The 288,358-nt window shown below is 43.3% G+C and overlaps 3 protein-coding genes and 2 long non-coding RNA genes across 16 annotated transcripts; 2 read left to right on the forward strand and 3 right to left on the reverse strand.

Annotated features, from left to right (window-relative positions):
- Positions 1-7,876: 7,876 nt before the first annotated feature.
- Positions 7,877-10,948, reverse strand: LOC105009660. Its single transcript, XR_827832.3, has 4 exons — positions 10,860-10,948; positions 10,095-10,179; positions 8,571-8,867; positions 7,877-8,128 (listed from the first exon to the last, which is right to left on the reverse strand). It is a non-coding gene; the product is annotated as an uncharacterized LOC105009660 (long non-coding RNA).
- Positions 10,949-14,298: 3,350 nt separating this feature from the next.
- glrx3 (glutaredoxin 3) lies at positions 14,299-31,386 on the reverse strand. The gene is made up of 11 exons (XM_010869080.4): positions 31,281-31,386; positions 30,158-30,266; positions 25,061-25,135; positions 24,265-24,475; positions 22,807-22,979; positions 18,238-18,299; positions 17,142-17,199; positions 16,101-16,153; positions 15,843-15,882; positions 15,268-15,360; positions 14,299-14,609 (listed from the first exon to the last, which is right to left on the reverse strand). The coding sequence occupies exons 1-11, from the start codon at positions 31,343-31,345 to the stop codon at positions 14,559-14,561; spliced, it is 990 nt and encodes a 329-aa protein (XP_010867382.1). The 5' UTR covers positions 31,346-31,386; the 3' UTR covers positions 14,299-14,558.
- Positions 31,387-31,772: 386 nt separating this feature from the next.
- Positions 31,773-34,825, forward strand: si:ch211-221j21.3. Its single transcript, XM_034292890.1, has 4 exons — positions 31,773-32,180; positions 32,651-32,806; positions 33,243-33,305; positions 33,883-34,825. The coding sequence occupies exons 1-4, from the start codon at positions 32,106-32,108 to the stop codon at positions 33,910-33,912; spliced, it is 324 nt and encodes a 107-aa protein (XP_034148781.1). The 5' UTR covers positions 31,773-32,105; the 3' UTR covers positions 33,913-34,825.
- A 12,057-nt stretch (positions 34,826-46,882) lies between these two features.
- ebf3a (EBF transcription factor 3a) lies at positions 46,883-149,687 on the forward strand. Of its 12 annotated transcripts, none has more exons than XM_013134113.4 (16): positions 46,883-47,619; positions 47,901-48,057; positions 48,414-48,477; positions 48,915-48,970; positions 51,198-51,271; positions 52,892-52,960; positions 108,825-108,906; positions 112,978-113,122; positions 119,888-120,021; positions 120,750-120,876; positions 135,744-135,832; positions 141,275-141,340; positions 142,078-142,243; positions 143,189-143,386; positions 144,288-144,377; positions 146,710-149,687. In XM_013134113.4, the coding sequence occupies exons 1-16, from the start codon at positions 47,486-47,488 to the stop codon at positions 146,739-146,741; spliced, it is 1,683 nt and encodes a 560-aa protein (XP_012989567.1). In that variant the 5' UTR covers positions 46,883-47,485; the 3' UTR covers positions 146,742-149,687. The 12 variants fall into 12 exon arrangements, with proteins under 12 accessions (XP_012989567.1, XP_012989564.1, XP_012989568.1 ...); XM_013134110.4 differs by having other exon boundaries at positions 143,189-143,374; positions 144,180-144,377; XM_013134114.4 differs by having other exon boundaries at positions 143,189-143,374.
- Positions 149,688-156,847: 7,160 nt separating this feature from the next.
- On the reverse strand, positions 156,848-161,475 carry LOC109615857. The gene is made up of 3 exons (XR_002196857.2): positions 160,918-161,475; positions 160,492-160,698; positions 156,848-159,080 (listed from the first exon to the last, which is right to left on the reverse strand). It is a non-coding gene; the product is annotated as an uncharacterized LOC109615857 (long non-coding RNA).
- Positions 161,476-288,358: the final 126,883 nt, after the last annotated feature.

Below are 288,358 nucleotides of genomic sequence, written 5' to 3' on the forward strand. Positions count from 1 at the left end.
TGTTCTTGCTGTATTATATAATGCCTTTGTATATTTGTTGAAAGAAAGAATTTATTAATTTCTAGACCCTTACATTGTTCCTATTAGTAATGTTATGTCACCTACTTATACATCAGAAAAATCATTGAAGTACACACCTGACTAGAAAAAAAATACAATAGAAACAAAATTTATTAGAGGCCATATGGAATAAGGTGCCATTTGGAGCACTGGAAGGATGTGTCAAAACATATGAGTCAGCCAGACCAATATTCCTGAGCATGTCTACACTCAAGCAGATCAAGTGATACAACCGTGTTCCCGTGATAGCGCCACCATTAGGTCAAAATGAACGGGTCTCGCTAACTCAAATGAATAGATACAAAACTGAGGGTATAATTCAACAGGGTTAGACACACACGTTTTCCATTGCAGGCCCTAAAGAGCTTCATGCAAAACAAACAAACGTAGTCCATTCTGTTTGTAACATAGTCAGCTTTTAGCAGCCACACTCAAAGTGTCAGCCAGAGTTCCATCTTGTGAAAAACTCTCCAGCTGCCAGCCTCTGGCTTATCTCTTCACCATATTTGTCCAAACTAGAAACTCCAACCGGATGTTTCTAATGTTTACATCCGTTGAACAATCTGGATCCTTGTCTGTGGCTTGAGTGCCCCCTGCTGTCTAAACCACAACTATGGAACAGGCCTGACTTCTAGTGGTTGCCTGGTCTCTGGCTCCACCTGGTGTTTTGAGTTTTCATTGCTGTATTCCAATTAGAATCTTCCTTTGCATACGTTCTGACCGCGGTAACTGATTAATGTCAAAACGAACCCAGACAGATGCAGACCCTACCCTATGAGCCCTTGGAAGGATTTAGGGTGTCATTTAGGACATAATAGTGCTGTCTGGAGACAGAGAAGATTAATCAAAAAGGATGCAGAGATCCCTGAATCAATAAGGCCTGATGAATCAACAAGGATGGATGGATCCCTAGAGAGTAGATTAAAAAAGAAACTGAGCCCCCCTCTCTCTCCCTGACACTCTTTATCCCTCTAATCTCTTTCTAGTCCCATTTTTCCTCTCTCTGTTTCACTCTCTATCTGTATCTCTCCATATGTAGCTATCTGTGGCTGAGTTAGCCTTAATCAGCAATAGATTTACATTCTCAGGTTTAGAAGTGTTTTCAGGGACAGCCAGTGTGTGGCACGCATGCTCTTGCCAGTGCATCGGAGCCATACTAATGCCCACCGAAAGGCAATCAATCCAGAGCTATCCAGCTGGAGAGAAAAAAAATGTCCCCTGACCTGAAATCGAAAGTATTTTAATGGTTTTTAGGCGCGGAATTCACTACGGACCTCGTGAGTCTTGGAAACTGAAATTGTAGTGAAAGTTTAAAGCAGTTGTTGCAGTCCAGAGATAAATCCCATCATTACGGCTAAAAGAAAAATAGTTTTTCATGACAGAAAATCCCTTCCATTAATTCCACACAATATGGTGGCGGGGGCAGCGAACTCATTCCATGGAGGGCCTAGGCATTCTCTCAATTACATAATCCTAGGGTCCTTTCGTGTCCTCTCTCCTCGCCAATTTCCCGATATCAATTGGAGGAGGAGGTCGCGGCGAGGCGCCACATGGCTCTCTCGTCCAAAGGGTTTTGAGGAGGTGAGGATACAGGATAGGAGGACTATGCAACCGAGAGCAAGACCTAGGCCATTTTACACTTTTGCCTCTACTCTCCAAAAGTATGGCTTTGCAATAACTCAATGAGGTTTTTGAGGTTAAGGTATGTATTTGAGGGCATTTGTGTTCATATTGGTTTAGCCCGTAAATTTAAAATAATGACAGAACTTTTTTTGCATAGTTACCCTGCTTAAGGACATCGAAATATCTGGTACAAATTATCATAATGTGGAAACGATTTGGTCGCATATTCTTTCCCTGCAATCTGGGAACCATTCATTCCATTAAATGCTGGGTATCTTTTCCAGTGATTTGCATTGCAGTGATCATTTCTGTTTGGATCTTTTGAGATATTTTTCTCATCTAATCAAATTTTTGAAAGATTTAAGGCATGTTAATCTGAAGATAGATATGGAGATTGAGTTACTTGCAGGGTAAACAAGCTGGTTCTCTTTAAGTTACATCTTCAATGAAGACACATTCCAAAAATAAGAAGTTACGCTGCTTATCTCCCTCTATCTTCCTTATGTTTGGCATTCTTTAGTCATTCACTTTTGAGGTCCTTCTTGGCTGATCAAGCCATTTGTAATTGCTGAGCTCACCAGGACTTTCCTTCTGTTCAATGATGTTCCTAACCTTCGTTTTTGTCTGTTTTCTTCCAATATTTTGCCCTTGATAATGGGTTTCTGGATTTCCAAGGGAGTGTACACTATTTTGTATTTATTTATAATGAATGCTAGAAAACTAGAGTTGAACAAAGCTAACTAAATAAGCACTATAACTCTAAATATTTTTTTAAGTAAGTTCTTTCAAATACTGCTGGTGTCTGCTTGTTTAGGGGTTTTTCTTCCATTCAATTAAGCAATAAAGACCTGAACAGATATTGTTCACTTCTAATTAATTAACTCATTCATCAATTAAGTGCAAGGGAAGGACGATAACCCCTTGACCCTTGGTTCTCCTGTAAATGGGTACCACAAGGCAACCGAGGGGATTCATGAAGTGCATGTAGTCATAGAATGAGAGCTTATTTCAGTTTGACTGATTCCATGCCATTTATGTTTAAGGAATATGATCTTGCTTGGTTGATTTCAGAAGAGTAAAATTTGCATTATGCCATAAAATCAATAGCCTTATGGCCTATAGCAGGAGATAGGCAAAAAGAAACAAAGAGTCTGAGAGAGAGATAACTCTATAACAGTACTGTATCACAACGCTAACCAATCTCTCTCTCTCTCTCTCTCTTTCTCCCTCTCCTTGCCCCTTTCTCTCTTGATCACTGCCCCCCCCACTTCACTGAATAATAGAACAAATGGATGAACAGAAACTCCTGGCTCTGCAAATACTACAGTTTCCCCTGCAGACGAGCAGTTACTTACCATAGCATACACTGGGGACATGAAAGAGAGTCAAGTGAAAGACGCATCGCCACTGTTGCACAAAGAGCCTCTTGACATAATAAAGGCCATCATTTTATACAGTATGGATCCCTTTGAAGATCAAAACGGAGGCTTGGATAATTTGACTTTTTCCAATTACAAGTAACAAAGCTCTCCATTCTGGCTGAAAAATGCGATCGTACTGGACAGTTCATTAGTGTGTACTTTGAAGTTTATTCAAAACCGTCACTTCCCTGTAGCTCGATGCCATTGGAGCTCGGTTGCCATTAGAGCTCGGTTGCCATTAGAGCTCGGTTGCCATTAGAGCTCGGTTGCCATTGGAGCTCACCACCCATAGGAGGGACCATAAGGGGCCGGTGCAGAGAGGATCGGGCGGCAGTCGAAGGCGGGGGCCTAGACAACCCGATCCCCAGACACGGAAACTAGCTCTAGGGACGTGGAATGTCACCTCGCTGGCGGGGAAGGAGCCTGAGATGGTGCGTGAGGTTGAGAGGTTCCGACTAGAGGTAGTCGGGATCACCTCTACGCACGGCTTGGGCTCTGGAACCACACTCCTTGAGAAAGGATGGACTCTTCACCACTCTGGAGTTGCCCATGGTGAGAGGCGGCGGGCTGGTGTGGGTTTGCTTATAGCTCCCCAGCTCTGCCGCCATGTGTTGGAGTTTACCCCGGTGAACGAGAGGGTCGTTTCCCTGCGCCTACGGGTCGGGGATAGGTCTCTCACTGTTGTTTGTGCCTACGGGCCGAACGGCAGTGCAGAGTACCCGACCTTCTTGGAGTCTCTGGGAGGGGTGCTGGAAAGTGCTCCGACTGGGGACTCTATCGTTCTACTGGGGGACTTCAACGCCCACGTGGGCAACGACAGTGACACCTGGAGGGGCGTGATTGGGAGGAACGGCCCCCCTGATCTGAACCCGAGCGGTGTTCAGTTATTGGACTTCTGTGCTAGTCACAGTTTGTCCATAACGAACACCATGTTCAAGCATAAGGGTGTCCATCAGTGCACGTGGCACCAGGACACCCTAGGCCGCAGGTCGATGATCGACTTTGTTGTCGTTTCATCTGACCTGCGGCCACGCCATGTCTTGGACACTCGGGTGAAGAGAGGGGCGGAGCTGTCAACTGATCACCACCTGGTTGTGAGTTGGATCCGATGGCGGGGGAGGAAGCTGGACAGACTCGGCAGGCCCAAGCGTACTGTAAGGGTCTGCTGGGAACGTCTGGCCGAGTCTCCTGTCAGAGAGATCTTTAACTCCCACCTCCGGCAGAGCTTTGACTGGATCCCGAGGGAGGCTGGAGATATTGAGTCCGAGTGGACCATGTTCTCCACCGCCATTGTCGAAGCGGCCACTCGGAGCTGTGGCCGTAAGGTCTCCGGTGCCTGCCGAGGCGGCAATCCCCGAACCCGGTGGTGGACACCGGAAGTAAGGGATGCTGTCAAGCTGAAGAAGGAGTCCTATCAGGCCTGGTTGGCTTGTGGGACTCCAGAGGCAGCTGACGGGTACCGACAGGCCAAGCGGACTGCAGCCCGGGTGGTTGTGGAGGCAAAAACTCGGGCCTGGGAGGAGTTCGGTGAGGCCATGGAGAAGGACTATCGGCTGGCCTCGAAGAGATTCTGGCAAACCATCCGGCGCCTCAAGAGAGGGAAACAGTGCCCTACCAACGCTGTTTACAGTAGAGGTGGGCAGCTGTTGACCTCAACTGGGGATGTCGTCGGGCGGTGGAAGGAGTACTTCGAGGATCTCCTCAATCCCGCCGTCACGTCTTCCATTGAGGAAGCAGAGGATGAGGGCTCAGAGGTGGACTCGTCCATCACCCGGGCTGAAGTCACCGAGGTGGTTAAGAAACTCCTCGGTGGCAAGGCACCGGGGTGGATGAGATCCGCCCTGAGTACCTCAAGTCTCTGGATGTTGTGGGGCTGTCTTGGCTGACACGCCTGTGCAACATCGCGTGGCAGTCGGGGACAGTGCCTCTGGGATGGCAGACCGGGGTGGTGGTCCCTCTTTATAAGAAGGGGGACCGGAGGGTGTGTTCCAACTATAGGGGGATCACACTTCTCAGCCTCCCCGGGAAAGTCTATGCCAGGGTTCTGGAGAGGAGAATACAGCCGATAGTAGAACCTCGGATTCAGGAGGAACAGTGTGGTTTTCGTCCAGGCCGTGGAACACTGGACCAGCTCTATACCCTCTACAGGGTGATGGAGGGTTCATGGGAGTTTGCCCAACCAGTCCACATGTGTTTTGTGGATTTGGAGAAGGCATTCGACTGTGTCCCTCGCGGCATCCTGTGGAGAGTGCTTCGGGAATATGGGGTCCTGGGTCCTTTGCTAAGGGCTGTCAGGTCCCTGTACGACCGAAGCAGGAGCTTGGTCTGCATTGCCGGCAGTAAGTCAGACTTGTTCCCTGTGCATGTTGGACTCCGGCAGGGCTGCCCTTTGTCACCGGTTCTGTTCGTAATTTTTATGGACAGAATTTCTAGGCGCAGCCAGGGGCCGGAGGGTGTCAGGTATGGGGACCACACGATTTCGTCTCTGCTCTTTGCGGATGATGTTGTCGTGTTGGCCCCTTCAAGCCAGGACCTTCAGCATGCACTTGGACGGTTTGCAGCCGAGTGTGAAGCGGTGGGGATGAAAATCAGTACCTCCAAATCCGAGGCCATGGTCCTCAGTCGGAAAAGGGTGGCTTGCCCACTTCAGGTTGGTGGAGAGTGCCTGCCTCAAGTGGAGGAGTTTAAGTATCTAGGGGTCCTGTTCACGAGTGAGGGAAGGATGGAACGGGAGATTGACAGACGGATCGGTGCAGCTTCTGCAGTAATGCGGTCGATGTATCGGTCTGTCGTGGTGAAGAAAGAGCTGAGCCGCAAGGCGAAGCTCTCGATTTACCGGTCAATCTACGTTCCTACTCTCACCTATGGTCATGAGCTTTGGGTCATGACCGAAAGGACAAGATCCCGGATACAGGCGGCCGAAATGAGCTTTCTCCGCAGGGTGGCTGGGCGATCCCTTAGAGATAGGGTGAGAAGCTCGGTCACCCGGGAGGAGCTCAGAGTAGAGCCGCTGCTCCTCCACATCGAGAGGGGTCAGCTGAGGTGGCTTGGGCATCTGTTTCGGATGCCTCCGGAACGCCTTCCTGGGAAGGTGTTCCGGTCCCGTCCCACCGGGAAGAGACCCCGGGGAAGACCTAGGACACGCTGGAGGGACTATGTCTCCCGGCTGGCCTGGGAACGCCTCAGTGTCCCCCCGGAAGAGCTGGAGGAAGTGTCTGGGGAGAGGGAAGTCTGGGCATCCCTGCTTAGACTGCTGCCCCCGCGACCGGCCCCGGATAAGCGGAAGAAGATGGTATGGTATGGTATGTATCAAGAGAGGCCTGTGGAAGCCCTGATGTTACTCTCTGGTTCTAAATAATTTGATGAAACATTTTCTGACAGCTCTTTGCCTGAATTTGGTGTACTGATCTGTCCTGGTCTGGGTTTTTACTCTTTGTAGATAATCCAAATTCCTTGGAAATGGCTTTGTAACCCCTACCAGACTCATGGGTAACAATAACCTTTCTTTGTAGGTCATTGGATAGGTCTTTTGGTTTTGGCAATGAAGTGCTATCATACACCCATATGGTTAAGACCAAACCATATGAAGTTTCTAATCTTCGTATAAGGTTGGTCCCTCCCAAGTAACTTTATAATGATTTTCTCATCATTTCCATCTGTTTTAGGTGTTTTAGCCATTTTATATAATGATAAAGGTAGGGGTATACTAACTTTTTTTGCATAAGGAAAAAATGCATTTCTGTTTATTTTGGCTTAACAATTACACTTAATGGATAGTGAAAAGGCAACAACATGAACTGACAAACATGAGATCCACAAGGCCAAACACCGAGATTAGTTATTGGACAAATACAAAACAATTTTGCCTAGTGAATAGGCATTCATTCAAACACTAGTGTTTAGGTCCAGTTTAAGCACATGCATTGTTTGTCCCTGAATTAGCTATGGAAAAAAACAAGGGGAGTTTTTGGCAAAATACAACATCCTTTTTTCCACGTGAATAGGCTACAAAGACAACGTGTGATTGCAGATCTCTCCTGGGGGTTCTAGTGGGGCTAACAAGTTGATACCAACACCAGTGCATAGGTCCAGTCTCCTTGTTTAAGCACATGCATTGTTTGTCTATAGGTGACATGAATAAGGTATCGAAAAACCGAGGGGGTTTCGCCTAGTGAATTCGATGCATTCATATGTGTAATATTAACATGACATCAATATTTCAATTTTATAAATATCACGGTTACCATCAATACCGGTATATCGCGACACCCATAATATCTAAACTTGTAAACTTGTAAAACCATTTCTGAAAAAGTTCCAACACACTTTGTGCCCAGAATGATAAATCTCAATAAACTTTTTTCACAACTTCTGGAATTTCTTCAGATGGTGGCAAGGGGTAGGCTATTTCACATTGATGATGAGGTTCTATATAAGTCATGTATAGATTAAACAGGGCTGTCAGTAATCAAGCCTGAGTGTGTCTGTTCTGATTTAAACCAATGATCAATTGAATTTGGTTAATGGGTTGATTGAATAATTAAGGAGATCATTTTTTCAGGTATTTTCTTTCAAACATTTTATTATCATTTGAACACCAAATAGTAAACAGTTTTATGTTTACTCTGGTTAATTAAACCATTCAGCGTGACAAATATGCAATAACCAAGGAAATCAGGAAATCAGCAAATACTTTTTCTAAATGAAATAATTACAATTTCTTATGTATGATTTATTAAATCAGGTTACCTTTATCAATAAATGGTGTTGGAATTTCACTCAAATACCTATGTGTCCAAATATGTAGAAATAAAGACAAGTTTCCAGAGGGTTTACTACTTATTCCACATGCCTGTATATACAGAGAGATTATACACAGAGAGTTTACGTAGTAATGTAGCATTAGCAGGAAAGATGCAAAGTCAAGGAGCAGTAGTGACTCAAAAGCAGTAGACTTGATTATATACTTTCATAGTTCTCTGTATTCTCCTTGACATCCTCAGCTGTTGTCATCTGTACACAACCTGAAAAAAACAAATAAAAAACAGACATATTACCCTGAGGACTGAACAACAGAAACATTTATGACAGACAGAACACCAGACAAATGTCTACCCTGGAGACAGATACAACACTCTGGAGAAGGACAGAACAACAGACACTACTAGCCTGGAGGACAGAATAACAGACACACTACTAGTCTGGAGATAGACAGAACAACAATAACACTACTAGCTTGGAGAGAGAAAGACTCTACACTATGAAAATGTATTGCAGTTGAGTTGTTAAACTGGATTATCTATATCAGTGAATGTGATGTCCAAATATAAGAATAGCTACTTCCCTCTGGGTGTACTTAAATTTTTCTGGGTGTACTTAATTATTATTTTTTTATATATATGGATGTATGTTTAGACATAGATCTGATTTGTTTATTACAAAGTTAGGAGGAAACAACTAACTTACTGGAAGAGGTAAACACAGCAACTAACCAACCCGATTGCACAGGGCTTAGCACAGCCTTTAGCACAGGCCTTAGCACATTCGCTCTTGAGATCCATTTCTCCCTGATGGGTTTTCTTCTTCTCTGGCATTGTTTGCTGATGCATTTTTTGTGTTTTCGGTTGCTGAATCACTACCTCTGGTATGTGATTCACTGGAATCTTTTTTGCTTTTGGTTGGTGTTTCGCTGGAATCTCTTTTGCTTTTGTTTGGTGATTAGTAAGGGCCACTGATATTTCAATGTCCTTGGGGTCATCATCACTGGAGTCATCATCACAGTTGCAGTCGTTGGGAAGGTAAATAAAGACATTAGAAAACCATTAGTAACATACATCACTTCAGAAATTAAGCAGATTCTGCCATAGGCTTGCTTTGCTTTTGGGGCTTTTTCACAATGGTATCACACCCATTTTAAATTTTCCTTGATAACTTTGTTTGGCACAGTTAAAATGACACGTCGGTTGATCATTTTGTGAGCTTCCCGCCTTTGAAGGTTATTGTTTTTTCGATAAATTTTGACTGAACGGTGCAGCATCACGCACCCTTTGTCTCCCACCTGTAGACAGACCAGATCAAGGTAGCTGCTGGACGGCTTAAGATGTCGCACAGCTTCTATAAATGTCTGTAAGTGTCACTTGCATTAAACTGTGTCATGCAGACCAATTTCCTTATATGCAAAAGCATAGGCAACACTATCTGTAACAACAACTCCAAACAATAGCCAGAGAACCCTTGTACAGACATCTACATTAATCTTACTCATATAAAAGTCCAGCTAAATGTATGATGTAAATACTAGGGGCCAAAATGTCTACATTATCATAATGCGCAATCGGAATCCTATGTGATTAGATTAGGGGCTATTTTTTTTTTGTCAATTTGATATCCTGGGCTATTCATAAAAGATCTGGAGCTACAGCCCCGGACACCCAGGCCTAACAACGCCACTGCTCAAGAAGCTGACAAAGAAAGCTTTTCAAGTACATTAATTGGCTATTGAAACCCCAAGCCAGGGCCAACGGAAAGATACTGACATGAATAAAAATAACACAAGATCTGACAGTAAAGTGCCAGTTCGTACAGGAAAGCCAAGTTGTCATTTGTCAGTGACATCAGCTGATGTTGGGGATCGCTCATATAAAATATAATATTTCACACGTCTATTTAATAGTCAGGTTATTCACTCAGTTCTTATGTGTGCTGGTTTCACTAGCATGCACGTGCAAATTAGAGGTCTTCATCAGATCCAAAATGTACTGTATATCCAAGCCTAACTTAATCTATTAAATTCCTATCCGACACACACACATGAGGTCCATATCTCTTTGAAGGGCTCTATCTTCCTTCAGCTAATTTCAATTCACTGTACTCAATCAGTGGCACCATGAGAGTCTGACTAAATAGAGCGAGTCCCAACACTTAATGAACAAAATAGTATTACTAGTTTGATAAGGCAGCTCCAGTAGGCCACATCTTTTTCAAACTCACTCATAGATGTCTGTGTTGGAGGCACTGGAGTTGTCACACAAGTCCATGTGATTGTCGGTGTCGTCTTAACCAATCGGAAAGAGATCTACAGACATTAGAAAAACATTGCCAATTATATTCGCCACGTAAGCACTTGGACCCCTCACCTATTTGGCGGACAGAAAGTGAACGCTGCCATAGTCTTACATTGCATTTGGTACATTTCCATAATGGTGTTAGATAGGCCTATACATTGTTTTGGCGCAACAGTTAAAATAGCTTATTTGAACTCTTTCCTACCCTTGAGTCTCTGGAATTACTGTCATTTAGATTCATTAAGATTCATAAGATTGAAGGCACATGGAATAATGTTTCTCAACGAACCGTTATTTAACTCGTCTCAGCCTTTAATTAGCATTATTAGCAATGTCCGAATTCGTGAATTGATAAAAAAAAAAAGCTGCATTGCAAGCAGAAACCTACTCCAAAACACTTCAGACTAGTGGTGTTGTTATCGTTTCTCTCAAAATGATGTTTTCATTGTCGCTATATAAATCAAATGTTCTACTGAACTGTCCTTCCGATGTTTTCCAGTCAGTTTTGTTCACAATGGTATCAGTCAATGCATGGGTTAAAAGCATATGCCACATTTTTGGATGATTAAGAAATACCTTTCCATAGAATGTCTGTATAATGTAATTATATAACAAACAGCTCTCCAGTGCCCATTTCAAGACTGTTTTTATGATGCAGATAATCAGTATATTACAGTGCTGATGGTCTTACCTATAGTGAGATATCCCAGTTGGGGTCTCTCTTCTGTTGTCACTGTCAGTGTCTGTCAGTGTCCCTCTGTCTGTCTGTCTCAGTATCAGAACATCTTTGTTATTTATCTCTGTGGAGAAAGACTCTCCTCCCTTTTTACGGTTATGTTCTGGAGAAGGAAACATATTTCATTTACTGGATTTAATATCAAAACACCTGTACCAGTTCGTTCACATTTCTTTTCCTCAATCACGATTCGTGACAGGTATGTCAGCGATACCCATGGAATCTGAAGATTAAGTTGCCATACCATTCTTGGGAATGTAGCTAGAGTAACGGGGTTAATCTCCGAGTTGTGCAATAAGTGCCATCAGATCATTACTGTCAAGAGAGTCAGGTTCAATCAGTTTAATTAATAAATTAAATCAAAAATTCTAGGCGTTGTTCTAGGTATTCCAGCCCTAGGATGCCTGCGTAATGTACCGTAATTCCCCGTTTATAATCCACACCGTGCATGAACCACAGAGAATTAGGACTCATGCATACATCGTACGTTAACGCACTGCTCAATAAAATTAAGGGAACACTTCAATCACAAATCGGGTCCTGATGAACGGAATATATTAAAGATCAGAATCTTTACTGTACAATGTGTAATTAGTTGAGAACAAAATGAGGTAACAACAGTCAAAGAAAATCACTAACCGACTGAGGGCTGGATTCAAACTCACAGTAAACTATTGAAATCACAGGCTGTTCCAACTTGTGTGAATTTCATCAGGGCAACTCATAATGTGACTCAGTAGTGTGTATGGCCCCCACATGCCTGTATGCACTCCCAACAACATCTGAGCATGCCCCTGATGAGATGGCGGATGGTGTCCTGGGGGATCTCCCCCCAGACCTGGATCAGGGCATCAGTGATCTCCTGGACAGTCTGTGGTGCTACTTGGCAGAGACGGATGCACTGATACATAACATCCCAGAGGTTCTCAATTGGATTGAGGTCAGGGGAACGTGAGGGCCAGTCAATTGCATCAATGCCTTCATCAACCAGGAACTGCCTACACTCTGGCCACATCAGGCTAGGCATTGTCCTGCAGCAGGAGGGAACCCAGGGCCCACTGCACCAGCATAAGGTCGGATGATGGGTCTGAGGATTTCATCCCTGTACCTATCAACAGTCAGGGTACCGACACTCCAAGGGTGTGCCTCCCCAGACCACCACCAAATGCTGGATGCAGGCAGCATAATGTTCATAACGTTTTACTTCTGTCACATGTGCTCAGTGTGAACCTGCTCTCATCTGTGAAGAGAACAGGGCGCTAGTGGCGGACCTGCCAATTCTGGTATTCTCTAGTAAATGCCAATCGAGCTTCATGGTGCTGGGCTGTGAGCACAGGTCCCACTAGAGGACATTGGGCCCTCTTGACACCCTCATGGAGTCTGTTTCTGACAGTTTGGTGAGAAACATGCACACCAGTAACCCACTGGAGAATTAAAGATGTTTCTGAAAACCCTATAAGGCCAATTGTATCATATTTGCTACATTTTTCCGAGACTTCTACATTACCAAGCAATCATCTGTGAAATAGTTTGCCAGTGGAAACTGTTTTTAAAATGTCAAATTTGCATCGCCCACGTGTATCAACCGCTGTGGTCGAAAATATTTTTTCGAAATCAGTGTATAAGCCGCGGGTTATAAACGGGATATTTTAATACAAACAAGAGTGGTGCATGCCTTTTAATGTCTGAATTGGCACCCTAGTGTTGAGACGTCCTGTATTAATGTAATTATGTAATTAATTGATGACAGTGTTGATCGTCTTACCTTGAGTGAGGTGTCGCAGTTGGGGCCGCTCTTCTGTTGTCACTTTTCGTCTGTGTGTCTGTGCCCGTTTCTCTTGGTCTCGTTCTGTCTTTGACCATCACTGTTATTTATCTATCTGGAGGAGGAAGCTCCTATCTTTAAATTATAATTTGTCTCTCATGATCTGAGTGAAAAATCACACCTGTCATTTACTGGACCTCTTTGCGGATAACTGTTCAAGAATGAGAATGTAGTAAGAACGTGTTAACATGAACTCTATGTAAGACTGGGATCCGGTCTAGTAAATGTGTTTAACATAATGTCCATGTATTATTGGCAGGTTTTCCAATCAAAAACCTATTTTCATATATCCGATTTTGGTACATAGTGGTACAAACATTTTTGGTACAAAATGCATATAAAAACAGAGTGCAATTATGTGCAGTTTAGCACCCAAACTCTTTTACTACAGAGCCATGCTGTTGTAATACTTCCAAATGTGGTTTGGCATTGTCTTGCTAAAATAAGCAAGGCCTTCCCTGAAGGAGACGACATCTGGATGGCACCATATGTTGCTCCAAAACCTGTTTATATTGTTCAGCATTGATGGTGCCTTCACAGATGTGCAAGACACCCATGCCATAATGCACCCCCATACCATCATGGATGCTGGATTTTGAACTGCGCACTGATAACAAGCCGGATGGTCCCTCTCTTCTTTAGTCTGGAGGATGCGACGTCCAGTATTCCCAAAGATAATCTTACATTTTGATTTGTCAGACCACAGGACAGTTTTCCACTTCACCTCAGTCCATCTTAAATGAGCTTGGAGGCAGTTAAAAGGCGGAGGCAGTTTTGGATCTTGTTTATATATGGTTTCTTCTTTGCATGGTAGTTTTAACTTGCATTTGTGGATGCTGGGATCTACTGTGTTCACAGACAATGGTTTTCAGAAGGGTTCCTGACCCCATGCAGTGAAATCCACTACAGAATCATGTCAGTTTTTTAATGTAGTGCTGCCTGAGGGTCATCCAATATTGGTTTTTGGCCTTCTTCCTTGTGTACCGAGATTCTCTGAATCTTTCAATATTATGTACCGTACATGATGAAATCCCCAAACTCTTAGCAATTGTATGCTGTGATGCATTATTCTTGAATTGTGGCACTATTTGCCAACGCAGTTTTTCACTGAGTGGTGAACACCTCCCCATCCTCACTTCTGACAAACCCATCCTCTCTGGAATGATTTTTTATTACCCAGTCATGTTACTGACCTGTTGCCAATTGACCTAATTAGTTGTGTGATATTTCCACCAGGTTCAGGTTTTCAGCATTACACATTTCCAGTCCAAGGTAACATGTCTAAATGACAATTACACCCGCACTCTCACCCCTTCTGTTCAACCTGCAATGCGGGGAATGGCTTCATCTTGGACAAGTGGATGAAATGCATCTCCACATGGAACAGCTCTGCACACAAATTCGCAGGTGCGTTGGATAACCTTAACCAACATTATCATCATCATCATCATCACCCCTGGGGGTGTTTTCTGCCCACTACACCATAACTGACTTTAAGGGAACCCTTTTATAGATTTTACTTCCAGGCTATCATTGCTACGTGAAAAAAAAAAAAGGGAAACAGTCCAGTCAAATAATGGATGACTTTATTCTATGAGCAGCGGATGGCAACTTCACCGATAGGTTTTTATTCAGATACATTTTGATAGTGTGTATGCTGACTTCAGAAAAAGAAAATGGGTGGATAATAAGGTATATTATTCCTTGTTACTTTCAAAGGCAGGGTAAAAGAAGCAAAGAGGTTCAAGGAAGTGCTAAGAGGGCAGAGGGGCCACGGCGGTCCAGTAGCTCATAGCTTGTTCCCATTCCAGTAACAGCTCTGGTGGCGTCTAGCTTTCCCCTCTCAAGACAGAAGAGAGGTCTCCGCTCTCCTTCAGCTCCTGTAAAAAAAACACAATACACAGGTTTCACATTAAACCGTGTTTGTTTGAATACCGGCTCAGGTTGACATCTAAGAAAAAACCTGCAATTTGGGCAATTTCAGCTCACAGGTTGGACAAAAATACTCCTTTGTCAGATAAAAAAAAAACACAGTTATCAGAATTCAGTCCCTGGAAGAATAAAGGTGGTTTATTGGACCTGAGCTTCATGTAGCTACATAAAATCCCTTGCCTCCACAGGTCAATGTGCTGCTTTACGTCTTAAACACCCAGACCAGAAGTCTTTGTAATGCAAACCAAGGCTCTTGGTAAAAGTATGCATAAAATAAGATTATTCTAATGGCATACTATCTCAGTGTTTCACAACCTTTCTAGCTGGGTTTAATGTTGTCTGCACAGAAGCCTTTGTATTTAGATTAGAACGTTTTATTCTCGCAGGTTTTTGTTATTAAGGAGGAACCCTCTTATCAGGCTGTGCGTGGACGCAGGGCACATCAGAATAACATGGGTCTTCGGTGACATCTAGTGGGCGCAGAGTAGTTCTGTCGCTGGGCCAGTTGGAAAAGTGACAGGACCGTGTGTTTTGAATCAGCCAGGTCTCACCAGCTCACATTTGCAGCCCAAATCAACCATGTACACAGTTAAGTACAATTCTCACCTTGACAATGTCCAATCCCCCAATAAGCTCCCCTTTCACGTAAAGCTGTGGGTACGTAGGCCAGTTGGAGTACGTCTTCAGACCCTGTCTGACCTATGAACCAACATGAAGCAGCAGCACAGTAAAACATGCAAATAATTGCATTGCCGTCTGATTTAAAACTCAGTATCTTAAAAACAGCAAATGGAAAAAGATACATTTTCCTTTACATGAACATCCAAATACATTCACTGTGAAAACCAACACTGAGTGTTCAAAGTGGCTGTAGGCCGTGTGGAAGCGAAAAGAAAATGCATCCAATAGCAATGAACTATGGGTATCATCTAAATCATGGTCTCAAGCAGACACGTTCATGCCGATATTCCCAGTGAATCACCCGTACGCTGTACAGTATGACAGCTACCGACACATCCCGGAACAACTAGACTCATAGCTTAAATGTTAGGGGATCGGGGACCGCTGTTACACTGAAGAGGAATCCTGAAACAAACACGACTGCAATTCTTCAAAACAGCAAGCATTTAAATTAATCTACCACAAGTGTGTGTCAAAGCGAGACAAAGATAGCATCTTACCTCCTCATCTTCAAGTATATCAAAGGTACTGTATTCCACTCTGCAAGCAAGAACCACAGCCATGTGAGTAACCAACGCATCGCATTAAAACAGTCCCCTCAAGAGTTCCTCCACTGTGCATGCATTCAGATACACTCAGGAATATCCCACTTGTGTAAACATGCAATAATAAAGTTTGTTATCTGAATCTATGAATAATTACTATCGTAACACCGAGATGGAGTTGTCTAATCTGCATGATACGGTGGAACATCTTACCCGGCACAGTTCATTATCTCAAGTATCTGACGACTGAAACCGCATTTGGCCTGCTACAGACACAGGGAGAAAACGCACGTTAGATATAGAACACACGTTCAGACCCTCTGATGAGATTCTTGAGGAAAACACTCCGGGATTAAAACGACTTCAGATCCAACGACAGTTCAGACCAAGCCCGCACAAAACAATCACAGGAAGCAGTGTTTTTGGGCGGGAGAGGAAAAAATATCATCTAGACTTTAAAAACAGCAAATTTGATTGTTGTTTTCGGGGTGCGAGAGGACTTTTAAAAGAACACGAAGATGAAGTAACACTTTTATGAGAAGCTCGAGGAGTCAGTTCTTCACTTCAGAATGAATACCGCAAAACTCAAAGCTTTTATTGAGCAAGTTCCAACTCCTATTCCTTTCCAAACACCCACTTAAAAACTGTCTTAAGAAATGGCGGTAAAGTGAATAAGGATCCATATTACCAGAAAGGAGCCATAGTGAAGGGGATGGAGAAAGAGAGGGGGACTCACAGGGGACTTGCTTTAAACTACTCTGAAGATATTCTTTCATCTGTAAGCAGTAGAAATCAATAGGTTTGTGAAGAAGCCGGAGGTCTGACTTCACCATTAGAGGGTGTGTGTGTGTGTGCGTGCATGCGTGCGTGCGCGTGTATGCATGTGCGTGTGTTTCTACGAGGGATCGCTGCTCTTTGAGAGGTGCAGAACACCATTGATTTTAGATTAGCTGAAATTCTGTTGAAATGTATGCAAGAGCCCTTTTCCTCATCCCCTGAATTTAGTTTATACAGACCAAAGTGTTGCCTTTGGAAGTGATGTATAGAAGTTGTGTTCGGGGGGGGGTCTTATGTTATATCAGCCAAACGCAGGTCGTCGTCATGTCTGTTTATTCTCAGTATTGATCTCAGATTTGCTGCAATTATGACGAAATTATATGCAATTTCTTTTTCCCCTTTCCTACTTAGTTTATTTAGCATGTAAGCAAAAATAACATGTTTATTGGCTTGTTAGGGTGACCTGGACACACCCACCTCTTTATTGCCCTTCATGAACAGCATGACTGGATTGCTGTTGATGATCGACTTCAACCTGGAAGGTCAATTAGAGTTCATAAGTCACTCATAAGTGTGTTAAGTAGAGTTTCATGTGTGGGTGTTATGTAGAGTTTTACGTGCATGTGAGTGTTATGTAGAGTTTTACCTGTGTGTGTGTGTTATGTAGAGTTTTACCTGTGTGTGTGTGTGTGTTATGTAGAGTTTTACCTGTGTGTGTGTGTGTGTTATGTAGAGTTTTACCTGTGTGTGTGTGTGTGTTATGTAGAGTTTTACCTGTGTATGTGTGTGTGTTATGTAGAGTTTTACCTGTGTATGTGTGTGTGTTATGTAGAGTTTTACCTGTGTATGTGTGTGTGTTATGTAGAGTTTTACCTGTGTGTGTGTTACGTAGAGTTTTACCTGTGTGTGTGTTATGTAGAGTTTTACCTGTGTGTGTGTGTGTGTATGTATGTGTTATGTAGAGTTTTACCTGTGTGTGTGTGTTATGTAGAGTTTTACCTGTGTGTGTGTTATGTAGAGTTTTACCTGTGTGTGTGTTATGTAGAGTTTTACCTGTGTGTGTGTGTTATGTAGAGTGTTTCTTGTGTGTGTGTGTGTGTGTGTATGTATGTTTTATGTAGAGTTTTACCTGTGTGTGTGTGTTATGTAGAGTTTTACCTGTGTGTGTGTGTTATGTAGAGTTTTACCTGTGTGTGTGTGTGTTATGTAGAGTTTTACCTGTGTGTGTGTTGGGTTTTACCTGTGTGTGTTATGTAGACTTTTACCTGTGTGTGTGTGTATGTGTGCGCGTGTGTAATGTAGAGTTTTACCTGTGTGTGAGTGTTATGTAGAGTTTTACTGTTGTGTGTGTGTGTTATGTAGAGTTCTACCTGTGTGTGTGTGTGTGTGTGTTATGTAGAGTTTTACCTGTGTGTGTGTGTGTGTGTTATGTAGAGTTTTACCTGTGTGTGTGTGTGTGTGTGTGTGTTATGTAGAGTTTTACCTGTGTGTGTGTGTTATGTAGAGTTTTACCTGTGTGTGTGTTATGTTGAGTTTTACCTGTGTGTGTGTGTGTGTGTGTGTTGGGTTTTACCTGTGCTCCAGGGTGACTGACTTGGGGAAGGTGTTTTCCAGCTCTCCAGATTCTGCAAGCTCCTGCAACACACAGCACAAAATTGCCTTTTAACTGGACATACTGAGGCTCATTTATGACACAATCTGATGTCCACAACTGAAATGCTTTCAGTCAGGCCCGCTCACAGCGCTATACAGAACACTACACTATAGTCCAGAAAGTCCTGATGAAAACACAAACCAATAATGTAAATGTGCTAAAAATCTCACTCTCAGGTTGCCCCCTTGAGAGAGAGACAGAAAGAAGGGGGGCAGGGGGGGGGGGCTGCATCTCCAAGCACTGCAATGTGAAGACAAATCTATTGTGTAGATGATTTATTCACAGTGAGGGGAAAAAGGTAGTGACCAGATCATGCTAATACTATTTAGGAGCCGATGTTGCTGTGACTGGTCAATGCAACACTTCCTGTATACGGACATGGCCTGTCATTCATTGGCTCATAGAAACTCTGCGTAAAGCAAGCGTGTTTAGTACAGGGAAAAGGGTTTACAGGTAATTCTGATTTCACTGCAGAGTTTGTTTTTCTGAGGGCAAGATATGATGTGTTAGGATGATGAACTTGAACTTGGTTAACCTACTCAGAAGAAGGATATTCTTTTTGGTGTATTGTTGGCTATGCTGTGCTAGTTAGAAGCAATTAAGTTGTTTCTATTTGCTTAAGTGACTTCTGCTGATAACTAATTAATTAGAACGTAATTATTACCACTGATGCATTTGCCAGTCAAGAGTAAGTTATGCAGAAAATGAGCAAGAAAAAGGCAAGTGTGCCTACTGTTAAATCTGCTATTTGTAGCTAATAATATTTTATATGCAGTCATGTGAAAAAGCACACACTCCCCAAAGTTTTTTTTCTAAGAAAAATTTCAACCACATACAGTGGGGAGAACAAGTATTTGATACACTGCCTATTTTGCATCTTTTCCCACTTGTAGAAGTCTGTCATTTTTATCATAGAATTTTAATCCATGACGGCGTAGTGTGTTACTAATGGTTTTCTTTGAGACTGTGGTCCCAGCTCTCTTCAGGTCATTGACCAGGTCCTGCCGTGTAGTTCTGGGCTGATCCCTCACCTTCCTCATGATCATTGACGCTCCACAAGGTGAGATCTTGCATGGAGCCCCAGACCGAGGGAGATTGACCATCATCTTGAACTTCTTCCATTTTTTTATTATTGCACCAACAGTTGTTCCCTTCTCACCAAGCTGCTTGCCTATTGCCCTGTTGCCCATCCCAGCGTTGTGCAGGTCTAAAATGTTATCCCTGATGTCCTTACACAGCTCTCTAGTCTTGGCCATTGTGGAGAGGTTGGAGTCCGTTTGATTGAGTGTGTGGACAGGTGTCTTTTATACAGGTAACGAGTTCAAACAGGTACAGTTAATAAAGGGTATTGAGTGGAGAACAGGAGGGCTTCTTAAAGAAAAACTAACAGGTCTGTGAGAGCCAGAATTCTTACTGGTTGGCAGGTGATCAAATATCTATGTCATGCAATAAAAAGCTAATTCATTATTTAAAAATCATACAATGTGATTTTCTGGATTTTAGATTCTCTCACAGTTGAAGTGTACCTATGATAAAAATGACAGACCTCAACATGCTTAGGAAGTAGGAAAACCTGAAAAATCGCTTGTGTATCAAATACTTGTTCTCCCCACTGTACATTGATAATGTTAAACCAATTTAAGAAATCACACAAAGAAATAAACTTTGAAACTATTTGTTCAATTAAGGTCAACAGAAATTACATTCCGTAGTGAGGACAAAATAAGCCCACCCGTAGCTTCAATAGCTCCTGGGGCACCCTTTGGCTGAAATCACTTCTTGTTGCTGTCTAAAACTCTCTTACACCGACTAGGAGGACTTTTGCCCACTCTTCTTTACAGTAATCTTCAACTGTGTCAGGTTTGTGGACCTTCTTGCATGACCCACTTCATGGTCCGCCACAGCATTTTGATAGGATTGAGATCTGGGCTTTAATTGCAAATATTTTTGACTGCCGTTCCATAACCCTCCATTATAGATTTTTTTGCCATTCTGTTTTAACTTTGCTTGTGTGTTTTGGATCATTGTTCTGTTGCAAGACTCATCCAAGATTTCTCATAGTTGATGGCATGTTGGCCAGGACCCTGAGGTAGTAAAGCAGCCCCAAACCATAATGCCACCTCCTTCATGCTTTTCAGTTGGTAAGACATTCTTCTGTTAGAAGGAAGTGTTTCTTTTTCACTAAACATGGCGTTGTGGCCAAACAACTTCACCTTTGACTCATCTGTCCAGAGCACATTGTCCCTGCAGTTTTGGTCTTGACCCTGGTGCTGTTTGGTGAACTTCAGCTGTGCTTCTTCCTTCCTTATTTTCTTTCCTCCCATGAAGGCCATGTTTTTGCAGTCTTTCCGACAAGTGACTTGACATCGATTATGGCAAGAGAGGCCTGAAGATCTCTTGATGTTACTCTGGGGCTATTAGACACTTCTATGAATATCTTTAAGTTATCTCCCAGCCACACCAATATTAAGACCAAACCAGATCTCACTTTTATGGAAGGCTATATCCTGCCAATTCACTCTCTAATGATTTCCTAATCCTTGCACCTGCTTTTAAGGGGCTGTACTTACCTTTCACAAAGGCTAAATATGAAAAGACATCTGTCCGCACATATCACTCGATTAAAACCCAGAACCCTCTCCTGGCCTGCCCATTAGTAAATGCCAATTATTAGGTAAAATAAGGCACATTGTCTCTCTTGTAGTCTAAAAAGGCCTCAGTGAGAAACACTTTCCTTTTAATCTCTCACACACACAGACTCAACCACTCTACAGGTGCGCGCTGTCTAGTACAGTGGGAGGAGCAGGAGAACCTCTCAACTCCATATCAGCTGGGGATAAGAGGGAGCAAAGGAGCTGATAGCTAATCTAGCACACACGCAGACAGACAGACAGACAGACAGACAGACCAGTGCACACAGACAGCCCGCAGACTGACAGCAGATCAGGAGCTCAGCTACACAAACGCACACAGGCAGACTAGGGGAGGAGGGAAACTGCCATCTAAAGTAATCCCACCGTCCTAACACAGCAGGGGTTCTCTCATGTTTTAAATCTTAATTACCTCAGTGGGAATGTACAGCTCTGGAGGAGGGATGGATAGAGGGCTGAACACAGCACCTGGGAAAAGCCACGTGGTGTGTTGGCGAGATCCTCAGCCACGCCCTAATAAACCTGCATGTGTGTAAGTTGCACTTGTATTTTAACTTTAGACTGGATGGGCAAGCTCCCAAGGCCACGGCGATTTCATTAATGGCTGATCATAATTGACTTGGCTTATTCATCCCTTGACCTGCCCCGTAACTATTCCCTAGGTCTTCGCTGTGATTAGAGTGTTCCCTCAGTCAGTTTACCTGGTTAAACGACAGTAAATAAGCATCTCGGGGTTTGACCCAAAAAACGCTGTGTAAGACTGTACACCATGGGTATGATAAAACATTCATAATAATAACATTCATCAATCCAAATTATTTCATAAATCCCCTCTTACATTGGTTATTCAGACTCCCAGCCTGAAAAGCAAAAACAGCCAACAACATTCTGAAGCACAGTGCCTAGAACGGACCACCTAGTAGGGTCGGAACCAAGGAAGAAATCCAGAGCTGACTGAAAGACACTCATAGAAGTCTTTAAGTGCCCCAGGCTAACAACAAGGCATCTACAGGCAACTCTGGCCGCAATCAGTTTCGAAAAGTCAACTGTCAGAAAGAGACTGCACACATTTGCCCTACATGGAAGGTCAGGAAGGAACAAGCCTCAGCTCTCAAAAAAGCAATATGAAGACACGACTCAAGTTCGCAATGCTAGACACCATGTTTGGTGAAAATGAAACACTGCCTTTGAACAGAAGAACATCAAACTAACTATAAAGCATGGAGGCAGTGGAATCATAGTTTGAGGATTGCCATCACTGAGTCAACCACGAATTCCGTTCAGAGAACGCGAGGCCATCCGTCAAAAAGCTGAACCGAACATGATTCTAACAACCGGACAATGATCCAAAACACACAAGCAAAGTAAGAAATGGAGGACTATGAAATGGCTGAGTCAATGCCCAGATCTCAGTGGTATCGAAAAGCTGTGGGGCGAAGTGAAGTGTGCTATGCATGCAAGAACGCCCAACAACATGAGACAGTTGAAGCAGTACTGTAAAGAAGAGTGTGCAAACATTCCTCCCATTCGATGTATGAGACTGAAATGAAACCCAGTTATAATAAATGGCCACATGAAGGTCTCAGCTAAAAGGGGCAACACCAGCAATGGAAGCTCGCGGTGTACTTACTTTTAGTGCTCTATGAAATTGCATTTCTGTTGAAGCATAATCTTTCAGTGTCATTTGTTAAATTAAGTTACCTTTACAAGCCAACTGTGCAGAAGTGAAGATTACATAATCACAAATGACCACTTTCAAATGGGTTTCCATTACTGTGTGATGGTATGCGCCCTAGGTCTTCCAAACCAAATGTAAATTGTGTTTAACAGTACATACCTTGACAATGTCCAGTCCTCCTACCAGTTCCCCATTGACATAGACCTGTGGGTACGTAGGCCAGTTGGAAAAGGTCTTTAGCCCCTGTCTCACATCCTCATCCGACAGGATGTCAAAGCTGCTGTACTGGACATCCTTCTCCTTGAACAACGCCACGATCTGACGGCTGAACCCTGACGCAGAAAGACATAGATTGCATATTATAATTCTGTAAGGTTACAAAGACATACTGTAATAACATGGCACCGTTTTAATAATACTGTACGGTTATAATTCTGTACTATTGCTGATGGGAGAAATGTAGAAACAACTTAATTTGACAGGAACTTAATACTGTCCAGCGGTAACTGTAACGCTGTTAACATACATACAAAGGGCCATGTCCTTGATACATGGGTACGGGTGGCTCAGGGGAGAATCGAAAGTTGGACACGAGAATGAGGAGAGCAAGTGAAAGACGAAATTAGATGAAGTTAGAGGCAGAGAAAAAGGGGGAAAGGAGGAGAGAAAGAGGGAGCTCATGAATGAGAGGGAGGAGAGAAACAGGGAGAGGGTGAGGTGATATGTTGCCTCCATGTAAACCCTCCAGTGAAACTCTTGTTCTGCTACTTTATTTATCCATAGGGGAATTCATTAGAAAAACAGCTAGCGGCTGCTAACTAATGGTTATTCAGCTGCCTGCCACTATATTAGCGTGTTTCTATTACACCAGGCTAACAACAGGCCCAGCTGCTTTCTCTGGCTACAGGCTATCTATCCTCGGCCTAGACGATTGATTGGTGAGGGGTGAGCTGGGATTGAGGGGCGTGGGGGGGGGGGGTTGCTCCCCCCCTCTCCTGCTCCTAAAGGGTCAGGGGGATCGAGCTCCACAAACAGAGGATACAGCTCCAGGACAGTGGAACATAGGAGGTTGATTTCTTATTTCAAGAAAAGTTAAGTATGCGCACGCACGCGCACGCACACATACACAGAAAGCGTATTGCATAGCAAGCTACATGTGTTGTCCATGGTGTAAGTGCACGTTGACTGCGACTGACTGTCTCTTCCACACACACACACACACACACACACACACACACACACACACACACACACACACAAGGGTCCCATAACATTAAACAGTCAGGGTGTCCTTAGGGTAAACTTCAAGCGACCAGAGCCCATGGATCCCTATTCACCACTTCAGCATTTAGAACCTTGTACCTTTCTAGTAGTTACGACCTACGACCCTCCAGGTATCAGAACATAGTACCTCGTATCCTGCCGACAGAACCTAGCGCCCTCCCAGGCAGTGGGCTGGTCTAGACTTCAGAGCAGAGGTGTTGTTGGGTCTGACAGACAGTTTAGTTTCCAGCTGTGGTGAAAGTGAACCCACAGCCAACCCATCATTATCCTGACCCCCACCTGTCCACCGCCAAACACACACACACACACACACACACACACACACACTCTTACCACAGCGGGGTTCCTGTGGGGATCCCTTCATGAAAAGCATGCAGGGCGCAGCGTTGATCAGCCTCTTCAGACGCTCGTTAAGGTCCTCTTTGGGGTGCTCTCCCACCGCCACCGGGCCTCCCGGCGTCCCCGAGGTGACCGCAAGCCTCTGGACCTTATTGGTCAGCTCAGGGGCGTGGGCTCCGTCCAGCCTGTCAATCTTCTGGCCACTCTGAAGGCCGAAGGAGCATTGGAAGTGGAGAAAAACACATCAATATTTCAGGATTCTGGTTTTGTTTGTTTGTATTGTTCCGGGGGGGGGGGGGGCACTGAGATGGGGAGGGCGAGAAAGGAAGAGAGTGGAGGGAGACAGAGGAAAAGGACTGGGTACTGAGGCCTCTCTCTCTCTCTCTTTGTTGGTTCAAGCCCCGACGGCGTCCACTCGCTGCCCTGTGGCAGGGGCGGGCGACCGAGCTCCCCGGAGAGCTGAAGGGGACTCGGGCCGCTGGTTCAAACGCCCGGGAGGACCAGGAGTTGAATTAATTCCGTCAATGAGCAGAGTGGGCCCAGTCCTGAGGACTAAAACAGGCATACGTCCCCCTGGCGTTCATCGTTATGCAGCATGCGACTCTCCGCAGTGTCCAAAAGATGAACGACAGGAATAATGACACGGCCCATTTTTTTTATTACCATCAAACACTTGCCGTTGTTCTTAGTTTTGTTTTGGCAATTCAACGGCAGACAGCACACAGTGCAAAAGGGCCTCGGTGGCAGCGGCAACCGCCAGGGCTCAGAGCTACAATGACCGACGACTCACCTTGAAGAACAGGAAGGTAGGAACTGAGGCGATTTCATATTTCTCTGATACCTCTGGCACTGTTTCTGCCTCCAGCTGTTTGAGAGAGAAGAGGGAGAGATATTGAGTGAGTGGGGGATCGCGCACACACGCACACACGCACACTTGCACACACACACGCACACATGCACACACACAAACTTGCACACACTTGCACACACACACTCACTTGCACACACACACTCACTTGCACACACACACTCACTTGCACACACACATACACTTGCACACACACATACACTTGCACACACACATACACTTGCACACACACACACACACACACACACACGTGCACGTATGCACACACACGCACGCACGCACGCACGCACACACACGCGCACACTTGATTCCCCTTTGTTCCCTTTCCAAGCCATTAAACAATGTCTACATCCATACACGAAAGAACCCCAGTGAAGCTCACAGCATTTCCCCCCCCCCACACAATATTTATTTAGCCAAGAGGCATCAACCTTCAGGGTGGGGGGGCAGAAGAAAAAAACACACACATTCACCACTTTGATATTTCTAACAAGCAAGATAGATGAGAGCACAAAGAGGTTCCATCTCCTGCCCCGCTCCGGGATCTCTGATCTGGGCTGGTGGATGGCAGCAGTGGTTCCTGACAGAGCAGCGGGGGCAATCCACCCGGACCAAATTAGGGGGACTACTGTGATCACGCTGCACTTTGAACTTTAGTTTAAATCGCTGAGAATAGCTCAAGTTCATCTCGGGCCTCAGAACAATTCTTCATGTGATGTAACACGGTGACACTTCCTGGAAGGGGCTTCTGCCGTGATGCGAGCGACCAGGGATCGATACGGTCCATCTAAGTTTTCAGATATTGTTTTTGCCGATATACTGCCATGCTGCCATGGTCTGCCGCGGAAAAGTCTGGGAAGTCAAATTGCAGGGAATTCACAGTCATGACTTGGGACTCCACGCTATCACAAGGAATAAGAAACACACTGTGAATATACCGTATTAAGAGGTCCCCGGCAACTCAGCAGGGAGGGCCCCGGCAACTCAGCAGGGAGGGCCCCGGCAACTCAGCAGGGGCCTTGTTCAGTGTTGACTAAGCAGGACCGTGGGGATAAAGGTCAGGGGTGCTTCCTAGGCGTACTCCACCAGAAAACCAGAGCACTTTGTGCCAGAATGGTTCATTTTCAGGTTTTTGATTTCCCTGTGAATTCCCAGAAATGCGCCCCTGGGCCAAGAAAAAGGAAATCAGGCTTGACGCACCACTGACCCAGAGAATGTTCAATCATATTTAGCTAGCAGATATTGAAATCCATAAATCACTGACCCGGGTTATGTTGCAGGCAGAGATTACAGACAGGCGATTACAGACAGCACTTATTTCCAGCCTGGAGCAGGCTTTGCGGTTTGTTGTACTGACATGATCTATGAGGCATAGCGTTGCAACTGACAACCATTTATTTGAATGTTACCTACATCCCTGCCTGCAGTAAAAAAAAAAAAAGAAAAAAATTAAAAAGCTGTGAGGACTTTGACATATAGTCACTAAATATGTACAGTAAATTGCTTTCATTTTCATGCGACATGTTCAACAGAGGAGATATCGACTGATCTCACATCGCAGGTGAATATAGACGACCAAGTCTGACACAGACACCGTGCAGCTATATTGCGAACATGGAGCAGCTGTAGTGTGGTCTCACTACAGTGTGTTATCAAAGCACACTTTAAACGGAATGAAGGCTGAAACGGGTTGTACTTCTACAAAGAATGAAAGAAAGCAAAGGAAGGGTGGAAGAAAAAGAAAGGAAAGTGATAAAGTGAAAGAGAGAGAGAGAGAGAGAGAGAGAGAGGGAGGAGGGGTAAGAGTCAAAAATGAAAGCGAGATAGAGAAAGAGGAAAGGAAGAAAGAACAAACAAAAATGTGAAAAAGGACAAAAAGAGAGCGATGCACAAGATCCTGTTCAGGAGCTCTGACCACCGCAGTCAGCTAGGAGTCAAGGGTAGCAGGCTGAGGTTAAGGACGGGGCCCAAATGGCTCCCCCTTCTGACCAAAACGCAGTGCAGACTGCCCAATGGGTAACAGGGTGCAATTTGGTGCACTCAACAGGGGGTGTGGTCAGTGAAGGGGAGGACAAGGAAACAGCCATTACAATGACAAATCATCGCCGCGGCGACAACAACAGCAGGCCTCGTCGAGAGAACACACCACATCGATCAAATGCCGGACCTGAGCTCACTGCAAAATGACTAAAGTAATAAACGGCTAAATAAATAAATAGGACGCCGTGACTGCTCACAGGCAGGCCTCCGTTCCAAATGTCAGGCAACGGCCAACCTCACACTGGCTTGTCCCAGAGAGAGGGGCCGGGCAAGATGGCCTTAGGCTTTCCACGCCGCTCAGAACAATGGATGACAACCTTGGCTGAATGTGCTGCCTCCACAGAAGCCCAGGGGCCCAAACAGCACCTGTATGCTGTTCACACTGCGGGCCTTAAAGGGGTAGTCTGGGATTTTTGGCTTCCCGAGAGCGAGAGGAACTTGTAGGTGCCATCGTGTTCTCCGAGTCCCACGTGAAGGAGGTTATACATCACCTGTTAGCTTTTTCCTTCAAAATGGATACAAATTCATTTTAACAATATCCAAGCAGTCTGTCTCTGGGTTTGTGTTATGGTAAAGACTGAGGGATAAAGGCTGTAAAAAAAAAATTTATACTCTCAAATATAAAAATCTACGAAAACAAGGTGTTGAATATACAAAAGTGTATATTGTATATACAACCCTGTTTGCAAAAAAGTGCGTAAAATTCACAAAATAAAATTCCTTGATGTGCAAATCATTCATCCCTATATTTAATTGAAAATAGTACAAAGACAACATATCCAATGTTGAAACTGAGAAAATGCATTGTTTTGGGAAAAATACATGCCCATTTTGAATTTGATGACAGCAACACATTTTTTTAAAAGTGGGGATGAGGGCATGTTTACCACTGTGTTGCATCACCTTTTCTTTTAACAATAAATTTTTGAATTGAGGAGACCAATTGTTGTAGTTTTTAAAAAGTGCTTGATATAGGATTTCAGCTGCTCAACTGTTCGGGGTCACCTTTGTCGTATTTTTCATTTCATAATGCATCAAATGTTTTTAATGGGTGACAGGTCTGGACTGCAGGCAGGCCAGGTTAGCATCCAAACTTTTACTACAGAGCCATGCTGTTGTAATACATGCAGAATGTGGTTGGCATTGTCTTGCTGAAATAAGCAAGGCCTTCCCTGAAGATGTCGTCTGGATGGCAGCATATGTTGCTCCAAAACCTGTTTATATTGTTCAGCATTAGTGGTGCCTTCACAGATGCACAAGTCACCCATGCAATGTGCACTAATGCACCCCCATACCATCACGGATGCTGGCTTTTGAACTGTGTGCTGATAACAGTCTTACACAGAGTGGTGAACCCCTCCACATCTTTACTTCTGAAAAACTCATCTTTAGGGTGCCCTTTTTGTAGGCAAAAATTTTCCTGACCTGTTTCCAATAAACCTAATTAGTTGTTCCACCAACATTTTTATTAGCATTACACAACTTTTCTAGTCTTTTTGAAACGTGTTGTCGGCATTTTCAGTTGAACATACGGTTTAAATGATTTGCAAAGCATTGCATTCTGTTATTCTTCACATTTTACACAGTGCCCCAACTTTTTTGGAAATGGGTTTGTATTAGAAAGTATAGATTTAACCATGTTTTCAGGCTCAATAGTGTTTTCTCACAATTACATTGTTAACAAATTGGGAGTTAAAGTAATTTAGGTTCTAATGTAGAACAACTTTTTCAAAAACCTCATGAGGCATCAACAAGTTACGTTATTTATAAATCAATGGGTCTACATAACCATTTCATAAATGTATATATGTATGTAGAAACAAAAGTTTCCCCAAATTTTTTGTCCAGGAGAACCTGGTGGCACCATACCAAAAATGCCTGAAGATGTCTCAAAGACAAATAAAGTTAAGCTTTTATGCACAAAACGAAATAAACAGCAAGTTACCAAAGTGATCAAATATCATTTACCTAAGTTTTTTGTCTAGATTTTGTGTCCAGCAGCCAATTTTAACACGTATTCTTTTCCAACCAACAACTAACTAGCTGTCTTAAAACATAAAGGAAAATAAATCCCATTTATTCAAACAAATTTTAAATGAAATTTCAAGACACCTATGAATGTGGTTTAAAACATCAAATTCCACTTGTTACTGTTTTTTTTTTATATATATTTGAATAGCTTCTAAATGCTAGTGTGAACAAGGACTTAGTGGCTTTGAGGGAAACTGAATGTTTTCAGTAATTTGTTTTAGGGTTGCAGAATGTTCCAAATATAGCTTATTTTCCCCTGAAAAACAGATGTGGAGCCCTGACTCTGGGCTTTCCAACACACCTGCAATGTTAGATAACCTCAAGAGCATCTTCTGCAGTGTCCCCAGAAAAAAAAAAACACCCGGGAAAGTCGTCTTCAACATAGCTTTCACCTCTAACCGAAAACAGACATTCATTCTAAACAGCGTTTCTTTTATGTCTCATATGTTAAATTTAACATAACATGGACAACACTGCACAGAAATTACCATAAACTTCTGTTACAGTACAACAGCAGGGAATAGTCAAGAGCAATTTAATGTTCTCTTCTTCAAATTTCCAACATTGGATAAACAGGAGCCAGACAAGCTGTTAAACAGTTTTTGCAACTTTGGCTAAACTGCTGCGCATAACTGGGAATAGCCAAGGACCTTGCGATGCACCATTTGATAATACGTCGCGAGCTATACAATATAGATTTTCCCAACATAGATTCACGAATTGCTAACCAGGTTGATGTTACGTTTCAATGTGATTTGACATTCCAAACATATTGCATACTGGATCTCTGCTGCAGAGAGACAGAGAGCATGGGATATTGGTATGTTTTTTTTATGAGTCAAGGAAATAAGTTAGCTGGAAAACAGAAAGGCAGACTTTGCGAAAAGGGACGAGGGAGAGCACATCACAGGGTGTAACCTCATCACCCAGAAAAAGCTGTATCGGCACCTTGACAAACATGGTGTGTTGGTGTTCCTTGGCCAACTCTTCCATGACGTCGTTCATCTGGCTGCACTGAGGGGCCCATGTTGCCTGGAAATGGACCACTGTCAGGCACCTGGTGGAAAAGGAAAGTTCAAAGAGCACAACTTAGAAAACTCTGAGATTCAAGATTGATAACAATAGCAGTAGTTTTAGAAAAGGAGTGGGCTATGGTTGTGAGACAAACATACATCTCACGCACGCACGCACACGCAAACACACATTATTGACAACGATATGACACATTTATTGTGATTTGTTTGCTGTTACTCTGATCAAGCATGAGATCAATGGAATGCGAGTGGTCATGCCTGATTCCTTTTTTGTAGAGCGTCCGTATGGGAGCTAGGCCTATACTATCAGATATAGGAGATAATACAAGCCCAGTGTCATCTTGACCATAGAATTTTCCTGGTTACCCAAATTACTTAATTCGGATGAACGTAACACCATGTCACTGGCTATAGATAAATTAATAAAGGCATAGATGAATATAAGGAAAGGAAAATGCTAGGTTTTCGTGGGGTAGTTTGCTGAAGTTCACTACGATTGTGTTTATTTTTTACTCAAAAATAAGAAATGTTTTTGCTGCAGCATTTCAGTTCCAGACATGCCTATTAGGAAGCTTGTCCGTTGTTCAATTACGTAGTTGCGCAAAGAGTAAATGGATATTTCAACTCCTCTTGTACATCGTTGCTGAACCTAGCTTAGTTTCAGTTTAAATAATCCCAACAGTCAACCCAAGCACACAGCTACTTCATTGACCGGCACATCAACAGCATGCAGTGGCCGAATACACCCAAATCGTGTACGATGAAATTATGTTGTATTACCAGATGTCAAATGCCCCTCTCTGTCCCATGACTGGCTATAACGCAAAATGTCTCGCTAGAAAACAAATAAAACTTTGATTTGGACCAAGCTGTGTGGCTTTTGTCAGGCTGAAGCTCAATCATGCTAACTAGCTATTTGCTGCCGATATAAAATAACTAGCTAGGGTAAGAAGTAAAATTTCACACTCAGCCGATTTCAGTGAAAACTATTAAAAACGTGGTTAACTAACGGTCACAATGTTTAATGTTTAACCTACTTCCCAGCCTTTGATAGCAAGTCCTCAAACTGCTGCGAGGATGATGCCTCTACAAAATTCGCCATGTTTTCAGAAATCAGACAAGTGTAATCGCTTACCGAACGAGTGCGTTCAATACGGATGAACAAGACATAACTATTTGCACCGAGTCTACCAATATAAATGCGTATTTATTTATTGTTATCACAGATACAAAATGGCAAAATAGCTTAATAGTGTATATGGAATCTAGCAATTATTTGATGGCAGAAGTTGTGGTGAGCATATATAGCAAAGTTGGCCAGTTGTCCTCATAGTACACCGCAAAACAATCTCACAGTATCATTAACATTAAATACAATAGATGTATAAGACAATAATGTCATGTATAATGGTTAAGATACACTTAAGCGGTATTTCATATTTAATTTCAAGAAAGTAGCCTTTGTACATATTCTACGCGCGAGCATGTGAACTAGATGATTGATTCTGATTGGCTGTCTACCCCGCACATCTTTAGTCCGGGATAACACTATTCAAAAGTCAGAAACCGACAAATCGCAGGAGGACGTGCGGTTTTCTAGCTAGGTTATGTCCTTGTGGTAGTCAACTGATTCATAGCTGAGCTATCTTGCTTGGTTAACTTGTTAGGTGTGTAGATATTCTAACATTTGTTACAGCTGAATTCGTCGTCCGCTGTTTTTGAAAAGATAGTCAGTTATTAGCATTAGCCAGCTAGCTGAACATCTTGTCAGATAGTCACCAACCTGACATTTGATCTGTAGTATAATGAACTCAGTTGACAGAGAATAAACTGGCTACTAGGTAAAATAATAATCAATAACCATGGAATGTATGACTCCCCTCCAGAAGAAGAGAAGTCACGAAGGGGACCTTCCAACTTGGAATAATTGCCAAGCGGTATGAATTACAGGACATGTACATGGCTAGCTGTTACACTTCACATAAGCTTCTTTATGCTACTAGCTACATAGCTTATTAGCCGAACAACATTACAGGCGGCATTCATCATGTGGCTAACTGACCATTGAAGTAGCTGTCCAATTCGCTCGTTGCTATTTTAGGCAGATGATACAGAGACGTGTGGACAGCCAGCGTGCTAAAACTTTCCATTGATGTTATGTGTGCATGTTTTTGAATAGCTAGGATAACTCTTTGTTTATGGTTGTAGCTACGTTAAACTAACGTTGAGCTTGTGTTTACAAAACACACGCGTGCCTATGTATAGGTGTATCACAGTTTCGTGTCATGAATACACTGTGTGAATCGTGCTAGCTAAGTAATTGTTTGTCTGTAACATGTTGCAAATTAGTTAGATAAAGCTTTCTCCAAAATTCTTCACAACCATGCTAAATCTTCTGGATCCTCAGAAAAGACTGTGCAACGGAGTGGCAAGCTGTATCCAGGTTGAATATGGCGCGGGGACAGACTGCGCCATGGATACATGGGATACCAGTATGCAACAGCAGGGCTTCCCAAATAGAAACAACGGTGTCGCTGTCAACCACCCAGCCTCTAACATGATGGTGTGTATAATGTTAATGTTGACCTAACGGGTGCCCTGGCGGCTAATACGAGTGTAACTTTGCCGTCTGTTTCACCAGTCTTCCAGTTTCCTATGGTTTGGGATTCCAAGCATGTTCGATTATTATGTTATAATACATTACGGATCCTTTAATGTATATTTGCATGTTTATTTAATGGCTCATGTTTTCTCCCTGATTGATGCTTGAGTAAGCGATCAAAGTTTAAAGACAAGGCACTCTGAAAATGACTGACTCCTTATCTAATCTCTAAGGTGCGGCCTGGATACCGATCTTTTATTTTATTATTATTATTAAGTCCACTCTGGAGGCCATGGAGACTTTGCTTTTTATTTGTGCTTCTGCCTCTCAACATCAGGAATGTGGCATGATGCCACGGGGTTGACAATGTCTGACATGACGTTTCTGACCTGTGCAGGTTAGCGCGGTCCTCGGCGGTGATCCATTGCAGCGCTGCCCACGGTGTATGGCAGGGGAGCCCGTAAGTGAAATCTCCTGAAATCATCTAATTTTCCTAATTTTTCATTTCAGCCGCGTGACAGATCCCTGTTGTCATCCAAGCATACCTCACCAAAATAAATGATTTTCATTTAGTAGTGGCAAAATCAATAGAGGACGGCTATTGAATTTATAAACAAACATCGCTAATGTGGACTATTCGGTCTCGCGCTTTGGGGAAATTCTCATTCCCACAAAATAAAATATTTAACATAATAAAAGAGGCACATTTTGAATGGTTGGCCCTCGGGCCAAAGAATCTACCATATTGGCCACGGAGTGCTTTTTCTCCTTCACATTCCCCTCAGGAAGAGTCAGCATACTTGACTTTCAAATGTGAAAAGGGTTAAGCTAATGAAATTGACATGGGTTGTATGTCCAAAATAGCTTACTCTTCCCAGTCTAGTGCATTACTTCTGACTGGGGTCCATAGGGCCTGGGCTAAATTAGTACACTGCGCAGGGTGCCATTTGGAGCGCTGGTGTCATGTAAATGCAAAAGGTTGATCCATAAAGGTTATCTGTGTCACGTCACATGTGAGCTGTCCTTTCTCTTCTCAGGGACACATGAATCACATCATGGGGTATTGATGGTTTATTATCACCATGATCAGTGGCCGTTTGAAGAACTGAAGGCTCCTTGAGGATGAAGAAAAGCATTGATCAGTCGTGGTGTATACGGCTGTGAATTGGGCCGTTCTGTTCTAGGGTGCCTTCCTTGGGTTTTAGTGCTTTTTTGTAAACCGCAAGTACTGTATGGCTTCACATATGGCTCACTTGTTAACACTGCCTAACTCTGGTTTTTGTAAAGGGCTACTAACTAAACTGACATATGATAATGTCATACAGTCGTAACGACATAGCTGCATATAAACAAGCAAACCTCTACTGGGTAGGCTATTTATAACTATAAGGAAACAGCCATCCTGGCAATTTGACTACTGTAACTATAACTCATGAGGAAAATAATTTAAAAGGGCTGAATTACAAAAATAACTATCTCCATGTCAATACTGCTTTTAAAGTAGAAAACTAATTAATTCAATTACAAGTTGGTCAGTATCTACTTTTTGTCATCATTATAAACCTTTTTTGAAATCTCTAATGTACGTAAATATATATATTTTTAAGAGATATATTTTATATTTTTGTAAAGTTAATTGACTGATGTACTTTTTTCAAAGATCCTATCAGTAATTCTAATAATTCCATTTTGGATTTCATTGACCTTTTCAGACAGTCTGTATTGTTTTCAATTGTTTAATCTGCACTTGACATGTAGAATGCTGTTTAACTGAAATTTTCCTTCTTCCCACTATATTTCCTGTGGTCGTCTCTTATAATTATTTTAATGTCTGTTTTTTCCCTGCTAAGCAGTGATTTTTGTATGCAAGGAGAAGACCGTAGTTTCATCCTGTCATAACTGAGTTATGTCATGTGAGTCATAAATCAATGCAATAGTTTATATTTAGTGCAAGGAACATTTATAAAAAGTACAAATTGATTCGCAATGTGTGGCCTGTTTTATTTTGTTTGTGACTACATCATTAACGCTGTTTTGAAAAGCTGTTACTGTTTCAGTGTTAAGTTCAATTACAAAAATATTATCTCATCTGTACACAAGGTGGTGCCCTAAGCTCTAAGCACAGTATCCTTATTCGGCTTGGTATTTGTCCTAGTAAATAATATGTGCAGTGTTTACATACATAAGTACATTTTCTCACTTATTTAATTAGGATATTTTTTTTTTTTTATTGCAATGTTTGCCATGTCTATCAGTTTTATAATTGGTATTTTTGGTTGAAGTTTCTCCATCTTCAGGAATGTTGGGTGGAAGGCAGCACATTGCTGACATTTACCGATGATCACAATCAGTAATTCTCACTCCCCTTTTTTTCCCTTTTCAACTGTTTTAACCCGGCCTTATAGACAAATGCCATGCTGATGGTCTTGTTGGGTGATTGTACCCGTCTGTTTTGGTCTGTTTCCAGTCCTCCTCATTCAGTACTTGATATGACAGACAGTTATAACTCTGTGATGAATCATATATTCACAGACGTCAGAGTATCAACAGCCAAGCTCAAAAGATGCAATAGGAGAGGGCTAACGTTTGAAGAAATTCAACCACAGTGGATTTAAGTGTATTACCCTCACAATCTCCCCTGTCCTCCCCTCTGTACAGCCTGGAGTAGGCTACTAGCAGGAGAAAATGAGAGGTCTCACATAAAGCTTGACCTCAGGGAAATGACTCCGAGGGCCTAGATTTTCAATAATGTTAGACAATAAAGCTTAAGCTTGTAACCTGCAGCAATATGCTACAAGTGTAAAGAGCTTAGCTGCTAATAAAATGAAAAAGTAAATCCCCTCAAACTCATATTCGGAGATCAAGTGTGCCCCAAAAGAGCCCTCATAAAGACCTAATGAGTAGGGCGATAGTGCGGACAGGGTCACAAATGGCCCACTACGGCAATGCACTACTTTTGACCAGTGTCCTGTGTCGGGGTGTAGGGAGCAGTTTTGGATGCAGCCGTGCGCTTCGTGCTGACCAACCCTGACAAGTATCATTTTATGGATGTGGAATTATTTTGATTTCCTCAGGGAGGTTTTGGACAAGTGCACATCTGTTTATTTTCATGTTGCCTCTCTGCCCCCTCTATATTTTTCTCCTCATCTACTGTCACCAGGCCTTCGTCTACTCGGGCCCTCATCTGACATTTTCATAAGTGGCCAAGTTGCCATTGTTCTCCTGTGGGAATGGAACGGCTGTAATGGTTTTTCTGCTGAAGAAACACTAGGTCAGAGGTCACTGTGGTGTGGAAACGTCCACTTGACTGTTTTTAACAGTTTTTCTCCTGGTTCTGTTGTGGAAGTCTCGATGGAGTAACTTTGTAGTAGATGTAAAATTGGCTGTTTATTCATAGCAAATAGTAATTTTTTTAACCGTCAGTTCTATGTATTTTCGTATTTTAACCCATCTTTCGGTCAGCAAATTGTTAAAAAGAACAAGATACATGCTGAGAAAGGTGGTGAAGGTTTAGCTTCCTACGCTTCGTAAACTCCTAAACCTTTTGCCTCCATGAATGTGTCCTTGACTGGGTCCCATATACTCTTACAGCATTTCTACCTACTTTGTTTATGCGGCTTTGATCCACAATATTGCAGTTAAAGTTACACCCATGTAGTGCAAGGCAAACTGCTCCTCATTGTTCCCTATGGGAACTCTATACCCGTGGAGCCGTCTCTTGTCCGCCTCAAAAAGTAGTCCACTTCAGTAACGGAGTTCTACAAAGATGAGGAACAAAAGGTCATGCACAAAGACACATTTTTATACAGCCTTTAATGGTGGTATGGTGCTCTTGTGGATTGCTACAAAACACGTATCTTTGTTCTGAAGGAAAGTAAGTGATATGAAAAGAGAGGCAAAAATGAATGATAGCAGGGCATAAATCATATATTCTGTATTGAAAACCTGTGCAAAATATTACAGTTTATTGGTTTAACAGAAATATCCCCATACAAATTGTACATTTTGTTCTAATTTACTGTTGCAATCACCTCATGAAACTTACTCGTAATGGTCCTTTTCTACCTAATCACTGTACAGTACAATTTAATATAGGAACCCACTCTCCCAGACATAGCTAAATGCATAATCAAGGAGAAATTGGTTCATCGCTAATTCCAATGGTCCCGTCGACACTCGGTGGATAAACAACGTCAGAAGGCATTCAAGGCGTTTTACTGGATTTTATGAATCCAAGGGTGACCGTTGATTTTTCCACCTCTGGTTCGCTGTTGTTTTGGCTTATTCACCACCACCTGCAACCTCCCACCCGGAGAATAAAGACCTCAGCAAGACCTTTTGTTTTGTTTGGGCTCCCCCCCCCTCAACAGAACCATACAAAGACGGTTATATTTTAAGGTTATTTACTTAACTGAAATCACCTCGGTGTCTCTCGCTGTGCTCTTTGACAGTAGCTCCCAGCACTCCTGCTGCTCAAAGTGAATCCCCCAAGACTAACCTGCAACATACATGGTGCCATGAAAGTACCTAAGTGTTGGGCCTGTGTCGACCTGTCAGTCACCGCCAGTCACATCCTGCTAATGGCAGAGCTGCTGGAAGTGTTACCAAACACATGAAAGCACGGGACTCCTCTCAGACAGAAAGCTTAATGTCAAGCGGAGTGTCAGAGAAAAGGAACGCAGGTACTGTACTTTGAGCTGAACAAAGCTTCGGGGTGGGGGCGGGGGAGGGCAAAGACTGAGACTTTCGATGCCTAACGTGTCTGATTCAAAGCCCCCCTCCCCCACACACAAGGAATAATAAGTATATTATGAATTAATAATGGTTCTGTGTGTTTAACCCCTGCGTGTGTTGCTTGTTTGCATCTGAGCATAACCTCCGGTTGTAAATGTGTTTGGAGATGTTTGCGGAGGATCGGCGTTGCGGTGCACCTTGGTGTTGTTTAAAGGTTAAATCAGATCCGTGTCAACTAGGGTAGAGGCGGCGTGCGCGGCGTGGTCCCCGGGGAGGGGGAACGGTAAGAGGGAATTAAGATGCTAGTTGCTCTCCGAGGGAGAGATGTTTTATCCCACATAATATCCCACCTCCTGTCACTTCACAGATGTCTACCTGGCGTCATACGCAACCTGAATCTGCTCTGCCGTTATTTACTCACCTTCATTCATCTACTTTGCGTTCCAGAGATGATGGTCATGACAATGTTGATCATCTGTGCTTGCTAAGGAGGACGCCGACGTGTTCATTAGTGCACGTACTGTACAAACGCCATCTTTACCACTGTACTGGGGAGAACCCAGCAAGCAGGAGATGTCCAGGTGAACATGATGCAACTTCCAGTCATGCACCAGAGATTTTTGTTTGCAGGTAATATTGAGACACATTCTGTTTTTGTTTTTTTCCAGGAGGGAGAGAGACAAATCAGCAAAGAATTGGTGCAATTGGCTGTGTTGTGTTGTACATGTCTCATTCCTTTATGCAATTAGAGAACAAACTGTTCAACTGAACTCGACGACGTGTTTAAGTCTGTGGGAGTGTTCCTAATGAACAGTTGCACTGAACAACAGGCATGTTAGTTGTGTCCCGAATGACACCCTGTTCCCTATATAGTGCACTACTTTTGACCAGGGCCCATGGAGTGGCATTTGGGAGGTACCCGGGGTCTATCTGATCAAAGCTTAGGTTTTTTAATCTGCCCAATTAATCTATTTATTGCCATCATCCTGATGAAGAAACAGCCTATATGGTAGGGCCTCTCTCACCACTATGCTTTTCTCCTCCCTGTAATATGGCTGAAGTAGGATATAGCACCACAAGTTTTTTTTTTGTTCACAGTAATTATGTCTCTCTCTCTCTCTCTCTCTCTCTCTCTGTGTGTGTGTGTGTGTGTGTGTGTGTGTGTGTTTGAGATATCTAAACAAGCAGAGATAATTAATGGAAAACTTGACAAACTATTATTTTGTGTCCAGAATATGTCTTCATTTCTGTTCTGAGTTCCTTCTGTTTTATTGATCACTTTCCCTCTCTGCCTTCTTATTTGCTCACACACATACACACACACACACACACAGACACACACATATGACAATGGCGAAGGGAAGTTGCTGTAAATGAGGAGTGAGGCTGTTGAACTCAGATGTTGAATCTAGAAGTGTTGCCTCTCCTTTATCACTTTGCCACCTCAAAGGGTCCCCAGCCACCCACCATCATTCAGAGCAAGATATTGCACGTTATTATTTTTAGCTTGAGCTTTGCATGTTTCACCGCACGGTCGGCTTCACTCTCAGTGTTCACAGAAGAGGCTTCACACTTTGAAATGAGATCCCGTATTGTTCGCTGCTGTGTTCCGTGGGCACTCACGCACGCTGGATCTACAGCACAGAGCGGGTGTGTGTCCCCCACCTGGGCAGTTCACCTTTGTGGGTGGACAGTGTGGTGTGCCTTTTTAGACTTTTTTTCCCCAGCACTGTTTTGTCAAATATAATGCAGCCAAATGCTATAACGACATATTTCTTTAAGTATAGTTACACATTACAATATATTGCATGTACCGATTTGAAAAGTCTATATTATATTCAAATTAATTAGTTAGTGTTCTTAAAGCTGCTGTGAATATTAAAAAAGCTTTTTAGGCTATTTAAGTGCCACGGTTAATTCCATCATTGGTCAGCTCTCAGGTATGGGCTTCCTTTTTCCTGTGAAGAATCATATTCAAATCCTTAGTTTGATTTGTGTTGTGTCCAATAACACACTGGAGACACTTCCAAAAGCTGCATCTGAAACTTGTATCCTAAACAAATTGGAGAAAACTGTGTTTTTACATTAGCTTTTTGGTCTTATTTTTAGGTTAAAGTAAGGCATACATTTTAAGCAGTGAAGTTTTGCTTAAGATTTTGTTTCTAATTTGATTTGAAGAAGAGAAATTCTAGAGATTGGTTTATGACATTTTACCTGTGATTACTAGACAACATAAATTGCTTTAGTGTTCCTCAAAGAATATTGTTAAATAATCTGGAGCTGGTCAATCTGGTCTAGAGGAGAATACCAATGAATGGTCAACCTGCAGGCATATTTTGAATACCTCACCATTTTGTTTGGTTGTCCACATTTAATGGAAAACCTGGAAAATGTCAACATGGAAAACCTTATTTTAAACATATTTTTTATTTTATTAAACTAAAGGTAATATTTACCAAAAAAGTACACACTCAAGACTTGGCAGTTACTTTAACACTCTAAGTCCTCAATGGTATAACCTAGTCCTGGAGGTCAGCGTTCTCGAAGTCCAAGATGCTCCAGGCTTTCTTTATGGGCCAGAGTGACACTGAACATATTCCCTAAAGAAAGTTTGGGCGGCGTTGAAGTTGGTTGTCACATAATTAACAATCAACGAACATAAAGAGAATTAAATCAATGGCCATTGATTTGTTGCTATACCACAAAGAAATGACCCGCTGAAACGAATTACTTTCCCCAGCGCACTGCTTTCTCCCCTCCACGTCGTGAGGCGAATACGGATCTAACGTAAGATTTTACATGGTATATTATTTTTCATTGCAGCTGCCAATGCTGGCCCGAAACAAGTGGGTTCAGTCGTTGCTTTATGTGGCTAGATAGTACCTGTTTAATTTAGACTACAGTGGATGATAATCACGCCACTGGTGCTGTCAACATTTTGAAACAGGCTATTGACCACGCGTAGACCGTGGTCTGCACACCTAAATTGTTTACGACTAGGCCTGACTGCAGACTCGGTTGAACAATGTTGCCATTTAGGCCTGTAGGTGGGGCACAGTCACCGTGGTATGGCGTTTCTGAGGCGGGTAAGCTACATGCAAAACTGATGGTCCCCACGGCCTGTTCTGGGGTTCTCCTTTTCCTAAATGATACGATTTTGACCCAAACAATTATTGACAGTTTAAGGAATCAAGAGCTGAAACAATTAGTCAAATTGTAATGTGAGTGTAGATGGACTAATGTGATGCAGAAAACACTCAAAGTCTCCTTAATATGCTGTGTTGTTGAGCCTATTTTATAGCAGGTGATCATGTCTGGCTATCCTAATTGCGATTATTACACGTCACTCAAAGAAGATAATTTGAGAAGGTGACAGGTGCACATCTGCAAATCTTTAATTATTGAAATAAACTTTTATTCAGTATGAGCCAGACAGAATCTATTTCTTATTCTAAAATGAGACGCGGTAGATCCAACCGCTCTCGGTTCACTCTCGATTTCCACTATATATTTTACATGTTAATTGTCTAGAATAGGTCTGGGTTTCTTTATTCCGTTTTTTTCTCCTTCTTTATATGAGTATCGCCCGGGGCTGTGCTGCCGGCAAGCCGCACAGCATCTCTCTCTTCATTTTAGCACCAGATGAAAATGCTAATTATACAGCAACCCGGTTTGGCCGCTTGACATAACTCAACCATTGCACTGTTAATCTGAAAGGAAATCAATAAAAACTAATAATAATAATTGATATCTGTTATATTTTATTACCACCTAAATAGACCTACCACTGCCATTAGTAGACTAATGTTGGTCTGTCATAGTGTCCTTTATAAAAACTAATAACAGCCTATCAATGGATCCCGTATTATAATCGTCATCAACATCATTATGCTTTTTGACACTAACCACTGTCACATTGTGATGATTAGCGGGACAAACGTTGACGTAAACGTTGGGGCACTGTGAACAATAAGATTTTTTTTTTCAACTGTTCATCTTTAACCTAATAAACTGTGCAGTTGAACCTGAGTGGTAGGCCTTATTAATCACCACGCATCCGGATAAGGAGTGATGGTTGGTACAGACAGTTGTTGGGGTTTCTGTCTTCAGTATGGACCTTTCTCAACAATCGCTCTCCGTGCAGCTATATTGCCGAGTTTTGAAATTTCTCAATTCTCCACATTCATTTAAACAATTTCATTACATAAAAATTTGTTTCAAATAGAATTTTAAATAAAAACCGGTTAAACTTTTAATTGACGGCTGATGTGTATTAGGACATCTGGACTGTATGAAAGCTGACAACAACCGATGTCCCAGTGGTAGAAAATATTTCAGAGTTAATTATCCCGATGCATGTTTAATTAAAGCCAATTACAATATCTGGAGTTACCTAATCGAACCCTGCTTCCATAATGAACGTGCCCCCCTCGCCATTAGAACCTTTGAAACAGATATATTTATTTGATTCACAGCTGGACATTTCTAATGTCAGAATGCTTATTAATTAGCAGATAGCGTATCAAGGGCTATCGCTTTCTCTGCATTCGAATTGCGATGCCTAAGCTGTTAATTGATGCCTTGGTTCTTTTTAAAGAAACAAGCGTATTATGTCGAAAGTTTCAGGAAGATCATATTATAAATACACTTGAATGGGGTTTAGAAACATGTCTACATATTTTATTTTGTAACCAGGTCTGCTTAAATACATTTATAATGTTCAAATTGAACACAGCCGGGATTAATAATGTTGTGACCTATTAGATAATATATTTATATTTATTATAAGAAAATATTCTCCATCCGGCGAGAACAACCCAAGCCTGAAGAAGACATGGAGAAGCACATAGGCTATACAACAACATGATCTGCCTTTTTTGTTTCCTATAGTATTAGATTTTTTTTCAACGGTCAATACTCCATTAAAGGTTTGTGCTATGCGCTTAGTTTTGAATGGAAATCTGTATATGATGGTGGTCTTTAAAATGACCAAAAGGAGGCGCTGTTTATTAAATTTAGAGCCATATGTTTTCGTGAGCACTGCCTTGCACTGAAGTTAAAGATGCTGAACACCCTTTGAAAATTAAATGTTTTTTATATTTTTACTGTATTTTACTGCAAAATGGGTAATCATTGCTACGTTTTTAAACTTTTGCATTTGGATATAACATGCGAATGTTTACCTTATCGCAACAGACAATGCTTAACGTTTTGCAATGTGACAATGTTTTATGTAATATTCATTATAAACGGTCAGTCTGTTTGAGACAAAATGCTGATAAAAAGATCTGGTGTTTATAAATTACCCTTTGTATTAGTTTGTAGTTGTTAGCAGGAAGATGTATGCACCTTGGAAAATAAGAAGCATATGTTTTGTCATGGAAAATGCTATGAGAAATCATGATTTTTTTCCCCCGTCGCAGCTTGTTTTAAAATAATACGCCATGTGACATCCAATTTGTTAGTGACTTGGCGAAGCGTTGTTATTTTTACTTTATGTGAGATCTAACAATGAACTATGTCATTTATTATGCGCCGACTAGGGCGTGCAATCATAATATATGCAACCAAAAACTATCATATAGTTGGCTCTTTTTGATCCACAGTCATTTAACTCAGACATTTGGGACTAGTTGACGAGGATTCAGTAAGTCTACTACCAACTACACGCACACACACACACGAATAAACAGACGAACACACGGGTGAGAGGCGGGCGGCTGTAAAAGTCAAATAAGAAAAATGCAAAATTTCGATCTGCGGTGAAAGACAACTTTTATCAACTACAAAACACATGCGACACATTTTATACATGCCTAATTACACTTTCATAACAGCCACACTGCGCTTACAAATTCATCTCAGCTTTTACTCAGGACCCAATATTGCCCCATGAGTAGCCCAACCTGCCACCCATCATTAGATGACCTGGACATAATTACGCTGTAGAGAAGTGCACTTCAGCGGGATACGACTTTAAAACCACCCTTAATTATTAGGGCACATTTTGATACTGCGGTATAGGCATATTCAACATTTAACATTGCCGGCTGGTAGTTACTTAATGTACCATATGCCAATGGTCTACCAAACTCTCTGCCGTCTTATGTCAAAACTTATCTGAGGCTTTCTATTCAGGAAAGCTCTATAAAGTGCGTTGAAATTGAATTGAAATGATGCCCCTTTTGAAACAATTATAATAGTGTATTGATGGAGATAGTAATAACTTCACACAATACACCCCCCCCCCCCCCCCCCCCACCCCAGCTAATGTCCACACGCTTTGTGAGGTCTGCTCGTTTTTTCTGCGGCTACAGCACCAGGCTATATTGACTACGGTCACCTACTCTGCTTTAGCGATCGGAGATAAAAATGGGAACCTTTTGTATATTTATGTTTCGGCGGTGCTCTGGTATGGTGTAGTAGGGACTGAAGGAGAGGACAGCTGGGCTATGGCCATCTCACTGACTTTGCCTTGACATCTGGGGAACCCACTGGTGTGTGGCACGCGAATCGGTTGATGTCGCTATTTAAATGCAAATTTGTGGGGGATCATTGAAGCCTCACCCCGTAAATTCACACAAAAGGAACACTTCACACACAATAAGGAGGGTCGTTTTCTTCGGGAGGTCTTGGCAACACCAAGCAAATCTTATTCAAACCCACACACCTTCTGCATGACTGACTTTGCTTTTGTCCAGCGTTCACCATTAGCACACTTCTTCAAATGAGATCTAACAGGAGCGACATAACTACAATACACACATGGCCTGTATGATTAGAGCAGTACAAAGCAATATATTGGCACAATGTTAAATGAACAATTTAGACACGTTTTTTTTCTGTGATTTAAGTTTAGCTCGTGACAGACATAATTATTACTACTATTATTATAATTAAAACAATAGTTGTTGTTTTTATTGTTATAATTATTTGCCTATTTACCTTTTTCATTTATTTAGATTGTTATCATCAGTGATAATATATTGCTTATCATGTAGTTGCTTTGTCATTAGTTTTTATTGGTAAATAATCTCCGTCTCCGTGGCATAATCAACATCATGACTTGTTGAGATTACGCTGCGGTTGCTGGTGTCTAAAGCTCACCACGGAATAAGCACATCCGAGAAGCACTCATATGTCAAATTGAGACATGATCATAAATTAGAAAATGCACTTATATGTCTATCAACGTCCCGTTTTCTTCATCCTAAGCACCTTGATTAATTTACTTCTGTCTGACGGAAGCATTAGAGAACGGGTCCAAGTAAAACTTGCTGGAAATGAAAGAGTGCATTTAGCACGCGTTGGATCCGAGACCAGATGATCCTAGAAAATGAGCTGAAATAGATTCAGGCTCAGTGCCTGTTGTGACGAGCAGCTGATTCCCCTATTCCAGTCCAGATGGCTCCCCAACACAGATTTGCATTCATTTTCGCCTAATATCTTCCGAAATAGAGGAGCAGCTGCATTTGTTGTCAAATAAGGTTTAAAAGTCCTTTTAGAACGGGATCGTTACCTACGTGATGGGGTTGTCCAACTTTCCTACCCCCATTTTCTCTCCAGTCAACAGCCGGCTATCATCTTTAAAAGGATTTGTCCTAAAACCCCTAATTTGGTAATCAGATTGACATCGCTTTGGTGAGCAATCTGCATTAAAAATACAGTAGGCTATCATTAGGCTACTTGGTGCAATATGCAATTTCCAAAACACTAAGAACATTGCAAATAAATATTGGCATACAACCTAATTTATGAGCAATTTAAATAACATATTTATCAGCCTAAAAAGTTCACCCTGTTTCAGTTTTATAACAGTTAACTTGCAACGCTGCAAACATGGGTTTGGTGAAATTGTTCTAGCATATGCCACATCAATTTATCAAGCAAATATTAATTTACAAGCAATTTACATATCCACCCATTAAACGAACACTCATTACAACATTAACGCATTGACACAATACATTGTAAATTGTCTAAAAACACTATAACGATATTATCCTAAATAGTAATAAAATGCAGTTTTATTATACTTACGTATTTAATTAGGACGAGCAGGGCAGGCAATGTAATGGATTTAGAGACGATAAGAGCAACAGCAGCTTTGATAATTCACTTATCTTTGGCAATAGTCATTAACCCTCAACACCAGCAAAATAGATGGCTCTCTAAAACACATCTCTCTTCCTTTCCACGTCCCCCAACCCACACCCCTTTAATGCACCGGGCTGTAGAGTCCCCTGATAACCCAAAACGGACTTCGATTTTCGCAGATTAATTAAAATATTAACATGCAAAGAAAGCCTGCCAGTTGGTAATACGAAATCTTCTCACTGAATTAGGTGAAATGCATATTGTTGTTTTTAAGAGGATTTTATTTATTACACACAAAAAAAAGTATTTTAGGAAAGAAAGATTGGCCAGTGCCTCCCCCGATGCCATTCACTGGATAGGATGATAAAGCCACATTCAACAAAACCAACTATCACTGAACATTAATAGCAGCGAGATAACCTGCTGTACTGCATTATACTAACACATTGTAATTATGGTGTTTGTAAATGCATGAAAGTTACATAAAGTGTGGCACGCTAAATCGATAGGACTCCTCACCATTCAGATTGTGGTATATACCCAAGTTATATAGCTCATCCTCTCCATACATCCAGAGGATCGTGCAAACTGTCATTCTGCTACACTCTTGAGTTATTTTGTTTCGCACGAGAGCCCCTGCATATTTCCTCATCTGAAGACCACTGCTTCAAAACAGCATTGAAAAACTCTGACTGCATATGTACTTTATAAACCCTACATAAAATCTACCATCGGTACCTTACATTTGAAATGCCGCAAATAAACCGGAACAGTAACATACATCCAGTGTTTCTAGTTTTGAGCAAATGGATGGGAGTAAAATGTTATGCGCTCTCTCAGAGGCTTAGACGATATTTGCAAATACATTCATCAGAAAATGACACAGAACAGCCTACCTGTGTAAAGTATTGTGTGACAATTCAGCTTCCCTACAATATGTTTGGCAACGGACCATCGCAGACTATTGGCTTCATGTTTAGTGAATAATAACTTCACAGGATGTGCATTTGAGAGGGAAAAGGCTCTACACTGGATGGAGAAAAAAGTGGAGCTTGTTTTGCTGGAGCTCAGGTTGCAGGCTGATACAGCATGTAGGACTCACCAGAATGAAGCACCGTCAGGGACTGGAGGTGTCACCGTTCCATACATGGTCATAGCCCCTCCCACCAACGCGTCATATTCTGACAGCAAGCATCCCGTGGGTTTAGAGTTTTGGCTCCCGGGAAAGGTTCCACTCCTCGGGGATAGAGGGTTGAGTTTTGTATGCTTCTATCCATTCTGCAAGACGCTAAAGGCCCCTCATCAACCTCTCCTGTGTCCGGGAACACCTCCATGGTAATCATTTTTTTCGTTTATTTGTCTTGTGGAGCCGGAGCGCCTTGCCAGAAGTGGTCGATTCAGCAGTGTCCTGAAGCTTTTTTGATGCTATAGGATGACTCCAGCTTGAGCCATCGCCAAAACAAAAAGTTTTCTACAAACGCATTTTGAATAAAAACTTGAATAAAACAGACGCAACTACAACCATATCCTGCTATTTGAACGACTTCTTCAACGACTAGGATCACGTTCCAACCAGCTACTGAGATACAGTATCCCAACTCTGTAAATTGTTCATGTCGTGCCAACGCAGGACGGGCTAGGAGACAGGACTTGTGAACTCAACTGGGGCTTTTCTTTCTTTCTACAAATTAACTACAACAAACTCTTTTACTCTTAATTGTCAACCGTCAAGAAGGAAAGATTGCTCTCCAACAACCACCTTCCTATTATTCTAATTTGGCTGGAGCGGGTTTGTACGAAACTGTTTTAATGTTTGGAATTCAGGATAATATACCTAGAGGAGGGACGACTATGAAAGAGGAACCGCTGGGCAGCGGGATGAACACGGTCCGGTCGTGGATGCACACAGCTGGGGTAGTGGATGCGAACACAGCCGCCCAAAGGTACGTTTGCCAAATCATCCGATTTTTAATGCATTTCTCAGATCGACCCTAAATCCCCACATTGCCATGTATCAATTACAATCTCCCTATGCACCTCTTCTCTTCAGCCCTTTTCCCAACGTTCATTACACCATATTACTGTTAAAGTGACAAATCAAGAAATCTCTTGTCTCTTAAAACGTGCCTTTCGCCCATCTACCAAGGTTTTCCTCTGATGCTACCTCCTTTCTCTAGTGTATATCTCAATCTAACCGAGGTGCTACTATCTCTTCTCCCCGCAGCGGTGTGGGTTTGGCTCGGGCACACTACGAGAAGCAACCGCCGTCCAACCTCAGAAAATCCAATTTTTTCCACTTCGTTCTTGCTCTGTATGACAGGCAAGGACAGCCCGTTGAGATCGAAAGGACAGCATATGTGGACTTTGTGGAGAAGGATAAAGTAAGCGCCGTTTTCTTTGGAATATCGTCCCATTTTGCCCACATATTTTTATTTTCAACTAGACACTTCATAATTTCACCATAAAGGCAGAAAAGTCATATGACGTGGAGGAGACACGTGCACTTTGTTTATTGGGAATTCTAAAGGACTTTGAATGTCACATAAGTATTTCATGAATTTATTTTTTACGACTGATAGACATATAGATAGATTGCCACAAACAACACACTTTTCCTCCTCTTTCCCCCAGAACATTATACATTGTAACCTTATAATTACCACGTCAAGACAAAAAAGAATAAAACAGCCTAACGATATATGTGAAACTGATTCAATGCATTGCTCATTATTTTCAGGAACCAAACAGTGAAAAAACTAATAATGGGATACATTACAAACTACAGTTATTGTACAGTAACGGTAAGTGATGTTCAACTTTAGAATACTGATATTGAAAAGTGGGTTACATTGATTATTATGAAGTGCATCAATGAGGGGTTCATGCACAAACATTGATTCTATCAGAGTTTTTTCTTTAGTCGTTAATCTGATATTGTGTTACATTTCCTAAGTGGTAGTATCGGTGTCGCCCAGCCCTAAATGACCTATGGTTAATCCACGCTCAGTTGGCGTTACATGGGAATAAGATATGAATCCACTTTTTTATCCTGTTGTCAACCAGATGGTGATGTTAATTCGTACAGTGATAAAAAATTTAAAATTGTATGTAAGTGTTTGCTATCAACAGATCTGGTACTCTCTATTTGAATGAGTAATGGTAGTTTGTAATAAACAAAATCAAAGTTTAAATGAAAAAAACAATACTTAAAATAAATAAATAAAAACTTTATTCACAGGCGTCAGAACAGAACAGGATCTTTTCGTACGATTAATCGATTCCATGACGAAACAGGTAAGATTTATTTCATTATCTGCTATATCAAATCGTGTGCTTATGGTGCTGGTAATATAACATGCAGTGTTGTCTAAACGTGATTGTTTTGCTGAATTTGGCGTATTACTAAAGATAGGCATGCATGCGTCAGTTAAGAGCGTGGCATTTTATGTTATTTAATTTGTTATTTTTTAGATTTCCCTCTAAATTCATCTCGCTTTTGGTTTGGAGTGGTTTAATTATTGTAAGCATATTAGATGAACAGTTGTACATTTTGATGTGCGATTAATGTGTTTAATATTATAACACTCAGTGGCCTCACTTTATTTCGGGTTGTAGGCTCATACACGTCCATATTTTCCTAATGTTTCATTATTTGCAGACTCTTCTATATCGTTTAATGTGTGATATTTTAGTTTCCTAATTCAAACAATAATTTTTATTGACATGAGAAACAATGGATCTTTAATATGTATTTTTCTGGTGTATGTGAAAATTGCGTATGCTCTTAAGGTTACTGAAATGTCATGTACAGGCCCATTATGCTTTATTTACGTTGTAGTCAACGCACCGCCAATTTGTTTATGCTGGGCCTAATTGACGGGTGACTTAGCTATCAACAAAAATATCTGCTATTTTGTATTTGTGTAGTGACAATTTAGCAATATAGAAATGTTAAAATACTAATGATTTGATGTGGCTAACATACTTTTGCAAAAAAATAAAATATGTGTTCAATAACAATAACCACTTTTAAGTATGACGGGGGGCCACTTGAGTCGACAGTGTTGCGCGTTTCCTCTACAGCCCAAATACTCCCCAAATGTTTTCACTCTCCGCTGATTTAGGGGCATTTCAAGTGGACTACACACCAAGTTCGCGGAATATGAAGTGTCTTTGTATATTGTTAGATATAAATATTACATTTTCTTTATTTACATTTTGTCCTCTCAACGTATAAAATGTAAACAAATTAAATTGACTGTACTCCTCGTTTGCTGTTAGCGCGGTATCAGCCTGGATATGATCAAAGAGTAAATGACGCTGAACAGTCAGTTTATGGATTTCTGTTTCTTCAACCGAGACCCGAGAAATAAATCAGATCATGATAACTCCAATACTCCCCAAATCACACAGATACAGATGTAGGCTATGTGGTGCCCTCTCTCGCCTCCAATGGAGAAAAGGCTAGCCGTGTTTGGAGCTATTAGCTAAAACAACAGCTTTAAATCACTTTTTTAGGTGATATATTTGATGTTGTGAAATGTAATTTAATTTACACGCTTATTTCCCCTCTTGGAATTGCAGCGATGTTGTTCAATGTAAATGCAAGTATGATATAGTGTGTCATGCATTTTAGCCTACCTAATTACTCATTACAAATATTTTATATTTGATTAAAAGCACCGCTTCTTGGTTTTACATTCATTCAAGATGTAACGCCGCTGCGCGGGATAGGATTGCTGTTATTGCACAGACGCTGGGAGCTCAGAGTGGAGTGTTCTGTGCTCGAGCTGTAGCCGTGCATCACAGACCAGAGCTGCGCGAGGGGAAGGGAGAGAGAGACAGGCAGAGCAAAAAGAACTGAGGGCGAGCGCACCTTCAGCTCCACGCCATCTGTTAAAGCCAATGCTCAAAAATTACTCAACCGTACCCCCGACACCGCTTTTTATCCCGAGAAAAATCATTGTTAGCGGCTCAAAATAAACAACAGATTGCCCATTAGCACTTTCCCCCCAAATATCAGTAGATTAGAACAGTGCTGATGTATACGGTTATGGGTAATATTTACATCGCCCATCTGCAGCTGAGATGTGTGTTTGGGATTATCTTGGGAAATTGAATAATAAAAAAAACATATTTAAAAATGTTGTTGTCGGCTAGACATTCAATTAGGCTATTTATTTATATAACTATATATATATATATATTATTTTTTTTTTGCCTTGAAAAATGTATTAGGCTACGTGAAAAAAATTAAATAAACAGACAATAAGACATACTTTACAAATCTTAACACATATAATAATTAATGTAGGCTGTGTTAATATTAGTGTGTGTAGCCTACATTATAATAAATTAAATAATTAATGAATCCATTTATTAATTTAATGTTAGCAATATTACTGTTTCGGTGTAATTTATCCTGGACCTACATATATGTACTGAACGGCACATTTGCGGTGTATTTTCCAATTTAATGATTTAATTTGTATTTCGATGTATTTTTCGGTTTGATTCCAAGGCTATTATCTATGAAGGTCAAGACAAAAACCCAGAGATGTGTCGAGTGCTCCTCACACACGAGATCATGTGCAGGTAAGAGATTGTTGTACTGATTAGCCTAGATTTCAACGATTGTTGTTTGACATGCTTATTCATTTATTTGTTTGTTTCTTTAATATTTATTTCTTTGCTTTATTTTATTTAAATGCCGTGTTTGTGTTTTTGAGAAAACCCATAGTTACCTAAATGTATTGACCCATCAACCTCAATCTCTTGTTGCAATGAAAACATGTCGATCCCTATCGACTGCCTCAAACACTATTTTATATAGGCTAGGCTGCGTATTCTCAGAGATAAAACGATGCCAAATGGAATGTATTTTTTTTTTTCAAGCACAACTGATGCCCATAAGGAATTTCAGTCCAATCTCGAGTTAGGGTTGGCTATATCTTGTAGTTCAACTGACACAAAGGCAAACACAAAAAAGAAAACGATTCTGATGACGGCCGTTTCCAGTGGAAGCCAACAGACTATCATCTTTAAAAGAAAACTTAAACAGAACTTATGATAACCCCGTTACTTCGTTGATTAGCTGTCGTACTGTAGGGTGACCCAGAGATTGCCTACTCACATCAGAGGTCAAGCTTAAAGAGGTCACAATAGCCTACAAGCCGACATATTGCTCCAAGAGGCACAGCTAGTCCTCATTATGATGCTATAATATACAAAAGGTACGTTTTTTCTTTAGATGTTGGCTTGCATATCAATTAATCTTTCGGAGTTGTGTGTGAATGGCCTACACACTCATTTTAGTATGGACGTTTCCATGGGAACGCAGATGTGTTTTGGAGCTCTGTAGCCTTAGTAAAGGACTTTCTTTAATCACTTTTGCTTTTAAGCGCTTTACCTGCCATATGGCGTTAATTTAGCTAATTTGGACATGTAGCCATTATAGAACTATGCTTTTTTAAAGTGTGAGAATGAATCATAATGTTTTTGGTATAATTTCAACATGAATTCAAACTCAAACTGTGTTCCAGTTGGTCAGGGCCTATCCATCTATCTAGCTAGGCCCACCACCTCAAAGCCAGCTCCTGTAAGTGAAAGACCAAGGCAGAGGCCGGCTTTTGAGCGTCATAATGAGTAAATGCACTATTACAGACGGACTGGTTGAAGGTGGCATCTTGCATCCTCTCCAGAAATAACAGCTTGACAATTAGAGGCAAACAAAAGCTGAAGCTGTGGAAAGAATTATTCCCTAGCCTCCTGGCATCTTCTCTTCCCAGTTCACCGCTAATGCAAACACCTCAACATGTTGTCTGTCGACTTACAACACACATGCAGCAGCAGTGCTAGGCAAGGCTAGGCTTGTGTCCCAACTGGCACCCCGTTCCCTTGTGTGATGCACTGGTTTTGGCCGGAGCCCTTTGAGAAAAGGGTGCCATTTGGGACCCGAGCCTAGATGTTTACACGTTTACCCGGCTGGGTTCCATACCAATCAGCAGGCCTGCAGGCACCGCTCACCCAGCGTCCGCGTCACCGAGACACTGTCATGCCCAGATAAAGATAGAATTAAATAACATGGGAGGGGGGGACAACGTCGCAACGCAACACTGAAATGACGTTTGGGATAACACCCTTAGGAATCCAACTCTGTGTTAACCCGCACGTGATCGCAAATCTGACTTGATCACCTCGTTTTCTCCACTGCAGTCGGTGTTGTGACAAGAAGAGTTGTGGCAACAGGAACGAGACCCCCTCAGACCCCGTTATCATCGACAGGTAAGAAAAAAAAAAACAATCCACGGTTTTTAGATTTAAAAAAAATCTGCGGCGTAGCTCTACTGCCATAATAGTTTCTCCAGTGTAAAATGGAGATGTGTGGATGAAGCCCGTCGTGGTTGCGGTCTTAACAGTGTGGGAGCGTGTGTATGTTCCTCGTGTTTTTGTACGGATGAGGTGTCATGGCCGCCGCATTGCTGTCCTCTTTGGTACCAAGTTTGTCTCCCTCGGTGTCTCTGCTGTGTTTGTTGATCTCTTGCTGGGTGCACAGGTGGGTTGACTTGGAAACCCGGAGGTCTCTGTAGGGATTAGGTAATTGCCCGCGAGTTGTCAAGGGAAACCGTTTGTTCAGCCTTTCCTCTGGCTGTGGCGGCGTGCTTCCAAGGGAGCCAGTCGTTTTTGCCTTGCGAGGGCCGGGCTTTACATTCAGACATGTATCATTGAGTGCAGTGGCTCTCTCCTAATTTGGGAACAAGTGTTTTATTCTGTACTCTGTCACTCATTTCACTGTACCTCCCTATGAATGTGCTTGGGTGCCTCCTCAAATGGGCTCGTTGTCCGGGAGCGCTTGATATCTTGTTAGATGTGTTGTTTCCTAGTTACTGGTACTTCTACTGGCGGAGCATAGTCGTGGTTCACTGGATGCGAACAAGAAGTTCGGTATCATTTGTGAGAGGAGGAAATTGATGTTCATTAGTATCAATGCCAGGAAGGGCCACATCAAGGCATGCTGTCTTTACCACTTGGATGACTACTGGCCTTGGTAAAAGTAGTGCACTGAATAGGGAATAGGGCGTCGTTTTTGGCACGCTGGGGGACACTGCAGTGAGTTAGGATACTAGAGGGATGGGTCCTTTATATCACAGAGCATAACTGTGGTGTTACTTTTGTACACACACTGTCTGTGTATGTGTGTGTGTTTGTGTGCATGTGTGTGAGTGTCCCAGGATCTTCTGGCCACACAAACCAGTGAGCGGTTGCGAACGACAAGGGTCCCGGATTAAACCTTTTGTTTTGTTTTTGATGCCTGTTGAACTTTGACCGACCACTGCTCTGAGCGCGAAAGCCCGGGGAGGGAATGTGGACATGTTGGACCGGGGTGAAATATGTGCCACCAGTGGAAAGCAATGCTAATGTTTGACTTGTTGGAATAGCTATTTGCTTAGTGGAATGTTTGGTAGCTGACAGAGGGAACGTCTTTCTTATTAGTAGTTGTGCCAACCAGTTGCTGCCTTCAGTCAGTCAGTCCGTCAGTCAGTCTGTCAACAGGAGTGTGGCTGTGTGTCAACTGGTGGAAAATAGAACTCTCATATTACTCATATTACTCACATTCTGGACTGGAACGACTCTGGCTGAATTTATGAATGTATGTATTCACAATCACATAACACGCGTTTTGGGCGGGGGTCTGTATATTTTGCATTTCACGCCGCTGCCCGTTATTGCTATGCCCGCGCTGATCTGTTGTTGTGTCAGAGAACCGAACAGCATTTTATTAATGGGATATTGTCTCCCGTACTCAGGCAGAGGTAGAAAGATCATTTTCAGAACCACAGATGCTGTGTCTCAATTTGATTGCCCGTTTGTTGCGAGAATCTTTGTTCAAATGCAAACACATAGCGTGTTTAAGGACAAGTGTATACATTTGCCCTACCGAAAAGTTTAACCACATCCATAAGAACAGTATTATTTTAACACTGTGAAAAACGGATCGAATTAGGACATTGCGCCTGTACTCCAGGAGTAAAGCTCTACATGTTTATGTGTGACATCAGCTTCTACATGCTGTGAAATTAACTGCTTTATTTGACAGCGAAATAAAAGCTTTTGCTGTGTGTGTGTGTGTATTTGTGTGTGCTTGTGTAATGTCATTTGTGTAATACTAATATGTTAACAAGCAGAATTTACTAGTTCTTAGTTTAGCTCTGTTATCACACTGCAATGTTGCCGATTTTATTATGATTTTATTGTTATTGCTCAACTATCGTAAATTTCTGCTTCTGGCAGTGCCGACTGAGAGTGACAAGGGGGAAGAGATTGCACTGACAGTCCAAATAGCTCTTTAATTGCTGCACAACAGATAAGACGTGCGCTGTAATAACTCAATCAAAAGTGGCGCAGAGTCTCACGCGTGTCTAGATGGCTCTTCTGCAACTTCAACAGTAAGCATGCTGGTTGTGGTGTGACGTGGGGCAAACCCACGCAGCTGCGCAGGCCAATTCCTTCCCTGCCCACCTACCTGGTGAGTTTCATGGGAAGGCCGAGAAACATGAGGCCTTGTCACTTGTGGAGCTAATGATACTGTATATTTTGCTTCAAAGAATAATTTGGTGAGTACCATAAAACAGGGTGTCACTGATATAGCCAGCGAAGGTTGCTCTTCCCATACATTTTGCTTTGTATTTTCACAAGAATACAGTCAGAGGTATCCTGTGTCCATGCGCTTTGTGCTTCAATCTCAGCCGACAATGAAGGAAATAGAAGTAAAACAGGAAACAGAGTAGAGAGAAAGAGGGAGTGGATGAATTGAATCCCGGGAAAGAAAAAAAGAAGAAAAAACAACAACAAAAAAAAAGAAAAAAAAGAGGATATTGTGGTGGAAGTTCTAACAGTGGATGGATAAAAAAGCTTCACATTCTCATTGTGATGTGAGTGAATGGGGCCGGGGTGTCGTTTTCACAGAGGAGAGGCGGCTCCGTTCTGTGGAATCACTAAAGCAGATGGGTCTCATTAGGCTCAGCTATTGTCTGCACATCACTGCTATGAACAGATGATTTTATCCTATTGCACCCTGCACATCCCTCCCAGGCGGAGAATCACTGCTACACTCGTCTACACTGATTGTAGTGCTAATGTATGTGGGTGCATGAGTAGAGATCACATGCGATGCGAGAGGGAGGAGTAGAGGGAGAGCGGTGTGCCGTCCATTGTTCTATCATGTGTCTACATGTGTGTGGCTTCTTGCTCTCGCCACATGCAGCCGAAACGGAGAGTGTGCGAAAAATGCTAGATTTCTTTTATTTTTGTAATTTTTTTTTAATTAGCTATCAGGTTGTATTTTTATTGATGCGTCTTATGTTCCTGTGTTGAACGGTTTCTTGGAAATGTGGGTTTTGCATATACATGCACAGTGTCCAACTGTTGGATACTGAAAGGGCTGATTGTTGAGGCAGACAAGGGAGGTCCGATTACGTTACAATCAAAACATCTAACTGCCGAGTTATAGTGAGAATAGGGATGGAGGGAGGGATGGCGGGAAAGAGAGCGAGAGAGAGAGAGAGAGAGAGAGAGAGAAAGAGAGAGGGATATAGAGTGTTTGCACTAAAGAAAGTGCCGGATAGAGAAGCAGAGAGAGAGAGAAAGAGGGTTGGAGGGATGGTTTTGCACTGTCGGGGTATGCTAAGCGGTCTGGTCTCGTGATCCATTATCGATAACGCTCTCAGCAACATTTTCCCAGATGGCACATTGCGCGGCAGGGCAGTCGTACTGCTAGTTGGCATGAGAGAGGACAGTAACTGGCACACTGGCCGATCTGGCATTTTTTATGGAGTTTAGGAGACTTATCATTCCAAATGTGTCCCATTTTCCTGTAGTCAAGCCAGACATCTGTTTATCCCATTTTCTCTTGGACTTTGTTACAGCTTTAGGTTTTGTTAAAAAAAAAAAAAAAAAAGGAGAAAAGTTGTTCAGAATTAACAGCTGTTGCAGAATTTTGTTGTTTGACCTGAGTCGATTTTACAACATTTGAAAATAACCCTGAGTCTACTCCTGCATTGTAAATCATCCATGTTCATTTATATTGTTAGATTCATTAAAACAACCTGTACATTTTGTTGTGTCACCACTTGGCTGCAGTGGGTTCATCTGCACCACAACTCCAGCTTATGTTTTTGGATCTGGTAATGGCCTTGTGTCTGAAGGCTGATTGGGGGTTTCCTAGCCATCAGAGCTTCCTTTCACTTCCTGTTACAAAGGTCAAGAAGGCCAACCTCTCCAGCAGCCACCCACTGAATAATTCATGACATTGACTTTTTTGGTATCCATACACATAAGGGTTGCATCCCAAATGGCACCCTATTCCATATATAGGGCACTAGGTACATGGACCCTAATCAAATATATTGAAGTGCAAAGGGAATATGGTGCTGTTTGGAATGCGTCCACAACCTGAACTGTGCAATTTCATTCATTCATAAGGCTCATTTAGAAAGAAACACCTTGCCAGTAGCAAACAGTCAATGTTGGGTGCTTATATTACAGCACTGTGTTCAGTGTTTACCCAATGACCAGTGTTTTCTGTTCCCTTCCAATATGCAAGCATACAGACAACTTCAAGAGCTGTTTTGTGTTTTTGTCCCTTCATGGCTTTTTTACTAAAGCATGATTAAACTAGACTCACTCTGAGCTGCTGTACAAATGCCAGCTTTTATAAGGTCAGCTCTTTTGTGGTGAAACGCTATGTAAATTAGGATCTGCCGCGAAAAAGGGACATTAAATTAAATTCAATTCATTGTCTTCCTTAATGTCATTTACATTTTGGCTAACGCCGGGTCCTGGACGGACTGTCAGGAAGGATTTCTGAAATCATTTTAATTACATATCAGCTTAGAAACAGAGGGGGAAATGAGGGTAAGGTGGGGGGGAGGGGAGGGGGGGGGCAGTGGTCCTACAGGATGGTTCTAACCTGGGAATGCTTCGTGATGAGGAAGGTGAATTGACTAAAGGCATAGTTCAACAAAATTGCAGTTACACATTTTCAGCGCATGAAAATAAATATTTAGAAATGGTGGCCACATTACCATAAAAAAAGCATGGATTGCTATCCCATCTGTGATTTTGTAAATTGGGTGGACGTCTTAATTTAATGTAATATTTTCCTGGTATGTGCATGGTCAGTAATTCCACTTCTCACCTACTCCTACATTTCTTCTGATGACTTTCAGTAGAATCTTATATATTATAGGTACATTTCTGTAGAATATTAAATATTATAGGTTCATTTCAGTAGAATATTATATATCATAGGTTCATTTCAGTAGAATATTATCTATTACAGGTTCATATCAGTACAATATTTTATATTATAGGTTCATTCACAAAACATAATACAGTATGACGCGTGCTTATAACAAGATCTACTCTCATTATAAATGTATTGCCCCAAGTGAAACTTTACCTTTGCCTCCAGGTGACTTTCGGCAGTATATTGTTAATGTTAATATGCGTAGTACATCCAGTTTTAAAATGACTGTCTTCCCAGGCATCTACTTTACCTGCGGCCTAAACAACCCAGACAGAGTTGATATCAAACACACAGTCTAGCTGTGATTAATGAGGGTGCCTGTAGGAAATACAGCAGGATGGTGTCCACCTACTGGAGCTGCCGTGTTCATCCGGACGCTCTACACAGGTGTGAACATCTGAGAGTTATTTATGAGCCAGTCAGCCACCGCTGAGAGAGGGGGTGGGGGGGTGGTGGTGGGAGGGAGACAAAATGAGAGTGAGAAAGAAAAAGAGAGGAAGAGAAAAATAGATGTACTAGTCTCCATTCAAGTTAGCATTTCTGGCCCAAACATGCTGTTTTCTGGTAGAAGATAAGTACATCTAGTCTGGGCCAAGTGGTGGGTTGAGACGAAAAGCCACATATTTTGGTGGTGTTTTATTCTTTTTAGTTGTTCTGCGGTTGTAGGTGATTAAAACTAGCCTGTTAGTGTTTGTCTAATGTGTAATTGCCTCTACCACCAGCCACTTGTTTGTGGGGCATGTTTCCATGGTCAGGCCTTTTGAACTGCCAGTCTCTGCCTGGGTTTTCTTGTTTGTTTGCCCGGCTTCCCATTATAGCTGTCTGGTTTTGCCTTTGGCATGTTAACCTACGCTGTGAGATCCTTCTACACGGGAGTGAGAGGGTTTACGGTTTGTATGTTTTAAAGAATAGCAGGAGAGGGCTGGTTGAGGTGAGGGAGGGGGAATAGAGGGAGTAGGTGAGGGAGAAGGGAGACAGCAGTGGCTGTCAAAAACTGCGCTGAGTGAAGGCTCTTGATACAAAAAAAAAAAACACCCCAGGCTTTTGCTTACCACCTTATCAAGACAGAGGGTTAGATAGCAGACCTCCACTATTGATAGTCATTTTTTTTGGATGGTTTGATGATTTGCCTGAAAGAATCTAACTTACCAAAACCCTGTTTCAGTTAATGTATTTTATGAGAGTGAATGTGACCCAGAGTGACTAATGGTTATTATCTGTAAATGGGATATTTTGTGTTTGCACATACTGAATTTGAAGTTTGGAAACACAACAAATTCACATTTTCCCATGGACTCTCTCTCTCTCTCTCTCTCTCTCTGTCTCACACACACACAAACACACACCAATATCCAATTTCACCCATACATTTTACTTATTATTTTACTAATATTTCTCACCTTAATTGTCTAAAAAGTGTTAATCACAATTATCATTTGACTGTGCTGGCATGCGATTGGTGATGCCCAGGTCGGAGTGCTAAACTAAATACTAAGAAAATACCCAGGAAAGTGTGTTGGCTGTCCCCTATCCAGCGGCTGTGTTCCAGGGTGACGTCGGTGAACGTCGGTGAACGTAGCGCGTGGTGATGTAGCCTGCGTACACTGGGCTCCCCCTGATGACTGGTGCGCTGCTTGGGAAATGAGTTTAGCATGTGTTGAGAGGAAGGGACACACATTAGCGTTGTTGTAGGACATGTTGCAATGGCCAGACCCATACACACACACACACACACACAGGCCTGCGGAACAGGACGGCTCCAGCCAGTCGCTGCTCAAGACGAAACGCACTCACACATCTGGTGAAAAAGAACAGCTCATTTGCAAAAAAATAACTCTGTGTGTGTGCGCACGCATGTGTGTGTGTGTGTGTGTGTGAGTGTGTGTGTGTGTGTGTGTGTGTGTGTGTGTGTGTGTGTGTGTGTGTGTGTGTGTGTGTGTGTGTGTGAGTGTGTGTGTGTGTGTGTGTGAGTGTGTGTGTGTGTGTGTGTGTGTGTGTGTGTGAGTGTGTGTGTGTGTGTGTGTGTGTGTGTGTGTGTGTGTGAGTGTGTGTGTGTGTGTGTGTGTGTGTGTGTGTGTGTGTGTGTGTGTGTGTGAGTGTGCCCTCGTCTCACTGATGCCGTGATCCAGATAGGAACGGTGTTTCGCTGGAATTTAGGAATTTCTTGGCTGAGGCGTCACAGTACAATTACTAACATATAAATATTATTGACTGCGATAAATAAAAAAAAAGGGGGTGTTAAAAATCAGGGCAAACAACTTGCTCAAGCATTTAACTGTTCCGATGCGCAGTAAGAGGAAAGTATGGATTTTCACTGCACACCGAGCCATTTCCATCACCCTACAGCAGCGTCTTTCACCGTGAAAAAACCCACTCATACTTTATTACACATTTGGAAAATCAGACTGAAGGAGGAAGACGTGACGGGTGGCCAGTCCAGCTGTTAGTGAGGGCGTGTCCCAAAGGGCACTCCGTCCCCTATATCGCCACCGGACCCTAGTCAAAAGTAGTGTGCTGAGCGGGGAGCCGGGTGCCATTATGAGTGCATTGTATTGAGAGGCAAATGAGCCGGCTCAGTTTAGGTCCTCAGCCAGTGAGCATAAGACGGGACTGTTAAGCGGGGGGACATATGTGTGCTAAAAAGGGGCTTTATGCGCTTGTCCGCACAAAGGGGGACACTCCTGTTTTGTTGAGCGGTGTGAATGACTCTGCCAGTGCTCTGTCTGTTCACAGTCAACACTGAGCTGGAACCAGGGCCGCACAGAAGGTGGCGAGGGTCCAGACACACACACACACACACACACACATAAGTACGCAGTTCTTTAATACCGAGCCAGGCTGTTGGAGAGAAGGTTGTTACCCAATAGGTAGCAACGGGACGTGTTGAATAACGACCAGACAAATTGAATCCATTTTCTTTAAATTTCAGTGCAGATTTTTTTTTGGAAGACACTTTTAGTTTTCGTGACAATCTCCTCACTCCACTCAGATCTTTGGATTACAGCGGCAGGAGTTGCCAGTTGGATTGGTCCAAAAAAGCTGTAACACTCTTTCATATCCTATTATATTCTTTGAGGCTAAGCCTTAGTTTTACTTTGATAGGAAGTCATAATTGGCAATTTGGTTTATCACTGATTCCTGCTTTCACTCTCATTTTAAGGAGGGATCTGTTTTTTAGGCTTTACATCCTCTAAAGCGCTCCCCCAAATCTTCCCCTCGTTTGATGCTTTATAAACCCCGTAATAAAGAAAGAAAACATTTGGCAGGCTTCAGCCATGATGGCCTGCTATACAGCTTTCCACTTCATGCTTTAAGGCTGGGATTCTGTATACACAATCCAAAGGCACCCTATTCCCAGCATAATGCACTGCAATGCTTAACCAAAACTGGATTTGTGCTTCTTAAAAGTAGTGTGCTACATATGTTACCAGGGAGACATGTGGGGTTCAGCCTGTATTTGTGGTTTTCCAGTCAGTCAGATTCAGGGCCGGTGTGTTGTTGGTTTTGTGATTTTCTGATGAAATTCACAGCATTCTTCTCCTATTAGAGGACCTTGGTAATCAGATCAACGTGCCGCTCAGTGTTCTGCACCGCCCCCCCCACCCCCATCGCTATTCCCCAGGAACTCTGATGTCCTCCCCAGTCCCCCCTCACCCCGCTTCTCCCCTCTCCAATGAGCCCCTGTTACCCCCGGTACCCCACCTGACCCTCCCCAGCACATCTCCATCCTTTCCCGTTTTTCTGAATGTGGCAATTTGTTGTGTGACACAGGAGAGATTAGGTTAGGAAACAGTGTGTGGATTGCATTGGACATGGTGCTGGTCCCGCCAATTTCAGGTCACAGAGCCAAGATCCAGACACTGGGCAGCTAGCACACATCAGTTACATCGGCCCGCCCTTGTCCAAAGTAGCTCCCTTTTCCGCTTTCTAGGGTACTACTTCGACCGGAGCCGCTTGACACTAGCGCTCAAGGAAATGGGGTTTGAGTTGGGACCCAGTCTGAGAAATAGAGGAGGGGAGAGAAGAGCGGCGAGGCAGTGGTCCTTGGCCACAGGACCCCCTAGGGACGACTCGGTGGAGGGAGGATCCACAGAGAAACCTTCAGAAACACCAGCAAATAAGTATCATTTATTAAAGCTGACATCTTATCTCTAAATATAGCCTGGTCCAGGTCCGAGATGGCGCCCTATTCTCTACAGAGTACACGGCTATTATCCAGAATCCAATGGGCCCCTGGTCAAGTAGCAGTGTGCTGTCTAGGGAATAGTGTGTTATTTGGGACACGGAGCCAGCCTCTGTCAAAAGACCATCATTAGGCCCATCCCTCTTCGTTCTCCTCTATCATATCTACTGGGTCTTTGTGTCAAAACTACTTCTGAGTTTTGGGTTTGGGTTTATCTCTTCTCGCCTTCGTCGAGAGCGACGCCTCAGAAACTGAAAGTGTTCAAGATAGGACTGCTTGGTATTCCATTGGACTGCTGTCTACAGCAGAATGATGCAATGTGGAAAAGCCCTTACTCTGTGTGGATCTTAAGAACACCACACTGCGCCGGATCTGTAACACAGGAGACATATAATAATAAGAAGAATTTGTTTTTGGTGGTCGTAACGTATCACACGTGATACAACATTTACTGAGACTTACAAACGGAGCCCCCCCCCCCCCACACTTTGGCTGTAGTTACATAAAATCAGGACTGAACTAACATTAAAGACTGAGCAAGTGTGTAAGAGAGAGAGAGAGAGAGAGAGCGAGAGAGCGAGAGCGAGAGAGATTCAGATTAAGAGAAAGAAAGAGTGAGAGAGAAACAATGATTTTCACTTCACACAAAGAAAAGCTCAATAACAAGTGGTGCTGTTGTGGGTTCAGCAAAGCCACCAAGTGAAATGCACGTTCTCTCCAGCTCAGGGCTATTTGTCATTATAAGTGAACCAGTGCTCATGTTTCTCAAGACCTCATTATCGTAACATCCCCTCCATTACCAAGTCCAGAACCCCAGTCCTTTTCTCAGCACTGCGGCCCAACACACATTAGTTACCATTTATTAGGCTTAAAGCACTAACTAATTTACATTGTTTTAAATGTGGGCTGTGATGTTGGTTTAATGTGTAGGCTGCAGGTCAGGCGACGTGGAGAAGGCATCGTTAGAGACACTAAATAAATAAAGTGTCGAAATGTGTTTACAGTATTGTTAAAAAAAAGAAACGAAAAAACATTGTGTTCTTAATGCATTGTTACATTTAGGTCCAACCCCCCCCCCACCCCCCCCAGGCGTTGTAATAAATAAATGCATTCAAAATGTTAACTCTTTGTTTTGGAGTTGTGGTAAATTAGATCGCATAACGTGGGTATCATGAATATACCACCACAAAGCCCTGGATCCAGTTAGTCTGTGTTGTACTTATGAACTGGACACAGCCGTGGTATGTTGCAGTTCACATTACAACGTTACAGCAGAACCTCCCAAACAACTATGTGCACTAAATTACAAACTGCGTTGTTGATCTCCCTCCAGACAGCCTCATTCAAGCGGCATTAACAAATACACACGGCAACAGCTCCGTTTTGTTGATATAGTTGCTGCTTAAGCGAGGGCACTTCATCGGGAACAGTGAGCTGTTCGGGACTCAGCCACGGCTGCTCTGAAGCCGGGGGTTGTCAGTAATTATCTCCCAGTGAAGAACGTTACAATGATGTCTCTAGGATGATGCATTGATTGCAGATTGGGAGCGTGGTTTAACTGTCATGTCAGGAGATAAGGGGGAGCTGAGGGATTACTAATTCTTCCTCACCCTGCCACATCCTCAGCCAGCCAGCCAGTTTATTAGTGGGAATGCCAAATGTTTGGTAAACTCATTAGGTTTCTATTTAATGCTACTTCATCATCTTCATAGCTGGTCGGTGACAAGAGAGGGGAGTGGGGCTTAGTCCAGGGGGTTAAACTACCATGGTGATTTTCAGAGGGCTGAGACCATCTGATCTATCAGCCACAGTGTGTCGTGGACGAGCTTGTGTGTCTCTAAGTGCTTTGGACAAATACAATTATGTTTGATTCGAAGGCCTAAGCCTCAGACAATCATATTTGATATATTGCTATGTAAGGATGTATTTTCTATTTTTTTCTTCACATGATGGTTATCTGTAGGATGAGGAGGAAAGGGGGGCTGGTTTCAAGGACCCCTGACCCCCTCTGTTATCACACTGAGTCCGACCAGTGGCTGGGTCCTTTCAAGGGCTCTTCAGAAAACTGAATGGAAGCCTGTCCTGTTTGAAGAGAAGTGAAACCATTAAATCAGAGACAAGTTATGGTTCTGCTGTACGGTGAGTGACTGTAGGTTTTGGATTTTACACCTCAAAGAGAGAGAGAGGGAGAGAGGAGAGAAGTTAAAATGCTAGATATAACGATTTCTTTTTCTTCTTGAACATTATAATACCTTTGCTCATTGTGTGAAGTGGAACTTACTAGATCTGTTAGCCGATGCGATTGGGATAACAAATTTACTGATAATGTAATTCCCATGATCCCCCGTCAGACAGTGGCAGGTAATATGTGGATCGCTAAGGTGAACTATTGATTTACCACGCCTCTTGATCTTAATCATCAGAAATGAGGCACTGAAATAAAAAGTACATATCTTACTGGATTCTGAAGTCCATGTCTCAGGCTGTTGGATCTATATTTGGGTCTGCGAGCTGTAGAGTTTTCCTTGACTTCATGCGGGAGGATTTGGCCACAGCTTTCCTTTAACCCCCAGATATTCCAGATCCCCATCTTTGTTCTGAGAGAAAAAAAAAACACGCCCAAAAATCCCTTGAATAAACCGGAGTGAAGTGAGCCTTAAGAGAGGTAATACATTATGACAGGAATTTCCTCTCCTTGGTTCTGTGGTGGTGCAGCAGTACAGGGGAAGGTCCTGTGTTAGTTCACTCGTCTTGATTTACTTTGTGATTAAACCTGCTGGTGGTGCCGGCCAATTGAAATCCGATCTCATCCGCGGGCCGGCCGATATTGATCCCTATTTAACATCAAGGCCTGGAATGGATCGGCATTGATTAACAATAAAAACACTGCCTGGCCCGTCCAGCCGTGAGCTCGATATGCTGAATGAAAAACCATTGTGCCACTGGCCCCCGTTGAACATAAAAAAACAAAATGAGGCGACCGTGGATGTAAAGCCAACACATGATAAAAACGGCCAGGCTCCACTTGACTTAAGCAGATGTATCTGGGAACGTGTTCGTTTAATTTCGGATAAAAAAAAAAAAAAAAGAAGGATGTCTTGCTCATGAAAGCGGAATCTGGAACACTCGGAATGTGAGTGGTTAGCATGGGGGTGTATAAGCCAGGTTCCTGTCTTCTCACTTACCAAACGCTGGAAGAATGTTGTGGATTCCTGCAGAATCCAAAGTAATTTCCGGCTTAAACACACCTGCACACACACACACAAACACACACCCACACTCACATCCCCGTACCTTATTAAATTACCACACACGCTGACGAGACTGTGTGGATCTGTTGACAGCTCGGGATTCGATGAGAGGCTGTCCACTTGGAATGATGTCCCAGTGTCAATGCATCCCACTCGCTCTCCACTGCTGGCAACTAACGAATGCCATTCTCTTAGCCCATTGTACATCTGCGCCGGAGCATCTGAAAGATATTATCCAATCTTTAACGTTGTTAAGTTTACAGTTGGATAATGATGGAGGGAAAACCACAGGTCCCTGTAGGGCACTGTGTTTAAGGCATACTTAAAGACAGGGAATGCTTCTGACAAGACCTACAACAGACTGGTTAACCAGTCACACACAGACACATACACGCACACACACACCCACACACCCACACAAAGACGCGAGCAATTCCATCAGTTTTCAATTTGATTACTTAACTGTTGATTAGGACTCTGCAGATGGAGTGAGGGTAAGATAAAGGAGAGGAAAACAGAGAAAGAAGAGAGGAGAGGTTGTCCCCTCAAGTACTGGAGGATTATTTAGCTAAGGTGAAGTCACTGGTTTCCCCTGTCAGAGTCAAGTAATGAAGAGACTAGCCGATCACAGTCCCCTCCAGCCATATGTGTGTCTCTCCATTCAGATTGTAGCATTTAATTGTTTTCCTAGCATGAGGCTGAGCACAGCGAAGTCTGAGGGATCTTTCCAATTCTCCAGTGATACTATTTAGTCCACATTTGTTGCTTGTGTTTTTACACCACAGCTGAAGTTATTTCAGTTCTACTGGACCATGTGTGTTCTTTTTTTTTTTTTTTTATGTCTCCATTTGCAAATGAATGTTTTGTAAGTGCTCGTGGTCTGGCGGTGTTCCTTTGCCTTTAGAAAGACATGCGTTGGTATTAATTAGGTTCAAATGATTCAGCAACATGCAGAGGCCTTGGCGTTTGGTTTCTTATCTAGTCTGAGGGTTGGGCCTCTTTGGTCACCTCCTTTTTCTTCCTGACCTATCCTCTCTCTCGCCTACTCAAACAACACGGCCTGCCCCCCCACGCCCCCCAACTCTGCCCTGCCCCGCCTGCCCCCCCCCGTTAGCAGCCCTGTTACCTGACACAATGCAGATGACTTCAAAGTGACCCTGACACTTTTTTACTGGCTGCCAGCCCAACCCACCCAACCCAGACTCCGCAACGCCCCTCGAACCCCTTCAGCCATCATCCATCCCTCAAGAGGTCACTTTACAACTCACGGCCGCACCTTTAATGGCACGACCGCTCTGTCTTTAATTGCTCGGAAAACAAGCCAGATACACGGCGTTGGAGCCAGATCTCCCCGAGTTCTGACTGCTGTTATTAATTTCATTGAGACAATGAACACATTGACTTTGCACTTTCGCACTTCTCGTTGTTTGGCTCTCCAGGGATCGTTAATGATGTCGGCCTAAATCAACTGTGACCCCCCGCGGTTTTTGTAGTGCTACTATTAACCTAACTATGTTTAACAGTCTTTCTACTACTTCCATTAAGTAGTTCTATTACTACTACCCCAGCGAACAGACAGACCTGCTATGGTGATAAAAGGCCTAGCCACACACAACCACTTCCCTTAGCCCACGGATATTTCTTCTTAATAAACATCTTGAATAATTAATGCTTATTTTTTAGCCCCCCGTTTCATTTTAACACACGGACACCTTGAAACTGTTTTGTCACAGACTTGTTTACCCTGAAAGAGATTTCGAGAGGTTGCGTCATATCCCTGCTGTAGTTGCAGTAGCTGTACTGTAATTAAAAAAGCTAAAGTATTGCTGCTAGGAAACGCCCCCGCCTAGCGCTCGCTAACAGTCTCCCAGTCTCTCTAACTAAACATGTTTTCAAACGGGAAAGTGTAGAATGTGTAATTGTAACCCCCAAAGGAAGTGATTACCTTGTAATCTCAAAGCATAAAAAGGTCATCTGTCATCTCCATTAGCTGCTAGCTTGATAGCATTAGCTCAGGCAGGGGCAACACAGTTCTGCTTTTACCGCATAAGCATCAGCGCAGGAGGGTATTAGCGTGTTAGCATTAGTGCGGGCAGGGCCAACACACTATGGTATTAGTGCAGTTAGCGTTAGCACAGGGGGCAACGTAACACAGTCAGCAGCTACCTCCTCATTGAAATCTTCCCCCTGGCTCCCCGACCCGTGCGCTTTTTTTATACACACGCTGCAAATTAGTATTAGCCACCTCATGCCTTGCTTGGCTCTGTGAAATGACTGTAACAAAGGCTCATTTTGAAGAGGTCAGGCTCCCTGCTCGATGATTTGTTGTTCATGAATCTACTTTGTGCCAATTTGTGTGTGCAATCAGAAACGACTTGGGGGCGAGGCAGATAATAATCACCTCACCCGCCCGCGATCTAGGGGAGGGAGGGAGTGTGTGTGTGTGTGTGGGGGGGTGTGGGGGGCGGGGGGCACCCCTATCTGACCACGGAGAGTCAGACAGATTCCCATTGTTGGAGATTTTAATCACCTGCCTCTACCACTGGCCCAACACCCCAGAGCACAGCTGGCCAACCTTCCACCCCCTGGCTCTCTCCCTCTCTCTCCCTCTCTCTCCCTCTCTCTCCCTCTCTCTCCCTCTCTCTCCCTCTCTCTCCCTCTCTCTATATTTATGATAATTTTTCCTGTGTCTTTTTTTTTTTTTTATTGAAATCAGTGTTGACTGAATCGAGTAATCCTGATTAGCAATCTCACTGTATCCAGTCAAGAGTGAAACGCATCAGAGCGCTGTTGGCTCACCAGGACGGAGTGAAATTGAAAAGGGAGAGAAGGACTGAATGCTCCAAAGACTCTTCATCCACTCCGACCCTGATGGCGCTCCGGATATCACCGCCTCGCAGACACACACTGACACACACACACACAGACACACACACACACACCAGCCAAACCAATTCCTCAAGCTCGCTTCCATTTAACGAAAGACCTGGTCGTTGAGTATTAAACAATGTACACAAGGAACAAGAGATGATGACGGAGGGAGAAAGGGTGTGTTCGTGTGATGGTGTGCACAGTAAATGGAATTAATCACTCAGTGTTGTCTGTTTTGATAGCGGGTTGTTTAAAAGAGAAACGGCATTATCTGTACACTGGCGCATGAGCCCAACATGACGGCTGTCCACATTGGCCGACCCAGTCTCGCCACGCCGCGAGGACAAGAAGGGAAGAAAACCCAGACAGCGAAACGCTTTGTTTTGGATTGAAGGGGGGAGCCAAGACACGACACTGCTGAGGTGACGGGAGGTAAAGACGAGGGGTTAGAGGCTCATCCACCCCCGTTGGTGACCCCTCCACAGGTTGAGAGGTAGTGAATTGGGGGGGGGGGGGGGGGGGGGGGCAGGGAGAGTGAAGTATGAGGGCAGGCCAATCTATCATTAGTAGGCGCATCAGACAGGGTGGCGGCCCGTGCGGTGCTAAAGAGGGAGGGGGGTGGAGAGAGGGAGAGATGGAGGGGAAGGCTCTACCTCCTTGACAGGGGCCAGGGTGGCGGGGGGCGGGGGGCGGGGGGGGGGTGTTAGCAGAGGCGACAGAGAGCTGTCAGTCAGACCGGCGAGGATTCACTCAGCCTAATGAACAGGGAACAGGGACAAAAGAAACCCAGCCAACAGCACAAGTCCAAGTGTATCTGCCTGTATCCACCACTCAGTCCATTCGGCAAACACTTCCCACAGAGTTCCTGGGATCCCTAAACCCGTGTCTTGATGGCTTTCAGTGGGAACTGTGTTGCAATTATTATCTGTGTAGCTTACTCACACTGACAGAGAATCTGCCTTTATAACCTTGGCACCCCTCATTTTTGTTTTCACTCAACACATGTCAAGTAGACAATGTTTTTTACTTTGTTTGTTTTTGTCACTGAACATGATCATGCTGAAGAAGAGAGAATGACATTGTCTTTGTGTTTTCGTAAGAACGTTTTAAAGTGCTGAAGCTCCCTGTTCAAGTGTGATACAAACAGTTTCCACCATCCAGGCAAATTAAAATCTGTCATCTGGAGCCAATGTCTGTCCTCACGTTCAGTGAGCTCCTCCGTTCCAGGCGTCATTCAAGTCTAATCCCCTTTATTCTTACCAGCAACACCACATCTTGAGTGGCACCTGCAACGCTCTTAAATGTTAATGACAAATGTTTTGATATCTTTAGGTTGTTTTCTTCACACGCTTGTTAAGGACGAAGCAACCGTGTGTCTTAAGGCTCAATCTTTAACAAGTATCCCTTCTAATCAGCACTCGTTTTCTCTGTCAGGCATGCTGGAGAAGAAAGACATCCGGCTACCAAAAAGGCCACGTTGTTCTCCTCTGTTCACATTTACACAGAAACATATCGGTTGAAGGATCGGGCTGTGAGTTTGTGATTCAACAATTGTGCTTATTGCCTAGTTTGGCCATCATTACTTTTCAAGGAACAAAAGGAAATAACACAAAGCTGCTCTTTATTTATAGAGGAAAGTGAACTTCATCAGGTCTACTTGGAAGCGTGCTTTTCCCTTAATGTAATGAAGATGCAGCATACATACATCATCTACCTATTATCCTCCTGGGGTTCGACCTGGCTTGTATGCTAAATGGTGCCTTATTGCTTCCTTAGTGGGCTAACTATGCCCAAGCCACATTGGGCAGTAGTGTGCTTTGTAGGGAATAGGATACCAATTTGGGTCTCAACCCACCCATGCTTCTTCCGCTCTGAGCATCCAAGTGGGAAGTTTAGAAGTCCACAATTTATTCAAATATTGATATTTCTGCTTGTCAGGAGGAGAGTGGCCTCTCTCCAATGAGTGTTGTTAGGAATAAAATGTGGGAAAAGGAAACGTGTCAGATAATTCATGAACGCGGTTCACTACTGTGAAATCAGATGGGAGAAGGGAAAAAGGTGTTATTTTCCCCCGATGCAGAGTAGAAGCCAATAGAATAGAAAAATTGCGCTCACTTTTCCATCATGTCAGGCAAATGTTCAATTTGGATCCTCTATGGGAGTGTTTTATTTTTTTTTTATATAAAAAGCTTGATGTCTCGCCTCAAGTGAAAGACCTCAGACTCATGAAAACGGTTTTCAGTGGGAAGTTTGGGATTGTCTACATAGTGCTTCTGACGAAGGACCTTAGCGTGCTATTTGGAATTTATCCTTGGAGGTTTGAAAATGATGTGTGTGTGTGTGTGTGTGTGTAGAAACGAGGGGTGTTTGTTGTTCTTTCCCCTCTGAGACCCTCCATTTCCCATCCCTCCATCGGCCAATCAGATTGCAGCTGTTTTACGAGCGCCGGGTAATCAGCAATGGTTCTGCATGTGGCTTGCATTAGGAGACGTCCTAAAAAGCTATGACTGACAGCTCTAATGACGTGAGTGACGCGCTCCGCGATCGCACACATTCCAGTCTGGTGAGCTCCGGATGATGGACTCTGACTCACTTTTAGTTTCTTTCCCAATTGGCCCCCTGCCCCCTTCATAGTGCACTATTTTCCAACAGGGCCCCATTGGGAATGGGGTTCAATTTGGGGCACGTCCTAACACCCTCCAGTGTAATGTCTGAGTGCTTTTGAGATGTGCTCTATGCTTTTCCTACAAGCAGGAAGGAAACCCACGAACCACACATCAAATAAATCAACACATAGTCCAGTACATATCTTTTTCCAGAGAACTGGAGGGCGTCGAAATACAGAATGTGGAGCGCATTGAGACACGCCGTTTTAATAATTATTTAATCAACATAAAAATGAGTAAGAAAAGGGAAGCGCTTTGCTTGGCGTTCCGGTTGTGTTGTCTTCTGTCCACAACCCCTGATTGATGTAGTGGTGCGGCATATGTGGAATATATCTCTGTCTCTGTATCTCGTTTATACGTGAGAAGCGCTTCCTCCTGCCGCTATCGTCTTTGACAGGAATATTCGCGGGATGATGAATTGAACAGTCAAACAATGCTCGGGCACTAAAACCGAATTGATATAAAGACATAGTCTCTTGTCTCCATATGATCTCATAGTTCACAAGGCTGTTGAAAGACGTGTTTGGCACAGCTTGGAGCCCATCTGGGAAGGCCTGATAGTATGTTCTGGAAGTATTTTACAGCTATGCATCAGCGTGGTTAAATAACTATCTAGCGGTAGCATGGATTTATAAACATCAGACTGGCCCTTTATGTTCTATTAACCACTGAATTACGGTTAGAAACCTCAGACTGGATGTTCAGATTCTACCAACCAATGAAGCTCCCAATCTGCTGCCCGCCGAAGGCTTTGTGGGTGTTGTTAACTCGGTCTGTTGACTATCAAAAATACAGTAGATATTGATTGCAAACATAAACGCCCTGGGAACTACTTCATTAACAGTGGAATTTATTTTTATTTAACAAAGCAACATTCACCATCCTTAATACAGCTTACTTCTGCCCCAATGTTAGTCTGTGAATTCCACCTGCGTGGTTTTTTACCCTTCATAACCTCGACAACAATGTTGAGACTAAGAGCAACGCTGGCCTCTCTTCCAAATCCCTGTTTCCAACACATCCTCCTTCTCTCCCCCTCTCCTGTTCCTCTCCTCTTCTCCTCCTCCTCTCTCCTGTGTTGTTCCGGGGTGGACACTAGGATCGTGTGGCTGACATCTTTGGCTCGTTAGAGCTGGCCTGGCTGCCTGTGAGGAGAGCTGACGCTTTCCACGCCTGTAAACTGCCTACAGCCCATCTCTCTCTCTCTCTCTCTCTCTCTCTCTCTCTCTCTCACTCTCTTTCTATTTATTTCTCTCTCTTTCTATTTATTTCTCTCTCTATTTCCTCTCTTTCTCTTCTTGCTCAGTGCTTACCATCTTCTTACGGCCTACTCCTTACCGCCTGTTTTGTGTCATGGCTGATCTGTCATCTGAGCTATAGCGATTGGCGCTCGTCTTGTTGGGCTAGCTGCTTCTCAGTCTGACAGATGGAGAGAGAGAGAGAGAGAGAGAGAAGGTAAACGTTTGCTGCTTGAACCCCCCATTAACTCTGTGAAGCGTATTGATTTCTTGTAAAAATAATGATATTGACAGCCTTTCCGCGCGTAATTGTTTCCAAAGCGTAGAGGTCATTGGAGAAAATGAGGAGGTTTGGTTTGGATGCATCAGAAACTTTGGATTTTGTGTGTGTGTCTGTGTGTGTGTTTGTGGAGTGCAGGGTAGGAGAATAAGGTTGGTTTGTGTGATAGACATCAGAGAGCAGTAGGCAGAAAGAGGAAGCCTTGCAGTTTTTAACAATGACCAATTCAACGGTTTACAGTGACAGTTTGTCAGTTAGCAGGCTGTTCCAACCGACCCAGCAGACTCTCTCTCTCTCCCCCTCCCTCTCTCTCTCTCTCTCTCTCTCTCACTCCTCTCTCCAACTCTCTCTCTGTCTCTCTCTTTCCCCTCTTCCTTTCTCTCCTCCCTCCCCTCTCTCTCTCTCTACATATAGCTGTGGGAATGGAGTCTGAATTTAAAACAACCACAAGTACATCTCGGCTCAGCTCGGATGATGAACACTGAGTAATGTGACACACAATAAATGGCGTACAGCTCAATTCCACCTTATCTCACCTGGTTGTTTCCATGCTTTGTGGACCTTGACACATTCTGTGGATGTGGCTACATACACATTCTGGCAGTTCTGCTGAGCTGAGAGAGAGCGAGAGCACGTTAATTGAAAGAGCTGCTCTCAGCGATACTGAGAGAGTTTGACATGGCGGCAGCCAAATACAGCATTTCCCAAACACATCATCTACCTCACCTCTTCATTCCCCTCGGTCAGCTCCTCGCAAAGGGTGAATAAAACAAGAAAATTAAATTATGTTTTGTTTTACAGCGGCGCGATTTGCCACGAAAGCGCTCGCATCAGTGAGTGTGTGTTCAAAAGCAGCAACCAGCCTCCAGACTCCCTCCAGGTTCCCAGTCTTTAGTCAGTTGTCACATAGACTAGGCGTGTAACTCACCCAGAGCTGTTGAACAAACAGGCATTAGGAAGTCAATAGTGTTTCTGTGAACTAATTGTGCCTGAGAAATGAACTGCCTGTCCGTTAGCCACTGCTCACAGCCAGTGGCGGCAGGACTTTGAAGAGCGTCTCGGACGAATTACAGGAGGCCAGCATCCACCCATGTGTGACATGTTCTTCTTCTCCCTCGCTCCGCTGTCCATTCTTTTCTCCTTTGTCGTCCTTCTCTCTCCTCTTCTAATGCTCCCAACCTCCCCTCGTCCAAAAAGGTTGCTCACAGGGACCATCCCCTACCTGTGCCCCCCCCCACCCCCCCACCCCCTTCCCGGGCCCTGTTCAAAAGTGGCGCCGCAGAACGGGGTCCTTTGGGACGCAGCCAGCAAGGCCGACATGAAGATACAGTCTGTGTTCCACTCAGAGCCACCTCTTACCATTCGGATCGGAGCGGGACCCAGTGCTTACCGCAGGTCTATATAACATGTACGGGCATGGGTCAGGGGTCAGGGGTCAGAGGTCAGGTCTGGTGGGGGGGCCCGGGGGTGAGGCACACTTACTCAATTGGGATCCAAAGGGCAGGGTGGCTGTAAAAACCGCACTGCCCACTGTTCACAACAGCTTTTTTATGAGCCTGTCTGTCAGGTCCATGCCCTGGAGGGGTCTGGATAGCACATTCAACTCTGCCGTGGCTCAGGCGGAGAAGAAGAAGAAGCTGAAGAAATACAGAAGATGAATACATTATTATTGTAATTCTTATTGACCAAGAGGAGACTCATAACACCTTAAGACACTAGGCCAGATCAATGCAGTGATTAGCCTGCTAACAGCGAGTGCAGAATCAAACCAGTCACCATCAATCAACTGAAAATGTATTATAGGATCTAACAAAAAATGACACACATTTGACATGTAAAATGCCATACTGTACGTCTGCAGTATATGTGTCAATCAAAATGAAGCATGTCTGCCGTGTTTAAATCAGCTGCCGGCGACAGGAGTGACTTTGTAGAAGCTCAGAGGTAAGCGCTGTGGTGTTCTGTGCACACGTCCGGCTCGGCAGCAGTGCCCACTCTGTTGTCCAGTTGGTTAAAGCTCATCTATCGACCAATCGAGTGGACCGACCAGAGCTCATCAATTGCACCGCCGTCCTGTCAGAGACGCTAGTCTTTTTTAATCGTAACGCTTTAACGTGGCCTCTCAAACGTCACACTTGCGCTCTGTTTTTGAGGGACAAACTCAATTAGGTAATTGGTTATGAAGTAATGAACTAAATAGGTGACAGTGTACCTGTTAAGATCTTCCCTCCGGTGTGCACAGAGCAGGTGTACGGTCGCCGTGTTAGCGCCTTTTATTCTTAGCGAACATTCGTTCAGAAACCCGCAGTTCCCAGAGTCTCCTAGTGAATGACTACGGATCACATGACCACACTCTCATTGTGCTTTGAATTGGGCCTTGTTGCATTTTATGTCTTTTTTAGAGGTAGATTTGTGTTAAATGGTTTCCAATATAGCCGTGTAGCGTTTGACCAAGGCCAGTGTGGACCACAGGGAGATGGTGCTTGGGTTTGTAAAAATGCCTAATGGCCATTTAGGGCCAGACTAGCGGTGAAGTGTTAAATATTTACATGTAAAATGCCAATAGTAATTGCCGTGCTTTATGTGCGGCCTGTCTTGGGACTGAACTTATTTGTTTCCGCGCGTCTTCAATAACTAACAGCACGACCATCAAAGACACACAGGCACGCACGCACGCACGCACGCACACACTCCCGCCGAAAACACAACGTGTGGTGTGATAGTGGGTTCATTAATATGGACGCCACTTTCGCTGACATAACAGTATAAACAGGAAAGGCTTCTTTGTGTGTGGTTGTGTTCTCTGAGCGATCACAGTGGCCCAGCAGCAGCTAATGCGGCTTTAACTCCATGTGGCCTGTCTATTACGGAGGACAGGATGGCCCGGGATCATAATAAAGAAATATTTATGCTCCTCTTAGACACGCTAACAAGGCAACACATCAAGCTGACTCTCAGTCTGGCCTCCTCTCAGCCGCCATAAAGTCCCCAGGACTCAGCAGCGCGTCTGTTGTCCCCCCCCCCCCTCCGTTCCCCCCACTCCGCCCACACCCTTCAAGACTCTCCTCCCTTATCTCTTTGTCCGTCCATCCATCCTCTTTTTTCCATCCCTTTTTTCCTTTCTTTCTTTCTTTCTTTCTTTCTTGTGTTTGCAGAATGAGATTGGTCGTAAATACAGTCCGTCTCATATATATTTGATGGCGGGTGTTTGACCCGGCCCGAGAGGGAAGTGCACTTTACATGTGGCAACGTACGATTACCTGGCACTCTCATCGCAAAGAAAGTCAAAAAAATCGATAACAATTTATAATTCACCATCCCTTTGCTGGCCCGGCTACCTATCTGTTTCTATGGCTCTCTATCCTCTTTCATGAATGTTTTATCGGGATTGACTTGAACCATTTTAACATGTTTCTCCTGTTATTTATTCAGTCTTAATAATTAAATAAAGCTGGTAATTGGTTCTGTACCTATCCAGATGATGAAGTGAATCTCTGCCAGAGCTCTGGTTGCATTACGAAATGAAACATTATCATTTATTAATATTAGTTTATGTTCTTATTAATTCAGGATGAATAGACCAAATGGTACATGACAAAAATATATAACAATATATAGTATTTACAAGAAATCTGATCAGATTGGGTTTACTCAAAGTGTGTTTTTTGACCACATTAAATCATGCCTTGTTCAAAAGACTGAGACAATGGAACGAGATGATTACGACTGTGACAACCAAATCAAAATGACCTCACCACTGAGCTACAGTGTGGGATTCGTGGCTGAGTTCATTGACAGGAAGGAGATGGCTGTTTTTGAATGAATCCTCAGGCATCCTGGCATGTTCAGGACATCCATGGGTCAAACGGGTGAGGAGAACGTAAGCGTTTCAACCCTCCCTCCCTCCCCCATCTCCTCCCTCTCTCCCTGCATCACCCCACATACTCTAACACCTGGCAGTCGGGAAAAGACAGGGTAGTCTGAAGACAGGTTTGAGGAGGAATGTGAAGGTTAATCGATCAAAGTGAGGAGTATGGGTAAATGTGAACTCTGACAAGTTCCATCTCACGGCTTGTCTGTCCAGAACCGTGGTTACAGAGTTGTCTCTGTCTACTGGGCTCCTGACTACCGGGATGCACTGGCCATATGGGTTCTATTCTCTTGTGCTAAATAGGCATCTTCCTCTAGTATCCTTAGGCCTGTAATAGTCCAGTAGTCCATCTTATCCCTCAGTCTGCTGAGCAGAGTCCAGTATTCCAGGCTATTTGTTGATTTGCTGATCAGAGTCCAGTATTCCAGGTTATTTGTCAGTTTTCTAAGCAGTAGCCTACCAGAAGAAACAGCAGCAACCCCAACTGAGACAGAGGAAAATGACTCCTCTCTCTCTCTTCTTTAACAAGAACATTCATGTGTTGTAGGAAATCTGTCATGATATGGAATGTCCTGATTGCCTTGCACCCTTTCTCAGTCTTTTCGCTCCGTATTTCTCTCCCTCTAGCTTCTTGTTTCTTTTATCCACACACATCCACTCAGCGACTCTCACAGGGGCTCGTACTTTAGTGTTGTGAAAGACAAATGCATTGTCCTGGCCACATTATTTAGCTATTTGATTTGTGCCAGGGATTTGCATTCATTCCAGAATCAAACTGTGAATGATGATCAAAATGAGGGAGGGATAAATATGCTATGAAGTGAGGGAGGATAGCAAAGGAATGTGTAGCTGAGACAGAGAGAGAGAGAGAGAGAGAGAGAGAGAGAGAGAGAATGCGGCTATAGGGAGAGAAAGAGGGCGATGGAGGGAGAAAGGGACTGCTAATCAGGATGTGTTCTCCCCTGCCTTCAATGCATCCAATTAGAGCCAAAGCAGCTGAACATGTCGGTCATCATCTTGAGAGTCAATCTGAAGGAGAAACTAGGTTTTTATATGGCTACATTATGTATCCAACAGGGTTACAAGCACAATATATAGCTCTGGACATTAGTGAACCGACAAAACATATGCCAGACATATTCAATTTGAAGTTTGCAGGTGTCAGCTGGGCTGTCCTGATCTGCATGCTTGCTGGGTGTTCTGAACCTTGGGTGATGTAGACTGTGCACATTCTATAATGATCGTTCTGTTGGAATGTTCTAATGTAGAAATTCCAGGTGATTGACATTACACTGATTCAGCAGTCTTTCTGTATTCTCTCTCTCTCTCTCTCTCTCTCTCTCTCTTTCGTTTGTCTGTCTCCCACTCTCTTTCTCTGTTTCTCTCTCCTTGTCAGTTAAATTCTCTAGGTGCTTTATTGGCATGAATGGGTATAGCTTTCTTTTTTCTGAGTGTGGGGACAGGGACAAGACAGGGGCGGGGGGTAGGAGGGTGTAACTGGGAGGGGGCTGATGATGTGCTGATCCTGACACTCCTGGAACTGCTCCTTCACCTGCTATAGCTGTTTGGTGTAGCTCCTGCCTCCTTCACAAACTAGTTGTAGTTTGGTGTAGCTCCTGTTTCTGCTTGCTTGCTGGCATCCTTTATTTTTGCCACAAATTGTTGTATTATTATCTCGCAATTTCCTGATGGTCTCATTTCGCCCCTTGACACGTCCCTGGTTCTCTCTCTTAGGTTCAGCATTGCATGTTTGGTTGTTCTTTTTCCCTGAGTAGGTTTTTCTGGATCGGTTGCTGGATGGTACACAGTTCACAGCGCCTGGCCTCTGTGAACTCTTTAAACTCAACGTATTAGAGCTCTAACAGGGACTCCCATCTTGTCATACCTTTGGGTGGGTTGGTGTGGGTGTAGTAGCTTATTGTGATCACCAGGTCTCAAGATTTCCACCATTGAAAACAATTAAGCGACCTCTACTGTATGAATGACCTCTCTGGTTACATTTGTATTTACCATGTCTTGCATTCCTCCATGCATTCATAGATGCGTTTGGATTATAAGGCAATCCTTCACTCTTTTGCCATTTACACAAAGTGCTGTCCAGAGGAACACATTTTAGGAGCTCATCAGCTGTGACCTTTCACTTTGCAAGCCCCATAGAATCTCTCTCTCTCTCTCTCTCTCACTCTCCCTCTCTCTCCTTCTGTCTCTTCCTGGGCTGGGGGCAGATATGTCATGCTTTGTTTTGTCTCTGCTGGTCAGTGACCCCTCTGCTCACACAGGTTGGCTGCACATGCTCTCACACTCCCAGGCTCTGAGAGGATGAGATCAACGCTTAAACCAACAAACAACTTTGTCTGTAAAAACAGCAGCCTCCTCTCGCGTGGGGAAGACAGGAAAGGATAGGGTGAGAGCAGGAAACATTGAAGTCCTCTGTTAGCCAGCCAGCCTTCAGAGGCTCTCATTCTGATCCCTCCTAATCATTTAGCTGCCAAAATCCATATACCTTTTTAGGGTTTAGTTTCAGTTTAGGCTGTCGTATGCATCAGCTCTTAATTTGGTTAAAGTTATGTCAGTGCTTGTTGCTTTTTTGCTGTTGGATCTATGAAATTCACTCTGATGGGTGTCCAAATCTCCTGGTGAGACCAGGTTCATCCTGAAATGCGTTGACAATGCAATGATGGTGATATCCCAATATCTAATATCTGTTTCTGCCACACTCCAATGCCTCTTCTATTCTTTTATGCTTTTTTTCTGTTCCTCTTTCCACACATCCTACATGTGTTCAACATAATTGAAAGTTAACACTTTTCTTGGGCTTTATAACAACAACCAGCTTTACTGGAGTCTTTAAACAAATTGCTTCCAGCGAAAAAAAAAAAAAAAAAGAAATCAAGAATTCTTGGCAAATGCAGAGCATATTTTGCATTTATTATGGAAAATACTTTTTACAGGTAGGCGAGAGAATTTGAGAATTCCTGTTATAGCCAGGAAGAAGAAAAACAGGGCATATTAAACAGAGCCCACCCGGATTGCCAAAGCGCCCCCTATTCACTATTTAGTGCGCCGCTTTTGACCGGGCTCGGATCAGAAGGGGCGCGCCGCTCAGGGAATAGCGTGCTGTTTGGGATGCATGTTCACTCTTTCCCATCTGGTCCTACTGGCTGTGGAGACTGAGCCGAGCTGTCAATCACTTGTCCCCCTCTGCGAGGAGAGGTCCTGGCACTGAAAGCCCTCCCTGTGTCATTAACGCGCCGTGCCGGGAGACACCGGGGAGACACTGGGGAGGGTGGGCGCGGCGTGTGGAGCACAGTGTGATGCTGCTGGATCTTTAATATTTGGTCGGTGTGACAAGATCATTTTAGTGATTTGCAGGATTTATCTGCTGTTAAGAGCACAGCCCAGGGCCTAGTCTAATTGGTAGGAGTGCAAGTCCCCCCTCCCCATCCTCCTGTCAGTCTGTGTAGTATTTACTGAGTCCTGCCAGAACCTATTTACACTGTAATGAGGATGAATCACTGTGATGCTTTCAACACAAAGAGTCTCTCAGCATGCCATCCAGACTGTACAATTAAAATCACATCTGAAATGGCGTGTTTGAACCCCCCAGCCTCTATCATAACGAACAGACCTGAGTGGGGAAAAAAGGAGGAAATTACAGTAGAATACAGCTTGGCAAGTGGGCTATCACGATCAGCCGACACTTTCAAAAAGTTTACTTTGAAAATGGATGCTACTCACGACGCCATCTTACATCTTCTCCGGGCATCCTGTTGGGCAGTTATTCAGAGATGCTTCTATATATCAGAGGGGTTTGATACACGTTCTCAGAGGAAATACGTCCACTAGTTTTTGCTGAGAGGAGGATCTAGTCTGGTTGATTCAGTGTTGGGGGATAGTAAACAGGTTGATTCAATGTTTGGGTGGAAGGAAACCGGTTGATTCAGTGTTGAGGAGATAGGAAACAGGTTGATTCAGTGTTGAGGAGATAGGAAACAGGTTGATTCAGTGTTGAGGAGATAGGAAACAGGTTGATTCAGTGTTGAGGAGATAGGAAACAGGTTGATTCAGTGTTGAGGAGATAGGAAACAGGTTGATTCAGTGTTGAGGAGGTAGGAAACAGGTTGATTCAGTGTTGAGGAGATAGGAAACAGGTTGACTCAGTGTAAAGGCATACTGTAGATTGTATATTTTTCTTTTAACCTCAAATTAAATCTAGTCAATTGGAGCTCTCTCTTGCTCTCTCTCTGTCTATCACTCTTACGCGCTCTTCTCTCTTTCTGTCAACCTCTGTCCTTGCTCTCTCTCTCTCTCTACCTGTCTCTACCGCTGTCTTCCCTCTCTCTTCTCTCTCTCTTCCTCAATCTCCCTCTGTTTAACTATTTTAGGCATCATTTTCACCTCACCGTGTTTGTCCCTGACACTTCAGAGAATGACTGCTCACTTAAAATCACGGAGGGAAGGAGCGATATCATTCGGGAGGAGAGGAGAGGGTCCACTTAGGCCTTCTCATCCCTTCATTTTGAACCTTTCCATTCTCTTTATAACGATACTCTCAAGCTGATTATTGTCATTAATTTAGCCCAGGACAGAACATGCATGTAGAAGCAACTTACTCACGCTCAAATGTGTTTTGTCAGCTAGCTTCAGATGTAGCCTTTTTCAAATCACTGATTCGGTCCACTTCCTCTCCCTGACCGATTCTATTCAGCTTCACTTAATGCTTCTCACGAGGTTGTCGTCCAATTAGAGGATTCCTTCATTGCGAATGTGTTGTGGTAAGAACCGGCCTATCTGCATTGAATCTCACGAGGGGTTTGTAGCTTGCAGCTTCTTCCTGTGCGGTTAAGGAAACAGTCATTGAAGTAAAGACAGTCTTGGTTGATGCATCAATATAAAAAACTAGTATTACAAAATGTTTTGATGGCAGCGAGCAATGAGAATTTCTCGCAAAGAAATCACCTTTCAAGCTTAGTCTTCCAGAAGTTTATTCAGTTTTGTTGATTGTTTGTTTTGGTTTGGGCACCAAGTATTTTTTTCTCCATTTTCTCACATTAAAATGAGCAGCATAAACAGAGCGTAGGTAGGAGGAGGAAACGACATGGAGTTTTAAATGATGCTACACTTCCTGTTAGTTAACGTAATGGTCGGCTCCTGTCTGCTGGGAGCAGCAATCCTGGAAAGTGATAAAGTGTTTGAATGCAGGCCCCACATCCTGACTGTGAGCATGTCCTTCAGGGCTGGCCCAGGGCTGGCCCATGTGTACGGACTAGACAGACTAGGAGTCATTGATAAGCAGGCTGTGTGTGTCTGTGTCTTTGTGTGCATGTGTGTGTGTCTGTCTGTCTGTGTGTGTCTTTGCGCGTGTGTGTTGATGACTCGACAGGGTATCATGGCTAGCCTCTCCAAACCGTGAGATGTGTTCATTGGCGGCTAACGGCTAGCAGTTAGCCCTGACTTCTGATTCTTAGCACCAAGCCACGGCGGAGGCTACTTCCCAAACGGCAGCCTGTCCCCTAAAAAGGGCACTACGTTTGATGGGAGCTGCGTGGGTCCAGGATGTACGTAGTGCGCTATGAAGGGTCCCGGCCTTGGCATTTGGGACCCGGACGGGTTATTGATGCTGACTGACTGGGAGTCGCCGTATGAATGATGAAATGGAGGAGGCCGGCTGCTATCAGGGCCTCACAATGTAGCTCTTAATAAAAGATGAAATGAGGGAGAGGGAGGGAGGAGAGGGAGGAGAGGGAGGAGAGAGAGGAGAGGGAAGAGAGGGAAGGGAGGGAGGGAGGAGAGGGAAGAGAGGGAAGGGAGGGAGGGAGGAGAGGGAAGAGAGGGAAGGGAGGGAGGGAGGAGTGAGAGGAGTGGGAGGTGAGGGAGGGAGGAGTGGGAGGTGAGGGAAGGGAGGGAAGAGAGGGAGAAGAGGGAAGAGAGGGAGGAGTGGGAAGGGAAGGGAAGGGAGGGAGGAGTGGGAGGTGAGGGAGGAGAGGGAGGAGAGGGAAGAGAGGGAGGAGAGGGAAGGGAAGGGAGAGAGGTGAAGGAGGGTTAGGGAGGAGAGGGAAGGCTGGAGTTCTGACACGCGGCTGATAAGCAGCAGCTCCTGTTCTGTTCAAGGCTGAGGCTTCACCCGCGTCCCAAATGGCACCCCGGTCCCTGCCAAGAGCCCTTGCAGGCCACCGAAATGCCAGGCGACACACGGAGCAGAGGGCTCCGGTTGGGACGTTGGCGGCGGGAGGCAGGAGCCGTGACAGTGACAGATGCTGAATGAGAGACAATGATGCACATATTGCGCTCAACGCCGGCGCCACCATACGGCTGCGCGGGTGTCACGCCGTTTCGGGGAAAACTGCGCGCTGCAACCGCAGTCCCTCCAATGGCGAAGTGTCTCCAGCGTTTCACTCCGATTCCCCGTCTTGTTTCTGACGGTTTGACTGTGTGAGGTTATCGCGGAGGGTTTAGTGGGGGTCCCAGAGTTTGGAGTTTATGCGCCGTCATGCGTTTTAGTGCTTTTATTCACAGTGTCTATAATGAGGAGGGGTTGTGCTTGTTTTTTTATGTGCATGTTTTTTTTCTTTTTTTAACGTGCCACATTAATTTTGTCAGACGGAGGATTGGCGAATCGCGAGGCCTTTGTTTTCCTACGACTGGGAGGTTCTCCCGACTCCCTTCGGATAAGAGACATTGTAGGGGTGATTGAGGGAGGAGAGGGAGAGAGGGAAAGGGGGAGACAGCGAGGGCTGGACGGGGGGGAGAGGGGCATGGCGTCAGCCAAAGAGAGCTGTCACTTTGAGAGATGAGGTAAGTGAGAGGAAGGGACCAGCTTGGCAGATGTGGAACAGGAAGAGGGAGCATATTGATCAATTAAATATGCAAATTCCCCCAGCGAGTAAAGGCAGAGATAAATAAAGTGAAATAAGCATTAAACCCTGCATTAATGACTCCTTACTGAACAACTGCAGACACACACACACACACACACACAGTCTAAGAAAAAGTTTAAACAAGCATTAGATGAATTCAGGTATCATCTTGACAATAGAGCCACTGATTTCCAATTGTTATCGAGTTTCTCTCCGTAATCTGTTTTCTTCCCTCTCTATATAATTTCCTCTGTCTGCCTTAATGAAAAGGAACAGTGATTGTGTCAACAGAGCCTTCTTTATTACGGCCAGGCTGAGCAGTCAGTCAGCCAGTCAGTTTGTCAGTCAGCCGGCTAGTCAGTCATTTTGTCTGTGATTCAGTCAGTCTGACAGCCAGTCATGTAGTCAGCCAGCCAGTCAGTTAGTCTGTCAGTCAGCCAGCCAGTCAGTTAGTCTGTCAGTCAGCCAGCCAGTCAGTCAGTCAGCCAGACATTCAATTACTCTGTCAATCGGTCAGCCGGTCATTCCAGTTAGCCAGCCAGCCGGTCAGTCATTCCTGGCTTCGCAGCTCAGTGGTAGACCATGTAAACCAGTGTGGTAGGACACTGACCCCCCCCACCCTCACACACACATACACACACAAACACACACAAACACACACACACACACACACAGACACACACACACACACACACACAGACACACACACACACGCTTTGTAAAACACAAACACTTTGTAAAACTGTGGTTTTGAGGTTTGGAAAGGAGCATAGTGAGGCAGTCAGCAGGGCGTTAACTCTGCAGACGTCCTAAATGGCACCCTCTGCTATATGGGCCACTGTTAAAAGTAGTGCCCTACTTAGAGAATAGGGTGTCAACTGGGATGTGGACCAAGACTCTCCTGCCGCCTGTGAAAGGCATCTAATTATGCGTCAGCTGCTCTTCCTAATGGACTTCTCCTCTTGTTCTTCTTGGCTGTGTGTTGTTGTCAGGACTTTGAAACGCTGTAGTTTAATTACCGACACCTAGCTGGCTGCGCGGCTACCAAAACTCCTCTCCTGCATGCGGAGAGTGCCGGGAAACAAACACTCTTAGGGCTCTGAACGCAACCGGGTGCTTGTCGTGAAGAAGGTGAACCAGAGACCGGCACGCTAGGCCTCAGAGAGATGACCTTCACGGCTAGATATGTAAAGTCTGCTATTCATATGAAAATCGCAATTGTCCGTCTTTCTTTCTCTCTATTTCTCCTTCTGTCTCCATCTCTCTCTCTTTTCTATGTATGCCCAGGTTAAGTATTGCTGTGCCAGTTCCTAGCTCCCATTTAATTTTATGTATTCTACCTCTCGTTGTCAAAGGGCACAAAGTGCTGCAGCTTTTCTCCATTATAATCTTTTTTGAAATAAGGAGAAAACAACCGATCAATGATATCTGAGGAGAAAACAACCGGTCAATGATATCTGTTCCTTGCACACATGCATATTGTTGTGTGTCCACCAATGGCCCGCACAAAGCACAATGAGAAGACTGCAGAGAGAGGCCATTTTTATTCTCTACGTAAAAGGGAAAATATTCATTCAGTCCCTGACATTTGCACTGTTTTTTTCCCCATGTCCACGATAGCATCAAGTCTCATCCTTGATAATAAGTAAGAGAATGTCAGCTGTCACTCACTGCTTTTAAAGAAACGACTAAAGCTTTATGACCAAAAAAACCAGAGCGTAGACAAAGAGCTAGTCATATCGTCATAGTGACATGCAAGTGTTTATACGCAAAGGAATAACGGAAGGAGGGATGAGGAGAGGAGACGGGGTACGTGGGACTCATCCCTCTCCTTCTTCTCCTCTTCATTTCTTCCTTTCTTCTTGTTGTGCCCCGTGGAAGTCCCAGTGGGTTAGGGCAGGAAAACAGGAAGTCATCTCCATGACGCTTTCCCCTCAAGGAACCTCACGGTCCTGGGAACTCTGGGAAATATCTCAGCCTCTCTCTCTCTCTCTCTCTCTCTTTTCTCTTTGACTTTCCTTTCAGGCCAAGTGCGTGGTAGGCTACAAACATGCCCCCGAGGGGGAGAAGTCATCTTAAATAAGAAAAACATCGTTATTTTCCGTCATAATTTGTGTTCTCATACTCATTTATCATTGAAGTTGCATAGTTGCTTTTTTATTTTTCTTAACTCAATTATATTTTGTTTGGATTTCTGTATTTTATATTTGGAATAGAGGCGCAGTTAGAACCAGAACTGTCCTCCTCTGGGTCTTGTGGGGACTTTCAGCCTCTCCCCAGGCCGGTACCAATGTCAGGCTGTGGGTCGGTCCGGACCAGCCGTATCTGGCCGGCTCCTCGATGCTTGACTAGCCAGATTGATGGGGGAGGCCATATGTGGTGGTCTTAAAACTTGGCTCCGCTGTCCCTCCTCTCCAACACGAAGGACAAGCAATAAAGAGCCATGTAGGGGAGGGGAGGTGCAGAGGCAGAAGGATGGGTAGGTACCGGGTGTGTGAACAGCTAAGGAGTGAGAGAGTGTGTGTGTGTGCCATCTACACCCTCAATTCCGCGACGTGAGGCCAACAAGCCCTAACCTGTTCCTTTGTCAGGCTACCGGTTATCAAAGCAAAAACAAAGGCAACGACGACACAATAAACGGCGTCGCTTTTTATTCTCCTCGGAGCGGTGAGTTAAGCCTTGCCCGTGTCCCGCTGACCAACCGAGGGGGGGGGGGGGCGCGGCGGGCCTGTCACCGCGAGCGTTACCGGGGGTCTGTGGAGTCTCGGGGCGTATGGAGGGATGCCCGCGGTTTGTGCTGTTCAGTCAAGTGTCATGCACCGCAGGTTCCACGGCGCTGATCTGAGCCAGCTGACACGCTCTCGCTCTATTGTTGCCCGGCTTCATCCAGTCCCTCTTTTAATGTGCATTGAAGTAGAATAAGTGAATGTTCCCGGGACCAGCTGAGCCTGGACGTGTTTGGGGATGGTGGCGGCTACGAGTCTCTCGCTCTCTCTCTCTCTCTCTCACTCTCTTTACTTTTCTCTCTGTGTCCCTCTATCCTTCTCTCTGCACTCTGTCACTTTCTGTCTCTCTCCCCTTTGCACTGTTTCTTCTTCTCTGTCTTTTTGTCTCAATCTCTCTCTCTCTCTCTCTCTCTCTCACTTTTCCTGTCCCCTGACCAGTTTGCTGCATTCTAAATGCTATTTCCATTTATAGTGCAATACACTGGTCCCGGATCAGAGGAAGTGTACTTGACAGGCAATAGGGCGCTATTTGGGAGCTGTGCTCAGCCAGACTGCTGTGGGCTTTTTGGCAGCTAGTGAACTACACACATGTTCCCTCATTTGCATGGAAATTCGGGCACATCACAAGCGCTCTCTCCCCTCTCACTTCTCTCCCCTCATCGCTCCTTCTTTCTATATGCCTCACTCTTGTTCCCTCTCTCCTTTTTTCACTCTGTTTTCCGTCTTTCTTAATCATCTGTGTTGCTTCTTGATCATGTTCTGTGTTGTGTTTTTTTCTTCGTTGGACAAGTTTGAAATTGCATGCGTCAGGACTTTGCTAATTAAAGTCATACTTTAAAAAATGCCATAATAACTGTTAATTAGCTTGATGCTATTTTCAGCATAATTTGCTAATTAGTTGAAAACCTGTACAGCATTTCTGCCTAATTACGGTGTGGCTCCACACGCTGGCATCTGTGACTCGACTCCAAATGATGCCATTACAGTAGACCCACGCTACACATTCAATCAAAACACTTAATTACCTATCCTGATATTGACAAACTCTGAAGTCAGCTGAATTTTAACCAACAAGATTTGTTATGTCTTGTTGTCTTTTATTTTTTTTACTTTTTTTTCAATGGTCACCATGGTAATAAATTATGTAAATATAAACAGCAAAATCCAAGTTTTTTTTTTTTTTTTTTTGAAACATAAAAGGTCAACAAGTTTTTTTGGGGGGAACGGGTGTTTGTTAAAACAAAACAGCACAGCAGAATGTCAACCTGAAAATGTGTGTGTGTGTGTGTGTGTGCTGTGCGTGTACAGTGAGTGTTAAATGTTTGTGAACAGTGTGTGCCGTCTGTCTGTGTCTTGAGGCCATGTGTTAGCAAAGCACCACCACGCGTACAGGTCCTGTGTAAAGTGGTGACAGAGCCCACTGACAGCTCTTTCTCTCTGGGCATCTCCTAGCACTGTCCTGGGGCCAACGGATATGTGTGGACCAAGCTAAATAGCCCAACAGTCACGCTCTAGGAGCCCGACAAAAGTTTAGGCCCATTTCCTGCCTCCCAAGGTCTCAGCCGAAGTGTCAACGCAACCATCCGAGGAGAGATGGACAATAATTGGAGCTAATGTCCATTACCAGGGAGGAAGTAAGAAACATGAGAGCTTTTATCAGCCTGATCCATGTGTCCCGGTCTAAAAGTACAGATAAATACATCAACTATCAGAGAGAGAGAGCCAGAGTGATGAGACAACATTTACTACAACACTTCCCGTCATTGGCTAGGAAACGGAGTGATTAACATCTTAAACGTTACACATGAAAAAGAATCGAATTCTGCCACAACAGCTGTAGCTGTAAGATGTAGACAATCTGTCTATGGGATCAGCAGGAAACAGTCAAACAGTCCGTGCGATCAGCAGGACATTAGAGTATATGGGATCAGTGGGAAACAGGAGAACAGTCAATGGGATCAGCAGGACATTAGAGTCTATGGGATCAGCAGGGCATTAGAGTCTATGGGATCAGTGGGAGACAGGAGAACAGTCTATGGGATCAGTGGGAGACAGGAGAACAGTCTATGGGATCAGTGGGAGACAGGAGAACAGTCTGTTGGATCAGTGGGAGACAGGAGAACAGTCTGTGGGATCAGTGGGAGACAGGAGAACAGGCTGTGGGATCAGTGGGAGACAGGAGAACAGTCTATGGGATCAGTGGGAGACAGGAGAACAGTCTATGGGATCAGTGGGAGACAGGAGAACAGTCTGTGGGATCAGTGGGAGACAGGAGAACAGTCTGTGGGATCAGTGGGAGACAGGAGAACAGTAAGGGCTGAGAAATGTTGAGCCAAGCAACAGAGATGGGAGTTTGAGGGATTGATACAGGGACAAAAATAGGAAGGATCTGTAAAGAAAAGAGAGAGATAGAGGAGAAAGATAGAGTCAGAGGAGAAAAGGAGAGAGAAATTAAAAGAGGAAAATGGAGAGGGAGAGAGAGGGAGAGAAGGAGAGGTTGTAACCAGTTTGAGGATGATATGGCCAATTTAGCGCCCATCCAGTGTCTTCATGTGATCAGAATAAACCTTATTACCAATGAAGCTGAGGGACTAAAACAAGGTCTGCTTCACCAGGCTGCCAGAGGACATGGCACAGTGAGGAGATGGAAAATGATCAATCAATGATCTTGAGGTGGAGATGGGGTTGGGTTTCTGAGGGAGTCTGACTGGAAGCCGCAAAAAACCTTAGTAGTAGCATCGTGTCTGCCTTCCAAATGGCACCATATTCCCTGTTTACTGCTGTTTAATTGGGAATAGGTCAAAGTACGGCACTATTTTGGAGGCATGCTGTAATTGGTCAGGACTTTAACCTTCACTGGTGGCATCTCTCCTCCAGGGTGACCTGCGACCTGACAGTGTGACCTGTGACCTGATAGTATGACCTGCAACCTGACAGTGTGACCTGCGACCTGACAGTGTGACATATGACCTACCAATGTGACCTATGAACTGACATGGATGGCTGAAACATAAGCCAATAAGCAATACCACTGACACGCGTTGCTGCAGCAACTAAATCTTTGTTATTAATTAATGCTTTCAGGTTTCACACAGACACTGATACTGAGAGAGACAGTAAGAAGAGAGACACACAGACCCAGATACAAAGGCCGCAAGAAGAGAGATACACAGACACAGATCCTATGAGAGACAATAAGAGAGACACACAGAGACACGAAAGATAGTGACAGAGAGGGAGAGGCTCTTCTTTCATTCATTCTGAAAGATTTATTAGTACATTAATTAAATAATGAAGAGTTAGTCACTACGAAATCAAGATGAATTATATGGATGACAGCTTTTATGAATTAAACATCTAAAGTTCCTTACCAAAGTGACAGAGTGATTGTGAATAAGTGAGTGTGAGGACAAGTGAGGGTGAATTAGAGAGAAGACAGCATAATTAAGTTCCTCCTTGAATCATCTAACGCTGGGGGGGGGGGTAAGGCTCTGTTCCTGCTTCCAAAATTATCTTAAAATCTTGTAAACAAACACATAATATTTCCCTAAAGAGCATAACAACTACTCTCACCTTTGAACTTTCACCATCAGGTTGGTATTTTCTGGTTGTGTGTGGGTGTTAGTGTTTTATGGTGCTCTGCAATGTTTCCTGGTCGACTGGTAGGGAGGGAGTCAGGGAGTGAGAGAGTGAGGTAGTCAGACAGAGAGAGAGAGTCAGAGAGAGAGAGAGAGAGTGAGAGAGAGAGAGAGAGAGAGGTCCAGGGCAGGAAATTCTCAGTTTCATGTCTAAGCTCTGATAAACAGATTAGCTCTCTCTCTTACGGCCCTCTATCTTTCTCTCTCTTTCTTTCCCACTCTGTTTGTCCCCTCCCTCCCCATTGCTGTACGTCAGGAAGTTTGGCAGCTACTTGTCTTTGTTTACCATGCCAAGGGAAATTGTCAGAGCTGGTAAAAATGTCCCTCAAATGTTTTCATCTTCCTAATCTAACAGTTTACTGAACTTGATAAGTGTCCTATCAACATGTTAATCAAATTACTTATGAACAAAAATTGACAGTTTTCATTAATTATACAAGATTATTCTAATTGCAATTCAAATTTATTCATTTAGAACAGAAGGTATTCAGTAATATTTTACAGAATTTGCATATTAAATGGAGAGACTAGTGCATTATGCATGGTAATGTATGCACACTTTCTTATTTTTAACTTCAGAGCCATATGTGCCGGTGTTGTTCAAGCAGGTGAAAAGTCGCTGTGTGTTTAATTTGCTTGACAAACATTAGGCCGGGGCTTGCCAAGAGGAGTAGAGTGAATGCCAATCTTGATTTACCCCCTTATTGATTACCCCAAACTCCCAACATCTGCATACCTTGTATAAATTCTCACTTATGGGGCCAGAGAAGTGATGAATGAAAACCCACATCCGCGTCCCGGGAATCTGTGCCTTTCAGTGGAGAATCACAATCAATTATTGTCACAGCGCCATTGAGATCTAAGGAGTGTGTGTGTGTGTGTGTGTGTGGTTGGGGAGTGGGGGCTGGGTTAGGAAAGGAGGGGGAGTGGTGGGGAGGCGGGGCAATGTGATATTCTATTGATTCAGCATCCCTGATAACCCAGTGTGTCTCAGTGGCCAGGGGCATCATGGGACAGAAGCACATGGGTGATATTCTAGGGTGAGAGGTCAGCCGGGGAACACGGCACACCTCTAGTTCACTGGCGCCAGTGTGATTACACGAAGGACAACACCACAATGACAACAGCAACAACAACTGTAGCATTTAGTCATTTGAGTTATCACATTTTTGTAAATATTTGATTATATCTTTTCATGTGACAACACTGAAGAAACGACACTTTGCTACAGTGTAAAGTAGTGGGTGTACAGCTTGTATAACAGTGTAAACCGTGTCCCCTCAAAAGAACACAACACACAGCCATTAATGTCTAAACCGCTGGCAACAAAAGTGAGTACACCCCTCAGTGAAAATGTCCAAATTGGGCCCAAAGTGTCAATATTTTGTGTGGCCACCATCATTTTCTAGCACTGCCTTAAACCTCTTGGGCATGGAGTTCACTAGAGCTTCACAGGTTGCCACTGGAGTCCTCTTCCACTCCTCCATGATGACATCACAGAGCTGGTGGATGTTAGAGACCTTGCGCTCCCCCACCTTGTTTGAGGATGCCCCACAGATGCTCAATAGGGTTTAGGTCTAGAGACATGCTTGGCCAGTCCATCTCCTTTACCCTCAGCTTCTTTAGCAAGGCAGTGTTTGTCCTGGATCTGTGTTTGGGTCGTTATCATGTTGGAATACTGCCCTGCGCCCTAATCTCCGAAGGGAGGGGATCATGATCTGCTTCAGTATGTCACAGTACATGTTGGCATTCATGGTTTCCTCAATGAGCTGTAGCTCCCCAGCACTCATGCAGCCCCAGACCATGACACTCCCACCACCATGCTTGACTGTAGGCAAGACACACTTGTCTTTGTACTCCTCACCTGGTTGCCGCCACACACACTTGAAACAATCTGAACCAAATAAGTTTATCTTGGTCTCATCAGACCACAGGACATGGTTCCAGTAATCCATTCCCTTAATCTGCTTGTCTTCAGCAAACTGTTTGTGGGCTTTCTTGTGCATCATCTTTAGAAGAGGCTTCCTTCTGGGACGACAGCCATGCAGACCAATTTGCATATGGTCTGAGCACTGACCGGCTGACCCCCCCACCCCTTCAACCTCTGCAGCAATGCTGGCAGCACTCGTATGTCTATTTCCCAAAGACAACCTCTGGATACGACACTGAGCACGTGCACTCACATTCTTTGGTCGACCATGGTGAGGCCTGTTCCGAGTGGAACCTATCCTTTTAAACCGCTGTATGGTCTTGGCCACCGTGCTGCTGCTCAGTTTCAGGGGCTTGGTAATCTTTTTATAGCTTAGGCCATCTTTATGTAGAGCAACACTTTTTTTTCAGGTCCTCAGAGAGTTCTTTGCCATGAGGTGCCATGTTGAACTTCCAGTGACCAATAAGAGGGAGTGTGAGAGCGATAAAACCAAATGTAACACACCTGCTCTCCATTCACACCTGAGACCTTATAACACTAACGAGTCACATGACCCCAGGGAGGGAAAATGGCTAATTGGGCCCAATTTGGACATTTTCATTTAGGGGTGTGCTCACTTTTGTTGCCAGTGGTTTAGACATTAATGGCTGTGTGTTGAGTTATTTTGGGGGGACAGCAAATGTACACTGTTATACAAGCTGTACATTCACTACTTTACATTGTAACATCCTCAGTGTTGTAAAATGAAAAGATATAATAATAAATTTGCAAAAATGTGAGGGGTGTACTCACTTCTGTGAGATACTATATATATACACACACACACACACCACACACACAGTACCAGTCAACAGTATGAAGACACTCATACCCATTCACTTGAATGTACACTGTACACACACACACACACACATTATAAAATAATCATATGTGTAATACATATATAATATGAAAAGCAAGAATAATACTATGAATACTGTCATCATTTATAATATCAGTAATAAAGACATTTATTCAGATACTTATTATTTCTATGAGTACCTTTCCCTAAACCTTTACATGGTGTCCAGGCCTAGCCTTATTCATCTGTGTGTTAGTACAGACAGGGTCCAGGTCTGTCTTTATTAAAGACACTACTCTGTATCTTTAAAAGGTCTGTAATGAAAGGTAAGGGGCTCTGTTTCTCTCCCTCCACACTAAACCAATGCTGCCCTGCACCAGCTGAACAGCTGTATTTAGATCATGTCAGAAATGTGGATTCCCTCACGGGTGCACATCCAGTGCATAGGAACGCCTCCCCCACACCCCTCACACACACACACACGCACGCACGCACGCACGCACGCACGCACGCACTCCTATGTTCATTTTACTTCATGCCCATCAACCTCTACTGCGATGACTTCAGCTCGCGGCGTCGGGAAAGTAAAACTGTCCGCCGAGTCTAAATCCAGCGTTGCTCTCTCCATCGGACCCTGACAAATCAACCGCTGCCATCATCCTCCTGGACTGCGTTCACTTGTGTTTGTCAGTGTGTGTCTCCCGCACCGTTGTGGAATAAGCACTGGGCTGGCACTTGGCCGTCATGTGGGTCATCCCTAGATATACAGCCAGTGATAAATCTGGGCTGCTAACTGCTGTACCTGATGGTGAGCCTGTACAGTGCCTCGCTCACACGCCTGGCTCAGATATATACTGCCTGGCATTGAGCTGTGGAGAGAGAGAGAGAGAGAGAGAGAGAGAGAGACAGACCTGTGAGTATTAATGCCTGTTTTGTTTTCAGTGCTGAGGGCTGCACGTCAAAGTAGACAGATTTAGGTGTTTGTTGTCTTTTGCATTTCTATCTCGGGGCTGACATTGCGAACGGATGAATATATATTCGACTATATGCCACTTAGGTTGGGTTCTGATGCGCTTGTATGGTTCTTTTCGGGGGCCTCACGCAACACAGAGTAAGCTATTTAAAATGCCATAATTGCAATGCGAAATTCAATAAGCAATCATCTCTGGTACACGTTCTTCTCCATTCAATTCTTCCACCACACGACCATTCATGTAGTGAATCACCAGATGTCTTTACAATAACACGGCACAATAATAATTTCCCGACTAAAACGCATCGGATAAAAACCCTTGTGTTGTATCTTAATTTGATCTTCCTGTTGTTGCAGGAGGTTTATTGCACAGGAGACCCTGTAGATGTTGTTAAAGAATATATATATATATATATATATATATATATATATATATATATATATATTCTGCACATTTTATGCATGTACGTTGCCCTAGCGGCGCTTTTAATTCATCAGCCAGAACCAATTTTTTTTTAAATCACATTCAAAATCCCCATAATTCTTATGTCTTGTTCCTGACAGATTATAATTGTAATTGTATGTTATAAACTGGGTCAAGTCAAGTTCCTGCATCTGTAGAATAACAAAACAGTGGTTGGTGAGGGATGAATAAAAAAACTGGAGAAAAAAAAAAAACTGAAAAAACCTTTTGCGCGGAAATGCATGAAAGAGGCGAAATCATATCGTGTTTACTTGTGAGAAAATGAGTTGTACCACGAGTGAAAAATTTCTGTCTGTACTTGCTCAGATTTAAGACCTTCAAATTTACACCTTATTTCAATTTTCTCTGCTGAGCGTGGAAGTGCAAATAGCTTATTGGGGATGAGATTAATATAGAGAGCTGAGGTGTGGACATAAATCCAAACTGCTGCGCGCGTGTCCCAATTGATTCCCTATTGCCTGCGAAATGCACTCCCGGGGCCACATGGCCCTTGGTCAAAACGAGTGCGCACTGTGGGGAATAGGGTGTTGTTTGGGAGGCATCGTGGGGGACTTCATGTACCATCATGTAGGGCAGTCGTATAATGATTATCAAACTGAATCAGGACTCCTTTAGCACCTGGCGCAGCTTAACACGTCGGGTGTGTGAGGGAGAACATTAAAGTCAAACCCATAATACATCCATACACTGTGACTGCATTTTATAGTTCATGAAGCATATTAGCATGTCAGTATATCCTAGTATCCTCCGTGAAATCAATTCAGAGGGGCGGGGGGGATTTCAATTTAGACGCACATTTTTCATTAAAATAAATACGACACGTGCCCTAATTTCCCTGAAGTAAATATTGGAAATGATAAAACGGCGAAGCCGGTGTGACCAGGGAAGGGAGGGACGGTGGAGGGATGACAGGGGAGGCAAGGAGCTAATGTTCCCTCTACATTTGTATGGTAAATGGTGAACCTCGTGGCCTATCAGGTAACAAATTGAATGTTTAATCTTCCCACCATGCAGATTGGGGATAGTGGCAAAGTAAGCCGCCTGTCTTCTTCCACAAATTGAGAGTCCTCCAGTGACTACTGAGTCTCTAGGAGTATCCAGTGTTTTGTCTGGAGGGGCCAATGGAGAATGTCACCGGAGAGCTGTCAGACAGTTGAATATCACGAAGATCTGCAATTTAGCGAAACCATAGGGGCAAACACTCATAACTGGCAGAATCTTTCTCCGCTTCCACTAAACACCTTACAGCAAATATTTAGATAAATATAGTTTTCTACGTTATTATTCTTTCAAGGAGAGTTGGGCAGAGAATTCTTCACTCCCAAAGGTGTCACCAGTGCCTGGTCATTGTCTGTGGCGGTTTCAACCGTGATTATATTTTAACAACAGACAACAACTATTTGGTTGGTGCGTCGCCTGTTATGTAACTGTTTTTTTTTTTTTTTTTTTTGGGGGGGGGGGTTCTACAATGTTATCTGTATAGGCAAGACAATTCAGCAGAGGCCAACAGGACTCTCCAATATCATTTACAAGCACAAGGTCATTCACACAGTCATTACCTGAAAGGCCTTAGAAGGTAGTAGGATGACACACAGTGTTTGGATGTCAGTTATTTACCAGACACTCCTACCCAGAGGGACTTACAGTCTTGATTGATTGCTCATATTTTCATGTATTATCCAACTGGTCCCAACAGGATTCAAACCCACAACCCTAGCGTGGAAGTGCCATGCTCTGCTAACGGAGCCGCACAGCAGCCTTTGTGTTTGTGTCAAGGAGGTGACATTTCAAGTGACCATAGTTCAAGCTTCGCTGGCGACGCACAATACCCTCCTCTTCATCTCCAATCAGAGCTGAGAGCCTCAACATCAGTGTGTGACCAATGAGGGCATGTTCACTACCCCAAAGGTATTCATTTGAAGTCGTAGCCCTCTCGGCACCGCAGAAGATGACACCACAGAAATTTTGATTAAGGATTTTATACATGAAGACATTTTCATTATCTTAGGTCCTTGGCAATTTTCCCCAGATCGGTTGGACCATGTGGTTTCCTATTCCCTCTGAAGTACACTAGGGCTCAATGAGTTCTGGCCAAAATAAGTGTACTAAAATTGTGTGCCGAACCCACTGTTGTGTGGATAAATGCTGCTATATTAAATGTGAAGATGAAGATCCTTGTTACAGGACCCAGTAATGGCCACTTTAATCCTGGGAGAGAATAGATTCTTCATTTCTTCCCTAATACCTGGTGGGTATCTCTGTCTGGCTTCTCACTCTTCTTCCCAAAAACCTGGTGGGTATCTATGTCTGGCTTCTCTCTCTTCTTCCCTAAAACCTGGTGGGTAACTTGGTCTGGCATCCATTTCTTTCTCTTTAATGGCGATCTTGCATCTTATTGTGTGTGTTTATGACATACGAAATAACCATAAGGCCACTGTGGTAGTAACCAGAAAACCGTTACAAAAGAAACACAGCAATAGAATATACCTGGTTTTCCAGAAATCCTCGTTGGAGGATTCTGGATTTTCTCCATATTCCCACCTGATTCCCTGGGAATCTTCCAAAAGGATTACTGGGAAGTTGTGGGAATCTATGGAAAGTTCTGATGTGTTATCAGCCAAATCTTTATTTAATCCCAGGCCCTCTGGTGGAGATGTGGGGAAATGCCGAGAGCTCAGTTCGTTTTAATCAGATCCTTGTTATTGCCCTGGAAACTCTGAAAGAAACTGTTCAGCTGGGTACAATGTTTCAATTAACCTCAGGCTTTGTGGAACTGCTAGTTGTTTTTTTATACTGAGCTTCTGTTTGTGTGTGTGTGGTGTGTGGTGTGTGTGTGTGCGCGCGTGTGTTTGTGTGTGTTTAACCAGCCGATCTCCTTACGGATGTTGCTGACACATTTGTGTATCGTAGACAGGATCATCACAGAGCAACCACTGTCTTGCCTGCTCATGCCTCTTTTCCTCCACGACCAAATTGAGTTGACAACTTGGCGTTCCCTCTGTACGCGCAGGACGAGCCTGTGTGTATGTGGGGAAGCTCGCATGTCAAGTCTGTGGCTCTACATCTGTATTATTGGTAGTTTGCCCTCTTTGAAAGCCATGTCCCGGCTAGACAAGCCAAACTACTGGTGTCAGCTGTCCTCAATACAACTATCACTTGTGCGGCAGCTTTAGAAAGCACCAGCTTCGTTTTGCATTCATTTCACTCTCTCGTCTCTCCCAGTCTACTCCAGGCTATGCATAAGGGGTCTATGAGAGCGCTCTGTAAGCTGTAAGCTCTTGGCTTCCAGTTCTTCTCACATTTGATTTCTCCCTCTCTCTTCTCCCTCCTTTTCTCACTTCCAGGTTTTCAATCCCTCCGTCAATACAATTTTAGTCCTGATGTCAGCGCAAATATAAAAGCCAGAAAGGAAAAAAATAAAAGAAAACATCTCTCTCTTTCTTTTAACGGAATGATCAGTGTTGTTAGTAGCCCTCCTTTTTCTCCTCTTCTCCTCCTCTTCTCCTCCTTTTCTGTCACAAACAATAGCGTTAGGAGGTCTGAATGCAGATAAAAAAAGCTTATTTTCTGACACTTTTTCCCACCATAGTGGAGATCCTCTCTCAGCGCTCCAGACAGAGACTCGTTTGTGTTGCGGTGATGTCATAGATCTGACCTAGCTTCTCTCCCACAAAAGGTCTCAAGGTATCACTAGCTGGCCAAGCACAATACCTATTCAATCAGGTCGCCCAGCCTCTTCAGCCTAGCTCCCCCGTAGAACAATGTTATTTCTTGTTTCAGCGTTATAAAGCTGCAGTTTTGGTGGCAGAAAGGCAGACAAGTCGACAGACTGGACTGTCATGAGGTCTGGACTGCCCGTCACTGTCGGCCGGAGACACTAGCGGCTTCAATCCGGTTTCACGAGTCCTATTTTTTGTCCCGTCTCCAAACTAGACAACGCGGAAGCGCACCGGTTGAACAGAATAAATGAAATAAGAACTGAGGGCTGAAAATGTTGAAACGAAACGTCACTAGAACGTCAGTAAAGACAGTTACTGCACTAGCCGTAACAAACTCCTGTTGTTTCGGCGTGAGCGCTGTCGGTTTGCCACACGGCGGCGGCGGCGGCGTCTGAAGGCAACGCCACCGGTGTGTCGTCACCTGCAACGGCGACGCCGCGCGGGTTAGCTTGCCCGTTTTATTGAATACCTGCTTGGTGAACCCAGCCTGCCAAACGCGCCGCCGGCCCCTCGCCTCCCCGGCACAAGTGCGTGTCCGTAGGTTGCGTGTAAACACACGTGCTTGCATGTGTTTGCTTATTAGAATTCTCTGGATTTCAGTCAACAGTATGAAACAAGTTCAAGGCCCATGGTCTTGCCACGTTTAAGCACACTGTCTGTCTATGTATATTTGTGTGTGTGTGTGTGTGTGTCTCCATCTGTGTGTGTGTGTGTCTTTGTGTCTCTTGTGTGTGTTTGTGTGTGTGTATGATTCATTCCAGAGCAGTTTTAGTCCTTATAAAATATTCATGCTGGTTGTGCAGGCCCCCTGTAATTGCCATCTCTCACCCTGAATAATTTATACACAGCGCAGACTGACAAAGCTTTACCATACGGCCCCAGATGAATCAGAAACAAGGAGAGAGAGCTGCCAGTAGCATTATGGTTTCGCAGAATATGGCTGTCATGTCGTCGACGGCGCCGACCGAAAGACGCCTTCACTGCCTCGCCCTGCCTCGCCCTGCCTCGCCCTGCTTCGCCCTGCCTCCATATCTACATCCTCTTAATTTCTCTCTCTCTCTCATTCTTGTTCTCTTTCTTTCTGTCTCACTCCTCCTCTCTTCTCCTCTCCTCCTCTCTCCTCCTCCTCTCTCCTCCTCCTCTCTGCGTGTGCTTAAGCTCACTAATGTGGCTTCTTCACCCCCGCTCTCTCTTTAGATCCATGCCTGATAATGGCACCATGTTTGTGACTATTTAAGAGCATATATAATACATTAAAATAAAACAATGAAAATAGCCCAAAAAACGCCACGTCGTTTTACATCAGCCATTCTTTGCCTCTGCCTTTCTCTCTCCCTCTTGCTTTCTCTGTCTCCCGCACGCACGACAGACACCGCGGCCACTCAAAAACGAAGTGACAGTCACTTTCCATCGACTTGGGCGAGCTAAGTGAGAAACATAATATGCTGAGTGTTAGACACAGCTCCCTGTGTTAAAGTGACATTTGTTTTTAATGAACAGCCAGTGAGCCAGGGAGCCAGTAATAGTGATGTTAGTTCAGACAAGCCTGCTGCCGTTGAAGCTGCTGTGTAAATGATGTTTGTCCCAGTGTTGAAGGTGATGTCATTTAGTGTTTGATCTCGTCCCTCTCTCTCTCTCTCTCTCTCTCTCTCTTTCCATTCCTCGCTCTTGTATTTTGTTGACATGCAGTAAGGATGAAATAATGATGTTAAGTGAAAGCACACCCGTGCCCTCCTCATTAGACAGCTTTACCTGTGTTGTTAAAACTAATAATTGCCACTCGCAGCTTGGCTCGCATTAATCATTTATAATGTTTTAATATGTTTTTAATCAGGATCCCAAACACAGACCAGAGAGGCCTGTTCAGGCAAGGTTTACATTAGCTATGTGTTTTTGTGTGCTGCTTCTTGCAAGATCTGGCCTGATTGGAAATGAATGTGTTTTCCCTTCTTCTTGCCATCCCCCTGTCTTTAATTAATAATTAAAATCTGCAAAGATGACAGTTCCTAATTAAAGCAGTCTTAAAAGAATCTGGGAAAGAACAGATTAATTTTTGATGTGGAAAGTAGAGAAAAACAAAATATGTCAGTAGTAGTAGTAAGTAGTATTCCTGACCTAGTATTTATCTATCCAGTTTATTTATTTAGTATTCCTGACCTAGTATTTATCTATCAAGTGTATTTATTTAGTATTCCTGACCTACTATTTATCTATCCAGTTTATTTATTTAGTATTCCTGACCTAGTATTTATCTATCAAGTGTATTTATTTAGTACTCCTTACCTAGTATTTATCAATCAAGTTTATTTATTTAGGATTCCTGACCTAGTATTTATCTATTCATCAAATATAACTCAGTAATATTTCTGACCTAGTATTGATCCATCAAGTGCATTGAGTGCATTTCCTGATCTAGTAGTATCTATACAGTGTATTCATTTATGTAGTACTATGCTAATATTTATCTATTCAGTGCATTTATTCCAGTAGGATTCCTGACCTACTATATATCTATCCAGTGTAGGCATTATGGTAGTATTTCTTACCCAATATGTATCTATCTATTGTATTTATTTAGGTGGTATTCCTGAGTTAGTATTTGTCTATGCAACATATTTATTATTTTAGAATTCCTGACCTATTAGTTATATATAAAATGTATTTATTATAGTAGTATTCCCAATATAATATTTATTAATCCAGTGTATTTATGTAAGTAGTTATCCTGACTAAGTATTTATCTGTCCAGTATATTTATTATTGTAGTATTCCTGAACTATTTTTTATCTATCTAGTGTATTCATTATAGTGGGTATATATATATATATATATATATATATATATATATATATATGATATTCCTCACCTATATGATATTCCTCACCTAATATTTTTCGATCCAGTGTATTTATTTTTGTAGTTTTCCTGACATAGTACTAATCTGATTTATTAATTATAGTAGGATTCCTGACCCAGTATTTCTCTGTTCAATGTGTTTTGTTATCGTAATAATCCTGACCTAGTATTTATCTATCCAGTGTATTTATTATAACAATATTCCTGACCTAATATTTATCGATCCATTGTAGTTATTATGGTACTCTTGCTGACACAGTATTTATCTATACAGTGTATAAAAACATCACCAGTGGTATACCTAACAGAGTATTTATCTGTCCAGTGTATTTATTATTGTAGTATACCTAACAGAGTATTTATCTGTCCAGTGTATTTATTATTGTAGTATCCCTAACGTAGTATTTATCTGTTCAGTGTATTTATTATTGTAGTATCCCTAACATAGTATTTATCTATCCAGTGTATTTATTATTGTAGTATCACTAACGTAGTATTTATCTATCCAGTTTATTTTTGACAGTAGAATTCCTGACCTACTATTTAACTATCCAGTATTTTTTATTATTGTAGTATTCCTGACATAGTTCTAATCTGGTTTATTAATTATAGTAAGATTCCTGACCTAGTATTTATCTATCCAGTGTATTAAAAACATCACCAGTGGATACAAGATATATGTCAATTCAGTCATGCTAGACAGACAGAGAGACATACAGAGAGACAGAGAGACATAGAGAGAGACAGAGAGACATAGAGAGAGACAGAGAGCTCCATCAGAGCTCTATCAACAGAGTGGTCCTCTCCTCTTGAACCAGGAAATGTGAACTATTCGGCCCCACATCAAAGCTTGGGCTTCAGGGACTACAGTTCCAGGAGGCTGTGGAGGGGGAGATGGGTGTGTGCTGCATGGGCTTTAAAACAATCCGTTTCCATAAGCACAAACACTTAATCTCTCCACAACCTGGAGAAAACAGAACACTTCCCAGGAGCACTGGAACAGGCAAGGGAGGACTGCTAGTACACGCCCTCAACCTCTCTCTCTCTCTCTCCACCATCTCTCTTTCTCTCTGTCTTTCTTTTTCTCTCTCTGCCCCCACTTTCTTTCTCTCTCCCCTCTCTCCCTCTCTCACCCTGTCCCCCATCTTGCCCATCCCATCCCAACCCCCCCCCCACCCAACTCTCCCAAAATGCAACCACATCCATGAAACACACAGTTTAATGTATGTTATATTGCAGAGAGAGGGAGAGAGGGGAGAGAGAGAGAAGAGGCAATGTGCCCTTTGAAGGGGAACAGTTCTTGCTTGTGTCCAGTGGTATCAAAGGTCCCTGTTTTCTTCTGTAATACGAGTTGTGGTTCATGTGAGAGATCACAGAGCCTAGCACACTTTAGATATCCTGCTCTACTGGAAAAAGGAAAAGGAAGTTCTGAGATACAGAGTCTTTGGTGGAAAGGGATGAGTGACTGTCGACCAAGAGGAGGGGTTAATCAGAAACTAATAATGCTCAGCATAGGATGGTGTTTGTCTGGAACTCCATTTATATAAATGTTTTCTTTAGCCATGCAAGGCAACTAAAAAAATGCAAAAAACTGCACTTCCAATGATGGCCTTGAAAGAGGCAAAAAAGCGTTCTTAAAGATGTGGTAGGATCTGTGCTAAGGTTTCCCTTGGCGATCGTTGCACAAATATTCTCAATGCATGTGTGGGTTACGACCACCATGAGGCGAGAGGCAGTCAAATAGCTACGGTGCCTTATAGACGGACAGGTGACGCCTGACATGATGGAACATCGACTGGGCGACAAAGGCCACTGATTGTTGAACTCCGGAGTCGAGCCCGGAATATTCCTCAATGGCTGTGTAGCGTGTTCACATGTTCTACTGTACGTGAGGGTCAGCCGGGACTCCGTGGAAGACAGGAGTGGTCTTGCATCGAAATGGAATACTGTCTGTGTGTGTCTGTGTGTGTGTATGTGTGTGTGTGTGTGTGTGTGTGTGTGTCTGGAGGGTATGAGAAAAAGAGAAGAAAAAAAGCAGAGGAAAGGCAAACGTGTGGCTGCTTACAATGGACCATCTGGTTCCTGCTCTAGAGTAGCAGTGCCCTCCTGGTCCATCCTCCCCCCCACACCTCCCCACGCCTCCCCACGCCTCCCCACGCCTCCCCTCACCTCCCCTCACCTCCCCTCACCCCCCCACCAATGATGTCATGTGTCCATCTGAAGGGATCCATAACATAAAAACCTACACCAATTTAATAAGGGCCGGTGTTAAAGGAATTTGTCATGGCATATTTGAAAAATAAATCAGCCTAATGGAGGTCTGTTTTCCCCTCTGTTTTATGCCCATCTTTACTGGCCCGTGGCTGCGTCCTGAATGACAGCATGCTCCCTGTGCTATATAGTTCCCCACTACTGAAAACGAGTAGGGAACATGATGGCAAACGGGACGCAGCCCTTCAGTGAGTAAAACCTTGGGAACGACGGCTGATGAGTTTGAAGAGAGGGAGAGAGAGAGAGAGATAGACAGAGAGAGAGAGTGTGAGAAAGAGAGAGATAGACAGAGAGAGAGAGAGAGAGAGAGGAGCTGACATTAAGACCCCAGCATTTTGGAAATCCAATATATATTGACCTGTGTGCTATCAGCGCCCTGCGCTCTGGTGTCAGCAGAATGTACTCCTGTATGGGAAGCCCTCATTACAGGCTTTCTGAGGAGGTGGGGGGAGGGAGGGGAGCGGGGAGGGAGGGGAGCGGGGGCATTGTCTCACTGGCAGGGTGGGTGGTGGCGGGGGGCGGAGAGGAGACCCGGCCCGATCAGCTCGGATGGCGGCTGGGTAATCAATACTCGGAGCGACTGATGGCCTGCCTGGAAAGCCCCACAGCTGGGACCACAGCTTTCTGTGCCTCGCCACCAATTAGCAGCGTCTGCGTTGAAGGGGAACTTCCAGTGACTAACCGCGGGCCAATAACAGCGCTGATTTTATACCGTTTTTTCCCCCCTCTTCCTTGTTTGGCCTTTGACGGGTTTGGCAGACACACATAGTTATTCGTGGTCTGTATCAATTTATCCGACTATCAGAATGGGTGAGAAAACTAATGTGAGCAGTTTTTCTTAATACAAATGCTATGTGTTCCTCCATGTGTGATAGGCAGGTGGCCAGTGAAGAGACAGAAATATCCTGTTAGACCTTAAAACAGTGTTGGTGATGGCCAACATTTTCTTAGTCGGTATTGGCAAACTGTCAGCTAAACATCCTCTCACAAAACAAAAAACCCCACTCCCAATCGAATGGAGCTAACATGCATGGGATGGCGTGTGAAAGAGGAAGCGTATTATCTCTGGTTCACTTCCTGCTCTCCTGTAGCTCTCTGGCTCTCCTCTCCTGTCAGAATTATAGATAGATTCTGTATTGCGGGCCTACACTAAGACAGGATAAACCAGGAGAGGAAAGCAGGGCAGAGCAGAGGACAGGAGAGTAGGTGAAGATTAGGAGGAGTAACTCTACCTCCAATTACAAACAGCAGAACTTCCTCTTCCCCTCTTTTGTTTTTATGTCTTTTCTCTTTTACAAATGTAGGGTGAGGCGAGAGGATGAGGGAGAGAAGAATAAATAAAGCAGAAGTGTGGGGGTTAAGGGTTTTCCTTTGAGTCTCAGGGTGGAAAAATGATCTAGGGATCCAATGAGTGTAGATAAGAAGAGAACATTATAGCACTGATGAATTACTGCCACGACTTCAAGTCCCCCTTTTTTCTCCTCAATTACTGCAGCCTGTGAAGCTGAGACTGAGTTGGTTAGAATGCCGTGCCCCTTGCATTTCTAAGGAGACAATCTACTTTTTTCTCCGGTTTGACCAGAGGGGGAGAAATCATTATGATGTGATTAGTGACGTTGGTTAGGTGTGAAAGAGCAATGGCGAACGCAGAGCAAGGGACAAGTCCAATTAATTACCTGCTCTGGTCGGGCGCTCGCTCGGGCAAGATCGTTTTATCAGTCATTTGTCGACGGGGGGAAAGTTGCTAGTCGGAGATGAAAGCGGCGTTAGCGCCTGCAGTACAGTCACACGCACGCATGCACGCACGCACACGCACACACACACACACACACACAATCCCACATGACACCGGAGAGTCCACGCCACCGCCAAAATTAAACACGTCTGCTCAGCGTTTTTTTTTTGTTCTTCTCCCTTCGACAAACCAAATTCGCTTTTGGCGTAATTGATAACTGCCCCGTCCAATTATTTTACACATTACAATACTCAGAGGCCCCGTTCCCCGGGTTTCACCATGCCTCTAATTAGCTATGCTAATATCCTCTTTATTGGCGCCTAATATCACCCAACACCTTTCCCCCCATACCGCTGGTCACCAAAGCCTGGTGGTCTGACACGCCGGCTGATTATTGAGAAGGATAGCTTTAATCAAACGTAATTGCAGTTAATTTTTCTCCCCCGCTGCCTAGATCTAATGCTGTGAACTCCTTGATACGCCGTTAAATTCCCCTTTAACTGGCTCTCTGTTTGTTTCTGATCGCCTCCAACCGCACCACAGAGTTAGAAAGATGTTTGGATAAAAATAAATATAAAAACAGAACTGTTTGGTTCGTAATTGCCTCTGCAGCTCACAAAGGGCCCGATTTTAACAATATACCTGTGTGGAATTTAAACTACGTGGCGCTTAACGTCCGGGATATTGCTGTGGAGCGGATGTGAGCAGGACTGACAATTGAGATTATTTTCATCAGATTAGCATCAGGCGTTTGGTTAATCAACTTTATATCAGTAAATAGAAATGAGCTAAACATGTACGTGCTGCGCTGAGATGACTTTTAATGAGAAGAACCTCTCTCCCTGGTGCTGTCTCCCTCTGTTTCTCTCAGTGTGTCTCTGTCTCTCTCTCTCTTTGTAGTGTCTCTGCGCTGATGTGTTTCATCTGGGCTTTGTTAGCTAGTTCCTCACACTCACCTATGAAACACTAGCCCGAACAGCCAGACGATTGCCGCTGTTTGACTCAGCACTTGCAATAACAAACAAACCAGCAGGCACTTTCTCTTCTGTCCTCTGCTGTTTTAATACTCTCTCTGAGCCCGGAGTTATTGCCTTCGCTGGCTTACTCTGGCAGAGAGGCCGTTTGTTCCTGTAGTAGCTGGTGCATCAGCCTCTGTCCTTGTCCCCATTGGCGATCCGTGGGCCCTGTTAAAAAAAAGCTGTGCTCTGTAAAGGGTATAGGGCTCAATTTGGAACACTGGCACTTCCTGACAGAGAGGAGAAGGGAGGTGGAGGAGGAGAGGGGTGGAGGAGGAAGGACGAGGAGGCGGCGTAGAGGAGAGGAGGAGAGGAGTAAATACAGGCCATATTTCAAGCTTGATTTCCTCTGCTACCTTGGTGACAGATTATGACTCTGTGGGGAAATAAAGAGGGTCAGGGAATTAGTGTTAATACTGGTCATTCTCTGTAATGGCCTGTCCAATGGAAGCCACCCCGCTGCCCCGAAAACACACTGTACGCAATTAACCCTAATTCTCTGATGACAGAGAGCCGTGCTGCTCTGTGTTATCACTGATCCAATGACAGAGAGCCATGCTGCTCTGTGTTATCACTGATCCAATGACAGAGAGCCGTGCTGCTCTGTGTTATCACTGATCCAATGACATAGAGCCATGCTGCTCTGTGTTATCACTGATCCAATGACATAGAGCCGTGCTGCTCTGTGTTATCACTGATCCAATGACAGAGAGCTGTGCTGCTCTGTGTTATCACTGATCCAATGACAGAGAGCTGTGCTGCTCTGTGTTATCACTGATCCAATGACATAGAGCCATGCTGCTCTGTGTTATCACTGATCCAATGACAGAGAGCTGTGCTGCTCTGTGTTATCACTGATCCAATGACAGAGAGCCGTGCTGCTCTGTGTTATCACTGATCCAATGACAGAGAGCCGTGCTGCTCTGTGTTATCACTGATCCAATGACAGAGAGCCGTGCTGCTCTGTGTTATCACTGATCCAATGACAGAGATCCGTGCTGCTCTGTGTTATCACTGATCCAATGACAGAGAGCCGTGCTGCTCTGTTATCACTGATCCAATGACAGAGATCCGTGCTGCTCTGTGTTATCACTGATCCAATGACAGAGAGCCATGCTGCATCCAATAACCAATAAAACCTGAACCCAAGTTTATTGACGTTGAACCAAGACAACCGTTCTCTGACATACAATAGAGACTTTATCCTCCTCTTCCTCTCCTCCCTCCTCTTCCTCTCCTCCCTCCACTTCTCTCTCGTTCCTCCTCTTCGATGTTTCTCTCGGCGGTGTCAGTGGGGATGCTCAGGGGAGAATGTGTATAAATGACCGCTGAAACCAGGGAGGTGCTCAGGGTTAGAGATGCCATTTCACATTGTGATTCATTCTTCTGGCCCGCGTCCCCTTTGGAGAACCTGAAGCGGGTGACCGGGGGAACGACGGGGAAAGGAGAGTCTTTCTTCATGCATAGAGGCCTTCATATTTGCTGAGTGAAATACATGTGTTAACTCAACAGAAATACAATCAGCGATGCATGACACCGAAACGAGAAAAGAGAAATCGAACATTATGCACCTAACCTTCTGTGGGATTGGGACCGCGCAGAGTAAATATTTGTGTACGGGCACATACATATTCGTAAAAAAAAAAAAAAAAACGTGGAGAAAATAAATGCTCCAACAGCACGGCCTGATATACAGATTCTACGGAGCAACGGTGAGGCAGGTTTTCTACCAGTGTATATATAGAGCTAGGAAGACTAGCGCTGTTAAATATTGAACTTGAAAGACACAGTAAGCCTCCACCTTTCAACTATGTCTCTACGCTAAGCCTCAGTATCTGCCTGCTCCTCCCTGGAAATAGCCAGGGTCCATTTTAAACAGTCACATAACGAGGCTCTGCCGGAGCAGGAGCGAGCGAGGAGGCGACAGGGGAGGATCCCCGTGTGTACACCTGACACCAGCCCCTTTGGGGTCATACAGGGGGATCAGCTCGACATACGTTTGCCAGGCGGAATGGAGGGGGCACCTTCCTAGCTCCTTCCTCCGCCGTCCTCCCCTCTTCCTCGTGGATCTATCAGACATGACATTTGTTCATGAGATTAGACAGGTTGTAATTTGGTCCATAATTGCCCCATGAGAATGTCCCTGAATGGGGGGAACTTAATTGCCTGACAGCGCCATAACTTACCCCTCACCTCCATATACCTCCTCTCCTCCTCTCTACATACCCCTCACCTCTTTAAACCTCCTCTCCTCCTCTCTACATACCCCTCACCTCTTTAAACCTCCTCTCCTCCTCTCTACATACCCCTCACCTCTTTAAACCTCCTCTCCTCCTCTCTACATACCCCTCACCTCCATATACCTCCTCTCCTCCTCTCTACATACCCCTCACCTCTTTAAACCTCCTCTCCTCCTCTCTACTTACCCCTCACCTCCATATACCTCCTCTCCTCCTCTCTACATACCCCTCACCTCTTTAAACCTCCTCTCCTCCTCTCTACATACCCCTCACCTCCATATACCTCCTCTCCTCCTCTCTACTTACCCCTCACCTCTTTAAACCTCCTCTCCTCCTCTCTACTTACCCCTCACCTCTTTAAACCTCCTCTCCTCCTCTCGACATACCCCTCACCTCTTTAAACCTCCTCTCCTCCTCTCGACATACCCCTCACCTCTTTAAACCTCCTCTCCTCCTCTCTACATACCCCTCACCTCTTTAAACCTCCTCTCCTCCTCTCTACTTACCCCTCACCTCTTTAAACCTCCTCTCCTCCTCTCTACTTACCCCTCACCTCCATATACCTCCTCTCCTCCTCTCTACATACCCACTCCTCCTTACCCCCGCTCTCTTCCTCTGTTTTCTTCTAGCTGCCTCCCTAAATCCCCCCCTCCCTCCGTTCCTCCCCCTGCCCCTCCCTTCTGTGGCCCCAGGTGCACGCTAATCTACCTGACTGTTGATCATGTTAGGGTTTTAAATGGTGGATGGTTGTGTCGAGGCACAAGGTGTGTGACTGCTTCCTGGTTGATGACTTGGCAAGGTGGCAGATGGACGCTAAACGTGGTTGTCATCCTGAAGCACGGCGTTACGGTCACGGCGGAGAGACAGAAGGCACATGCTGTGCTTCCAGTAGGGAGGGGCTGATACGGAAGGACCACAGATAACGTCATTTGATTGGCTGTATTTTGTGAGGCGGCTCTCATATAGATGTGGTTAGGGTTAGGGCTAGGTGCTAGATTTGGGATGTTAGGGGTTAGGGCTAGGGTTAGGGGTTAGAGGTTAGAGCTAGAGTTGCAGCCCCACCAGGTTAATAATACAGGAGCTATGTGAGCTGTCATTAAGATCCCTTTCTGTTGGATGAATTCCCATGGACTGCTCCTGAACTGAGAAAAAGATTGGTTGTCTAATATGAGGTCTCTTTTTTGCTCTTTTTCAGATTTTTCTTGAAATTCTTCCTCAAGTGCAATCAGAACTGCTTGAAGAATGCAGGAAACCCACGAGACATGCGCAGATTCCAGGTAACTCACAAGAAAACACATTCAGACAATCCTCCGTCTTCCCCTCTCACTCAGTCCATCTCCCCCTCACTCTGTCCGTCTCCCCCCCTCACTCTGTCCATCTCCCCCCTCTCTCTGTCCATCTCCCCCCTCTCTCTGTCCATCTCCCTCTCTCACTCTGTCCTTCTCCCCCCTCTCTCTCTGTCCATCTCCCTCTCTCTCTTTCTGTCTCCATCTCTCTTTCTCTCTCTACCTCCTCTCTCTCCATTTATATCTGTCTCCTTCTCCCTCTTTGTCTCAAACACCCCCCTCCCCAGTACACCCACCCCTCGATACAGCAATTCAACCCAGAACTCTGCATTTCCCTGAAGGTATGATGGCCAGGTGAAGGGTCCTGTCTTGGGCCCCATGTCACCTGATGGTGGCTAGCAGCTGAACCTTATTGCTTTGCAGATATATTTAAACAGGTCAGGCAGGACCAAACAGGACAGGATGGACAGAACTCAAGCCCCCCCTGGGAGAGCCACCGTGTAGCTGTTTTCCTCTTTATTCAGGAGCTCAGGGGATAGTTTGGTAGGTTAGAGGCCGGTGTGGAAATGCAAGGTTTCAAACTCACCGTGCCATTTATACTGAATACAGTCTGAACATCTCAGAAGAATTAGTCCCATTCTCTTTCTCTCTCTCGCCCTCTATCTACCTCTCTCTCAGATATAGTGTTCACGTTATGACAAGAAACATGCCACACATAAAATGCTGTGTGCTGTATTTGTGGCGAGTGTCAGTCCACCAACATGGGGAATGTATAGCCCTCTGTCGAACAGTGCTTGAACACATCACTTGACAACAGCTCCAACACTCGTTCAGGACACCCGGCCTGTTGTAGTTATATATATAGAGATGTATCTGAGAGCAAGCGGAGCTCCTTGAAAATAACACAGAGCTCGACCGTTCATTTTTCATAGTTTGTCCGGTGCCAGTGGCACTGTTGATATTGATCCATGCGCTCAGAGCCGAAGGTCAAGGCCTGAGTGAGTGGTCGTGTCCTCTTTGTCTCCGTGGCGACTAAAAGAAGCATCCGTCAATGCTGCTCTACCGCTCTACACTAGAACCGCCAGACACGAGGAGGGAGGGATGGAGGGATGGAGGGATAGACGAATGGAGAGGACCTCTTCTCTCCTCTGTCCGTTCAGGCTCAGGGGTCTCACTCTAACTAATCTCCACGCCTCCCTCAAGGTTTAAGTGGACTTAACAGCATGTCAGGACCTTCAGCAGGCTGGGGCTACCTCAGCACCTTGAGGAGGTGCGTGAGTTTGCGTGCACATGCGTGTGTGCGTGCGTGTGTGTGTGATCTAGAGATAAAGACAGATAGAGGGTGAGGGAGAAAAAGAAATGTTTAACCATTTAAACCATGGAAGGTGCATCTCTCTTTTGCTGCCTCTCTGTCTGTCTGTCTCTCTCTGTCTGTCTCTCTCTCTGTCTGTCTTTCTCTGTGTGTCTGTCTGTCTGTAGCTGTCTCTGTCTCTCTCTCTGTCTGTCTGTCTGTCTGTCTCTCTTTCTGTCTGTCTGTCTCTGTCTGTCTCTGTCTGTCTCTGTCTGTCTCTCTGTCTCTCTCTGTCTGTCTTTCTCTGTCTTTCTACCTGTCCGTCTGACTGCCTGTCTGTCTGACTTCCTGTCTGTCTCTCTGTCTGTCTGTCTCTGTCTTTCTCTGTCTGTTTGTCTACCTGTCTGTCTGTCTGTCTCTCTGTCTAACTCAGCAGCAGACAAAAATTCATCTAGATTCTGATAAATCTATATCCAATCGAAAATCACAGAAATCAAACCCTGGAAAATAAAATGCTGAAAAAAAAAAAGAAACGACAAACTGTCTTCCCTCTTGTAGGGGTTGACGTTAAAGAGAGCCCTCTTGGCTTGGGTCCCTAACTCCTCGCTGGTTTAAATGCCATTTCCAGAATACATTTCACAGATGCTCCAACCACAGTGTTCCTTTGGCAAGGTCGAGCTTTCTGCATGCCTCCTTTCCCCTCTCCACTGCCACCCTGGTGTCCTAAATGACACCCTATTCCCTGTGAAGGGCACTAAGGGCCCTGATCAAAACAAGTGCATAGTGGGCTATTTGGGAAGGGAGCCGCCACAGCCCAGCTGGAAGCCAAGGCAAGGCCTATCCATCATCTCCCCCTCGGCCTGGCTCTGAACCTGGACACAAGAATGAAGCCCTTTCACTGTTAAAAAAAACAGTCAGACAGAGAGTGGGAGAGAGAGAGTGGGAGAGAGAGAGTGGGAGAGAGGGGGGGAGACAGAGAGTGGGAGAGGGAGGGAGAGGGTGAGAAAGAGAGAGAGGTGAATTCCAGTGACATACCATGGTCCTGAGCATGAGGGAGAGAGGGTTTGAGGAGGAGGGAGAAGGAGGGAGAGTGAAAAGGGGAGAGAGAGAGAGAGAGAGAGAGAGAGAGGAAGAGGTAAGGGGAGAGGAGCTTTCATTTTCTCCTCTCCTCCTTTTCTGTGAGTGAAAACACTTCATCCATTCATTCATTCAGCCAAGGCCCTCTTTAGTCCCCTTCAGGTCTCCATTCAGATGCTAAAACCTTCATTATCAGACATTACATGCAACTGTATAATTAGGATTGTTTACTGGGGGAGCAGAATGAAGGACGTCTGGTTTTGTCCATTCGCTGGGTTTTTAAGGCCACCCTCTCAGAAACAGAGCCCATCCCCCTGTACACTGGGACTCACGGCAGGCTTCCCAAAGGGCCCCCTCTCCCCAGTACAGGGGCCCTGCAAGCCCTGGTCCCAAGTAGAGGGCTAGCCAGGGAGCAGGGCAGGCTAGCGGAGGCTGCCAGACTAACGAGATGAAACAGCTGATCAATGTGTCAATAGATCAATGTGGATGGTGCCGATTAGAGTGGAGAGGGCTGGAGGTGGAATGGCGACGGAGAGGGAATGTTAATGGCTGATAGACAACCAAGCCGAGCCTCTCTCCTTAAGTGGCAGATGAATTGTAGCTAAAGCTTAGCAGCCGCTGCCACCCGGCATCCTGCTCCGAGGGGGGAGGAAACGGAGGGAGAGGGGGGAAAAGAAATGCTGTTCTCGTTTATTCAAAATGGAGATTGGAGGATGAGTGTCAGGTACTGCTTACACCCACTCGAAATGACAAAAGCATCCTTTATCAGCGCGTTCACACTTGTAAGTGCAATGTCTTATTTTGACAAAACAGCCCTCCTCGTCGTAGTAAAGGTTAATGAAGTGCTTGAGGCAGAAATTGATGTGCTTTTTTCACTCGTCGTTTCAAGGGGAGAGGTCTGTACTTACACATGAATAAAGGAGAGACGGAACATTAAGGACAAAACAAAAGCTAGCTATAATGTTTTGAACACATGTTTGTTCACGAGGACTCATGATGTAATATTTCGATTTTAGTCATTTGGATGTTTGCCTCTTACTGTTTTGATATTTGACAGGTTACTGTAATGTGAAAAAAATAAATATAATTATCCGGTTATATTAAATACTTTTTTCTCTGATATTTAGCTATAAGGAAAGTCACTTTTAGAAGAAAAGAGAAATAGTAATACCAATTTTTCAAAAACATCACTCATAGACTGCCTCAAATAATTTCATGGACCTGACACCAAGTGAACATACTTAGGAAAGTGGTTTTATTCACTCTAACATGGTTAGATAGCGGGATGTGCATGAGGCCGGCCAAGAAAGAAAGAGATAAAAAGGGAGAAGGGAGGGAGACAGCAAAGGGGGGAGAGAGGAAGAGGGAAAAGAGAGGCAGAGAGAAGCAAGATAAATCAAGCTGTTTTTCCCTTGTTTCTTTGGAACAAAAATGATAGGGAGTGTAGGATTAAGGAGATGTGTTTTGTTTTCTTGGTACAGTGTGGCATAGAACTTAGCATTTAAAACAAAACCCACTTCAGCTTATTCTGTTCTGGCCAGTGGAGGAAAGTCAAGCAAAATAATTCAAACAATTAACTGCACAGGGTTTTAAAACCAAGCTCCCATTCGTAGAGTCCAGGACGTCCTGTGACCAGGACCAATACTCCGATGGACTGTTTTAATGACTGGCTCCCCCTTTCACTCCTGTGGCAGGTTGTCGTATCTACAACGGTCAACGTGGACGGCCATGTTCTGGCGGTCTCGGACAACATGTTTGTCCACAACAACTCCAAGCACGGCAGAAGGGCTCGACGTCTAGACCCTTCTGAAGGTACGACCACTCCTTATCTGGACCATGGTAGGCACATTCTACATGACTTTTATTTTGAAAGGCTTTATAGGCTCTATAGTCTCATGCTTTAGTTCCTTAAGTTCCAGACACTTTTTCCTCATTTAGCTTTTGAACTTTTATTTTGAGAAACGCTCTAGTTCAGCTCTTTAGCTCTTTGCTTTCTTCTGCCTTTCCTCTAGCCTGCCATCTGCACCTTTGTAAGCTTTATAAGAGACATTCTTTAGTTTCTTCTGAGCATGCAAACAAGTCAAATAAAAGAACCTATGTTTTCAAAAACCTTTATTTTGAAACACCCTAGTTCCTTTTCCCCCAATATTTTCTTTACACTTAGCTTTTTAACTTTCTAAAAACTCTCCAGGTAGTTTATTTCTTCCAGATCTTTATTCCTCTTGTAGTCTTTCATCTTCTGTACCTCTGCTCTGGTAGATGCTATGATGAAAAACCTTCCTAGCATTGTGCCTGCTGAGCACATCTCTTCCTTTATAGTATCACAGCATCTTTGTTCTGAAATTTTTCCACCTCATTGTAGATTGTATCCTGCCTTTTACTTAGCTTAAGTCATTTAAAAAAATGCATATTATTGGTAGTATTATTCTGATTCAAACTGCTCACTGTGACGAATATGTGGTGAACTCTGTTTAGGTTCTCTTGACATGGCACTTGCTCACATGGCTTCTAAAAAAGATTTGTCTGCAAATCATTTGTGGCTCAGTCAAGTTGCTGTTAATGTTTCTGGAGCGTTCTGGAGCTAGGAGCTAGGACCTTATTAATTAAAGCACTAGTGTAATGCAGAGCTGACCCCAGATCAGGTCATTGCTCTGCAGGAAACGGGAAAAGAAAGAAGAAAATGGAGATGGGAATTCTGGGAAATATAAATGCACAAAGCACCGAGTGCCTCCACCTTGCAACCTTCTGACCTTCCCTGTTGGATTCAGTTCAGTCCAAACACTTTGCAAGAGTGTATTAACTAGTTCTCCCTGGCAAGTACAAGGGGCTTGTATGTATAATGCTGTGTTTCCAAAAACTTTAAAGACATAACATTTGTTTTTCTGTGTCTTAATTAGGTGTTAATTAGCACTTTACTAATGTAGAAAAAAGTGTTTTAATAATGCCACAGGAAACAAAAAGAAAGGCACCAAATCAATTAAACGCACTGAATCAATCCCTAAACCTCTGCAGGGTAAGGAAAGGCAAATATATATATTTTTTGGGAGGGTTCTTTACTAATGACAAAACGGGCAGAAAGAGAGAAACATATTAATTGGCGGTTAGCCCTGAGCAGGGAAGTCGTTACAGCTCATGACGCATTGTTTGTCTCTTGCTGCGCTCTGTATCCATGGGATGGAAGGTGTGTTTTGCCTAGCAACCGGCTTTAATTAGGAGAGCAATTAAAGAGGTTGAGCCCTCTACCCCCCCCCTCCCTCCCCCCCCTCCCCACCACCATCCTCCCCTGTCTGAGGGTCTCCCGCGGGACAGGGTAACTGGCGCCTGCACAGCCTGCTCACCCAACCCCTTGACAAACACACCCCCCCCCCCCCCATCTAAACCCAGCCCACCCACCCTCGTTCACAACCACCACTGGGGCAATTTGTCTTCAAAGCCCAATTTACCGCAGACCCCCTTCTAAATCCATATTTGTTGAGGTGGTGGTATGATGGTCAATCTCCTAATCTGCAGGGTATCTCCTCCATCTTCCCTTTATTAAGTGAAGAAGAAAAACATCTATAAAGTGTGTGTGGACTGTGTTGAAGGATGCGTTTGTGTGTGTTCTGTGTTTGGGGTCAGAGGTCAGCCTTAGCTGGATAGATCGGTAAGATTTACTGAAGAGTATTCTCAGACATTGAAGGAAGAAGTGTTACGCTAGGTTTCAGTTTATAAGTATTTTTATTGTGCCTTCATTAAATGGAAGCACTTCTAAAACTCCCACTCATTTTCATAGGGCTGAGTCAAATCTCAGCATCCATCAGTTAATTTTCAGAAAGAGAGAGAACGAGAGAGAGAGAGAGAGGGAGAGGGAGGAAGAGAGAGAGGGAGAGAAAAGGAGCAAGCAAGTGAGAGATTGTCTCTGCCTTATTTCATTTAGCACGAGTATTGTTGTTAGATTGCGGTGGTGGAAGCAGGACATACAGTCATGAAGTTGAATCCTCTCCATGTCCAGCCTGACATTCAGAGTCCAGCTAGGCGCTTTAGACTGTCTGGGGATCAGTAATAATAATTACTGGCTGTTTAATACTCCAGCTACCACTACTAATACTAGTAATGCTGATAATAGTAATTCTACCACAATTGATATTAATTGTAATCATTATTTTTTGTTATAATGCAGTTAGTACTACTTCTGCTAATAATTATAATGCTACTACCATTAATAAAAAAAAATCTAATAATAATAATAATAATAATAAATACTTTATTGAAGTTATACAGCACTTGTCAAAGGATTTCCAAGCGCTTAGTGGTGATTTGATGAGTATATACTCAGTTTATTATCAATTCTCTCACTGCTGTTAGAAGTAATATATTCCAGTTGCTGGTGAAACAGTTCCCTTCACACAGTGCACAACACACTCTGGCCCACACACACACACACACACTCTGGCCCACACACACACACACACACTCTGGCCCACACACACACACACACTCTGGCCCACACACACACACACACACACTCTGGCCCACACACACACACACACACTGGCCCACACACACACACACACTCTGGCCCACACACACACAACACACTCTGGCCCACACACACACACACACTCTGGCCCACACACTCACTCGTTTCCCAGTTCATAAATGACCCTGCACTCGTCAGCAATGTGCATAGAGAGCGTCTCAGCGACCCCAAGCTGTTTGCGTGTGTGTGTGAGTGTGTGAGTGTGCGTGGTGTGTAAGAGCATGTTGTGTGTGTGTGTGTGTGCGCTTGAACATGCGTGTATGTGCGTGCGTGTGTTTGTGTGTTGTGCTCAGCTCTCCTCAAGGCCCGCAGCTTGGATCTGATTTGCATGCCAAGTGACTGGAACGCTGTTAGGTTGATGCAATAAAGACAAGCGGATCCAGGCTGCAGGGTTTTAGCCTGTTAAGAGGAGCAGATGGGCCTGGGAGAGGTAAAAGGTATAATCCCATCAGCAGCAGTATCAACCTGCCATCTGGACAGCAGCAACACAATTACAAGGCATTTTAGCAGGCAGAACAAAGGAAGTCCTCAGTGTGTACAGCAGGCATGACGAGACCTGTTTGAGTGTCTCAATACTGAAGGGATGAGGCGGAAGGTGACTAAGGATTCTGGGTCCCGAACGGTGCCCTGTTCCCTTCCTGTACGCCCGCCGCTCCTGATTGGATGTAGTGTTCATGGTAGGGAGCAGGGGTGCCGTTTGGGACGTACGCTAGCACGGTGCCGTGTTGCCTTGGAGAGAGGGGTGCTGATTAGGGCTTCGCACTGCAAAGCAGACGCTGAACGCTGGGAGACCAGCGAACGAACGAACGGCGCTGTGAAGTACACAAATCCGCAGGGGGGATTGTGGGTAGGCAGGCCGGGAGGCTGGGGAGGCAGTGCCAGATCTCTATTCCTACTCTCTCCCGGATCCTTGTCGACTGTCCACTTGAAGCACGATAACAGTTGGCCCCGGCAAAGCCAGCATTCCGTCGGCGCGTGATGAGCGATATTGAGATAAGACCAGTGCAGCCATCAAATTGCTTCCGGCAGCGCCGCTGTGGTGAGGAACATTATGAGAGAGCTCGCAAAGAGAGGAGAAGTAGTTAGTTGGATGGTAGTTAGTTGTTAAACGCAGTAATGAACCATAAAACATAGATACAGATAACACAGTGAGTGTTTGATACATTGTACACAAAATAAGTATTTACCAGGTTATCGCATCATAATAAACAAAATAAAACAATCATGTTGTCCCTGGTCACATTCTGGGGAACTTCGCCTCTGAACAACCCCGGCTCTCCAAACCCCCCCCCCCCCCCCCCCCCCCCCCCCCCCCACCTCTCCCACCCCTCCCAGTCCCTCCCTCTCCCACCCCCTCCCTCTCCCGCCCCCTCCCTTTCCCGCCCCCCTCCATCTCCCACCCCTCCCTCTCCCGCCCCCCTCCATCTCCCACCCCTCCCTCTCCTGCCCCTCCGTTTCCCGTCCCTCCCTCTCCCGCCCCGCTCCTCCCTATAACGCCCCTCCCTCTCCCGCCTGTCCCTCTCCCGCCCCTCCCTCTCTGGCCCCTCCCTCTCCCACCCCTCCCTCCCGGCTGCATATGTCTGCTCTCCGATTTCTATCATCTGCTTGAACGCATTGTGCCCTTATATCGTTAGATGGCTAACACTGTCTGTGTAATTCAGTTCGCCATGCTCCCCATTCAACACTTGTCCCCCCTTCTGTATGTGCATTGAAAATGTATGCAAATCACGGCTGGAGAGGGGGGTGCATGCATGGCTCAGACACCCCCCCCCCCCGTCTTCCTCGTCTCCACGCTAGACTTCGGCGGGGGAGGCATTGCGAATTCCGAGGCGGTGTGTGTGGCTGTCTGAGACCCCAGCTGCCAGCAGGCTTCTCCCGTGCCTCCGCCCCACCTGCCCCTCTCCTGCCAGCCCCTCCAAAACCCCAGTCGAGTCCCCCCTCCCCCTACCAACCTACGCAGAGTGAATGTGTTTACTGTAATTTTTGGTGAATTATTTGCTATAATTGGCAGTGCTGATGAAGGTCAGTCCCTTTGAGGACGCCGGCCCGTCTTTAGAGAGCTTATCCTTTTTCAAACGCTCCCGCCTGCAATTAAGAAAAGCAAATGTCACTTGCGAGCCTCAGAAATGAGAATTTGTACGAACTTATTAGCATGGTGTCAACAGCCCTAGTTAAGGGCAGGCTGCGTCTCTCCCCCTGTGTGGTGCGAGAAAGAGATGTGTGCTCACGGGCCCTCTGCTGCACCGGGAGATGCACGCGGACTCAGCAAACACGACCTCGGCTGGTCCAACATTAAAGCAAACAAGGACCGGAGCCTTGTCTGGAGTGCTCGACACAACAAATACCTAATGGTGATTAACTCACTAGACTCCAGCTGCAGTCCTCACTCCTCAGGCACATCCCTCCTCAGGCACATCCCTTCTCAGGCACCTCTCTACTGTGCCCCCACTGCGGGCCTCATCTCTCAGGCACCGCACAAGTCGGATACATTTTGAACTAGTCAAGTTACCCTCGCGCGTTTGGCTATCCAGACTTAAAATGAGTCGAAACTTATATTGACAAACCATTTATTATGTTCACATCAATTTGTATAAAGTAAGTCGCCAGTGGTAACTCTGGAACTGTTTTTCAAGCAGTAGACACCCAGCCAGGCTGAGGAAAAGGGCGATTTTAATGATCCTAGGACGACGGCAGTGAATGATCTCATGGCTTCCATTATATGGTCTATTGTGAGACATTTTTTAAATAAAGTATATGTTTAATTATTATAACATACATTGCAATTCCAATTGCAGAATACAAATTGAGTACAGTATGAAGGTATGAATAATGAAGCCTGAGGAACAACAGCACAATTACACTAAAAGGTTCTCCAGATTGCAAAACATCCTCGTGTGAATTATTTACAAGGCTTTGTGGCTTTACAGTTAAAAGCACTGTTTCATGGCCTGCCCGTCAATCCATCTATCCTCTGTTAACAACAGGGAGTGTGACGGACAGAATAAAAGTGTAGAACTGAGTGAGAGAGCGAGAAAGTGAGGAAAGAGATATCTGATAGTTGCAGTTTCCTCCAGCATCCTCCCAGTCAGAAACTAGATCAGCATAATTACCCAGTGTGCATTGTTTGGTATCTAGACTCTTTGTACCAATGTTGGCATTTAGAAGCTTAATCAAAGTTGGCCTGAAGAGATTTGTCGACAAACCTCTTTTTTTGTAGTTAAATAGGAAAAGGTGGACTCAAACGATGGTCTGGGCTTTAGCTTCTGACTGTTTGTCAGGTTAAAGGCTACTCGGGTCAGGTCTTCTGTTTTGATCCTGTGATGTTTCTACAGCCGTGGATTTCAACCACCATCAGAAGATAGAGGATCAAAGAGAACCCTAGAAAGGGTTAGTGAGGTCAGACTTACAACTCAGAGCAGATTAGAATATTTCAACAGAATTTGCTTGCAACAAGTACTTTTAGGAGGCTGATTATTTTATTTTTATTTTAATTGACTATTTGAATAGGACTTGATAAATCTTTATTCGCCAAAAAAATTGATTGAAGATGTTTTTAAGAAACCTTTGATCCTGCTGTGTTGAAGTCATTTTTAACCAAAGGCTACATTCATGGATAAAAAGACTTGAACCAATTAACGGCTCTACAAGAAATCGAAACGGCGGGCGTTCCCTCCTCCACCTTACTGTACGACCTTTTGATTGACTCAGCTTCAGATCTGCGGTGCGAGGCAGACAAATCGCCATGCCACATGCGTACCCCGGCTTAATCATCGGCAATAGCCATATTTGCCCTGACATGCTATTTGCTACATCAAGCCATTTTTTCTCTGGCGTTCCTCGCTTCAACAAACCAATAGTCAGTTGGCATTTGCCTTATGTAACACTTAATGTTTTTTTTTTTTTTTTGTACCACGAGTAGAGCTTACTGATGTACGATCTGGCTCTTCAGTGCCTGGTGGCCAAATCATTCATGCTTTTTTGTTTTGGTTTTATTGTTGAATGCTATTACTAGGAGGTGTGTAATGGATGGGCGTTAGCGGTGGAGCTCGGTCCTAAATTCCCTCTGTTTTCCTGTCTGTTATAAGCAGCTACCCCGTGTATAAAAGCCATCAGCCCCAGCGAAGGATGGACCACGGGAGGAGCGACGGTCATCATCATAGGCGACAACTTTTTCGACGGCCTCCAAGTTGTGTTCGGGACGATGCTGGTATGGAGTGAGGTGAGGAGCCTTTGAGGCAGTCTTTATTCCAGGTTTTTTAATTGTTCAAGTGTCTGTTAATGGAAATGGGCACTAACACACTGCTTAAACCTCTGCGCCCACAAATAAGTTGATGAAGTAGGCCGAGGCCCGTCCGTTATAGGTGAGGTCCATCTGTAACAAACCCAACCAGGTTCTGCGGTACAGCAGAGTAACGTCTGGAGTAGATACAGAGGCTGATCTTGTAAACAACGGAGCGTAAAATCTCAATCCCAACGAGGGAACCCCCAGGGACAGGGGAAAATAAATCACAGTCCTGCAACATGATTTTGTGGCCTGAAATATTACAGGAGTGAAAAAAAGAAATTGTGACTGTGGGGGTTGGGTGGGGGGGGGGGGGGGGGGTCATATGGGAAGCATATGGAGGCCATTTTAGCGAGAACGCTCTGGATCCACCTCTGCAAAAAACAAAAAAACAAAGCAGAGGAACAGTTACTGACTTTCTCTACAGGGAAGAAAAGTGTTCATTCAGTGCATGGCAGCAGTCAGTGTGTGTGCGCGTGCGCGTGCAATGCAATGCGCGTGCGCGTGTTTAGCCCTTTTGGAATGACAGGCTAATTTAGACTCATTGCTGTAATTGACTGGAGCTGGCAAGCGTCACTCCACCAGCCAGGGCAGGCATTCAGGCAGCCGTCACTTTGCACTGTTCGCTCACAGTTTCTATTTGTTTCGTCCATTGATTCCTCCAGCTGATTACACCCCACGCCATCAGAGTGCAGACCCCGCCCCGGCACATCCCGGGGGTTGTCGAAGTAACCCTCTCCTACAAGTCCAAGCAGTTCTGCAAAGGGGCTCCCGGGCGATTCGTCTACACTGGTGAGCACACTTGTCTTTCTGCTACCGCCCAAACCCCACAACCTCCCGGCGCCCCTAAACTCCTCAACTCCACACCACATCCTACAACCCTAGTCTCTTTCTCTCTCTCTCTCTCTCTCTCTCTCTCTCCCACCTCTTCATGCTCTGCTAAGTGCTATTACTCCTTCTTGTCTGGAGAGCGGGGGCCCACCCAGCTGCAACAATGGCACCCAGACCGGCTCAGCTCTCTGGGCTGTAAAACGTCTGGGAGCTGCTTGGTCAGAGTTTCAGGGGGGCCTCTCTCTCTCTCTCTCACTGCTGAAACACGATCCCTGGCCCTTACAGAAGGCAGCTACATTATCCCTCTCCCATCTAGGGAGGCAGCTGCCAAGTCCTGTTAATCTCAAACCATTACAACACATCACATGACCAATCCCATTTCTCACTGTTGTCCAGTTTTTATTCCAAGCTGAGACATAGAGACATGTTCTTATGCGTTAGGTGTCTCTGTGTGTGTCTGTGTGTGTAAATGAGCGTACCTCTCTTGGCGGGATCTTTCAGAAGATGTTTAGCACTTTGAAGAAGCACTAGCATTGTCTGTGGGTTTGTGTTTAAGTGTGATGTGATTGTGTTTGTGGTAGGGGTCAGGGTCTGGTACTGTCTGGATGCCAGCAATGCTGGAGGCTAATCTAAGGTGTTGAGAAGAAGGCCTGAGCGTGTGCGTTGGTTGTTTGTGTCGCGGTAGTTTAATATCAGCACTATGGGGGACAAGGTCACAGTCTGTCTGACCTGGAAGCTTCTGTCTGATCCCAAATTGGCCAGGACAATGAGACAGCTACAGATGGCATACCTCAATTTGATCATCCTGCTGGTACAGCAACAACAGCGAAAAGTGAATTCAGTGTCTTAAAATGCTACTGAAGTATACTACTCCTGCTCTGATAAAGTCAGCCTGGATTCGGCCTAAGCAAAAAAAAAGCATCTATAAATTACAATCTACATACTTACTCACATTTCCCGTTGCTGCAGGATTAGTTTACTACCCATGCTAACTGGCTGAAATGATGATCCTACATCTGGATAGCCCCTCCAGCTCCTCCACCACTAGTAGTCCCAGGAGCCGAGCTTTCCTAAAGTATCCATTCAATGTTGCCTAAATCCATTTGAAATGGGATGGATAGAGTCATGAGGGTCCTTGTTCAACTTCATTCAACCTTTGTAAAACTAGGTCATTGACATTAGGGATCAGATATGGGCTTTGGCAATATTCAAAATCCGTTCCTAATACTGTATCAGGGTTTTGACTGAGCTTTCCTGTCAGATTGTAACCAATAGGCTGAAAAGGGAGGATCCCTGATCGTCCAGTGTGTTTTGACCGTATTTGAACTGAGTCTTGTTAGGGACATCCCAGCTGGTTCCCATCATCTGTCTCACCAAACTGCAAGTCTGCCACATTACTCTGACTTATCCCAAAAGGTACCCTGTGTGGTACACTATATTTCACCAGGGTCTGTAGGAGTCTAGTCATGACTGGCGCACCTAAATGGAAATGGGGTACCTTTTGGGAGGCCTCCTAACATTTAACCTCCGCAGTTGGGAAGGGTCAGAGGTCAACTAGTGTGCAGGATAATGAAACAAGAGTGCAGTGTGCTGTGTTCGGCTACGAAGAGGCATGTATTGGCCGGGACATTAATGGCTCATATTTGGAAAAACTGATTCTTCAATGAATGCATTATTGTTATGGCACTAACACGTATTGATGGTTAAAATATGATAATGTAGTATTTACTTTAATTGCTATTTTTCAGACTAGTGCTTGGCTGTGTGTTTTACATGTACATTTTGGACAGGTGAAAAGGTTTATCCCTGAAAGCGTTGGAATTATTCGATGTTTGTGTTAATTTGTTCTTATTTGCTTAAGCACTATTGATTAGGACAGAACAAAATGTTTTTCACTAATAATTAGATCTGAAATGAAACTCTTTCAGTTGTATCTCTAAAGAGGTCTCTGTAGTTTCTGCATGCGTGGAATGTTATTTTGGATAAGTAAATGTCACTAATGTAATGGCTGCCTATTTAAAAAAAAAAAAAAAAAAAAGAGTCTGAGGAAACGGGTGTAAACAATTCTCCCCGCCTTTTTCCAGATTTGGAACAGCTCATTTAGAATTTAGAACGCTCACATTGACCCCACCCTCCCTGACGCACCCACTCACTGGGAATTAAAGGAATTATCACAAATTATGGGGAATCGACGTTTGTTCCCCGGTGAGAGCACACTGTAGAGGTTAAGTATGTCAGCTTTATGTGGAGCACTTGCTTTCCCTGTTTGTGAACAGATGTTAGCACTGCAAGAAAGATTTGACTTCTAATTTCTGCTGGGGTTTAACCCTATCTCTGCACTAAAGCTAGGACACTCAAAAAGCCATTACTCAACTGTGACTCAATGAGGCTTTGGATTTATACCGTAAAGGTCACATTACGTTACAGGTTCAACGAAACTGATCACCTCTGAATACAGTTAAGGGCAAACAGAAGAAACACTTACACCCTTTGACAGAAACACACATGGCTGCAGTTTGCTTCTAATTGCCCCATTCTTGGCTAGCTTTTCCTATCAAACAAAATGCAAACAAATGTCCAACCAGCGTAGGAACTGGAATCAAATGTGCCTTGGCGTCTGAGCGCTGAGGTGTTTTAAAAGCTCTTTGGTGTTCACCGAGATGTAGCTGAGCGTCAACAGCATCAGCAAGTCCAGCGGTTTAAACAGTCAATAATTATTTTCCACAGCCAAACACAAACGAACCGTCTCAGAGGTCATCACTCTTAAAACAAATTACTTTTTCGTACTGGAAGCTGAAAATGCGCCTCTAATTACCTCCCACGTAGCAAGCATCCTGTCAGCCTCACAGTGTTGCACTGCAGGGTCAAGCAGCGCTGGACTTTTAACGTGAGTCAAATGATACGTCAGTGGAGGAGGCGAATAAACAAGGAAAACAGGGAAGATGTGGAACGCTGACTCTGGATGAGATTACAGAAATAACGTCGGAAGTGGTTCGTCGGGCCGACCAGTCTGAGGACTTCCGTTAGCCAAGTCACTGTATCATTCTGTAAGAGCTTTGCCATTTGTGATGCCGGCCTTTGTGCGGTGTAAGTCATCTGCTACCATGGCTGTGAGATACCCGGACAATTCCGATACATTCCCAGGTGTTCTGGAAACCGTGGATGGAACGTTCTGGATTTCCTGCTCATTCTGCGATGATTACAGTAACCCTCCGACCGGGATTTGCGGACAATGTTTCAGAAAATGCTCAACCCTTTTTAAATGAGACCCAGTCCTTTTTGTAACACACTGACAGCCTCGAGCTATGCGCACTTACAGCCGTGTGTAGTGGCGTCATTGTACACAGAATATACACTGTATGCGAACTGTTTAATGTATAAATTTGTTACGATGTCACACTGTGCATACTGTATATGTTACCGTCTGCCGGCAGGGTCCTCAACAATAGAACAAGGTGCAGCTCTTTATCAGTCCAGCAGCTGCCTTCTCTACTTACCTTTGAATCCTTTGAAGGTCCTCATCTGGCTGAGTTCTTGTTGTTGTTGTTGTTGTTGTTGTTGGGGTTTAACCTTGTTTGTTCCCTTCTCCGCCACATCTTTTGTTACTCACAAGGCCAGTTGTGGCGGTGAGCGTCTGATAACTTTATTGGTTATTCATTGATCAGGCCTGGAGGCTGGAACAGGCTGTCAGAAGGATCCCAAAGAAATCAAAGAGCTTCCTTCTATGTTTGTCTTCCTGCCAATACCACTCATTCTCAGTCTTCCAGCGCTGATCAGGCGCTTTTAATGGACTCATCCAGATGTTACGTTTAAACCCTTACTATTGGATGTGAACTCGCTCCACGCCCCCTTTTTGGTGGTACTGGCTTGTTAGTTACTCGCTCTGGTGGTTTCAGCTAAAAGACTAAAAACGCTGTCTGACACAAAAGAAATGTGCTGGCAGACATTTGTCTTTTCTATTTCCTCACATTTGTAGACAGACAGTGATATGCACAGATAGAAAGAAAGAAAGAGAGGGGGATGAGAGATGAAGGAAAAGAAGAGACAGACAGATGAAGGGTAAGGGGCTTCAGGTTAGAGGTTGGGGGACTAGGGTTAGAGGTTGGGGGACTAGGGTTAGAGGTTAGGGGACTAGGGTTAGAGGTTAGGGGACTAGGGTTAGAGGTTAGGGGACTAGGGTTAGAGGTTGGGGGACAAGGGTTTAATTGTGACATAGACTTTAACATTGCCCCTTAAACTAGGACAGGTTTATGCAGGTCTGCACTGCCTCTTATTGCAAATTATCAAAGGTATTGGCAGGTAGACAGAGAGGCGTGGAGGCAGAGTGGTATGGAAGTATAAAGGCAGGAGGCAGGGAGGCATGGAGACAGAGAGGCAAGGAGGCAGGGAGTTATAGAGACAGGAAGGCATAGAGGCATTGGGGCAGAATGCCATGGAGGCATAGAGACAGAGAGGCATGGAGGCAGAGAAGCAGGAAGGCATTTAGGCATGGAGGCAGGGAGGCATTGAGGCAGAGTGCCATGGAGGCATAGAGACAGAGAGGCATGGAGGCAGGGAGGCATTGAGGCATGGTCATTGAAGGCTCACTTGGCCTTTCTGTCTGGATGGGGGCCTGGTGGTGGGGGGAAGAGGCGACTAGGCTATCATACTGCCAAGACTATTTGTCCTAATCAGTGACACCCATTTACCAGAATTGCTTAAAATGAACTATACCTCATACAGAAATCATAAATTTTACAGACCATCGGTAAACCTTTCCTTCCTGCGCTCCGATGGGGATGGTGAGACATGCATCGAAATGATAAAAAATGATTTGCGAGGGAAAGCTGTCACACATTTATCAGAGAAAAGGAACATTATTTGCTAATTTCCCAGCCTGGCTGCTGACAGAGTGCTCGGTCTTTTGGACACACGGTGGCTGCAGTGACCCTGTCTGTTATTAGTACAAGCTGTTTTTCCACTTCTACTTGTACAAATAATTTGTATTTATTTTATTTATTTATTTTTGGGGGGGGGGCTGCTTCTCTCTGACGAGCCATTTTTCTATCAGCGTACGACACCTCTCTCCATCACTTTCTCCATTTCTCCGTCCCTTCATTTCCACTGCAGAAGATTCTGACCAAAGCTGGGCTCTGTCTGTCTCTTGCTCTCTGTGGATTTGGCTGGGCTCGGAGATCGGCCAGAGGAGGGCTGATAAATCACAAAGTTTTCTTGTCAAGGTGAATCTATCGACTTCACTGCACCAAAACTGACGAAATGTAGAGGAGAGGAGACAGCCATTCATCATCTAAAAAAGGACAAAGGGGTCATCTCGTCGCTTCACTCAATAAGGCAGGACAGAGTTGGAGGGATGATGTTGAAATGTTCAGGATCTTTTCCGGGGCTGTGGCCTCAATGGGCCCTGTGACTGGGCTGCCATGATCTTCTGGCCTTAAGAACACAGGCACCAGGTCCAGACAGACTAATTGTAGGAATTGAACAATTTCCTACGGATTTATCCTGAAAGTACGCGGAACATATTTTGCTCTTAGTTACTTTCGCTTGTAAAGCTCTGATTTAAAACAACAACATTGTTCCTGTTTATATTCATATTTTGAAGATCTACTTAAAGATCATGACACACAGACTACACCCCCCCAAAAGAAAAAACAACAGCACTAACAAAACACTAACCAAACGATTGCTTGTTGAATGCTCAGATAGCTTCTGTATCCGTAAGATCTCTGCAGTACAATCACTCCCATCAGGCGCCTTTCCCCACCCCACCGACTGAGTTCTGCCTATCTCCCTCTCTCTGATGTGGGTCTAGTCGATCTGATAGTGATACAGCCACTCCTTACTACTTCCCCTAACTAAGGGCTGGACTTCCAGTCATGCAGCAATTAGCTATCCAGCCTGGCCCAACTCTAAAATACTCTGCACTTGTGTGTAAACAAATAAGAAATAAATAAAAAAATCGAATAGCTGTTCGCTACTTGGCTTATTTATCGCTTCCCAGAACCTCTTCCTGTGTGGAAGACAGGTCTAAACCTCTCCCTGTGTGTAAGACAGGTCTAAACCTCTCCCTGTGTGTAAGACAGGTCTAAACCTCTCCCTGTTAGAAAGACAGGTCTAAACCTCTCCCTGTGTGTAAGACAGGTCTAAACCTCTCCCTGTTAGAAAGACAGGTCTAAACCTCTGCTTGGCTATGGCCAGTGAAGTGGGGCCCTTGTCTTAGATTAGGGGGAGCAAATGTCTTGGTTTGGGTGTAGTGGATGTACTTTTCTCTCTTGCTACACCTTCATCTACTTCCACAGTCATCCGACAGCTTCTTTTACATTTTTTTTCAGGATGATGGTTGAAATCTTTGTCACACCTCTTTTTTGCTATTTTAGAACGACTTGATAATGTAGCTTTAAATAGGTTGTCCTTTCTTACGTCAGGGACATTAGTCCTTTACAAAGATAGGCCAGATGGAAGACGGTGTTCAGGCGTCTGTCCTCAGTCTCCTGTCCTCCTCCCTGCTCCTGTCCTCCTCCCTGCTCCGGTCCAGCCGAACACTAGCTGGCATCCTTCCAAATGGCTCCCTAGTCTCCCTCGCTTAGTCTCTAGGGCACTAGGGAGGGAGCAGAGGGGACGAAGCCAGCGCCAGCCTCTGTGATTGGAATCCATTGTCAAATTTATTGAGAAATGAATGAGAAAAGCTGCCAGGTATTGACTGTAGGAGGAAAACACAACTCATCCTGAATGAGGAGGAAAATGCGGCAATAATTTAGCCGGCATCGATTTATTTTCTCAGCCACCCTGTCCATGTATTGATCTTCATTTTACAATATTAATTTGCACCTGCGATCGGCTGCGAGAGAGAACCAATTTGATTTAAATTTCGGGTGGCTGGTTGTTAAGCTGTACCACTGTAGTCTGAATCGTTGAGGCAACCTAAGTATCTACCAGGCTTTTTATTCTACGTTGGTACAGAAAGATACTTGTAATACGAGTGCCCCATGTCCCCTGTCCGTGACACTTTAACTGTCTGTTGCTTTTTCTGTCTGTGAGTTTGTCTGTCTGTCTATCTTTCAGTTTGTCTGTCTGTCTGTGGGTTTGTCTGTCTGTCTGTCTATCTTTCAGTTTGTCTGTCTGTCTGTCTGTCTCTGTCTGTCTGTGGGTTTGTCTGTCTGTCTATCTTTCTGTTTGTCTGTCTGTCTGTCTCTGTCTGTCGATCTTTCAGTTTGTCTGTCTGTCTGTCTCTGTCTGTCTGTGGGTTTGTCTGTCTGTCGATCTTTCAGTTTGTCTGTCTGTCTGTCTCTGTCTGTCTGTGGGTTTGTCTGTCTGTCAATCTTTCAGTTTGTCTGTCTGTCTGTCTCTGTCTGTCTGTGGGTTTGTCTGTCTGTCAATCTTTCAGTTTGTCTGTCTGTCTGTGGGTTTGTCTGTCCAGAATTCTCTCTCCTCCTGTCTCAACATGATGCCTGTATCGGTTCAAAGTTCATGAAATTTCTATGAGCATTGATCTGTCGCCATTGATTTTTTTTCTTTTGCTGCCAGATCTTTGAAATTTTAATTTCCGGGGCATCTGAATTTCTCTGAGATGAAATAGTATCCTGGGAGACAGTTGAAAATATAAAATATATAAACGGTAAAGTTATCAACTGTGTGGGAATGTATTTTTTGAATTAAGTGCTTTATGAATAGGTTTGTATGATGATTCAGGCCACTGTAATGGGACAAAACATTTTAATTAGCAGGAGTAATTTTTCTCACTTTTGTACCTTCCGGCCTTCCATTTAAAACCACAGATCAGGAAAAATATATTTTGTAACTGTTTGTTTCATGTGGAAAAGGTATCTGGTGAATTCGGCAGGTCGATGTAGCTTCAGGGGTCAAATCATTTCATTTCAGCAATCACCTGGTCAAGTTCACCTAGTTACCTATCCCTGGGACCTACAATATGTTCAAAGTGATATAATTGCTATCGGCGTTTCCCTCTTGCGATCCAGCAGGTTAATCTGTAAACGACTTGTCAGCAAATGGCACTTTGTCACTGGAACCACGACACCCCCTCTTGAGGAATGGCTCTGTAGCAGAGCAATTTGACTTTTCTTTATTTAATTGTTACACATTACAGTGTGTTCCTTTTATATCAGTGGTAAGTGCTGAAGGATCCCTGGCAGAGGAGCCTTGTATCACAGCATCGATAGCTTCTGTCTGTGGGACAGTATTTATTTTAGTATCCTTAGTTTTTGGTCTGTGGGACAGTATTTATTATAGTATCCTTAGTTTTTTGTCTATGAGACAGTATTTATTATAGTACCCTTCGTTTTCTGTCTGTTGGACAGTATTTGTTATAGTATCCTTGGTTTTTGGTCTGTGGGACAGTATATATTATAGTATCCTTAGTTTTTGGTCTGTGGGACAGTATTTATTAAAGTATCCTTAGTTTTTCTGTCTGTGGGACAGTATTTATTATAGTATCCTTAGTTTTTGGTCTGTGGGACAGTATTCATTAAAGTATCCTTAGTTTTTGGTCTGTGGGACAGTATTTATTATAGTATCCTTAGTTTTTGGTCTGTGGGACAGTATTTATTATAGTATCCTTAGTTTTTGGTCTGTGGGACAGTATTTATTATAGTATCCTTAGTTTTTGGTTTTTGGGACAGTATTTATTATAGTATCCTTCGTTTTTGGTCTGTGGGACAGTATTTATTATAGTATTTTGAGGTTTAGATCTGTGGGACAGTGTTTAATCTACTGTAGTATTTAGAGGTCTTGGCCTGTTGGACTGTATTTAGCATAGTTTTCAAGGTTTAGGTTTGTGGAATAGATGTTTGGTACAGCCTTTCAAGGTTTAGGTTTGTGGAATAGATGTTTGGTACAGCCTTTCAAGGTTTAGGTTTGTGGAATAGATGTTTGGTACAGCCTTTCAAGGTTTAGGTCTGTGGAGTAGTATTTAGTATAATATTTCAAGATTTAGGCATCTGGGACAGTTTTTGTGTTCTCCTTTGCTTCACAGTAACAGCTTGCTAGCTACGTCTCAGTTAGGCTTGACAGTAACAAATGCCTCTCTGGTTGGCATGGGTTGTATTTCAGGGCCGGCTCAAAGAAACAGTAATTATGAGGGTGGTCTGTTTTCAGCGAGGAAAAACTAACTGAATTATTACCAACGCATGATTGGGAAGTAGCAGGAAGATGATCATTATTTAAATGAAAATGGAACTCATTTATAGTCTAAACCCAGCAGCTGGCAGGAGCAGACAAACCCTGCGGCTCAAGTCACACCCTATTCCCTATTTAGTATGCTTATTTTACTGTGGCGCCTTATGGACCCTGGTGTTAAGCAATGCACTACATATGGAATGAGGTGTAATTCAGGATGCAGCCAAAATGAATTCCTTCCTGTTTTTTTTTGTTTTATCATGGCAGTCAGCTCTTTCAGGAGAAAGAAATTTGAGGAAATGTAACCTGTGTTTCTATGCCTTCTCTCTCGTCTTCCTCTCTCGTCTTCCTTTAGAACCCCCTTTAAAACAATGGGCTCCCGGTGTTAAAAGACACTTCCCGTCCGTGTTTTGGTTCCAGAAACTCCCTGATGGAGTGGGTTGAGCACAGAGCATAGGCTTGGAGCAGTTAAGTGTAATTAGACAAAGTGATAGCATGCTGGGCTAGCAAAGATACACATATTCTTCCTGAGAGGGGCAGACCTACGCCAAGGACTGGCCAGTGGAATGGAAGACAATTATTTACTTCCTGAGAGAGGCAGACCCATGCCAAGGACTAGCCAATGGAATGGAAGACAATTATTTACTTCCTGAGAGAGGCAGACCCATGCCAAGGACCAGCCAATGGCTGTTGGTTGGAGACACTGGCCTACATCTCTGTACACAGAACTCTGTCTACAATACCGACCCCCAAGTGGTGCGCATTCTGTCTACAACAGTGTTCTCTAAAAGAGAGAGAGAGAGAGCTCTATTAAAATATAAAGGGATGGAGAGAGAGACATTGCACAACGAACGCCGCTCGTTTACTGACAGGGCCGGGGGACTGTTTCAGTCCAGTCAGTATTCCCACAGTGCCCTTTTTCTGTATACCAGTGATGATGATCTTCATCCTCGGCTGTGTGGTGAGAAGGCCGCCCGGGCAGGGCCTCGTCCCGCTATGTAGCCTGGGAACACGCCTGCAGTAGTATGCTCTGATTGGTGTTCAGAGTAGCCACACTGGAAGGCCGCTGTCACATGGCCAGTGACACGGTTTTGTATGTACGTGTCTGATGTATTTCAACGTGCAGGGAGACAACGGAGGCTACTGGTAGATTTTCTCACGTGTTCTTCAGTCTCTTGTTCTTACGGTATGATTCTCGTATTCCGTAATAAAGGATAGTTGCTGTAAAGCAATCTACCATTGTGTAGGGGGTCACTTGTACTTTCTGTGAGAATAGGGTCAAAGATTTCCGACATGTTTTTGCACATAATGCATGCACACACACACACACACACACACTCACACCCACACACGCGCATGATGTAGCAATCATCTAAGATTTTCTTTTTTCTGTTGTAAGGAACCAGCAGATCCTGTTCTAAATGAGGTGTGCTAAAAGTAACTAACTTAATGACCCCAATCTTACCTCGTTCAGTGCCTCACTTTACATTAGCCTGCAGCCTGAAGGGTGTGTGTTTTCGTGTGTGTGTGTGTGTGTGTGTGTGTGTATGTGCGTGTGTGTGTTTCTGGAGTTCTCTCCCTCCTCATCTTTCCTCGACTTCCTGTCCTGCATTTTGCTTTTCAAGATAAAGACCGAACATTGATGCTCATTAGCAAGCGCATTTCCTCCTTCGTGGAATACCTACATAATTCACGACAGGCCTTGAACAGAGACGAGGATGATTTGATTTAACGCGGGGCTATGTTACAGCGATAAGCCCAGGCCACTGTCGCGTTGGGACAGTGGCCTGGTCTGGGGAAGAGACTTTACAGTGGAAGGATGCAGGCTGACCGCACCGACACGCCACGACAGACACCAGATGACCGGACAGCCATCATTATTGTCGTCCCAGGGAACCTCTTATATCCTCCAAGCGCTTTACAGACCCCTTTTTACCAGCGCCTCCATGTCCCTACCTCCCTCATTATCCTTGAGGTCAGTTAGCAGAATTGGGAAGAAGTTAGGAGATCAATACAAATTATTCTCGAGCAAAGCATTGCCGACAGTTTGGATTGCGGCATATGTTTACCCAAAACCAGGCCATTTATCTTCATATCAGTAATGTGGAGCGGGTGAAAGGTCACACAATCTCTCCACCTCATAATTACCCAGTTCTGAAACAGGAAAGTGCTATTGATTGGACCAGGCCGGGGAGCCAGGGCTGACACCGGAAGTCGGCCTGCGATTGGGGCCAGAGCCAGGGCCAATGTGCCAACTCCTGTGGATGGCTGGCACGCACAGTGTTCATGGATGTGTGTGCATTGCGTTGTTCTGAGGGTTTTACATTTCTATTCCAGCAATGAAAGAGAGGGAGTGTATTACCCTTTTCCAGGCAGGCAGTGGGGTGGTGGGGGGTGGTTCCCCGCAGCTCGCTGTTTTGTGAAATGGGTGTGGCTGAGAAGAGGGGTGGAGCTGAAAAGAGGGGTGGAGCTGAAAAGGGGGGTGATGCTGAGAAGAGGGGTGGGACTGAGACAAGGGGTGTGGCTGAAATACGGGGGTGAATCTAGTCCGTTGTTACTCAGTCTGTTCTGCATGTCTCCCAGCTGCTCTCTTAAGAAGACTTAGACAGAGAAACCAGCGCCGTAGCAACCAATTCCCTGTCGCATAACATCCCACAGAATAGGCCTCTCAAAATATGTTAATCTCTCTTTCTTCCTTGCTACTTTCTCTTCTCTCTCTTTCTGCCCCACCTTTTCTCTCCTCAATTCTCATGCTCTCTATCTTCCTCTTTGCCCCTTCTCCCTCCCCCGTTCTCCCTCCCCTGTTCTCTGTGATTGTGTGAGCGGCGGTATGGGGCCTGGCCTATCAAAAACCCAGTGTGTGTTTAGTGCTAATGAAGGATTCTGTGACCTCTCCCCGCACATTAGCATGAAATCAATAGTCCATGAGCATTTACCTCACTGACCGAGTCCCATCAGCCCCAATTTATTAATCCAAAGGCCCTTCAATGATCAACCTCCCCATAATTGATGAGAAATGGACAGTAACGTGTTGCAATTCAACTGACTCTGTTTGTGTTTGTGTGTGTGTGTGTGTGTGTGTCTCTTATGAGTGCTGTGGGATTTTTGTTATAATTGTACGGTGTAAGGCTCAGCCCCGCTGCCTTACCCAGAGTGTCCTCTGCTCCTCTGTCTCCTTCTCTATCCCCTCTCCCCTCACACCTCAGTGAGCCACGCAGCTCCCTGACACGTCTGTATATGACACGGACATGTGTCCCGGAAGACAATGGCGACAGCCTCAGATGATGAATGGGCTGCTTATGAAGTGGCTTTGCACGTCTACAATTTACATCCCACACTTAGAAATTGGACCGTGTCAGAGACAGAATCCCGCGTCAGCCTGTCGTGGGGATTCCTGTCTTCTGGATACGGGGTACGGGGGGGGGGGGGGGGTGTAGAGATGGGGTTGGGGGGTGGGGGCGGGGGGGGCGGTGTTGAGGTGTTGAGATAGGACGGGGTTGATGATTTCCCTATCCGAAGTCATGTCATGTAAAAATCAATAGCAATAGCGATCAATGATTTATTAGCAAGGAAACGTCTCACTCCGAACATTCCTGGACGGCGCGCCTGGGCCCGCCCCCTCCTGCCTTCTGTGCTCCCTGACGAGGCGTCAAGGCGGCGGCATCACTGCTGTCGAGCTCGCGTCTCGACCCCCCCCGGTCCGTCGGTCTCTCTGACGCGCGGTCGCCGACGCCCCGGGCCCGCAGAGCCGTACCGGGGCACCAGCAGTCATTGATCGCGTCATCTCACTGTCCTCGTCTCACCGTCCGTAATTGTAGCACTTCGTCATAACGTCAGCCAATTATTTGGAGGAGGCCAGTTAGCACCGCGTCTCTCTGTCTCCGTTCTTCGGACCGCCCTTCCTGTCAGTGGCTTCATTTTCCTGTCTGCTTGTCTCCTTGTATGGCCGTCTCCTTCCTTCTTTACATCCTTGTCTGATTGTGTCCTTAAATCCTTGTCTCCTTGGCTAACAGTAGCCTTCATGTTCACTTCCATTCTACAGATTGGTCAGAGTAGGCCGACTGAGCCTGATGGTGTTAATCACTGAATTACATGCTGGGGTAATTGCGTGTGTTCGTACGTGCGTGTGTGTGTAAGTGTGTGTGTGTGTGTGTTCATCAGTGTTTGTGTGTAATGAGTGATGGGCCTATTGCCGGCTGGGTAATGAATGGATGAGACAGTTCTTATTAGTATCAAAGAAAGGAGCCCATTGATTTATGTAGCGGGAGCGCTAGGAGCCCCAGCTAGCGCAAAGTCACTCTGCTGAAAATGACATCTGCATCGAGGGGGGAACTGCTATCGTTCCCCTAATAGCTATTTGCTCCTATAGCCTGTGCACAGTCCTTCAAGGCCCTCAGGCCGAGGACAGCGCACACACACACGCACACACACACTTACAGACCCACCCACACTCGGCTCTTTGTTCTCTGAGTGGATGTGGTTCCTAATAGACCTCCGCAACGCCGTTCCCAAGCTTGTTAAACACAACGTTGTGCAGTGGAACCCGGTCCTCGTTGAGATTATGATTCATCCACTAACACACCGGGGCCGTGGCGTCTTGATTTATCACACGGCACTGTTCATACTCAAAATTACAATTTGAGAGGGAGGGGTTGGGATGGGGGGGGGGGAGGGGGTCGCTGGGTGGGGAGGTGTGTAAAAGAAAGATTAATTACTATTTGTGGCCTGCAATTTCAAGAGGGCGGCCAACTCCGTGCCGAGGTAGAATGATTGTGCCCTACATCAGGATGTAGTCGGCCATTCACGGATTATTAAAGCTTTGCAAGATGAAGTGCTCCCCCCGACTCGTCGGTGCCTAGGCAATATGCCGGACCGGGGAAAAAAAGCCAGACCCGGGGATAAATTGTAGACTCACGATAGTCGGACATATGTCATCATTGCCGGTTGACTATAAATCTGCGGAGGGTGTGCAGAAAGTGGTTCACGATCCACGACTCCGAAGTGGTGACAGGAGTGATTGCTACGTGTCCCCCCCCCCCCCAGCCCCCCCCCCAGCCCCCCCCCCCCCCCCCAACCACCACGCTTCGACAGAGCCTCATTCATAATGTATTGACTAACACTTAGGATTTATTTGATCAATTATTGCCCGGGTGCCAGGCAAATAAAAATGAGTTGCTCTGATGTTCCCCCGGCAATGTCAGGAGGTTGTGTCCTGGTTCCCCCAGACGTCCTGAAGACCTCCTGCGTTTGCTGGTGTGAAAATGTTTGTATCGAGAATATAATTCTGCTGCTGTTTTACTTTTCTCACTGTGTTTGATTGTGGAGGCTTCTTGTTTCTGAACAGGACAGTGTTTTTTTTATTTTTTTTATTTAAAGTTTTGAGAATGTTGGGAATTGATGGGAGTGGTTTTTCCATGGTTTGGAGCCAACGTTTATACTCAGCTGAGCTTCAGTTGATTGGTTCAACCTAAAATTGTACAAACCTAACTTTAATAGAATATAGGTGTACTCAACAAGCTTTTTTTTTAAATGCATCTAACCTTAAGCTAAGTTGCGTCAGTCAATGAATGAATTAACTGGCCTTCTATACTCAACTCATCTCCCGGAACGACTTAGTGATTGGTTAATAGGGCTTCCTTTAAAGAGTGTTCTGTACAGTGTATATAACATATTGTCTCTTTCACTTCCTGTCTCCGTAGCTTTGAACGAGCCGACCATTGACTACGGCTTCCAGAGGCTACAGAAGGTTATTCCCAGACACCCTGGAGACCCAGAGAGGTTACCGAAGGTCAGTATATCTGGTCTGAAACGGACAGGCCGAGAGACAAACAAAACATCTGCCTGTTTATCATAGAAAGACAACAACGTGTTACAATTCAGTGCCCAGATCAGTTAGACGACGCAATCTCTTTTGGCAAGTCATCTTTATTCAGTCCAGTCACACACACACTCAGCAGGCAGTGTGTATTGTCCAATGGTACATTTGTTTGGATTCCGTGAGAGGTGCACAAACTTTCTGTGGCGGCGAAATAGTTCAATTAAGCAGTTTTCCACTCCAGTAACCAGTGGTGATTGTAATCTAAGCAGTGCCCCAGTCTGATCTGTGATTATTCCACTCTTGTTTTCCTTTCATTTTCCAAAGCTAGATCCAGTTTAATCTTTTGTTTACAAAGCTTTCCGTTATAAGTCCTTGTCTTAGCAGGTTAATAAATGAAGTCCACGCGTTAATATCCATCCGACTGCAGGGCATGGTCCCTCGGCTGGGCTCCATCCATTCGGATAGAAACAAAGAAGCGGTTAGCTGCCCGCTAACCGGCCTGGCCGCAGGTTCCCCAGTGGGTGATAGGTATCACAGGCCTGCTGTTTTGATGTGAGACATAAAAGAAAAAGCCCCTGCTATGCTTATCTAGAAAGAAAAAAAAACTGTTTTTCCGATTCTTTGATTCACTATTTCTCTTTTTTTTTAATTCATTTTCCTTTTGATGTAATCAATCGTGACTTGTAGTCCACTAATAGAAAATGTGCAAATTTTCTATTTGAGGCTTGCAGAGCGAGGGACCCTCCTCAATAGCACGTTAAAGGGTGACATTATCCCTGCAGGTCCTGCGTGATTCAGATTGTTGACCACCACTGAGCCTAATAATGAACATCATACCGATATTTGTTGACCCTCAGCGGGCTCGCTCCCCATATCATTAACCAAAAAGCAACAGCCTCCCCACCGCTGGTGCTACGATCCCAGCTCAGATCTCTGCATGTGACACCCGATGTCAACAACAAAAGAGAGTGCGCGCAAATATTTACCACGACCCAGCATGGTAGCTGCCCGTATCATTAACCAACGCTGAGTACTTTCTGACACTGCGGGTGTGAAAATATCTGTGGAGATTTCTAGTGACACTTTGAGAGTGAACTAAAGAATCCCTGCGGTGAAATCAGTGCTTAGTGTTACGCGATGTGTTTCAATCACACTGGAGCCTTTTGTCTCAGCGGACAACAATATCTGGACAGACAATCTTGTTCCAGTAAACACTTTAAACTATCTATAACCAATAAACAGGTGGCCGGTCCTCGGAGCAACCTGTCTTTCCATTTCGATGCGCCAAACCACATATGAGACATGGCTGTTAATACCACCATTAGTTACAAAAAAACAAAACAGAACCCCCCCGCCGCCCAACAACACCCCCCTCCCAAATAAAACAATCTTTGTCCGAGGTGAAACAATCCAGAAAAAGCACCTCTTTCCCCGTTCACAAATGTAGTTGTCAGCTCTTAGCATAAAGGCGAGAGGGGGGGCTTTAGTTCTCTTTTAAATTTAGATAGCCTTACCCGCGCACCGCCAGGACCTCGCATGAGGTGATCTCAGAAGCCGAGATGGGATGTAGCAGTTCCAATACACAACATAAATATTTGATTTGCCCTTCTAATGGACCCAAATGTGGAGTTCTGCAGCATGTAAATGAAAGTGCTGGGTGATTCATCATGGTTAAGCCAGCCGTCTCGGCGCGCCTCGCCCCGGTCAGAGCAACGCTCCTCGCCACGTAAAGCGGCAATTGACCCTTACATATATTCTGAATGAGGAGAGAATGGAATAAAAGCATTAGATGTTGCGGAAAGGGGGGACTTTGTGGGGGAGAGGGGGTGTCATTGCTTGGTGCAGTATTTAATAAGAGGTTCAGCTGGGAGGAGTGTGAACTATATATTAACGATAAAATGAAAATTCTCTGTAATTGAACTCTACTTCAGTTGATAATATTACCATAATATTGATTTCTTTTTTTTTCTCCTTTTTTTTTTTTCATAGACATCTGAAATGCATGTAGTTTGATGGGTAATTGTGATTTGTCAAATAACCAATAAGATGAAGCTTATATTGCCCCGGACACAAACTATTGGTGCTACAGCCCAGCCAGGCCTGAACTGTTTAGCGCCCAGATTTTCGATACCATCAGGATACACAGTGGTGATCCAGGGGGAGGAGCATAAATAAGCACATTTATATACAAGGATCCTGGCCGAGAGTAGAGACAATAACTGGAAGCACTCATGTGATAAGGGAACAGATTGCAGGAGGGACTATGGAATTCTCACTCTTTTTAGGCCTTGTTTGAAAACAATCCAGTCCATTCCATCCTTTCTGCACTGGGACCAGCAGAGAGCGTGAAAATATGATTACGCCTGCATGCATTCACTTACTCCTCTATCAAATAATCTATATTGCAAATCATATAGTGGTAACCTGGCTTTTCTATTTTACTTGCAGAATTAATTGCACCACCATCACCTATCCCTGTTCGTTATTTCAGGCTTGTTTCACTCTGGGAACAGAGATCCATTTAACTTCCTTTTCAATCTCCATACACAGGATATTTTATTGGAAACGCATTCATGTCGAGCAATTACCCATGCATTTAAATTAATCTTCGTTTTCCTGTGTTTTTTGAAGTAGCTACATCTATTGCACCCCAGCACCCCCACAATGGATTCGTAACCGGAGGCTAGAACTAACAGAATAATTGCTTTCCAGATTTACTGTATAATGACATTATCACCTGGAGACACATCACCTTGGTTACCTTCTTTAACAGAGATGATATATATATATATATATATATATATATATATATACACACACACATACAGTTACATGTATGTGTATATATATATATATATATATATATATATATATATATATATATATATATATATTTCTATTTGTGCATATATATATATATATATATATATATATGTATCGTGTTTTTATACTCTTCGTCATCATTTACATTTATACTCAAGATATTCAAGAGTAATCAGGGCCCCCCATTCAAACGGCTTTTCGTCCACAGAATTACTATGAACACTTGTGATAATGACACTAGCACATTTGTCATGAAACAAGCGCCAAGCTCATTTTGAGCTTTAATAGGTTCAGTTTAACCCGGACTCTTGTAATGTCCCCGTGAAAAGAGAGTCAATTACACTCGTCGTCTCTGCGACTTTCTGAAATTACATGGAAATGCTCCTCAAACAGCCATTTCTCCACTAATCATATTCACAGCTTGAGCCTTGTTGCATGAGTGGGGCATACCGGAATAAAACAAACAGAACACACTCATTCAAAGCACCCTTGACTGATTGGTTCACGTACCTCTGACTCCTCCCCATGCAACGAGACCAACACTTAAAGGCCGCCATGCACGTCAGCTTCATTAGTTAAGACACCGTGCGGTAAATGACAGATTAAGGATTGAGAGGCAATGCAAAAAAAATTAAAAATGAAACTCCCAACGCCTGATCGCCATATGGACAAGTACAGGAAGGCAAGTAGCAGTGGTTCGCATTCCGACAAAATGAAAAACAGCTTGTCTATAACGTGGCCGTTCTAATTGTGATAATTGTCACTTAAAATTGGGACGCAAAAGTATCGTGTTATGACGGAAAAGATTATGAGTAATTATTGACGTGGCAGAAAAACACTGTCTTAATCTCGGAGAAAGAGGGAGAAAGTGAGACATAGTGAGACAGGTAAAGGGAGGTGGAGAGAAACAGAGGGACTGCAGCCTGGGCTGATGAGTGGAGATTAAGACAGCTGGGCCAGGCATTGATTGTACCTGCCTCATGACAAGTGTAATTCTTTATTTCTATGCAAACTAGATGCATGCAACATCGAGCATAGACACCAATTTCTGAGGTAAATGCCCATTTTAAGAGCCATCCATCCGACAACTTTCTGGATTAGACAGCCGGGTGTATAAAACGTATGGCGCTACACCAGAAGACCTGCCTCCTGTCGTTAATCTTGATAAATAAAAGATCCAACGTGGCTTGTGCCTTCCCAATGAAACACCAATCCGGGCATGATCAGGGGCTCCTTGCTTGCACATTGTTCTTCTGAAAACAGCAGCGTTCATTTACATTTGCTTGACAATCCGTCTGCCTTGCGACGTGCTGTGGTTTGGCGTGTTTATTTGCTGTGATCTGATGGGTCTTCAGTCACTCCAGACTAGACAGCAGGTAGCGTGTATCGAATGGTGCCTGCACAGTCTGGAACTAGGCAAAGTAGTGTTTTGAACTGAACATACGCAGGAAAATTAACATTTATGCACATTCAAAATAACTAAAGGCAGAGATTTCAAAGAACAATTGGTGCCCTTTAACCGCCGAATAAATCTCCAAATATCCCCAAGAACACTACCTTGATTCAGTTAAAACGCAAACCAAGAGGAGCCTTCTGAATCTTTGCATAACAAGCAGTATTGTTTGCATTTGGCAAGGCCCATTCTCATTTTAGGAGGGGTACTTAAGCAGCAAGTTAATCCATGTTGTTTTAAAAGTAGAGGGGAGGCGTGCAGACACTGATAACAGCGAACGGTGTGCATCCACTGTCCCCGGGTACCGACACTCAGCACCGGTTGGATGGGAAGTCATTTATAAAGTCCTTTACAACAGGCAGTGAAAGAGGTTAATTGAAAAATTTCCTAATGTCATTATGAAAGAACTAGATTAACCCAAGCTAATTCACTTTATTGTTGGGAAGAAAGAAGAATGAGCATTGAACTCTCCTGCAAATTTGGGGCCTGAATTAGGGGTGAGATGTTGTCTTTAAGGACTCTGCCAGTTTAATTAAGATATGGAAAATTACTCATTGTTCTACGCCACTAAAGTGCTGGGAATTAGCAGCCAAATGCAATGTCTGTGCCTTTCATATCGGCAACGTGTGTTTGTTTGTTTAATACCCACAAGGCGACAGCAGCATTAAAAACTCAAGTACTTATTTTACTCATTTAGCATTAAGGTTCGAGACTATTGGAACCACTTACCAATCTGGCAGCTCTCTGATGTGTAACCGAACCTAATAAAATAGGCCAGATTAGAAACCAGCATTTTTCATTCATTATCCTTATCAGAAGCCGTGCAGTTCTACTGCTAGGTTATGTTGAGTCCCTACCAGGCTGGCTAACTTAATAAAAATACATTGGCACCCATTGTTTATTTTTTATTTTATTTATAACCAATTAGTCTAATTGAGGTCAGTATAACTCTTTCTCAAGGAAGACCTGCTGAAACTGTGTGTTGTGGGGACACAGGTGCTCCCCAGAGCCGAATGGAGGCCTCATAATGAACTAACCTCATTAGCCTATCGCATTAAGTACACTGCTCTGGTGCGCCCCCTTGAACTGGCGAGACTCTCCGCTCATCCTCCGTGTGTGTCTGTTTCCTCCTGCAGGAGGTGCTGTTGAAGAGAGCGGCGGACCTCGTGGAGGCGCTTTATGGAATGCCCCACAACAATCAGGTGAGACGGTTACGCCTCAACACCTGTCACATGACTCCATCTCTCCCCCTTTCTCTCCATCTCTCCCCCATTCTCTCCATCTCTCCCCCATTCTCTCCATCTCTCCCCCTTTCTCTCCATCTCTCCCTATCGTTTTCTCTTTCTGTATTTGTGTACATTTGTAGTAATTAAATCAGTGTTTTTTCCCCCCTGCACTTTCTTTCGGCATTTCAAAGCTATCCTCAGGCCATTGTACTGTAGCACTGTGGTGTCATTGCTCTTGGAGAGGTTGCATTTTTTCCCCCTGCTTTACCAACGCATTTATTCCTGGCTACTGCACACATCTGAGAGAGAGAGGAGTTAATCAGTCAAAACACACACACACACACACAGAGAGAGAGAGAGCTCTATTCAAATGAGAGAATAACCTTGAACCAGGGCCAAAAGGTGTTTTCTGTAAACCAATGCAAATTCTCCCAAATAAATCTATGGAGTACATGCTCTATTGCATTCAGATACACTGACCTAGCTGGTGCCTATGTTTTTCTTTTAGAATATAACCTTGCTGTGGATGACTCAGTTACATTAAATTATCCACAAACGGCAGCCATTGCAATACCCATCGCCGTACCTGTTAATTTGCCTGTGCTTTCAAATACGCAAGGTTGAGACAGAACCCTCCAGCCAACGTCCTCTACCGAACGCAAATGCCGAAGGGGCTGACGTGACCCATCGCTTCCTCTCCCCTCTTCCTCCAGGAAATCATCTTGAAGCGGGCGGCCGACATCGCCGAGGCCCTGTACAGCGTCCCGCGCAACCACAACCAGATTCCGTCGCTGGGCAACACGGCTTCTCACGGCGGCATGATGGGGGTGAACTCGTTCGGCAGCCAGCTCGCCGTCAACGTCTCCGAGACGTCACAGGGTAATGACCAGGGTATGTAGCCGCGGAGCGCCTCCCAAACGGAGCCCTGTTCCTCCCCACTACGCCGATGCCTCTCCGGTCAAAAGTGGTGCACTTTGAGAGGAACAGGGCGCCGTTTGGGACGCGGCCCGTGAGTGGAGATAAGCTGCCGACAACAACTGATCTAGCTTTACCTGTCAACATCACCTGGCCCGCGCCGACTCGCTCCCTGGTGCAGCTCTATCTTCCCTGGCTCTATCTTATAATTGTGGTACCCGGGGGTGCTAGCCTGATGCTGTTGCCGCCTCCCCTGGTCTGCTTGCCTGCCCGGCTCGGCCGGGAATGACCCACCGATTGAACGCTCCCCACTATTCACTTAGCAGCGCGGGCTGATAATAGTTTTACATCTGTTCTTTGTTGCTGCGGCTGAGGTCAGGGCACGCTGCATAGTGCTCTTTCCTTTTTCCGTCTCAGCACGCGTAGTGCGCGCATATCGCCTCAGCTCGCCGGTGGAACCCGCACACCACACACACCACACACACCACACACACCAGCTCATGAATATTATGTAATTGTGGCTGTACGTTTTCAGTAGGGAACCGTGGGCTTCCTGCACACGTCACCAGATCTCAAATGAAGACAAATGCACTCCCACTTTTGCACGCTGAACACGACGCTCAGAAGACAGCGATGTTGATTAACGGGCTAACGGACACGGGGTCGCGGTGCAAATCGAAGTAACGCCGTGAGCGGCAGACAGTGCGGCCCGGCGTCAGGCTTTCCTCCGTGGGCGTGTCCGGAATGGCGCCGCCTTCCTTGCATAGGGCCACTACATTTGACCTGAACCCTGATGGTGTCCCTGTCAAAAGCAGTGCTCTACATTAGGAGCCGGGCGTCCCTTCCGGTGCCGCTTGTCTTTGCCGTGGGCGGCTCCACCTCTGACAGATTGTCTCACCTTCTCCACAGTAGGATACAGCCGCCAAACCAGCAGCGTGTCCCCCCGTGGCTATGTCCCCAGCAGCACCCCGCAGCAGTCAAACTACAACACCGTCAGCAACAGCATGAACGGCTACGGCAACGCCATGTCCAACTTGGGGGTCCCCAGCTCACCGGGGTTCCTCAACGGCTCCTCTGCCAACTCCCCCTACGGCAGTAAGTATCAAGGTAACAAGCTCCCTGTTAATTCCTCCTCATCACCCAGTGTAATGTTGTGAGCGGCTTTGTTTCTTTTGGATTTTTTTAGACAATGTTTTTTTTATTTTATTTTTTTATTTGATGTTTATTTGGTTTACACCCTCCTGTGTTATAGTTATGATTTTGGTTATGTTTTTTATTATTTTGGAATGTGTGCTACTGGATAAAAGGAGGGGTGACTTTGGAGGCTGAACACCCAAGACACTTAAAAAAAAATCAACAATCAGGCTCACGAAATTACTGAAAAAAATATAACAAATGGAAATTATAATAAAATGGCATGGTGCACACCCCTCGCCCTCGCCCCACCCCCCCCCCCCCTAAAAGACGCAACACAAAATTATTGAACCGAACTTTTTCGACTGATATCCCCCCAAATCAAGAGTCAACTTCTCAGATACCTGTTATCCAGAATGGCCTAGGCAGAACATTTCACATCTCAATCCCACTCCAAATATGATTTTGAAAACATTTTGTTGTGATTGCAATTTGGTTTCTTACTTATCTACATCTTCTAACTTGTCGACAACCCATCCAAGTTCTGATCATTTTTTTCTTCCCCACCCGATCACAACCATCCTGATTTCACCTGATTTCTTTCCACACATACATACACACATTTTGATTTGAAAAAGAGGCAAGGCCCGATCAATCGATTAAATCAATCCAAAAAAAATTATCTTTATATATATATATTTTTTGACTAATCTGTGCCGTGGTGAAACTCCTCTCTGAGTGGTGATTATTTTTTGCTTTATTGCAGTAGTGCCGTCGAGCCCTACCATGGCAGCCTCTTCGGTCAGCCTCTCTTCAAACTGTAGCGGTACACACGGCATTTTCTCATTCTCACCTGCCAATGTCATCTCTGCAGTGAAACAAAAGAGCGCCTTTGCCCCTGTTGTAAGGCCCCAAGCTTCTCCACCTCCTTCGTGCACCAGTGCAAATGGCAATGGACTTCAAGGTGAGCCACCTCCCTCCTTTAACGGTGCCCACCACAGTCCTCTTGTCCTTTTTTCTGTTCCGACCTGTTGGCCCCCCCCCCCCCCCGTGGTGTCCCTCTCGCCCCGACCCAAAAGCCCGTGGGGGTGTGGCCCGGTGCTCTCACGCTCCCGGGGGGCAAAGTCGGCGTGTTAGCGACGTTGACGAGAATCGTGTATCTATGGACGGACGGGTGCGGACGGATGAAAGGATTGATGGCCACATTATGCATGCATGTATGCCTTGTGCATGCGCAAGTTTTTTTTATTTCTTTATTTATTTATTTGTTTGTTTGTTTATTTATTTATCTGACCATTAATGATTGAGGGGACTTAAGAGCCCCTTGGGGGTTTTGCCCCCCACCCCAACCCCCCCGCACCCCCCTATGATTTGCATTGGTTTCGCAGTTCAGTAGATATGCCCCAATGTGAAACACCTGAAGGAGGAACCACTGTCACTGTGGTCAAATCCAAAACGGCGTGCTCCAATGGTAAACACACGGGATAAGTGCCGTATCCATTCTACCCATGCATTATTCACAGTAACCCCTGGATCCGGCCCTCCTTTTACATTCAATCTGAATTGAACATAATATGCATTAATATTCACAACCTCAACCCCCCCCCCCCCCCCCACCCCACCCCATCCCCACCCCTCCCTCCTACCCCTTCCATTGACCCTAGTGGGCCAATTTTGGTCCTTCATGAATAGACTCCGCGTAACTCCGACAAGCACTCCAGCATGGTATTCTAATGCAGCCGGGATTAGAGATCAGGACGTTCGCGGCCCTGGGAACGCATCACGCGTCAAACTTCCCACTGATTTAGGTATTTGAGTATTGTACTTGGTTAAACATTCATGTTTTTCAGTTGTAGTTACTAAAATGGAGCCACTTAAAGGCCAGAAGCATAAAGATTTTATTCAGGGTGTTTTGCGAGTGGTGCACTTTAACACCAAGACATCTGCAAAGGACTTGGTGAGTTCAACGCTACGCGAGAAAAAGGCAATCTGAATATATCCTCATTTTAATGAGAAAGACTGAAGACTCAGTGGAAATACAGAAAGGGTCATTGTGCAAGGAAACAAATCTGCATCAACTGGTCCGAATTAAAGTGTTATTTTTGGGTTTATTTTTCTCTCTATTTCGAGGCTGACTTGTTTGCTTTGAAAACGTGTTTTAGGCATAGTGTGTGCATCCAATATTAATAACGTGGGGACTAATGAACTGGGAAATTAAAGTTCATGGTGCTACATGCCTACACTTATTAATATGTGGCTTGCAGAAATTAATGAGGAATGCCATGTCATCAAGTGCAACTAGCAAACTTAAAAGCATTCCAACCATGACACTACAAATAAGTCCAAAGCACTGGAGAGATGGGTGGGCCTAATTGTTAAAGTGAGAGGAAGCACCGAGTGCATCAATCTTCTTACTTCTGGCAGCTCATCTATTTCTGAATCTCCTCGTAGTGTCTGAAAACTAGCAATTCACTATATGGACATTCACAGAATGAATGTGATGAGAATGGGGAAAAAAAAGCCCAAGCTAAGTGATTGAACTCTTATCATTGCATCGAAAACTTGAGGGGTTTGGTTTCTGTGTTTCCTATGGATGTGGAAGCGATAAAACCTAAAAACCATATAACGGTAGGACCTGATATTGGTGTAAAAAGGTTTTGTGGCTGTATCACGATAAGACTATAAAAAAATTGAATTATGATATTCAAATAGCATAGACTTGATGTATGGTTAAAGGCTTTCCAGTAATGCTGGATTAAAAAACAAACGACGGATTTCCATCTAAGGGAACCTGAGAAGTGTCTGGTCCTTGACTGGTTCTGGTGCGAGGGGGGGAGTCACGGGTATCTGACGTTAGCAGAAGTGACCGTGTTGTTTCTCAGCTGTCAGCATGGTCGGCCTCCAGGGACGCCGGGCCTCTGTTTGCCATTAACAAAACGCTAAAAGAAATATCACACATGTGGGAAGATGGGATGCTTTTTCCTGAAAATGTCAGAAAGCTCCTCTTTAAAAAGTGAAGTCTTTCTCCCATGTCTTGTTAGAAAAGCACATTTCACTCAGTCCTCCTGCATCCCATCCCCCCTCTGTCCCTAACCCCCTCTGACACGCACACACAAACATCCTCGCGGCTGCCATCTTACAAGCTCTTTTTGCTTTTATGAACTGCAGGGACCCATTTGTTGTTCCTGTCTATTTATTGAAATGGAATAATATGTCTGCCTCTGTTCTTTAAATTACAGTACTACAGAAATTGGGCTGTGATGTTAAAGTTGTTGTTTTTTTCTTTCCTTTTCTAGCAATGTCCGGCCTTGTTGTCCCTCCTATGTAAATTGCACTTCCTCTTCCTGAACAAGCACCAATCGTCACAAAGGGACTGCAGTGGACTTGTTTAGAACCTCCGGAAGATTCAGCTTGAGTCTGTGTCATCAAACAAGAATAAAATCAACAAATAAATCTGTTATTCAGAGAGAGAAAAAGACTTTGTTTCAAAGATTTTATTCAAACAAATATGAATTGTGACATGTAAGCAACTTTGTCATGAACAATTTAATTTTATTGACTGAATTTCTTGTCATATTTTCACATTTCTCAGTCTTGAAGAAAAAAGGAAGAAAAATGCCTATTTTGTATAAATGTGTCTGGTTTGATCTTGGCTATGTCTAGTTCTTGCTATGTATTTGGGAGAAACTTTGTGGATGCGCCATTTGATGAAAAACACTGATTACGAAGCCTCAGAATATGTTTCTCTTTACACAACAATTGTACATCTCTATAATGTCAATTCATGTTTTTATATTTTTCTTTTTGTTTATAATTTGTGGTAAGAGAAAAGGGGGCCAAGACAATGTGAACCATTAAAACTGGAAATAATATGAATTATATGATTTTAAAAACAACATTAACATGAAGAAGTAAATAAGAAAACTCTTGGGGGAGGGGCTGGCAGAGGAGATTAAATCATGCTTACTTCATCTAAAAAATGAACTTTGTAACTTATTGTAGGTAGAAATTGTAACTTTGATATTGCAAAAATTCTTCTCTTGCCTTCAACAAGCACACTAACAGAGATGAAAAGCTACTGTCTGTTGGTAAAAAGAAAATACTTCCACTGCTAGAGCTTCCTGTTAAGCAAGTGTGATCTGCAATGTTTTTCAACTTTTTTGCTAGCACTGTATAATATTGCATTCTTAGGCTACTGTGAAGTCTATGTTTCTTGTACCAGAAAGTTGTCCTTTTACTTCTAGCTCCTTATTCCCTAATGTGTTTTGTATGTGGTTATACAATTGTAGACTTTTGTGATTTTGCCAAAGTTGTAGCTAAATATTTATACACTTGTCTTGAATTTTCCAGATCCACTTAAATATTTAGTACAGAGTTTTATTCCTTATAAAAACAGTAAGGGGTAACTTACATTGTAACACTTTCACATAAACACTTGCGGTCACTAAGGGAATTTTTTGTAACATATTCATTATAAATATTGTATTTATCTTCTCAATTTTGTAAATTGCTTTCAATCATTTAATTTGATCTTGTATGTATTGTTTGTCATGGCCAGATATTGTGATGCAGCACAGAGCGTAAAGCCAAGAACCATTGCCCTCATAAGAGTTTTTTATTTGTTTTTGTTGTAACAATAGATTAATTGCAATTTCATTTGTATCTCAAAATTACATTTTGTTTGTCAAAATAACTCATTTCGTTCGTTTCATTGTTTTGTTATTTTGAGAATAACAGACAAAATTCATTGTTTATTTTTGTATTAATTTCTAAGTTATGTAAAACAAAAATACTTTTTTGGAATAATACTGTTTGTTGTATAGTCAAATAACTTGTTTGTGACACATGGCTGTAATGATAATAATAGTAGAAAATGTGCATGTCCAGGAGCCCGCCCCCGGGGGTGATTCAATTTGTGGTTGTACATTTTGTTTTGTAGAATGTAAAAAGTCATTTTTACCTGCTACCCCATATCATTTAGCTCAGCTGTCTTAAACAGGGAACAAAACCACACATCAAAACCATCTAATCTGGAATTGAAACTAGACATTAAAAATCACTGTTGTTTATTATAATCTGCCAGAAAAGCAATTTTGAAGCCTGGGGATGCGATCAGCAGGATGCAACATTCTGGAACGTTCCAATAGAAATGCCGTGTACAGTGGAACATGCACCATGGACGCGTAGAGCAAGGAATCACGTTGGCGCTGTTTGTGGCATTTCAACCTGCAACGTTAAAGAACGTTTTCATTCTGAACATAGCCCTCGTATCTCAACGTTTCTTATGGTCTAATGACAGCATACCACACCACAATGCCAATCACAACTCCATGAAGATGATATATGGTGTAAAAAGCACAAACATTTTTTACTAAAAATAAAAGAAGTATTGTGACCCCTTCCTCTTTTGACTATTTTGTCATTTCATGTTTTTTTTTGTTAGTATTTGGCTTAACTCCCTCACATCAGTGTGGAACATCTGAAGAGATGTTAAAAAAGGTAGAGATTTTGTAAGATATGCTGTATCTCGAGGCAGGATAAAAATGCTAAATTGTACATGGCATTTTACAATAACTCCATAAAATATTGTAGCATCATACTGTAGCAGAATTAAATTGTCCATCATCTTCCTTCACGCTATTGATTTTCCTGGTTGTGCCATATCAACCGACAACACACAAATGTTTCTACCAAGGATTTCATTTTTTATATTTTACTTTGCACTTAACACTTTGTAAAAAAAAAAGTTTAAAAATCTCATATGTTACATAGAGTGGAAGAAGGATCATCTTGGGGGGGGGGGAGAGAGAGAGGGAGGGACCAAAAAGGACTCTTCCCCTTTGACAAATTGAAAGTTTTTCTTCTTTTCTGTGAGGAAGCACGACATACGGCAGCTGTAGAAAGAAATTGATGAATGTGCAATGTATTTGCTTTGTGATGGCTCAACAAGGCTTGGCTAAGTGGGGAAGGCTGAGAAGTCACCTTGAAAGTAAAAAGGGAGACGCAAGGTTACATTTAAAAACATTTGTGAATTTCATCATTTCTGCAATTTGGTTCATGTGTTTTTTTTTTGCTAATCAGACCATGCTTTCATTGCTTTGTTGCCTTCAGTTTTGAGGATCTCACTAAATGGTCAACAGTTCTGTAAGGGAAGACTATTATTTGGTTTTGTGTATTTTTTGTTTTGTTTTATGTCCACATTTTCACCTATAACTGTATAAAGATGTTCATTTTACACTATATTTAATTAAAGTATTTCTTGTCTGTGAACAAATTCTCCTGGTAATCCTAATTATTTTAGCATTTTCAAAACCTATGATGTCTTTGGATAGGAGCATGTCTGTCACTCAACACCATGTCTAATTGCCAAACCACGACCATGTCAATGAAACAGCCTGAAAACCCAGGCTGTGTAAAGCAGCATTACAACACAAAGCTAATCCATTACTTTGTTCAACATTCCTGTAAGTCTGTCATCCATATCTTCCACCACCATTGATGCTTTATTGCTTTCATTGAATGGACAATGGTGTTGAATTGAAATCCCACTGTATGTCCCCATTATGGCAGTTCAGTTCACTCTATGGCTCACTTCTATCTGGTCTTGGGGACTGTACAAAACTACTCCTTGACTGGTCTTGTTTACTGAATAGAAACCGACAACTACGACCAGACTGATCGTGGTACTGTAAAAAATAATAATTTAGAAAACAGGATTACACCGGTGCCAGTTACAGTTCAACTTCATGCCACTGATGCTTGGTTTGCGAATCAGATTAATATGGAAAGGAAAGCCACGGTTAACATTTCAATGGCAGTTCTGAATGAATCCCAACGTTCTAGTCCCAACAGGTCTTTCGTCCATGTTTTCCACCGCCCAACGATGCTAACGGTCTGTCTTAGAAGGGGGGCGATAATGTAGAATCACCCTGCATTGGTTAACATTATAGCTGGGGGACATTTTGGCCTGCTTTGGCTGGCACCCAGGTGGCATCAGAGTGGAGCACCAGGTCAGCCGCGTACAGACGGGTGGTGTTTTTGGGGTGTGATGGTGACGCGTGGCTTTCATCTTCCACTGCAGTGAATCATCCCTTAAAGGAATGAGTGTCCCGGGGGGGGGGGGGGGGGGGGGGGGGGGGGGGCGGAGCCTCCATGGTCGAATCACTGGTCCCTGAAGAGCAAGAGCAGGAAGCGTACAGGAAAAAGCTACTGTATACGCTAGGTGTTGGTTTCACAAGCTAGATGATTGTACACAAATGTCTGTGGACAAACAGCAATAAAAGCTTTCACTACAAAATAAGTGTGCGCGCCCAAATAGCATAAGTAACAAGTAAACACATAGATATAAGAGACACTAAAGAATGTACAGCACAGTGACCTAAACAAACACCATGAACAAGGTTCTCTCCAACCATCTTTAGTGTCCACTATCCTCTAACCCAAATCATGCACATAAGGTGATAAAAACATATCTGGCAACATTGGGATAGGAAAAATGTACATGCCACTTTCACGGATTTTCCAATGCATAAAGATCTTTCCGTGAAAAAAGGGGCCTATATATGGCATCAGTGTCAACGTTTTGAAATGACTAAATAACATTTTTAAAAGGATTAGTAGCAGGAATAAAAAAATCTGAATTGGCACAATGTGTCCATAACTGTAGCAATAAGAAAACATTTAAAGAATTCAAAATGTCACAGGAAACATGAAGAGTTCCTTTTTCACGCCTATTAGCCAAGCACATATTTTTGTCAACAGTATTTCTGTATTTGTTCAAATGATAATTGATATAAAAATTATCACATTACTATTTAATCGAGCTGCATATCCTGTCACAAAAACCGGGACAACAATAACAGCTGTATGACAAACATACAATCATAACTATTTTTTTTTAAATGCATGCGTTTGCGCTTTGTTTACTCAACGATAGCAAAACCTGAGCAATTTGACCGCAGAGTTAAAAAAAAAAAAAAAATCTATTCCCGGTTTAGGGTTGAAGGTCGGGGTTACAGATAATAATAGGGTTAAGGGTTAGGGAGAGGTTAAAGCGTTAGGGTTAGGTTTGGGGATTATGGTTAGTAAAAATAGAACTTTCTGGGCAAATGCATTTTGATGTAAATATATAACTAAGTTAGACGTGTGTGTGTGTCTGTGTGTCCATCCTCGTTCCTCATCCTCACCTTAAAACCCCCTGAATTAGAAGGAGAGAGTGTGCACTGTATGAAGGACATACCTCTCCTTCAACCATACTCACCCTGAATGGGTCACAGTTAGACTGTGTCCACGCTTTTGAATATCCTGGCAACATGGCTGCACTGCTCTCTGTCAGTCAACGCCCTTGTCACCCACCTTCAGTCTAAAGTTTAATCCAAAATTGTCACACTCCTCAGCCATGCTGCCAAGCATACCTTTGTTTAAATGACCAACCTGCCGACCCTCACCTATGGCGACTTATTCTGTACATTTGCTGCTAAAAAGCTCCTCAATAAACGTGAAGTGTTTTACAACACTGCCATACGCTTTATTACCAGCGCCCCCTTCAGCACTCATCGCTGTGACCTTTACCTTCTGGATAACAACTGGCCCTTGTTACATGTCGTCAGACTCACTGGTACCATCTTATTTACAAGTCCCTTTAAGGTACACGCCACTTCTACTATAGCTTGCTCCATAATATCTGCTACTCCAATACAGCTACACTGGTACATATCTTACCCCTGGTCATTCTGAGAGACTACAATTCTTTTGGTGGTGCATTTCAGTACACATTTTTCCTTTTCCTTTTTGCTAACACTTATCCAATCCTCTTAGATCTCCAGAAGTGCCTAGGGGTTCGGGTGTGTGGTGAATCTTTTGAGCCATTATATGGATGTTTCATTCCATTGCTGGACAACACTGAAAGGGTGTAATCTCGACACGCCCATGGCCAGGCCAGCCATTGACGCCCTAACCAAGACCAAACATTACTTACTGTTACTTATTTTTTGTCTCTGTATTATATATCCTTGAATTTGAAATGATACAGAACATGTGGACTGTCAGCTTTAATGTGGAGCTATTTTCATCCACATCGGATGAACCTTTCAGAAAAGCAAGTTTTGTACAAAAACCTGATTTTAACTGATTTAAGGTACCAACAGTAACTGAACAGATTGACAATATGTGCAGTACAATAGTGATGTTTAATACACAGCTCCAGGATAAAATTAAGGACATTTTGGAAAGGAAAGTAAAAGCTGTAGGGGTCTCTTCATGTTTTCCGGAGCTGTGTGGTTGCATATCCTTTGCATGCCACGATGGCCAGAAGTCTGAGGACCACTGACATAAGTAGATGCTGAGGAGCTTTCACAGTTGTTTTCTGCCAGGCGTGTGGCTTCAGTTCTGGCTTGTTCCTGGGCCCTTTTGCCTTCCGTCTTGCCTTGAGCATCTCCACATTGAATTGAGTTTGGGTGATTGACCTTGCCAGTCCAGATATTTAAAACTTGGTAGCTATTCCAGTGTGTTTGGGATAATTGTCCTGCTTCATAATGAAGCTGATCTGTTGGAAATAAAAAAATTCTTCAAAATGGCAAAAATGATTTTGGTCATCCACTGAAGAAGTCATCCAAAGTCTACCAGGTGGTTGGCCATTTCTGAGATCACCAGAGCTTTCTTTTTTCTTAACTTATGTTGCGCGCCAACATTGTCTACTGTTTTTTTCTGGCGACATACAGAATTTGGAAAGTGACAATTAGATTTATTTCTGGCTCTGCATCCAAGCACTTAGGATTTGAAATGATACAATGACAATGGGATTAAAGTGTTTCATCCATATCGGTCCATTTTGTTCAAGGTTTTCCCCTCTATTAGGATGCCAAAAGTATTTGGACAATTGGCTTCGCTGCTGTTTCTATTCAAGCAGGTATGTTTGTTTTCAGCGTAGGTGTCTGCCAAAGACAATGTTCAGTCTTTATTCTAGAATTCTCATTGGCATTTGCAGTCTGTTGCTGGTGTCGTGACCAAACAAGCATCAAATCAAAACCAGCTGGCCATCAAGAGGCCGATAAAACTTTTTTTTCATATAGAACCGTCTCCCTCCACTTTTACCTTGGTGTACGAATGCTCACAATGTTTATTATTAGATTTTTTCTTCCTTGTAGCACCCACCTTGCTAGTGACTTCACTGAGTATGGTGTACACTATGGAACTGATTGGTTGTTCCATCTAGATATCCAAAGATAGATTCACTAAGAGTAAGTCACTTTGGATAAGAGTAGGCGCTTTGTTATATGATTAACATGTTTATGTAAACCATTTTACCTCCGGGTAATGTACTTTTGGTTCTTGGAACCCATATCATTTCTGGTAGATACTTTTCTACTGAGGTTCCTGGATAGAACCAGAAAAGATTATATCTGGAATCAAACATTATTGCACCTGGGACACAAATTGTGTCCCCAAGACATCCAAATAAAAATGATTATATTAGTATTCATATTATTTGTCATCAATTTCTCTGTTAAGTACGTAGCAATTATTTTCTGGACAGATGCTTTTTTTCAGACTTTTTTGCCAAGTTCACGCAGATAAAGGATAAAGTCCAGAATCAATGTATTTAAAGGGCAAGGTTAGCTTTTGTCTATAAGGGGTGGTATCGTTCATAGCTCCAATGTTGAAAGAGGCCTTTGTGAAATCTATACTCATCAACTGCGCCAGGCAGCAGGATATAAAGGCCTGAAGAGGCCAGACCTCTCCTTTAAAACAACCCCCCACATCTTATCTGTCTCTCTGAGAGCTCTTGGAAAGCAGGTCAGAAAATGTCAATTTCTCATCAAGACAACGTTGTTTGCGTCCATTCCATCTGAACAATTAAGAGAATGCAGAGAGGCAGAGTTGCTGATTGGCAGCTGATTATGTCACATTGCCCTGGTCGGGATCAAGCGGGGAAGTGTGATAATGAGGGAAACTGATAGGTGGCGCGTCAATACGCCAAAGAACCACACCTGAATGTCTGAATATGACCCCTGGTGCTTCATTTTCTACTTTAGAAACATCAGTCCTGGATGATCCACTGAGTGATAAACAAACACACTTTTAAATGCACACAGACACACACACACCCACAAACCTGCATGCACACACACACTGAATCACACACACCTGATTTCTGATGCTGCACAAGTCCTTGACTCACAATTGACAGTAGCACAATGGATGAACATGACAGCTAATGAGGATGGGTTACTGTTCAGAGTTTTTGAAACAGCAGCCTCTGCGTCCCTAAAATATAATTTTTTTGTAAAATATTGATTTCCATGTTCTTGTCTTCGTTGTTTCCCAGGCATTAAAACACTAAAACACATTTGGGTAGCCAGTTGGGTTTGAAACAATTTTCAAGTTTGAATGTATTTTCGTATCACTTGACAAAGTAGCTAACATATTAATTTTTTTGATTTTGTGGAATCAAAAACATGCAAACATCTTGGCAGCAGGAAAATGAATGCTCAATGGTAAGGAACGTATTGAAATCCCTATCCGGTTCTTAACCCAACTCAGAGGTGCTTGCCCATAGATACATTTGTTTAGCAAGTCGACCTGTGAAAAAACCTCCTGGTCACAAGACCTGTTCCAAGAACTGATAGTGCCCTGACCTCGACCCAATCGCATTCGTTGACCCTTATAAGATCAGATAAGAACGTATCGTAATATCTTACACCCGTCTAAATATGTGGGACCAATCAGGATGTGGAAGAAACCTGGACAAAGGATGCATGTTGGAACCAGGTATAAATGGGGTCATAGACTGTATGATTAGATGGTGCCCTGTGGTGTCTCTCTGACCAGGTCCAGGCAGCTCTGGGAACAACTGGTGTACTGTTACCGTCAGGGCCCAAATGGCCCCCTATATTCCCTACGTAGAGCAGTACATCTGACTGGGACCCCGAGAGGGAACAGGATTGTTATTTAGAACTCACCCTGGGACTCTGGGAGTTGGGAGACAGTCATTCGACATACATGGAGATTGCCATGGGTACCGACAGTTGGGACTGTAAAAACAAAGATTATGCCATGAATCTGGAATGCGGGGGAAGGGACTGCACCCTTAAAAAAAAAGGGAGAGAGAGGAATCAAAGCTGCCCTGATAAAGTGAACTGGCCAAATGGTCTCTTTTTTCCTGTACAAAAGACTGGCTAAAGATTTTTGTCTGCACATTTTGTTTGAACAATTAGCACGTTTTAGAGCAACAGTAAGAAACATAAATTACACAATACGGTAATTATTCATTTCAGTTATTTTGCCCTGTGTAATGTTATCTCAAAGTGTTATTTTACCGACTGAATAGTTACTATAAAAGTTAGGAACTTTCTTAAAATCACAGGGACAATATATTTTTATATTACAATTTCATCCTGTAGGAAATGTACTTGTTAAGCTGGTAATCATTGTGTTAGATGGAAAGAGTTCTGGGGAAAAATACATCAAGCAAAATATAGTTATTTAAATGAAATATTGCTGATGTCTAAATAAGCATCTACACAGTGCTTCAGGAAGATTGAGCCCATGTAGTTAACATGCACAAAGTACATATATTGAATATTTCAGCGAATTGCTTGAGAAAATTCGTTCAACATTAGACAACTTAGTTCAGCAACAAACACAGATTTCATCATCGTTTTCCCATGAAACTGATTGTTTTCAGTCAGATTTTGTCAAACCGAGAAGTCTTGTATTGAGATGAGTCCATGTTTTCACACAGTGGCAATAACATGCCATGCCAGGCTGATTAATTGTGTGATTCTATAAACAGAAATAATGCTTGCCCCACATTGTGATAGGGTCAGATAATGTTAGCCCCACAATATGATAGGGTCAGATAATGTTAGCGCCACAATATGATAGGGGCAGATAATGTTAGTACCACAACATCCTAGTTAATGTTAAGTCCTTCAAATTACTCTCAGCCCTGACTAACACTGTAACAAAATGTATGATATTATTAGTGTCAAATCTTGGCCATATTTACATTGATCACAATAGTGTTTTGTTTTTGTGGCTTCTTCGCTGTGTGACTCTTAGCTCTATTACAGATCTATTTTCTTCTGGAACAGGAGACACTTGTATCCATGCAACAAAAGGCAGTGTTACTACCAGGGACTATTTTCCTTAGAGATCTCTCTGCGGGTGTGATTTACGGCACGCTCTTCTGATATTGAAAAAGAGGCTCCTTTGATATATAACGATACCAGAAGTGGTGCTCAAGCCAGTAGGCAGTACATGAGGAAAAAAAAAAGTTTACATCAATATTATCTCGTCTCACTTGGGGTTGGGGCTGATGATATTGGTGGTAATGGGGTGTGTGTGTGTGTGTGTGTGTTTGTGTGTGTGTGTGGGGGGGGGGGGTTGCCAACCCTGCAGAAATTATTGTTGTAATAATAATAACGACAGATGCCCTCCGCCTTCAGCTAGCATCGCTTGCCTTTAATCGCGTGACTCTGCCCTCTGACCTTTGACTTGATCTCAGAGCGCAGCACGTTTAAATGAACAAACCCATGACTTCTACCACTGCAGGGTTTTGAGCCAGTATTGACAGAGGATTTATGAATATTTAATGATCACATTAAAACGATGATACAGGACAATGATTAGAATTTGTTAATAACGAGTGTTCTGTTCCTTTGATTGAATGAGGGGCATGCTGGGATATTAGGACATTGCGGCAAGTATTTGATGGCGGCAAAGGTTATAGATCTCTGTGTGCCGTGTTGTGGTTTTGTTATATGTAACTGTAGCCAGGGTGGTGGGGCAGGTTTTCATTTTCTGGTAGTCAGGGAGTGACTGTATCATTAACAGCTGGAGAATTGGCATCAGGAAGCTAGTAAAACAAATAATGTTCACATTTGCCAGTTATAACACACGTTGATTTTCTTGTCCGTTTCCTATGTCTCTAGCCTCTTGTGTATTGTATATTGTACACTGAAAGTGGGGAGGTGTGGACACTGCTTATCCTTCCGACAAACAGGTGATTGACCTCCAACAGCCTATTGTTAGTCCTTCCTCGCTGGGTAATTGGCGGAATGATATGATTCATTAGTCCAATCAATGTTGCAATCGTTGTGAGAATCAGCCAGCCTCCTGATTTATTGTCAATAGATTACTTGCCAAACACTTTTTTTGACAGCCAAAAGGACAACCAATGTTCATTCCACATGTGGCTCCATTCTGAAAAAGGGTCAAATCCAATGTTCCAAATGCAAGCTGATGGTGATTGCAGAAAATTGTACAATTACTTATCCAATCACAAGGCCACTTGGATAGCACTTATTTAAAGGTTAAGCCCAGAACCATTTTAAATAACAAACTATAACACTGCATTTTGAGCGGGATGTGATATGTTGCTTATGTGTCCATAATCTGAAAGTAGATTTTCTGTCACACCTCACTTAATTTTGCACGTCAAATATCTGCACAGACATAGTACAGTATTTTCAGGGGAATCATTTTGACATAAATACTACAGACATCATAACATTAATATTAAAGACAAAATTACATACATACTGAAGACAATATTACATAATTACTACAGAAATTATTACATGAAAATTACGGACAATAGTACATACATACTAAAGACAATATGACATAAATATTCTCGACAAAGTGACATAAATAACACAGAAAAAAATATATGAATAGTACAGACCATCTGTCATAAACATTACAGACAATACAACACACACATTAAAGATCAGAGTTCTTGGGGAGAAAAGGGACACTCAAAGAAAATACAAACAACAAAACCTGTTTTGTGTGATTGTTTGTGTTTTGTTCCCGTGGCTAATTATCTCCACATTGTCACACTTTTCCCTCCCACCTGTCTAATGCACCCTAACATTCGGCTGTTAGTTATTGTCGAGCAAGGTAAATAACACCGGCGCTATTCAGCCCGTCGCATTCACACTTACACACGCCGACTCACTACGGTGACATGGAAGCAAATTGACTTAACATGCACACATTGTAATGGCTTCACCTCTGCACGGGAGATTCGGTACGGCACAAGTCTGCTATGAATACAGCGACACCTGAGCTGTGCTCCATCGACCTCCCTGAGCCACAGAGCCCACGGTGCAAAGAGGCTTAGCACTATCTCTACTGCTCACTGAATAAATAACTCCTGACGGCTTCTAACCCAGACATGGGCTGCCCGCGTTCCAAATGGTACCCTGTTCCCCGTGCACACACTATGTTTGACCGGAACCAATGGGAAGGGCTCTGGGCTAACAAGGGCACTTGAATGGAGAAGAGGGTGCTGTTTGGAACTCAAAACCATGGTGTTGGATGGTGACGGGTCGGAGAGAACATTTAGAGAAGTTAGCGGCTACGTCACACTCCCTGATTCAGTGAATTTAATGTGGAAGAGATGATAAGTCATGCAGCTGGAGCAGATAGCCATGAGAAGCTTAAAGACCCAGAAAAAAAGAAGAATCTGGAGGCACTAAGCTGAATATAAATGTTAAAGTGACAATGAATCACAATAGAGAGATTAACCTTTAATACTCGTTGTAACCAGAGAGCATGCGGCAGTGGCTTACTGTAAAAGATGGCTGTGAATCTGGTCTGCGCACTTCCTTTCAGCTCAGTTTAGCCCCTGTCATACAGCTCCCACTGATGCACAGTACTACTTGGAGAAAGAAGAAGACAACTCAGGATTTGAACTAGCAAACCTCTGGTTGCTGACCTGCCTCTTTTGCCTCTGAGTGAAAATCTATGCTGTGAGATGTCCTTGTCGCCGTGGTGATTGTGTTCTTGTACCTCCTACTCGCAAAGACAGTAGAGAGCAGACTGTAGACAGGTGTAGTATCTAAATTTGAGCACATTTCAAAACACTGGAAAATTCTCCCTATACTTGTTATAATCTATATAAATATTATAATATTATAATACATGAATGTCCCTTAGGAGTAAATACATTTTACGTATGAAGTCTTACATTTGGTATGGAAACGACAAGTAAAACTAACATAAAAACACTTCCTCATACACTGCACGTTTGCATTTCCTCCAGTGAAGGAGGAAATTCCTGCAAAAACACCAATGTCAAATTAAGATACCGCATTCGTATCAGACTTCATCAGACTGTGGGTGGGTGTCTTTGTAGTAAAAGACAGATGGTGCACTTTGGAGTGCGGTGCTCGCGTGATGATGTGCAAGGACAAGTTTGTGCTGATTCGGCTGTAAAACATCCCTGACATCAAGGCTCATCTGACTAGCTTGTACACCTGTTTTGTGATGAATCATGTGGAAGCATGTAATGGGACATTAAAGACACGCTGTAAAGGGTTTGAATCTTACAGACTACGCCACACAAATCCAGCCAGACAGTTCGAGAACGCACCTGGTTTCACTGTGTATTATGGAGATCTTCAAAAAAAAAAAAAAAAACACGAAACGGATTAATAAAACATTTCGTAGAAGTTGTGACTAAGCAGCTGTTGATTAAGTGGCTACTGCTGCCTTCCCCGACTGGCACTGACTTTGTCTCTTTATTGAGAACACGCCTATTATTTTTATTTACTACGACTCTGATGTGTCAGTTGTTTTACACAGGGAACTAGCGGTCATTGGCTCTAGGTAAGAGTGTCTGCTGAATGACTCAAATGGAAATGTATCCCTGAGGTATGGCAGATATACAGTCAATTCAACTCCTCAGTAAACCAAACTACACTATTCTACTTTCAGTGTTCAGGCAAATGTGACTAGTTGCGTTGTTAACATCCAGTTCCTCTTTTTCTGTCAATGTTTTCTTTAGAGATCCACGAATATCTGGACCGACCAGTAAATCCAAGCAATGGCTGGTGGCAAAGACCTACAGCTGAGAAAAATACTATTCTTTTATTTTCCCCCGCAGGGAACTGGACTGAAAAGAGATAGCTACCTGTAACCCCCCGGTGTTCGGGTCAGTGGGCCAGTTTGAGGCAGAGCCATATTGAAAGAGAGGTGTACCACAACATAACACCAATGGAAGCGTCCCCCAGACACCCCCCACCCCACCCCCCCTTCTCTATGTAGCATGCTTATTTTTACTGTACCTGTATGGGTCCCGGTCAATAAGTAGTTCACTAAACAGGTAATAGGCGGTCATTACGGATGCGGAGGGAATTCACGCTGAAAGACTTGAAGAACACAGGGAATGCCACCCAAACCTTCACTGTGAATCAATCTCTGCCTTTCAGAAAGCCTTTTGACAAAGGAGTGCATTAAACTGACTTGTTTTGGCTGTAGCTCCATGCGGTTGCCTGTAAAAAAAAAAAAAACTTGTCACACAAATGAACATACCCCTCAGATTTACCAGACTAAAAGCTTCTAGCTTCCAGCCTGGCAAGCCCAATACCAAGGGAGAGTCCTTCAGAAAACCGGTCTTAATGCATTTCTGAATTTGGCCTAAATCCATGTACGGTGCATAAAAAGTATCTGCATTCATCTATCAAAACTGTTCACCCTAAGATATTACATACCACGGAGTTACCACTTCGACAAGCCCCGCAGTTCTTCAGAAGGCTGAAATTCGCACAAAACCCCCAGATTGGCTAACAGTCCAAAATGGTGTTCCAGTTTAATTTGATCCCGACCAATAGAGGAACAGGTGGACAGCTTTCCAAGTTCCCTCCAACTGCCAAGCTTCCTTCACACACCCTCCCAATATTCCCACTTTAATTGTGCCACTTGAGAAATTTACGTGCCTGTGAATATGGCATGAATCTTAGGCTTATTGCGGCATCATTAGCAGCTACATTTAAGCAACATCTGTGTGCTATAGAACTAATTGAAGTAGCAGAAGCGGCAGCTGTAAATCCACAGGAAGATGGCAGTTTTCACCCGGCACTGCTGAGCTAGCTAGTAACTGTCAGCCTGTTCGGGCAATCTGCTAGTCAACGTATAGTGCAAACACAGAACAGACCATGTCCAAGCCACGCAGGGAGAAGGCTAATGATGCTATTAGCTAACGTTGTTGTTCCAGTCTCAGCCGGCTTGTTTGGTAACGCTGTCGTTCCGGTTGTCATTCTGGTGTCACGTCGCCGATTAAAAGCTTTCAAAATAGAAACTTTGCACTGCCTGTTTATTTTTATTTTTTTACCCACATGCGCATGTATACGCGCGCACACAAACTATCCGAACTCTGATTGCGCTGGGTATTGTCATGCCAGCCCTTTCTGCTGAGAAGTAAATGAGTAGCCAATTATCAATTCATTATATCATCACGCTACATTTACCCATCCCTTCTTCAGCAGTGTGTTTTATACAATGTAGTTCTTTACAGTTCAGTTCTACTGTGTCTGTTTTATAGTGTAGTTCTTTACAGTTCAGTTCTACTGTGTCTGTTTTATAAAATGTAGTTCTTTACAGTTCAGTTTTACTGTGTCTGTTTTATAAAATGTAGTTCTTTACAGTTCAGTTCTACTGTGTTTGTTTTATAATGTAGTTCTTTACAGTTAAGTTCTACTGTGTCTGTTTTATAGTGTAGTTCTTTATAGTTCAGTTCTACTGTGTCTGTTTTATAGTGTAGTTCTTTACATTTCAGTTCTACTGTGTCTGTTTTATAGTGTAGTTCTACCGTGACACAAGAATGAGGCTGATACATGCCAGCACATCTATTTTTCTAATGCTTACATGGTCTTTACGTCACAAGTTTATTTTACCCAGCGCAAGTCATTGCAGTGCTTGTGTAAAACACAAACAGACAATTTAACACCCATGAAATACAAACTTTTCGTGTCTTCATTGGTTTGGTGTTGTTTTTGAAAAATGCAGACCATTATAAGGGCCATTGAATTCGGAGCTCCATTCAATGAATCCCCAAGTCGATTCCCTTCCCAAGCACATTCAAAGAGGATAAGAGCCTTGGTGGTCACATGAGTGACCTATGTTGGCCCGGCTGTAATTGTTTAACCGGTGGCGTTTAGAAAACCCCAAACGGAGATGGTCCTGAGACAATGGGGGACAGGAGGGCGAAGACGGTGAGGGGAGGAGAGTGGTTGTCCAGTGTCTCAGTGATTAGTGTGTTTGTCTACTACTCAGCTTCATTAGGACGCTGGCACGTCTCCCTCGTTAACCGGGAGCCGGGTGCTCCTCGCCAGGCCTTCTCCGGGCTGTAGCCGCCAGGCGCTGCCAGACGCTCTGAGAAAGTGATACGGGGGGGGGGGGGGACTCTGAAATCTGCTGCATTACACATTCGGCTGGTATGGATTCAGCGAGTATTGAAAATCAATAGTCACATAACAAGGAGAGGGTCAGAGGGCACAGGAATTAAGCATTTTAAGCACTTCTGCTGCAGTCTTTCTCCTCTATCCTCCTCCCCCTCCATCTTCTCATCACCCCCCCTGTCTTCTCCTCACCCTCTTCCTCTTCTCCTCCTCTACTGCTGCCCACCACTTATTTTTTCTTTCTCCTTATACATACACACGCACCCACATATATAAACACACACACACATTTATATATATATATATATATATGTATATGTATATATGTATGTACTTGTTGGTCTGTAACAAGGAATGCTGACTGACTGAAGATATATGAGGATGTTAAAAGGATCCTACAGAATAGGCAGTTTTGTGGTTGTTTTTGTTGTTTTATTGCATTGTATTTTAAAGTACAACGGATTAGCCGGGCTACTAGTCAGTTTATTTAAAATTCCACGGCTCGTAATCGCTTTGGCTTTACACGGAGGGACAGGGAGTGGGATGAACAGCTAACACGACTGGTATGTAGGCTAAGAACTAGAGTAATATTTATCCTAAAAATACTGATATTTAGGGGAGGAGCTGCAGTAGTAAATATCCTAAAGACTATTACCCAGGCTAAGAACTGCAGTAATAGTTATATTAAAGAGACGGAAAGCCAGGCTATGAATTACAGCAGCTGATATTTATCCGGAAAGTTTGTGATTAGGCTGTGTCAGGTCTTCTGAAGTAGAGAACTGCATGTTCTCTTCAGAAATAAATTACATTGTGTATTAAATATGTCAACATGGACAATGACCAATTTTACAACTCATAAAAGAAAACATTTAAACACCAGTATGTGTTAGGTGTATGTGTTTGGTGTTATCAGCCTATTGGGCTCTGGAAATTTCAGAAGCCAAAAGCAAAAGTTATTATCTGCAGAGGATAACCATAAGAAATAATTAAATATATTAAATTAATGGATTTATTATCCTGGTATTTCAATACCCAGTGGATGTTTTGTGATTGTGATTAGCTAAAAGCAAACAAAATAACAGGTATTGCTTGTAGCAAATTACGTGATATATAAACCATACATATTGTGGTTATAACAGATTGTTTAACATCGAGAGCTTTGACACACGCCAAGTCCATAGCTTTAGGATAATGGAGTAATGAGCGACAACCAAAAAGCATTCCGTTTCACTGGGTGTTTGTTAGGAGAGCGTACACGGGAAGTTAAAATAATAACACTACAAAATGCTGAAATGGAACCTACTCCATGGCGCTTGGAGAGCAGTGACCATAATGATTGCTCTGGCATAGATTCATTCTCAATGGAAAAAGCCTTACAAAAAATATTACATACACATATTATACACATTCTCAAGGGTGGCTTATCAACTGCTGAGAACAAGCATTAGGCTGGAGCTGTCTAACTTTCATTAGAGCTTAGCTTGGTTAATATCTTCACTCAATACAGATTTATACGGCTTGAGTGGTCAACAGTGATTTGACTTGCTCAGTAGAGAGGCTTTTCAAAAATTAATATTATAGATCTGAGTAACATAAAACTCTGACGTTAGTGTATTTTCAGATTTCAATATACACAGCAATGATTGCCATGAACTTTTGTTGGATTTGTTCAGATGAACATTGAGTATGAAAGGCAAATCCTTTGTCTTAGAGATTGTACAATAATACCACATATTGGCTTTTCTTTATCTTAGAGACTGGCACCAGACAGTCAGTATCTTCGGAATGTGACTAATCCAACCTACTGACAAATTCAAATGCATGTAAGGACCCCTGTGTCAAAATATAATAAACAGCAAATACGGCATATTCCTCAAAATCAAAATAAAAGAAACCAAAATGGAAAAAAAAGAATCGCAAGTAGCCTGCGCAGTCTGCCTCTCTGTCTGTCACACACATGCATGCATGCACACACATGCACATGCACACACACACACACACACACACACACTCATGTGGACTATAGTTTTCAATGCCATAAGCTCATTGCTGAAAACTTTAAAATGGAAATCTGTCAGAGCCTTGCCTTCATCAATCAAACAGCATGTCAAAGCAAAAGCGTTTCCCTTCAACGTTCACTTCACTGCCCTGCCACCAGTCCTTGTTTTCCCCCTCCAAATCTCCCACCACTGTGTATGGATCTTTGTCTGGGCCAGGCAGGGGCTACCCTGGGCTGACGTATCCCAGATGTCCCTGCCTGTCTGCGGGAGGAAGGGCTGGTGCCGCCGGGTCCCGGACCGGGAGAGATCCATGGGAGAGATCTCATGGCTGCTGTGGGCCCACATCGGCCCGGTAGAGTGAGGCTCGGGCCGGGGTACGTCAGCGCCTGTCCCCGGGCCTCGTCCATATCCAGGCAATCTGAATGTGCCACATAGCTGGGCATGGCCGTGCGTTGCCCAGCACCAGATACCCGGCCACATGCACCAGCTCACAGGCCCACTCTGTTCCCCTGCTTTTCGTCAACCTCCCCCAAGAGATGTTTGCTCTGAAAATAAATGATTTTTGGAGAGGCAAAAGTATCAGTAACCAAACTAAACAAAACACTGCTCTTAGGAAAATACGCGCAACGTTTAATTGCATCATATCAAGTGTTGTAAAACAATAACATATTTGCTTTGCTGATTGCAGGGATCCTTCTATGTAAAAACTGCACTTTGACACACTGCATAGCTTTTGTGGTATTGACAGGGATGGTTATCTAGCTAAAAAGCATTATTTGGTGTGCAGTCACAAAGACTGACTAAACAATATTGCTCCAAATGTGGGTAAGGAAGTAAATGCATACATTGCACAGGACAAACACTATATAAAATCAAATATAGGAAATATGTACTATGTTCAGTCACGGTTGAATCGATTAATCGATCTGAGAACACTAAACAAGTGTAGTTAATCGAATATATAGCACAGCGAGTCGTTAAGTGTTTTCTTAACGTCTACAACATTTAGCAGAGAATGTCCATGACGGGCCAATCAAACCAGGGATTGTTGAATGTACGTGGTGTGAGAACTGCGGCCGTTTTAGAGCCAGTCACTCCAACAGCCAAGTGAAAGCGGGGCGGGAGGCAGACGCTGTTCTGCAACTTGTGCTCCAGATTTGCGTCCCTTTCCCTCGTCCAAATATGTTCCCTCTCCAATCTCCCTCTTGACGGGAGTATTGATGGATGTGACACAGACCCAACACCCACGCGCACTGGCCTGTTCCCTGCACACACCAAGAACCACATGGTGCACTTATCATTATGCTCATTGTGTTATAGAAACCTCAAAAAACAGGGCCGAACTCTAATGTTGTTCGCTGTAATTCTGAATTCATCTGTGTCGGTGAATGATGCAAAATAGAAAGAGTAAAATTAAAATGACCGCATAAACACCGTCCACACGAAAACCAAACTGTACACTGTAAGCACACAGTGGTGAAGGACCGTTAGGCTGTGGGCAGGAAAACCCCCATCAGAATATGGGTCTCAGGGAGATTTCTGGGGATATAGGAGAAAGTGATGACCTCAATCCCTCAGCAAGGATCTTTAGCTCTCCTTAAAAACACAGTCAGCAGTCAGTATCTTACAATTAATAATTCATATCTTTGTATGGGGATGTACAACAGCTCTAACTTAGAGAATAAATATCCCAGATGAAGAAAGAATATAAAGAAATTCATGGCTTGTGGATTTTATGGAATTCTCAACGTACGTAGCTACATCTATAATCAGAAATATATTATTTATGACAGGACATGACATGGGATATTTTATTCAGAGGAAAAATAGAATTCATTCAGGTTACTGGGGGTAGTCTAGTGCAAAGAACACATGTGGCGTTTCTCCTTTGGAATATAAAGAGAACACTCGAAAGACAAGCATTACACCAAGACAGGAAGTGCACCTCCACCACCAGACTCCATAAGAAGCGTATCATCACTGAGAAACCAGAGGTTATAGGAAACCATAGGAAGATGAAACAATTATTTGACCCACAAACACTTTTCAAAGGAATTGAAGCCTCCTCAGCTCACTCCGTCGGTCTGCTTCACGATCTTCTTTTTCAAAAGAGAGGATAAAAAAAGAGAGGGAAAGAAAAAAGAAGGCATTTTTTCCTCCGCGGTCAAGGGCATCCATTTCATTATAGCGGCAGTGCCGCCAAAACAAATATTGTTTTTGAATCTTTCATTATCTTTCTCTCTGGAAATGGGCTAAAACAGCATGTGTTGGTATTAGATGCGGCAGGGCCAGCTGTCGCGCCTGACTGCACTGTGACTCAGTGTCAGTGGTTCAAAGCCGAGCCCCGACCGACGGGGAGGAAATCGGATAGGTCACGAGAGGTAGAGCCCCACTCTGGAGCCCTAAAGAACACGGCTATCTTCCTAAACCCATATTACGCCCTTTCTCCTGGACATTTTGGGAGAGCGCTGTATCTGCAGCCCGCACAGCCAAACGCCAGACCCTGATGATACAGATGGTCTGGGTAGTGTGGGCAGGGGGTGGGGTGGGAGCTGTGTCTGTGTGTGTGTGTGTGTGTGTGGGGGGGGGGGGGGGGTTGTGGGGGTGGGGGGGGGTTGTGGGGTCAGAAGAGGCCGTCGTCAGCTCGCCGTCAAAGACATCTGTCCAAACAGTGTCAGAGGAAAGCCCCGGCTACACTTCTGCACTTCTACACTTCTGCACTTACAGTAGCAACACCGGTGGTGGGAGTTATTATTGCAATAACATGGGAAAATAGAAGGATAATACTACTCGGAGCCGTAATATACTAACATAACAACAGAACAAAGAGCAGGACTCCGACGAGGCTCCCTGCTCACTACAGCCCTGCACAGCGTGCTGCCTTGCAACAGGCTCCGGGGGGGGACGGTCGCGCACTGCGAAGGGCTACGGAGTGCGGTGTGGGACGCGCCCACCGTCTCCGATAAGGAGACAGAGTAATGAAATCCTCAGCGGCAGTACACACACATTTGACAGGTTGAGAGGGTTAATGAACACTGTATCGAGTTCTGCGCAAGACAGTCACGCTTCTTAAAGGTTCCCTATTACTGTTGCCTACGAGCGGGGACTTTATCTGTGTCGGGCATGATTTATGAAGTCAGTCTCAATATCACTGAGTTTAATGACATATAATGGAGGGGTGCAAATTGCTCAATTTGAGGCAAAAATATGGCAGTGATTCCACAACGCCCTCCCCTTAAAAAAAATATGAAAAAAACATACGTTAGAGAAAAGGTGTGTGACATATTGCCATTATTTTTTCATGTTGATTGTGTGTGTGCATTTAGGATTGTTGTCTTGTTCGCAGGCCTTCCTTTAAAGACGCATGGCCGAAATGAATGTCAAAATATCCAGTCAGAAAGAAAAATCTGTCATTAGTCCACTCTGTCTCTCTGATTCACTTCCTGATCATGTGGAGCCCACCAATCAGACACTGTTTCATGCAATTATATTACAGAGAGCAGTTTCAAAGTGCACCTCACCTCAAATCCTCCTCCGTTCCCTAGACACTTTCCATCGGTCCCTCCTTTCCTAAAATAAGGTAAAAGACAGAATATGAGGACACGGTAAAAATCATCCATTAAAAAAAGTGGAGGAAGGGAGGATTTCACAGCTACTTGATGTGCAGTGAACCCCCCCACCACCCCACCCCCCTCAAACGCACGCCCTCTATCTCTCACTCTCTCCCTCCCTCTCTCTGAAGAGAGGTGAATTCATCTCTCTCTTTCTCTCTCACACTCTCTCTCTCTCTTTTAAATAGCTCCCCTTGAGGTTCTAGTGTCACAGCACCTTTCATTAGTGTAGGCTTCAGCCCGCTGTCCCGACGTCGTTAGCCGTCTTCCAAATCAGAGATGGAGGATAGGCCATTCTTCATGTAGACATCTCCCTGTCTCTCCGCCTGCCTAAACCTACCCCCATTCACTGCAGTTCCGTGCTACCAGCCAATACTTCGTTATATATATATATATATATATACCAATATTATATCCGGCCCATATGGGGAACGGAGCGAGGTGAAGCGAACCTCTTCCACGCTTATTCAGGGTGTGTGTCCAATGACAGGGCCGTCTCCACTCGGAGCGGACAGGGACAAGCCCATGTTTGGCCCAACAGATTAATGTGTTACAGACACAGCTAAACTATTGCCGTGTATACATTATAATTACACTGACGCTTTGGCTTTCAATAACTCTAAACGTTTGTTGGAAATGTTAGTGAATCATTTTTACCATAACATGAGTTTGTGTGTGTGTGTGTGTGTGTTTTCGTGTGTGTGCGTGCGCATGTTTGTTTGTGTGTGTGATTCCACTAAACTACACTGCCCCCTGTTGGAAATCAGACAGAACTGGAGCAGAGGGTGTCACAACACGTTGCAGTGGTTCACAATATCCATGTAGCCTGTGAGCATCTGCTGTGATGGCTCCTGTGGTTGAAATAACAGCGACTCTTCATACTTTACATGTGTCGTCTCTGTATTCTAAGATGATACACTGGCATACCCTTTTAAACATGTGGTTGCGATTTGGCTAAACAGTTGTTTAGTGATACCACATGCTCACGGTACATGTTTGGGAAGTTCACACAGACTCGTATGTTTTAGTTTATTCTCCAGTGTGACTGCTTGTTTTTCCAGAAAATGTTTATGTGGTATTTGTGTCAGTGATTGCTTCTATGTGTTTTGCAATTGTACATATTTATTCAAACTATATGTTGTTATGTTTTCAGAAATATATAGAAGCCAGATGTCAGTGTCTGATCAGGCCAAATGAGGCCCTCCTTGAAGGGACCTCCTTGCTCTTGGACAATGACCCCGCTCTGACCCCTCTTCTCCCTCAGGTCCACCTCCTCTTCTAAACTCAAACTCCTCAACCTCAGCTCCTGCTCCTCAGCTCCTGCCCCTTCCCTTTAACCCCAACCCCTCAGCTGTAGCCGTTCCCCTCATCTCCAGCACCCCCCCCCCAACTCAGCTCCTCCTCTCAGTTCCAGCTCCACTCTGTGAATTCAAGATTGTACCTCTCAGTTTCAGCCCCTCCTCTTCAGCGTCAGCTCCTCCCCCTCAGCTCCAACTCCTCCCCTCCCCCAAGGAACCTTTAATATCTGAGAGAGGAAAGGAACAGGACTAAAGAGACAGTGCTGTGTAGCCGGCTGTATTCAGTCTGATATAAAATGTACAAAAGCAATAGCAGGGAGGGCCAGTGAAGCGGCCCCTCAGGATATTCTTTTTTTTCCTTCTAAAATTTGTATTTCCTTTTTATATTGTTTCCGTCACCATGTAGGTCTATTGTATTACACTGATGTTGCTGCACATATTTTATTGTTCAATACTGGGTGATTGTGCCACTATAATATTTACAGTTTACTACTGTATTGCTGATGTATCAAAGTGATTCAATGTAGGAAGGTCACAGCAGTTAGAAGTTCTGGAAATAAATGACTCTTTCTCCTGTCTGTATTTCGACATGCAGACAATTTCTTTTTTTAATTTTTTTAAATAAACCTGTAAATGTGGAATCAAAACCTAGGACATTTACCCTACAAAACATAATTTTCCATGCCAGGTAATTGGTCAAGCACTTTGCACAATACAATAATGACTTTCCCTCTCTCACCAGGATGCAACATCTTGTAGATTCAGTAGTTTCAATATGTTTTCTATATTGACATAAGTATCTTATTTTGTGAGGAACAGAGATATAATTGTGTTGTGGAGCCCCTAAATATCATCCATCACAGACAGCCATCATTGACAATTGAAACATTATCCAGTTGAATTCCAATATCAGGCCCGGATCTCAAGACACAACTGATTTACAAAACCGACAGGCTAGGTACTCTCTCTTCCTGTTCAAATTCACACCTCCAAATTCAATTATTGTTATTAATAATCAAGACTTTGGCAGAAGGCTTTGCGGAGACAGAGGAACACACTTGCTATGAAATCTAATTTAGCCGATGCACAAATCCATCACTTTACAGCGTCGTCATTACAAAGGAGATAGATATAAAACTTCCAAACATCCCCGATTTGTCTCTCAGATGGCAGAAAGACCGGGGGAGGAGGGGAGGGAGAGTGAGAGAAAGAGAGAGAGAGAACAGAACATGAAGGTGCATTCCAATCGATGGTGGAATCCCTTGGATTCAGGCTCCGGGTGAACATTTTCTCCAACTTTGCATTTTGACTCTTCTTAGTAAGCGATGGTTCCACATGGGACTTGGGTTGTTTTCACTCCGAGGCTCATCAATACCTAAATCCTGGTGAACAAGTGACACAGAGAAGCTTTAATCAATAGCCCCTGCCAAGCTTTTCTCTCTCCTTCTGGTCAAACGGTTCAGGAATACTGACAGCGCCGACGCTCAGTACACGATGCAACGTCTTTATCAAGGGGCCCGCAGAGATGAGTGCTGGTAAAAAAAAAAACACAACACGCATGGTCATTAATGGTCAGTGCACGGCGAACGGTGGAGTGTTAACTAGCTTCTTTGTGTTGTGCTGGATGGGCGAATGGACGGAGAGAACTCCAGATGTATTGACTGGCATCTGAGGCGTGTTTAGCTGGACAATGGTCAATGCTGAAGAGAGACATTGTTGTCTGGTTATGGTAAGGATAAGGACACATTGGGTCGATTTAGATATTCATCTCAAATGGTTTGTAAAGCATTTTTAAAAAGGTCAAACAGTCAATCCATGGCTCAGGGCAAATGCAGTTTTGGGATAGCAAAGACTTGATGGTATTCAGTTCAGTTCTTTGCCTTGTGCATAATAATACACATTAGGTGTGCTATATTGGCCATATAACACACGCCCTCTGACCTTATTGCTTAAATATTGCATACAAAATGTTATCATTATAATCACTAAAGGTAAAACCCTACAAAAACCCTTTTGGGAATATTTTAGATAATGGTGTTTCTATTGGAGAATGAAATACAAAATTAGGGAAGTAGATACTGACTGAAATCAATAAAATCGATGTGTCCTTTAATGTTGAATCCACAATAGACTGGTACGAGATTCAACACGTGTTGCCAAGTTCATGGCAGGTTTCATATCACATGTATTAATGTTATTACAATGTACAGATTCATAACACACTTCATTCCTAAAAATCCAAATAAGTGTGTGCTTCTAGAAGATTTTTCAATTCTTAATGTTTCTCACAAATATTTCCCAGAACCAAACCAATGTCACCCTGCAATAATTGACCTCTGGTTTCCATGTTTCAAAAGAAAACACCAAACAGAACAAAATGTTGAAGTACAATCTGTGTCTCAGTAACATGAGAGAATGGGCCCGGGTTCTGAAAGGCGCTGTGCATGGTCCATCCTTGTGGGTGGTCTTCATTGCAACACACATTCTACACACTTATTGGTCTAATTACACCAATTACGTCTTCAGTTATGGCCCCGCTAAATCCCTGGCAAACATCATGAAAATAGGCTGATGGAGCAGATTACCGACCACGTCTACGATGACTGCCTAGCAAAAGAAAACACTGTTCTTCAATGAGTCTCCATGTTCTCTTTGATATTTTTTGGCGTTATCATCTAGAGGACTATGTGTTCATAAAACCCATTGCTTTACGGTCCATTCGGGCTCCATGTTTCTCAAAAGAAAATCATGGATGACATTTGACCCCTTCCCACCGAGTGAGTAATGACGAAGACGTCCTTCAGCCCCCAAAACCTTTATACGTGTTGCATTTTCATGTTAACAACATGCAAAATTAAAAGAAAAATACCTAGCAGTATATTGTTAATGTTTTACCCTCAATCCTGTTTGCCCTAAAAACACATTTTCCTCGGACACGTGTCAATAAATAACATAATATAACCCAAAGAAACATGATGCAAAATGAAAATGACCATTAGACCATGACCACTCGAAGTGGGTTAAACCATTTCAAATGGTTTGGACCAGGGACCAAGTGCCAGAACAACAGAAAACATTTACATGTAGTTTTGTTCCTGGATGGCCATTGGCTGAGAATAAACTATGTGTGACACAAAGTAATGCTTCTATTATGTTGTTAACCAGTTACAATAGCATGATGACGACCCCCAGTTTGATCAACTTACTAGAGCTCTAAACATCCACACGTCACCTAGTCAATCACAGCACAGTTTTACAGTTATTATCTGTCTTTTCATTATAGCATCCTCATTGGTTTTTAAGAGAAGCAAGAGAGGGAGAAAAATGTCCCTTTAAGCAGGGAAGTGTCTCCACTCAATTAAAAACTAGAATCAAACATTTCTTATACAGCGGCTGAACTATTAACACAAGTTGATTAATTTAGGTCATAACACAAAGAGAAATAGCAAAGCTTATTAATTAAATAATAAGGGCAATTTCATTACTATCAGCACCGTCCAGTCAAATAATAATTGTAAAGATGAGAAAAAAGGTGAAGCAACTTTGATTGTTCGATGTGTTTCCATGGCAATGCTGTTTATTTGGATAAATGAGTTGTCGAGATGGAGAAAGACAGGTTAGCTTAATCTTAAAACGGCTTCATCGGGGCCATAGCAGAAAGGTAATCAGTTGATTCAAAAAAGCCTGATTAGTCCTTAACATTGTGACATAAGCCATATTACCAAACAGCCTAATCCAGGTTATGCTAGAATAGGGTCATCACAGAAATTAACTTTTTGTTCATTAATTTGTATGGATTAGCAGAGGGCAAAAAGACAGCAAATCTGTTCTAGTTTTTTTTTTCCTCCTCATGAAAATAATTTAAAGTGTGCATCAATGGTGTCTGTTGGGTGACTTTGGGGTTAATCAGGCTGATGTGGACCTTTAATTGCTTTCTATTCAGAGTAAATTCATTAGATAATGTTCTCTTCAAAATTCATGAATCAATTTAACTGAGGAAAACCACATTAGGCGCTTAGGTTTCAGCGCTAGGCTACAAGCTGCACGGTTGCTGCGTTAAAAGCAGGCTACAGCGCTTCCTTCCTTTAGGCAAACACACATTGTTATGGGGCTAACCCTGATTACTTAAGTAGGGATTTATTTGAAATCTATTTCTTCTCCCCGTTATTAATGTCTCTTTACCGTTAAACCAAATGCTGCCTGAATGGATTGGCTTGGATCTGAGGTTGAAACATCCACTCCTCAGGCAAATCCACACGCTAAAGCTCTCTCTTTCTCTACGGTTTTTGAGTTAATAAAATGAAACGTTCTTGTAAATGAGATTAGCGTGGCACAAGCAGCATATTGTTACAATCTGGTGATTGTTGGTGTGATAAAACATTTGTTTTATAATTTTAGGTCATTTTCTATTTCAGTGCAGGTGGTTTTAGACGTCTTTTGGGGTTTGTGCTGAGGGCAAATCGTTCGGCGGGCTTGCTCATTAGCAAACATGTTTCTTCACAACGGAATAGGTCCTCTCCCTCATCACTGATGAATTGTCAACCCACTTCCCCTCATGTTAGGCTCATTACCCTCCCTCCTTTTGGGCATGCCCACGACTCCCCAAAGTTACTCCCAGGCACATGCAAAGGAGCCACGAAATCAAGGTAACTCCCTTGAACTTTGGGGAATATTTACCAAATCCAGCACGGGATCTGTGTGATTGATATCCACCCATGTGACTCATGAAGGCTTTGTCAGGAGGCGAAGAATACCCCGAGGTGCCGTTAAATAATTTTTCATTGATAATCACTCTGCCTGTCGCCATCCTTTAAAGATAACTTTAGAAGACCGTCCGGACGGCGAGATGGGCGAGGGAGGGGTGGAGAGACAAGCCCTCTTAATTTCTTAATAAATGATTCTTTACCATAGGACGTGGATTAGGGGGGTGTGGTGTGTTGGGGGCACATTATCCCTGACAGAGCTGTCACTGGGACAGGTGAAAAGAAAAGTGGCAAGCTTTAATTTCTCTGCTTGCCTTCCTGGCTGCTGAGGAATGAAAGAGGAGCTCTTTGGGGATTAATCTCCTTATCAACACTCAGCTTTAGCCCGGGGCATCCGCAGCGTTCACATTCACACAGAGAATCTGGGAGCCCCAACATTTACATCCACACACAGACAGGTAATCACAGAGCTTCATCTCCACTCTCTGTTTTGACCGAGGGCCTGCTGTTGTAACGGCAATTTAGAAATCTGCTCTTAAAATGGGTGACGGATACACAACAGGAGGGAGAGGATGAAGACCAATGGGGGGTAGGTGTAGCTGGGTGGGCGGAAATAAAAGCAGGGTGGCTTGAAACCAGGCCTGACCAGTACTTGACCTCCTGAGCACTGGTGGAGCGGCTGTTTTTAGAGGGCATACATGTCGTTTACTGCGCCGTAAATACTGTAGCCCACATTAGTTTTTGATGTGCTGTGATTCTAAATAAAATATTCACATGCTGTGAATGCAACTTTTTTTCCCCCCATCAGATTTGGTGCATATTCTCTAGGTGACATTTGGCATTTCTGTCGAATGAAAACCTTGGAACTGTTTTACGTTTCACGTAATCGTTTTGAATCAGTTGAAACGAATGAATGCTCCTCAACGCAAGTCATGAATACAATCAATTCTAAAGTGCTTCTTGAAGGTTTGTTCATAATTGTATGTTCATTACTCGAAAAATGTCAGTAGTTAATTTTTTTCTCTTTGTTTTCAATTTTTTTTTTCGGTTAACAGATGGGAAGTTAATGTGACAGTGATGTGAGGGAAGAGGATGATTGTCGCAGGACGACGCCTTCTGTGGAAGTGAACCCAACGCTTCCACACTGTTAACATTACTCGTCGAAGAACTCAGAACCCAGACTTTATCATCCCTTTCATTCCTCTGCTATTACCTAATATGTTTATTTGCCTGTAGAAATATGACAACATCCAATAAAGTAACCAAGGAGTTTAAAGCAGGGTACGGCAGTTGATTTGCTATTGTATTGTGCATTATAAGGACATAATGCACACTTTAAAATGCCCTAAAGGCCAATCAGAATCAACAGTAATGCAATGGTATGACTCAAGGCCTCAGTGTGAGTGTAATATTTGGACCTATTCAGATTTTTTGTTGCCATAACTTAATTAATACAAATACCACCCTGTTTCCACAAAAAGTTGGCAGCATGCGTAAAATGCCAACAAAAACAGAATGCAGTGATGTGCAAACCATGTATACCTATATTTAACTGAAAATAGAACAAAGAAAACATATCCCAGCAAAAAGAAAACATATGCCAGCAACACATTTCAAAAATGTTGGGACAGGGCAATGTTTACCACTGTGTTGCATCACCTCTTCTTATAACAATACTCTGTAAGAATTTGGGAACTGAGGAGACCAGTTACTCTAGTTTTGATAGTTAAATGTTTTCCCATTCTTGCTTGACATATGATTGCAGCTTCTCAATTTGGGTTCTCCTTTGTCAAATTTTTGCATTTCATAAATGTTCACCAAATGTTCTCAATGGGTGACAGGTCTGGACTGCATGAAGGCCACTTGATCACCCAGACTCCTTTACTACGGAGCCATGCTGTTGTAATACATGCAGAATGTGGTCTGGCATTGTCTTGCTGAAATAAGCAAGGCCTTCCCTGAAAAACGTTGTCTGGATGGCAGCATATGTTGCTACAAAACCTAAATATATTGTTCTGCATGAATGGGGCCTTCACAAATGTGCAATTCACCCAGGCCATGCACCCCCATACCATCATGGATGCTGGCTTTTGAAATGTGCACTTATAAGAATACAGATGGTCCCTCTCTTCTTTAGTCTGGTGGAGGTGGTGTCCGTGATTCCAAAATGAATTTCACATTTTGATTAGTCAGACCACAGGACAGTTTTGCATTTTGCCTCAGTCCATCTTAAATGAGGTTGGGTCAAGAGAAGGCGGCAGCATATCTGGATCTTGTTTCTATATGGTTTCTTCTTTGCATGGTAGAGTTGTGGATGCAGCGACGTACTGTCTTCACAGACAATGGTTTTCGGATGTTTTCCTGAGCCCATGCAGTGATTTCCACCACAGAATCATGTCTGTTATTAATGCAGTGGCGCATTTATAACTTTTTTGGAAACAGGGTTGTATGTGGAAACCAGAACAAGGACTGCGTCACCTTCAACCCTAGTGCCATTAAGATGACACCATGACAAGATTTAAGGAATAAATCATTTCAACAAGAACGCAGGAGAAAGAGAGAGAGAACACATGAGAGGACAAGAGACAGAGAGAGACAGAGTGAGAGAGAAAGAGAGAACACATGAGAGGACAAGAGACAGAGAGAGACAGAGTGAGAGAGAAAGAGAGAGAGAACACATGAGAGGACAAGAGACAGAGAGAGACAGAGTGAGAGAGAAAGAGAGAGGAGTGCTTGTGCGTGTGTGTGTGTGCGTGTGACTGTGTGTGTGTGTGTGTGTTGTTCTTCCTCCACAGGGAGGATCTCCCCAGGTCCCTAAACCTTCTACAATGGCACCACCACCACTGGGACACAGGAACACACTGTTTTGTTGGGTGGTTAATATTAATGTACATGAGCACACACATCAAAACAGGTCGGCTGCATGCATTTAAGGCAGGTAATTTGAGAAGGCAAGTCGTGGCTCCACGGTAACTGTACTGACAGCGCCTTGTGTCTGGGGCCTCCCCCACTCGGCTGACTCTACGACACCACGTCCTGACTTCAGACGTGATCAATGATCGCTGAACGCTCTGACTGCTTGATGGTTTCAAAACTAAGACAAGATACCAGAGGTGACACTGTCAGCCGGCAGTGTGTGAGGCGCGGGGGGGGCGCACACATCTAACACCACCGTCCATTCATGAAAAAGTAAACAAGCCCATATGCGTGGTTCTGACGGATTGCCGTACGGCTAAATTCGCGAGGCGTCTGTAGGTCATTTTTAGCATAATCAGCGGCTGCGTAGTATTCCAGTCCAAAACATCATGATGCACCCATAGACAGCACCTTTAATGCTCTGTTCAAACCACAGTGTTACGGGGTCAAGGCCTGGCAGGGATGTCGAGCAACAGTGCAAATTGTTTAAATAAGGAAACGGACAGCCCTGTAATCGGAAGTGAGTGGCGATCATGCCGTAGCTATGATCCAGGTTATTATGACCACGTTTCCCCTGGGAACTGGCTGTTCCGGTGGTGGTGAACTGCTGGGCCAAAATTGGATCAGTGAAGCGGTTATTGATCAGTAGCAAATGTATGGCTTGATTATCTGCCCGTTATTCTGGATACAGTAGTAATGTATGTCGGTCCCCGTTTTCGAGGGTACATTACCTTTGATATGACCAAAAATGATTATTAAAGGGTGTCTATGACAGGGGGTGGTTCTAAGCAGATTTCCCCGGGTCACATGTACCACTGTAGCATTGGTTCGAATCCCATCTACCGTTCTATCAGTAAAAGATGTATCCTCTCTCTTCTACTGTCTCTACTCAATGTGATATTACATTAGAAGATATTTTAGGTGAATTCATCCTGCAGATGAAAGAATGGCCACGCTGAACTTATTTTGAAAATCATCTGTATCATCCAACTCGTCATCGCCTCCCCAGATATATTTCTATCAGATGAGAATCTGAATGAATGACAAAGCCAAAGTTAGTCCCCTCTTACTATGCAAGGTACATCGATGAGCTAGCATTTCCAGGGTTTCCTCTGGATCACAGGAGAGGCGTAATTTTCCCTCCCTCCGTTTCCCCATCCCCACGTTCCTACACCGCTATCCAGCCGATACTGCTCAGAGGAGGTGATTAAAACTCAGTGGTGGATAGTGGGATTGTGTCATTTGAGCTTTGACTGAGGCCTCTTCTCCTCCACTCTTTGAGGCATTGATTCCCCAGTGTCTGTCCCAATTTGCACTCTACACCCTCCGTGATGTAGCGCACTACTTTTGACTAGAGACACATCGGCGTTTGTCAGAAGCAGTGCACTATGAAAGGAATATAGGTCCTATTTGGGACACACAAGTCTATCATTAAACTATGCATTATTGATAGAGATTAGAGTTAGCATATTCTTTCAGTCTGCACATGCCCAGTTCTCTTCAGGGACTTAGCCAGAAAACGCAGCATCCCTTCCCCCTCTTTCCCTGAAGAACTTCTCCCTCTCTCTTTCTCTCTCTCATTGTCTCATGCTTTCTCCATCTTTCTTTCTTTCTCTTTTTCTCCACATTTTTCTTTTTAGCTCACTGACCCCCATTGTCTTTCATTCTCCCATTTTCTCTGTCTCTCTCTATATACTTTTATTGTTTATGTATATACATTCTACTATATATATATAGTAGGATGCTACTTTTAAATGGTGTTAGTAAAACATAGATATTCAAACAAGGGCCTAGACTGTTGGGCAGACATTGTTGGCAAGACAACTGTTTTCTTATCTTTTCTATGTCACTAATACACTTCTTAAGGCTGAGAGCAAATAGGCATGAATTCAGTGTTCAGAGGGTTAGTTTGCTTTTCATACTGGAGTTGCACCATCTTGTTTTATTGGCGCTGTGCTACACAGAGGGTTCAATCTTAACTTTTAAGAGTCTTTTAGTTCTGGTTGGCTGGTAAAACGCTGATGTCTGATGAAATGTCCTCACAATCAATGTAAGATTTATTTGGAATGAACACTTAGCCTCAATTTGTTTGCTTGTTTTAGAAGTTGATTCTGTTTCCAATGTTTTCCATCCAAAAAGGAGAGTGGAAAGTAATTGGCTGTGTTTTAAATGCATCCTTGGGTTCAAACTAAAATATTTTGCGATTACAGTTGTCAACTGACATTTTGAATAAATCCAAACCTACAATGGCGTGATGGGTAAATACTATGCTTGCAGGAAGTTTCGATGAATCTGAAAGGAAGCTTTTGGGAGTTTTGGAAAACGGAGCATAAAACGGAGCATTATTTGTTCACAACACTCATGTACATTTTTGCACAACTGAAGAACAATTTTGTCTGTTGGTCACTTGTCATCCTTCATCATGTCGGAGTACACAACACAGTAGCCAGTGTAAACTAAATACACCTTAGTATTTTTCAAATTGAACACATTTTCTTGTTTTCTAATTATCAGAAGTTTCTAGCTAGCATGACAACAGAATGCTTGGAGCTATAGAAGATGTTCGTCAATAATGACGCTGGCATAGGCCGGCTGTGTTGATGATTCCATTTCCTGTTCACGCAAACACACGTGGGTTTAAAATGTATAGGCAGCTTAAGCACTCTGCATTCTCCGATGGTAGAAAGTAGGTTAAGTTCACCCTAGAAAGACTGGTAGAACACAGAACCTAAGTGCTTTGAAAAACGACCATCGTTTGTAAGTATAGGACCAGTTTAATAGACTTGACTAGAGACACAAAGATTTGTGTTGGGCAGTCTTAACCTGTCAGAAAATGTTGACTCTCCCAACAGGGTTGGACTTCACAGGGACTGTTCGGAAACAAATATATACAAGGTCAATAATTAGATCCCTTGTTTACATATGCAAAGAAGAAGCCTTTTCTCTACAGTTAACCCATGTCAAACATGAATTGTTTAGCTCAAATTTAAGCATTTCTTTGTTCTTGAATGTACAAAAGATGAAGTAAATTCAGTCATTAAATCACTGATTATATTCATGAAGCAGTTTTATATTATGAAGCTTTCACATTTTATAAGGTATTTTTTTCACATCTCATTCCTGGTGTCCTAGAAATGTCTTGAATATAGTAAATAGAATATTAGCATCTACGGCCTTACAGATGCTTTATGTTACCGGTTTTCTTCTTAACATCATGACATCCATTTGTGATCGCATCCCTGCTTCATCACAACTCCCAGCAGACAAGGAACAGTCTACTATGTGATGTGTGTTTTGGAAGCACTGCCAATGCCGTTCTGGTTCTTATCACAAGGCTCGTTCAACCGGGATGTCTAGACTCCACTCTTTACTCGTCAAGCTTGATTAAGCTTGCAGGCACCCAAGCCGCCACAAGGGGTGGCTAGAGAGGGACACGTTAAATGACTAACCACCCCTCAAAGCCATTCGGTCCTGGGTAAATGCAGCACCAGCATGAGGCCCCGGGTCTAATCGGCGAGCACGTTTTGCCCGCAATGACAGACATTCTCGATCCTACTGAATGGATGGGACAGTCGTTACAGACAGTTTCCATGTTCTTCTGTGAGCTGTTGAAGATTCAGAGGGTGACAATGACAGTATTCTCCCTGCCAGCAGATGGAGGAGGTTGAACATGGAGAACGTAACCACACAGCCTCAAGGAGATTGTCGGTGTCCACTTTCTCGAGTGTATACACTTAATGTACACCCTTTGGGTAAGGGGAAAGAAAGCCTAATGCATGTTTCAATAGGCCCTGTATATCCATGTGTAGCGCTTTACATGAGACCTGTACAGGATATTTATAAAACTGGATATAGGTTTTGCGACACCCATATTGCTGAGGATGAAAGTAATTTCTGTAGTCAGATACCTCATGTGTTTCTACCTATCAGATGTGGAAAAATTCATTAAGAATCTGAGTAATAGAGCGCTGGATTGGAAATTGTTATTGTCGGAACTGAAATAATCTGTTTCTAAGATTGTCTGCTGTGTTAATGTATATTCATTTTAAATGTATGCCATCTAATCTAATAATCTATAAATGTTTTGTCATTTAGAAAGCATGTTTGATCTTTCTTAACTGTTATGTGGCTAACTTAAAAATGTGTTCCAGCTAGCCATTCTTAATGTGTATTCCACGTTCTGAAGCTAACTAATTATGTTAAGTTAGAAAACTTTGTATAATGATTTTTCTAAATGGAGGTGTAATACTTTCAGATCATAATTAGATTGTAGTGGTTTAATAAATGTCCTGTTTAATAAAAGGTGTAATTTTTGCTAATTTACCACATTCTCCTTAAAAACTCTACAGGTCCAAATATTACACAAATATTACATATGCCAAAATGATACAAACCTAGTTAATTTTGCAATTATTGCGACTTAATATAATCTTAATGACAGCTCTATAAACATTGTTTTGTTCATGGAATATTGTTTTTAACTATGAAGTATGTGAGTCACCAACCTCTTTTAAGAAGTTTACCTTTTGTTGCCTTACACCCTGAAATGAAAACACTAAAATCAAGACTTTTTCTGTCTTTTTTTACACACATTAACCTGAAATATCCAAGTAAAAAAATCTATATTAAAAAAAAATGTATTAAAATTAATACTGTAAAACACCCTCCCTACTTTCAACATGATGCTCCCGCTATCAAGCTTCACCATAGGGGTGGCATTAGCGAGGTGATGAGTGGACCCTTTTTTTCACCAGAGGTAGCAGTTTGAATTCTGTTCTCATCAGAATAGAGATTTTTTTTTTTTCACATCCTCTCAGACTCCTTTAAATGTCAAAATACAGACTGCATGTCATATGCCTTTTACTCAGGAATGGTTTCTGTCTAGCCATTCTACAATAATGGCCTGATTAATGAAGTGCTACAGAGGTGGTTGTCCTTCTGGCAGGTTCTCCCAGTTCTGTCTGTGGCCATTGCTCACCTCCTTGACCAAGTCCCTTCTTGCCCAGTGACATAGTTTGGCCAGACGTCTAGCTCTAGCAACAGTCTTGGTGGTGTCAAACTTCTTCTCATTCAGCGCATCCCTTTTCCCATTCACTTCATCTAAGAGGATATCCCTCCTCATTCACTTTGTCTAAGAGATCCCTCCTCATTCACTTTGTCTAAGAGATCCCTTCTCATTCACTTTGTCTAAGAGGAGATCCCTTCTCATTCACTTTGTCTAAGAGGAGATCCCTTCTCATTCACTTTGTCTAAGAGGAGATCCCTTCTCATTCACTTTGTCTGAGTGGAGATCTCTTCTCATTAACTTTCTCTTAAAGGAGATCACTTCTCATTAACTTTGTCTAAAAGGAGATCCCTTCTCATTTACTTTGTCTAAGAGGAGATCTCTTCTCATTCACTTTGTCTAAGAGGAGAGCCCTTCTCATTCATTTTGTCTTAGGGGAGAGTTATTTGTGTACATTTCATCTGAGGGAAGAGGTCCAGGCTACGGCCGAGCCTCTCTCTGATCAATGCATGTCTGTTTTCATGAATAATACACTAGATGCCATTGATTATAAAATCTCTGCTTGTTATGTCATGAGTCCTTTGATACCTATCAATAATGAGTTGGACCACAGTTATCATGACATTACTGAGGGGAGCTAATACAAATCTCTGTTATACAGCCACACATCGGGACAATTATGGAGCTAGAAAGGCAAAGTGCTCTGGTACAAAAGGCATATTTATTCATGCAGAAGGACTGGACGTCTTATAGCACTGTAATATACTGTACATCAAACCCAGTTAATAGTTTCAATATTACGCCCCTGCAGGGAGATCTCTATCTGAAAAAAAGACTGACTGACTGACTGACTGAATGAGAGACATCCAGCCTAATAGCTTTCCTTTCCTATTAAGATAAAACGCTTAATGCATCTTATAATCAGACGACAATTTGCCAAAATCATTAAGAGAAATGTAAGATTCCATTAAAATACCAAGGATCCCATCCCTTGACAAATGAATAATATATATATATATATATATATATATATATATATATATATAAATATACAGTGGGGAGAACAAGTATTTGATACACTGGCGATTTTGCAGGTTTACCCACTTACAAAGCTTGTAGAGGACTGTAATTTTTATCATAGGTACACTTCAACTGTGAGAAACGGAATCTAAAAACAAAATTAATTTTATAATTAATTTGCATTTTATTGCATGACATAAGTATTAGATACATCAGAAAAGAAGAACTTAATATTTGGTACAGAAAACTTTGTTTGCAATTACAGAGATCATACGTTTCCTGTAGTTTGCACACACTGCAGCAGGGATTTTGGGCCACTCCTCCATACAGACCTTCTCCATCTCCTTCAGGTTTCGGGGCTGTCGCTGGGCAATACAGACTTTCAGCTCCCTCCAAAGATTTTCTATTGGTTTCAGGTCTGGAGACTGGCTAGGCCACTCCAGGACCTTGAGATTCTTCTTACGGAGCCACTCTTTAGTTGCCCTGGCTGTGTGTTTCGGGTCGTTGTCTTGCTGGAGGACCCAGCCACGACCCATCTTCAATGGTCTTACTGATGGAAGGAGGTTGTTGGCCAAGATCTCGCGATACATGGCCCCATCCATCCTCCCCTCAATACGTTACAGTCATCCTGTCCCCTTTGCAGAAAAGCATCCCCAAAGAATGATGTTTCCATGCTTCACAGTTGGGATGGTGTTCTTGTGGTTGTACTCATCCTTCTTCATCCTCCAAACACGGCGAGTGGAGTTTAGACCAAAAAGCTCTATTTTTGTCTCATCAGACCACATGACCTTCTCCAATTCCTCCTTTGGATCATCCAGATGGTCATTGGCAAACTTCAGAGGGGCCTGGACATGTGCTGGCTTCAGCAGGGGGACCTTGCATGCGCTGCAGGATTTTAAACCATGACGGCGTAGTGTTTTACTAATGGTTTTCTTTGAGACTGTAGTCCCAGCTCTCTTCAGGTCATTGACCAGGTCCTGCCGTGTAGTTCTGGGCTGATCCCTCACCTTCCTCATGATCATTGATGCCCCATGAGGTGAGATCTTGCATGGAGACCCAGACCCCATAATGACCGTCATCTTGAACTTCTTCCATTTTCTAATATTTGTGCCAACAGTTGTTGCCTTCTCACCAAGCTGCTTGCTTATTGTCCTGTAGCCCATCCCAGCCTTGTGCAGGTCTACATTTTTATCCCTGATGTCCTTACACAGCTCTCTGGTCTTGGCCATTGTGGAGAGGTTGGAGTCTTTTTGTTTGAGTGTGTGGACAGGTGTCTTTTATACAGGTAACGAGTACAAACAGGTATGAGTGGAGAACAGGAGGGCTTCTTAAAGAAAAATGAACAGGTCTGTGAGAGCCGGAATTCTTACTGGTTGGTGATCAAATACTTATGTCATGCAATAAAAGGCACATTCATTATTTAAAATTCATACAATGTGATTTTCTGGAATTTTGTTTTAGATTCCGTCTCTCACAGTTGAAGAGTACCTATGATAAAATTACAGACCTCTACATGCTTTGTAAGTAGAAAAACCTGCAAAATCGGCAGTGTATCAAATACTTGTTCTCCCCACTGTATATGTGTGTGTGTGTGTGTATACATATATATATCCTTGTTCTGGATTTTTTATGCTCTCAGATACCTTCCAAACTACTCCTCAACCAATTACCTACATACCATTACCACATCCTTCGATCAGAGAGAGGTGGAGAGATAGAGGGAGATAGATAGAGGGAAGGAATGAGATGGGTGACGTGAGAAACAGAGGGAGATGTTGATGAAAAGAAGATGAGAGAGAGAGAGATAAACGGAGATAGTGGAATATATAGGGAGGGAGATATAAGGATATGGAGATACAGGAAGAGAGACATGAGGAGATGGAGGGGGAGAGGTAGAAAGCCAGATAGAAACAGGGAGAGCGATGGAGGGAGAGAGGGAGAAAGTGGGGGAGGTAGAATGTGATAGAGAGAGAGCAGCAGCCAGGCAACAATATCCTTTTCAGAACAGGTACTAATGAAGAATTCTATATATTCTGAAATTTAATTAAAACCCCAAAGATTTCAAATTAGATGCAATTTGAAGTGCCTGGGGCAGAAATACATGCACTTGTGTGGCTAGGGTATCCGACTGAAAGTTGATATCGTAATTGGTCTTGATGTATTTTTGTGTTGCCTGGCTGATGCATGGAGCTCATAACCATGCAGAAATTCTCAGAAGATTACCTGCTCATTGAAAATGCCATCACTCAGGTAGTTCTTCAGTAAATTACCATGCTACTAAAATGCAGGGAGTCACAGGAAGGTTTAGAGTGGCGCAGCTGGCCCATGCTGCCAATGAGTTATGCATGCCGCCACTTGCAAAATATGCTCAGCTGAATATTAAAATATAATTGGCATTCAACCTAAGTAGCTTAAATCATTTTGATATTTTCTTTTAAAATGATTTGGAGACTCCACAGTCGTTATTTTCAAAGAAGCAATTCAGTGTCTAATGGCATAGAGGGAGGTAATCAAAAAGATTTTTATTCTCAGATATGATACGCATCTTACCAGAGAATGGATAGTCCTGTGAGTTTCTTTTTTCGTTTTTTTGCCTTAAAAATTCCTTTGAGCTCCTATTATTTCTGGTCTGAATTATGTTGTAATAAAATGAGGGACATCTGTAATCTCACAGACATTTCCAGGGGTATTGACTGTCACTGTTCTCTCTTTCTCTCTCTCTCCAAATCTATATTTCACCCAAGCTTATAAATAGGTTACAAGTTATGCATTAGAAATGATATTGCCTGAGAGAGACGTGTGTATATATCCAAATGTGGTTCTCACTGACTGAAATAGTTTGGCAGTAAAAGATCTGCCTCTGGAGTTGTTCAAATCTGCATTGCTTATGGATGAGATGCCACCAATATGTGTTCATTTCATGATCACAGTGGAACAGCTGCAAAGTGAAAAGTGAAGCAGGTCCTCTATTTTAACGCTCCGTTGATATATATTATTCACACTAAGAAATCTTTGGACTGTCTGTCTGGGAGAGGCTTTCTATTTGTTGTATTAAGTGTAATCTGTAAAATGTCAAAAGTGGTTCAGTCGTTAATAAATGCGACCATCCGGGCCTTCGTTCTGCCAGAGTCAATGGAAGGTTGAGAGCGAGCGGAAAAATAAGACTCAAAGCATTTAGTGAAAGGATCTATTTCTCTTTCTTTCTCTCTCTTTCGCTCACTATCTCTCTCTAACATGCATTCTCACATGAAATTGTAAAAGGTGAATGCCTGTCAATCACGGCAATTTGAATTTCCTGTTGACATGAGTGCAGCACCTGGAAGATGGAAATATGATAGCTTGTCACCTCCTTGTCATCCAAATTCCGTGTCCTGCGCTGTGAGTGAAAGAGCAATAATTTTACAAAACCACCCCGTTTTGAAATAACTTTTTAATATTGGGCGGCGGTGGCAGACTCTGGCTGTTAAATTATAAAGGCGTGGACGCGGCGTCGTGGTCTGAGTGATGGCCCGACGGTGCCGTCACTCGTTTTGATAGAACTGACAGACGGAAATGAAGAGACACACCCACACACTGTTACGCCAACTACTGCAGAGTGCCTTTAATGTGGGTACATTCACGCCATTTAGCAGAGGCTCTCGTCCAACGCGACCTGGGCACAATGACGTATCTTCACCTCGGTGGCGTAAGGGATTCGAAACGGCGACGCTCCGACCACCAACCAATCGGCACTATAGATACACTAGAGTGCTAATCCAGCGCTGTTACAATTACCTGGCAGCGGCAGGCCCCAAACGGGGTGTTTAGCTAACGAAAAGAAGTCTTGGAAGTTGTTCCTGCGATGGAGATCAACATCAAATGTGACGTGAGCGCCAGGTTCAGCCAGAGCCCTTTTCCAGCTGAACGTTTGGTTTTGAATGTGTGTGCAAGAAATTACCACTGTGAAAACACGTAACGTGTAGCATAATGTTACAATTCAGCAAGAACAGGGTTTCTGTGGAGAGAACGCGCAGCCATAAACTGCCGTCCCACAGTGAGTAATGGTCGACATTCTCGATTGGGAATGCTAGTAATCGTCCATTCTTCAACTCCCGCCCATCCCTCCCCAGGTTTTCTGGCAGCGTGGCCCGCTAAAGCAAACAAAAGAATCATTGAAACTTTAGAGCCACGTTTTGAATGGGATCACTTTTTAAAACCCTGAGCCAGCGGATGTCAGGAGTTGAACCCCGTCACTTTCCACACCTGTGCCAAGAGTTTCGGAGCCACGGGCCAAGAGCAACACGGCCACTTGGAGCGGCCAACCGCTAACTAACCCTCATAACTTGGCCTGTGTTGTGCACAGGCTCTCGTTTCAGGTGCTATAAAATACACCCCTGTGGTACAATGAGTGAAGCGGTGGTGTGATGTGACTGACGTTCAGAACTGTGAGCTTGTACTTTGCGGTTTGAGGCGTTCATTTGGTCAGTAACAAGCTTGTGCTGGGCTAGGGAGTAACGAAAGCCAGGCAAGGGAGTAGTCTGTAGCGATTCGTACAGTGTGTGTGTGCTTGCGTGTGTTTGTGTGTGTGTGCGTGCGTGCGTGCGTGTGTATGTGTGTGTGTTAGATTGGGCCCAGTAGTTATGTTGCATCTTGGAAAATGCACTGGTGTTTCTGTGAGTGGACCTGAACTAGAAAAAAATCAATCTGAGGGTGTTAGTGGTCAGTGCTTCTGAGTGAATGTGTAGTAACTTCAACCTTGGGTTGAGTTCAGAACCGCTATGCACTCTTTAGTGGGACGCTATAATAGAGCCAAATCAGCAAGCATGTTAATTGAATGAATACACCTGACCATTTAATGTATCTTTTCAACATTGGACAGTCTTAAATGCATACAAGTCTGTGCTCCCTTAAAGTGGTTTAGTGTGACACTTAAAACAGTAAATAGCAGCCAAATCAATACAATCATTTAGACAAATGTACTAGCAATCACACTCGAAGCTTGACATTGGCCCTGGGGGTATTTTATAAAATCATTCTATATGGATATGCAGTACATGGCTTATGTAAAATATCTAATTTTGACAGTTGAAATGAGAAAAAAATCTGTATAAAAAAATCAAATATTCTCAAACTGAAATAAACCCTTTCTAACTGTTAATGAATAATTTAATCCCTAATGACTAAAAAAAAAAACAATTACAATATGCAGAGCTATCAAGTTAGATTTTATTCAGATTTCGACTACTTGTGTTTATTTCCTATTTTCTATCCGCTAAAACCCATGAGATTTGGGCACAAATTCATTATGCATGAGGCTCAACTTAGAGTACTTGACTGTTGATTAATACAAAGTTTTCAGTCAGAATGTACATCCACTGACTACAGAGTTTTGCATACAATATACATTCTTTGTCTTTCAGGCCTAATAATTTGCATATAGAATTACACTGTCACCCTCCCATTTAAACAGAAGAGGAAGAATGCAGCATATTAAATGCATACATCTATTCCTGGTCGGGCCCACAGGGCAGTTGTAAAATGGAGATTATTCCTGAGATCTGACAGCTGAAAAATAGAATTATTAATACTCTAAATGTGACACTTAAAGGGTAAAACAAGCAACACACACCTGAGCACATTGCGGCACGCACTCATTCACACACACGTATGCACGTGTTTTTGTGTGTGTGTGTTCATGTTAATGCAGCGCACGCGCTACTCAATAGTGTGTCGCTAAGCTGACCCCGGTGTGTTCTTCAAATCGACCGAATTCACCGTGACTGGAGACGTAGAGAGGCGGCCGTGAAAACACGGTGCCGGGCGAACACGGTGCCGGGCGTCGGCTGATACAGTGACACGGCTGATAGGGCACTGTGACGACAGCCAGGGTTCATTCAGGGAACGATGCAAAGCACAACAGAGGCCACAGCGTTCGCGGCAGCGCCGGTCATCTGGTGCGGCTGTCGCAGGCCGCACAGTCACGGATCACCAAACACAGGTTGTGTTCTCCACCATGATTGACCAATGGAGACAGTACCGCTTCGTAACAATGCTATCGCGAGCAACGTCGACGACGTGACCCGGACAGAAGTAAACCAAACCTACTACTGTATTAATGTGTACTTACTACTGCTGGGTTGTGTGGTTGCCCCAAGATAAGATGCAGGGCCGGCTCCAGGTATAAGCAACATAAGAGGTTGCTTAGGGTCCTCAGATTGCTAGGGGGTCCCAGGTCACTGACAGTCTTTGCCTAACGTTGAACCTTGTATTTTGTTTATCCACTGTGGAATGATATTTTGATTGACTATACACAGGCACATAACACTTTGACGAGGCACAGCATGTCATACAGGTGACAAACACGTCTAAAACGTGGATTTCAAAACTGTCATATCTTTTTCGGCATTGATAATTGTCAGTCGATCTGAACAATTCAAGAACTCTCCGTGAACCTTCCTCAGTTTGCATCAAACTGTTGATTCACTGAAAGTTGATAGGGGATCCCCATTGATAGATGACTGATTCATATCCTGCAGTTCACACTTGGTTCACACTCTGATTTAATATGATCAGCCTTGGTTCACACTCTGATTTAATATGATCAGCTTTGGTTCACACTCTGATTAAAAATGATCAGCCTAGGTTCACTGATTTAATATGATCAGCATTGGTTCACACTCTAATTTGATATGATCAGCCTTGGTTCACACTCTGATTTAATATGATCAGCCTTGGTTCACAGTCTTTATGTATTGGCTCTTTGCAGTGTATTGGGAGCTTGTGTGATAATCTGGACCGGAGAAACGTCCTCTGATTTTTGGCATCTCAAGAAAACGAATATTGCTTACCGATTCTTTACCAACACTTTAGGGAAAGAATCAAATATTATTTTGAATTGATCCTCTACTCTACTCTTAATTTTTTTTTGTCAGTAAAAAACATGATTTCTATAAAGCCCCAAAGCCCTAAAGACAAGTTCAAATAATGAGCAAGGTTAAACTTTGACTGACAGAGATACTTCAAGTCGCTCCCGATATGAAGGTTGAACATCCTCAAGTAGAAGCATCATACAAATGATTAATAGCCTCTGGAAACAGAAGATGGAAAAACCAAATAATAGCCTTCTGTGTTTGAGTAGAGCTTAGCAAACAGAATTACATTTCTTTTTTAAATGATAAAATGAAAAAATATATTTTCAGTGATAAATGTAGACGATTGTTGTCAGAGTACTTAACGGTCACCAAAAACATTTCAGATCGAACTGCTCAGGACAATACAGACCCTAAAAATAAGCACCATTTGATGATGTATCTATGGTAACAAGACATGACAGGGTCAAATTATAGGACACAACAGGCAACACCACTACAAGAAACCTCTCTGCACTTTCTGCATGTTCCATTCTAAATGTGCTTCATTTTCACCCAGAGACAAAACACTGCTTTGCTTTGTGAGTGACTGCTACTGTATGTTCCTATTCCATTAACTTGTATACAGCCTCATGAATAATTAATGCTACAACTTAAGTGACTTTCTCGTAAATTGGTTGATACAGTCCTATATAAATAATACACTCTTTTTCCCCTTATTCACATTCACCCTGACAGGTCTTCTGGTTACTCTTCTCGATCTGTTTGTCTGTTGATGTGAGAGTGTTCTAATCCGTTCAGAGGCGAAAACAATTTGCAAACAACAGGAAGCAACACAATGGATGGTGTTACCGTTTGGATCTGGGTGTCCTGCCACTCAACATCACTCCAGTTCCACTGACTGAACTGTTTTGGTCCAGACGACAGTAAAGGAAAACAAAATAATACAGACCACTTGTGAAAATGTTCTAATTATTATGGTGAATAGCACGGTGCAATTACAACAAGGTAGAATCTACTTGATATGCTTGAACCATTTATCTTTCACAATGATTGTTTTCTATTTGTTGTGTCTTATGGCGAGCCTTTCAAACCGACTCCACTCAAGGTTGTCCAAATGTACTGTACTGTATAGTTTGCTCCCCAAACAGAAGAGTTTGGCGTTCCCTGTTCACTTTTCTGTACATACACGCTTCACTGGTCCTAGTCTAGTGTTTTAACAAAACACAAGTGAATTCAAAACACGAGTGGATCCACTGGTTTGGCTCAAACTCATTGGCCTGTGTGCAGTTTCGTATAATCAATCACCCAGTTAGTTGTATTGAAGCTGACAACCCACCTCATAATGACAATGGGAAAAGAACACAGACTGTTTTCTACTGTACTTAGTTCCACTTCTCTGTGTTCCCGGCCCCTATAGAGACCCTATAGACCAATGGAATAATAATAAAAGAAAGAACCCTGAACCAATAAGACATGTCATAATGACTTGGAAGTGCAGCCATGACCACCCCGCTAATACCTGGAGGTTATTACTGGGCAAACAATTACTTGTATGTAGACTGAATTAATGGGGTGGAAAAACATGCTTATTTCAACTAATACATGAGGGGAATAAGCCTCTGGTGGAGCATTCGTAATGAGAACAGGATAGAGAGGGGTGGCGAGATGAGGTGTGGCTGAGAGCCCCGAGGATCTGGGAGGACGGAGGAGTCTTAGTGATGTGCGCGCCGCCTTTCTCTGTGGAGCCAGACCGGTCATGGATAGACCCGCGCCGTGGTTACAAAAAGCCCTGTGAAATGTAAACACCATTCCACGGTTTGAAGCGCCGAGCGAAGAGTCAGAGACCCCGGAGTGCAGCCTGCGAGCAGCCATCCATCCACCACTTTATGAATAAATTATCTGAACTCCCCCAAGGACTCAACCCCCCTCCACCCCTAAATTCCCTGCAATTACAGGGGTGTGTTATTAGTGTTCTAGTAGGGGCTCCGACGGAAGTTGTTTGCCTGGCGCTGGCTCGTTTACGGTCAGTGCGGGACAGACGGCCCTTAAGTCGCCGCGAAACTGAGGCGGCGGCGCGCGAGTGCGAAAACACCCGAGGAAGTCACATCGATAGGCAGTGGTGGATAACACCATCCAGTGGTTTGAAATGTATTACTCTACATAACAAAGCATGTGACGTTTTCAGAAGCTGACAACATTTCACCCCTTATGGGAGGCACGGCATCCCAACCTTCTTCCTCTGTGGCTTTCAATTTATTCTCTTTCTTTTCCCTTACAGGTGATTACTCGCTTGTTTTAACCCAAGGGGTTCAGCCCCAGGAAAATGAGATGCTAATCTGTGCAGTTTTCTGTTTTATGATGGATCATCCCCTGCCAGGGACACTGTTAAAACACGGAGGCATGAGGCCGGGCCACACCGAGCTTATTGTGGTTAGGTAAAACACACAAATCATGCAGGATATTCAGTGCTGCCTGCGTCAGAACTGCTGAAAATGACTAAACTGAAAATAACTGCCTGACGTGTTTAGGACAGTCAGTCAGGTTGGCTAAAAATTACACGTGTCCGAGACAATTGTATGCAGCATTTCATGTGCTTCCCGAATACACACGCAACATTCTTATTTCTTCATCATTCATAACCCTTTAGATGCTTCTAATCGGTACATTAATCGATTAAATGTTATCATTGCTTCGTTTACAGGGAAAAGGAAAGTGGCACTTTGTTATACCTCTTTTTTTAGGTCCTCCCATGGTCTGTATCTCTAACTATTCAACATTCTCCACTGTTCTATTCATGTCCAGGTCTCCTTGACTTTCCTAGCTCTCCTATTTATTCTGACAGTGACACTAACTCCTCACTGCTCCTCCGGCTCTGCCTGGCACTTCTCCAAAATACATGCAGTCCTGCCGGCGTTCTCTGGAAAACGGGAGACTTTTATCGTGTTGACCTCCGCTCTAATCTTCGGTGAGTTAGAATTTCCCATTTCATTTCAATGTCATATCTTATAGCCATAATTGCAAGTTTGTACACTTCATTTTGAGGTAACCGGAATGGAAGACGCTCTAAATCTTTCAGTTCGAGAATTCGAGAGAGCAACGTGGAATCTCAAGGTGACAGCACATCTGTTGGTCTAGAAGTATTGAAAGCTGTAAAACCACCCCTCTCAGTTTGTCATTAAAATGATGGTAAGTTAGAGTTGATAAATATGCAAACATTACAAGCGGATGATTAGCACAGTGGAACTGAGACAACAATACCATCTGTGTGTATATCCTTCAGCCCATGTCATGGCGTACAGTATATGGACTTCAGTCCGTCTCTCTCGGTCGCCGGCCACTTTAACTGTCAGGTCCTATAAAGCCACTGTGAGATCACGGGTCCCATGATATCTCAGGCGCTGTCACTTGGAGTTCCTTAAACCACTTGAGCGTCACTGCTGTGTGGTAAATAAATAACAAGGCTCTGAAATCTCAGACACCATTCTGAGTTATGGAAACCGTCCCGAACATCCAACCTCCTTAGCCACGCACTTAGAGATAACCAAGCAAGATTTGGCACAGCTGGAGAGTCAGGCTCCCCGTCTGCCTCCCCACCCCCCCCCCCGATCCGGGGTCCGCCTATCTGTCCATCATTCCCCTTCGACCAGGGTGAGTGCCCTGTCATCCCTGGCATTGTCATCCCATTCCTCCCACACCCAATCCCTCCTCCCTCCTTCATCCCACCCTCATCTTCCTGTATCTTCGTGCCAAGGTCTGTCCGCTGCTTGGGGGGGGGGGGGGGGGGGGGGGGGGGGGGGGGGGGGGGGCAGTGCCGGCTCGGCCCGGCTCGTTCTTGCAGGACACTGGAAGCCCCTCAGCCCTCACGCTCTACATGGCAGGGCGGATGGGGGCTGGTGGTGGTGGGGGGCGGGGAGTTCTGTGTGGAGAGAGGGGGGGGTGTCTCGTCGTCTCCTGGTGTGACTGAAGAACCCTCACCCTGAATCCAACACTCATTACTCTCTCTATATCCCCGGGGTCCTCCGTGCTAGACACTATTCTGGTGTAGAAGCTTCCCGGTGCCAGTGTCGCTGCTGGACTGGGGGGGCGACCGACTGATACTGGGGGGGCGACCGACTGAGACTGGGGGGGCGACCGACTGAGACTGGGGGGGCGACCGACTGAGACTGGGGGGGCGACCGACTGAGACTGGGGGGGCGACCGACTGAGACTGGGGGGGCGACCGACTGAGACTGGGGGGGCGACCGACTGAGACTGGGGGGGGGGGGGGGGGGGGGGGGGGCGACCGACTGGGCGACAGTAGCCTCCTCGGCACCCGGGCTTTTCACTTGACAAGTGTCAGCTTCCTCACTGGTCCCGCGCAGCCCCAGGACGGCCGAGCCAGCGCCATGTAACTGGGGAGCAATGGTGAGGTCACCAAACCACATCAGGTCGGTTTTAAAATGCATTATGGGGAATATAATTCAAACTCTCTTCCATCACTCTGTTTCCTTTTTAAAAGTGCTGAGGTACAAAATACCTTTTACACAAAGGACTTTGGTTTAAAATAACGGCCAACTGTGTTTTTATATAACTATATGGAAATGTTTTCCATATCGTATGGAGACAAAAATAATGCCAAAGATGCTATAACACAACTGCTTTTTTTTTTTTTTTTTTTGCAAACCTATTTGCTTAAGACCTACATTAATTGAGCCACATGAGTATATAACATGTATTTTAATGTCTTTTCTCTTGCTTTTGTTTATCGGACCTTAATATAGCATTATAATTATAATTTTCTTGCACCAACACACTTACTGCGCCATGAGATCCCCATCACTAGGCAGTGCCATTGTAAAATTGCTGATCCTTAACAGAAAGCAGAACGGGCGGAGATAAATTCACTCCTCGGGACTTCAGATACTTCAGACAGGAAAGGCTGAGCAACAGCAGAAAGGCTTTTCGAAAAGGTTTGTACGGTTTGTGAGATGACTGAAATACAGCAATCGAATGATATTTAACAACCACACATGTCATGTTTTGGAAATGCTAATTTGGCCGGGGCAGTGGAGGTGGGGTTTTGATAGCATTATAATGCATTAGCATTATATGAGCAAATCAATACATGAGAGGAACAAAAATGTCGATGGCCATATAAATGGTGCATTTTAAATCCATAAACAATGGCCCTGCAAAAGAAACGAGTGAACACCAAAAGATTGCTTTAGTCTAAGTAATAACCCAAGGATGATGAGACACTCCCTCTTGTTTGTGTCAACAACAAAGTCGCCCTGAACAACAAGTCATTTTATCGATAAAACCTTACAAGACACTTTTCATGGGGCGGTGGTATATCCATCCGTGGACATTAAAATAAAATAAAAAGCAAAATAGCGGATGATAAAATCTTTATCTATTTTAAATGCGTCTCTTATATAAGCTTTTATCTGAAGATACAAGCCAAGGAGCGTGAAACATAAATGCTGCAAATGTCATTTAATGCCTTTCAAGCACTCTTCCTCTGCTAAATAAGTAATAATCAAGCTCCGCAAACATATCCAGAACGCAGAGTACTTGGACTTCTCCTACGATCAGTAAGTGTGATCAGTCAGGACTCCCTGGGGAACACGAGGGATCTTACCGCATAAACCTGCCAATATAAGACGAGGTCACTTCCATTTCCAGCCAAATGTGTTTACAGAAAATAAAGGGGCCACTTATGAACTGTGTGGCTGGACGGGTCACTTGCAGGATGGAGAAATGGACGTAAAGTCATCAAAGCTCGTGACGGATTAAACTAAACGAAATCTAGCGACAGCTGACAAGAAGGTGTGTTACCATGTGCTGTGAAAGCATTGGTTTTAACCAAACTCAGTCATTAGGGGATGAGCATACAGGTCACCCTGCAATTACACCCCAAAATAATAGTGATGATAATGTAATATTGGAAACAGCAGGAATAGTTTGTCCCGCGATGTCTCTACTGATGCGATAATAACAGTGGGCTAAGACTTTGTCATGCTAGTGTCATCAGTGGTTCCTTGTTTCGTTATCACGGTCAGTTGTTACATCCAATAACATGAAGAATGAACCCAGACGTCCAGTTTAATGCATGAAAACCACTTACGCGCAAGTGACAGACCACATTACCCCATTTCATTTCCATTAAATGTGATTTTTGGATGTCTGTCTGCAGTGCTTAGTCGGAACCTCTTCGGAGATATGGTCCAGGGCGGTCTCCAAAGGGACGTGGGATTCCTGATCCATTTTTTCAGGATGTCGGAGAGGAGGAAAAAAGTGATTCTGATAGGTCAGAAATCCCGAGACCTCTTGCCAAGCTTGTTTTCTTCAGGGAATTTATTAATGCCTATATGATGTCCATAGTTATTTGTATTGCTTTTAAGGACAGCTGAAATGCTTATGAGTCCAGACAATGAAGAGGAAAAGAGTAACCTACATTTGCTATTGCTTAACCAGTGGGGTTAAAAATGCATGAGGGACTGGAGGGAATTTCTGAGCTAGGTCACAAACACACACACACACACACACCCAGCCATATATAAAGAATATGCAAACATTTAGAGAATAGTTACTCTTAACAATTCTGAGTGAGACTGCTGGTGAGGAAGGTGTGGAGAGTTAGCGTTGCACGGCGAGGAACCGAGAGAGGAGGCAGAGGGGAACCTTCTGGATCCAGTGTTGATAACTCATGTGTCTGAAAACTTTTGGGAAAATGTGTGTGTCGCACCTGAAGTCCAAAGGGAGCCTCTATAAAATACTGTGAAACCTGGGGATGTGACACCTAGAAAGCTGAGGGGTCTCAACAAAAACAAGAGGCCCGTGAGCTGTCGAATCGTGTCAAGCAGAAATGTCCCACTGACTTAACAGCAGCAACACAATTCACAATTACGTCTCAGGGATGGTGAAAAACCACAACAACAACAACAACAACGCGATTCACAATTACCAGCGAATCAAATCAATCAATCAAATAAATAACGTCAACTTTAAGTTGCACGTGGGCGTGTAAGTGCTCGCCATACGCTGACATGATAGTCAGCGCTGTGTCTGTAATGAATGATTGACTCAGAACACACGGAGGACCCAGCGTGCATAGTCATAACTAAAAGCTGTGGGCCGCAGAGATAGCGTAAAACCTTTATTTATCTCCCTGTTCAACACAGGATAGGGCATAAGAGCATTCGACAGTCTGTTTGTGTCTGCCCCGAGGAACTGGAGTCAGTTTTTATGTAGTATTCGTTGAAGGATTCGACATGGGAATTTTGTGAGTAAACCTATTTCCGTGGAGCTCCGCATTATCCGTTACAGGATCCCTCCCTTGATTTTCCAGTCAATGAATTGTGTTTTCTACTCAATGGATCACAAGGAGAGTAAAAAAATGAAGAGAACGAAGATATTAATGACTGTTACGTGAACAGATGAAGGTGAGGATTTCTCCCCTGCGCCAGGCAAATTATCTGTTTTAGACACCATGCAGCATGTGTGTCTAATACATCAATATATCTAAATCATGTATCAGATAATTGTTTTCTAAATTATTCAGTGTATTAGTTTATCAGGGGCCAATAGAGTACCCCACATTAGATAATGTATAATTCATAATGAATAACGTGGCAGTATGTTTGACCCTTTTTGTTGTGGTAGGGGGCCACGCTGTTGGGCTTTCCTGTAAGTGTTACTATCTTCTGAAGCAGCACTCACTGCACTAATTCAAAGTTACACCAAAGGTGGATCAAACCTAACCTACCCCTTTAAAAAAAAAAAAAAAAAAAAAAAAACAGCGCCTCACCATTTATAAATGTTTTATTAGGAGTCCCTTCTGCCTTGTCCATTTCAATAACTTCTTTTCCCTGAGAACGGTTTTGGATGACACTGTTGTTGTTAAGTGACCGTCCAATGACAGGTCAGAAGAGCACGTCAATACCATCCTCTAAAACCCTAAAAAGTAGTCCAGCTAAATCTACCCACTGGACACAGCAAAGGGGGCCAGAGAGCTTGTCCCTGTCCCTCCCCAGAGATGACCTGGCTATAGAGGCTCCCACTCTGATAACAGCCAGGTTCAGTCACTTGAAGTAATCCTTCAGTGACTAAAATGACCGGTATGACAAAATATGTGACCGTGATTTACACTTTCAAACATCAATAAAACAGGATACCATCAGTGTCCTATTAGAGAGACACGTGTGGAAAAGGAGGAATTTTTTTCAGAAAGAAAATGAAAAGGACAGACGTTTTACCATCATCTACCATCAGCAGGACAGGAAGAGGCACACAGAGCCAAGCCCATGGAATAAAAATCTAGGAAGCGTGAAAACTGCTAGTGCCACTTTCGATTGTGCTAGAAACAGTGTCTATCTTCTCTGGGGCCAAGTAATGCTTTTTGCTACATATCTAACTGGATTGGACTGCATGCTATCTGCTCTACTCCTAATTAATTTAGGATTCCCAAAACCTCCCAAGGATCCTAATGGATCTACATTTTAGTCAACATACCTGAACAAATGTATTCTAAAAGATTCTTGTCTATGAAATAAATCTAGCAGAATGCAGTGACATTTCTTGGCATGTGTTTCTTTGAACTTAGCGTTTTGCCAATGATTTCTGGATGCAGTGTTTGTGAGTGGGAGAATGCTCGGCACAGAGATCTCTAGATCTCTAGTTTGAGTTTTTGAAATAAAAAAAAAAATATGAGAAAACTCCTTAATGATCATCATAAGTGCGGTATTGTGTTCAAGAGATATTAACTACATTTCTTTTAATTTAATTTAACTGAATGTTTCTCAATGTGTTTGACATTGGTATTGCATTCTTGATGACCTGGAAACAAGTTCTGAATAAAAGAAACAAAAGCCATTGTAAATTAAATATGCTTTGTGCATGCATTACTGAAGATTTACATTGTTCTAAATAACTGAAAAAATATTGGATACTATTGTAATAAGCAAAATTATTCAAGGTCACAATGGGTCAAAAGGTAAACGTCATACATTTTTTATGAATGACTCTTAATACAAATTCTGCAAAAAAGTAGAGCACAAAATAGGGAAATGCTAAATCTGAACATTTAATTATGGTTTAATTTAAAACGTGAACCCCTGGGCATCAATGTATGTACAGAAAAAAATCTGTCGGTAATTTGAAAAACATTTAAATGCTTTAAATGAATTGTTTCTTTGCGTGGCTTCACTGTGGAATAAATGGTACAGCATATACCTTCGACAATGCATTCATTTGAGAGAGAATATTGAGGTCAAAATCTCTGCAGACTCGAGTTTGCTTTGCAAAGATGAAATATTTTCCCCTGACAATGAAAGGTGGAAAGTATGATAAATAAAATATTATGGAAATGTGGTTCTAATATTGTATTGTCACAATCAATTTCCCATTACCCATCTCGGTTTTGATATGTAGTGTATCATTTCCTTCTAAAATCCACTTTATGAAGCTAGTAACTCCAGTTTACATATAAACTCTCACTGACTTGTTTTGCTGCTCGGAAATAAAAAGCCCATGGCTATATGGAATGAATTGAGCATTTGAGTTTCAATTACGTTAGTATGTATACAGACCTGGGCATTTATGTTCACTCACAGACACGGAGGCGTGTGGCGGAGACTGATGTAGTCATAGTGCAGTAAAACACCACCGAGGAAAATTTTATGAAATCAGCAAGCGGGCGGGCCGATTAAATGAACTACCCTGTCACTCTGAGAGGATAGAGAAATGAGTGTTGTATGTGTCTACAGCTGAGTGCTGTTATCAAAAGGAATCATTTTTAATAACCGTGATGCAAGTAAAACATGTTTTACATTAGTGGGATAATGAGATTCACAGTAGCTGGAGGAAATGACTCACAGTAGCTGGATGAAATGACTCACAGAAGCGCAATAATAAGATTCACATTAGCTGGATGAAATGCTTCACAGTAGCTGGATGAAATGCTTCACAGTAGCTGGATAAAAAGATTCACAGTAGCTGAATAAAGAGATTTACAGTATCTGCCGTTTGCACTGAGATGAGCAGTTTCCATGGGCATATTGTGACATCTAGTCAACTCCAGGGCTTCACCTCCTTATTCCAGACGAACAACCTTTTTTTCATTTTTTTCTTTTTTCTAAAAACATATTTCCTTACACCGAAGGAGTTTTCCGAGATGAAAGGTACACCTCCGAGCGTGTGTTAATTACTCCGTTGACACTTCTTTCTCAAGGCAAATATGACGAAAATGAGGGTCGCATACTTCCCATGTAAAGCAGGCACTGCTTAATGATGTGAGGCCCGGGTTTAATTCTGCATGCAAAAGGTGAGGGAGGTGACAGGAGGTTGAGTGTGTGGGTGGAGGGGGGTGTGTCCTAAAGAAATGTGAGTTTCTGCGATCATTCAGAACATGGGTCAACGCGGGCCGGCACGGTTTAACGGTTTGGTAAGCAAACATGGGTGAGATTCCGTTTCTTTTGTCCAACATGCCTCTGGGTGCTGTAAAACACAAATGAAACAGGATTTCTTTATTTCTAGTAGGTCGGTGCTGAAGGTGTAGTGGTATATATGCATGACATCTGGTTGATATTGTTGGTTTGGTTTGGGGGTTCCTTTTGACAGGTGTCAGGGGTGCCCACTGTCAACTTTGACCTTTCTGATAAACTCCTTCATCGTTACCCGGGAAACGGGACATTTTAAGGATGTCCAGGGGATTGTGACACAAGCCCCTGACATTCTTTGGGCTTCCTAATGATCCATTTTTTGTTGGCAGGGTAGTTCTGACCACAGCAGCAAATCATTGTTCTCTCAACGGTCACATTTCAAACAATTTTTCCCTAGTTTCGCTGTAATCAGCACAGTAAAAAACTGACACAGAAACCAAGTTGTTAATGTTGTGTCATAATACCAAGAAGAAAATCACATAATAGAGCAATGAAATGTGAGCTTGTCAAACCTGATACAGAATACAGTATTTGTGTGGTTTATCTTGCAATACAATCCCTTGTTGAAACCACAGAGCACCTGAGAAAACATGAAAAAGGACTTAGATTCATCATGACTATTATACTGTTAATGAAAATATGTTAACCTGTGTAAAGGCATTAAAACTAGAAATGGGATTAATTCAAACTGAATGCAGTGAATTTGGGATATTAAAACAGGGTAACTTGATCTTGATCAACTTTACAGGACATTAAAAATAAATGCTCTATTTAAATTCTGAATTTGAAATGTCGGTTTACTTCCTGTTCTTGACTGACTTAAATTTGAACTGACCCCAAACCTGATTGAAACAAAAGGGTGGATGGACAAGGAGGATTTCCAGAGGCTCTTTTCACATAAAGCGATCTGAGTGCGCAGAAGCGTTATGACAGTATGTTTTTCACAGGTCTCCCTTAGCACCAAAAGATGGCTGGCGGGTGCTACTGTAAGTGCTGGCAACAACAATGACCTTTATTAGAGCACAAAACCCTGAATGTAGGAGGTCGGCAAAGACACGCCAGGAGGAAGAAAGAACTGTCAGGTCCAACAGTACAACGTCCAGCCCCCCTTCTCCAGGCAATCCACCCTCTGTTCATTAACACCACAGAAAAAGACATCAATCCCCCCTCTGTTCATTAACACCACAGAAGAAGACAGCAATCCACCCTTTGTTCATTAACACCACAGAAGAAGACAGCAATCCACCCTTTGTTCATTAACACCACAGAAGAAGACAGCAATCCACACTCTGTTCATTAACACCACAGAAGAAGACAGCAATCCACCCTTTGTTATTAACACCACAGAAGAAGACAGCAATCCACCCTTTGTTATTAACACCACAGAAAAAGACAGCAATCCACCCTTTGTTCATTAACACCACAGAAGAAGAAGACAACAGTCTGAATGTAAGTTGGTCTAGATAAAAGCATCTGCTGAAAGACTTGAATTTAAATTCTGCAGTACATTTGGACTCATGGATAGTGTCCGAATGATAAACATCCTAGTGAATTCTTCAAGCAATGATATTGAGCACATTAGAAAGCAGCTGCTAATTATTTAGATGAAATGCTATTTTAGGGATGGAGGTTATGTTTTAGGTAAATGTTACAGTTTAGGTCAAGGTAATAATTAACGTTTAGAGTTAGATGATTAGGATTAGGTTCATGAGTTAGGGTTAGGTTTTTGGTAGAGGTTAGGTTTAGGGGTTATGTAAAAAAGGCTTTTGAAAGTGCATTCATACATACAGTATGTGCGTTGGAAACATTCAGCGTGGTTGGGACCTGTCATTTTAGGACTACCCAGGGTTGTTTTCTTGACCACTCACTGTGACCACCAAACTTCACTTCTCTGTGTAAACTGCTACGAAATGTTTTCACTCACCTTGCCAAAAACAACCTGCCCCGTGCCAGCTTGTTCTGTTGATGACATCTGAGTGCAACAGCAACTTAATACTGTCAATAAGAGTCTACATTTAATCAGCTTTGTTTATATCAGCTCGCGTCCGTAGGAAATATGATCAAGTTAAATAAACCACTAATAGACTCGCGCAATGGCAGGATTGCACTACTGGGTCACACATGGAAAGGCATACAACACAAACATTGCTGTTGTCAACATCCAGTACAACTGAATGTGACTCAAAGCGTTAGGAATACAAGTGGTGTCTCAAATGAAGGAGTCATGGTGACTTGTACAGGACCAAAACATGGAAGAAAAGACACAAAAGCACTGTTCCCGGCAACTCAAGACCATGTGTCAGCATGTCAATGCAAACATATGAGTTTCAAAAAACGATGAAATGATGGCAAGAAAATAAATAAATAAACAGTTTGGGCGGGGAGGCAGGTGTCAGTTTAAATGCACGGAGCACTAGGAAATGCCCCAAAACTCAGGCTTCAAACTTGTACGCCACATTTCCACTCAACCCAACTAGATTGCCTGTCACATCTGACACAGCTCCTCAAGAGTTCTCCTTCACTGCTCATGGGCAACACAGAGGGTCAAAAGACCAACTACATTGGGCCAACCCATCCCAGGGTTTTTTTTTTTCAGCTTCTGAGCAGCAGATATTGAACTCCTAAAGTGACAGGAGAGTGTGTGCTAAAATAGCTGCCAAGGAAACAGATGCTGCCAATGACTGTTCAGTCAGAGAAGGAGAAAACAGAGCTCCTTCTCATAGTCACGTGTGTCAAGGCTTGGATCATGCTCTGACAATCTGAAGAAGCAAAAGGCCAAGAGACAACTGAAAGCCACCATGTCCTATTTTCTCACTTAACGTAAGTGCAATGTTTTGAGCTGAGATTCAAAGTCATACATATACTGAACATATACGCATACGCATACACACACACACACACACATATATATATATATATATATATAGAGAGAGAGAGAGAGAGTACATTACATTTAAAATGTTCAAAATGCAATTTGTTTACTCTTGTCTGTTTTCACATAGTTGGCCATGTTGTACATGCATGTGACATTTTTGCAGTCCATCGCATTAAAGCTCTGACTCCGGCAGGGCATTCGCTGAGCCCCTATTCTACTTTTGCTCCTGTCCACAGAAAAAAAAAAAATCACATTTAAACTGTCAAAAAAAAGAATTGTCCTGTCATCAAATGTAAAGCTACACAGCACACCCACAAGCAGAAATGCAACTTCGGATGTATAATATGTAATTCTGCATTTCTCCATAACATGTATTTCGATTGCTGGTGTGGATTTCACTGGACCATGGTGATATGCTGTCCGAAGGACAACGTGGGGGGGGTGGGGGGTGGGTTCAGTGAAGCTTCAACGGCTGGATGTGGCATTTCAGAGACAGAAATTAATGAACGATACTGGCCATTTATTATAGGATGAAAGGTTGTTGAGTGCTGGGTCCTGACCTTCAGATGCAGGCCAGACCCCACTGAAAAGTGGGAGAATTGATAACATAACTTGACAGGCCTAAACACATGTGGTTGACTAACAGGAAACTACACTGAGAAGAGAAACTGTAGAAAGATACTGCATGTGAAAAAGAAAGTTAAAATACATTACACTAACTATAATGGGCAATTTCGTATGGTTTACTTAGGCAATCATTACGCATGATAATTACTTCAACGGTCCTACAGTTGATCTAAACAGATGAGGCCACACTGGCAAAAGGCCAAAGATGTAGAATATTCCAAAAGGTGTTAGTCATCTAATTGAAAGGGTTTCACAATAATGCAGAGACTTGCATTGTGGGATTTGTTAAAGACGCATTCAGAGACTTTTGACCACTCCGTCAAAAAGAGTCCCTGGAAATGTGTACTATATAATGTACAGCTCCGGAAAAGGTTAAGAGACCACTGCGCCTTTTTGTTTCCTTTCCAAAAAGGTTGAAAAGGAATGTTTTGAGTGAGGAACAGAAGCGTTCAATTTTGCTGTGGTCTCTTAATTTTAACCCTTCTGTTCCTCACTCAAAACCTTCCTTTTCAACTTTTTTGGAAAGGAAAGAAAAAGGCGCGGTGGTCTCTTCGTTTTGTCTGTAGATGTATGTGCCGACAAGGGCCCCATGTCATCACAAACATTTGAAACGTGGATACGCACGGCGGACTACGGTATGATAGTTATTCTGTTAGATAATTCATATTTAAACAACATATTACACATGCAGCCCAAAATGGGAGGAGAAAAAAAAGGTTTATTTTCAAAGTCCCAGAATTAATCTTAAATAAGGAATGGACACGCCTACAGTCAAACAGCTCCTCTGTAGCTTGGCTGCATCATCAAGAAGAAATTACCATATTGTGATGCCATGTTGAGGCCTGGACCCCCTAATTTCCTGTGTCATGGGTTTTGTGGCTGTGCTTAGGGGTTCACAAATGATGTACCGTAGTTTGTCTTATTGATTTTGTTCACAACATCTTGATCAAACACATTGATTCTCTGCCTCTATATATATTACTATCAGGGGTGTAGCACAAAATTCTGGGCCCTGTACATAGGCGGTATCTGAAGGACCCTCCCCTATATACTTTGTACCCATTATACATAATATAATGTCAAAACATTTTTGAGTGTCTGATAATCACTGTGCAAAAAAATCAACAAGATGAAACTTGATGGGAATTTGACATTCAGAGCTAGCACTAACACATTTTTTTTTAAGGACAAACATGTTGTCCTTTTTCTTTAAGAACAGAACCTAAAGTTTGGAGCAATTAATTAATAAATACCTTAGTTCAATTCATTGGAATTGTTGCACAACCATTTTGATGTTTTGCTGAACGACGCACAAAAGCTTCACAAAAAATGTATGTAGAGGTAATCTCAATAATGTTACTGTCAAACCCTGCATAAAGACCAATCATGCCAGTCATGTTTTTATGCTACTATAATTTTTTATTTATGTCTTTCACATTTAGGAAATGCCCTTTAAAACAAGTGTTCATTATGCATTTGTATGAAACATGCTGTAGCAGTAAACACAAATAAATGTAAGTATGTTTGGTGTAGCTTTCACATTTTGGTTCCGTAGAAATAAGGCTAAACACGTTTCCAAATGCTTCTTCTAAGAACCTCTTTTAACGGTTCCTCAAATCACTGTTTCAGGAGATCGTTTCAGCAGGTAGGCTTGCATTGAAAGCCTTTCACATGCAATTGAGATGGAGTCCCTGTACTGGCAATGTGAAAATAAATATATTTTCTATCCATAGACAAGACAGTTAAATACAATTGTTACTGTAAATCTCACTGGATCACTGCATCGGCTATATGACTGAAATTTCAATTCCAAAAATGCACTTAAGAAAGCTCTTTGAATTGAAGCCTACACATGAACAATGTATAGTGGTTGCCCCACTGTTTTGATTTTAAGAATCCCTTAAGGATCCTCAAGGAACCTTTACTTTTTAGGGTGCATTAGGGTTAGAATAACCAGTGTTAATGACACAGCGACGTGTTGGGGTTATAAACCACCAGCATGAATAGAAACCGAAGTCCTGCCCATGTCAGCAGTACAATTACTTAACAAATCCCAGGGCTCAACTTCCCTTGCATTATTGTGGAGCCGTTAAAGTTAGACCACTAACTCAGAGCCCGATTACTCTGCCGGGTAGGGCAATCTGCCTATGCACATGCCAGCCTTACTTAAGTCGAGGCTTTGGAGTGGTTGCATTACTCTGTGCAAGCCCCCAGATAGGAAATAAGTGCTATTCCCAGCTGAACGTTGGGTGTTGAGGCACTCAGCCCCTCCTTCAACTTCCATCCTAAATCCATGTTTAGTGCCGTATGCAGATAAGGGCCTAAGCAGCAACATTCTGCCATAATTGACTCGTATCCCTCTTTAGTTCAGGGATATCGGGGAAAAAATAGCATTATCCTGCTTCATTAGCTTTTTGTTTCTCTGAACATTTTTATCCTACCTCACCAGTTAGAAGACGAAATCTCTTAGCTCTCCAACTAGGAACTCTTTAAATTCAAATTTCATTCAGTTAGCGGCCGTAATGCAGGCACTGAAACATGGCTCCAATTCTTTGCTCGACACCAACGCAGTCACACCGCCATAAGGACTTTCAGATAACTCTATGTAGTAAGACTGCTCGCTATCTGATGTTTCGCTATCATTAAATTACTTTTCTCTGGAAATCTATGTCTGTCATACTCATTTTGAGTTGAAAACGAGGCTAAAAGCTTGAGGGCTTGTTTTCATTTTGTTTAGGGTGGACGTTGTTCAGACTCATCATGCGTAAACAGTCAAATTTTGTATGTGTGGCGGATTCATTATGAAGTGATCGGAACCCGATTCTGGGTACCACAGATTAAGTCATGGAGAATAGAGAGGGATGTGGGATGTGAGAAGGGACTTGTGTGAGTAGGGAGGTAAAAAGAGTAGGAGTCAGGAATGGGAGGGAAAAGACAACAGACATAGAGATAAAAAAGAGAGCGAGGGAGAGAGAAACAGAGAGAGAGAGAGAGAGAGAGAGACAGACAGAATATATAGCAAGGGCAGATTTAATAGTTGCTGGTTGCATGTTTATTCTGCTCACAGAGCAAATAAAATCTCTGCTACGAATGCGTGACCCTCCCAAGTGACAAAGTGAAATTCAAAAATAATGTGCATATAAGGATGGCTACTGACAACACCAATGGCTGTGAGTTTGGTTTATATTACAGGTGAAGGTCATTGAAAATGTCAGATGGCTGTTTTGAATTTAATTAATTTTAAATGTGGATTTATTTGTTCATTAACATCCAGTACCTTCATAGATGTTGATATATGCATTTAACAAATATTTTAGGTTGAATACATTTGTTGTACTAGCAATTAAAAAAAGTATATATTGTTTAATAGTTTATGCTACGAAAAACGGCTTCCTCATTAACTTCAAATCGCGTAGAAAAAATTTGAAAAACAACCCTCACACCCTGTATTTCAACCTGCATTTTGTTCATATATCTTAGCTAATCAAATATGTAATTGCCTTAGCATGGAATTACTTTGTAAGTGTTCCATAATGGCAGGATGGGAAGAACACATTTCGGTTCTATAGCTGAACGAGTGTCTCTCAGCCCGGGCTGCCCTGACTTCTGCACTGCCGACTGCGCCACAGGGGGATCCAGGCCTTTATTAGACAAACTGAGAAAATAGTGTCCTCAACATCTACACCCCCCGCCCTCCCCCAAATGATGCCAATTTTGAAAAATGGCTTTTGACAGCCCAATAAAACTTTCATGAATTGACCGAAAGGGGGCCTCATGGTGGACTGATTGACTGACCATGGCAAGACAATAGGCAAAAAAAGAAAAATCCCGGGACAAGCCATTATCCAAGCATCCTGCTCTCCTTCCCATCCTCCCTCACAACATGGAGCAGAACACAACGGATCTCCAGAGGAAAATCTGAATGTACTGCGCCCCAAACATTGTCCCTGTCCACTGACATACATGGTGGAACATATCATTTTTTGGAGGGGGAGAAGCTGTATTCCTTTATTTTATTTTTTCTCCTCCAGAAGATTCGGTTCCGTGTGTGTGACTAGCGTGTTGCGAGCATGACTTATTCCAGAATTAAGTGCCATGCTGTCTGGTGCTTGGGGAAATGTAAACTACGTTTTTTTTTTACTCTGAAATTCACAATCCAGTCCGCTAGGCTGCCTTCACCTCGACCCACAGTGCCTGGGCCCTTACTATGATGAGCATCTTAGTGAGTGCTTTGGTAAATCATGCAAACAAGAGTGGGGGAACCAGGACATCTCGTTTGCCATTCCGTGCACCCTGTAAATTGATTTATAAACCACAGTGGTCCAAAAATAAATAGTTGGCTCCAGACGCAGCACACTGGGGTTACCCTTCTGTGAAAGCTGCTGTGACAGCTTTTTGGTTTCACAATGAGAGAATTATGAAACAGGCTTTTTCTCGGATATCTACAAATGCTGAGAGAGAGGAGGGAACCAAAATGAAAGAAAGCTAAGAATTCAGAAATGTTGCGAGACAAATTGAGTGTAAATGGCATATGAAAGGCAAAGAAACATGCAATTCCACTACATTCCAGATGCACAGTAACTCCAAGCCCTTTCTTCAATCAATTAAAGCCACTGGCTTTTCATAAAAAAGAACAGCATGTTAAAGTACAATCCAAAACAGCATTTTAGGCTGTTCACAAAGGAATTAATTATTGGACCACTTAACCATATTTCAATTTTACACTTTTCCTATTTTCGTGTTTAAAGTGGAACTTCCGTCACTCCTTTGTAGCTCCCACCATTACAGCCCTGTCAAAGAGGCTGATACCCGGAGCCAACAAAAGCATTTTAAATCAGTAATTTGCTTTCAGGAACTTTAATTACGATTTGAAAATGGCATTCCTGCTATATAATAGCTTTCATTTGTTTCAGTATTATCTATCTGGTCCTTGCAAATACAATCTACAGTATGTAACACTATTCCCCGGATGAATCCCTCCTGCAATTCTAATATGCTCTCAAAATACAAAAATAAAAGCCTGCAATGTTGTTGATGTAGTGGGGAACCTTCTTGGCATTTTTCACAGTTTTTCATTATTATGCATATCCAGGTAGAAAGTTAATTAACCCAATGCTTAAGCTAATTATGATAGCAGAATGCTATCAACCAAACGCTTTCAGTCAGACAGCTGTCCAGAATTTCATTTGCTAATCATTTTTTCTTTTGGCTGAGCATATGGTACATTTTCGTGCTATCAGAGGAACAACAAACAGCTGAAAATCATTAACCAAAAACAATGAGCATAATATCAGGAGCAGTATTATAAGGCTTTTGTGTCAAACAAAAAGCCAGATATTCACTCTGTAAGAAATAATGATTATTTTTGGTCCCTGCCACTTAGAAATTTAAGCTGATAGCATAATGCACGTGTGACAGGACTGCAGATACAGAAATGAATTGTTTATATTTGCATGCAAATGAGACAGCATGTTTGTTTATCCATGTTATGTTAATAAGATGTTGTGTACGCAGACATGCCCAAGCAGGCATGTATCTGTTCAATAGGATAATTCTTGTTAATTCCCTGAGCAGTTTCATATTCCTAGCTGTGGTAACTGTGCTATGTTTAAAAGGGTCAAGTTTGATTTACAACCTGAAACTCCAAACCCAGGAGGTAATTGCATTTCCATTCAGTAGTACTGTGATTGTTCTTGTGCTAAACATCAATATGACTCGATTAACTGTTTTTTAAATACAGTCATTTATTTTTTCACAGTAACAAAGCAACCCAAATGGAAATGGACACCAAAATGTTTGTCGACCAAAGAAATGTGTGAAGATTAGCAGAACTTTGGCAGCCATTGATATTGAAATGCTTATGATGAAAACAATCAATGTGGTCAGGAATCACTTCATTGCCAATGTAAGAACGATCGTGACAAATTTTTACGGAACAACCAACTCATTTATGCTAGAAAGTTCCTTAAGGGTGTCCTACGGCCTTCGTCTTCTGTGATTAAGCAAGGCTTTTTCATTCTACCTGTGCAATGTGTTGAGAGAGGAATTTGTACAACCAATTCATGTTTAAGCATCAACATGCAACATTTTGCTGAGAAAACCGCCAGACGTAAATATCACAAGATACTGTACACTGAGAAAAGAAAGTAGAGAGCAATTGAAGCCATTGTACACCCAGATGATTGATACGAATAGCACTTCCCAACATTACCAGGAAATCAAACTGCTCTGCCTCTAACACATGTGACAACATCTCATGAAACATTTTTATGTAGGACCTCACCTGCTAAATTGCTTTTGCTGGCCCTTCCTCTCCTCAACACGCCTGCCTGTTGACAGACAAATTGATCGGAATACAGGAAAATAATATTCCTTGCAAAACTATGTCTGGGTGGGTTTTCTTTCAGGCTTTTGAATTTTTCACGTGAGAACAAGAGGGCGAAAAAGGGGTTCAGTGAGGTTTTCTGTTTCCACTCTGTATAATGTTGTCCACATATAATTTGCAACCAGGACACGCTGTATGTCAAACCGCGTGTGCGGACATTAAGTGACATTTTCCAACAGCTACTAAAGCAGTGAGAACCTAGAACATAAGAAAGTCAAGTTGTGGGGGTGTTGCCTCGTTGATTATGTTGTTGTGCTGTAATGCATTCACACTCCTGACATTGCCTTTAGGCCTCTCATTAGATTCAGAGGAGTTGATTACTGACACCATCGCTGCTGTCAGTTTGGTATAAACAGGGATGGTTGTATAAACGGTGTAATGTACACACACATTACACAGTATGATCAACTACTCATCCAGCTAACTTGCCTGAATATTCTGAAATGCATTTGTGTTTTAATATATAATAAAAAAAACACACTTGAAATGGGCTCGGTCTAAAGTGCTTAGCAATCAAAACAATTTACGCTTCTTAATGGATTAGAAAAAAAGGAAAACATTACTGGTTGTTTGATCTTGCTGTTGATCGTGTTTTACCGCTCTGGGTAAAATTGCATCACGAAACAGTGGTTGTTTCAATATCGCGAAAAGGAAATTGCAATGAAGTCTAGAAGCAACTTCAGTAACAAACAACCATTCTATATACAGCACATGTAGATATACATGTATGTACTATATACTGTTTCTTTTCATTGTAAAACAGATTATTACCTTATTACATCTTCCACAATCACAATATGTTCAGCACAAATCAGCTAAAAGAATATTATTTATAACAGCTATTATAAAAATACTTTACATTTATCCAAGCGAGAAGTGGTCCTCGATTCACATTCTATGTGACAACTTGCCTTTCAACCATTGTCCCCACTCCTTTCTCTACGGTTGAAAGGCTGTCTCTTGTCCTATTTTAGAATTTCCTCAAGTATCCGAAAATGCCCAGTAAACCAATTCACTAATGACAAGTACTGTGTATTTTCAATCATGGGAGTCTACACAACATAAAGAGTTTAGCTAATGAGTCCCCCTCGACATGATGGATCTTTAATTGGTTTGACTGGCAGTGTGTCAAATCTCCAATGCTCCTTTTCCTGTGCATTACTGTGAGTTTCAATGACAGATGTTAGTAGCGGCAAAGACCTCTGTCAGAACAAAATGAGGTAATCTATCATTTTAAGATATGGTCTTCATATACTGTTTACTTGAAGATATCACTTGCCTCCAGCCAGATTTGACCAGGGACATAGCTGCGCGATATAGCAGTGATTGGTGTGGTATCATTCCTATGATAAATGTAGTTCCAGAATGGTGAAATACATTCTTTAATATTGCAATATAGCTCTCAGATTCCATGTTTGCAAACCAGGTACAGAGTAACTTCAAACTTGCTCCCGTACCATGGCTTGTCCGCCAATTTCTAAAAAGGAAAATTGCCCTGCTAAGATTTTGTTCATATTATTGCTATTAGGACATTTTGAACTTTAGCTCGTAATAATAGGGTCAACCAAAATAATTTTTAAGAACACCTTGTATTTTTTCCATATTGGTACAGGGAGTATGAATTAAGACAGGTGTTGATTCTGAATAGGGCTGGCAACCAGCTGTGTCAGAGGTCTGACTCACTTGGCACTGTATGAAATGCGTGCATACATTATAATCAGGCCATGTTTACCAACACTAGATTACACACTTGCTGTACATACACTACATTATTTCAATGGTGTGAGATCTGTTTCTTACTGCATGTCATTTAATTTCTACACCATCAAGCTATTGTTCTGTGAAATATCAGAGCTTCCAGAAAATACTAGCAAAGAACGTCAATGGTCTAGTGGTTCGGATCAGATGTGTCCCACAATGCACTGGGCTGCTCAGCTGGAGTGTGTGAACATCCTTGAAAGGGCTGTTTTACTAACAATGTTTTCATGGGTCATTATTGTTTACTCACAATCCTCAATCACTGGACCTCAGAAAGAAATTATTTTTAAACCATTGATTGCATTAATGTTGATGGAAATGTTGGCCTGGAAGGTTTGAGATGCATGTTTAACACAACTTAATATTCCCGCTCATTGAGATTTGAGGGACGAATGGCTCTTAGAGGTTGCGACTTTGGCAGAATATTGGTCTTACTGGTTTCACCTTAAAAAACCTAAGAGAGCCTATGTAGCTAATAAATGCTACACTTCAGCCCTCTGTTAAATCTGCCCTCCAGCAATGTTACATGGGGCTTAGGGGGTCTCTGACATGGAAGAGAGAAAAGTGATCTCTAATGATTAGTGTCTCAGCATCTTAACATGTTGTCAATTACACTATCCGATTCCCCCACTTCACAAAATCTGACAGCACTGAGTATCCTTGTCAGATGTTGCTAATCTGACTACTAGTTAAGGCGTCTGAGAATTAGAGGGAATGCTGAAGACACTGCTTTTCTCCCCCTAAGAACACACAGTAGCCTAAATATTTGATCCTGACTGAACGATGGAGAATTACAATAAAGTGATCTGAAGGTGTTTTTGTTTACAGAGGAATCATATGCACACCGATGATCATTGGAATCAACATTGTAAAGAACGTAAATTCAGTTATTTATTTAGAAGTGCTAAAGTACAGCCAAACATTCCTTATGAAATTCTAATTGTTTCCCTGATGTTTACAGTGGTTATTGTGTCTATACAATTTATATGTTTAAATTATTTATATTGGTCTGTGTGTTGTCCTGTTTCCTCGCAATAGTACGCCTTTGGCAAGGATATCATTGCAAATGAGAATTGGTTCTAATTCGACCTGGATAACACTTTAGAATAGGGTACCATCTGTAAAAGGTTTAATAAACCTTCAGAATGACACTATCATTGGCTTACTAAGCATTTAATAATGTATTATAAACAATTGATGAACAGTTATTGCTATAAATTACACTGGGGGGACTGTGAGTGACATATCAGTGATGATGCTCCTAATTACTGATAAGTGATAAAACCTTCGGATTGATAGGTTGTCAGGAAGGAAATCAAAAACATTGGGATTTTCCCCCAAAAAAGCAGACACCGGTTTGAAACTGACAAATGCATTTCAAAATGAGTTAATGTTGCCATAGCATGTAATTATCATAGATTTCTCATCAGCTTTTGGTTGGGATGCGCCAGGGAGTTGGAGGCATGAAAAATAGGCAATCCAAAACCATTTAAATTAACCAAAGTGAACGGCGGTATTCAATCAACTCTCAGATGTCGAAATTAGGTTTGTGACGTTCCCTGCGTGTGCCTTCATATTTCTCATTTTGATCTCAAATCTCTGTTCCAGAGAACCACATATTTGCACGGATGGAGCTACTGCCAGCCACGGTTCTTTTGGGATCTGCAAAATTTCCACAGTTTGATGAGAAACGTTCCACTCCATCACTTCTATAGATTATTTTCGGCCTGTAAATTTCATACTTTTATTAATCAAATCTTTTCCCGAGCTCTTCTCATCACCCACAGCACAGGTATAGCATCCTCTTCTAGAATTGGTTGTTGTGCAAACCATCTTCATGCCCCATGGGCTCAGAGCTGTCCTTCAGAGGGTTAAGAGGAAGATGGTATGTGACTGTTTGAGCGTTTATTTCCCCCTGCAAGGTTCTGTACCATTCTGGTAATTGTAGATTTTTGACAAAACACAAATCATATGAAAATATAAAATATATTGAAGTTGTGATGTTAATTTAACACTATAAATAAATACGTTTCAGAAATGTGAATTTTATACACATTAATACTAGTTATTCTGCCTTAGCAGCATATATTATATTGCACAGTTTTTGTGGTTTTCATATTCCCCTACATGAAGACAGCTATTTCATTAACCATTGCCAGTTGTGTGGATGTATAGAAAGTTTTCTCAACACTGTATTGGTTCCTTGGAGTGTTAAACTCTTGGGATTGTTGTTATTTTTCTTAACAGAAGCAGTAATGCATGTCTTCTTTGATTACCAAAATAGATGTAGAAAATAACCTGACTGCACACTTTTACTGTGTTTTTGTGTTTTACTCACAAGAGACTTTTATTGATAATTATTTGTTAAGTAAACTTTGAAAAAGGAGCTGGGTGTTGGAGATGCAGTATAAAATATGTACACAACTCTGCCTTCCTCTCATGTTTTGGGCACATTCTGGCCAACATAATTAAAAGGCCAGGTTATGGGTTTCAAAACGCTGAGAGCCAAACACTTGACATTTGAGTAATCTGAACACTTTCAACCATAGCCACCAGTCAAAACGTTAGAATGCCACATTTCTACACCATTCTTTGGCACAAGAAGCCCTGGGGGGGGAAAAAAAACCCTAAAAATATTCAAGATGATGCCGTAAAAAGACAATGGCGTCGAAATGGTGTCCTGATTACACGGGTCAAGTCTCTGAGAATACATAAAATAACAGGCTTCGTTTCATTCACTTGAAGATTCCTTTCTCTATCTGAGGTCAACAGACTTTCTTTCAAAGCAGTAACAAGAATGAGCAAAGGCGGCTTAGGGCTTTATGGCACGATGCCTGGCTGGGCCTCTTAGCTTAGCAGCACCACATTGAGTGGCAGAAGGCAGCTGGCAAACCGGCCCAGTGTTACGGCCGACGTAGATGCCTTGGTGTCGCCAACAGCCAGTAAATCCACTCTTCACCCAATACAATCCCCCTTTGTCTGGGCACAAATACTAATGTTTGGAAGCGGCTTAGCTGGATGGAAACATACTGTAACTGATACAATATTTTGGGAGCGGTGATGATATTTTGACTATTTGACTGGATCAATCAAAAGCATTCTCTTCAGTGTCTTCCTGGTTTGTCTGAGTGTCAAATCTCAATTATCACCACTTTCTTCTGTTGCAATTACATTTTCACTTTGCTATATAAAAAAAAATATAATAACATTCACTTTCTCTTGTCCTTGAAGTTAGACTGTAGCCAAGGCTTTTTATACTTAAAGCCACAGTAAAAGATGATAATAGTGCACAAATAAAACCCTGTTTCACAAAAAGTTGAGAAGCTGTGCAAAATGTGAAGAATAACAGAATGCAATAATTTGCAAATCATTGAAATCATACATTCAATAAAAAAACTATAAAAAGACAACATGACAAATGTTGAAACTGAAAAATGTAATTGTTTCTTGAAAAATATATGCCCATTTTCAATATGATGCCAGCAACACATTTAAAAAAAGCTGGGCTGGCAAAAGAGAGACTGGAAAGGTTAACGTGTAACACAAAAAAAGAACCTGGTGGAACATCTCACAACTATTTAGGTTAATTGAAAACAGGTCAGTAACATGATTGGATATTTAAAAAAGCATTCCAGAGAGGATGAATCTTTCGGAAATAAAGATGGGGAGGGGTTCACCACTCCGTGAAAGACTGCACAGGCAAATAGAGCAACAATTTTATTTATTACAATTAGGTTTCTCAACATATAATTGCAAAGTGTTTTGGGGATCTCATCATCGATGATACATAATATAATTAAAAGATTCAGAGAATCTGTATGCAAGGGACAAGGCCGAAAACCAATATTGGATGGCACTGATCTTCGGGCCCTCAGACAGCACTGCATTAAAACCAGACATGATTCTGTAGTAGAAATCCTTGCATTGGCACAGGAACACTTCCAAAAACCACTGTCTGTGAACACAGTACATTGCTGCATCCACAAATGCAAGTTAAAACTCCACCATGCAAAGAAGGAACCATATATGACCAAAGATTGAGACAAGCTGATGCCTTCTCTGGGCCCGACCTTATTTGAGATGGACTGAGGAGAAGTGAACAACTGCAATGTGGTCTGACAAATCAAAATTTGAAATACATTTTGGGAATCATAGACACTGTGTCTTCCTGGCTAAAGAAGAGAGGGGCCATCCGGCTTCATATCAGCACAGTTCAAAAGCCAGCCTTCGTGATGTATGGGGGTGAATTAGTACACATGACATGGGTGACTTGCACATCTGTGAAGGCACCATTAATGCGGAATAATATATACAGGTTTTGGAGCAACATATGCTGCCATCCAGACAACGTCTTTTTCAGGGAAGTCTTTGCTTATTTCAGCAAGACAATGCCAAACCACATTCTGCATGTATTAAAAGAGTAATTGAAGTGTCTGGGTGCTAAACTGGCCTGCCTACAGTCCAGACCTGTCACCCCTTGAGAACATTTGGCGCATTATGAAACGAAAAATATGACATAGGAGCCCCCGAACTGATGGAATCCTATATCAAGCAAGAATGGAAAGACATTTCACTTTCTAAACTACAGCAATTGGTCTCCTCAGTTTCCAAACGCTTACAGAGTATTGGTAAAAGAAGTGATGCTACTGTACATAGTGGTGAACATGAACATGTTGCATGTATTTCTCCCAGAACCATAACATTTCTCACTTTCTAATAAGCATAAATGATTTGCACATTGCATTCTGTTTTTATTCTGTTCATTTTACGCATCGTCCCAACTTTCTTGGATACAGGGTTATACACGCAACTGCTAATTTTGGTTTGTGTTGTTCGCTACGTATGTTTGTGTTTCACTTGTTAATTTCCGTCAATTAAACAGCCACAGTTGTCCATGATGGATGCCAGTCATGTAAGCGAGGCAGGCCAGGCTAAGTGTGAATGACTGGGAGCCAGACAGCATCCCAGGCACATCGGGTCTTCCAGGGAGACTACTGCAAGACCGTTCCAGCGACAATGACGATTTAGCTACTGCAAGCAACTGTGAACTAAATCATGTTTGTGAGATGTGTGAATTAAGAGACCACTGCAACTTTTTCTTTCCTTTCAAAAAATTCGAAAAAGGAAGGTTTTGATTGAGGAACTGAAAGGGTTAAAATAAAGAGACCACCGCAAATTGAACACTTCTGTTCTTCACTCAAAACATTCCTTTTCAACTTTTTTGGAAAGGAAAGAAAAAAGTGCAGTGGTCTGTTAATTTGTTTCCGGAGTTTTATGTTACTCAATGTCATCAATTGTAAGTAGCCCTAAAAACATTGTAACGGACATTGTAATAGCTGTTGTAGTAGTGGGTGGAACAAGGCGCTAATTGGTGAATTCCACTGATGTTACAAATGTCTGGGAGACTACCGATCCTGCAATGGTTGTAGTCGTTTGTGGAACCTTTTTACTTTAATCAAACACTGCATTCTACAAGCCTCATATAATTAATGCTTTTACTGATGGACTTACAAGTAAGATGGATACAACTAAAGAGAAATGCCATCTTCATTGGTGGATTAACATCACTTTATTAGCTCTTCAGTGATTTTGAATAACCCACAACCCTTTCTGGTAGGTAGTCTGCATGCAGGTAATCTGCAGGTAGTCTGCATGCAGGTAGTCTGAAAGGTAGTCTGCATGCAGGTAGTCTGCATGCAGGCGGTCTGAAGGTTGTCTGCATGCAGGCGGTCTGAAGGTAGTCTGCATGCAGGCAGTCTGCAGGTTGTCTGCATGCAGGTAGTCTGCATGCAGGTAGTTTGCAGGTAGTCTGCATGCAGGTAGTCTGAATGTAGTCTGCAAGGTAGTCTGCAAGGTCCAACATGAATACAACCGGAAATTAAATCATTGACCCAGATGATTTCAGCAAGACATTCAGGATACTTCAACGTTGTTCCAGTTGCCCAAATCTGAACTTTTTCTGACATTTGGCTTCAGTGAAAAGTCCAGATTTACTAAAAATCAACACTTTCTGGCTAGTTGTAATCAGAAGTGCTCTCTACTCCCGTCACTGGAAGATTGGGTTTGTCACTGTTTTGGCTGCTAGTTGAAGGGCTCTGTTGCATCTATACATATTGGCTCAACCTAATGACATTTTTCAATAGGGGAAAGTCAGCAGTCTGCCTGCAGGTCCAACATGAATAAAACGATTAAGTGCAACAAACTAAATGACTTATCAGGACAAAATGTATTATCTTCTCAAGGTAAATTTCTCAGTAATATAAAACCTATAACTGATTCCATCACAAAGGTGACACAGGAGTAACCCTGCAGAATATAATTTAATTGGCATCCAAAAAAATACAATAAAAGAAAATTGCACTTCGAATGCATTATTACTAAAAATTATTGGAATTGCTGCAACTTAATTTCAAAAGCACTACCAGCTGAATTATAATGGGTCTATCTTTAAATATCAAATGCTATTACATTAAAGCAATAACTTAGCTCCCAGCTACAATAATAGCATTTGTAGGTTATTGCAGCTTCTAAAAAAACAACTCCTCTCGTTGACAAGCTCTGCTAATTTTACTTCAGGTCATGGTGCATTGATGGGATATCTATATTTTTTTCACTTCTACTTTCTCTGTTATTGTATTTTGACAGATGCAACAGCAATGTCAGAATCCTGTTTCTGTCAGTGTTGGTGGGTGAATAATTAAGATACTATATAATGAGGTCAATTGGTAGAGTCATTTGATGAATAAAAGTGGACATGGCTTGGTCAAATAATTTTTTATTGTTGGCTGTGAAGCTGACCACTTAAGCACAGTAGAAGGAGATGAGCCGTGAGAAACGTCCTCCCTGCAGACTTCAATCATGACCTAGCCCAATCAACCTAATTGACCAATACAACGACCGAGTTCAAGAAAACACAGACCAAAAATGAACGGCTGTGTAACAACTAGACGGCAAATTTGTACTGCACAACAAACAGTTCAGCTACAAAACAAATAGTTCTACAAGAAAACAAACAGTTCTACAAGAAAACAAACAGTTCTACAAAACACAAATGCCATGCTATTATTATCTGTACACCAACACACTGTACTAACACAAGTACTTTATTTAAAATGCCTATTCAGCTGTATTGTAGCGTTGAGTGTTTAGCAAAACTGATCACAGGATGCTTTGAAAGTATGAAGGAACAAACGTGCCCCACATAGTCATATAACCTCTCAATTAGGAGAAAATAAAAATATCTGCAAAACCCCAGAGCTTGAGTCTTTGATACTATTAAGCTCTATTGTACATATCTCCGTATACAAACTGTTGTGGCACAGATTCATAAATATCTACTGAGGAGGCAACTATGAAAATGACTCTTCTGCTATTAATTGCACGAAGAGAACAGGACCTTATATTCCAATTAGCAGCGCACTTCCTTATGCAGATTTAGATCTGGGGAAAACGATCACGCGATCCCAACTGCTTCTGAAAAACCAAAACAAAAGAAGGAAACTAGAATATATAAAAACTGCAAGCGTAGGGTTTAACAAACACGCAGAAAGATTTCAAGTATTCATGTTTAACAAGCTTTGCGTTTTTCAAGGGAACACGTTCACTTTTGCTCTGTTTTACTGAGCTTTTTGCTCAGTACGTCTTTTTGGCCACATCGCCAACCGGAGTAAGGGCAGACGACATGCTAATGCCACGCGTGTTGCTATTCATCTGAATGCGTCGATGTCGGGAGAATTGGAAATTCACCAAAGCCCACCACTATCACCCCTAATAGGCCTCTGTGTGAATCCTGGGCCCCGTTGTTCAATTTCCCGGGCAAATTACGCCAGGTCTTCTAGTGGCATCTCCTTCCCGAGCAGCCCACGAGTGCAGCCCGTCCATGGACAGAGCGCTCCGATCTCAAAGAGATCTAATTATTTACTGGGAGTTCAAGACACGAGTGCCCTCGACAAATCCGGGAATGGGAGTCGGTCCTATTAATCTCCATTGTAGTGGATGATAGATATGTGATGGGGAAGGTCCACTGATGCCGCCTGTTCCAGAGGCCCGACGGAACAGGCGTGATTTACTGGGAAGCATCCATCACGTCGGCTGCTTTATAAACAATAACTGGAAGACGCGGGAGGTGGAGCAGTGGGCTGGCGGGCGGCACTAACCGTGGCTGCTCTCAGACTACAGTGTGTGTGTGTGTGTGTGTGTGTGAACTCATTTGTAATGTCGCTTCTTCTCCTAATGCTTTTCATGATGCAATACTAGAGAAATATGTCTCAAACCACTTCTGGTGTGTGCAATCTCGGAGATACTAAAGACAATGGATGTGACAGTGGGTATCTCTCTCTCTGTGTGTGTGTGTGTGTGTGGGCGGGTTGGGGGTTAGCATTTAGGCCTGGTGACAACGAAACAAAGGCAAAAAAAGAAGGCAAGACCGGTTTTTCTCTTGTTTTGGTTTTCACCAAATACATTTTTGATGGGGGTTTAAACTAAAATATTACGTAAAAGGCTATTTTCTCATTGCTTTTTTATTTATTACATATAAACAACACCCATGGTATGTGTTATAACGCTGAATATGACACACAAACGTCCTCTGATATTGACCGTATCACTGAATTAATATGTGGCCCACGATATAAGACAACCCACCAAATCCCCAGCAAAGCCTGGAACATTCCTTCCTCTTAGACTCCTGACATTTGTTTTTCATCATGAACTTAAAGGTCACGGCGGCAGGACTGCTAACAAGCCTGTTTGGGTCTGTGTATTTGCATGAATTTTATTACCTCTCTCTCTCAGGCAGCATCTCCAGTTATTTGACTTAAACATATCTTTTTTTATATTAGTCTAACTTAAACATATCTTTTTTTATATTAGTCTACCATTTCTACTTCTCCAAAGTGCATTTTCAAAATTCAAAAAGCTCAGTCGCATCTGCACATTCTACACTTTCAGTGTAGTGTATAATCAGTGTTATTCGGTGTTCATTCTTAACACTAAGAAAGTGTTAGAAACAGTGTTAAACCCAAAGATTGCAGTTGTCAATGTATGGGACAACCACAATGAACACAGGGGCGTCCATCAATACCTGAAACTCAAACACCAAAAGTCAGTAGCACATTTCCCATGAACCCCTGTAATCGCTCAATAGATCACATTGGGGGGGGGGCGACTCGATGTCGTACATGCAGACACACACACACGAACACACAGACACACATACACACAGTCAGACACACGCACACACACACACAGACATACAAACACGCAGTCAGACACACACACAGATACACAAACACACAGTCCGACATACAAATATACAGACGCACACACAAAGACACACAGACACATAGTCAGACACAGACACATGGGTCATCTGGTGATAGTGAGGCTGAGAGGACCCAGGTGATTTTGCTGATAAGACAACAGACTCAGACCATGTTGTGTGTGTGTGTGTGTGTGTGTGTGTGTGTGTGCGTGTGTGTGTGTGTGGGAGAGAGGGAAGGGGGGGGGGGTTAGACAACAGACAAAGACTGAGAAGAGGTTTTAGAGAACCGACAATACCAGAGAGGACGTTTTATATAACTGACAAACCTCTGAGGTTTTAAATAACCGACAAAGCCTGAGAGGTTTTAGATTTCTGACAAAGAAAGCCTGAGAGGAGGTTTTAAATTACTGCCAAAGCTTGACAGGGGGTATTAGATAACCAGTAAAGCCTGAGAGGTGATTTTGAGTTACCGACCAAGCCTGAAACTAGGTTGTAGAAAACAGACAAAGCCTGGGAGCAAGTTTCAGAAAACCGACAAAGCCTGAGAGGAGGTTTAAGATAACTGACAAAGCCTACGAGGAGGTTCAAAACATAAACTCCCAGCAGAAATGACTAATTTCATACTTTGCTATTCAGCAGTTTCACTGTCAATAGAGGAGAACAGATCAAGCTGGCTCCTCATTCACAGACGGGTACGGACACGGTTCAATTGATTGCGAATAGTGTCCGGATAACAGGCGAGGAAGCTTGAAGATTGAAGATGACTGCGAGTCTTTTCACCTCAAAGTACGAAATGACTCCCGGTGGTGACTTTGAAATGACTACAAGAGGTCCTTCTATGGTGGTCCTAAGGGCCAAACTACCACCCACACAAAATAGCCCACTTGCATTGACTTCTTCCCAGCTAACTGTGGAGACTAGCATAAATGATTCAGAAACAATAGAGTAAATGATAGGAGATGGGAGCTGTACTCACTGTCACCACAGAGGTCATTCACATCAGGGATAAATGAGGAAGGTGAGAGCTAAGGTTTCCTGCCGTGTCATGAGTTGAATCCCAAAATGGGGGGTTATTATATTATTCATTCCCTATAGCCAACGGTATAGTCAAGCAGCGGCCATCTAACAGAGTGACTATTTATACAGGTGACAGAGTTCAATCACATACCGTCCCAGAATGCATTGCTACACCAACACTGTCTACTTGCTCCATAAAAAAAAAAAAGAAAAAAAAAGAAACTATTTTCAGTCACCAGTGCTGTGTGTATCTGCATCGGAAAGGTTGGGGAAATTCCAGACAATTTGAGGATAGGAAAATAAATCCCCCACAACTTTATTTTACAGTCTAAAAGTTTAAATAAAGACATTTTAGGAATTTATGTTGTTTTAGAAGCAGCACCATGACTTCTCAGTGATAAAGTGATAAAGATTAAACATCAAGGCTGTCTGCGTGTAGAGAGTTCAAAGGTTCGAACAACAAGCCTATACTACTTTGTACCACTACATGGGCGAGACATATTCAGGTATTTTTTATCCAAACCTAGGTCCAACACTACTTTATAGGGAACAGGATGGCATTTGGAACACCAACACAAGTTAAACCTTCAGAACAACACAGCCTCATGGCGGGTTGGTCGCAGGATGGTTCCAAACCAAGTACGTGCCATTCTAACAAACTCCACATTACGGTCATTAAATGACCGTAATGTGGATGACCTAATGACCAAATGATCAGATCCCTGTTACCAATATTTAATGGAGAGGACATCGCGCCTTGGGGAGCGGGGCAGGATTCAGACACTATAAATGGTTGTCCCAGGACGTGGTCACGTGGTCACCGATTTGGTCCTGTCAACATGCCACTGGGAACACCTGCAAGCATTTACATGGCTCTGTTCAAACCCTGCAATGGGAAACAGTATGGTTTACAATCAATTTAGGTATTATAATAAAAAATACAAATAAACTGCCGCATACTAAACATGTCAGTGCATTGTGGGAAAATCGCTGTTTTTGCTATTGTACTGTGATTCCAACACACACAGCGAGTCTTAGAGCGCCCAAGACCTTTCGACCGCTAGCGGACAGGTGGGAGGTGTTGCTCTTTCGGTCTTGTTACCGTGTTTGCGGAACATGACTGGCAATGTTGTAGCGATGGTATGTCCAGGAACATGGCTCCAGTGACTACTTGCGCATGGTGCACATATTTCGGCAACAGCAAGTCAAATCCTCATGAATTCCGTAAAAAACGCAACCATGCAGACAACCTGTTTTACATTTTTGTATGGCACTAGCTTTGGCACCGTATTCATACTGCAGCAGGGATACTGAAATTAAGAATCACACTTGCCATGAGCTGCCAGTAGTCTAACATCACGGTAACCCCTCTGCTACGAAGTAGTGCACTGCACAGAGGGAAGGGTGGTAGACCTCCAGTCAAAAGTAGTGCACTGCACAGAGGGAAGGGTGGTAGACCTCCAGTCAAAAGTAGTGCACTGCACAGAGGGAAGGGTGGTAGACCTCCAGTCAAAAGTAGGGTACTGTGTAGGGAATAAGCTGCCGTTTCAGAAGACAGCCATGAAGATCGGCTGCTGCAGAAATGTCATAAATAAATATGACCAGTTCCCCATCCGTTTATTCATTGTGTCACACGGTGAGGTCCAAGCGGAGATAGAACATGGAACGGAGAAGTCAGTGGACACACTGATTGGTATGACGGCACCATAAGCCTCTTGGCATGGCACAGGGCTGTAGAGGCAGACAATCTGTTGGGTGTGCTTATCTCTGTACTGCCCAGTGATTGGATGATGAAAAGAAAGACCTGCCGTAGAATACTGCATAACATCATAACACTGGTACTATCATGGTTAGCAATCTGGTTAGCTATATTAGCTAAATTGGTTAGCTGTATTATAATACAGACTTAATCCCATAAGTAGGTTGTATGCCTTTCAAAAAAAACATCCAAAAGTGTTGTTCGGCTTTTTCTGTAGGAGTTTTAGGAGGATTTTGTAAAAGTCTCATGACTGTTTTTGTAATTTTTCACATTTCACATGTTATCTCACATTCATGATTCATATTATACATATTATACTGGTGAAATGTATTAATTCTGTGTGTCTTAGAATATACTCATCTTGGGATGAACAAACCAGCTACATAACAGTTCTGTTATAAGCACATTATGAGAGGATGCGTCTTGATGATTCATGAGTCAGGCTCATTGGACTGACTAACCTGCGAATCCCAAGAACGGTATTGTGTAGCCACTCTTATCAACTAGGGATACATTCCAATCTATGCTTCCTGGCACCAGGTCGTAAGACAGAGTGATCTACTCATGGGTCAAGATAGAGTGACACAGGCATGACCTTAGAATCAGTATGCAGACCCTACCGAAGCATCTGTGTAGTACTGACAGTCCAGTGGTGGCATGTGATCAGACACACAGCGTGGAGGTTATGCAGGTATGGAGGAGCTGAATTAGACGGGTCAGGTAGGCCCTGAACCAAGAACAGACACACCCATGTTCAGGTGATTAGTCAGGATGGAGGTAACTTGGCTTTGGTTCATGTTTCATTACCAAAGGATTCCTAAACTGTATTTGGTTGTCGTACACTTTTGTCTTGCACTGAGGTTCTACCCTGATGTCAGATGTTGCTGAACATTTGTGTATCACCTACAAGCTTGTAAATAATCATCTCAAGTAGATTAAATTGGTTTCCTGAATAGTTTATTTATAGTTTATGGTCTATTATGTGTAATTACGTTTCTGGGAGAACTCACCGACAAACCTAAAGTAGTGGATATGGTGTTTTGACCGCATTCGAGAAAATTTTCATCAGTTCCAAGTAGAGCTGTTTTTGGTTGCAAACATGTCTACATGGAAGTGTTCCAACTAAAAACTCTACCAAAATAACTGTACCAAAACCAAGCAAAGCACATCAGACGGTTCTCCAATGCAAATATATGTTCATGTTCACCCCTTTGTTCATCTGTTTTGACCAACCCGGCGGACTCTGGCTAGGTGGCCAGGTATTCACAGTCTGTCTCTACAAGTTACCAGACAGACGGCAGTGTTCTGGCGCTGTCACACCGGAGCTTAAAACACTGGCAGGACCCGCGGTGGCGGAGACAAGAGAGTGAGGCAAACTGCCTCCCCCGCTAAGATCTTTGGAAATCCACTTGGACTTCCCAGGCCATCTGGAAAGGCTGTCTGCTGGCCCAAACAGGCCAGGTTACCAGCAGTACCCAATTGCGCAATATGGCCCTTTCTTTAATTAACTACTGATGGTCCGCTTTTTAAATTGATGTGACATTTCCGCCATTTATCTCTGACTTTTACGTTTACAGTATTTCCTCTGACAAGATCCTGTCAGATCCTTATCTAGGTGTGCTTGCTATGAACTTGTTTGCGTTTTTGGTTTGGGATTCAACATCCATGCATATATGTTTTGATTAGTGCGTTGGACTACTTCTTTGATAATAAACATTCAGTTTACATTACTCCACGGTCTTACGCCTGCTGGTTAAGCTGCTAGAGACTCTTAAACCAAAATAAATATGGGCAGTCACTCCAATCCCAGGCCTAAATAGAACATAGCAGTGATCTGGAATATGGGTTAAATACCCTGTTGAATTCAGTCCCAGGCTCCTAAGATAAAGTTCCCATGTCGTTCCTCCCATCCATCCACCCACAAGCCATGGTATTTACAAGATGGGAAACCTAAGACTCAAACCGGCCGCTTGTATAAACATTCAGGCTGCATTAGAATTATTCAAAGCGTGTATATTGATAGGCGTTTGAGGCAGCTGTTTAAGGACAATGTTCGCAGTCCAAACGGCACCCTATTGCCTATGTAGTGCGCTTCTTTTGTCGCAATGCGATGCCATAGGATGCCATTTGGAATGCAGGACGATTGCTCTTTGACATAGACTTTGGGATATTTGAATTCCATTTTCTTCCTAATGCCAAAGCAAACATCCACAAGGTAATCAGTACTTCTGCTTCCAAGTCGAAGCAGTCAAAGCGGAAACCCTTTAAATGTTTCTAGTGTGACCTCTATAATAAAATAATTACCATCTAGTCAGTGGTGGCGCTGGGAATGTTTAACTATGGTAGCTAAGGGGGGAGCCAGTTCGTTCTGAAGGGGGGTGGCAATCTATGGTTTAAATGCACCGTATAAATGATTAAAAGGTTTCACGTTAGCTGATAGCGGGCTAAATGTTGTAAATCGATTTACTTCAGGGCAAACGGCTCTCTAGGACACTGAGGACAACAATTGGACACAAATCTCCATCCTCTGTTTTGTTTTGTTTCATGTGCACAGGCCTTACAGCTAACGCAACCCTAAGGCTAGTCTTCTCACAGAGAAGGGAAGGAGGATTAACCAAATGTCATTAAAGCATGCCGTTACGAAACAAGATCAGATCCACAAATTATAAACGCACGCAAATCACTGCCAAATTAGCACTTGAATACCGACTCAGCTTGAAGACGAACCTGTGTCGCCCACCACTGAGGCCTGTCACTGATGATGAATAAGCGGTTTGTCGGGGGGGGGGGGGGGGGGGCGGGGCTTCCTCCTTTAACATGGAGGCTTGATCCTCCACCACGCTGTAGGTGTTAAAGGGACAGGGGAAACAGCGTGCAGCGTACATGCCTGATGAATGATATTCTAATGCGTTTCTAACTGACGCCCATACGGTACGGTTACCAGAGACTGACACTGAACTAATATTCCGGTAAATTATGTCTGACGTTTCCTTGTGCGCGCGTGTGTTTATTTGCGTTTGTGCGTGTGTGGACTCCCATGGTAGAAGAGCGAAACGGAGAGAAAGAGAGAGAGCAACAAAAATAAACAAATAAGAAACTCACACACACGCGCGCACACCCGCACACACACACACACACTCACACACTCACACACTCACACTCACACTCACACTCACTCACACACAGAGGAGTGGGCGGGGCCTCTCTCCCATTGGCATTGACAAACCACTATGAGAGGCGTTGGGGCGGTTTAGCACTTTGTAGGATCAGAGTCAAGATGTTTCATGGGGGAGGGAGAGACATAAGGAGGAAGCCGTGCCACAACACGCCGAGGACCCCGCTCATTAATCAGAGTTATTAATGCTGTAGGTGTCTGGTGCAGCCAGTGGCCCCCTCTGCTGGAACTAACCGGACAGTTATGCACCCCGCTTCTCCCCCCACGTCCCTCACACATCACGGAAACCCTGTCGGGAGACGGAGTTGCCTTGTGCACGCGCTTTGTGCCAGTCCCCATTCGGTTCCATGTAGGTGTGGTTCTGCTCAGTTGCGAATGGGATGGCGCGTTTCGGCGTGTTCGCCCGCTCCTCGTGCTCGCCGCCGTTTTCCTCGGACGCCGCGTCTGCAAAACAGTGATCCCGGACGTGGCGGTAAACCCCGGAGCACAGCGGAGCGTGTCAACCTCGAACTACGCGTGCTGAACAACAGGATGTGTTCGCGCCAGTGTCCAGAGGTGTAAAATTAGACGTTCGGTTGAAGTCATGCAACGTTTCCCAGGTCCTATTGTTTTCAAAGAATGATTTCACGCACTCAAATAATTCCCTGCACCGCGGCTCTTCCTTTAATTGTCAGTGGGATTAATTGAAAGGTGTGGCTGGCTGTCTGTTTTGGCAACGGAGCAGGGCAACATGTTGTTCTGGTCCTGCTTTTCCTTTCAGTCCCCTTTGTTTGGTTGAGCTGATGACAGAGTTACACAATGTGGCTTGCTTCCTTCTGTAGAGGGAAATGTAGCTCCAGAACATTGATATGTTAAATTTGTACGTTTCTATTGTTCTAACAATAGTGTTTCTCAGCAGAAGGTCATGGTCACTGGTTTTCTTTTTTTTTTATTTTTATTATAGGTTATTTGGAGAAGAAGAGTTGTCCCAGCGCACATGACTGCACCAGAGCCTGTCCTTTCAGCGGCAACAGTTAGGGACAGTCCGGCTCTGTAACAGGAGCAAATGTAATATCCTGAAATGTGAAGGAAGTCAAATGAATAAACAATGCCACACAGTGTGGCATCCGTCATGTGAGCTTTCTGACAGGGATATTAGGGGGAGAGGAGAGACTTCCTGACACGCCAGACATCGTTTGTGTCGATCAAATTACATTTGGAAAAACTCATGGAGGGAGCCGCGACAATTTCAAACAATATTGTTTTAGTTTTTTTTTTAGTTTTTTTTTTTTTCAGGCAAATGCAGCAAAGACAAAGGATTATCGCCTTATGAGGTCGTTCCTCTTCCTGTCCAGTGCGTTATGTTTCTGAGTGTCTTTTGGTCTGGGGAAGCAGGTGAAAATAAGTTTGTGTCAGAGCGTCGTACAGTAAATTATCCTGAATCGTATCATTTCTTAAGAGACCGCCTGTTGGACAACGCACGCAATTTGTCATGTGGAAAGGACATTTTGAACGAGCGGGTCGATAGGTTTGACGCTCATTGTTTGAGGGGGTTTGGGCTAGCTGGCATGTATTTAAATCCGCTTGTTTCCCTAACTCCCATGCTTTCCTCCACCAGGATCTCAGTGTAGCTCAATGACTGGGATGTTTCCTTTGCCTCTTCATCCTCCTCCTCCCTTCATCTAAACTCCCCCACGCCAACCCCGGTGTCCTGCGATCTGCATGGACCTTCTCACTTTCTTTCACTCCCTCTCAAGCACTCTTCCTCGTTCTGTCGTTCACTATGAACTAGCCCTCTAAATACGCATTTTATTACGCTTTTATTTTCAGTTGAGCTATTTTTTTTTCTTCTTGAATATCGAAGAGCATGATAGGACAAATTAAGAAGCGTGACCTATGACAATCTGTGATACCAGCAGTGTAGCGCCATGAGTCGGCCACTTGCCGCTCGGCATAATGATTACGCCACTTTACTGTGTTTACATTCAAAACCACGACAGATAAATGAATGATAAATTAGAGCTTGTAAAGGCCTTCCTTTATTACAGGTTTGATAATGTAGCTAATCAGTGTCCAAGTAAATGTCATTACATAAATTATTAGGCAGACTTTGATGCATATTCCCAGGGAGTCTGGGAATGGCCATGTGAAGCAGTGTGGCTCCGCAGCCAGTTACAAGGGGACCAGCGGGTCTGAAAGAAAAGCAAAATATTTATTCAGAATCATTAACATCTTGATACATTTCTGAATAGTAATTGCCATATGTAAATGGGAAGGGACCCTAGTCATCCTTGCAGCTGAGTGTGTGCGTGTGTGTGTGCACGTGCGTGTCTGTTTTGTGTGTGCGGTGGGTGCTTCTTGTTTTATGGTGTCTGTTCTGGGCGCGTGTGTGCATGGCATGGACGTGGAACAAACAAACGGCGGTCAGATGAGGCTTTTCAAATGCGCCGTAACCAAGAAGGTGAAGAAGAGGCTTTCATAGAGGCCAAGCGCAGCCCAAAGAGCAGCCTATACACTACATAGTGCACTACCAACAACTAGAGCCTTATGGACCCTGTTCAGATGTAGGGCAGTGTCAATGAAATAGGCTGCTATTTGGGCCTCCTGCTTGGTCCCAGCAGTAGAGGTTTTTCCCGTCGCCATGACATGGAGGCTGGATGGTTTTGGCTGCTGTTCACCAGGGATTTATTTGGCCGCGGGCAAACCCGACGGCAAGAAAGACACCCCTGGTGCATTATGGTTAGTCAGCTGCCTCTGATGGTGTTATTTCTGAGGGACAGGTTTGTCAGGGCATTGTCGAACTCTGACCCCAAAACACTGGTTCATTATTTTGTCTTTAGTAATTTAATAACATAGTTTGATTTTAAATATATATTTCCTTGTTTTCGAAAGAAAAGCAAATTACTATTGTTGCTTGAAACGGCTGATTTTCAATGGAATGTCTACATAGGTGTACCGAGGTCCATTATCAGCGACCATCACTCCTGTATTCCAGTGGCATTTTGTGTTAACTAATCCAAGTTTGTCATTTTGAAAGGCTGTGCTGATCTTTAGAAAAAAATAAAATCAGTTTTGTTAGCACAGCTGAAAACAGTTGTGCTGATTTAAGAAGCAATAAAACAGGCCTTTAGACTAGTTGAGTATCTGAAGCATCAGCAATTGTGGGTTTGACTACAGGCTCACGATGTCCAGAAACAAAGAACTTTCTTCGGAAACCTGTTTTTTCTCGTCCTGAGAAAACTGAATATCACGTACAATGTTGTGTACTACTCCCTTCACAGAACAGCACAAACTGGTTTTAACCAGAATAGAAAGAGGAGTGGGAGGCCCCGGTGCACAACTGAGCAAGAGGACAAATACATTAGAATGTCTAGTTGAGAAACAGATGACTCACAATTCCTCAACTTGCAGCTTCATTAAAAAGCATATCTGCAAAACACCAGTCTCAACCTCAACGAATTACCAACTAGAGTGAGGAACAAGGACATTTCTAAGTGACCCAAAACTTTGCACGGTAGTGTATATAGTATACAGCTCCACAAAGAATTAAGAGACAACAATTAAGAGACCACTGCACCATAAAAGTCGAAAAGGAATGTTGTGAGTGTGGAACAGAAGCGTTCAGTTTGCAGTGGTCTCTTAATTTTAAGCCTTATGTTCCTCACTCAAAACCTTCCTTTTCAACTTTTTTGGGGAAAGGAAAGAAAAAGGGGTGTAGTGGTCTTTTCCGGGGCTGTATGTATTTTAAAATATAATATTTTACTTTTGTTAAACATTTCTGCTACATAGCGCAAACAGTTCAAGGAGTATGTATCTAAATGACAGAGGCTCAACGTCACCATGTCCCTCTGTATCTTTCTCCCTGTCAGAAACTCGGATCTCCCAGAGGGAGGCTCACAGTTCAAGTCTCTCCACTGACATCATCACACAGATGCTGGGTCTTAATCTGAGAAAATAAAAGACCACGCGAACTGCTGTGCATTCTCAAAGACGTCGACACCTTTCACATCCGGGTGAATTGTTTCCCGCTGAAATGCAAAAAAAATAAAATAAAACGTGTTTTTCCAACCCCAAACCCCCCATAACAGTGTGAGAGTTTCCAGGACAACCCGCATGTCCACGGGAGGGTCAAATTAAAAACGTGGCGGCCATCTTCACCGGCTCTGACGGACTGAAACACTGCCATAGTGTGCCGTGGCCAGGCATGGCCGCGCAGGAGCAGCCAGACACGTACCCGCGGACCGGTACCCCGAGGCTTGGCCGTGGGGCCTCGTCCCGGAGGGAGGCTGGGGAAGTGCTCTCCTGGCAGGGACACAGCCATAGGATAGGGCCGCGTCCCAACTGGCGCCTTGGCTGTCTTTATAGTGCCCCTCTGTTGACCAGGGCCCAAATAGCACGGGTGGAAGTAGTGGCCCATGGTGGGGGCAGGGTTCCATTTGGAACGCAGGAGTGCTGTGGCTGATCTGGGCTCGGTGGGAAGCTCACAGGACCTGGAGCGGTGGGTAATGTAATGTAATACTTTACATTCCCTTTTACCTTTGGAAGTTGTGTTCTCACTGTATCCACAAGGTGTTTAGGACCTAAGCATACAACGACGATTCTGTTGTCTGTGTGTGTGTGTGTGTGTGTGTTTGTGCACGCGTGTGTGTGTGTGTGATCTGGCATATTCGTCTGGAGAGGAAGGGATGCTGAACAACGGTTTGGATTTATGGCGCAGTTATCTGCTTTATGACATTTTAACAGCGGACACATAAAATGTTTTTTTATTTTTTTTTATGTTTCATTTGAGTAGTATTTAGTATTGTAGTAGCCAAACAACTGTTATCCATCTAACAACTAAATTAAATCTAATAACTTTCTCTCCAGGAATCGTATTCCACTCATCATGGTGTCAATAGTGCTGAGTTAACGGCACGGTTCAACTGTGAACAAGGTTTTTGACAGTCAGGATTTATTCTGCGTATGATTCTGGTTCACTGCAAAGGCTCTTGATCTTCTCACCCGCAAGCGGGTCGGGGGAGTTTCAGTCAATAAACGCTGGTTTAAAATTCCTATTTGTGAGCCTGTTCCATAATGCCGCTAAAATACACAGGATTAGGCAGATGATTGTTTGATCACTCCATCCTGGTGTGTTTGCTATTCCTCTGCAATTAACAGTTTCTGTGTTTATGAGCGCTACGTTTATCTGGTTTGCCACCTTGTAGAGCCATGTAATCGATTTCGTTGTAAATAGAGAGTAGTTAACAAAACGTGCATTTGATGTATTGGGCACTATGATGCGCCGCTGCTGCATGTACTTTAAACACGGCAAAAATGTATTCAGAAGTTTCTCTTCCTTGTCTTTGCAGCTGATGGCAAAATAATTCTCACTTGAAGAACGTAACGTGTTGAATGTAATGTAACACTAAAAAACAAGCACACGGAGGTGCGTGATCAATGAATCCTGTGACTCTGGAACAGTAAGAGACAGCATCGCTACAAGGGAGGCCGCTGAAGTCTTTTCATCATTCAGACATTCAGACAACCACCTTGTTCCCGAGTCAAACTAAAGCAAGCAGGATTTGCACATTTCTTGAAATGTCGAGTGACAGCAGGTAGTTAGAAGGAAATAACCCCCCCCCAACGCCCCCAACACGCCCCCCTTCCTCTGTACCTCCCCACATACATCCCCCCACTGCTTCCCAACTTGGCTACAACCACACAGATGGCGGATGAGAGGCGGAATCTGCAGGTAGGTGACTAACACAGAGGTGATGGTGTTTGCCTCTTAAAGCAACAAGAAAAGGGACTCCAACCGCGCCTTTCTGTTTGATTCCAGACCTGCCGTGACAGACAGATGAAAGAAGTCTCTGGGACACAGACTAACGGAGGAACCTGCCGGAAAACATGAATGGCGGCAGACGACAAGGAGCTTGATGTGGAATCACACACATTGCACCCATCACCCATCAAAGGTGGCTGGTATATGTAAAGTATTTGCTGGTTGGTGTTGTTGTCCTCTCCTCAACGAAAAAAGGAGGAGGCGAAAAAAAGGGAAGAAAAAAGAAAGAAAGAAAAAAAAAATGGAAGAGAATAGAATGAAAGAGAACAGGAGGTGGAACCAGGCTGGCTCACAGTGAAGTGCCTTTGGTGCTCAATTGCCTCTTGGAGTACAAGTGTTGTTTTTGATTTTCCATTATGTGAATTGCAGAATAGCAGTTTTTTTTTCTTTTCTTCAGCTGACAACCAAGCAACTGCTATACATTGTGCCAGCAAGTGAACTTGCATTTGAAGTTAATTCATAATCACTCATTTGTCTCCATATAATTGCTCCTTAAAAAAAAGAAAAAGGTTAAGAGTGGCAAAGGCTCCCCAGACAAGGGATACAGGGGTCAGATGCTTGTTGACCTCTTAGCCCTTCCTAGCCCCCTGCTTTGCACTTCCTGCTATGTAAGTCACATGGCCTAACTACAGGATATAAAGGAGATAGCAAGATTCTATTGGGTAATATTGGTGACACGTACAGTGGGGAGAACAAGTATTTGATACACTGCAGGTTTTCCTACTTACAAAGCATGTAGAGGTCTGTAACTATTATCATAGGTACTCATCGACTGTGAGAGACAGAATCTAAAACAAAAATGCAGAAAATCACTTTGTATGATTTTTAAATAATTCATTTGCATTTTATTGCACGACATGAGTATTTGATCACCTACCAACCAGTGAGAATTACGGCTCTCACAGACATGTTAGTTTTTCTTTAAGAAGCCCTCCTGTTCGCCACTCATAACCTGTATTAACTGCACCTGTTTGAACTCGTTACCTGTATAAAAGACACCTGTCCATACACTCAATCAAACAGACACCAACCTCTCCACAATGGCCAAGACCAGAGAGCTGTGTAAGGACATCAGGGATAAAATTGTAGACCTGCACAAGGCTGGGATGGGCTACAGGACAATAGACAAGCAGCTTGGTGAGAAGGCAACAACTGTTGGCGCAATTATTAGAAAATGAAAGAAGTTCAAGATGACGGTCAATCTCCCTCAGTCTGTTGCTCCATGCAAAATCTCACCTCGTGGGGCATCAATGTTCATGAGGAAGGTGAGGGATCAGCCCAGAACTACACGTCAGGACCTGGTCAATGACCCGAAGAGAGCTGGGACCACTCAAAGAAAATCATTAGTAACCCACTACGCCGTCATGGTTTAAAATCCTGCAGCGCACGCAAGGTTCCCCTTTTCAAGCCAGCACATGTCCAGGGCTGTCTGAAGTTTGCCAATGACCATCTGGATGATCCAGAGGAGGAATGGAAGAAGGTCATGTGGTCTGATGAGACAAAAATCTAGGAACACCATCCCATCCATGAAGCATGGAGGTGGAAACATCATTCTTTGGGGATGCTTTTCTGCAAAGGGGACAGGACGACTGCCCGGTATTGAGGGGAGGATGGATGGGGCCATGTATCCAGAGATCTTGGGCAACGTCCTCCTTCCCTCTGTAAGAGCATTGAAGATGGGTCTAGCCAGTCTCCAGACCTGAACCCAATAGAAAATCTTTGGAGGGAGCTGAAAGTCTGAATTGCCCAGCGACAGCCCCGAAACCTGAAGGATGGAGGAGTGGGCCAAAATCCCTGAAAAAAAAAATCCCTGCTGCAGTGCATGCAAACCTGGTCAAGAACTACAGGAAACGTATGATCCTTGTAACGGCAAACAAAGGTTTCTGTGTCAAATATTAATGTCTGCATTTCTGATCTATCAAATACTTATGTCATGCAATAAAATGCAAATTAATTACTTAAAAATCATACAATGTGATTTTCCTGGATTTTTGTTTTAGATTCCGTCACTCACAGTTGAAGAGTACCTATGATAAAAATTACAGACTTCTACATGCTTTGTAAGTGGGAAAACCTACAAAATCGGCAGTGTATCAAATACTTTTTCTCCCCACTGTAGTTTCTTTTAAGAATCACCAACTCCGTGAGTGTGTGTGCAAGGTCTCAGTTCACCCTCCACCCCTTCTTGGCAACGTAATTTGTACAGGACACAAAATGCTGATACGATACCAGAGCCAATCATGTGTGTCCATCTGGGAAATTGAGCGGGGATCCAATCGTCTGATCCAATCCTGGTGGCAGGCTCATGCAATGCCCCGCCTACCTCTTTACAGACCACACTGCTCCGTCAATATACAGCTCCGGAAACAATTAAGAGACCACTCAAAAAGTATATATTTTTTTTTGTGAGGAACAGAAGGGTTAAAATTAAGAGACCACTGCAAATCGAACTCTCCTGTACCTCACTCAGAACTTTCCTTTTTTAACTTTTTTGGAAAGGAAAGAAAAATGTGCAGTGGTCTCTTAATTTCTTCCAGAGCTGAATTCCATGACCTTAAACCCAAGCGCCAGTGGGTGTGTTCATGTATATACATATATAAAACATAACCACCTGTGGATACAGTTGAGGGGACTGCAGGTTGTGTCTCCCCGTGCATCACCACAAAGTATATAATATTTTATTAGCAAATCAAAATGTCTGAAGAAATAAACAACATTCACATGTATGTGTAAATTATGTGGATTACCTCCAACAATATGAACATACAGTCTCAACATATCAATATTTACACACCCTTAACCTCCTGTAGGATCACTTACACTCACACACATGAACAAATTTTAGGGAAAAACCAAAAACCTGCAGACACTCTGCCCTCCATGGAACCGATTTGACACCTCTGATTCAGAGTAATACAATAGCTGCCAGAAAAACAATGAAGGAGGGATGGTTGATGCTTTACTTCCTGCTAAAAAGTGGTGAGTGTGTCTTATCATTGATGATGACATTTAAAGTGGTAACAGAAAGGTGCTAGGACATGAAGGGGAGGAAATAACTTGGAGTGTTGAGGAGGATTGCTGAAGCCTCTTGAGTATGCAGTAGGATTTCTGAGTCATCCTTTCACATTTCCATGTATTATGTACTATCAGAAACAGTCCTGTCCACAATTAGCAATAATTTACAGCTTTCAGAGTTCTCTGCAATCATGACCTTACCTTCAAATATTCTATACAGTAAACAAACATAAAAATATTGGCGGAAAGCTAATTCTCAGATACATTCCGAATAATCAAATGTGTAGTAAATGCATGATTTGCAAATATAATTTTTTCGAGTCAGACAGGAACTGCTTATTTAATTTTATATTATTTCAGAATTGCAAGTTACATTTCTTTCATAAAATGTCCACACATGGAATATCCTCCCTCTCCCCTCAACTTAATGGCTTGTGAGCTGTGTACACCTTAAATACAAACATCAATTTACAGTAAATGCATGTGTGTGTGTGTGTGTGTGTGTTTGTGTGTGTCTGTCTGTTTGTGTGTGTGTGTGTGTGTGTGTGTGTGTATGCATGCAGTTCAGCATAATGAGCCAGATGAATAATAAAATGATAGCACATTACAGGGGCCCTACTTTACCCGAAAAAAAAAAACATCCATGCCTTTAAGCAACTCATGAAAAATGAAGGAGATTTTCCTGTCATCAACACAATGAATCCTCTGCTTCTGACCTTGACTCCAGACAGATCCAAACGGGGTTCTGAATTTTTACGAGGGGAAGGTGATTCTCCACGAGGTACTGAAAGAAAACAATGGTTATGGTGGAGGACAAGCAGCGGCGGGAGGGTGGGTGGGTGGGAGGGAGGGAGGGTGGCGGAAGAGCTCAAGAGCCGCCGTGTTTCATTTTGGGGTAACAGTTCGGCCCTGCTAGATGGAGGCCTAAAGACGGAAACACACTGGAGCTCACGTACACACGCCGACTCAGAACACGTGCACTCACGCACGCGTGCGCACACGCCCACACACCCGCCGACACACACACACACACACACATATACACACACACACACAGCTACTGTATATGCTAATGTTTTGCACTCCTCTCACTCGCTTCCAGTCAGGGCTGGGATGCTTTTGTCCTTTGATGTCTGTGTCATCGAACTGCTAATGCGGGAAGAACACAATGCCTGAGAGGGTCCGTGACAACTCTCTGAAACAACTCCAGATCACAAACACACAAACGTCAGAGACCTACTCGTTGTGACACGCGGGAATGGAAAAAAACCCCAAAAAAAACAACAACAACCAAAAAAAAAACGGGTCAGTCATCGTGGATGACATTCAGGAAGCGTCGATTGTAGTCGTGCAGGGTGGGCCTGGCGCAGGCGTCTGTCTGATCCTGGTAGGGGTGTTCAGGGACACCGGTGTGGAATGGAGGCAGTGAGATCCGGAAGGTCTGCGAGCCGCGCTGAGGTGGAAGAGAGCCATGGTGTGTCACAGCCCTGAGGGCGATGGCACATCTCGGTCCGGAAGGGAGAAGCCCAAAACCCTGTGCTCTACGCAGTGAAAGATAGATTGAAACCGAGCGATAGAGAGAGACGGGGCGGCGGGTGGGGGTGGAGAATGCCGTCACACACAACTTCCTCTCCAGCGTTCCTTAACCCTGTGCCAGCAAGGTCAGCCACTGCTGAGGTGGGAGAGTAATTCAATCCCCGGGCTTATTTAGGGGCAAGGCCGCATCTTTCCCTCTCGCACTACCTTTTTCCTCCCACTCTTTCTTGCTCTCCTTCTTTCTCTCGCTGTCTCTCTCTCTCTCTCTCTCTCTCTCTCTCTTCAACGTCTTTGACAACGCCATCAAATTAGACAGAAACCAGCTGGCCCCTGGAAGAATTCTTATGTGTACCCACCAAAGCCCTAGAGTTTGCCTGGGTTGGCCGAGAGAAAGAGAAACTCAACTGAAATCCAGATGATAAACAGAGGATACACACATAATGCTTTTGACTGTGGTTCGGTTTTCGGAATACATTTGAATGGATAAATAAATCTCAAGTTATTTTTGGTCTACGAGTGCCCTGGCAGTGACTGTACACGAGAGGAATATTGCAGGCTACTGCTTAGAGAAAAATAAAATACTGCATGTCATGTCTTTACAATCTAACGTGACGGTTAATGGGTGAAGCTGAAATGTTTTTTTATTAAAAAAAGAATTTCATAAACCCTTTGCATATCAATTCAACATTATGTCACGGTTAGTTAGAATAACTGCACACACACACACACACTCACCCACACAAACACAGTCAAATCCTACAGGCAAGCACAAGTATCTTTCTACCAGACAACCAACAGGCTTTATTTCCTCAAGACTCCGTCACTACCCTTTACAGCTGTAGTTATGTGCCAGTGATGAAGTAGTGCCTCATTGTGAAGTGGCGAGGCAGGTTCTCACTCTGCATCACCATCGCAGTGCTGCAGTCACGCCCGTTGTGTGGCGTCAATGAAAAATGAACGCGTTGGCTGTGACGTCGACACCTCAGCTTCGTCCCAAATGGCTCACCCTGATCCAAGTGCGCTACTTCGGACCGGGCCTCCTGTGGGCCCAGTCAGAGCCACTTCTCTGTAAAGGGAAAGTGGGGGGTTTTGGGGGGCCGTTGTTGCGTGCATGTAGGCAGACTAAGACACTCACGGTGCTGAGAACTAAATAATGCATGGCATACGGCCATGTCATCAAAAGATGATTAAGCTATTAGTTTTCTAGTTCCACACTTAAGAATGTAATTAGAATAACTCATCATAGCTCATTTTATAAAATATGAAAATGTAATTCTACATCATACATCTTGCTCAAATTAATGCTATCTAGCCTTGTAATCACTGTGTCAGAAATCATGTTAAATGAGGAGTAAAATTAAACATTATTAGATAAATGGCAGATCGAATTGACTATTATATTTTGTGTCACATCATATTAGTGATGCGGTGATGGTATGGTGAAAATAGGAAGTCATCTTCACATGCCGGGATGGCGCTTTTGTCCTTTATGCAAATTAAAGGGTTCTGCCAATGTCTTCCATTCTTTCAGCAGGGGCTGAATGGGAATCCTGTTGACGTCTTAGTTATTGATTGGCCAGAATCGCCAAATTGCTTTGTTGTTGGTTGTTCAAAATAGCCATATTGCTTAGTAGTTATTTGGCCCAAATAGTCAAAACGGGGCCAGTCGGTGAAGGCAAGTCTATAGCTTTGGGTGGTGCAAAACAGGGTCAATAGGTGAAGGCAGTCTATAGCTGTGGGTGGTGTAAAACAGGTTCAATAGGTGAAGGCAGTCTATAGCTGTGGGTGGTGTAAAACAGGGTCAATAGGTGAAGGCAGTCTATAGCTGTGGGTGGTGTAAAACAGGTTCAATAGGTGAAGGCAGTCTATAGCTGTGGGTGATGTAAAACAGGGTCAATAGGAGAAGGCAGTCTATAGCTGTGGGTGGTGTAAAACAGGTTCAATAGGTGAAGGCAGTCTATAGCTGTGGGTGGTGTAAAACAGGGTCCTCAGGTTGAAGTAGACAACAGGTAGTCCTCAGGTAGAAGTAGACAACAGGTAGTCCTCAAGTTGAAGTTGACAAAAGGTAGTTTAAGGGAAAGACCCAATATACCCATTTTTGTTCTCCATCCTTAAAAAACAGATTTGATAGAAACCTAATTTCCTTGTAATCCACAGCATCAATTTGGTGTTCTGTCATAATTTGGACTGATAGTTGTTGGGTCATAGTTGTTGGGTTATAACTGGTCCTTTCTCATGGTGGTTGGGTTAGAACTGGTCTTCTCTCATGGTGGTTGAGTTAGAACTGATCTTCTCTCATGGTGGTACGGTTGAAATGGTCTTCTCTCGTGGTGGTCGGGTTAGACCTGGTCTTCTCTCGTGGTGGTCGGGTTAGACCTGGTCTTCTCTTGTGGTGGTAGGGTTAGAACTGGTCTTCTTTCATGGTGGGTGGATTAGACCTGGTCTTCTCTCATGGTGGTAGGGTTAATGTGTGTCTGACATCCATAGTATATATCCCACATTTTTCCACCTTTAGCTTAAATATCCAGAAACACAACCAATTCCTAACATACAGAGCAAATTGGATTCATAACGTCCCACAAATCATGCCTCGTTTTGGCTCATGATCACCACTTTCAAAACTGCAGAAAATATAAAATTAAAAATACATCTCTGGCGAGTCCCTTTAATATGGCCCCTCCAAACAGCCCAGGTGTCAGAGAAACCCACTGCTGTCGTCCAGTGTTTGTCAGAGTATATCATCATTATTAAAACCCTGTCCCGATTTTACTGCTTTCCTTCCACTAGGTTTGTGTATCCAACCGCACCCTACATCCCATCCACTGCCCTACTCCCCACTAGGGCCCTGCTCAAACAATAGCAAAAAGGGTGCCATTTGGAACTCGGCGCTAGTCTACTCCAGTTTTACTGTCTCATCATTATAGTGAAGTTGAATAGGTCAATGCTTGAATAGGTGAAGAGGGGCACTCAGTGGCTGGCAGCATATTACATGCTTAACCTATCATATTCGATTACTGTTGTGGACGAGTCGCTTGACCTTTTACACAGAACAGCTTGCTCTCTCTCAGAGCAGGGAGCCTAACGTATTGTATGGTATATTCCCAGGAAGGGGAAAGGTTGCGGAAGGCCCCATAAGGATATACTATCTTACTAATGATGGATTTGGAAAAGCTTTTTGACTTTTGTCCATAATTACTAATGTTTAAGAGTTAGCCGACCCTCTGTCTCTCCTGTTCACTTTGGAAATGTATGAGGAATCGACAGTCTATGTTAATGGGGCCTTTCATTTTATATGACCACAGATATTTTATTGCAATATTGACTGTGTATTTGTCTTCAGCCCTATCTCCTCCGGGTGGATATCGTTACGTGTCCTCTTTTATCTTTTATCATCGACCAGTGTCAGGAATCGGGATAATGTAGTGCAGGATCAGCTTACGACAGCCCCGTGCTACATTATCCTCGCGGTGCTCAGGACAGGACAGCCGCTGTCCACTCCACCGCCGTCAGGATAATGTAGTTCATCTATTAGACAGATGGCCAGCTCAATAGGCTCATAGCAGGACACTCCACAACATACAATATTCAAACCAAGCTCCATTTCCACGTTTAGGTTGTGATAATGTTATTATTGCATTAAAAACATTAGTCTACAGTGAATTTGCTGCGTTATTAGTGGTTTGACTGACCCTGAAAAATGCAGAAACAGGAACGCATTTGAAAGTAAGTGGAGGATCTAGTGATGGGTGCCACCCGTTATGAATTAATAAATGATTGCACTGCTTCCCCTAATGGACATGGCTGCTTAAACATAGCATGCATTATTTATCAACCAGGGTTCCCAGACAGATGAGAGACAGTAATATTTTGAGTTTCTTTTAGCCAGATTTTCATTCCCTGTCTCTCCACCATTTTGTCAGCTATGAAGGCGCCGTAACGACAGAGCCACATGGGTCGACACATTGCTAAGCAACTCATTGCGTATGCATCGGTAATATAGGCCGTTCGCATTCTGCGTTGGTAGACGACGTGTCTAAGACGTTAATGAAAAAGTTGAGGATTCAGAGCACCACCCCAAATGCTTAGGTTACCTATTGTAGGCTGGTTAAGCAGAGTGTCTGGGTCTGAAAGGAGGACATGTGGCTGTGATTAGGGAGACTCCTATCAAAGCTTCCTAAACATTAAATATTCAACTTCCTCTTCCTCCTGGATCAAGAGGGCTTAAACAGAAGCTATTCTGCACTTTAAACGGCCTTATAAAATACATTGGAAATCGGACAGGGATGTAATCGTGTCTTGTTAGGTTATAACCCGACTTTCTATTTGCCAAAGCCAAGAACTTTTAATGGGCCTGAAGCAGGATGAACCTTATTTTTGTTATCGCGTCTGAGATTCTCCGTCTGTCTTTAACTTTAACTCCTCCGTTCCAGTAACTGGTAATGATGTTGGCTTACGGCCATGTCCTTGATGTGACTTGTGTCCTTATAACAGACAAATTCGGGTGGCACACACACTCACACGCAGGCACACAAACACACAAAGCCAAGCAGGCATTGGCCCAGATCATTCACAACGCGTCGCACCGGTCCATTGGGTATTCCTGTTACTCCCATTTGGTTATATTCAAAACTCCACGGTCTCCCCAGAGAGGGGCATTAGGCCCGACCCCTGACCTGCAAAAACACCCCATGGTTCAAATGGCCTAATAACAAACACGCAGACACATATTTACCGGCATGCATAGCTACACCCTTATAGTAGAGACAAACCGCTGTGAACATTAGCACTGATTTTCTGCTCAATCAGGTTCTGATGTCGAGCAGGGCTTTCGCACCCTGGAGAATTAGCATGCAGTCCCCCGACCTGCCCCCTCCCGCCACCCACCCCAGAACATACACACTGCCAGCGGAGACCCAATTCAGCTGAACCCAGGCGGTGTACTCTACATAAAAGTACGAATGAATGCCAGATTAGCAGAGCGGAGCAGGCATATACATTATAAAAGTTGCCTGTCCCAGGCGACGCACTCGGAGGCTCGGCGCTGTGTCTCAGCGGTGCGCTCACGGGGAGGATGGGGCTTTGGCAACGGCCAGGAGAGTGCCACTAAACACCCAGGCTACAGCAGCGTCCCAAATGTCACCCTGTTTTTCAGTGCCCTGCTACCCATAGGGCCCTGGTGGGAAGGAGAGCATCGGGAAGGGGGATTGGGATGTGCCCTAGCCGAATCGCTGTGGATTGTACAGGAGGCTGTAAGTGGATTACAGGAGGGATATTAACCGCAGCTCAGGGATGGCAGGTGGCACCAGGAGCCTGCAGAAGCCACACACACTCGACTCAACATCGGTCCCAACACCGGTTCATGCTGTTTAATCAGCTGAGGACAAACACTGGCAGATATAAACGATACAGGACGGAAGTAGGTGGATGGCGGGTTCATTTACAGGTGTGGTTTACCTGAGGTTAAGAACTGAAAGGAAGTTAGATGTGGGCTATGTTATCTTATTTGCATTGGGAGTTTTGGCAGGGTGGTGTCGTGAGAAATAAACATGTTGTCCATTCACCTAACTGGGGAAGAAAGAAAAAAGGTTGTAGGTCCTCAGACAAACAATTAACTGCAAGTGTGCCCTTTCAGTATTCATCACAGCAACAAACAATGCATGTTTCAGGAACATCACTCTCACGTGGAACAGGTCCTCTTGCTTGAACCTTCACAGAGAGCGTACGTCCCTAATTTCAAATCCAACCATGTGCATCACATTCAAAGTAAAGAGGTGTATAAATTATGTATGCAGAAGCAGTGCTCACCATATGTAAGCAGTCAGGTTTCACTGTCAAAACTCGCCAAGTATCATATCACAGTTTCACACTCCTAATGACCATTTTTCCTGAGTTCCTCACCAGATGTAGTGTGCACAAGATGTGATTAAAGAATCCACTCCGTCGGCGCCAATGGAGCTTCTTAATATGATCGCCCTGTTGCACGAAAAACATGTAGCGTTATTTGAGGTTTGAAGAGGCTTCTGAAGTCAGTCATTTACACTTCAAACTGTTCCAATTTAGACTCAATTTTTCTCTTATGGAAAAGTGTCAACCCTCGCAGAAATGTCCGGAGTTATTATCTACGTAATGTGCCCATAAGTTACACTCATCTTTCCCTTCTAACACTGACTTTGAATCACTCAGTTCTTCATTGAGAAAATAGGCACCTGTGTTATATCTTATGTGGATCTTTTAAATGGGAGTCACTCTGGAGAAGAATGTCTGTAACTAACATTCAAATGTAAACGGCATGCACACCTGTTTTTCCTTCTGTTCTTGCAAACAGGCTTAAATTAATTTCTTATGAAGATCTGTATTTTTAACTCAAAAATACAATTAGAAGACGTTGAGGTCGTTGAGGCGTTGAGTGTTCTACCTAGCCAATGGTTCTGTGTTGGTTTGGACCAGGTGTTGAGTTTTCTACCTAGCCAATGGTTCTGTGTAGGTTTGGACCAGGCGTTTAGTGTTCTACCTAGCCAATGGTTCTGTGTTGGTTTGGACCAGGCGTTTAGTGTTCTACCTAGCCAATGGTTCTGTGTTGGTTTGGACCAGGTGTTGAGTGCTCTACCTAGCCAATGGTTCTGTGTTGGTTTGGACCAGGCGTTTAGTGTTCTACCTAGCCAATGGTTGTGTTGGTTTGGACCAGGCGTTTAGTGTTCTACCTAGCCAATGGTTCTGTGTTGGTTTGGACCAGGTGTTGAGTGCTCTACCTAGCCAATGATTTTGGCTCATTATATGTCCTTATCCTGAATTAAATTAATTCATCCCAATAGCACTTGAAATATCCTTAGATATTAACATCCTTTCAGGTTTGTCAGAATACATCTTCTTCTTTTGGACATTTCCTCTGTTTCTATGTGGCAAGTATGTCACACATTTTGTCTTATTTTCGAATATAATTGCAATTAGGGCAAGTTCACAGCGGAACTCAAAACTATTTAACCTCGAAAAGACTGCAGGCCCGATAATCACCATTTTAATAGCTAATGGTTCTAATGTAAGTTCACACTGTGAACAAAAACACTGAGAACAAAAACACTGTGAACACTCTTGTTCATTAGAGCTGTTGCCTGCCGCCATTATCTACCTCACTCCCCCTCCTCCCCCTTGTTCTCTCTCTACCTCCCCTCTCTCCTCTCTTCCTTTGTTTCACCCCACTCTATCTATCTCCCCCGTTACTCTGCCCCTGTCTCTCCCCGTCTCCCGCCTCTCCCCTCTTTCTGCGCCCCCCTCTCTATCTCCCGGTCCCTGTCTCCCCTCTCTCACCCATCCTTCTTCTACCTCTGCCTCTCCCTTTCTCCGTCTTCCCCTTCCCTTCTCCTTCCCTGCCACCCCTCTTATCTATGTCCCATTCTCCTCCCTCACCCATCAATCTCCTGGTTCTCTCTCTCTCACTTCCCTCAATTTCCCGTTCTCTCTCTCTCACTCCCTCCATTTCCCGTTCTCTCTCTCTCACTCCCTCCATTTCCCGTTCTCTCTCTCTCACTCCCTCCATTTTCCGTTCTCTCTCTCTCACTCCCTCCATTTCCCGTTCTCTCTCTCTCACTCCCTCCATTTCCCGTTCTCTCTCTCTCTCTCTCTCTCACTCCCTCCATTTCCCGTTCTCTCTCTCTCTCTCACTCCCTCCCTCCATTTCCCGTTCTCTCTCACTTCTTCTCTCTCCAGATTGTGAAGACGAGTCTTATTAGGATGACAACTCCGGTTGAACCAGCAGCAGTGACACATGGTGTAGTTGGTTTGTTCCTCTCTGACATTTAGCTACTCTATAATGCATTCGCAACACAGGACCCGTTGAAGATGCTAAGGATGAGTACAGGAGGCAGATCTGTCTGTTCACGCCTGAATGGGTTCCAGCGTCGTGAATACAGGGCTCCAATCTAACGTCAGGACCCTTGACTTCCTTAAGTCAATTATCTTATGCGCCGACAATCAGCAACACAACCCTTAATAATTAATTTGCTTATTTTGACAGATTACCCAAACACACCTCAACGTAAACACATAGAAACAGAAACCGATGTGAAGCGCCTGTCTTTCCGCGAACTGTTGAAATAAAGACGCTCTGGTCTGTGAAGACTAATATACAGTACATGCCTCAGGTTTTCATTTTGGCGCTCTGTCTGCTGCCTGCTAGTTAATCTGTGGCATGCAGATGAGATTGGGAGTAATTGCTAAATATTCCTCTTTGTTTCAGGGACCTTTGATGATCCCAGAGCTACACAGCTAGGCCTTTATCAGAGCAGAGAGTAATTAGTCGAGGAGGAGAGGAGAGGAGAGGGGAGGGGAGGAGAGGGGAGTGGGAGTGGGAGTTGGGCCGGGGGGGGGGTCTTGACATGTGATTTGGAGAGTTCAGAATGTATCTTCTTTTAGGAGAACATTTGTTCTTGTAACAATGTATTGTTGGTTTATGAGCAGCTCTGTTAGTAAGACTTTACCAAAGGGAAAACCTGTTACATTTTTATTGTTGTTTAATGTTTTAGGTTGTGCTCTCCATCAGAGAGATGCTTTAACTATCTATGTAAAGACCTTAACTTTACACATTACACAAACTGAACATGTGTTTGTTTGGGTGAGGGCCAGTTTGCGTGTGTTTTCACGTTTGTCTGCGTGTTTTTGTCAAGAATCAAGTCCAGACTTGGATGAAATTGATCCAGGATATCCTAGCAAAAGAAATGATGTTTCTGCTCAGTGGCAGTGCAAGAGAAAATGTTTGATGGTTGGAGGGTGACGGTGTAGCAATGATACCAGAGGGTTGGAGGGTGAGGGTGTAACTATGATACCAGAGGGTTGGAGGGTGACGGTGTAACTAAGATACCAGAGGGTTGGAGGGTGAGGGTGTAACTATGATACCAGAGGGTTGGAGGGTGACGGTGTAACTATGATACCAGAGGGTTGGAGGGTGAGGGTGTAACTATGATACCAGAGGGTTGGAGGGTGACGGTGTAACTATGATACCAGAGGGTTGGAGGGTGAGGGTGTAACTATGATACCAGAGGGTTGGAGGGTGAGGGTGTAACTATGATACCAGAGGGTTGGAAGGTGAGGGTGTAACTATGATACCAGAGGGTTGGAAGGTGAGGGTGTAACTATGATACCAGAGGGTTGGAGGGTGAGGGTGTAACTATGATACCAGAGGGTTGGAAGGTGAGGGTGTAACTAAGATACCAGAGGGTTGGAGGGTGAGGGTGTAACTATGATACCAGAGGGTTGGAGGGTGACGGTGTAACTATGATACCAGAGGGTTGGAAGGTGAGGGTGTAACTATGATACCAGAGGGTTGGAGGGTGAGGGTGTAACTATGATACCAGAGGGTTGGAAGGTGAGGGTGTAACTATGATACCAGAGGGTTGGAGGGTGACGGTGTAACTATGATACCAGAGGGTTGGAAGGTGAGGGTGTAACTAAGATACCAGAGGGTTGGAGGGTGAGGGTGTAACTATGATACCAGAGGGTTGGAGGGTGACGGTGTAACTATGATACCAGAGGGTTGGAGGGTGACGGTGTAACTATGATACCAGAGGGTTGGAAGGTGAGGGTGTAACTATGATACCAGAGGGTTGGAGGGTGAGGGTGTAACTATGATACCAGAGGGTTGGAGGGTGACGGTGTAACTATGATACCAGAGGGTTGGAGGGTGACGGTGTAACTATGATACCAGAGGGTTGGAAGGTGAGGGTGTAACTAAGATACCAGAGGGTTGGAGGGTGAGGGTGTAACTATGATACCAGAGGGTTGGAGGGTGACGGTGTAACTATGATACCAGAGGGTTGGAGGGTGACGGTGTAACTATGATACCAGAGGGTTGGAAGGTGAGGGTGTAACTATGATACCAGAGAGCATAACACTTCAGATCAGAGGGTTGGTTTTGATAACAGTGGGGGACAGGATTTTGTGTGGCCTACACATTCCTACTGTAATGCTGTCAGGGCATTGATGGGGACATTGACCTTGGCAAGGTGTAATGGGACTTTACACAGGTAGTGTGACTTTGTGTAGTTACCGAATAATCCATGGCAATTAGTATGACAGAAGGGCTGTTGGCGTTGTTGGGCTGTTGGAGCCACTCCTTAGTTGTCCTGGCTGTGTGTTTCGGGTCGTTGTCATGCTGGAAGACCCAGCCACGACCCATCTTCAATGCTCTTACGGAGGGAAGGAGGTTGTTGGCCAAGATCTCACGCTAGTGGAGTTTAGACCAAAAACCTCTAGTTTTGTCTCATCAGACCAAATTACCTTCTCCCATTCCTCCTCTGGATCATCCAGATGGTCATTGGCAAACTTCAGACGGGCCTGGACATGCACTGGCTTGAGCAGGGGCATCTTGCATGCACTGCAGGATTTTAATCCATGACGGCGTAGTGTGTTACTAATGGTTTTCTTTGAGACTGTGGTCCCAGCTCTCTTCAGGTCATTGACCAGGTCCTGCCGTGTAGTTCTGGGCTGATCCCTCACCTTCCTCATGATCATTGATGCTCCACGAGGTGAGATCTTGCATGGAGACCCATACTGATGGAGATTGACTGTCATCTTGAACTCCATTTTCTAATAATTGCGCCAACAGTTGTTGCCTTCTCGCCAAACTGCTTGCCTATTGTCCAGTAGCCCATCCCCGCCTTGTGCAAGTCTACAATTTTATCCCTGATGTCCTTACACAGCTCTCTGGTCTTGGCCATTGTGGAGAGGTTGGAGTCTGTTTAATTGAGTGTGTGGACAGGTGTCTTTTATACAGGTAACGAGTTCAAACAGGTGCAGTTAATACAGGTAATGAGTGGAGAACAGGCGGGCTTCTTAGAGAAAAACTAACATGGCTGTGAGAGCCGGAATTCTTACTGGTTGGTAGGTGATCAAATACTTATGTCATGCAATAAAATGCTGATTAATTATTTAAAAATCATACAATGTGATTTTCTGGACATTTGTTTTAGATTCCATTTCTCACAGTTGATGTGTACCTGTGATAAAAATGACAGACCTCTAAATGCATTGTAAGTAGGAAAACCTGCAAAATCGGCAGTGTATCAAATACTTGTTCTCCCCACTCTATGTCAGACATTTCCAAATATCTCACAGATGTTTGGCAGATACTGGTCAAACATTCACAGGCTGACTGTCCAAGACCTGGAGCCCATCTCCCTGTTCCAGTGTGGGAGTCATTTGACGCCCTGTCACTCCTATCTCCCGTAGAATAGGGGCCGTGTGTGAATTGCTCCAGATTATTGCAATTTCTGGGTAGATTGTGAACAATTATGTGTGCAGCGCAATCGGGGAGTAGATGTGCTCCCGGGAGAAACGGAGGCTCCGGGGACATCTGGAACGTATTCCTGCACACTGACAAAACAGTATGCCCCACACATATAACAGCCAGAGGAAGAATCTCACTCACCTCATGGCACACAGACACACACAGCCTGTCTCACACCCTAAACGCAACACGCAGAACAAAACCAGTCTCTGAGCCTTGTACTGTGCGTCATCATATCTGTGGTGGATTGTAGGCTGAGGGAGTGAATGCTTCTGTGTTCAAACTGCAAGCCTGTACGTAAGCATTCAATATTACAACACACCACTTCCGAAACTTGATTGGCTTTATTGGCATACGACCTCTAAAAAATGGCCATTATTTGCACAATTGCTAGCCAAAGTAGTATATTAATTTTAGGAGAACTATAACACAATGAAGTTATTTTCCTAATAGTGTGCTTTCCCCCAATTGCTTTAATACATGAGAAAAGAAAATGTCGAAATCTATTTTGGAACTGGAGTCATATTGTTCCACATGTATTAGAGGCCTGCTATTTAAACACCATGCCTCTAATGAAATCCAAATGAGAAGTGTAAACCGCCAATGAAATCACCATTCAACGGGATGATTGACAGCCTTGTCCCTGTGTAAAGCACACTGATGGTGTTTCCAGAAGGTTTTCAGCACAGGCCGAAGCTGACTTTACTGATGCATGCAATTTGCTAAAGCCCTCGTGGGACGAATTAAAAAGGAAAAAAAAGTTTCATGTTTTGTTCTGCTCTACTTTAGGTACATTTGAATGGGTTAAGGTGGCTCTTGACCATATCTCCTTCAGTTTTATCATTTATGAGATATATTTTGTTTATGACTGAATTTCGTAGTTTACCATTGTATGATTCTTGCATTATTATCAACGGGATATGGTGCACTTTGAGTAACCGTTGACCAACCAAACCTGCTGGCCAATTATGCAAAGTCCTTTCCGCTGTCCACTTCGATTTAAAGCCAGGTATGTTGGCTATTCAGAACCAGCATTCTTCCTCGGTGAGGTATTAAAAGGCATTGAAAAAATAAGAAACTTTAATAGCCTTATTCATTACATACAGATGGTTTCAATACGTTGAAATAAAGATGGGGGGGGCATAGTTTTAGCTGTATAAATGTTATGAATTACTGTAGTGACCGCATGCATATTTCCCTCCCTGCCTCATTAGTTTCATACTTTCAAACCGTACACTTTATCAATGCCACTGTGTATACCAGGTAATATGAGCGAACAAAGTATAATACAATTATATGAAATCAAATTACACACGTAAGGGGGAAAAAAAAGAAGAAAAGTTTGAACTCTGTGTGACCGGAACCTCTTACTGACTCGGAGTACAAGTCTGAGCTGATCGAGAGGGGGATTGTTGAGAAAAAGGAGGGAACCATGGTGCGAAGGGAGAACCTGTGAGTGTGTTTGTGTGTGTGGGGGGGGATCCTCCATCTTGACGGGGGGAAAGGTTACAGTGCTACTCCTGTTGAGAGTTTCCAAGGCTTCTCATCTTCAAAGTCATTAGGATTTTTTTTTTTTTACTTTTTATAATTAGCAGACACATCTTACAGATCGTCAGCTGCCGCAGGTCCCTGGGGACCCATCGCCTGCCAGAGACGGGCCTCTCCATCTGACGCAGTCTCGCTCCGCATGCAACGCCACTCCACCACTCTGCCACCCTGCGTTAGGGGGGGCTGCCTGACTACCGCCCGCCGGATGCCATCACCGATGCCTTGGCACGCGGTTAGCATTAGCTTCAGCACTGAGCCGAGCGCCACGAATCTGGCACGGGTGAGGGGTTTTCTGCAGATTTGCTGCGAAACACGGCAGCGGCTTTACACCCGAACCCACATCCGTTGTGAAAGAACGCGTTACTGCGCTAATCTGGGCACGCGTCCACGACAAGTAGCTTGCAAAAGCCACACTAAAAGGTCATTGTGATTATTGAGATGAGGGAGGGTTGTTGTTTTTTTTCCCCATCGATTTCCAGTATGTCGTAAGAGACTGGATATGGAATAATCAGACGTCAGACGATTTTCTTTGTAATCAATTATTAATTGTACAGCTTTTAGTAGCACAAGAAAAAAAAACACCACATGCAGTTCCTCTCCGTAGTCGTTGATGTGTCTAGTATTCAGAAAAACCTACCTGGGGAAATATGATGTTCAATATAGGGGACTACTCCAGAAATCATCCCTTCTCCTCCGCTGAGCTGAACATCACCATCAGCTCTCCTCTCAGACCCGTCGTTGAGTACCACAGTCTCCCAGCTCGCGCTGCTACTGTAAACAAATCATGGCTTTAATGGGCTTAGAAATGAACCATCCATCAGTCCCTGCCTGTCGCTCTGGCCATGACAACAACGTGATTTGTCTCCTGCCTGTAAAGGGGGATCCAGTATACCTTGCCTGGGGGGTTGAAGGGAGGAAGGGAATGAGGGTAAACAAGACAAACAAATCCTGGCATATTTCTTGGATCTGCACATCATTAGATTCATAATAATCACCCCGGAATGTACCTCGAAACGGACGTCACTGGAGTTTGATAAACCAATCCCCTTATAAACTCAATACGGGTTTGCCATGGAAGTTCGTCTTGACATGATACTGGATCACCCTGAGAAACCCCATAGACAATCAACAGTTTTTAGGCCTGGTTTGGTTATGTTGTGGTTGTTCTCAAGGAAAAGCTCTATTTAATTACTGTTTTCATTTATATATTGACACATATAATATAGAAATGTATATAATAAATACACAGTGAATTTCGACAAATGTTGTTATTGTAGTCTTAATTTATACTAGATTAAATAAATATTTTGCCATTAATCTACACTTAATATTACAAAATATAATATTAATATAATATATAATATTGAAAAAAGAAAACGCTGGAGTGGATACAGAACATGTTTGTGATACATCCTTGAATGGCCCAGCTAAACCTTGAACCCCATTGAACATCTGTGAGGAGACCTGTAGACTGCAGTTTACCCAGTCTCCCCTTCCAATCGGAGAAGGCTTGAGAGGATCTACAAGGAACAATGGGAGAATGTGCCCAAATCCAGGTGTGCAAAGCTGCAAGAGTCACACCAAACAACACTTAAAACTGTAATAGCTGCCAAAGGCGCTTCTGTAAAGTACCCCATTTCGGGTCTAACTGGACCACTCAGTTTCCGAAGCCATTCTAAATGAACTTGCATAGCTACGGCAACGACGAGGCTCGTAGAATAATGATGATCAGGAATGATATCCTATTTCAGGGCAACTGACACACAGCATCTGCATAAGCCGTGTTGCCCATGGCTTAACTATATCCCGTTTTCTTCTAAACATGTGTTGGGAGCACATACAGTCATAATTCTTTAAGCACTTCTATTCAGGACGGCCCCCGATTTGCTCAGAGACCTCAGGCAACGTCTCGCAGTACAATGCCGTCCCTATGTCCACGCGTATCCGAATCCTATTCAAGACGTAACAACAATCCCCATGTTTCCAGAGCAGGGCGGCTAAAAGGGCTCTGCTCCTTGTGGAGTGACCAGGTGTATGCCGGACACGCCGCACCCAGGTGACTCCTTACGATTGAAATGTGTACCAGTGAGCACTTCCTGGTTGAGACAGAGTAGCAGTGTGATAGGAATAACAATAGCTTGGAGAAATGTACTAAGAAACGACACAGGGAAACGTATCGATCATGGAAATCATGACACTGGCTGGGGAGAAAGTATGGATTCAAATATTGGTCCAAAAAATACAAAGAACATTCAATGATGATCAGGAAGTTAGGGCCTGCGAATACCCAGTTGTAATGGGAAAGAGGGGCTTGCATACTTACATTAAACTTTATGGATAATCTTTGATTTTCACCCTCTGGAACAGCCCTGTCCCAGATATTTTGTAACTACACATTGTTTAGCATACTTTTCAAGACACTCTGGATGTTTGATATTTTTTGACATTTGATTGTAATCGATGCCAAATGGTATCACTCAATATACAACTAAAAGGAAATATTTTGGCAGGCACATTTCTGAATCACAATAACCCCCCCCCTCCACACACACACACACACACACACACACACACATATTCACATATACGCACTTGATTTGAAAATCATAATTCTTGCAGTGTCCAAACATTTCATGACAGATATCTGAAGCAGGAAGGGGAAGTGGTTGGTGACTCGACAGTATTTAGAGGGGATCCACAGCTGATGATAATAAACCTGGGGAAAGATGTGACACCTCCTTAGCAAGTATTCCAGGTTCCACTGAATGTCGCCTGCTCTGATTAATCTGGATTTCTGCAGCTGCATGCATCTTAACCCGGCATGGTGTCAACTGTACCAGCTGGTGTTGTTTAAGGTGCAACGCTCACATCAAACCCCTTTATAACCAACTTTCAGTGCCAGAACCTACCTAAGCATTGTTGCTGGCCACGTGCAACCCTCTACGGCCAGAGTCGACCTGCTTTCGAATGGTCAACTCCAGGATGATGTACAATTTCGTGAAGCACGTTACAGCTCATGCTGGTTCCACAAACAAGACAGTGATTTCAGGTTACTTTAGTGGCCTGCGCAGTCCCCAGAATGTCAACCACGCAGGGCCGTGACAAAATAGGTTTACCTTTGACCTTTTCTGGGCCGCTTTTAAATGTGGTTTGATCCCACACTGGGGCACTACACGTTGAGTTATGACAAAAACAATCACAGTGCTGTAACTATTAGCCACCTTTTAGTAATGCCATGTGGTTGTTCATTAGCGATAGAGCATCAGTTGTTTTTAAACTAACTGTACGCATCCAGTATTTTTTTCACATGATTTGATGAAGGCATTGCTTGTACAGTAAATTTACTGCATTGTACAGAATTCCCTAAATAAAATGAAGCATGAATAAAAGAAAGCAAGTGAAAATGGAATGTACTACTCGTACTATAGACATTTTTTGTTTACTTACCAGAAGATGCTTTACTAACACATACATAGATTGTAAGCCATGACAGCAGCTACCTGTAACATCTCAACTGGTAAGGGGCTACAAGAAAGAGATTGTAACCTTACCTGTTAAATTATGTCCTCTGTTAACCCAATCTGAAGTGGTCAGTTTTCTTCAAGATTTGGGCGATCTCTCCTGATGACCCTGTCGAACATGACTGAGTTTTCAGATAGGATTAGCCAAAAACGTTTGAAGTAACACCCAGATGACTGGATGGAAACCCTCAACAGCAAGTTCAATGCTAAAACAGGTTACTTTTGAAATGCAACCTGTTTTAAGGGTGCAAGTTATGTTTCTGTGTGAGTGTCTTTGCATTGTCAGATTTCATTCCTGACTGGGGAGTAGTGATGTCGGACTATTTCAGGTCTGATTTCCTGACTAGTGAAGGGGTGATGTTTGACTACTTCAGGTCTCATACCTGACTAGTGAAGGGGTGATGTTTGACTATTTCCGGTCTGATACCTGACTAGTGAAGGGGTGATGTTTGACTATTTCAGGTCTGATACCTGACTAGTGAAGGGGTGATGTTTGACTACTTCAGGTCTCATACCTGACTAGTGAAGGGGTGATGTTTGACTATTTCCGGTCTGATACCTGACTAGTGAAGGGGTGATGTTTGACTATTTCAGGTCTGATACCTGACTAGTGAAGGGGTGATGTTTGACTATTTCAGGTCTGATACCTGACTAGTGAAGGGGTGATGTTTGACTATTTCAGGTCTGATACCTGACTAGTGAAGGGGTGACGTTTGACTATTTCAGGTCTCATACCTGACTAGTTAAGGGGTGATGTTTGACTATTTCAGGTCTGATACCTGACTAGTGAAGGGGTGATGTTTGACTATTTCAGGTCTGATACCTGACTAGTGAAGGGGTGACGTTTGACTATTTCAGGTCTCATACCTGACTAGTGAAGGGGTGATGTTTGACTATTTCAGGTCTCATACCTGACTAGTGAAGGGGTGATGTTTGACCAGTACAAGGTTGATCCTTGACCAAGTCACTGGTGACGTTTGAGAAGGTCTGGTGATCCTTGAGATGGTCTGGCGATGCTTGAGAAGGTATGGCGGTGCTTGAGAAGGTATGGCGGTGCTTGAGAAGGTGTGGTGATGCCTGGAAAGGTCTGATGATGCTTGAGAAGGTCTGGTGACGCTCGAGAAATCCAGAATTGATACCTGACCAAGGGTGTAGTGCGTACTGAGGAGGAGGGACACAAATTGACCAAAGGAGGGGTAAGATCCGAGGAGGAGGGGTGAGTGATTAATGCATAGAGCCTTGACTAAGTGAGAGGTGAGATCCAGAGATCAGGAGTGAATCAGTTCCTATTATGTATTCCATAGTAGCTAACTGCCTAAATATACAGTACACAATAATGAATCACTCAGCATTACCATGAATTGTTTAGACCATTCTGACCCTGACCGATATAGTGCCTGGGTAACTTGTATTGCTTAATGTAAAACAGACATCTTGATATAAACCTCTGCAATAATGTTTCTATAACTGTGTAACAACAAATTCTCAATAGTAAAAATAGAACCAGCCAAGCCTTCACATAACTAAACAGGAAGGCTTTACCATAACAGATTGCTTAGAGTCCTGCAAGTTATCTGTTTGTATTGGCAAGAAAATACTTCCTAGATTTTCAGGGGACGTCAGGCATGCTTTCACACTGTCTCCAGGGCCTCTCCCTCTCCAGGAAAGGAGAAAGGCATGCTGGGTATTCAAATTGGAGCCTCATGCTCTTACCTGGACACAATCAACATTAATTTAGTGCTGGAATGCATCCAGGAACACACACACACAGAAATACACACACAGAAATACAATAACACATACAAATGTACATAAATGTTGAAATAATGAATTAATCACCATAGAAACTAATTCTGGGTTATTTGCGATTATTATTTTTTATTTTTTATTGAAGTGGATTTATGTGGGTAAAATATTCCTTAAGAGGACCTGTAGCTATCAACCTATCAAGTTAACAGAAACAAGATTCACTTAAATTGCATGACTAAATATCCCTCTTTAAAATGCCCATCTGGCCATGGTTTTGAAGAGTCAAGGGCTAAAGCTATGTGATTTCCATTCCTCTGATGTGTCAAGATATTCAGAATGACCAGCGGACAGAAATTTACATGGCTATTCCATTGATTGGCTGCTATTTCAACTGCTTAGAGATCTTACCTTGAGATATTTCATGTTAAGGGCCAGATGGTATTTATCACACTATGTAAATTAAAAGACTACCGCTGATTGCATGTCAAAAAAATAAATAGTTAAACCTTGAAGGCATTTATTTTGTATGTACGTAAATGGGCACCTCATTTTTACCTTGAGGCGAGGACCTTTTTTAAATTCATGTTTGATATATTCCCAGCTTTTCTGAGTAATTTAGCCATCCAGAGGGTCTGTTGATCCTTAGAGTGAGTTTCTGTACCTCAGGGACTGACTGAACCAGATCTGCATATCCAAGTTCAAATATATACTCAGGATGATTGGTTTCAACATTAAGTTGTTGATCTAGCCTCCTGATAGATTTGTTAGAATGTCCTCCCATCCAGTTTCATTTCATTTGTAAACGATGTGAGTTTGATCCCCTAAATACCCCCACTCAAATACATCTTTACTATATTCATTGATTGAGTTGGCCGAACGTACATTTCGTGGATGATTTTGCAGTCAAAGCATGGAATAAATATTCCACAATCCATTTATTTTCCATAAGCGCGGATAACAGGTCTCTAATACCTCTTACATTTCAATTAGGTGGATGGGAAGACTGTTACTGGTCAGCGCTGTGAGGATAATGGCGACAGACAGGGTGCTACTTCCCCTAATCCCGGCAGATAACACAAGGTGCAAATGATCTGAAGAATTCCACACTAACAGCCACGAAATTGGATCAGACATCTACACATGTCATATTAATCCAAAATCATTCAGGCAGGGGATTTCTAACATTAATGCTGTAGATTAAAATTATAGGGAACAGTTGAATAGTGACCTCCTCTTGTGAATATTTCACTTGTTTATCACGTTGAGGCTGACACTTGTATTAACCTCAAGGCGAGTTGTGGTTTTTCGGCCTGTCTAAGAAAGAGGGTCACCTTTATGACAACAAAGACGATCTGCTACAAGTCGTTGTTGAGCACATGATGGATCGGCCATATTATAATTTTTTGTTTTTGTTGTGCCTCGCTAATTACCCTCATAATTTGCAGACTACAGAAGACACAAATTTACAGCGTGCCATATGGAAACAATGATGTTAACGAGTTAATATGGCGAGCTAAATGCATGTTTAGTGTTATTACGTACTGTTAGCAACATGCTCAATAGCCTAAAAATTAATTGCTACAGTAAGCAGAGACAGCACAAATGATTTATAATGCGGGGAAATTGCTACTAGTAATTTATTTTTTGCTTGGTATGGTATTACACTAACCACAGCAATGTTTTGCTGAAATTGTTAGTCAGCACCAATGAATGCAATTAGTGTTTAATGGGCTCTTAAAGAGAACTGGGGGAGGGGGTGTAAAGAAAAACATCTCAACAACACTGATATATGCTTTGTCTCTGCATAAGCCGCACATCATTTGTGCCAAAAAGACGGATTCTGTAAAGAGATTTACGAAACGCAGACTGAAAGACATTATTAAAGAGAATAGGCCAAACACCACTGACAGTAATCTTAAAACATCTGAAAAACACATCTCTTACGAAACGAACCAATGAGGTAGATGGACGGAGGTGTATATCACAGATTTTACGACTTCTGATGATTTATCTGCGTGCATTTGTCTGCGCGCAGCATAACAGTGAGTGACTAATTATTTGACCACGTGTCACGGACTCCTCCGCGGAACTCCAAATAAAGGAACTACATCCTTTTCACCCATGTTAGCTAAACTCAAGTCATATAAATAATTCTGCCATTTGTAAACAGATCCATTTCCAGACAGACCACGGTGTGCTGGCAAAAAGAGGTGGTAATTTGCAGAGAGGGAGCCTTGAACAAGGTCAGCTTGACTGAGGCTGAGGCCCACCATGCCTGGAGCCAGAGAGCCAGGGACAGGGGCCTCACCGCCGACACAAGGCCCCTCTGAGCTGCCTCGCCTCAGGGCGAAGTGATCCCACACCCCCCTCCTCTCCTCCGCCTGCTCTAACCTCAGAACCATCATCACGGCAGAGTCATTAAGGCCAGCGCTAACAGCCAACTATTAATACACAGACAAGCACACACACACACCACACACACACACACACCACACACACACACAAAACACACCCACACATTTCAGCCAGTCGTACGGAGAGCAGGGAAGTCGGGTCATCTTGTGACGCCAGGGCTGTTAAAGATGCAGAAACAGAAACCGCTGTTTCATCTTCTTGCACATCTCGGGATCTTTAGCATTCAGCTAGGTCTGAATGAGAGCGCAGGTCAGCTGGGGACCACAGAGGCTATGCCATTCACTTTGAAGCCAGCTTACTATATTGTTCTAATGACTTCAGTGGATAATGATTTCACTGCGTAGACATTGTTGTACTTTTGTTTAAAAAGGAAGGGCATTTTATTGAAACGTGTAAGATAATATGCAAAGCTCAAGGCTGAGGGGTGATTTTTTTTTTTCTTCTTTTTTTTTTGTTGCATTCAAGTCATTGTAATTTGACACATGCTTCACATGGAATTTACAATGTAATGCTTAGTTAACATGCTTATTGAGTGCACCAGTGGCCTGCTGTCATCATCACTGACGTGATGTGTGTATGACCACGAAGCCCTGCTAGGTACGTTGTAATGTATTGCATAAGTGGTTAATAAAGGACTTAATTTGATCTGACAGTGTAACAAATGGAGTCCTTGCTCCGGATGGATGTCCCTCCGCAAGCTGCATACCATACTGTTAATCATCAATAAATAAATATTAACCCTTCCACTTGGTCTTTCACGCCACACGTCGAGCTGTTGCATTAGATTATCCCACAGTTCTGTAATGACATTCTGAATGCGTACGTTCTAATACAGAATTTTGGGGGGCGTTAGGGTGGGTAACGAAGACTAATGATCATCGGTGTTGGGCCGTCACGGTGACAAACTGGAAGAACAACAGTGTGTCTTTGGAGGTTAAGAAGCGCTGGAAAAGACAGGTGAGTTCATCCTAACTGCTTTAGTGTTACTTAACTCTGTATGTCTCAATTTAAGTAGTCCTTGCTCTATTTATAACCCACTTTGCTGATAAATGGGTAATGACACTGCATCAGCCTATACCGCTAAAATACCCTGGTGCGTTATACTGGTACAATATACTGGTTCAATGCACTGGTGCGTTACACTGGTAGATTATACAGGTGCATTATACTGTTACAATATGCTGGTGCATTAAACTGTTACAGTATACTGGTGCATTATACTGGAATAACATAGTTATGAATTACAGTGGTGTAATATACAAGAAATAAGGACGGGTGTCTCTGTAAAGCACTTTGTGACAACTGCTGTTGTAAAAAGGGCTTTATAAATACATTTGATTGATTGATGGATTGAAATACTTTAATACTCACATTTTATGTGCATGCATAGATATATATATATATAGTAGCCATATATATATGTATATATATGCATGTGTGTGTGCATGTATAAGTGCAAATGTGGTGCTTCTAGTTTAAATAAAGTGTGGTATTTTATTAATGAGTGGGACCTGCAAATAAAATAAACCATGGAAATCAAAGGCTCCTTTATATTAGATTACGGGGGGTGGGGTGTCGGGTTTGAACCAAGCACACAACTATGTTGAATCCAAATAATGAACTTAGCGAGCCACCTTAATTAAACAGGGCTACATCCCCCAGCATATCCATGTAATGATGTCAGGCACTGCAGCAATTAACCGGCCTCCTATGAAAGCAAACAGTGTTGTTGGGTGAGTCCCATAAATACAGGCCAAGCCTTAGCTTATTGAAACCCTCCTGAAAAATAAAATTAATTAGTATGTTATGTTTCAGGGAAATGCTGCCTTAACATTGCACCCCAGAGGACATCATGTGCCCGACTTAGATTAAAGATGAACTATCGCTTGCTAAAGCCTTCATAATGAAAGAGCTGGAGAATACCTCCATATACCCTGCTAATTAGCTGTGGACTTGAACAGAGTGTGTGTTTTGCCCCCCTACATTATAACATCCATTATAACTAACCTGTCAGGGTGTTTTAATCAGACACAACCCACTGTGGACCAACCAAGCCATTTAAAAGGACAAGAACAAAAAAAAAAGTGAATTATTATCTTCTTTAAACACAATATATACAGTATATATATATATATATATATATATATATATATATATATATATATATATATATATATATATATATATATATATATATATATATATATATATGTATATATATGCAGTACCAGTCAAAAGTTTGGATACACCTATTCAGGGGTATTTCTTTTGTATTTAAAAAATGTTCCACATTGTAGAATAATTGTAAAGACATCAGGACTATGAAATAACACATATGTAATCACGTAGTAACCAAAATGGCATTAAACGGATGAAAATACACTTTATATTGTAGATTTGTCAAAGTAGCCACCTTTGCCTTGATGATGGCTTTACACACCCTGCATTCTCTCAACCAGCTTAATGAGGTAGCTAGTCACCTGAACCTCCTTAATACGCCCGTGCTTCGGAAGGAGCTTGAAGCTGATAGGATCGGCACACTGCAATCCCACTGCAATCCCACTGCAAACCTTTCACCCTGCCTTGGCGCACGTGCAGCCGTAGGTTGTTTACATGTTGGGTGCCAGCTCGGTGGCGCACTGTAGAAAGAAATGATGCACCGCCAGTAACAACCAGGTCACTCAGGTGTTTGTTTTCTGGGTGCTCTACTAAAGCGGGCGTGGTCCATCCACATGATGGCAAGGCACCACCAAGATAAGATTGGACCACTGCGAGAGTCTTTTATAATGTCCAGGTTCCTCGACTTGGCTGCCTCCTTGTCCACCACTTTTCGGCTGTTTATGGGGATTCTGTGAAGGTGCCGATGGATTTGGTGCCTGACAACATGGGTCCGAGTTCTAGGAGGACTGGAAAACTGGCCTGGGAAAACTGGCCACCATGAACGGCGCACATGGAATAATCAGATCCCAGTTCTGTCTGTCCTTCGCTATCCCCCCGTCACAGCATTTTCTCTGGACGTCCCGACAACACAGGTGAGAGTCAAGACCCCTTCCCGAGGCTCGGTCAGGCCGAAGATCGTTTTGGGTTGACCAGGGAGACGGTAATTCAGGGGCCTGAAGTGCCAGTGATGGGACTCTCCTAAAAGGGTGGATGGTGCTGTGCCATGGGTGTCTTCAGGTTGACCAGGGGCTCCGGTGCCATGCTGGTTGTGGACTTGGTTGGTATACAGCTCGGGAAAGAGACCCCTGCAGCTTCTTCTTTCCTTTTTCCAAAAAAGTTGAAAATGAGTTTGGAGTGAGGAACAGAAGCGTTCAATTTGCAGTGGTCTCTTAATTTTAACCCTTCTGTTCCTCACTCAAAACCTTCCTTTTCAAAGAAAAGTGGTCTCTTGATTTTTCCGGAGCTGTATACATACATACATATATACATTTATTTGGTGAAGATATTTGTTAGAGGTAAATGAAAGCCTTTTTCTGTGAAGATTGTTAGCCATATGAAAAAAGGATATACAGTATTTATGATATACTTTTTAGTTTTCATGGGTTTTGAAAACTGCAGTTCCATTGTGTTTGGTTTCTCTCACAAGTTGAGCTTTCTCCCACAGCAAAATACAGACAGCTATCAGGTTGGTGGATTACACCAATTTAACAGGAAATTATGATGTTCTGATTTTTTAATGCCCCTGAGAGGAAATGTTTTGTTAATAGTAAACAAACAGCATCTTGTAAGGCTGCTGTATTAATCCCAAGATCATTCAGACTATGATGTAACACAAGCAATACCGGGCATGCTCTGAACACTCTGGTCTCCAAAGAGGTGCTGTCTTTGTTCTACTCAGGAGCTATGGTGCTTATTTACAGCCTCTGTTTACTCAGCGTCAAGTTTCTTTGTGTCTGGTTGGAAGTGGTTGTAGCGAGGGGGTGGTCATTAGCCTACCGCGCTAACTTCGTTATGGGAGTTAGCAGCGTTTTGAGTACGGCGCTAACGCTAGCTAATTGGAGACGTTTTACAAGGGAAGCACTTATCACTTTGCTTATTAAAAATGCTTATTGGAAGCAATAAAATACACATTATGGCGAGGGTGAAATTAATATAGAGCATTGCCCGGGAACGTAATGCGGTTATAATGTGTGCCATGTTCTCTTTTGTAATGACTGCTGTTCAGTTTATTAGCTCTAATGACGGAGGGGCCGGGGCGGGCAGGGGGACCGTTACTGTTTGATACAGGTTGATGGATTTACGGTGCGAGTCAGCGCTCCAGCACATGCATGGTTTATTGTGGAGGTAATTCACAGTGCAGCCCGTTCTGGGTTTGCTTTAACGGGATAAACATATAAATCTGTCCCTCCCTCTCTTCCTTCCTCGTGCCTGAAGTGAGGCGCGGTGAGGGGAGGAAACCACGATGCGTGCCGTACATACATCTCGGCGGCGCATATTTTTCAGAATGGAGAGGGGAGGCCATAGATAACACGGTGATGAGGCCTTCCCCTGAGAGCGAGAGAGGCGTGTGGGGGGGGGGGGCAGCGCACCGGCAGGTTCGTAGGTCATTACCGCCTCACCGCCGGCCCTTTAATTGACTACAACAATGTGTCCAACGTGTCACTGCAGGGGGGGATGGGTTCAATGTGTCACTGCAGGGGGGGATGGGTTCAATGTGTCACTGCAGGGGGGGATGGGTTCAATGTGTCACTGCAGGGGGGGATGGGTTCAACATGTCACTGCAGGGGGGATGGGTTTAACGTGTCACTGCAGGGGGGGATGGGTTCAACGTGTCACTGCAGGGGGGGATGGGTTCAACGTGTCACTGCAGGGGGGATGGGTTCAACGTGTCACTGCAGGGGGGGATGGGTTCAATGTGTCACTGCAGGGGGGGATGGGTTCAACGTGTCATTGCAGGGGGGATGGGTTCAATGTGTCACTGCAGGGGGGGATGGGTTCAATGTTTCACTGCAGGGGGGGATGGGTTCAACGTGTCACTGTTGGGGGGATGGGTTCAATGTGTCACTGCGGGGGGGGGGGTTCAATGTGTCACTGCGGGGGGTGGGGTTGGGGTTCAATATGTCACTGCGGGGTGATGGGTTCAATGTGTCACTGCGGGGGGCGGGGTTGGGGTTCAATATGTCACTTCGGGGGGATGGGTTTAACGTGTCACTGTGGGGGGTTGGAGTTCAATGTGTCACTGCGGGGTTGCTGGGGTTCAACGTGTCACTGTGGGGGGGTTGGAGTTCAACTTATCACTTCAGGGGGGCTGGGGTTCAACGTGTCACTGCGGGGGGGTTTGGGTTCAACGTGTCACTGTGGGGGGGTTGGTGTTCAACGTGTCACTGTGGTGGGGCTGGGGTTCAACATGTCACTGGGGGGGGGGGGTTGGGGTTCAACGTGTCACTGTGGTGGGGGTTCGTGGCACCGTGCCACCATGCCACCGTCTGGGTTTAGGCAAGGAGACATTCTTTGTTGTCTAAGCCGGATGTTGTTGGGTTTTTTTGCCAAGTTTGAAGCAATTTATTTCTGATCCGTTTTTATTGCTTCTTGCAATCAGGCAACGCAATCCAATTATGTCTTTGATTCGAGGAGCTGATTAAAATGTGTAGGAAAACATGATTATTCCCCACTGAGAAGTGCTACAGTCATGTTCAATTATGAACAAGTCAAGTGTTAAGACCAGCCCTGTCTGGTTATTGGACTACCAGTCCTAATCCCACTCTTACTACAATTCTTTAAATTACACTATTAATAGTGTATCACAGCATGACTTACTTTATCACACCCAGACTAATATTTCTATGTAATTTAAAACTAGACACTGGATAGTTCTACGTTTCTTTGTTCAGAGAAATGACAGTCCCGAGAAGCTGATATTAGAATCTGATTTCGTCTTCCCCGGACTGAATATGCAGTCACCCTCTCCCCCCCGTTCTCCCGAACCCCCTGATCAGAAACAGTTGTCACAGCGGTTCTGCGGTAAGACCTGAAGTGACAAAGCCAGACATGGGGATGTTCCGGCCAGCTCTACGCGTACACACAAGGACTGGTGCCGGGTCAACGCCCGCCGCCTCCCCCACGGTGTTTTGTAATATAATAACATGGCTTTTTGATTGTCAGTGTGATGACTGCAAGAGCATAGCTGTTCCATTTATCAAATTACCAACTTAGCAACGGTTCATCGAGACCCCAATACGCCATCTAATGAATGACAGCACTGAGGCAACCAACGGGCCAAGCAGGGCTGGGCCCGGCCAGGCCGAGGGGTGGGGGGGTGGGGGGCTCATATGTTATCATTCTTTTTTCCCGAAACTGTGTGTCCAGAGAGCTTATGAAATTTAAATTGGTGTCTGGTTTTTTGCCTGCATCAGTATGGCCTTGAAATGGCTGAATGACTGCCGGATGGAATACGCGATAAGGTCCCTGCCACACTGGAACCCCGCTGTCAATAGAAACCGCGACGACCTGGTCAGGGGGGTCAAGGGTCGGAAGACAAATATATCTCCCTTCAGTCTCAGTCGCCGTCACTTGCAGTACTGTAACACTGATAAAGATGAAAAAGATTGACTGAAAGGGGAAATGGTTGTTGGTGTCACACAGGCTTTCTCCTATCCCTCACACATCCTTGTATTGCATTACACACTGTACTGGGCAATCGGTCTATAATATGGACAAAGCCTGAAGTATAAAAGAAACATAGCATCAATAAGTATGATATTGTGTATCCCGTACCCGACAAGAATCATATTAGATGCAGGCCAAGCTCTAACGTCGGAGTGTCAGATGGCTCTCTGGTTACCGTGTTATGCCAGTAACCGAAAGGTGGCTGGTTCCAATCCCTGGGCTAACAATTTGAAAAATCTGTCCTTTTGCCCTTGAGATAGACAACTAACCCGACACCCCCCTCAGTCGATCTAAATGTCAAATTTTAACATTTAGCGCATGCTCTCTAAGGAAAATGCATTACGACTAGTAAAGTCATTGACAAATGGTTGAGGGCTAGAGCAGTCTGATTGTATCAATGTTTATTAGTTCGCTCCTACTTTGATTTCAGGATACATTTAAGGCCAGTGGTTTGATTGTTGAAAGATTTAGTCACATTTGGAAGTGATAATTAAATGGAGGTGCAAAGTTTAGTGGTCTAGTGTCGGGCCAATAAACAAAATGTTACTGGTTCTAATCCCAATCCAACAAAAAAGAACAAATCTGTCATTTTCCCCTTGAGCAAGGTACTTCATCCAAATGGCTGTAATAATTTGCAGTAGATTTTCCAATAACATTTGAAATAATAATTAGTTTAAAGGTGTGAACAGTCTTATATATTCCATGTAATCCAATAAGGTCTGCTGTATGTTATCACTAATTTATGGTAAGACTGCAATTGAGTGGCCTGTCACTCAAAAATGTCTGATCAAGTGACATCTTGAATGAGGCTTTCACATTTGTGATCATGTTGTGATCATCAGCAAACAAACTAGGCATTATACAATCATCAGAAGGGCCAGTTTTTGTACTCGCACTGTTCTGCTGATTAGGCTCTTATATCGCCATCACAGCACAATTAACTTCAGAATGGGTTTCCTGAGCCACGCTGGCTAATATACTTCACAGCTTGAAGGGGAGATGCTGTCATTATACAGTCATATATCATGCCAGGGTAAGAGTCTGACAGTACTCAAGCTTCACATCCTTCAATTAAACCTTTTTCCTCCTCCATTGTCGTTCCATGTAAGTAGACGGCGATCCTTCAGGTGATGCCGACAGACAGTGGAAGTTAGAGGAAAATGATTGGTACAGGCGAAGTTTAATCAATGTATTAAATGGGCTGAGTGCTCGAAGATATTTCTTATATAGTATGTGTCTATCAAAGCTGTCATGGCTGCCTGTAAAGGCTGGGGTGCTTCGTGGTAAATAGATCACTAGCATTGTTCTAGGCAATACGTCCTACCTGTTATGAATAAAAATGATCTGTCGGGATGACAGTGGATAGGGAAAGGGGATTTGTATTCCGAGCCACGTGTCGGAGCAATTTCCCGATAACATTGCAAAGTGGTCACTTATATCGCAGCAATATCTGTTATTGTTATTTTCAATGTAAAATTGGGCCTCTTGATCCATATTTATTACCAATTGAGCGATGCTCCCATATAACATGAGATGACACATAGCTAGTGGTTCGTCCTTTTCCCCCTGCAGCAAATCCAATACATTCACATTCTGAATTTTTATCTAATACAGTTTATTAGATTGTTTGGCTACAGAGGGAAAGCAATATATCACATGTATAAATAATAGGCATGTATTTCTTCCTTTTACATATTTATCCTTACACAGTGTCTCATTGACAAGAACACTAGGTTATTACTTGAGTTAATGAATAGTGGACAAACTCTGGCTGTTGCTGAATACTGAGAACGAACCTGGCATTTTACTTTTCCTATGGGGCTGCCGAAACACGGCCTGTTTGCAACCACAACATTCCCCAAGACTGTTAGCCGTGGATTTCTTTTTCTTTGTCATGCTTCCCAAATTACATCCGGTTTAATGCTACGTCGTATATGATATCGGGTTAATTTATCTGAAGCATCCAGCACCCCGTGTTTTACTGGGGAACGTGGGAGTGTAAAACAGGCCCGTGCTGTGATCACAGAAAACCTGTCATTTGGGGGACTGTAGTCGCATTGGGGCGGACTGGCACGGCATGAAGTAGACAAGATGTAGCTATATTTACTTTCTTCTTCTCTTCCCCGCTACGTGGGACATGACTGTTGCCCAGATGTGAACGGATAGGTAGTTTCTTGCTCACACACACACACACAGCTACACACCTGCACATCTACACAGAAGCGGCAACGACAACATTTGGCATTGATGAGGCCCATTGTTGCCAATCCCATGGAGGTCATGCCTACCCTGGTGTGGAAACCAAATTACCCTCCACCCCCGTTCCTGCACTCTCCCGAGGGGGGCGCCGGTTGCCCTGTGAGTAAGCTTGTACCGTAGCTGCCCTTGACATACCTTCTCAGCGGACCCGGGGACACCAGGTTGGACGTCAGGCCTTCCTCAGCCCCGTGAGCGGTATGCCACGCGCCAGATGGCACCAGCTGTGCCGGAGGTTTCACAACGGCGGACACCTGTCCACCCTGAGCCGGGTTCCAGAAGCCATCAGCGGTGGCCGTAAAGAGCCATCAGCGGGAAATGAGGCGGTAACCTCGAAGTGAAAGGCCTCGTGGCCCTCGCTGAGATGCCTAATGAGGTAGCGGCGTCGCGGCCAAGCCACGTTTAGAGACGGCGGCCGCGTTTACTCCATCATCGTTTCCCTCAGCACGCCACTGGCCCGAGGACGTTTCCGCCAACACTTTTGTCATGTATTTGGCATGGGGTGTTTGGAATTACTGGATGCCTGGTGACATCTGACTTTGGTCAAGAACATGCACGGCTAATTTGGTCAATTTTAGGAACAAATGTGTTTTGCCGGACAGTAATTTGCCTTATTACTTGTGACGACACACCTTCCCAGGGGTGCAGGAGCATTTTAGGAAGAACTGTTGGCCATCACTCTGACAATCGTACTGTTGTAAAGAATATACAGTGGTCCTGCTGGCCTGTGGGTGATGCAAGTATACTAGAAAGTAGATCGGTATAATATTCATCTCTTTTTGTTTCCTTGTCACGAGCACGGCTTCAGCATTTTCAGAACAATATTCCTGTTTTCATTACTCTCGGATCCGGATGCTACGAGAATCTTTGTTCAATTACCTCGGTCCTGTGATGTGATATTAAAAAGTCATTATAGAAGCGAGCCACGCGAGAATATGTTTAATATGTACCACTTTGGTGTCATGACCCGTGTTATTTGTGGATGTGCGACACCTGAAACGTGAGACATGAATTACAGACAAGCTCTGCGGCGTCTCCTTTGTGGCTTACGACGGACTCCTGGGCCGCTCACATTTGCATCTCGCCATCAAACGGCTCGACCACTCTTCTAGGATTCAAAGCAATAAATTAACACCATTTTGTTTTCCTTCCTTGTCTCTTTTGCTGCCAATCTCCTTTGTTTTTTCGATGATCAAACGCCAAAGTCACAGCCAGTATTTAAATCATCTTAAGGCAGAGCAGACACTGTCTCCTATGGCATTCTTTAAAGTCATTTTAAACCCTTTTTAGATCGTTGGCACCCTAAAAGTTTGTTGGGGTCATGTTATGGTGGGATTTATTCATTTTGGGGACAAAAGCCATGACAAGGTGTCTACGCTGGTCTGAGGAGTCCCCATTCGACAGTGCAGTGATTTGAGAACACCAAGACCAACTAAGCTGTGTGACAGTATTTCGCTGGCCTATTGAATAAAAAAAGGGTGATTTGTTTTACACAGCAGGGCATGAAGAAAGAACTGTGGTTCCTATGGAGATGAAAAGCGCAAGCCAGTGGTGAGGAGTCGGGATGGGTGGCTGTTTTTGCTTGGCCAGGAGCTGGGTCCTTCAGATGTGTGGACCGCAAACCATTCCTGCACTCGCTGGATTTCACAACTTAATGCAAGAACATCAGGGCCTGTTGAGATCAGGGGAACTGTAGAAAGTTCAAGCCATATCCTGCTTTTAAATTGCTTTTTTTTATGTTGAAATATACAGCGTATTAAAATGAAATGCCCCTATAGTGAAAGTGTTTTTCCATGTACTGGGGCAGGATATGAGAGAGCAGGAGGTAAAATCTTTGCTGCCATTATTTTAAATGCCATAAAAGAAAATTATATATATATATATATATATATATATATATATATATATATATGTATATATATATTTACTGTATATTTACTGTTAATATAGTATATGTATAAATATACCTACTGGGGTTAATATTATCATACTGTCATTATAAAATATTTCACAGGGAAAACCAACGAGTGTGATTCTTTCCACTCGAGTTTCGTAATATTGTGCGCATGTGTCTTAATTGTCCCTGGTGTACCTTTCCCGGATCTGTGTCGATCGAATCATAAAGGTGTCAACAATTGCCTTTTTTACAGGGAGACACGTTGCCAAATCAAATCTGTGAGTGTTGCTGTAATGGAGGATCATAGACAGTCTGACAGGCCGAGCCGAGCCAGGTCCGGCCGAGCTATTTAACCCCTCAGGTTACCGTGTTTGTGTATCACTTATTGGGCTGTTAATAGATTCCCTTCATTTCGTGCGAGACATGGCCTGCGTCCTCACTGGGCCCCCCAGTTGCTGTACAATGCAGGGCACTACTTTTCACCAGGACTTCGGCTGAAATAGGGAATAGGGTGGAGCGTTTGTGAGGCCGCCATGTTGATTGGAGCGCGGAGACTTACCCCATTACCGCAACAGCAGAACCTGTGGTCCAACTTCTTTAAGAGGATCTGGTTAAAAAGCTGCTGGAGTCTCCACCTCTTGACAACATCCCAGCTGTAGACTAGCAATAGCAACCCTCCTGTGACGGGTTTTAATTATCGGCTTCCGCGATACCATCAGTAAGTGTGTAATTACGTGTCAGTTTGGCTGGCTGGTCGGAATGAAGAGTGGAACAGGCGAGATGATTGTTGAAAGTGTGGACTCATATTTAAACAATTCAAAATGTGTAGCTGTCATTAAACAGAGAGTGTCTGACCCTGGCTGTCACTCACACCTCCACTGTGCATAGAGTTTTTCTCCCTCTCTCTTTCTTTCTTTCTTTCTTTCTTTCTTTCTCACTCTCCCTCCCTCCCTCCTTTCCCTTCTCACATTGTCCCTCTCTCCTTCTCTCCCTCCCTGTCTCCCTCCTCACACTGTCTTCACGCTCTGATAAGGTATGGAGCAGGAAATGTGGGAAGCTCTGTATGAACCCTGCTGCTCTCACCAACACTCTACCCACTTCCTGTGTTGTCTAAAAGCACATGCTTAAGATGTTCTACTGCCTGCCATCATGTAACCAAGCCCAATAAGGAGTAACAAAGAAAATACACATGCTGGGAAAATTACAATAATAACCTTTGAAATGAGGAAAGTCAAAATAAACTGTTTTAACTAAACGGATATTTTAATAATTGTCAGTGACTTCAATTTAATTCTACTTGTTCATGGAGAAGTGTTGCATCATGAAACAGACATGAACAGCCATTACATTATCCAAAGGAACATAGGAAAAAGGATAATATTACATGAATTACAAATATACACACTTTAACAGCCTGTGCTGAAGGCTTAAGTTTGGAGGCCTCTCAACACATGGTCAGAGCAACCTGCTGAGAGCCTCACAGCCAGCCACAGCTCAGCCCCATTAACACAGTCAAAAAAAACACCTTTGATATAATGAAATGCAATAATATCTCCTCTTTCTGCTTTCCAGCACTCTTCAATTTACAAGGACAAGCACCTAGGCTTTGGCGCCCTGTCGATAAGAAACGCCTTGGAAGGCAAAGCAGGAGGGAGGGTAGGCTGGGTGGGGGGACTAAGTTCAGGGGGGGGCAGGGTTGGGGTAGGTTGGGGCTGGAGGCGGGAAGGGGTTGGCAGGGGGTGTTCCTGCGGCTGTAAGATGTTGTGTCCCAAGGACAAGGGGGAAATATCCATCCTGTAATGAAAGCAGGGTGTTCATTCCAGATACACCTCTTCATTGGGAAGTAATGACTGGGGAACATGTATTATCTTAGACAGGAGGGTCATTTATTTTCTTTCACTTAACCCTTTGGAAAATCGAGTCTACAATTACTATAATTATTTTCTTATTGCAAAGAATTAACATTTATATATATATATATATATATATATATATATATATATATATATATTTTTTTTTTTTTAAAGGTGTGCTGTCAGACTGAGTACATTCTGGAATGGAAAAGTCAATATGTACTGTATGTATAGTCTGAGACATCAGCTAACCTCAACCATTTTATCAATGACACCCTGGTGCTCAGAGCTTAAATTACAGTCAGTGTTTACCCAAGTGAATTCCATAATAAAGAAGTTTGACATATAAAGACATTTACATAAATTCTGTAATATGCATAGCATACATACTGTAAGCATAATTGATATCTTAAGTAAATTGTACATCAATGAATCCCTAAAAACGTGAAATATTACCTATTCATGTTTGATTAATGACATTCTTCCAAATGAGATTAATAACAAAAGCAAGTACATTAAATTAAAATCATTAATATTCGATGCATTGGAAAAATAATGAGAATTGCTCAGCTGTGTTTGAATAATACAAATTATATGTGCATTACTAATCGCCTAAATATTGGATTCATATTTTTAAATAGCCTACTGTTGTTCACCAGGACACACACATAAGTACCAGGAATATGCAAGAAACATATGCAATTGTGTTCGCTAGCTACTCAACTAAACAATGTTCTGTGGGTAATTATACCCTGCAGTTGATATCTATGAGACTTGGGTGTTTTGCACTGACGTCAATAAATGACTGTCCTAAAGTAGACCACGCACACACCGATAAGGCTAAGACGCGATCCCATGAGCTTTTGTGTAGGAAATATGAAACTGCAATGATTTTTAAAACACTGGGAAACAGACTTTTCCAAGTTTCCTATTTCCCAGTCTTTTAATTCTTCCCCAATGAGAGCAAAAGATCACTGTGACAGGCCACAATATTCCTCGTTAACCATTGGTATGCAGCATATTCCTAATAGAATTTGGCAGAATTAAGTGGTGGTTAATACAAATATTATTTCTGTATTAGCTCATCTACAGTCACACATTTCTCTCCGGACAGATGACAGAGACTTATTATGGGATGGTGGTTATATAAACAGTTCATTCACACATCCTAAGTTTCCTAAAGTCGGTCCATAGGTCAACACACTGCGGCACTAATTTGTTGACCCTGAGAGTGGAGAGGTCAGGAGTTCAAAGTGCAGCAGCAGCAGAGTTAGCCGTATTGGTGTGCTCCGGCCTTCAGCGCCGGTCTCACACCGCAGGAAACATCTCCCTTCCACGGAACAGAGGAGTTTTCTTCAAAAAGAGCGGATTTGGTTAGCTAAGTAAATCGTCCCCTAAATCGCCCTTGTGTCAAACAGAAAACATTTTACAGGGAAAAACAAAACGTGCATCAGGGAGTCACATTCTTTGCCCTGTACAGGTTTCGCTCCACTACTTTTGTTATAGGTCGGCCATGATGGGTTTATCTTGAGCGATTTATGTTTCTCAGTAAAATGTATCGAACATTTAGTAACCAGTACATCCCTGAAATAAAAGTAAAACATGTCCTGTTTTTTTTTACAGTCAGGCATGTTTTCCCACAACTTCTTAAAAAGAGTCAACACTGTTCTTGCCCAGTTCAGTGCGTACAAATTTGCATCCTTGCTTTAGAAATGAATGGTCAATACATCACGAAAAATGATTTTAAAGCTGACCAAAGGGTGATCTGTCAGGGTCATCCAGTCCAACCCAAAACCGCGTCATCGAAATAAATTCCACGGAGCCACAAACCATCTTCGGATGGACAACGAACGTCCTGCCGACTCCTTTTTGTTTGCAGCCAATGTCCTGTCTGTGACCCTCTGCGGAAGTGGATATTATTTTCCACAGACTGCTGAACTTTCTGGCTTGAGTGAGAGAGGACAGAGGCTATCAAACCATTAATGGTCACATACTTTGAATGTAATTACTAGTTAATTACTTCCACATGTTAATAGAGTTTTTGGAGAAAGAGTATGCTTTTTTTTTTCTACATGAGCTATTGTTACAGTGCCTGAAATAATTTCCATGTGATAGTTTTCAGTGGATATCAAAATCTGAATAATTATGCTCTAATTAAGAAAAGTAGGGCCTGCTCCAGAAGTTAAGACTGCATTAATTTGAATGTTTTTACAGTTCTTTAATTGGGATAAGGGCAGTAAATTATGAGGTGCCCCCACACTCCAGCAAGGACTGCCTCCTTTAAACCCCTACTCAAGGTCAGACTAACTCAGTCAGCCCAAATGGCACCCTTCGTTGCGCCTTACCCGGAGCGCAACTGTGGACCACAGCCCATAAGGCCCATACAGTCCGCCTCAAAGGGCACAGGGGGCTGATTGGGACGCGCCCTAAGTTTCCTAAAGTCGGCCCAAGTTCCCCTGTTCTCTGGCAGCCATATTAAATGTACAGTGGTCTGTCGTTCGGAGGAGATGCCGCCGTCACATCGTCCGTTGCTGATTGTAACGTGCGTTTTGACCGAGCAACTGCTCACACGGCAACATTGTGACGCACAGATCTGGGGTCAGGAGTGCATTGTCGACCTGAATCCGGACACACTAGCTATGGTGTTTTTTTTTCTTCCTGCTGTTGCATAGTACTGTTCTAACGGTGTTGTTTATTAGTATTGGTGAAAGTAGTGTTAGCGAAATAGTAATAGTGTCAAAAGAATAGTACAATAGTAATTGTGTTTTTAATAATACAGAAGCAATAATTTACTATCGTTATTGAAAAGTACTGTTTTAATGATGCTAATGAAAATTACTGTTTTAGGGGTGTTATAACAAAGTGCAGTTTTAATGGTGTTATTGAAAATTACTGTTTTAATGTGAAACCATTTGGTTAATTCAAAGCACTTCATTCAAGCATCAGTCAATAGCAAAAAAAAGAAATATTCTCTACCATTTTATGTTTTGAGACATTGACCAAACCCTATGGTTTAGTTAACACTGCATCACCCTGAGTATTCACAAGCATGATGTATGAGGCCTTTTCATCCTCTGGATAAATGTAGTGGAGCTCTTAACATGATTAGACCACCTGCTGTCTTGGATAAAGGAAGAGTCGCATTGCAAAAGTGACAAATCGCTAGACGACTACCAAAACATTTCTCTGGCCCAACATTTCTCACACTCACACGCTCGCACTGCCTGGCCTACCATAAAATTCTTTGAATTAATTTACTGGTTTGGAAAATGACGCAAAGTGCTCCTCGTTTTTTATTTCTGCCAGGAGAACAATTAGGTCATTAGGAATAAAATATGGACAGGGTTGAACCATATGCGCGTTGTAGATTCTCAACCTGCCACATTATTTCTGACGCGCCAAAACAAATTGTCAAGGCTTGGCTTGGATCCATTGTCAGAGACTAAGAGACTGATTCTCATTCAACACAATAAAACGTCCTATTTTCTTAGACGGTATTTCCTCATGTCGTTTTTGTCCTTAATCCCCTGCTGTAGGACCTCATTAGAACCAACACATTCTTGTGGATTCTCCCCTCATGTTTCAGGTGAACCTTAAATTTACATGGATTGCCTTTTCTTGTCCCCCTCCCTACCACAGAGGAATATGCACAGGATCAGAGACCAGGCGGGTACGGGAAGCACTTGAGATGAAATGTCTGCCTCCTGAAACCTGTCAGATCTCACGGTGAGATGGCGATTGCGCTCTCGGGAAGCCGAAGACAGGATGGAGGTGCTGAAGAAAAAAAGAAAAAAAAAAGAAGCTGATAAATGAGGTCTTTCCCAACTACATATGGTATGTGTTTTAAACAGGCCCCCTCTGGCCCCCACAGCGGAGAACCATCCTTCATGATGAGCAGAAGACCTTCTCCCGTGCGGAGGCATGGTTCTTTCAGGCAGCTGCCAATAAAGGAGCCAGAGTCGGGTCGCTGGTTCCGGGCACTGGACAGGCCCCCAGCCCCAGTCAGATCTGTGTGGAAGACGGCGATCGTTAACAGCCCCACACTAACTCTCCTTCAGCATCCTTTCCTTGGTGCTTTCTTTGTCCTTTTTTCCCTCCCTCACGACGAACAATTTATGTATGCAACCTTGTAAAACAGAGAATGTTGTTACAGAACTGTGTGAATCATTAGCAATTTATCCCTTGACATGTCCCGGAAGTCACATTATGTGCCTGCTCAAAACAAAGTGTATTGCCTCCTTGGCTGTCTTGGTTTTGTATATTTTATTGAAGCGTGGAAGCAGCATATCCTGAAGCACAGTCCCTGACTAACAAACTTTTTTTGTACAGTAATTGCATCATAAGAATTAATGGCATTTTAATTGAGAAATTATGTTTGACTAGATGTTGTAATTATTTCCTGTCTTTAGAATTTGGTTAAACTGCCCTATACCGGGGGGGGGGGGGGGGGGGGGGGTGTGAATCACAGTGAGTAGCTGACCTTGACAATGTACCAACGAGTGCTTCATTAGAAACAGCAAAAACACATTATTCCAGCACACTTGTGCTGTACTTCATTGTACGACCTGAGGATAGAAGATGGCTTCACGGCTTCCATCGAAAGCCACCTGATATTCCCTCGACAGAACGGGGTACAGGGGGAGGGGTGGAGTGGTGTCTCTTTGTGTGTGTGCGTGTGCGTGCGTGTGCGTGTGCGTGCGTGTGTGCGCGCGCGTGTGTGTGTGTCCTCTTTGGAGGGAGGTGTGGCAATGTCTTAGGACTGCATGACCCAGAAAAGAGATTACTGTCCAACCAGCGAGCCGCCTCTTCTGTTTCTGTGTAAATTATCTTATCTGGGTCAGCATTTATTAGCAACTTATTTGTCATTCTCTTTCTGAGGATGAAGGGTTTATGTCAGAGCATCAAAGAGATTGTCTCCATCTTGGATAACTTGATGGTTGGCGGGGTCATCTAGTCCCACGCCCAGATGCCTGGTTGAAATCTTCTTGATACAGGGAGCCTTCTGCCATTATAACACACAGTGGTTCTGCCTATGTCATGGCGAGTCAGAGAACGGCGTAGTCGACACCCCAAAAGAAGAACTTCTTTTCTCTTTCTTTTTCAGCTTGTTTGTAATCATTGTACCTGAACTGTGTGTGTAAACATGTATACGCTGGGCCCAGGTGTAAAAGAGACCTTGGTCACAGTCTGACCCAGCTTTTAGATCTAATGGGTTTCCAGTAACCACTCTCTGACTAAAACAACCCATTATGTGGTAGCCTGTGACTTGGGCTTTGGTAACACGTGGCATCCAGTGACCTGTTTATTCAACAAATCTGAAAACACTGTTTGTATCAAAATGCAAAGCGTGGCAGTTATTTTATGGAACTCTAGAGTGAGAGGAGAAAAGGGGCGGCAGTAGTGGATCCGGTCTTTTCCCTTTTTTTTATGTGGGTCTTCATTCAGCCTGTGAGAACTTTTATTGCTCATTATGTGTGGGGCCACGATGAAATGACGGATGATTCATGGAGAGCCAGAAACTGAGCTCGGACTGCAGACGTTTTAATCCTCATCCACTGCAGCTGGCACGGCAGCCCTTTCCAGCAGCCGAGGTAGCAATGCCTCAAGAAGACTTAACAACCAGCCTGTGACAGAGAGACACATATATCATGCTGCTGTTGTTTGTACTGCTTCTTTATGTTACCGTGCGCTCCTGTGGAAAGGTGAGGCCTGCTTTGATGGTTGATGTCTCAAAGGTTTAAGACCGTGTCAGAACAGGACAAAAAGCAATGGTGTGATTGCATTATATACAGTACAGTGCACAAGTCTTAGGCACTTGAAAGTCAAATTTGCCATTTATTTGGGTAGTAAGTGTTTTAAATAAAATAAAAAAAACGTCATATATGTAAATACATGATTATAATTTAAATTATTATATTCTTACAAATAAACACTTACTATCCAAATAAATGACTTTCAGGAGCCTAAGACTTAAGCAAAGTATTGTACTGGACATCATACCGGTCTACTGCAAGGACTTGTCTAGGAGGCCAGAAGCATGTCAAGACAAAATGGTCCTCACACACTTAAGAAGAGTGCATGTCAACTCCTCTGAACAGATATGGACCCCCAGATCCTCCAAACGTTCTACAGCTTCGCCCTGGGGAGTGTCATGACTGGCTGCCTTGAGGTAACTTCACTGCTGTGGATCACAAAGTTCTCCGGAGGGTCCTGGCAATGGCATCATCCGGGACCTTTTCAACGGGCGGTGGAGGCGCAGAGCGTCGTCAAACAACTTCAGCCACCCGAGTTGATGGTTCTCAAAGCTGGTGCGTGTTGGGCATAACAAGTGGTACCGATCTAGAACCCACAAGACCTTGTGAAAGGTTCTACTCCCAAACCAGATATTGGTATTTTAATTTAAATTAATTTAGCAAGTGTTCTTATCCAGACCGACGCAACGTAGGGAACACATTCATTTCTTGTCCCCGCCCCCCATGGGAATCGATCCCACAACCCTGTGGTGTTGCAAGCACCGCCAACTTGACTGCTAGAACCCCTGTTGGGAACTTACATATTGGTACTCCCTGTTCATAGCAAAACCCAGTATGATTCTTTAGTGTTGTTAGCTGTTTTCACTCGTTCAGTAGTACACATCCCTCTTGTTGCTTATCATTTTTTGTCCGTTTTTATTGCCTGTCAGTCTACACCCATCAGCCTAGTTTATGTCTGGTTGTCTACACCTGTTAGTCTACATCTGTTAATCTATGCCCATCAGTCTACACCTGTCAGTCTACACACATCAGTCTACACCTGTCAGTCTACACACATCAGTCTACACCTGTCAGTCTACACCCATCAGCCTAGTTTATGTCTGGTTGTCTACACCTGTTAGTCCACACATTAGTCTACTGCAGTTAGTCTACACCCGTATATGAATCAGCTAATAACTAATAATCATATGTTGGATTTTAACCAGTCCAAATGGAACAAAAGGACAGTGGCTTTAACACTGTGTATCATTCCTCAAGAGTTGTAATGTTGCACTCACTTTATTTATTTGTATTTTTTAAGTTACATGGTATTGGAGATTAGGATAATTATGAGATCCAAAGTAGTTTTTCTAATCAAATAGAACCAGGGAAACCTTTAATTTGGCTTTGATTACCTCTTGCGGTTAATAAAGACAGGCTCCTCAAATCCAGAGAGCATATGACATACTTTATTATTGGATAGAACTTTCCTAACAATTAATATTTTATTTTTGTCTTTGAGACATGTCCCATACATGATTTATAACCACTGCCTGATGTTGCAGCCCCAGAATGCAGTAGATCATTCTGATTTCTGGTAAATGCCAGGATGATGACATAATTGGTTGCTGAGCAATTCACCGGAACGTCTGCCAAATGTAAACTAAAAACAACCTTGTAATTCGTTGCATAGTTATTCATCATCCTTGATATTTGACTATGCCTAGCTCTGAAGAGATGCTGTTTTGCAGTATCGTTAACCAGGAACATTTGTCTATGCAAACCCACAAAACCTACAGAAGCCTTTTAAAACATTTGCACAAAAAAAAGCCTTCTGTTTTCCTTTCACCCTGTCTTTCCTTTTTATAATTTGAAATTGTTACATTTTCAAGATCCTGAGGTAATTTTAATTTGGCATTGACCTGCGTGTGACTCCGTAACACTCTTCCCATGGTGCAACAAGGAAAGCAAAAGGATACCCCTAGACCTCATTACCGCTGAGCACCCTGTCTTTTTCATACTCTGAAAAACGGATTAATGTAGACGGTGAGGTCAAAGGTCGGAGGGGATACCCACTGCCTCAAGAAGGGCCTTCTGAACACTTCCTGTCTGATTACCCAGGCGGGCCTATCTGACATAGAATGCATAGAGAACATGTTACCTTTTAAGTTACGAGTATACAACATACTGTTATTTTTATTTAACCCTTATTTTTCCAGGTAAACAGATGAGGAACGCATTTATTTTCTTCAACAACAATGTGGGGAGTAATTCCAGTGTGTAGTATAGAGGATGCCAATTGAATGTTAGGCCTGTCTCTCTGATCTGATCCAGAAATGAGCCAATCGGGATATTACCTTTATCTAAGTACAGCCAATATCTACAACAAGGAATATTAATTGGCTACCACTCTTCAATTCCTTATCTCACTACCTATCAGAAATTACGCCAGTACTCAATTTGGCCTAATTTTCTCGTAATTGTTTTGAGAGATCTTTGGTTAAATAAGTAACGAAATAACACTTAAACGTGGAGTGGTTTCTGCAGTTAGTTTTCCATAGCAGGTATCGGGCAATGGGGAGTCGCAGCTACTGGCGAATGCAACTGTTCTGCACCATTTCATGCAGTTCACTGCAATATTTCAGGTCCATTTTCTGATGGAGTCAAATCCCCATCCATTATTGAACAGCTTCGTTCCTGCAGCAGTCGTATGCCTTTTTAGCCTGAAACTACCATCAACTGTCACGGATCTATTAACAATTACACAGGACTGTTTCAGGATGAGGCTATAATTTATCATTGATGAAATATTTAGCAATATTAAAATTTAGCATTTCACTTGCAGACGCTGCGTATATGGGCATTCAAGTGGAATAAAATGAAATGGCTCTAAAATATTTACATGGGGAAACTTGATAAGGTTTAACATTACTCTGAATTTAACGTCCCAGGAGAATTCCCTGCTATTGAAGTATTCAGGCAGGAAGATCCGCGTTCATTTTGTTGCCTGGTGACCCCTTATAATGTATTTAAAGGGAAAATGACCTTATGAACGCGGCAGCAATTGTACCTTTATCTGGCAGTACTCGTAATGCGACACTGCAATACACTGTCAGCCTGCATTGTCAAATTAAGTAGGAGACATATTAAGGAACCAGGCCGACATTGTAAACAATAATGTGTTACTGATTGAGCAGTCAGCAGTGGAACCATGTGTGCGATGTCTGGGTGACGCTACAACAGGGACCTACGAAGGCTCGATCCATTATCATTTATCCATTATTGTTGACATTGACCTTACATATAGCAATTATAACAATTATACACTGACAAGCAAGAAAAACAAAAACAATAAAAAGACATACACCAGTACTCTTGTCGTTTCATTTAGGATTCTTGGTACATCAGATAGTACAGAATTAATTAAACCCTTGCGTAGCCTTATGTTTTTTTATTTTCACCGACAGTAAAATGGAGGAGGAAAAAAAAGTGTCATTCAGATTTTAATCAAAGTCATTAGGGATCTGGAGCAGGATTTACATGCTCTTTTACAGTGTATGTTAAGTTGCATAACCCCTAGGTAGTTCAGACGTTGGTGGTGGAGACGGGGCAGATTACATGTTTACGTTTATAGGATCATTTCATCAGGCTTTTAAGGAAACAGGGCAACGCAAATGCGGTAGCCTAATTGCTTTTATTTAGCTTTGATTTGAAGCCACGGCAGGCGACGCAACAACGTATACTATGATGCAACCTCTCGGGTTTCTCCCATGCCTGAAAACACACGATGGGAAACATTTGTGAGCGGTGGCCAACCCACAGTGAAATATTATGATCCAACGGGTCACAGCTTTACTCCTATATCAAAATATATCATCTAACATGAAATCTGACGTCTCCTCTACACAAGTAAAAAAAAAAAAAAAGAAAAAAAAAAAAAATGAAACGCCATCATTGTTAACACGTTAGCACATGTCAAGATATTCAAGATATTAGTCGTCGTAATAAAGTCACTAGTTTGCCAAGAGCAGTCGTTAAAGGGACAGCTATAACACGTGCACCACCTTTAAAGCTGCGTTTGTGACTGATGATATTTTCACAGCTCCGGTGCTTTGCACGTTGGGCTGGTTGTCATCTGTCACCCGCAAAAAGGCAGTCGTTTCCAGGTACGTGATAGAGAGAGAGAGAGAGACATGACCGTGAGGGCGGTTGTGTAGTGAGGTTACACCTTCAGCCGCGACATGACAAAGTGCATGCAGAGCAGCTCCGCTGCATGTTGGAGTGCGACTACGCTAACCCCCACGCCGTCTCCACCGCCATCACCTACATGTACATTGTCCTCCCGTCAAGTACCGGAGCGGGGAGAGAGCTGCGAGGGTGAAGCGGGCCTTCATCCTTGGGTGAGGGGAGTTGCTAAGAGGGGGGAGCCCTGCAGAGGTGGCGAGGGAGAGCGTGAAATTGTGACAGCTTCATACTCACCTAACTTATTAATGTTATGTACATTTGGTCACGCTTCGTGGAGAGCCAGCTCTGACTGTCTGCGCCGAGATCATTACAGCGTACGGACACTAAAAGGTGTCACTGGAGGTGTTATAGGTTACGGTTTCAAGGTGTTTTTTTTTTTCTTCTTCCCTACGATTGATTCCTCACGGTTGTGCCACATTGTAAGTGTATAAAGAACCTGAATGGGCTTTTAGTGATTCACAATGTTGGCTTCTAAAGACTTTGTCGTTGGAATAAAAAAGGCCTCCTCATTTTCTGCGTGTGTTTATGGATGGCTTACAGCTGAATGCTGACAGCTGAATGTTGCAATGCATTTCCTCCATTCTAACTTTTTTTCCCCCCAGTCAAATTCTATTTCCTTTTATACTAGAATTGCGCTGTGTTTTGGAATCATGCCAGGCTACAGATTTACAAGGTCAGGGCTAAGGTCCCCGTTGTGAGTACAATGGAGACAATATTTCTCAATACATGCACATGGCTTAACAACAGTTTTCAACCCCAAAAATATTTTGTTGAATCAAATACACAACCATATGTATGTTGAATGCACAGAAACACCTTGCTACATTTACCGAAATTAAATGTTATTATAAAAATAAAAAAAAACATTGACTTCCTACATTGAAAATCAAACTTTAATTTCTAAAGTAAAAACATCCCTCCAAAGATAAGTGTATTTGTCAAAAGATCAGTACTGTACATACACTTAGCTAAAACAGTGCTGAGGTACACTACACCCTGATATACTTGTGCTTCCATCTCCAGAAAAAAAAGCACAATTTGGTCAGCTAAGCAGGAGGGGTAGGAAAAAAATGTAACAGGACCTTCCAAGCAATAAATCACGGGATTCCTGGTGACATTCATACAATATGGATATAGTGTTAACTGTGTAAGTCAGACAGACCTCTCTGCACCGAGGCTGTTCCTCCACTGTGACCTTGCCTCACTGTCGTAATCAATCATTCTGGCACGGGACACACTGTTTCTGTTTAATATTACACTATTGGCATGTACAGTAAACAAAGTGCAAAGGAAATTTGGGTTTTGATGCAAACGTGACGAGAGATGAGGTGAATAATGGAGAAAAGGTGTGTTACGTGACTGACTAGGTCAATGGGATACAAAATCCTAATTTTGCTATGGTTTCTCACAAGGGAACGGCATTTACGGTTACGGGCTTATTGTTGATCATGTGCAAACATGTTTTTTATTGTTATTAGCATGTTTCATAGTTTGCCACCATATTGGTTGATGTTTCGAAAAAAACAGAGGTACTGAAAAATCCCAATTTCTTTCAAATCTCACCAATTTCCTGTGTCTGAGAGCCAGGTTATATGAGTTCAGCAATTGGGTTTTCAGACTGACACATGGATAATTCAACTCTCCCTGACCATTCATCCTTCTCTGTGTCACACACACACAACCTGACACACATGGACAAAATAAATTATTGTAATTCACACTCAGCGACACTTCTATGGGATATTCACAGACAGGGACAAAGAGAAGTGTCATTGTGGTCACATCGGTGTCAGAAGAAAAAGATGTACGTATTTATGCAGGGAGAAAATAAACAATGGTTGTGTGGGCAATGAGTATCCCGAAGGACTGATGACAAAATTGGTGTTTAAATTCTCTTTTCTAAGTATGTTTTAATGGAAATGCACCAGTATCCGTTGTTAGCACATAGACTTGGCCAGCGCGACAGGACCTACACCGACGAGTCTCTGACAAATTTTGAGTTGACGTTTATTCGCGTGACTCATGGCTGCACTTTTTTCTCAACATCGGAGACAAGTGATGTTGTTCAGCGAGGTCTCCTCCTGGCACGGGTTGTTAATTTATTGCCATAGACAACTCATTCTCACCCCGCCTCGCTGGCCAAGCTGCAGCCACGCTCTGTGTCACCACCACTCCTAGCCAAGTGTCATGTGATCTAAAAAATACCTGGCACTGTGAAATGGCTTTCTTTTTTCCACAAACCGCAACCAAGCGGCCCCGGTACCATCCTGAGAGAACGACCGGGTAAAGACAACGTTCACACGGAAGAACATGGGAATACGGCTCAACTGTCGGGCACACAAAACACGTCTGAGCAATACGCTAAGGTGTGACACAAACCAGACAAAACATTAGCTTCTCAGGCAAAACGAACGCAACGTTTCACTGCCACTTGATGTGCACTGTGCTAGAAATGGCAGCTAGGAAATGGTGTGATTTTCACATGTAAATGGGGGTCAGGAGAGCTGTTTAGAATATACAACGGATACATCCAAGCCCCTTCTTTATTTATTTTTCTTTTTTTGGTGATTATGTGGTACCTGTTGGAAAGTTGGTTATTTCTGTGTGAAAATTGGATGTAGTATTTTCTGTAGTCTAGCCCGAGGCACAGTAGGAGATATTGATTGAGTTGAATGCAAGGTTAGGCACAAGAGGATTGTAGAGAAAAACCCAAGGCGGAAAACTGAGCTCTTATTGGCACCTTCTACTTTTCCAACAAAAAATCCTCCAGGAGTTGAGTGGTGAAAAAAGTCACAAAACAACATGGAATAACTTTATGGTGGCAGGTGATGGTCTGTGGTTGGATTCCATGCCAACATGTAACAGAATAAAGCAAAACAAGGAAATAACTGGCCTTATGCTACTGGTAGACGATGAGGCATTATGAGACGGAGAGCTCCACATTAAACAAACAGGAAAATAAATATTTAAAAAAATGAGTGTCAATAAAATTTGATTGACTCGAAGTGAAGTATATCCAACTTATAAGTCATTTGGAAAGGTGAAAAGAGCTGTAAGATGGTGACCTCCTATGATGAAAAAAATATAGAGAGAAGCTGTCTCAGAGGGAAATACAGTAACTCTTCTCAGCCTTCATAGTGTTCTTACTTAGGACAAAACCCTACAAATGAATAACACAAAACCTAGGTAGGTCAGAAGGCTAATCATAGTTGAATGAATTCAAACAAATCTCTCTGTCAGGAAAGTAGAGAGGAACATCAATAGAGCTTCTACCATATCTTTTGGCTCAAGTGAAGCCATCGTTTCTTTCTTGGTTGTATTTCTTTTACTGTATTTTAAGTGAAGCTATCTTTTTTCTTTCAGAGGAGAAATATGGAAAGTACTATTGATCAGCACCTGCAAAGCTAACCACCAGGGATGTTCTGGGAGGTTTCTGCGAGCTTGGTGAGTGCCAGGGAGAATTACTAGTATCTATATTTTAAGGGGAACAGTCTTCAGATTGGTACTGCATACCGAGTCTTATCGATGAAGTGGGTTAGGGCGAAAGAGTAAGACGTTGTAATAGGCATAAAACAACTCTAATTGAACTGTTAAATAAGACCATGTATATTGTGTTGGGTTTAAGTGTCAGGTATTTAAGAAAATTGTACTTTTATTGCATTTATCCAACTGCCTGCTATAAAATGGTACTTCTGCATTTCTGTTTCCCCACCCGCCCCTCCACATCCACTGTGCTCTCACATTTACATGTACTCGACATTGTGGCGGTGCAATAGGTTATACCTTTTAAGCAAGTTTGAACACCCCTCCCTTTCAATTTCACGTTAGCTGACATTTGCTTACCCTTTAAGGGTTTTTTAATCAGTCCAGACCTGCAAGTTACAGGAAGGAATCCGCTTGATTTAATATCCTCCTAACATTAAATAGAACTCTGAGACATTTGTCACATGCTTTAATGGGAGTTTAAAGGGTATGGGGGTTGCATTAAACTGCATGTCAGTCAAACAGCCATCAAAGGACCTTTTTTTGCCTTTTTCTTGTGGTTTGTCGACCTTAATGACAAATCAGTCTTGTGTGGAAATAGTTGTCTAGGATGTAATGTGACAAAATGTTGCACATCCATTAAGATTGTTGTTCTATCCAAAAGAGACCCACATCCGTCGTGAGCCAGTCTGAATCAGACAACGACAGTGACTGAAATAAAAGAACAGATGTGCAAGGGCAAACAACTGTGGGCCTCGAAAACACACTTTCTGTATATTATTTTGTATCTTTCCAGACGTTAGCTATGAATACATATTCTTGGTTATATTTATGCTGGGATCCATTTCATGATTGTTTCTTCACATCAGTTAATTTTCATACATTTCTTAGTTTCTCATTTGGTTCCATAGAACCTGTGCGTCTTAAATTCCCATTGTTTCCCATTAGGTTCCATAAAACCTATGCATTCTCTAGGTAGGGCATTACTTTTCACAAGGGCCCATTCATAGTAGCGCGTTATATAGGGGAATCTGGTGCCATTTGAGACAGGTCATCGTATGGTCAGATTATTTCTTACACTTGACCAAACTCACAGGAGCCATATTATTAAGCCCAGATATAGTAAACCAGATATAGTAATCACTTCCAGGTCAGAGGTGGTAAAGTTTATCACGGTCTCCGCACGGCTGTGTTTTTCTGCGTTCATAAATAACGCTGAGGAATTTAATGCTTTGTGGAAGGCCACACACCCGCCAGAGCATTCCTATGGTGTGTGGTGTGAGTGGTCAGATGCACTGTACGGTTTTGCATAGGGACCAGCGATTATCATATATATGTTAAGACTTTGTTGGGCTGCTTTTTTGCTTGTAAAAATATATAGTTTTGCTCTGATTTAAAATTAAATTATTTGCGGTGGACAGTTCAGTATGACTGTCTACTGTTGAGACAATGTGGTAACTTTGACTTATGGGAAACAGCTATGTTATTCTTTGGGCTTTGCATCGGATAAAACTCGAAGCACCGGGCTGTGCCGACATAAAAATGTCAGTTCACAGAAAATTTACACTGACTAAGTTTGCTATGCACCATTTAACAATATTTAAAGCCAAACTTTTACAGCATTGCAGAAATTACGTTTGACCGCCGAAACAAGCTCAGTTTTTTTTTTTTTTTTTGCAATAATGATCGAGCTTGCCCTTTGCAATGCCAGGTTAGAGGGTTCAACACCAGCTGTATGAAACGACAATATGGGCACATGACTAATGTTACTGATGAAAAAAACAAAAGAAAAAACGATCTACTGTTTGACTCTCTTACCAAACAAACGCTGGAATAGAGAGACACAACTCAGTTCTCCCCACACCACCGTTCAAGCGGTGAGGGTTACGGGGGCTTGGTTTGGAAGTCTTCACCTGGAACCTGAGACATAGGAAGGTCTAGTCATCATCATCAGGAGTTCTCATGTCAACGTTCTAGTGTCCAATACTAACCTGTCCTTCTGTTTAGTGCCTTGCATGTGTGTGTGTGTGTGTGTGTATGTACGTGCGCGTGTATGTATGTGTGTGTGTATGTAATCAGGGGCTAAAGGCTTGGGGTATATCTCGCTCGCATTCTGCCAGTCTTTTTCTTGGTCAAAAAATGAGTATTATTAACCTGTGACAAAAGGAGGTGCACGAACCTCTCACCAATATACAGTATACCACCCAAAAACCAACCAAATGTTCACAACTCATGCACAATTGGTGACCGTGGACCCACTATGAAGGGCATGTATACCGTCACCGTAAGGCCTCTCACCATGGCACCATGCAGGAGACATGCGGTCAGACCATGCTCCGCTGCGTCGCTCTGGAGAGGAAACGGCCTGGCTATTGCTTTTATGTATTTTACCGTACCGACAACAACTATGTTTCAAGGTGTACAGTATGCTCAGTATATTCGCCTCAAGGTTGTTCTCACGTCAGGCCGCGCAAAGTCATAAAGTGCAGCCAACCTTCAACACAACCTGGTTAATGGTAAACATTTCAGTCATTATTTGCAGTTGACATACAGTACAGGGGATAATGTAACTTCATCTGTGTTTTAGCACTGTATGGAATAAAGGGTAATGTTTCCTAGGGTGCATTTTTTTCAGTTGTTTGGTAGTTAATTGCTGCATTATCACCCAAGGCTGTATTTGTCAGTAACTGAGACCTGGTTGTGTATGTTTGTACACTTAACAGCCAGTGACCTTCACCAAGTCAGTTTCTATGTTAAGGTCCTCCTTGGACGACCTAGCTTTACACTAATTTAATAGTGTGAGGCATCGCCTGTTTCAAAACCGCACCATGTGTGTAATTCACAAAGCTGTCTTGCAGATTAATTTGGAATACTGTATATGTTTGATTCCAGCCAGAGATAAAAAATGAAATACCTAGTGTTCATTGCTGATTTAAATTCAAAGACCTCAAAGTGACTAAATGTTGTTATGCAATGGATTGCAAGGGACAGTTGTACAGAGTTCAGTCTGGTTTATTGAGAAACAGTTGTTATGTATATTTGTTTAGCGTAAGAGAAGTCATACGATGAATGAAAAGCCAAGGCATGAAAAGCAATCCGTACAATGTATCACCCTGCAGAAGGACACATGGAATGTGACATTGATTAACATATTGTGCTTTAAATTGGATATCAACACTGGGGTTCATTTTACACTACTCAGTGTTAGTTTCAGAGTGTGAATGTAACAGCTGATTCTACAGTAGAATCATTAGACCTTGATATAATCAACACTGGCCATGGTCAAAGCTTGGATCAAATTTAAACAGCAAATGCACAATGCTCACGTAACACAGCTAATATAGCTAATCCTCTACCTCCTCCTCATCTCCTCCTCCAAATCTTCCTCCTCTTTCAAATACTCCCCCCCCCCCCCCCCCCCCCCACACACACACTCCGCCACCCACCCTTAGGCTTGAGAGTGAACATGATGAGATGGTAGTTAACCGATGTTGGCTGGCTCCCTACTGGCAGAGGGAGGCGTCTCTCCCTGGCCTGGCCGTCCCCAGCTGAGAGGCAGTGAGCAGGCACAGAGGACACCTGGCTAAAGCAGCTGATGTAATTGACCATGGTTTGTGAAGCCCAAGTGGCACCCTGGCCCTGACAAGTGCACTCCGTTTGACAAGGGCCCGTAGAGCTCCAGGCGAAAGTAGTGCGATACATAGTAAATAGGGTGACATTTGGGATGCAGGGTATGTATGTGATTAAATTAATGGTTGTGCTGCTCTGAGTAGTTTGGAGGTATTTTCTTTTTTATCTTCCTGTTGTTGGTTTTTGCATGTTGTTTGCATTCTTTTAAGCATGTGAAGCATTGTAAGTTATTCTACTGCTAAAGTGTTTTCCCTCCCCTGCATGCAGAATTTATTTCTAGAAAAAATGTAAGTGATACCTTAAGATAGTACTGTCATGAATGTTAATGTTCACCAACATTCAAATTGTGTGATATACTAAACTATCCCCAAACGACAAACAAAGATATTAGAAATGTACATAACAAATATGGAAACAGTTAATGTTGCACTTATTTTCCTTTTTCTGCATTTGTTTTTGCTTAAGCAAATTCATGAAATGATTGATAACTAGTGACTTCTAAAACAGC

Source organism: Esox lucius, chromosome 6 (assembly GCF_011004845.1).
Source record: "Esox lucius isolate fEsoLuc1 chromosome 6, fEsoLuc1.pri, whole genome shotgun sequence".
Classification (NCBI taxonomy): domain Eukaryota; kingdom Metazoa; phylum Chordata; class Actinopteri; order Esociformes; family Esocidae; genus Esox; species Esox lucius.

Excerpts from the sequence above, each read along its gene's own strand:
- glrx3 (XM_010869080.4), bottom strand. The coding sequence starts at position 31,345 with ATGGCGAATTTTGTAGAGGCATCATCCTCGCAGCAGTTTGAGGACTTG. Across the intron at positions 18,300-22,806 it reads GAGGACTGGACATTGTCAAG|GAGCTTGCAGAATCTGGAGA; the intron begins GTATGTACTGTT and ends TGTGTGTTGCAG. Across the intron at positions 17,200-18,237 it reads TCAGTCACCCTGGAGCACAG|GTTGAAGTCGATCATCAACA; the intron begins GTAAAACCCAAC and ends TTGACCTTCCAG.
- ebf3a (XM_013134108.4), top strand. The coding sequence starts at position 47,486 with ATGTTTGGAATTCAGGATAATATACCTAGAGGAGGGACGACTATGAAA. Across the intron at positions 120,022-120,749 it reads CGATGCTGGTATGGAGTGAG|CTGATTACACCCCACGCCAT; the intron begins GTGAGGAGCCTT and ends TGATTCCTCCAG. Across the intron at positions 144,378-146,709 it reads AAATGGCAATGGACTTCAAG|CAATGTCCGGCCTTGTTGTC; the intron begins GTGAGCCACCTC and ends TTCCTTTTCTAG.
- si:ch211-221j21.3 (XM_034292890.1), top strand. The coding sequence starts at position 32,106 with ATGGAATGTATGACTCCCCTCCAGAAGAAGAGAAGTCACGAAGGGGAC. Across the intron at positions 32,181-32,650 it reads CTTGGAATAATTGCCAAGCG|AAAAGACTGTGCAACGGAGT; the intron begins GTATGAATTACA and ends CTGGATCCTCAG. Across the intron at positions 32,807-33,242 it reads ACCCAGCCTCTAACATGATG|GTTAGCGCGGTCCTCGGCGG; the intron begins GTGTGTATAATG and ends TGACCTGTGCAG.